Genomic DNA, 288,358 nt, shown 5'->3' with positions numbered 1-288,358 from the left:
ACATAGCTCACATCTGGTACATTCTTTTAATTTTAAGAGTTGCTAAAGCCAGTCCACATTCGATGGGAAGGAACTTAGACTCCAAATTTTGATGGGAAGATATTCAAACGATTTTTTTTTAACCACCACATAATCCTGCAGATTTGAGATATGAATAGTGTATGTAATTTAGTTACCTTTCTCTCAAGTTTCATACTTTGATACCAGGATATATAATATATTGGATATATATAGTTTACATGTTATTATACATCTATTTTGTATGTTATATATAAAATATATGTGTTTTACATATGTACAATTTACGTATAAATTCAAACATCTGTATCAATCAATCAATAGCTTCATGTAGACATTAGAATTCACTTACGGTTGTCAATATTAAAATAAATCATTAACCAACAGACACATGAAATGATGCCGACATCACTAATCACCAGGGAAATGCATATCAAAACCACAATGATATATCACCTCATATCTGCTAGAATGGCTAAAAGCAAGAAGATAAGAAACAACAAGTGTTGGTGAGGATGGGGAGAAAAGGAACACTCATGTTCTGCTGGTGGGAATGTAAACTGGTGTAGCCACCATGGAAAACAGTTTGGAGGTTCTTCAAAAAATTAAATATAAAGATACCATGTGATCCAATAATTCCACTATTGGATATTTACCCAAAGAACACAAAAGCACTAACTCAAAAAGATACATGCACTCTATGTTAATTGCAGAATTATTTACAATAGCCAAGACGTGGAAGCAACTTAGGTGTCCATCACCAGACAGATAAGGAAAATGGGGTCTATATACATGATGGAATGTTACACATCCATAAAAAGGATGAGCTCATGCCATGTGAGACAACACAGATAGACTTAGAGGGTATTATGCTAAGTAAAATAAGTCAGAATGAGAAAAACAAATACTGTATGATTCCATTCATAAATAGAGTCTAAAAAAATTAATAAACAAAAAAGCAGAATCAGAACTATAAATATGGAGAACAAACAGATGGTTGCCAGAGGGGAGAGGGTAGGGGATTGAGCAAAATGGGTGAAGGGAAGAGAGAGATATAGGCTTCCAGTTATGGCGTAAATCACAGGATTACTTCTCTTCTTGGATAGTCTACATTCTGTGACCATTGATAAAGGGATTTAAAGATCTGGTCCTTTTGTCCCAGCTTAGGACAGCTCTCAAGAATCTTCTGGTCTTCAGAATTTTCTTCAGGGCCCTCCAAGGCATTCCACAGATACAGTGTCACAGCTCAATTCTCTTCCTGCCCAATCCTGCTCCCTCTGTCTCCCTTCCACAGATACTGTTCTCAAGAGCACAAACTGATAAACCTCTTGCATGTCAGACAGAGTCTACTTCCTGGGACACCCAACCTGAAACAATTATGACCAACTGATGGAGAAGGAAAAGCTCAGGTCTGGTCCACAGATGGCAATACGTAATACCTTGTAACTAGCCAGAAATGTACAGCTGCCACACCACAGTCTTGCTCAGAGGTGGTCCCAAAAGACTGTGGTTAAGGAGATTCTACAGATGTTAAAAATTATGAGCACTACAGCTTATTGTTTACCATGCGTGGAGGGGATTGCGACTGAGTTATGAGTTTACCTTGACTCTGTGCTTGAAGGAACAATAATCAAAAATCAGAGGCAAGGAAGTCTGTAGGGTAGATGGAACAATGGAAGTGGATAGAGTATGCAAATAGTCATGGCTCACATTAGTACCTACTGAAGGGGATTCAACACGAAAGAGGCAATCAGCAACCACTGGCCAAGATGACCCATGTTGTAACCGTCAGTCATCTCATTTACTCAGCCCAGTGGTGCAGGCACGATGATTTACGAATGGTGTGGCCATTGTGCCAGAGATTAAGGCTCTATATAGACTCTGTAGCCTGGGCTCCCTCTCATCCAGAATGATCTAGCTACTACTACTACCACCGAATGCCGTAACACCAGCAACAATGTGGCGCCGTCATTGCGGAGAATCACCAACCACCTGATTTCAATTCCATTCCACTGGCCCTCTTCCCTCCTGAACCTTCCTTACAAGACTTGACACTGGGGTTTTCCTTTCATATCCACAGAATTCCTCCAGCACCACTATTAAAGTGTTTAACCTAACGCATGAACCAACCATGATCTCCCATGCAACATTCCCTCACAGTAACAGGCGTTGCTTTTACATTTAAAAATGAATCACACATGTTTATGACAGTTCACAGATTGGGAGAAATACAGTACATGCTCCTTGGCATGGAGGTCTGGGCCTGCACAGTGAGCAGACATCATCTTGTGGGCAGTTCTTCCTTCCCACGGGGCCAGAGTTACATCAGGCTCCGCTTCTGAATACTCCATAGAAGAAGCTTCTGTCTGGTCTGGAAACTGAACGACATGTTTCTCTTATAGATCTAATGTCCTATTTTCCTCCTTTGCACCTTCACTGATGTCACCGAAACGTTCAGTTCCAATATCCCATTCTGCCCGGGGATGGAGACACACCCCGTTACTAATTGAGCATAGAACGTGTCACCTGTGGTGCCTGAGGAAGTTCCTTTCCCCATGGAGAAGTGCCCAAAACCCAAGACATCTTGTGATAAACTGCATGGTTTTCAAGACAGAAAGGAGGAGTATAACACACTCGCTTCCAGGCTTTCGAAGCTTATGTTCTTAAACACAGAGCACAGCCCTTTGAGCCCAGTTGTTGCTTAGGATTCTTGGTGAGTAGCAACAGTGCTCACTTCTGAGCTCCGGAGTGGCACAGACCTACTCCTCCTTGTTCTCCCGGCTCCTCACACTCGGGCTGTGACTTCCCCAGGGTCTGTACACACACTGCCCTTTTTTAAAAGTTTATTCTTTATTCAAGGTTAAAAAATGTACTATACTGCATTACTTCAAAAGTTCACTGATACAGAGCACTTTGGCATGACTGAGAAGGCAATAAAAAGTTGATTTTTAAACTCATTACTATAAATTATTCTTCCAGTACTTTGCAAATTCAGAATTTCAAATTTCATTTCCTTTTTCTAAATTGACCACAGTACTCGAGGTACCTGAAGCTAAGGCCAAAACTTTGGCTAAGTTCGGGAAGGGAGGAGAGAGAGGAGGGGGTAGCAGACATCAACGTTTCTCTTTCCATGCCACACACTTCAGGGCCTCAGCCTGGCCGTATTTGTAATCGCACGAACAGCTCTTCACCAGTGTGCGTGGCGTTCTTAGCAAAGTTCCCTACCCTGTGATCCTGTAAACAACCATAACTTTTGCGTCACACTTTGGATTTACTGAATAATTTGCAAAACGAATTTATTACCTTTAGCGGTTGCATCCACCACAAAATCTTTACTTAAGTTGAATAGAAAGTTGCATGTGTATCTGTCGTATACGTTCCCTCTTCTATCTGCCTCATCCTGAGAACACAGACCAACCTTACAGCAAAAAAAGATAAAAGAATAGACACATATCGCTGGAACCCTTTAGACTCAGCATGTAAGCAATCAGCTGGAATAGAATAGCTACCCAGGGAGTAGAACCGTAGGAAGGTTTGGCAAAGGCTCCAGCTCGGGTCCAGCGTCCTGTGGGGCGCAGTTCTCCAGAATGTGGCTTATATTCTGAACCGATGGCTCATTTCTTGTTCTGTGTCCCCAGCACATCAGAGAGACAGGTCTGGGAACCAAGGGTGGAAGCAGGGTTGGTACTTCTCGCCATCACTCCTGGTGACACACCTTCAGAATGCACGCTTCTTGTCACCCTCACTTTCAGTTAGGTGACAGTCCTCTTTCCCGGGGCACACTGTGAACATTCTAGAATACTTGAACATACAACTACCGTCTGGTCATGTTGGGTTCATCGTGGCAGAGAGTCAATAAGCCAAGAGTGGGTCCACAGGGGATAATAATTGACCTTAATTGCCACAGGAGAGTTAGAACTGCTGCTCTGCGCGGGGGAATATGCCCGGAAGAGAGGAGACTCCCCGGGACGTCTTTCGGTGCCTCAACACTTAGTGGTACCTAAGAATCAGCCGGCAGAACAGCCACAGCCCAGAGGGGTCAGGCGGCTAGAGCTTCGGACAGCTGCGGGTAAGCGTCTGGAGTCACTCCACTGGGCACACAGTTAGACCGTCCTACTAGCCAAATATAGTAGAAAATCAGAATAGACAGTGGAGGAAAGAAAATACTGATTACGGCCTTAGGACTTAGGTCCAAGCAGTGAGGCCTGTAGCTCCTTCAAGTAACCTTCTTTCAGTCAGTCCTCTCAAGTCTGCCCGCCACCTTGAAAGGGACTTGCAGTGAGAATGACAGGAACCCAGAAGTAAAAAGCGAGGGACAATTGCAGATAGACCTTGAGCTCTGCCTCAAACCCTCTCCACGACCTCCTCCAGGACTGCGGTGTGGCCTGCTCCGTTGAAGGCGTCACCCAGCTTCCCGCAGGTGCAACCTGACAACATTTGATTCAGGCCTGTGTTAAGTATCTCTCAACTTCTGCCTGGGCTTTTTTTGCTCTTTGTTTGGCCTTGTTTTGATGCACCTGCGTGGGAAGCGCATAAGGACCCAGGCACATTCAGAAGTACAAAGGAGCCTCAGTACGGTTTCCCTTGGCCAATGGGGGACAGAAGCTAAAGGATGTGCCCGTCATTTTGGTTCCCAGCCGCTCAATTCTGAAACACCTACCATAAAGCTACCATAAGGCTCTTTAGAGAAAACAAAACAGCACAGAACTGAGCGCCGCTGGGGTGGCCAACCTTGTAATTCATCCGTAGCTTGGCCTTTCCTCCTTCTTGCTCAATCCTCCACATCCTGCTTTCTGGTCTCATTGCTTTTTGCTTTCCAGCCGTTCATGAGTACACTAGCGACAGAAAAGCCTTTGCCTTAGAATCCGCCTTCAGAGAATGTCTAAGACAAGTGACTACTAGGAAACCTAATGTTGTGGTAAGCCAGAACAGAAAAACTTCCAAAACATAATAGTCTTACCCAACTTGAAGCATTACATGTGTACGCAGGAACCTGGGAAACGCTCGTTTATCACAGGAGGACCTGCCTCAATTAAGTTACAGGTGAAGCTTTTAGAACACTAACTTACGGGGCACATTATTCTCATTACTTCTGATCCTCCGCCTGGAGACTGTTCTTATAGCTAGATCCAAAACAACCCAGCACATGATGTAGCCAAGTCTGGAGGGGTGTCAGCCTGACACTCCCGGTTATGTCACTGGGACAGGCACATGCAGACCCGAGACAATGCTTGGCTGGCCTTTAAGCAAAGGGCGGTCTCCACGCTGTGGCAGATAGGCACTGACGCACATCTTGTCTGATTTCAAAACACTTTCCACTCATCTCTGGACATTTCTCAATAAAGCTTGGGAATCTGGTGCCCTAAAATACAGCAAACAAGAGGAGTTGGAGGTTCAGAAACATTGCTTCCAACTTGCTCTGGGTGGTACATTGTTTCAGCATTCCGCATTGGTGTACAAATGTTTCCATGTTTTCTTTGAGTAAACAAACTCCAAAACATCACAGATTCTGTGCTGGTGTATTTGGTTTAAAGATTAGACAAAATATATAATGCAAATGATTATTAACAAAATTTAATCCTACAGATTTGTCATAAATTCAACATTATCATGCCTGAAAATTAAATCTGACTATATTTAGAATTTGTAAAAACTAAAAAAAAAACAAACTTTCCTATGTTTATAGGACACCCTTACCAGGCAAATTTGGAGGGTGCTGAAATTTCTGTGTACATTTTCAAATTAGACATTAGCGATAATTATGTAAAGTTAACAATCAGAAGTTATATGCTATCTTCAAACATAAAATGCATCATTTAAATAAAAATTACTGCATTCTTGACTAACCTGACTTCAGATGAATAATGACGGTGATGATAAAGATGATGAAAGCTTCCATTTACTGAGCATTTTCTATGTTCCAGCATTTTGCTAAGCACTTTCCATATATTATTCCATTTAATTCTCGAACAACGGTGTCTGCTGGATCCTGATGTTACCTCCATTTCAGAGCCGCAATTCCAGAGGCACAGAGAGATTTAAGAGCTCCACAATAATACCCAGCTTGTAAATCACAAAGCAGCAATGAAAATCGTTCAAAGAACCAAAACAAGGGGAAATTGCTTCGTATCTCTCTGAGATTTGCGTTAGTAATAATGTCTTTCAATTTAGAGGAATGAGATAAGATCGAATGATAACAACTGATACTCCCTTAAAATAATTTGAGTTCATGTTACGGACCTATCTATGGTACAGAAGAGTCATTTTAGAAACAGATTTTTTTTTTTTTAAATGAGTCGCCATGTGAGCAGTGACACAGAACGATCGGAAGGAACTTTAAAATACATATTTCAATTACGGAGATACAGCGGGACTTTGTATCTTTGCTGTGGGGCTGAATGTATCAAGCCCCGTTGTCTCACGAGCGTCTGTTCCTAGGCTTTAGCAAACGTGTCTGTCGTCCTGTCACCAAATGCGAAAAAACATACAAACTTTTAGCCTTGTTACCCGCGTCTGCTGCCCTACAAAGTGGTCCTGCACTCAACCCGCGTTCTGTTTATCTCCACTTACACTGTCCTTGTGCTTGAAGAAAGTGCCCTCAGGCCCTCGGGGTCACTTCAGGCAGCGTTTCAGGACCCTCTGTAGAAGCCTTGGGGCTTTTCATGCTCCTGCCTTCCAGCGGATCCCTCTCCACCTGGGGGGGCTCCGAAGAGGTGAGGCAAGGCTGTGGAAGGGGACCGTGCTTAGGGTCCAGCCGAGGGAGAGCATGCCAGAGAGCTCACAGACACTCCCACAGAAACCGAGTGTGACTTGACTGGCTCCGTGTCAGCAGGGTGAGAGGCTGGCTGTCCTTCAAAGGGCCACAACAGACGGACGTGCTCTGCAAGTTCTGTGCCAGAAATGTTTCCCCGGCGTTCCGGTGACGCTGGGAGGTGTTTTTGACATTTTTTTCTCCCTTTCTTGAGAATGTGATTCAATGTCTCATTATAAATTATTTCACTAAGTTACGAAGCTGCCCATTTGGCATCTTCCATCATCGTCTTTGCTTTTTTGGCTGGACTTTGACTATCTGCACGGGGCTCATCTGATGCGAAAGCGCCACACCTAAGCCCCATCTCCTGCTGGCTCCGTGTTCCAAACCTGATCACAGCCCAGATTTCCGGGACACTCTCCCCTCCTTACCCTATCTCTTCTTTAATTGGCATGTAGTTCTCAATAGCAGTTAAGGTGTTCATTAGTTTAAATTTTGGAAAGGTTTTCTAGCAATAAACGCTCATGCCCGAAAGCAAAGTTCACAGGGAGAATTCAAGCCACACTTGACCCAGGAGAGGACTATCTGCGAAGTCCCCAGTGCCTTCTCCACTTCCTTTATGTATTTATGTATTTTTGCCACCTCTGGAGAAGGCTGAAGATATTTTTTAAAATTCCTAATGTGTAGTTCTCTTTATGATGCACATTTTGTCTGTTGCTTGGGATTCTTGTCTTGGAGTAATTCCCAGAGCCTTGTAATCCAGGTTCTTAGCCCTGCCAAGCCTTTCCGGTCTGTCCGGTTTGCTCAGTTCAACGCCGGCGATAAGCCTTCCTCCAGCTCCCTCTTTGCTAATGTGAAAACCAAAATAAGGGTAGGTAGGAGTGAAGGATCACTAACACGTAGAAATAAGGCTTATACCCTCCAAAATTCTTGGTCTAAGGAAAACTACTAAATAAAAAGACATAATAAAAAGTATGGTTTTAATGAATACTCTGATTTACTCTAAGGGAATATTCTACATCAGTCAGAAATGATCAGTTATTCTTTAAAAAAAATTTTTTTTTTAATTTGGCTCAGTATCTTAAGCCTGGAGGAGAAAGTGTAGAAGTTGGAGTCGGAAAAAAAGGATGATTCCAGCCACGTGGGCTTGAGTAGGTTAGTCACCTCCCTGGATCTCTCCGTGCTCTTGTGAATGAAAGAGGTAAAATAAAATCTACCTAGCAGGACTGCCATGAAATTAAACACCATGGGAAGAGATACATAAAGATCCTTGTTTAGTAGCATATACTTTATTTCACACACAAAAAAGAAAGAGAAAATCAGCAATAAACAACCAGCCAAAAGCAAGCAAATATGGGTCTCTGATTGTCCTGTGATCACTGCCTCGTCCAATGGTGTGTGTCCCCCTCAGTGACGTGCGCTCCTGCAAGGGAAAGAGTCAAGTCTACTCATACAGTACACAAAACTTGGTATGAGCCAAGGTACAACCTCTTCCCCCAAGGCCTCAGTCTTCCTCCCCCAGAATGTGTCTTTCCGAACTACCTTGACTTCCTCAATTCCCTGCGATATCATGTCTCATCACTTTTTGCATAAACCAATCCTCTCACCTAGAAAATATGTTTCCATCTTAATTTTCTGAAGAAACTAAGACATTTGTACATGTGCACACATGCACATGTGCACACACACGCACACGCACACAGGCACATGCTCACACAGGCACACACATACATACTGACTCACTCAGTTGTGCCTTCGCTATACTACAAAGAGCCTAAAACCAGGGCTAACCCTCAAATGCACTTTCACAAATGACCTTCAGGAAATAAAATAACCTTCTGAAATTATATGTAAAATTTTGTCTATATATGCCTTTGCACATGTTTTTCAAAAAAGCATTTGTAGCTTTGCTCACATTCTCATAAAGGACTGTGATCCAAAATAAGTAAGAACTACTGTTTAGTTCTGGGTGCAAATCACCACTATCTGGCAATATTGTTTGCAGAGATCGCGTGTCCCCAGCCTCTGAAGTGTACGAAGTGCTCACAAGGTATCTGATGAATGATTAACTGCATTTGCAGGAGAGCATTCTCAGGATGCTGCAAATTGTGGTCACAATATCACACGAGGAAAAGTGACATTCGTGAAACGGAAAAGTCCATCCTTGTCCAGCTGCTATGAGCAAAAGCTTGGTTGGGGGAGTTTACAACTTGCTAATAATTAGTGTTTTTCTATATACAAAATTAATTATAGCATAATAAAATCCAATAGCATTTGTTCTTAATTCTCCTCTGATCTGCATTCTGTTGTTTATTCTCATTTCTTCTGATAAGGTCCATTGTCTCTAATGTTGCTTCATAAAGGGTAAGAAATAAATCAATGGTATTTAGCTTTCTAACCATCTGGTCTGGCAAACATCCCAAAATTAATGTTTAAATCTGGGTGCAGTTCATGTGTTTTGTCTTGTGTTGGGGAATAATTCTGGAAAGAGGAAATGAGGGGTAGGAATTGCCCTCTAACCTCACTGAGAAATGTGATCTTTTTGTAGATAGTGCTCCGGAAACAGTGTAGGTTTTCATTACATGTTATGAGGTTCGATTCTATGACAAAGGCCACGACTGGTCAGTTTGAAAGCTCCCACTTAGGACACTTCCTTTCAGGTTTTAGGGAAGGAGTTAGCAAACTTTTTCCACTAAGTGGCTGGATAGTAAACACCTCGGGCTTGGCCGATTCTCCAGTTTCTGTTGCAATCATTCCGCTCTGCTGTTGGTGCAAAAACAGCCATAGACAAAATGCAAAGAAATGGATGTGGTTGTTTTCCAAAAAAATTTCTTTAGAGAAAGAGGTTACTCTTTAAGTCAGATTACTGAGATAAGTTCCGAAAGGACCATGCAAATTCCTCCTGATCCTCCTGATCCTGGCATGCTCCCTCTGAAGAAGCCTGCATAATGTAAGAACAGTGGTTACCTCAGCCTTCGAGAACCTCCATGTTCTGACCCTCGACGGCTTTTCCCGCGTTGTCCTGCTCTACCCCCTCCTTGTATGGTCCGCCCCTACACTTAGCTTCTGTGACAGTGACACTGGTGGGGATGACGTGACAGCGGCTGTCTGGTGGTTGGTGTAACTGAATAGGGAGAGGAAAGAAAATACAAAATGATTCTGGGATTCCAAAGTTTGATGAAGAAGAGGTGGTACCTTTCATAGAAAGGCTGAGGTCATAGGAGGGAATTTATTTGAAAGAAAACATGACTGTCTCTAGCATAAAACCATTGCTATCGTGAAAATCCTCCCTTGTGTACACCGTCTGTCCCCTTGCATGTCTCCCGTTTCAGCATATTGGGCAGACAAAACCCCATCCTGGTTAAGTTCAACTCTCTGATCTCTCTGCCCCTCCACCCAGCTGAAAAGGCTGGGAAAAGCACAAACTTTAAATGCATGTATGTGCACCTCTGTTAACCAGGCCCCCAACGTTGCTCAGAAACCACATCCATCCACCTAATCCGATCACTTCCCCACACCTAGACGACCACTTAGCATCCACTTCTCTATCCTCGGATGCCCAACACCTACCTCGAACCTTCACTTCAGCCGTTGACCTTGCTTCCTACTTAACAGGGAAAGAGAAACCAAGAAAAATCAACCCCTGCAGCGTGCATCACCTGTGGCCACCTCTCTGCCTTCTTGCACACGCAGCCTTCAAGCTTCCCATCAGCCTGCCATCTTGCACAAACTTGCTTCTCCCTAAGTCTCTTGTCCTCTGGGTCACGTGATGCTTGCCTAGTCAGGACCAGAACTCCTGCATTTCTTTCTCTTCTCCAATTTTCCCCTCCACCAAAGTTTCTAACCGCTTACATGCATGCCATCATCTTCCGACAGTAACAAAAGAATCCTCCTCTTGACCTCACAGGCGCCCCCCCCCCAGCTCCAAGTCCACTCTGGTCTCCCTTTGAGAAGTGGTTTGCATTCACAGTGTTCATGGTTCTTAAGTTTCCTCTTTCTTTCTCTCCAGCTCTCTCTGCTTTTTGCCCCCATCGCTGCACTGAAACAGCTCTGCGGTGTCCCCAGTGACCTCTGCATCGCTAAATCCCACTCTTAATTCTCAGTCCTCACCCACACCTCCCTTCAGGGTTTGACACGGTTCAAACTCTTTCTCTGTCTGGCTGCCAAGATTTCACACTCGCCCAGGTGCCCTGGACCTCAGTGTCCACTCCTTCCCTGGCTCCTTTGCAAGTTTCTCATTAGTTCCCCAGCATCTGCACATTAGAGTGACCAGAGCTCAGCCCTCAGGCCTCCTCTTGTTTCTCCCTGCACACACCACACACACCACGAAACTGAGCCAGCTCTGTGACTCCAACTACCCTCTAGGTGACGATAACTCCTGAGTTTATGACTCTTCCCAGGCACTCTCCGACACTGCTGACACGGACACCCACCCTCCCCTGCCTAATTCATATTTCCATTTGGTTGTATTATAGCTAAAGGTATTATAACCAAAACGTATTACATCCAAAACCTGACCCCCTCCCCAAATCTCAACTGTCAAAGTCTTCCTAACCTCAGATAAGAGAAATGTTTTCCCTCCTGTCTTTCAATTAAAACTTTGAAATGATCCTTCATTTCTGTCCTCATATCTCATATCTTGCCTATTAGCAAATTCTTTTGCTTCTATTTTCTAAATATATCCAAAACCTTACCTCATCTCCTGCATCTATTGCTTCCACCTTTTACAAAGCTATTGTCTCTTGACTGAATTATTACAATAGTTCCCTAACAGATGTCTCTGCTTCCACACTTCCCCACACACTCTGCGGTCTAGTCTCAACACCAGCCACATCACGTCGGTCCTTCTCCCAAAACTTTCCATTCCGTTCCCGGCTCATCAGAGAGCACACGGTCATCTTTGGAGAGGCTAGGAAGCTCTCTACGTCCTGGTGACACTCCTTTCCCCCTCTTCTCCTGTTTTTCTGCCTCTTTGGCTTCTGCCCAAGAACCCTGGCTTCTTTGGTCCCAGGGAACATTCCAGCCACGCTGCTCGCTTTAGAGCTCCTGCTCTCTGTTTCCTGTGCCCAGGAGGCTCACTCTCCCACTCCCTTCAGGCCTTTGTGGCAATACTCTCCTCCCCAGGAGGTCTTCATTGACCACCTTATTAAAAATTGCAGGGGCGCGTGGGTAGCTCAGTCTGTGGAGTCTGCCTGTGGCTCAGGTCATGATCCTGGGGTCCTGGGATCGAGTCCCATGTCAAGCTCCCTGCTCAGTGGGGAGCCTGCTTCTCCCTCTGCCTGCTGCTCCCCCAGCTTGTGCTCTCTCTTTCTCTGACAAAGAAATAAAACCTTAAAAAAAAATTGCAACCACCCTTGGCATCCCTTTCCTGCTTCCTTGTTTCATTTGTCCCACAGCACGAGCACCAGCGGACTGAGTTTCAGCCTCCCCTCCGTGGAGACCCGATGTCCCGGTGCAGCTGAGGCAAGCCTATCCTGCTACAGCTGCACAGCACCAGCTACTGCGTCAATGGCTGGAGTAAAAGAGTGGCCCGGGAAGCTGTGAGGCACTCAGTACAGATGCCCTTGCACATAATCACACCGAAGAATCACTCTAGGATTTCTATCCTGACTATTTGAAACCCTGTCTCTCATCCCTTTCTTTTTTTAATCTAAAAATCGTTATTAATGATTATCAATTTCATGACAAATAATTTGGCATATTTGATGCTTACAAAATACAATTTTCAGGGATCAATTCACTTTAAGTAATTAAACTAATTATTTTATTTTATCTTATTTTATTATTTTTTTCCTGTAGGACACCTTTTTCTTAATATATTTAGTTAGCCACTAAATAATACATAATTAGTCCTTGATGCAGTGTTCAGTGGTGCATTAGTTAAGTATAACACCCAGTGCTCATCACAGCCCATGTCCTCAATATTCATCACCTTCTCATGCCTTTCTTTAAAATTATTGTATGGAAAGAGATTTGGAAACAGATTTCCATTTCTCTGTCTGCTTGACCCTTCAGCCGGCACACTGATCCTCCATTCACTTTTTCCTTTTTCACTAATTAAAAAAAAAAATGTTGTGCTTCCCCTACTGTACCTTCAGTACACAAGTGGAAACTTTAGTTGTGTTTACTGTTTCTCTAGATCCCAATGCACCTGTTTGTTATTCCTCTGGAAAGGTGACCCTTTCTGTGAAGGAGCAAGGACACAGAACTTTAGTAGTATACTTCGTTATGCTTTTCCTGGAATGTCTTACCAAAGAGATTTTTGGGGGCACCTGGGTGGCTCAGTGGGTTAAGCCTCTGCCTTCGGCTCAGGTCATGATCCCAGGGTCCTGGAATCGAGCCCCACATCGGGCTCTCTGCTCAGCAGGGAGCCTGCTTCCCCCCTCTCTCTGCCTGCCTCTCTGGCTATTTGTGATCTCTGTCTGGCAAATAAATAAATAAAATCTTTTAAAAATATATAAAAAAGTAGATTTTTTTCATTCGTATTTTAGCAACTTGGTATAACTAAGTATGAAAGATATATCACTCAATATGTGCATTTGAATGTTTATATGTTTTCAAAAATAAAGGGAAAATACATAATATTTGGGGATAGAACTTGAAAATCATTTTCACAAGTTACAGATGTCCTGATAACTCATAAGTGGTGAAACTATATAAGGTCAACTCTAATGAGTAAAAACATTTTTGATTTCACACTTCCCACATCTTTTACTCTGTTTATAAGAATTACTTATGATGTTAAAAGATTTTAAGAAATTTTTAAATGGTTATTTATTTAACTATCAGAACCTAATAAATATATCTTTAAGCTATTTGTTATTACTATGCTTTCCTTTGACAAAAAAGAGACTTTGAAATCTTTTCCATCGAAAAAGCTGAAAGACATTGCTTATAACCCAGAGTGCTCATCATAAATTTTGTTATTTTGTTTTCTAATCACTATAAATAAATCTACCTTATATATTTTCCATGTGGCAGGGATTTTTTTGTGTGGGTTTAATGATATAACTTGTCTCAGAACAAAAAAAAAATATTTTCAGAAATATATTCACTTTTTAAAGCCATTTCAGGGACAGAGTTCAGCAGCAGTAGAAGCGTAAGAATTTAAAAAAATGTGTTTCCTTAGCTTTCAGAATTCCAAAAGCCACTACGAAAGTTCAAATCCTAAGTTCATGGCTCTTAAATTAACTATGTGCCCATTTACTCACACCACTTTGCCTTCCATATCAATGTGGGAAAGACAGGGAGAGACCAGCTAATAACCCATCCACTGGAACCCGGCACAAAGCAGGGCATGTGTCTCTGGCCTGACTACTCAAGATATCAATCCAATGTCATGAGCACCAGTTCAGATATATATATGCCCCTACCATCCCCAGATTTTTTCATGCAGAGGCTTATGGGAACTTTGTCATTCCTCTGAGGTCCCTGAATGGGGATGATATGAACTCAGAGCTATGTATAAATATATCACACACCACATGGGAAAAGTTTATATACGGCAGGAGAGAATGAGACCAACAAAGGCAGATGTGAAATAATAAGAATATAAATAGTTCTTTCCTCAGCAGTGTTGTTTCTGTCTCTATTATAGCCTCTTTCCTACTGGAGAAGATGGAAACATAGCAGATAAAGTGATAATTTAGAAAAAAGGAGAAACCTAAATTCCCTCCAGACAATACACACCAGATAAAAAACCCTCATTGAAATGCATAGAAGGGGGGCACCTGGGTGTCTCAGTGGGTTAAGCATCCAGCTCCTGATTTCCGCTCAGGTCATGATCTCAGGGTTTTGAGATCAAGCACAGAATTGGGCTCCATGCTGAGCGTGGAGCCTGCTTGGGTTTCTCTCTCTTCTGGGGCACCTGAGTGGCTCAGTTGGTTAGGGCAGCTGCCTTTGGCTCAAGTCCGGTTCCCGGGGTCCTGACATCACGCCCCACATCAGGCTCCCTGCTCGGTTGGGAGTCTGCTTCTCCTTCTCCCTCTGCTGCTCCTCCTGCCCGTGCTCTCTCGCTCATGCGTGCTCTCTCTCTCCAGTAAATAAATAAAATCTTAAATAAAAAAAGGTTCTCTCTCTTCCTCTCCCTCTGCCCCCAACCCCATTCACACATACTCTCTCTCTCTCAAAATAAAGAAAAAAATCAACCACCTGATTCTTATTTCAAGAGTCACAGAGGTTCTGAAGTGAAATCATCGAGGCTCACATTATTATAAGCAGAAGAACTTGCAGTCACTCAAACACTGATGATGGAGAACATCACCATTAACTGTGTGGAGCAGAAAATCAGAGTCAAATAATGGAGAAAAACGCTTTCTGTCACTCATCCAGTCAGAGCACTCACCCCACCGCGACCATCCAAAGCCAAACCCAGGGGAGCATTTCTGACTTCCTCACATCGTGATTTCTATCCCAAGGCTCGTGTGATCCGTGTCTCTGAAACCTGGTTTCTGTCTGAGTGTTACAGAAAGCCTCACTGGAGTGAAATACAGTTTTACAGCCACTGACGTGATCTCCGGAGCCGGGGTCACCAGTGACTTGAAAGAAGAGAAGCTAGGTGATGCGTGGACAAGGAGAGAGGAGTGAGCATGTAGCTGCCCCGGCGCCGTTGCTCTGTTCACAGTGAGGACTGAGCCGTTCTAATCCCCTCGGATTTTTTATCTACCAAAACAGCTTGGGCCCATCAGCAAATTGCAGTGGCATATGGTCCAGGTTTACGAGTAATCTGGCACATGATTAAGGCAAGGGGGATGTCATCCTTCAGCAAATACTGAAAATAGAGTAGGAGAAATTGTTGGGGTTTTAAAAAGTCAAACTGATAAAATTATAATTATTAAATACTTCCAAAAATCAACACTTTTTGGAATTTATCAAATTAAAATTTTCTTTAGTTGGAGGAAGTTACCATGGGGCGAGGGGAAACCATGCCCAAACTGTTTAAAATGAGTAGTTCTCTTTCTCCGCTGTGGAATCAGTGGCTTGTGGAATCAGTGGCTAATCTTCAGGATCTCGCTGGGCTGCACACTAGGTGTGGTTTCACTGCAGCCTGAGTTTCCGCTTCCCGGCCATCAGCTCACTGTGGTACTCAACAGCTATCCCAGGGTCCTGGGGATGAGGGAGACAAATCCAAAGAGAGGTACAACAGGTATACCTGTCTTCAGGTATAATGATAGGTGCTATCGAATATAATGTCCTCCGTGGTCCTCAAACTAGAGGAAGTCTCTAGCTACGGCAGTGAGTCTCAGCCTTGGGTACCCACTGGATTCACCTGGGGAGCTTTGTAAAAATATCAGTGCTAAGAATCTTCCTAGAGATGTAGATTTCACTGGGCTTCAGTGAAGCTTGGGCATCGGTGATTTTAAAAAGGTGCATTAGTGATTTCTCTGTTCAGCCACAGCTTTGACCCTTTGAATGAGAGCAACACTCCAGTGTGCCCAGCCATACACAAAACTAGAGGACAGATACCGAACATATCTTTCTGGAAAATTCATGTTATTCAAAGATTTGGTGAGGAAAAACGGGCATTATTTTCTCTTCCTCTTAAAAGGTCATTGTAAGTATAAGACATTATGGAGCTCCTGGATGGCTCAGTCAGTTAGGCAGCCAACTCTTGATTTTGGCTCAGGTCATGATCTCAGGGTCTTGGGATCGAGCCCCTATCAGGCTCCACACTCAGCGGGGAATCTGCCTGAGAGTCTCTCCCTCTCCCTCTGCCCCTCCTGTTCTCTCTCTCAAATAAATAAATACACCTTCAAAGTAAATGACATTTTACATTTAGTAAGTCGAGGACAGCTATCAATACACAGTAAAGTATAAAATTCACATGAGTTTTTCAGATAAAACTGAGCCCCAATACCCTCAGATAAATATGCTTTGTCATTCCTCTCTCCCTTCCTTTATGAGACATTTTTGAAGAAATAATATACATAAAATACTATGCCTTCATTAAAACTACTTCAGTGCTTTAAATTTCTCCTATTTTCTTTGCTCACACACAACAGTCTAATAATTACATACCTAAATACTTATCTAATCATTAATTTGGGAATATATGTATGTGTGGATGTGTGTATATGAGTTTATCTTTTAATCAGGGAAAAGATTTTAAGAAAAATAAAACTGTAATGCTCAATTACATCTAGTTCCAAGCAAGTTTAGCACTTACAGGTACAACTACATAAGTCTGATTTAGATTCTAATTCCCTCATAGATTACTCAGCATTTATGACAGAAAGGATGTTAAGTAGCAAACTGAGCAGCAGAAAGAAAAGAGGTAAAAAAATTTTTTATCTCATTCTGTTTAATACTGCAGGGTTCTTTAGACCCATAACATAGTGTGAACATTTTTTTTTTCAGGTTTTCTGGTTGTTCCAGGCATTATAGTCTTGCTGTATCAAGTTATTTCTCATTGAATTAAAGCTAGTTAGTATTGCATAAACTCATGACTGGACAACTCAATCTGTGTATAAAAGAGATAAAACTTCCCTGAATCTCTGCTCTCAACACATGCCAAAGGAGAGAGAAGCCAAATTTAACTTTACTGATTTTTAGTCTTTGACCTTGAAAACAATACTAGCATTTGCCTCAGTAGGGTTTCAGCAACTTCCCCTACTCAAGACCTTACATTTCTCTTTAGAATGAATTAATCAAAATTAATTAAAATAATCAAAATTATTTATTGATTCATTCTTACTACAGCTTCCAAGGGAGGAAAAAAAAATCGGAATTTTTTCTTTACTCTCATCGAAGTAATTTTTGCAAAACTCCTGCTGGATAAGCCAACGAGTGACCCACTGGCCACTTGAGCATCAAAGCAACATTGTTATGCCGTCATGTCCAGACCCCCTGTTCCGTGTGGGCTTTCCAGAGGCGTCCTTGTCCAGTAGCACAGACAGACCTAGAAGAGAAGACATGGGAGATTCACAGCCATAGGTCTGCTGACAACAATGTCTCAAGTTTACATTTAAAATTTTCATGTCAAATACGTAAATTCTTTGGAAAATCCCACAGCTTAAATCAAAGATCTGTCAGTGGAGATTAGACTTGATCTTGAGCATTGGAGCAAAGTCTTGAGAAGGCTCCAGAGTTCACTCGCAGGTGGGGAGATGGGAGAGCTGGTGACACTGAGGTGGTTTCCAGCACTGAGAGAAATCAAGTCACCTCCCCTCGTTGGGAAGATCGGAGTGGATTTTGATGGCTTGCAAGGAAAGCTGTTCCAGTGGGTGGGAGCTATTTTGCAGTCTGGGGATTTTTAAGGCAAAAGAGCAAAAGGATCAGAGCCTGAGAAACTGTAGGCTGGGCCAGAAATGGTGTAAAAGGCTTGGAAGTGACTTCCCCTGCTTTCCCATGAGTCATGTACATTCTAAGGGTATTAGACTGAGTTTTGGAGAAGGAACATGCTACTTGTCCCCAACAAAGATGTTTTCAGGGCTAATAGAGAAGGAATTTGAATCAATTGGGGGGAAAAAATAAGCCAAGATGCAAGTAACACACAAGATCCCAATGCAAACCCAGGGAAATAAGATAGAAGATTAGGTAAGATAAGTGGGTTTCCTGATACAGATCACACCCAAATTCTCCATGGACATATATGACACAGTATAATATTTCCTATTCATTAAATAACTTAAAATAATTTTGTGTTAAGATTTCTTCTTCGTAACTCATGTGTACTTTTCTGGGAAAAGTGAACACTGTAGATAGTAATTGTCATTGGAGCTCAAGAGTTTACAAAATCAAAGAAAATTCAGGAAAGGTACAAACTAACTGGAAATCACAGCTGCACACTCCTGCAATATTTTGCCTTTTTTCACGGTAAGAGTAGAGTTGAAACAGGACAAATATTTTTACTAGTCCCAGAATAAAAAAGAGGATCCTTGTAGTTCTGCTCCATTTGTCCAAGGTTTACCCAAAAATATTGGTCATAGTAACTGGGCAGAAATGTTGCAGTTTTTATTTAAAAACAAGGAAAGGATTCTCCCTTTCTAAGGAGTTAACTAATTCTGAGACTGGTATACCGTTTCTAGGATTTTTAACCACTATTCTGCTTGGAAGCCTGCTTAAAAAACAAACAAATAAAAAAAGCAAAAACCTCGGAGCTTGAACTACAAATTATTGTCACACCAGATATCATCCCAACAAATAAAATGGTTAAAAGTTGCCAGTACTGGGTGCAGCCCAGACGCCAGCTGCTTCCAGAAACTCCGAAACGTCCTTACTAACATAACCGATAACGATAGATGAGGAAGTTGCGAACTAAAGAAGTTAAACAATTGCCCAAGATTCTCCATCCAGGATCCCAACTCAGAGCTCTCTGACTTAAGAGCTCGTGCTCTTAACCGTTGCTGTTAACCCTCTCCCCTCTCGCCCCAGGATGCACTCATTCCTTCCTTTCATACCAAACACTATGATTTCTGCTGGCTTGGAGTTTACAGCCCATGCTCTACACATAGATTTCCAGAGCTAGGAAGGATAGAACCAGGCAGAAGCTTCAATAAATGCCTCTTGTCCTTGCCCACCTCCCAAAATGCAGACTGGCCTCTCAGTTATACTTTGTTCTTGGATGTTGTTAGACCCAGCTGGTCCCTTCCATTCTTTCTCACGACCAGTCCTCTTATTCTTGCAAACCCTTCCACTCTCTTCACAGAATGTTTCCCAGATCTCGCGTCCGGGTGAAAATCTCTGTCTGATGATACCACACACCTAGAAGCCTAGTGCAGCATTACACTGAGAGGCAGCATGTGCAGTTTCAACTCCACTTGGCCACACAGAACCTTCACTTCTCTAAATTCTTGGATAAAGTATCTGGCTAGATCACCCATATTGTCCCCATATTTTTGTTGACATCAATTGTCTCACTGCTCTTTGGTTTAAGGCTTTCCTCTCTCTGCTCTACGTTGTATCACAGTTCTTAATGATTTCTACATCCACGTGGCTGAATTAGCCAACATCAACTCTGGATCATAGCTCATCTCCACGGCAGACACGAACCCATGGACCCAGCGGGGACTTCACCATCACCCAGAACAAACACACCTCTGAAATCTTAAAGTTCTACCTCCACTCTCTCTACACAGCTTCCTATCCTTCTAGCTATTGTGTTTTTACTAATAACATCTTCATTTCCTAACTTCAGTGACACCTGATGTTTATTGACTTCCCCATTCTTTCCCATCAGTCAGCCTCCTCCTGTTCCCGTTTCCCACGGGGACCATAATCCAGAACTTGAATCACTCCTTTGTGCATTCGTTTGTCGTACCAATGCCACAATCCTTACTACTTAAAATGGGCGGGGGAGCATAAAACATGAAACTGTAGGTCTATGTCTCTGAGAGTTAACAGCGTCCAGTTGGCCCATAATATTGCCTGAAAATCCTGGGGTGCTCCTAATCAGCTTGTCTCTCACTCTCCAGAATAACTACATAGACTTACCTGTTGCTCCTGCTCTCCCTGTTCTGTAATCCACACTCAGCACTAGGCCTCCTAGCAAGCTTTACTGAGAAAACAGAGACCATCAGGTGGAAACTTGGCGAACCTCACACTCACCCACCCACACATTTGCTATATTTGCTTTCTATTTCTTTTTTCTCCTGTCTCTCTAGAAAAAATATCCTATTGTCCTTTTGAAAACTAATCCTGCCATATCCTCCAGCTCCCATATGACAGTGGTTCAATCATGTATTCTCTCTTTTGGTAAATTCTCTGACTTCTCCCTCTTTGTTGGCACATTCTTTCTTGCATACAGGTTTGCTCAAGCCTCTGCCAGACAAATGTTTTCTTTTAACCCTCTACCCCCTTTAATTCCCACTCAGTCTCCCCTTTAAATAAAGCTAGTTAAAAAAAAAAAAAAAACTACATTCACAGGTACTTTAATTTCTTATCATTCACTTCACTCTTTTACCCTTACCATGTAGAGCCACCACTCTGAGTACTTCATTGAAATAATTCTTCCAAATGTAGAATGACCATATTATACTGGTTTGCCTGGAGAACATCTGGTTTAAGCTTGTGGCCCTATCATAATTATCAGTGACAACCCCTGTATTAGTCGGGACTCTCTAGAGAAACAGAACCAGCAGAATGTATAGACAGATTGATAAAATAGACAGATAGATGGATGACAGATAGATAAATAGAGACGATATAGATATAGAGATGATTGATACAGCAAGGGATTTATTGTAAGGATTTAACTCACATGATTATAGGGGCTGAGAAGATGTGTGGTCTACAAGCTGGAAACCCAGGAAAGCTGGCTGTGTGGTTCCACTCCAAGTCCAAAGGCCTGAGAACAAAGAGAACTGATGGTATAAATTCCATCTAAGTCTGAAAACCTGAGAATGAGGAGTGCCAGTGGTGTGAATCCCATTCAGAGCTGGAGAAACAAATAACCCACTCAAGTAGTCAGGAGGAGACACAGTGCAGTCTCCCTCCTCTCCTTTTTGTTCTATTCAGACACAACTGATTGGATGATGCCCACCCCCACGGGTGAAGGCAATGGCCTTTATTTGGTCCAATGATTCAAACGTTAATCCCATCTGAAACACCTTCATAGACACATGCAGAAATAATGTTTAGCCAAATATCTGGGCACTGCATGGTCCAGTCAAATTCACCCATAAAACAACCATCATGGTCCCTTTATTCTTCAGATTTATTCTATTTGGGGGGATAATTTGGATCATCCCTCTTTCAACTTTTCAGTCCTTAATTTACTTGACTACATTAAAGCAATTACCTCTGTAACCCAGACTCTTTCTTTGAACTGCTCTGACTCTGGTGGGCCACTCTCATAATCTACTCTTTCTCTGTCTGCTTCTTAACAGTCAGCATGTCCCTAGATTTATCTTGGCCAATCCTGCTGGCTAATACATCCATACTAATGGTAACAACTACTATCGCTAGTCAGTAACTCCCAATTGTACATGTCTAAGCCCAGATCTCATCCTGACCTCTAGCTTTTTCCTACAACCACATATGGGAATTTCCACTTGGATGCCAAAAAACCCAGAACCCACCTCAAAGTGAACCCATCAGTTTGCCTCCATATCTTTTCACAGACTATCCTAACTACCTACATGGCAGGACCCATACCCATTGCTCAAATCAGAGACTTGAACATCATCTTTGACTCATCCTCTTCCCTGACTCCCTTATTCCACATCAAATCTGTCATCAATTTCAGTTAATCCTACTTTTCAAAGTATTTCTTAAATTTTGGATATCTGTTTATATCAACTGTGATTACCTTGTTTTGAGACTTCATTAGTTCTCACATTGTTACTGTAACAGCCTTTTTTCTGGTCTCCCAACATCCACTTATAATCACCTTTAACCTACATGCCACACTGTCACCAGGTTGATCTTTCTAAATCCTGCAATGGCTTCCCAGTGACTTCAGGTGACACCTTTATAATCTTTTCTAAGTCTACCTGCTTAGTCCTTGCACCATATATATCAATATACTCAACTCAAGTTGCCAATTTGAGCCGTCTCTCATGCTCTTGTATATGCTTCTTCCCTTCCCTAGAAGTAACCTCTTAGCCTTCTCTCATGTGGCCTCATATCTGCTCCCTCTGAAAGTCTTCTAGGCTCTAGGCTGGCTTAGGTGGCCCTCCTTACCCAGCCTCCTTTGCTTCCCTTCACCACAGAACTCAACATCCTATAGGGCTAATGGGAAAGTTGCTGTTTGTCTCTACTACTGGACCATGAACTTTGGGACATCTCTGCATCCAATGTGCCAGGTTTAAGACTGGGCACAGAGTGGGCACTCAATTAAGGTCTTAAAGTAAATCACTGAATGGGTGATAATCACCAGTTAGAAACAACTTCTGCCACAATAGAGTGCATGTGAATAAACATGTTTACCTATAGATATAGATGATATAGATGTAGATATAGATGATATAGACATAGATATAGATAGATATAAATATAGATATAGATATAGATATAGATATAGATACAATTTCTTGTCTTAAAAAGCTTTTAGTTCAATCCAGAGATCTCACAGTCCTGCAGAAGTGCTGAAGCTACTTGGCTAAGTTCTGCTCTGTAGTTCAGGACTTCTGTTTCACACTTCGCCATGTACCACCTGTAGCTTAATTTTTTCTTTGTTATTTATTGCCTTGATCATTAAGTCATACCCTACTGTCTCTTGCGGCTATATTAAGGCTGTGTTAGTGCAGTGTTTCTGGCTTCCAGAAATGCAGACCAGCCATTATAGATATTCTTTTCTTGTACAACCACCTGCTTGCTGAGACATGTTTCCTTTTTTCTAATACTGTGTTTCTGAAGTATTTGTAAGCTAGACACTAACCTAAAGGCTCTTGATATTAGATTACTACTGTTCTTTTACACTCAGAGGATGAGGGATAATTTCTCTTTTTCTTGGCTACTTTGTGAAACAATATATTTTAAATTTTGTTTAAAAGAAAACCAACAAAAGGAAAATGAAATAAGGACCTGTGATTAATATGGAGAAAGAAAATATCCTCGCTTTAGCCGTGTTTCCCAATTGGAAAGAATAAATGATTCAGTTACTAAGAAAGGTCTGAATAAGCATCAAATAGGAGATTTTATATAACATTTCATAAAGAAGTATCTCATGCTTATTACAACAAAAAACAAAACAAAAATCCATATTGAAACACGACATATTCAAGTTGGAAAATGAAAGAAGCTATCACCTATGGAAAACTTAGCTCACTTTACCCTTAAGAAAAGTTTTGGGTGGGAGGAAAGTAAGAGATTATTCCACTAAATTTCTGTTGCTAAGTGGTAGAAAGCCTTCCCTGTTCCCAATAGACCAAGAATCTCCAGAATTCCATCCATCAAGAATTCTGTTGGTATTTGCTCCTCTTCCTTAATCTTTACCCCACCCATCTGTTTTTCATAGCTTTAAACAATGGTAAAATTTGGGGAAAAGTAAAAACTTGATATATGCTGAAGTCAAACTTAAGGCAATGAGAAATGACATAAAGTATACTTAAAGGTGTGTACAAAGACTGGTAAGCCTGGAATTACTCCTCCAGCCTCCCATCTAATCCAGCAGTCTCATTCAGTCTCTCCCTTTAGGATTCCTCAGAATCAAGGTATGCTTGTGTGTTTTAACTTCAAGGGTTCCTCCTCTTTGTTTTTGGTCTCTTTCTTTCATAAAGGCCTAAAAAGCATTTAATTAAAATTTTATATATTTTTTCATAAGTTTATTTTAATTAAGAAGAAAATTTAGACTAATCTTCTGTATTTCTAGAAGCAGCTGTACATCTTATCTCTTTAATATAAAGAAAAACCTGACATTGGTTTTTATGACTCTAATATAAAAGAAGAGGACCTGCCCCTCCAGAAAAAAGACCAGCAGAAAACTCTTCAATTAGTATTCCTACAGAGGTGAGGAGTGAGTTTACAGCCATGTAATAAGGACAAGATAACATAAATGGAAAACAATCAGGTAATGGGAAAGTGCTTTTGGAACTTAAAAATATGAGAGAAGATATAAAATATAAATAACCGATAAGAATGTTGTAAAATAAAGTTGAGGAATCGACTCAGAAAATAGAGCCAAAAGAAAAAACAAATGGGGAGGGGGGAGGTCAGAAAAGGATTAGTCTGGGAGGTCAACATCCAATTTATAAGGGTTTTAGAAAAATAATCCTTAAAAAGAACCAAAGACCAAATTATTGAACACAAAATACAAGTAAGTTTTCCATTTTCTAGATCTCTTTTAAGAACATGTATTTGTGATTTCAGATTTAAAGATCTCAGCAAGAACACCAGGAATGGAAAAAAGAGAGAGAGAAAGAGAGGAAGGAAGGAAGGAACGGAGGGAGGGAGGGAGGGAGGAAAAAGAAAGAAAAGGTTGCAAAAGCTTTCAGAGAGACAAAAAAAAGTTGAGGAATTTACCAAGGAACCGTAAAAAGAACAATATGAGACTTCTTAGCAGCAATGCTAAAATAGGAGATAGTGAGAAAAATAACATACAGCCCAGAATCCCATAGCCAAAGTACCAATGACAAAGAAAATAAAATAGAGATACCTTCGGATATACAATGTTTCAGAACATCAGTCTCTTATGCAACCTTTCACAGAAAGCTACTGGAGAATGCGCTCCAACAGAATTAGGGAATGATTTTAAAATGCAGAAAACATGAAAACAATGTAAAATCCAAGACAAAAAAGGACAAAATGGTTGTGAAAAAATCCCAGAAGATCTGGCAATTGACAGGCAAGATTTGAAAAAGAAAACTAAAAGTTCCTGGAGAAATACAAAAAACTCAAAGAAAAATAGATAGTTTATTTGATGTTTGGTCAGTTCTTTCACAGATTTTTATGAGTTAATAATGCATAAAAATTAATTAAAAAGAATTCACTTTAGAAAAGACAAAAAATGCAAAATTTGTACAAATACAAGAAAGCCACTTTATTATATCAAATGACTCAGCAATTGATGACACCTATGTAATAACAATGAAGTAAATACTGCATATTGGCTTAACCGAAAGTGGCAAAACAGCCATATTAGAATGACAGAAGAAGGTAATATGTACACCTGACAGAGGGGTGCAGGAGGAATGGCTGTAAATATTTATTGTCTGTAGTAAGAAATCAAACCATAAAGTCTAAAATTTTTCAATCAAGAAATGACATGATTATTCTGCTATTTAGGTAAGTGGAGACGAATACCAGAAGAAACAGTTATTACATAGATGTTCTTCTTGAGAAGTGGAACTCAGGGATGGAGAACCGATATGATCAATGAACACCTGTTTTAATTAAAACCTCTGTATATTGTTGAATTCAAATAAAATTTAAATGCATAGTTTAATGTATCTTATAAGAAGAAATATAAAAACTAAAAATCTATTAGCCTTCAAAGACTCCTGGCCTCTTCATGTGATGGTGGCTTTTCCATCAATGGCATTTCTGCCAGTCCTGCCAGAGGGAAGAAAAGTCTTACAGTCCTTTACCTGCAACCCCACCTGCTATTCTCCTGGTGGTACTGCCTTAACAGGCTTGACTCTTGGAAAAACAGGTCATTCATTCACCCACTGATGCACTGTATTGTTCTGGTCACTAATTTGGCCAGCATAGGCAATGCTCTTGATGTATGTTAAGTTGCAATTTCAAACACTCACTGTGCCTTTCAACCCTTTTCACTTTAGACTTCATCGATTCAGAGTTTCCACTGATGGAAGCCCAGATCATTAGCACTGGCTGAGACAGCTGTCTTACTCTTACCGAAGGAAGAGTAAGAGGAATCCAGGGGAATCCTTGGAATTTACTCTCACTAGCAAGGAGGGCTTCCAGCTAGCAAGTTGTAAAATTCATCAATATGTCTTTCAGTCTCTTCCAATATCCACACCTTACACAAAGAAAAATCTACTGTGGCCAAGAAGACCCAAACCCACAAGCCAAAAAAATAAATAAATAAAATAAAATAAATTAAATTAAATTAAATAAATAAAATAAAATTCGCTACTACACAAAAATCCTGCGAACACAAGATCAGTTTGACAAGCCTTTGAAATAATCATGCTGTAGTACACGTAAGAGTGTGTGACAAAAATATATCTCACAATATTGCAATGAACTATTTTTAATTTTATCTAAACTCAGGGAGCTCTTGAGAAGTTTTCGCACCTGTGGTAATTTGCCTCTCTAGAAACATGTCTGGATGGCAGCATGTCTTGGCTTCTACTTAGATAATTTTCTCTTTGAGTATAGGACCCGACCAGAACAAAAAATGCCTTAAAAATCTCATTAATGTTTGTTCTCAGGAAGTTTCAAAGTGATTCACAACTATATTAGCAGATTTTAAGAACCTCAGTGAGAACAAGATAAAAACCTTTTCCAAATATGACCCGGGTTATAGTTCCAACCATTGGTTTTATGCCCCCAAACCCATTGTTACCCCTTTAGTCCTTGCAGAGTCTAGACCTAAGTCAGATAGTACATTTCTCCCTAACTATAAATATCAGCTGTCCTTTTGTGGAGGTTGGCTTATGTCAGTCAACCCGGAAGCCATAAAGAGACCAAAGTCACCACTTGTTTTCTGAAGTCTGGAACCATCTGATGAATCTTCAGGAATTTGGGAACTTTCTATCTCTGCTCAAGGAGACTACACCACAGTGACCATTCATGGGCATTCAAAAGGAAAGCAAATCTACGCCCAGAAAATACCAGAGCTCAAATACCTTACTCTTCCCAAAGCAGACTATTCTTATGCCTGAGGAGAGGTTCTAAGCTAATTATCTATTTAAAAGATGCAAACAACTTAGCTTGATATAAAAGTGAATTGTTGGGGCACCTGGGGGGCTCAGTGGGTTAAAGCCTCTGCCTTCGGCTCAGGTCATGGTCCCGGGGTCCTAGGATCGAGCCCCGCGTAGGGCTCTCTGCTCAGCAGGGAGCCTGCTTCCTCCTCTCTCTCTCTCTGCCTGCCTCTCTGCCTACTTGTGATCTCTGTCTGTCAAATGAATAAAAAAAAAATTCTAAAAGTGAATTGTTACCCAATTAACCATCATAGAGGGTTGCTCTCCTGGACAATCAAACTCTCAGTGCTGCTGATATGAATGACATTATAACTGTATCATAGCTGAGAGAACACATAGGCCTATTGAGAATGGTTTATCTCACCAACCAAAAGTGGGTGCAGGGATACCTGGGTGGCTCAGTAGGTTAAGCCCCTGCCTTCAGCTCAGGTCATGATCTCAGGGTCCTGGGATGGAGTCCCTCATCAGACTCCTTGCTCAGGGGGGAACCTGCTTCTCCCTCTGCCTGCTGGTCCCCCTACCTGTGCGCTCGCTCTCTCTCTCTCTCTCTCTCTGACAAATAAGTAAAATCTAAAATAAAAAGAAAGAAAGAAAGAAAGAAAGAAAGAAAGAAAGAAAGAAAGAAAGGAAGAAAGAAAGAAAAGGAAGGAAGAAGTGGGAAAATGTGGAAACAAGAAGAAAGGCAATGGTGTCCAATCATATTGATGATGTTTTTCAAGGTATTTTCATAGGAATCAGCAGCCAGAAGAAAATTCTCAAATTGAATATTAACTTTCCATGACTCATGGCAAAAAGAAATTGGGAGCACAGCAAGCCAAGAAGCTGAATATTTTCTCATAAGATATCAAGAAAAACATGACTGAGCACTTGACTTTTAACCATATTTTTGTACTGATTTATATTTTTTGAGTTTGAGATGGCAAGGTAATTCATTCAAAAGGAATAAATTATTCTTAGAAAATACTCCAAAGGTGATGTTATGTCATACCACACTTTGACAACTGAAGCCCCCACATAAGAATAACAGCAAAAAAAAAAAAAAAAAAAAAAAAAAAAAAAAAAGAGTATTGGGTCTCTAACAAATCATGTCATAATGAGTTCACAAGCTTATCTAATTATTTCTGTACCCTCAGCTAGTACATATTTACTGAATGAATGAGTGAATAGATAAGTCTGTTATGGTGTCTATAGCAATGAGTCACATTAATACCCTCCTGTCTTCAGTTCAGCATTTCAGTTCTGGGAGGTTACATTTAGGCTAGATGGCAGATAGCAATCTTAGCCATGTCAGACCTGGGGCAATTCTAAGCACATTCTCACCTTGCTCACCTCTCAAGAAGAGTGCACCTAAGGTGAAAGGAAATTCAAGAAGATGACTAATCTTCCAAAATCTAGAAGAGATTTCTCATCCTGATTTATAAATCCACTGGCACCTGTGACTAACAGTTTGCTCTCAAGCAAAATTCAGCATAAGGCAGGTCCATCTTGAACTCTATCCAAAGGGGTTTAATTACTGAATCGCACACAAAAAAATCTTGTTATAAAATGGATTTACCCAAAAGGCAGCCAGATGGCCTCCTTCCAATGCATTAGTGAGGATAAAAAGAATGACAAACATGTTGTTTCCCCCATAAGATATTTGTTGTGCTGCTTAGAGGAGTCAAAACCCAGGTAATAAGAAGAAGTTGATGCCTGAGCAAGGAGATGAAATCAGCCTTACGATATCCTGCAGCGGTAACAGAACAGGATCCTTTGACTGGGGTCTCAGTGGGTATTGGGGAAAGACCATTCTTCCAGACCAAGATCACTATTTCCAGATAATGTGGGTGCTACTTGCCTCCATAAGCAACTGTATCTTAGGAACAGAAATTTTAATTGACTGAAACCCACTGTGCGAATCTTGGAATGGAAATTGGGTTCTCCACCTCCGCAGCACCTTTATTTTGGGCTATGAAGCTTTAGAAGGACAGCAGGGAGTATAAACTGGCTATTGGTTGTCTCCTGTGTTATTCATTTATGTAAAAAAAAAAAAGGAAGAAGAAAGAGGAAAAAAAAGACATTCCTGGTTATGAGGAAGTTACACAAAAGATAAGCGTATTGCTAGAGGGATGTGTGCCCGTTGGCTTGTGAAATAAATGGACCTTTCATGAGTTTTGAGATGAAAGGAAGAGCAGTTGTCATCTGTTATCTCTGAGAAGAATGTCCCCCATGAGAATGGCACCAGCCTTCTGTACAGTAGAGCTTTATCCAACTCTATGCAACACTTTTTCTCTCTGAGGGCCGGACCCGTGCTTTATTTATCGTTGTTGCACCTGAGTCAACAGAGTCCCTGGCACTAAGTAGGCTCTCAATAAATATTTGTGGGATGGAAAAACAGATGAACAAATGAAATATTGAATCCATCCTATTTACACGTCTGTATTTTCAAGAAACACAAAAATATATAGGCATAGCATATTGCAGTATAGAAAAGGAAATGTTTCTGTAGGAAAAGATCTTAAAAATCAACAGGTTCAATGTCTTTATTTTAAAGATAAGGAAAATAAGACTTAGGGAAATTTAACATTTTGTGTTGACTAGAAAAAGAGTAATAAGGTCTCAAGGTTTTGAAAAATACATGTACAGCATGTGTGAATGCCACACGGCTTCATTCATCTCCACACTGTGCGGCTGTCTAATGACCCCCACCACCCTTCTGGGGTCCCTTCTTGTCTATTTGCCCAAATAATCCAAACTCTTTTAAAATTAGCTTCAGTGAAACCTAAGTAGGTAAGCCATATGCTAAAATGATTTCCAAAGAGACACGAGAACTTCCTTCTCTACGCTCTCTGAGGACCCGTCACATTGCAGTCAATGAGCCACCTTTTTTGGACTGGCCAGGTTAGATGGGAGGAAGAACCAAATTTAGAGGCTTTCCAAATAGATTGAGTCATGATGTTATGAAGTCACCAGGCGATGAAATGTAAAATGCCAAGTTCGTACAACAATCACCACAGGCCATGCGGACACTGACCTCTTGCCAGCGCGCACAGGAGAAAGCAGAGGCAGCCTCCCATTCGCAAATGCTTGGGCTCCACGTGCATAGAACCAGCCTGACAAGACTGGAAACAAGTGTAATGACATATAAGGAGACTTCACCCCCAACTGTCTTCCTAAATTGCTTCTTCCTCAGATGCCTGAAATCTCAGTTTGTGGATTAGCCTCCTACCTAAACACAAACAGCCCTGGAAGGAATTCTGTGTTAAAAGTGTGTCTTTTAGGGGGTGCCTGGGTGTCTCTGTTAAGTGTCTGCCTTCAGCTCAGGTCATGATTCCACGGTCCTGGGATCAAGCCCTGAGTCGGGTCCCTGCTCAGAGAGTCTGGTTCTCCCTCTATGCTCTCTTTCTCTCTCTCTCTCTGTCAAATAAATAAATAAAAATCTTTTCTTAGAAAGTGTGTCTTTTATGTAAAAAGACTCACAGCTCTGCAGGCAGGTGTAGATAAGGGTTCTAATTCAGGTGTCATCAACATTCTTAGCCATGCAACCATGGGCAAGTTAATCTTTAGTGTTTTGGTTTTTTTTTTTTAATTGGTAAATATTTGATGTTCCATCTTTCAAAGTCATTACAAGAATTATATTAAATATTTTATGCAAAAGCACACTGGCGTTTGAGGAAGAGGGAGGGAGGAGCAAGGCGGAGCAGACGGTTGCTTTCCCTTGTGCAGAGTTAAAAAGCTGAAAATATTTTAATCTGACGTCTGGCCTTCTTATTTTAATTTGTCTCATTTTGACTTTGAACTTAAAGCTAGTATTCAACCACTATCCTTATGCATGTACTTAAAATTAGCAAGCAAACACATAAAAAATGCACATCCCCACCCTTCCCAAACTGACTACAGCTGAATGGCCCTTCCCTTAATAATAAGGCTGAACAGCTGAGGCTTGCCCCATGCCCTGGAGGTTAGCACTCTCAGGCTTCCACAGAACAACAACATAAATGAGTTCCAAAATGGAAAATTCTCCATCCTTCTAGCCGAGCTCAAACCCAGGACCTGACAAAGTCAGCAGATGCCACTAATGAGAGAATTCAGATCTCGTCACAAGTCTTAATCTACCTTTTTCTTAAGATCAGAGTCTCCTGGTAATTAGTGGAGTATCTGTGCTTAAAAGGTGGGAAGAGAAGTCAGAAGTCTCCCGCCATTGAGCCTGGCTCATGGCCCAGGTCGAGTGAAATGCCATCGTCAAGTCAGTCCAGCCCTCCATGCCTGCGCCCAACATGGGTTCCCGAATGAGTCCGATTCGATGATAAACTTCAGTCCTGATTCCTTTCTGCGTTTCAGTCAGATGCTTCTTTGCATTTCCCTCCTATTACTCATCATATGTTACTAGGAAATTTATTTTTTATTTTATATATTTTACACACAGTAGAATGTGCAGAGCATATGTGTGGGGTTGGACGACATCTGACCAACGGCACACTTATGGAAGCATCTGCCTCTCAGGATGGAGATTCCTCTAACTCCCTGACGGTTTCCTTTCCAGTCAACCACCCTCACCCCTCCGTGGAACCATCCTCACCCGTCCCTGGAACTTTATTTTACAGTTTTTATCACTATAAATTATTATTGCTTGCACTTGAATTTCATACAAACACAATCACACTGCATGTAGCCTCTCATGCTGTCTTCTGCTCGGTGTGCTATTGTTGTGATTCATCATGATGTTGAATGTATCAGCATTTTTGCTACTATTTTCCATCAAATGAATATAACACATGTTGGGATCTATTTTTATGTCAATGGACACTTGATCGTTTCTAGTTATTGGCTGTTATGAATGAAGATACTACAGGCATGAATGTACAAGTGTTTGTTGAATATGTGTTTTAATCTATTTTGGGTAAACACAAAGGAGTAGAATTGCTAGGTTATAGGGTAGGTGTATATTTAACTGTATCAGGATCTACTACACTGGTTATACCATTTTACAATTCCACTGGAAATGTGAGAGTTGTCTTGTGCTATACCACCACCAGCATTTGGTATTGCCTACCTTTTGTTTTAGTCATTCTAGGGAGCGCAGGGAAATTGCACTTCCCCAATGACTAATGATGAACATCTTCTCATGTATTTTTTGACCATTGTTATATTTTTATTGTGTCTGTTTGCCCATATTTTTATGGCTTGTACTTTTAATATTCAGTTGTAAGGCTTTTTTTTATATATGGTAGTTACAATTCTTTATCGAATTAACGCATTGTAAATATTTTCAAGTATGTCACTTGCCTTTTTATTTTTAAGTGTCTTTCCATAGCAAAAGTTTTTATTAATTTTGATGGTCCAATTTTCGATTATTGTATTGTATACATTACAGTATATTGTACTTAATTGTAATGCACATTATACTATATTGCATGTTATATTATAATTGATTGACAGTTAATGCATATGTTATACATATTTGTCCTTTCTAAGAACTCTTTGCCTACCCTAAAAGTCATGAAGAGTGCTCACGTGTTTACTTCTACAAGCTTTGTAGCTTTAGCTTCTACATTAAAGTCTGTGGTCTACGTCCAATTAATTTTTCTATATATTGCAAGGTAGGAGTCAGTGTTGTTCCCAAACCCTAGTTGGAAAGAATGCTTTTCCATGAATTCATTTTTAACCTGGGACGGAACCTTGTGGTCCTAGAGCTTGGCATACTGTCTCTCTTATACAGGAGCTAGTAAATGTCCACTGGATGAATACATTTTTTAGAAGGTGAAAGAAAGCTGAGTTAATACTTATGATTTTCCCATTTTTATATGTTTTTCCTTTGCTCTTTAAATAAAATCCAAATTCCTTACCAGGCATGACATGGCAGAAGTCCGCTTTTCTTTCTAATCCCATTTAATAGTATAACCCTGCTATGGACTCTATTAACACCAAAAGTGTGCTGGAAACCAAAACTGATAGACCGCAGATCCCCCCCCCCCCCCCCCATGAACGTGTACCAGGGAAAGGCGGTGTGCACAACGGTGGCGTCGGCAAGGTGAGAAGAGTTCTCACCAGATCCCGACCCTGCTGGGCAGCCCGATCGCAACTCCGGCCTCTGAAACTGTGAGGAAGTAAGTTTCTGCAGTTTAGGTCCCCCAGTCTGGGAATGTGTCATGACAGCCGGAGCAGACTAAGTCAGCCCTACCGCGTGCATCACGCTCTCGCCGCACGAGCCTCCTTGTTCCGCAAGCCCACGGGCTCCCTCTCACCTCAGGACTTGCTGCTCCGGCTCTTCCCGTCCTTCAGGTCTCGGTTGGCATCTTACGTCGGTGAGGACGCAGTGCCCTAAGGTGAAAGAGACTTCCCAAGTTACTGTCTACCTAACCACCCGGCCTGTATCCTTCAGAGCGCTTTTCCCACCGGTACTCGTTTCCCTACTGATTCGCTCCCTCCCTGTCGCTCACCACGGCTCCCACCACCCGCCGTCACCCCCCGCCGAGCGAGGAGCGGCTCCCACCACCCGCCGTCACCCCCCGCCGAGCGAGGCTCCCACCACCCGCCGTCACCCCCCGCCGAGCGAGGAGCGGCTCCCACCACCCGCTGTCACCCCCCGCGGAACGAGGCTCCCACCCCCCGCCGTCACCCCCCGCCGAGCGAGGCTCCCACCACCCGCCGTCACCCCCCGCCGAGCGAGGAGCAGCTCCCACCACCCGCCGTCACCCCCCGCCGAGCGAGGAGCCGTATTCACCGCTTGTTGCTGGTGCACAGCAGGGGTCCAGGGAGTGTTTCTGGAATGTGTAAATAGATGACCAGTTAATGAAGATTCTATGAGCTAAGTGAATTCTTAGTTTAATAATTCCATGTGTTGGTAGACTTTATGGATGGTCAACGTAATCTCGAAAAGGAAAGGACTAGGATTTTTTTTTAAAGAGGCAGATTCAAATCTGCCAGTGGTTTCCATATGGCCTTGCTTTAATCAATTACCCTCTTGGTTACGGTACCTCAAAAATAGGTTTAATGCTATTTATCTCACCTGCATCAAAGAGTAATTCTGAAACAAGTAGGGTTCTGTATTTAATTGTATTTTATATATTAATTGTAAAATACCTTATAAACATGAGGCGTTGCTTCCTGTTAGGTACCAGACACATTAGGGAAGAGTAATAATTTAAAATAGTCTCTCTTTGGCATTGAAAACTGCATTGTCCAGTATAATAGCCTCTAGCCACATCTTGTTATTTACATATAAATTAATTAAAATTAAATGATTGAAATTTTAGTTCTTCAGTTACACTAGCCACTTTTCAAGTGCTCAGTAGGTACACATGGCTACTGAGTATTTTGCTGCATAGCAGAGATACAGACCATGTCCATCACAACCGAGAGTCCTATTGGAAAGCTTCTGTCCAGAACTTAAAAGTGGTTTTAGGAGACAAAATAAATATCCTTGAAATAATCTGAAAATAACCAACATGATATGTTAATATCTATGAAGTAATATGAAATTATAATATAATATAATATAATAATGAAGCACACAGGAAAAGGAGAGTGAGGGAGGAGTCAGAGTATGGCAGTGGGTTCATGAAGGCATCCATGGAGGATACGATATTTGAAATATCTCTTTACAGAGGTAATCAGGAAAAGGACAGAAGGGAAAGAGAGAAGCCATGTCAGGAAGAGAGACACCAAGACAAAGATTAGTATATCTGACATATGAGTTTTTAAAACTGGAGATTAGTGGGCATTTATTTATACATTAAATGTTTATTCCATGGTACTAGTGTTAAGAGGTAGGAATTAAGGGTACACAGATGCATAATATATAATCTCTTCCTATGTGCTATATGGAAGAGAAGAAGACTATCAAAAAGGCATCTAACATACAAGTCCAGTTAAATGTGACCTAATTGTACAAAGGCTCTAACGAGTTCTGCACTTTGTAACCAGGGAAGTGTTCCTGGATGGGGTGCTAGGTGGCAGAACTTTGAAGAACAAGTGAGATGTAGGGAAATATGGGTGATTCCAAGGGAAAGTAATAGAGAGAGAGAGAGTGACAGGGACAAGCTCACCACACTCTGGATAGCCCACCTGATGGAACCAAAGTGCACAGATGGAAGAAATGAGAGAAATCTGGAAAATATAAACCTGGGGATACAATGGTTAAAAAGACACAATTCCTGGGGTACCTGGTTGACCCAATCATTTGAGCATCTGCCTTCGGCTAAGGTCATGATCTTGGGGTCCTGGGATCCAGCCCGCATCATGCACCCTGCTCATCGAGAAGTCTGCTTTTCCCTCTGCACCCCTATCCCACTCGTGTTCTCTGTCTCTCTGTCTCTGTCTCTCTCTCTCTCTCCCTCTCAAATGAATGAATAAAATCTTAAAAAAAAAAAAAAAAAAAGACAGAATTCCTGGCTTAATACCTTACAAGTAGTCAGGAATCTCAATGCAGTATGGAAGGCCTCTGATGAAGAAAGCACAGGTGGTTTGGAAGCATATAGGAGGGGGGATCCAGCCAGGCCTTTAGGGCCAGTGAAGGCTCCATTTAGAAGTGATCTAAGGCGGGCACATGGGTGGCTCAGCCATCCAACACGCAAGCATCCAACTCTTGATTTCAGCTCAGGTCATGATCTCAGGGTCCTGGGTTGGAGCCACAAGTTGGGCTCTGCACTCAGCAGGGAGTCCACTTGAAGATTCTCTCTCCCCCTGCCTCTGCCCTCCCAACCCCGTACAGGTGCATACACTCTCTCTCTAAAATAAGTAAATAAATCTTTACAAAAAAAGAAAGAGGGATAATATCAGAAAGGTGAATAGAGATTAGCCAGACAAAGGGTAGAACATAATATTCAAAAAAGGTAAAATGTTCACAGATTCAAGAAGAGAGTATGTGTTACATTGACGTATATTTCAGTGAGTTTAAGGGAAGAGGTTTAGAGATATGTGCTAGAGAAGAAAGCAAGAACCAGGGCATAAGAGCCACCACAATCCACTTTCAATTGTTCATACTCAGAAAATATTTAAAGATTTTGTCAAGGATGAGTCTAAATCAGAGTCTCACTTACTTTCCCCCTCTTCACCAACCTCCCTGCTATCTCTCTCCCTTACTGCAATGTGGATTGGAGAGAAAGGAGACCAAGAAGCCAGAGAGGAGGCTATATTGTAGCATATTTGGACGAGAGGCAATGATGGTCGGAATGCTGGCAGTCATCATGGGATAGAGAGAAGTGAAGGACAAGAGACGATGTTTAAATAGTACAATCACAGGACTTGACTATTGATTGAATCTGGAATTTAAAGGGATAAAGTTTTCCCCCCTTGTTTTCTGGATTGGGCAAAATGTGTGAGGTTCCATTTTGGACATGTTGAGTAGAAGTTGACTCTAAAATATCCAGATGGTTGATATTGCACAGAGGGTGCACAAGTCTGGAGCGTGAAGAGAGACCTCACTGGAGATAGAGGTTTAAAACTCTTTGGCACATCAGGTTCCTTTAAGAACTTCCAGGAAGACTGTGGCTCAAGTATTTTAATAAAGTCTCTCTGTACTTTCTAATTAGATTAGCTTTTTAAAGATGGATCAACCCAATTTTCTTGATATTGATCTTGATAATTACCATGCCATTCCTTGAAGCAGTTGCTTTCATTTCTTGTCATTTAACTCCTCTACATAGAAAAAAAATCTAAAATAATCTTCTACATGAAAAATCTCAAGATGCCTATAATAATCTCAATCCTAACATAACTATTTATTTTTCTTGAGATATTCCTAGAAACCTGATGATACTTCAGTACTGAAATGTCGAACCTGATCTGAGTTTTGTAAAGTAACCAGCTTTACAGTTGAGGAGGAGAGATATTGTCAAAGACCCTATGAAATAGCCTGTTAAAATTTTCTTTTTGGTGATTTAGATTATTTTCATGTGTTCAAGAGGGGTTTCTTGATCATGCAAAATGTTTTTGCTTAAGTGTAGATTAGGATTCCACAGACATTCTAATTTGTAAATTTTCAAGCAATACTAAGTAGTATATGAAGAGAAAAAAGTGGGAGTAGAAGTTCTAAAATCATATGAATCCCTTTTGTACTATGAAGGACTTTTTCCTTACTTGAATTTTTCTGCTTTTATGATTTGTAAGCATTATTTTACATCATAAAGATTAAATATTATTGATATAGTGGTTTTACTGTCATATTGCATTGTATTTGTACAAACTATTAGCATTGGTATTGTTTTTAGTGCTTTGAATTATCTTATCCAGCATTTCTTTAAACGTCTTCATTATCCACAAACTCATTTTAATTTTATTGTAAATAAAATGTAGTCCAGGTACAGATGGTATAAGATGACTTAATAAGCAGTGAACAAATCTTCTGCAATCTGGTTCTGTATCCACCATGAGATTGCAGCATTAGAAATGGTCTTTATCATACAGATATACTGAGAGGATCCTTGGCTTTATGAGTTACCAGTTAGGGGCACAGATCTTAGCACAAAGGGCTGGAGATAATTATTACAATTTTATATATTTTAAACAGTCAATTCAGTTGACCTCTCTATTTCCAGACCCAGAATAACTGGCAAATCAATAGTTCCAACAGTAATTAAAGCTGCCATTGATATGAAATAAATCAGTCTGATAAATTGTGTACAATTAAATTCTTATTTAAGTGGTTTTCCAAAATGATCACAAATGAAGGAATGAAGGATGGGAACCATATTTTCTAAAAGTATAGCACAGGTTCTGCACTGGCAAGAAAAGGATTAAATTCCAAGGGCTCTTCTGTTTGTCTCCCTGCAATACAATGCTGCCATACTTGTCTTGAGAACTAAAACAAGTGTCCCCTACACACTTTGCTCTTCATGGAAGCTAAAAAAAACAAAACAAAACAAAACAAAAACAGGCGAATAAAGAAAAGAATGAAAGAAATGTTCTATGCATTCACCAGTAGTGTCAGGAAGAATGTGTTCAACAAAGTGTATCTCACTTTTTAAAATAATCAGGTGCCTGGGTGGCTCAGTGGGTTAAAGCCTCTGCCTTTGGCTCAGGTCATGATCTCAGGGTCCTGGGATCGTGTCCAGCATCAGGTTCTCTGCTCGGCAGGGAGCCTGCTTCCTCCTCTCTCTCTGCCTGCCTCTCTGGCCTACTTGTGATCTCTGTCTGTCAAATAAATAAATAAATTCTTAAAAAAATAAATAAATAAAATAATCAACTACTTGATTACAAATTACTTTGCAAAAAAAAATGTCTCCCATAAGAGTTACTATAGTTATACAAGGACAAATGAGAAATCAGATTTTAGTAGGGCATATTACTCATTTACTTTTAGTAAAAACTCTACAGTAATACTCCTGTCTGGTCACAAAGACAATGGGAAGAAATGGAGTATAGTATGTGATACCTAAAACACTCTCATTTCATTTCATTCATACTAGCTTAATTTTTTGTTTTGTTTTGTTCTCTAATAGAGTTTCCTGTATATTAGTCATAGCCCTTCTTTTTTTTTTTTTTCAAATAAAATGTTGGTGGCCAGATGCATAACCCACCAGAGTCATGTTACTGTCTTCTCTTGGAACATTTTAGGGATAGATGTGCTAGCGGTTTCTGGTTGAATTTAGTTTTCTTTCTTTCTCTCTTTCTTTCTTTCTTTTTTTAAGATTTTATTTATTTATTTGACACAGAGAAACACAGCGAGAGAGGGAACACAAGCAGGAGAAGTGGGAGAGGGAGAAATAGGCTTCCCGCCAAGCAGGGAGTCTAAGGCAGGGATCCATCTCAGGACCCTGAGATCATGACCTGAGCCAAAGGCAGATGACTGAGCCACCGGGCACCCCGAGTTCAGTAGTTTCTTAGGGAGAAAACGATGTGTTTTAAAAATTAGTTTGAAGCTGTCGAAATATAAAATCATTTTATCTCAAATATATCTCCAACTTCAAGTGATTCTAAACATGGAAGATTATTTTTTCATATGCAAATGTATTTCGTGTCCTTTTAACTTTATCTCCATCTTAGAAATTGTGGCTGACAAATATCATATATTTTTCTCATGAGTATATGATTCTTTGTATATTTTGTTAATCTTGGCATTGCCTAAAAAGGAGTCCAAGGTGGGCTGGAGCCTGAAAACCTATAGAGAGGAGTGTAGACACTCCAAGGGGAAAGGGCAACATTAAACCCTTCGGCGAAGACGTCCTTTCTGACTAGAGCTCCGACAGAACACTCTTGAACTGCTACTTCCTCTTGAGCAAATGATTAATGTTGTTAGCAGAAAGACATGACCACAACATATAGCTCAGCAACACAGTCTCCTATGCCAGATTTATGAAGCCTGGGTCAATATAAATTCTTGTAGGAGAGCTCACACCCTTGTAATTCACCAGGGACAATGATCAAAAGGAAAACATGGCCTTGATGTTGTCTTTGCTCACCATTTTCATTGGCAGATGTGTAATTGAATAAAAAACTATCTTGGCATTTAATGAATAGGTAAAATAAGAAGAATAGCCCTCTTTGAAGCCTGTCTTTAATCTTCAGCGATGGCTCTGGCAGTGGAGACAAAGGTGAGTTTTAAAGGGGCAGTGTTGACTTGCTATTCCAGTAGAGGACTCATCAACCAATTTCCCTGGTTGAATCGAGGTACTTATTTTTGTGTTTTTACATTTTGAGTAAAAGAATTCTTTTAAAACATGCACATATTGGGAAGATATTTTGCATATGAAAACCATGCCTTTCAAAAATACATAATTCAACCATCCAACATAATACAAAAGTTCCTGACTTTGAAGTTTATTTTAAAGTCAAATGGAAACAACCACCTACACTATTATCTTCACATAATATATATCTGCCTAGATGATTTTTAAAGGACCTTTTAGGCCATTAGACTAAAATAACAAAATAAGTCATAAGCATAACATCAAGTCCTTATTATCACCCCATTGTCATCTAAAGGGCTCATTCCTTTTATTACATCTATTTCTCACATTATCCTCTTTTAAAAAAGCTTTCACACTTAAGCAAAATTGTTCCCATCAATGAAAGCATTGTCTGAATTACATAGTTCTTCAAGTGCGGCATTCCCTCTTTAAAGTTGCTCTATGAAACCGACTCAGAAAGGGTAGACCTTCATTCATTTTTTTGAGAGGCATGTCTTGGATCATGAATGAGATGAACAGTATTTAATTTCAGTTACAGTTATGGAAGGGAAAGGAGGAAATGGATGAGTCTCCAATAAGAAGTCCAACTGAGAAACAAACTGGAAATTCGGTAGCTAATTGTGGGCTTATCAGCTTAGGTTTGTTTACAACATGTCACATGATTTTTAATTTGCTATTCTGTTTCCCAAATGCACTGCTGAAAGTTGGTTTATATTTTAATAGGACTAAAGTAAAGGAAAATAATGCAAAATCAATATGATTTTTTCATTTGTTTGATGAAAAAGCTAGATAGCTGAGAAAAAATGACAGGGCGAATTTATTTTTCACCTGCCATCTGAATTATGTAGCAAGGTTATGTACATAATGCCATGATCTGATTACTACCAAAGGATCCCTGTTGAACTGTATGTCCAAAACACTGTGCATGGATAGTACATATGTCTGGAATTCATACTGTCAATCACTTATTCAGAGAAAAGTATCAATGGTCCTTACTAAAGTAAGAAAGTGATCCTTTGAGTTACTAATACCTCATTACAGATTAGTTTATGAGATCACTGAATAGTAATCTGATAGTCAAAATATTAGCTAACACTTGTGGTGGTTGATGCATAGAAGACCGGGGGCCCAAGTAGACCACCATAGTGTCAATGGTGTTAGAATATGGAGACGATTCTTCCCACATACATACTGACAAAGATAAATATAATGCCTCACAGACTGGCCAAGAATCAGTGATACAGGATTGAGATGGGAGAAATGTGTTTGTCGGATAACCACATCAAAAGATGGGCAGAAAACACAAACAGACACTTCTCCAAAGAAGACATACAAATGATTAACAGACACATGAAAAAATGTTCATCATCATTAGCCATCAGGGAGATTCAAATCAAAACCACGCTGTTAATTTTGATTAACAAGACAGTAAACAACGTGTGTTGGAGAGAATGTGGAGAAAGGGGAACTCTCTTACATGATGGTGGGAATGCAAGTTGGTGCAGCCACTTTGGAAAACAGTGTGGAGATTCCTTAAGAAATTATTGTGTATTTACCCTAAAGATACTGATGTAGTGAAAAGAAGGGCCATCTGTACCCCAATGTTCATAGCAGCAATGGCCACAGTCACCAAACTGTGGAAAGAACCAAGATAACCTTCAATAGACGAATGGATAAAGATGTGGTCCATATATACAATGGAGTATTATGCCTCCATCAGAAAGGATAAATACTCAACTTTTGTATCAACATGGACAGGACTGGAGGAGTTTATGCTGAGTGAAATAAGTCAAGCAGAGAGAGTCAATTATCACATAGTTTCACTTACTTGTGGAGCATAAGGAATAATATGGAAGACATTGGGAGAAGGAAAGGAGAAGGGAGATGGGGGAAATAGGAGGGGGAGATGAACCATGAGAGACTGTGGACTCTGAGAAACAAACAGGGTTTTGGAGGGGAGGAGAGTGGGGGGTTGGGTGAGCCTGGTGGTGGGTACTAAGGAGGGCATGGATTGCATGGAGCACTGAGTGTGATATAAACATAATATATGAATAAACAATGAATAAACATTGAATAAACAATGTGTTTATTCATAAACATTGAACAATAAACAATAAATCTTGGAAGACAAAAAATAAAATAAAGTTTAAAAACATTTAAAAATGTGTGCATATACAAACATACATACACACATATACAGGAATATGGATATATACATATATTGTACACACATGCATAATACAGCTTCATATACATGTACATGAATATAGCAGAGACATCAGTGATAATATGAACTAAAAGAACGAGAGCGTCCTAAAATCTAAGGCACAGAATACCTATGTGAAATTCATAGGGCTCAAGTTCTAAATATACCTTCCACAAAAATCACATTTAATTGGGTTCAAACAGGTACATCTCATTTATAACTTTTTTCAAGTTTTGCCATTCTTTTCAGTCATTTCATTATCATTAATGATTATTTATTGAGTAATTGCATGATTGTTTATTAAGGAGCTGAAGTAATTATTATTTATTGAGTGCGCACAATATTCCAGGGACGGCTGGCCGGCAGAGCATTAAGGGACACCATCTTGCCCTTGAAGAATTCATCAGATAAAGAGAAAAGACAAATGCACTTGGCCTTAGCCTTTAAATGAGGTTATCGGTGCTTATGTTACACCGAGAGGAGGTGTGTGTGTGTGTGTGTGTGTGTGTGTGCACGCATGTGTATTCAAACAGTGTGTGATTGGCTTGACTATTTCACTTAATCACCAATTCATAGAAGTTTGGCTCTCCGAAAGTTGAAATTAAAGTCACATGTCATGCTGGAAATAGCTATTATTATTGACCTTGTCTAATAGGAAAGGGTCCCTGATGGTGTTTGTTTCTTCAAAATCATGAAGTACACATCTTTTAAACATAATAGCAATAAAATAAAATAAAACCTCAGATTCCTGTATATACACCAGTAAGAATAAACATGTGTTAACATGTTTTATTGTTATATTAGTTAACACCTATTGTGTTTATTATGCGTCAAGCATGAGGCTTGACATACTTGCCTCGCAGATAGAACCTTCCCTTCTTTTCCATTTTATGCCGACCAGAGGTGACTCAATTGATGTGTACCATGTGTACATTTTTATACTTCCACTCTGTCTCCATTTATCCATAACATATCGTATATTATTGGTTCGTTTGTTTTAAAAATTTACACAAATTTTATCATATGACAGATATCCTTAGGCAGGTTGCTTTTTTCACTCAACGTTCTGTTCTTGGGACGTCGCCATATTGCTACATTTACTTCACCGCATGAATCCTCCGTGGCTATTCACCCAGTGGTCACAGAAACTCATTAGACGGTTTCCATTCTTCTGTAGGCATTGATCCCCAATAAACATTTGCACCCCAAACTCCATTTCACCGCCTGCTGCTGAGAAAGCAGCCAGGGTGACTCAGGTGGGTAGTCCCAGGCACCAGAACAGTTTTGTGACGGGTTAGTTTCTGATTCCTGAAACAGCTCTCCAGACTTTCCAGTGCTTATCAAGCCCTACGCATGCTCCCTCCTCGCTCTCGCAGTGACTCTCTCGAATTCCTGCTGTTAACAAGAACCTCTGCGTTCACCTTCTCACATTTTTCCCCACCACACAGGAAGACAAAGAAAGGCCCACGTCCCTTTCCTGACAAGGCTTCTATCTGCATTCTGGACCTTGTTTTGCTCTTTGGGGGTTTTGGTCTGATACTGTATGACATCCTTCCCTACTGGCTTCCCCCCACCTCGGTTAATAAATAAACTTAAGTCACCTTGTTTTAGAGAGAAGCAGTAACAAAAATATAACTTCTCTTGATCTAAAAAGTCCTATTTCTGATCTTTCCAGTCAACCTCCCTATTAACTTCTTCCCTTACTTAAATCTGATTTCTGTAACTTCTAGTTCACTGAAATTGTTTTTTATCAAGGTCCCTAGTGACCACTCTATTACTAAATCCAATGGGTATTTTTCAATCCTTACCTACTTAACTTTCTTCAGGATTTTGCAAAGTTAATCATGTTTTTAAATTTTATTAATATTACAGGTACTTCAAATACACAAGTGTTTCAAATATAAAAATACATATAATAAACACAACAGACACTCATTACTCATCAGGTCAAACAAATACAGACATACAGTCATGCTTTCTGGAACTCTATCTTAGTAAAAAATAAATAAAACACAAGAGATACCTAACAATCCCCATCCTTTCTCTGTTTCTTCCTCTCCAGGAGTGACTATTTATCACCTAAAGTCAGTGTGCATTCTAACCTCTGCTTCCTTTTCAAAATACCATGATTCATTAACTTCTACATAGCGCTCTTTCTTGGCTCTCCTCACACAGTTTGTGAGTTTTTAGAATCACTTTTGGGCTCCTCTTCTGTGGTACACTCCTACTGCAGGTGTTTCCTGACAGGCCATCGAAAATTGCCATTTGTGTATTTCACAAAGGCAAATGAGTAGGATCAGTACTATGTTCAGGGGCGCCTGGGCGGCTCAGTGCGTTAAAGCCTCTGCCTTCGGCTCAGGTCATGGTCTCGGGATCCGGGGATGGAGCCTCCGCATCACGCTCTCTGCTCAGCGGGGAACCTGCTTCCCCGCCCCCCCTTCCCCCCCTCCCCCCGCCTGCCTCTCTGCCTACTTGTAATCTATCAAATAAATAAATAAAATCTTAAAAAAAAGAACTATGTTCATAGTTTCCCTACAATAGTTAGACCAAAGTTAACTGCTATAATAAATAAGCTCATATTTCCCCTATATTGAGTTGTAGTTTTAGTAGTTTTTAAAAAAGGTCCATAAATTCTTTGATATTTCTCCCTTCAGAAGTTGGAACCTAATTCCCTAATTCCCTCCCATTGAGCTGGGCCTACTGACTTCCTTCTAACAAATAGGATAAGGTAGAAGAATGCACAGCTTCCAAAACTAGGTCATAAAAAGTATCATGTTTTCTTGCTGTCCCTCTCACTCTCTCATCTCTCTCTTTCTCTCTCTCCTCTCACCACTGGCTCTGGGGGATGAAACCTTCTAACCATTCAAAGAACTCTATCAAGAAGTTCATACGTCCAGGAACGGAGATCTTCTGTCAACAGCCATGTGAGGGAGTCATCTTAGAAATAATTTTCAGTCCAGGTCAACCCTCCCACATTAATGAATGACATCACCAGCCTCTTATAAGTCCAATGGGCCAGAGTCAGAAACTTGTGGGGTGTCTTGATTCCCCAGCTCCCTTCACATCCTACAGGTGATCAATCACAAATCTTGCTGATTCTAACTCCATTATAATGTTTTCCCAATACATTTTATTTTCTCTCCCTACCGTGATTACAGACTAGGACTATGGCAACAATCTCCCAACTGACATCCCCACAAATTTTGCACCCTCCAACCCATTCTCCCTCCTGTATATCTTGTTTAACTCCACGTCTATTTATATCTCTCTTTTACTTAAAAATAAAAAAATTTAAGAACCAAAATAAAACTGGATTTAGTCCTTTACCTCATAATTATCTTCTAAACACTTTAAAGTAGTGGGGAGAAATGGTTAGACATCAAACTGAGGTCTTTGGTTAACTATCTAGGCTCATCTCGTTACATTTTCCTTACTTCAAATTTCATATTTCAGCCATGTTGAACTTCTCTAATTTCTCCCCAAGTGGACCATGTTCTCTTTTGCTTCATTAATACTCGACAGGCCTCTCTCTCTCTGCCCTTCCTCATCTTTACCCTTTACCCACTGAGTCTTATGTCAAGCACCACCTTCCTCAAGAAGTCTTTTCTCAACATCTAGTTGGTATTTATCTACTCACCTATACCCCCCTGTGCACACACTTTCTTTTCTTTGCCACTAGACCCTTTGGGAATCTGAAGCTTCACTATGCCTGGGCACACTGTAGGTTTCCCGCAAAAGGTATTTTTAAATGACCAAATGCATGTATGGATGAAGCAAGTTTATGAAGCTTACACTGTGTGCTGTTCAGGGCACAGTCATAATTAAATTTAAGTTAATTTAAATTAAATAAAATTGAAAATTTAGTTTCTCAGTCTTTCTAGCTATATTTCAAGTGCTCACATATGATTAGTGACTATCATATTACAAGTGTAGATTTACAGAAGTTTTCCATTATCTCAGACAGTTCTATTGGACAAGACTACTTAAGATTATTAATTGGAATAAGAATAGCAAAGAAGAGAAAGGGAAAACTAGTGCTAGTAAGAAATAGGAGAATAAAGAAAGGAGTAAATTGATTATGATTTCTAAATGTCATGATTGGCTGATGAATTGATGGAAATAGAAAATGCCAAGCTATTCAGGGGTCACGCTGAGAGTTGCTGTTGTAGTTGTTGAGTGTGAGATGACAGTGGTACATCCTAGTGGATATTTTCTATGTCACTGCCCACAGTATAAAAAACTCTGTTCTATACCTTGCCTTTGGTTTGCTTTTCTTTTTCTTTTTTTAAAAGATTTTATTTATTTATTTGATAGAGAGAGACAGCGAGAGAGGGAACATAAGCAGGGGGAGTGGGAGAGGAAGGAGCCGGCTTCCTGTGGTGCAGGGAGCTCGGTGTGGGGCTCGATCCCAGGAACCTGGGATCATGACCTGAGTCAAAGGCAGACACTTAAGGACTGAGCTACCCAGGCACTGTATTCCTTGCCTTTGTATCAGGAGACACTTCACTAAAAATTTCCTATTTCTCCAACTGTTGAATTTAGAGAACCACCCAAGACAGTGCTAAATTCTCACTGTCCCTATGATCTTATATTTAGAATAAATGAGTTTTGTGAAAATCAATTGTTTCCATTGGTTTGTTTCTCTATTCAGAAATATGTATTTTTTCCTGTGGATTAAATTTACCATTAAGAAAACCTCATAATGGTATCATATGGGGAAATGAAATTTATTAAGAAATTTATCAAGCATTTGAATTTTTTAAAAACTGTCCATAAAGACATCAAAAGATTTTAAAATTTCTTTCTAGAATGACAAGACATCAACTCCCACTTTAACAACACTGACACACTGCTCCTTAAACACCTCGATACACTACTTTGAGACTACTGCATTTCATCCTATCAAAAGGCGTTCAGGCATTGTACAAAAAGGCATTGTAAATATATATTAAGTATGATGGATTGATTACCTTAGAATTCATATTTTGTTTATAATGGAACACAGCTGTTAGCACTTGCCCAGTAATTGACTGGTTAAGTTATCTGAATATAGAGACTTTCCTTTTTCCATACAACTAAGCCTTGTTGTTAAGCCAAATTGTTAAGCCAAATCTCTGAGCAGGATATTGAAGAAATCTATGTCCTAAGAGATCTTTGATGTCTCATGTTTTCTAAAGAAGCATTAAAAATAATACAAAATTCTGTCCAATTAATTAAATAAAACTGACCTGCATTTTCTTTTTTATATATTAACCTCTTATCACATAGTAACCAATAGATATTGTTGAAATAAGCCATTTAACTTTTTTCTGGTTTGAATATTTAAACCAGTCATGAGACATGACCTGCTTTTAATTTCAGGTGCCTCTGACAATCTGCGTCTCTATTTTCACTTGTGTTTTCCTTATAAAATTTTATGTGTTGATAATTTTTCTATGTTCTTCTTACATTGTTTGGTAGGTTTTAGTTTTATGTTATTTTTATTTTCATCCCAAAATGGAAGCCTTTATTTTTTTTTTTTTTTAAGTGAGTCTTTTGGGGCGCCTGGGTGGCTCAGTGGTTTAAAGTATGATACTAGAAAACTACACACACACACACACACACACACACACACTCTTCTTTTTAATGGTGCCAATAGATGATTGACTCAATGTCCTCCAGCAGTGTTCCTTAGCTTTGTAACAGGAAAACTGAAAACAATAATTCAGAATTGGCGGTTTGTATGGTGGATATGGCCGACGGCTGTAGACAAAGAACCTGAGAATGTTGAGCCTTTCAAAATTACTAGAAAAGAGGCCTTGGTTGGCATGAGGAAAACCAGAATTTTCCACCTGAGTTTAAATAAGTTGGATTTATCTGAAATTAAAAACAAACATGAATTTTCAAATGCCATTATGAACATCTGAGGAACTTTTTAATTTAGTTTCATTCTCAAAGCATATGATATGAATTTAAACTGTTACTTGAAATAAATTTATTTCAAGAAAATATTTTCACAGGCCAAATTCTTAAATTCGTTCTCCATGCAGTGGACAGAATATTGCTCCCTCATCCAGAGATGTCCAGACCCTGTGAATATGCTACCTGACACGTCGAGGAGAACTTTGCAGGTGGGATTAAGACGAAGGTCCCTGACAGGGGAATTTGTCCCGGATTATCTACCCAATCTAATCATTCCTTGAAAGTGGAAGAGAAAGGCAAAAGACTGGGCCCACGAGATGTAAAGTGAGGCAGATCTGACTCGCCACTGTGGTTTGGAAGGTGGCAGAAAGCCATGAGCAAAGGAATGGGGTGGCTGTCGGTTACTGGGGTGGCAATCACTGACAGCCAAGCAGGCAGAACCAGACACCTTAATCCTACAAGCTCAAAGAAACAGATCTTTCTCTTAGAGCCTCCATAAAAAATGTTGTCAGACTTCTGACCTACAGAACTGGAAGATAATAAATTTGTGTTGTTTGAAGACATGAGAGTTACAGTAATTCGTTATATCAACTATTGAAATCAGAGAGAAGACACTTGCTAATGATCAAGGATCATGTTTCTTTTTCACTACTGTGAATCAGTGGCCAGCAAGATGCACTAGTATGTTGGTAATCAATAATTATCTATTAATTTCATTCATTAATTAAGCCCCATACATTGTTTTCATTATCTTAGTTTTACTTAGTAGGGCAAATGGTCTCACTAGAGTTCGGAAGAGGAATAGGAAACACTGACTGAATTCTGACTTGTAACTAGCTTAAAAATGTAAGCAAAACCCTGGGAAAAGAGAAATTTCTCCTGTGATTAGCTAAACAAAACTTTGTATGAATGGGGAGGTTGGATCCTTCCAGTGCAATGCTTGATCTCTCTTTATTTTGCTTAGGCAAACTATGGAACAACAGCATGAAATGCTTTGTTATACCACTGTTGCCTCCAAAACGTGAATCTCCTTGCAGTGTGGCCTTGAGGCCTTCTAACCTGGAATGGGAACGAACAAGTTATACTAGTTTGAAAGAGTGTTCACACACACACACACACACACACAAATTCATTATACTCTTTTTCAGTGGAGAGTTTAACTGCTATGCTACAATTTAAAAAAAAAGAAAGAAAGAAATGGCACATGGATCAATTTGTAAATATGACAAAAATAATCAAAGATGAATGTGGCAACAATTCCAAAAATGGAATTTTGGTGTGTGGAGGTACAATTTTGGTGTGTGGAGGACTTGCTGATGCTCACAGGGGCTGTGGATTAAAGCATAATGGTGACTCATGCAACCTTGCCACCCCTTACTGAAGTCTCATGGCTGCTAGTTAAGGGTGACCCTCAACTCGCTACCCCTTGTTTCCATTAGACGGGAGAGAACCTAGCGGGCGAATTGTAGCTCACTCCCTGCTTCTGTGGCATGGTGAGGCGCTGAGTGCTGGAGGCAACTTCCCACTCAGCTCCACGGAAAACACCAGGGTGAGGGAGCATGTTCTTTTTTCCTTTGTCACTGGTTGGATTTGACTAAGTATTGCCAAAAAGGCTTTCTGCTGGTAGGCCCCCTTCCCCTATCCTTTGCCTGGTTGAATGAGGCTGTCTTTGGGGCTTTCTAGGTTCATCCTGTTGAGGATTCCCAGCTGGAGGCTTCTGCAGCCCCCTTTCTCAGGTAAAGCAACAAGGACGGCTAGGGACGCACTTGCATGTTATTCCTCAAGTGTTGGGACTCTGCCTTCTTTGCTGCACCTCTCACGGGCCTCCTATGTTTTTGTCGTGTTGTGTGCAGGAACCTGGGGCTGTAATAGGGAGGACTTGGGAGGGATGAGGACTACTCAGTTGTGGAGGAACTGGAAGTCTGAATGACCATTTTCTAACTCATTAACAGATACTCATTTAGAGCCTATCGTGTGCCAGGCTGTCTGCCGTCCCACGCTAGGCTTACGCTGCTAAGTGAGGAGGACTGAAGAGAGGAGGGAAGGAAGGAAATGTTACTCACCCTCCCGGTGTCTGTGGCAACTTCACAGCTTCCCCTAATGACATAGATGAGGTTAGCCCCCCCTCCAATACCTGGCCCTATAGCACTTCATGTCTCCCCTTTAGAGAACCCACAACCTTGCATCGTCTTGTTGCATGCTGGTCCGCACTTGTCAGTAAGACTGCTGGGACCAGTTTGTCTTCCTCACTGCAGGGTCCCCTGGCCTAGTGCAGAGACAGGCACATGGAGGTACCCGTCAGCATTCACCAGGGAAGCTACAGAATCTGCAAAATAAGGCAGGTTTCCCACTCTGACTTTGTTCTTACCTTTGCTTTTCATCACTTGTAACACTGGGCATTGATTGGCGTCTGACCTTCTTGGTCCGTTTTTGGCAACAGGGTTTGCATTAATCTGGGGTCTTTACGTTCCCGGCTACCAATCACGGCTAACCTCTGCTACCCCCAGGATTCCACACCAGGAACATCATGCCGTCTCCAAGGACTATCAGAAAAGTAGGGTGCCTTGGAGGCAGGAATATTTCGGTGCCTGGCTTCGTCCTCTGCAACACCGTTCCCCACCTGCTTTGTGCAGGTCAGTTGGTAAAATGTAGGGGAAACATTGATGTCAAAACGGAATAAACACCAGGAAGAGTTAATCGTCACAAGGTAAAAAAGCAAAATATAAATCTAGTTCAGTTGTCTGTTATGAAGGGTCACTTCACCATATGATCCTTGGAAATTAAAACCAAGACTGAATTAATTATCCTTTCACTGTCTTGGGTTTTCTTTCCTTTCTTGTTCAACATTAACTGCCTCTGAAATTACGTTAAAGCAATGATCTCTGTCATAATGTCCTTCAGCTGGCCCTGAAAACAATTTCCTACAGAAACCTTCATTTTTCCTAGGAATCATGTCAACCTTCTTAACCTCATCATTTTTATGGTATTTTGTTTTGTTTTGTTTACCCTTAGGGGATATTAAATTTTTATGTGGCTTAACTTATCTGTGAGTTAGACCAAAGTAATGTTTTAAAGTACATTAAATGATTTACAAGTATTTTGCTTCCTCAGGAAGGCTGTTAATATACACGGAAAATTGTGTGGCAGCAAAATGAGATACTCTCAGCGGTACAGAGTTTATCTAGGGTTGCCCATATAAAGCAGGCCTCATTTAGCATTAAATCTCATTTTATGTGATCAGGGTTTATTTTTAAATGGGCCACTCAGGATTCATGCTGTAAGACTCTTTTTACTGAGCATCATGGGAAGGCCATTTTTTCCACCTTCCACCCATACCTTGACACCATAATTTCACACTAAATTTGCGTGGGTTTTCACCAGATTTGTGTTGGATACTTAGTGTAAGGCCAGTACATATTTATTAATAAAAACAGTGAAAAGTACACATGGACGTACTTTGGAAAATTATAAAAAGATATATAAATGCAAGTTATTAATGTTAAGTGATTTGCCTTGTTTTCTTTAAGCATGCTAAGAAATCATTATTTTCAGATGTCAGAATGCTTCACGGACATATTAGGGATATCCTTAGGATTGTGAAGTGCAAAAAGGTTCATATTTTGAATTGTTTATAGCATTTTTGAATACAAGTGTATTTCCTAAAAAGGAGTGTGTATGCAGCTATCTAAAGTAAAAAATACGAGAGATGTAAATGTTACCCTTATTGCATGCATAGAGTCTAATAATTTGTTCCTAAAAACTCAAGGTTCACTGGCACATGATATAATATTTTAGGGGAAATTTGGAGAATCTGGCCCCTTTTATTTCTATCATTTTAGAATTTATCAGTTTTATGGACGTCTTGTTCAAGACTGCTACATGAACAATGTTTGCAAGAGATATTAGTTTTATTGACTTCAAAATCACTCTCCCCTGTTACCATGTATATATATTATGAATATATATTATATATATATATATATATCTAGGAAAACAGTTAACAGGTGGGGACAACTTGCTGTTTAAGAGCCATATAATTTACCTTAAACCCATTCATCAGTTTTAGAATGGCCAGTTCTCAATATTTTGCACATTTTCTGAGAGGCTCATTTTTATGTTAACTTTAAGGATCATTTTATCATCCCTTGAAAGCTTTTCCTGAACTCAAGAAACCCCCTTAAGTAACACAAAAACAGCGGACGAAATTAGGAGACGGTAGGCCTTGCACTGCAGGAATGCATGCCACGGAAAACAGAACCCCAGGCTTCCCCATTCTTACACACACAACCATTCCCTCTGTCATCTTCTCCGTGTATGCTCTACCCTCCTATAATGTTGTTCGGCCCTTCTCCTTTCCTCTTTTCTCCCCATTTTATTTCCCTTCTATTTCGGGGAGGGGGAAAAGCCTCCATTATTTGTTTTACGCGGAGAAATTCAGTTTTGTTCAGCCGCTGTTGCAGAGCTCGGATCTGAGACTCACTTCACGTGGGGGGACTCAGCTGAAGCTCCGAAGGGATGACTTTGTAAGAGCCCCTCTGCACTGAGGTAAGTTCTTCGACACGGCTTGTCGTGCTCTTTTGCTCACCACAAAGAGGAGAGGAAAGGCAGTTGCTCCAGTTACCAAGCACATAAGCAACTGGAGTACAAGACAGTTTTAACTCATGGAGCGCTACATCCGAACGGAAAATGGACTGTGTGGTGACATAACATAACAATAAAATAAAATAAAATAAAATAAAATAAAATAAAATAAAAGATAGTTTTAACTCCCTGGTATTCCTTTTAATAATATCAACTTGAAACCTAGTTCCTCCATATTGATCACTGCTCTTTGGCAAACACATGTATGAACTTACACAGAATTTAAAGAAGAGATCTCTCAGTACTTCACACACATCTCCCCACTTCCATTTTGGCCTCCCAAAGCTTACTCTCCACACAGAAGCTAGAGTCATATTTTTTTTGGCCCCTAGCACAAAGCAGAACATGTCACTGTACTGCGCGACGCCTCCAGGAACTGGTTTCCTGCCATGGTGACAGTATCCACTCATCTCCCTCTGGGGCCTTGGGAGCCCTACCAGCTCTGCTTCCTGCTACCTCAGCTTCTTCTCCCATCACAGACTCTCAACGCCGCTACCCTTCTCCAGTCACCATCTTGTTCTTACCAAGTTCCTTCCCGCTTCAGCCCCTGGGAATATGCTCTTCCCTCTACCTGGAATTCTCGGCCCCTGAGACGCCTTCCCTGACTCCCTCAACTGTAAATCCCTTTCTACTCAGGGTGTATCTCCTCCTGTTTTATTTCCCTCACGGTACATCGGCCTGTACTATACACTGGACACATTACGGGAGCGTCTCCGGAAGTCCCACTGTTTGTTTCCTAGTTCCCCACTTGAATGTAAAGTCCACGAGGGCCAAAATCTTGTTCTTCGCTACTGTTTTTCCAGCGCCAAGAATGGTGCCTGTTTAATAAATTATAACATCACATTAAAGTGGGGGTCTTTTTGTCTCCATTGCAGCAGAAGCCCCCAAAGTGAAGGCTAATTCGATAGGAGAGGCATCCTCATGAGTGGTATTCTGGGCCAGACATGCTGTGACAGGGGCACGGGTTGCCCAAGCATTCACAGGACATTCACTCTAGCTCATGTGGGGGTGAGGCTGAAGAAGGCAACAAGAGACAAGGTGGGGGTCAGACCCCAGAGATCTCGGCACAGGGTTGAGAAGTCCCATAGAGACAGGATGTGGGGGGGGGAGGTAGTACTGTGGGCCAAATTATTCAAAATAGTAGTACTCTTTTTGGATCTTTAAAAGTAACAGAGAAAAATACAAGTGTGAAGCAAGAATGACTAGTTCTAACTTTAAACACATGGCATCTGTTTAAAACTGAGGGGTAGGTTTTAATTGAGGCAGTAGAAAACAAATGCTCCCATAATTCAAGGAGGTATGAGCAGCTCAGAAATGTGCTACCCAGACAGTGCACAGGGATGTGGGGTTTGAGGAGAGATGCCAAAGTGTCCATGACACCCTTTCCTTTATGGTCTCCTCCCTAATCTCTGCTTCAAAATCCCAACCTGCTGATCTTGCTTTCCTGCTTTAGACCTCTGACACCTGCTGAACGACTTCTTCCCATCCTGAAGATGCCGTAAAAAAGAGTGAATAGCACCGTATGCCTTCCAATCCCTTCCTAAACCACCCTGTCCTGCCTTTTCCCACCCTTCCTACTCTCCCTTCTGTAATTCTTATCTCTGGGTCATCACAGACAGCCTAAGTTTCTACTGACTCTGGGGTGTGCTTCTCCAAGGTCTACCACATTCTTCTTTCTTTCTCCCTTTGTGTCCTTATCCTTTAAAACGCTGCTTCTTCCAGTTTTTCCCCTGAAATCTGCAACCCAGTTAAGTAATCAATATTAACAACATTTAAAATATTCATCCCACTTGTTACCTATTTGCTGAAGGTATTTTCTCCGCTGGAAGGGAAGATCAGCTGATTCATTACAGCATCTCCCTGGTGAGCCACAGGCACTGTCTGGCCTTCAGGAGGCATCGCAATAGTCATCTGTTGAATTCTTGGTTGTGGAATGTATGTTCTGGAGTGATATCATATATGGGACCAAGTATGACGTCACTCCAGAACACATATCCCACAACCTAAGATTCAACAGTTAACTATTACATATATATTATATATAATATAGTTTGATATATATACATAACATAAAATATCCATATATATAATATACATATAAAAATTGTATGAGAGATAAGATTGCAATCAATGACCTATATAAACACAGGGTGTACCAGTGTGAACACCACATGAGTTAGCACAAAATAGTTAATACAATAATTTAAGAAGTGTTTCTCAAGTTCGTTTTATATGTATATTGCTGATATTAGCAATATCAACTTATTTTCGTCCTTTGTCTCTAGTGGTATTTCAATACCTTCCAAATAGGTTTTCAGTAGGACAGCATAAAGTATTACAGGGACTAAATCTAGGTTAACTTCTGGGCTCGGACAGATAGGCCAGGTAAATTCTCCAGAGGCAATAAAAAACTGTCCATATGCTTCTCAGCCTTGTGTGAGGTTTATCATCTGGCAAAAAATCTTCCAAGAATTTATCCTCTGGCATTTTTCCTTTTCTGAGAAAAATTTCAAGTGAAATATGAAACAGTAGAATGGGGACAAATGGAATTCCTCCAAAAACAAAATCACTTGTGTGATGACAAGATCTAAAGAATATGGGCCGGCAAGGATGTGATGGATACATTTGAACCCAACTTGAATTTTCTTGGGGTGTTAGATACAAGGGAAATATTTAATGAAAGGTAAATCATGCTATCTTTGTGGTAGGCTGAATAATGGCTCCACAAGATGTCCATGTTCTAATCCCCAGAACCTGGGACTGTTACTATCCATGGCAAAGGGACTCTGCAGATATGATTATGTGAGGGATTTTGAGGGAAGAAACGAGAAAGACAAAAGGGGATGTGATAATTGTGGCAGAGGGTGGAATGATTCATTTTGAAGACAGAAGAAGGGGCCACAAGCCAACGGTTACAGGTGGACACTAGAAGCTGAACAAGACACGAAAACAAATCCTCCTCTCAGAGACTCCAGAAGGAATTAATGCTGTGGAAACCTTAACTTTTTAGCTCACTCAAATGGATTTTAAGAGAAGAAGTTTGCGTTGTTTTAAGCCACCAAGTTTGTGGTAATTTGTGATAGAAGCAACAGAAAATTAATAAAGCTCTCTCTTTTCAACTTAATCGACACTAAGAACATTTTTTCCAAAGTTAGAAATTATAAACATATGCATAGTGACCTTGGGTCGAGATTACTGGACTGATTTTTGAAGAGTTAAGGGAAATCTTTTTTAAAGCACAGGAATCCCTTCCATTTCATATATGATTAGAAAAAATACTTTGATGATTTTATCTTTACCAGTTCAATAAATTTAGTAATTTTGAAACCACTAATGAACTGGTCTTTATCGTTTGAGTTAAATTTTTTAAATCATTGACAAAAATTCGTCATTTCAGTGCTTTCTGGAGGGTGGCAGAAATACAGAGATATTAAACAGTGTAATGCCATTGTGATTTTCTTTTCAGTGTTGTCTATATTATTCTAATCATACCAATATCCTTTAAAGTGAGATAAAACACACTGAATATTGAATAATATAGTCTTTTATATCCTTTTAAAAATATATTTAAAATCTTTTCAATCTTTCTGAAATACTCAGCTCTTTATGAAGAATCCCATGATGTTGATTACAAAAGTCCTGGAACTTTCTCCCACTTTTTTAAACATTAAGAATTTGCTGAAGAATTTTTTACACTTGAACATATTGTTTAAAATATAATCTTTCTTTCCATGTGACAGCCTCACACAAACAAAGTATTTAAAGAAGATGAAGGTCTGTCATTGCTCTATTTAATTAACAGAGCCTTTTAGGATTATGGGATGTTAAAAAAAGAACTCAAAAGAAAACTTTAGTGTGATAATGATAATCATCTCATTTCACATCTGAATTTCAACTGGTAAAAATTCTATTTACAGGTGTCATCTGCTAGAACTAGTCAATCTTATTTTATATTGTGTGTTTTTCTTTCCCAAGTTACTTACACAAATCAGATGGTGGAGTACAAAAGCATGGCTAGAGGTTTACATTTGCTTCTAATTTAGCACATGATGTGACAATTTCCTTTTTCTATTATCTATGACTTTGGAAGCTCTCAGTTCCTTTGTTTTGCATCTAAGTTGTTGAATACCTTGCCTTTTAGCATAAAGACAATGCATATCTTTTGGATTGTATATATTCTACAAGATTAACTTGTGATGTTTCTAACCAAATTGAGATCTACTTAAATGTACATTTTAATAACTTTTACAATTTATTTTGGCTTATCCACTGGCATTTATAATCTTGCAAATATAATTCAACTAAAACATAAATAACTTTACAGTGATTAGGAGACAATGTGAAGCATCCTTTTTTGTTTTTTAAATTCTCACTTCCAGAGTTTTCTTCTATAATAAAACAATGGTAACTTTGTCAAAGTTTAGCAATTCTAACATACTATATATTCTAAGTAGTATTCAAATTGCTCAGTAAAATGTTTGCCATTTTGAATACTTCCTATGGGGAACATAGCATAGTTATTGTCAATTAAGATTGTTTTCTTAATTTTTACTAAGGAAAAGAAGGGTTTAATAATTTAACTTTCTGCAGTATACAAAGTACCTCATCATTAAAACTGGTAGTGTAAGTATACTGTTACAATTTCTATATATCTTTACATATGCCTTTGGGACACCTGCCATGACTGTAAGGTCAGAATGAAACACACAGATGTACTTCCCAGTATTTCTTACTCATCGTTTCAGAGGTTTCAACAGATATAAATTTTATCATCAGTTGCCTCTTTGACAAATTCTAGTTGTAAGAAATTACTGAGAAATTACTCTATTATGGCTAATTATAAAATTATGTACTATGGTTCAGTGTCTTTTTGGAAACCAAATGGCAGTTTACAGAGCTAATATTGCTGTTCTCTTCAAATGAGGCCAGTCATTAAAAATACGAAATACATAAATACTAAAACCTCTGTGACTATATTCACAGAATGTTGTCAGAGCTGGAAGGAACTTGAGACGCCTCCAGTCCATCTCTAGTCTGTGGCTGAGAAGCTGATCAGTTCAGTTTCAGCAGGTGAGTTGTGGCTAGCTCTCTGGGCTATGTCATTCGTCCCCTGTTTCCTAAGCTAAGATATGTGTGTAGCACATCACACTGACTCACTCTCTCTCTCACACACACCCCACGTCACCTTAATATAGGTCTTGTAAAGTGATCTGAACAAGCACATTTTAATACAAATTTGCACCTTCTACTGTGCACTCTTTAAACAGCATCTTCTTTTGGCAGAAGAGCACAAAAATAAAGTTTATTTTTAAAAAAATAGCACAGGGCTTGCTGCATTATGAGTTCTCAAAATTTATTTCCTTTGGTCAATTTGACTGAATTATATGCTAGTAAGTGCAGGAATATACCAAAATTAAAGTGTTCTCAGAAATATGCTGTAGAAGTTCACTAAGCAAAGTACGGCTCTAACCCCGGACTAGAACGCGTAGCAGTACTCAGCTTCTTTATCTGAGAGCAGACATCCGCTAGCCTCACCTGCCCCTTCCTTTATTTAAATGCATGACAGATGCACCATGTATTCCGATTCCAGATTACACATTTCCTTTCGTATTAAAATAATGTCTCTATTTCTCTCCTAAATTACATACCTACCAAATTTTTTAGGAATACAACACTAATAAACTTCCTAAAGTAATGCGATGCTGTCCAAGACCTAACAAAAGTTAAGCATGGTCTTGCCACGGAGGAGGAAAGTGCTTTACAATCCTTGTCTATGGCATCTAATTACGTTTTGCTCTCTTAAAATTCAAAAAAGATGCATGGAAATGGATCAATCGAAAATGTTTTAAATACTTTTGGGTCATATTTTGATTTTAAAACTAAACTAACACATGGCCTCTGAGCAGTAAACAACGGTCAGTGATATTTACGTAGTAAAGTTATTAACTTCACAGAGACACCCAGATCTTATATGCAGTAAGGATTTATTAGAAAAACAAATATTGAATAATTTACGATTTTAAATGGTTCAAATAAAGTTCAGGGGGAATATAAGCAAATCATTTCTCAAACAATTTTAAATATAGGAGGCTTAGACCTTCTCTATTTTTGTCAAAATAAGAATTTCTATAGGAGACAGATGCTGCTCCCTACTTAATGGAGGGTCTCAAATTTTACTCTGCATCTCATTGGGAAGGAAATATAAATTTTTAAAATAGAATTAACTTGGGGAAAGGCATCAGTGCTGCAACTCTTAGCACCAAATGTTTTTTCTTGGAGCACCAAATGCTTTAAGGAAAACATTCCAAGTATCAAAGTTTTCAGATAGATAAATATTTATGGATCAAATCCATAAAGAACAGACATTGTTATGAAATATATATAGATGACTTCAAAACTTTCTTTCCAGGCAGAGTAGACACATAAGTTAGGAATCATTTCCCACTTAATTGTTGTCGCAACCTTATGCAACACAAATGGATTACGGATAAAAACTTCCTCGTTTACACGCAGAAAGTAGATCTCGACTGACATTATGTCCGGAAAATTAAACGGGAACTATTTCTCCCTATAAAAAATTTAAAATGTTATTAAACTTAAAATAAATGGCTTTATTCTAACCTTTTATTTTCCTGTTTAAAGGGCATAGAGGTTTTTGATTTAGTTCTTCGGTGAGTAAACAGCACTCTTTCAAAGCAAATTCTTCTACATGTTAGATGGCAAAATGAGAGAAAATAGCATAGATCTGGTTCATCTCTTTAAGTGCAATGAAATTCCATCTGTCTTTGAACTTAATGAATGAATGGTGCTTTCTGAGTCTACATATAGACCATCGCCTCTCCCTCATTAGTGAAAGCTCTTCCTGGTGGCATTACAATTGGAAACCTATTTACGTTAACGTTCCACAGAAAGCTGTTTTGTCCTCTGAGGACAGAGGTCTACTCACAATTGCTCATGCAGCAAAATCGAAATGCCACACAAATGCCGTATGATAGTAGACAAATTCCAGGGGACAAATCCCAAGAAAGAGCCGTAGCTTCTGCAGAGTCTTTGGTGCTTTTAAATACTGCTATGGGTGTGCACGGATCTGAAATGAAGCGTTAATTTAGGAACACAGCAATGCATGCTGTCTCAGATGCAAATGTTGAGCAAAGGTCTACGGGAACTCCCTAGGCGTGCATCAGGCATCCAAGGGGCACTTGCACGCATGGATAACCGAATGGCAATAGTACCGTTTGTGACCGTAAGCAACATCTTGGAACTGAATATAATTCTATTCTGAAACTAACCAGGACAATTCTATATTTAGCCAAACAAAGCTTGAGTTTATGTAGGTTTAAATAACATGGTAGCGGAGGCACAGGTAAAATTTTATTTACGAATATGGAGACACATGACTTTGGATCCAGCCAGCCAGTGACATAAATAAACTTGAGCAAATGATTCAAGCTAGAGGATATGCATGTATATATATATTTGTGTGTGTGAGTAAGGCTTCTTGGAGCCGTGCCACAAATCTGGACACCAACCAACAGAATCACTCCCATCCTCTGAAATTTCCATTAAGGGCACAATGGGGGTAATTATACCGGGATGCTCCAAATCGCTCTTTCCATCTTGTGCACTCGCATGCCCGCCAAACATGAAATGTTCACCTCCTTCCTTCCAACGTGATGGTTGTTGAACTTATTTTTAGTGTCACTTGATAAGCCTTTGTGCTCGCAGAGAGACATCCCACTGACCCAGCCACTGGTCATTGTCTATACCAGTTCACATCAAAGCAGGCGGGTTTTGTCAGGTTTCGAGTCGAATATCCATTTCGCATCTGAAGTACAGTATCGAAAGTGACTAGATCATTTGAGCTTTTTTCTTCAGCTGCTGCCTTCTTCCTCCCCCACAGTGTTTCCGCTCACGCTAACATAATCTGGCATCGTCGACATGCCATGATGGTGGTTTTTCTAAAAAATTATAATACATACATTTTGATGTTTTGTGGTGGCCGACCCTCCTGAAAATTTTTAATGTATAAATTGATGAGAGGAGGTCTTTTTTTCTCGACTGACTCATAACCAAGGTAGAGTGCCCCTCAAGATCCAAGTAATGCGCACACAGTAATAGGTCATTCAATGTCAAAAGGCATAAAAAAGATGAGCAAAATCTTCACAGGCTGCTGCTTGCTGTTGCCTTTAATTATATTAATTAAACTTTGAAATTTTCATGCAAAGAGAGTTGCTGGCTTGTGACGCTGAAGAGCCCTTGGAGACTTGGAGGAAGGAAAAACCCTGAGCGGAAGCTTTGTGGTTACCGCTTCCTTTAAATTAAAGCAAAATAAACTCCCGGTGTGTTTATAGATATTAATGCTTTATGCGCTACTACACCCTAAATATAGAGAGTGGGGTAAATCCCCACTCCCAGGGACGAGTCCTCAAAGCACAAGTCCCTTAAACTCCACTCAAGACCTTTGGTTAGAGGCTGTCTTCCTGCGTAATAACGCTCTATTAATTTTCTTCTTTTCCCGAGTGCATAATGAAGAAAGGTGTCTTCAACAACTAAAGGGCAAAATCTTGCTTGCTACCAATACCTTGAGGCATTCTGTCTACATTTTGTCATGCGTGTGCACTTTTCAGTGTTAGAATGACAAGATTTTCCAGTCAGAAGCTTCCCGTAAGGCACAGTGTGATAGGGGACTGGGGAGGATTTTGTGATCTGACATAGCTATAAGGAAATGGACTCCCGTATCTGCTTGCCCTGGTGGGAAATTTCATACTCCGCCTGTGGCGGACAATCTTGCAATGTAAAATTGGGAGTGCCATGTCTCCATGTAAAGCACTCCTCTCTCCATTACAGACCCGTCACGTCCCATTGTTCCGTGGTCCCTGTTTTGATATCTTCATGCTGTTGTTTTTGCTTTTTCCTCCTCTCCACATTCCAACCAACTTTCTTGTATAAACCATAGCAGGTAGACTAACATGAGTCTTTATGTTCAATGTCATGAATCATGAGTTACCAGTGGGTTTCACCAACTCTCATGTAGATGGCAGAACGAGTATTTAAAAATGTTTGGTGCAAGCAAAGCAGAAGGCAGAGAAAACATTTCCTGACTGAGAGGAAGAAAGCTGTTCTTCCAAAAACTTCTGAAATTCACTTCATTTTTTTTTTTTTTTCCATTTGGTTGGATATCAGCAGTGTAAGATGTATCTTCATATCTTCTTTGGTCTTCCTGCTTTCCTTTTACTGAGATGGAACTCGGGAGAAGTTTATGCACCGGCCCTAGAAATGAAAAAAAAAAAAATCATGATTGAATTAGTAAAGCAATTATAAAAAAGCATAAGAATACCTAGTTTTCTAGGTATTATGCAAGAACAGGTCAATGTTAAGATGAACCACAAAGTCATGTTTTTCCCCCTGGGTCAAAGCATGGTAGTTCATTCAGATCTTTCCCACAGCAAGTTCATCTACACAATGGTATGGTAAAATTAGAGTGTAAAAAACTCTGTAAAACAGAACTATGTTATTGCTATTTAAAGTACTGCATTACTATCTCAGCAATAAAAATATCAAAGCCAAACCCTATGTTTCCTTCTATAATGGATTTAAATGAAAGTACTCCTTTATGCAATCTGGTGCTTTTAAAACTGATGTAAAACTGGTGCTTCTAAAATGTATAAGTGAGGAATGCACTTGAGAGGTAGTAAGAGTCAGGGAGAGGGAAGACAGGGCATCGCTCTGGGACTGCATTTCACAACTGGTTTGCAAGAGACTTAGAAAACTTGTCCTCTGTTGTTGACCATTTCTCCGTGCACAACTACACGCCATCATTACATGTCCTCCCTGAATGGTGACTATTTATTTGCATTCCACAGTTTTAAAGAGACTTTGTCATTCCAACTCCTTAGCACTTCAAGAAAGGTTACAAAGACACATTGTTTCGTATGTAATTGTAAATAATCCAAGAATTATTTGAAAAAGTTTTCAATTAGTGATAAAGGATCCCCTCTTCCCTCTCGTTGGTATGCCTCTGCTGATACCCTGTGCTACATAAATCACATCCAGATTTCTCAACAGGCCAAAAGCTAGTGTACCACTGTCTAGTTTAAGGTAAGGAGTACCATCTTACTGAGATTTTCCTATTTGTTTTAATACCTGCTCTCTAACTTCATATTTTAGAACTTCTCTTTATTTCTCTCTAAATGTGAACAATTAAGTTTATTTTAGATAGCCAATCCATGGGAATATTCAAAAGGAACAACAAATACTGTTGGAGAAGAAAGCCTAGAACATCAAAACGGGATTGTGGTCCATTTTCCTCTCAAAAATGTCTGCTCAATAAATTTAGATCTTTCAGAAATTACTGAAGAAAGAGAAAAGCAAAAAAGCAAAGTAGTTTTTCCATTAACTTCTGCCTAAAAGGCAGAGACATTCATCAAATTATACATCTTCTTAATAATTTGGAGACAATATTATTCTAATTGTCAATTTTATTACTTACCTTGTACCTAATGTCTACAAATAATATCTGTGCAAAAGGGTGTGAGAAAAGCAGACAGAAGACTACCTGAGAATGAGGTCAAAATCCTCGGTAATGCAGTGGTCACAGGTCTTGCACTCAGACTATATTTTTGTATTGTCTAGAACCCTCAAACAAGATCCGTAGAATGTAAAGTGAAAAGATGCTCTTCTCCAAATTAGCTAAATATGATTACCAAAAGCCATAGGAACATTATACATGTTATTTTCATTACATACCCCTTCTCTAAACATTTTTTTCAAGGGGGACAGGTAGGAAAAATGACATAATTAATAAATATTTGAGCAAAGCAATAACACAGTGCTTCTAAGCCACAATAGTCTAACTATAGACGCAATAAGAAATAGATCTGAACTTCGCCTGTGAAAAGTGATGAGCATTAAAAATATGATCTTCTGGAGTCCTTTGAGAATCCAACAAATCCATGAAGAATTATATTATGGCAGCATAGACATGAATTAATGACATCTTTTTCTTGTGTGTTTATGGACCTAAAAAAGTAAAGGTTTTCTCTCTTCTGCATAATTTTGAAAAGAAGTTATCATGAATCTCTACTTTTATTTGACTGTCATCACTAATTAACTAGATGTAGATATAGGGCTCCTTCTCTGACCACTTTTGTTCTACACACCAGGTTAATCCTAGTGACTCAGATTCACTTACTTGAAGCAAGTGGGTAGTTTTTTAAAATGAGATTCATAGTTCACCTGAATTCTTAAAATCTCTTCAATGTCTAAATTATGTCAGACCTAATTATTTTTCATTTCATTTGATGTGGTTTAATTATAGACATAAAAACCCAAATGAAGAAAACCCTACTGAGTTTGACTCTGAGGTCCTTACTTACACACTTACAAAATGTGGGATTAAGTACTGATCATCAGCTATCGGATGTCTACTGATGCAAGTACTAAAAATACCTGTTAAAAGCAACATCCACTCCTGTGTTTTAACACACACCCATCAACAAAAAAATAAATAAATAAATACCTTTACCCCTCCTAATCAAGGATTCGGTATTTACCACTTTTTATCAAGAGCTGATAATGTGGGGGTGTATTTTTAATTTAACAGAAATCCAAAAAATGGTAACTTAAAGGATTTATGTTCAACAATTACTTCCTCTGTTAAGCTTTACCCTGTTCTCCCAGTCACGGAGCTCTTTCCCTCAAAGTTTCCATGGCATCTCCACTACAGCCAAACCACACTATACCATAACTATCAGCTTGAATATCTAAAAAAGTAAGATAACAGTGATTAAGTCTAAGGGTTCCAAAGCCCTAGTTATGGATCGCAGCTCTGCCACTTGTTAACTGTGTGATCATGGGCAACTCATTTAACAGATTGTGCCTCAGTTTCCTCATCAGTACAATGAGGAATAAAAATTGGATCTATTATTCTTAGGACTCCTATTAATCCTATTAATCTATTAATACTCAGAGAGCACTTTGTACACTATCTGGCACTTAGTAAACTCTCAATAAGAAACAGGTAGTTATTACCCATACCTCCTCGGTGTCACTGAGTGCCTAACACAGAGCACACTCATAATAAATCCTCACTTAGAAACGAGAGAGTAAATGGATGGTAAACACATAAATGAACAAATACATAGTGACTAACTTCAAAAACAGGAAGACAGAGTAAGTATAAATTTGAAAGAGAAAAAGGATTACAAAGGAGAAAAATACAGCCATGGGAAAGGATAGAAGAAAATATAGAGAAACTGGAAGAGAGTAGCCCTAAAAAGGAAAAAATTAAAATGGAATAATTAAAAAAAAAAAACAAAGAACTATTGGCCAGAAGGGAATTTTTATTCAGTATGCCATCAGGGATCTTCCTCCCAGAGGAATCTGTCACCTACTCCCTCTTGGGGTCACTCCTGACAACCAACTGTGCCAAGCGTTTTGGTATTCCACGTTCCCATAGACCAATTTGTTCGCTCACCTCTGGGCTGTACTTACTGAACATCCTGGTTCAGCCATCTGAATGTAAGTCTACTTGAGAGTGCGTGGATGTGACACAGCTGGTGATCAAAATACCTTATAACCCACAGTTAGTGTTTTCACTCTGATGATACACAGCTCTAGGAGTTTCCATGAAATGCCTGGTCAAACACTTGCTCAGGCCACAAACAGCAACCTAATTTTTTAAAAATGTGTGTGTGTGTGTGTGTGCACATGTGCATACATGTGCACACACAGCCTATCTCAAAAGTGCTATGCAGACTGGGATTGATTCAAATAAGAATATAGAGAAGTTGGGGTGCCTGGGTGGCTCAGTGGGTTAAGCCTCTGCCTTTGGCTCAGGTCATGATCCTGGGGTCCTGGGATCGAGCCCCGCATCGGGCTCTCTGCTCAGTGGGGAGCCTGCTTCCTTCTCTCTCTCTCTCTGCCTGCCTCTCTGCCTACTTGTGACCATGTCTGTCAAATAAATAGAAAAAATCTTTAAAAAAAATATAGAGAGAGCAGCTCTTCAATTTTCATACCACATCAATCTTTCTAACCATATCCCTGGTATCTAGAGCATATATTTCTCTATTCAACCCATAATGTAGAATATTTATGCCTCAGGCACTCATCATGGTAACTCTGGAATTCCTTCTCTCAGATCAGTTGGCAAAACTATCTTCAAGAGGGAAGTTCTAAGTGAAATACTAGCCATCTCTCTAGGTGCAGGTTTTTTCCTACCGAAGTCCATGAAGACCAGTGACGTCTCCAAGGTGCCCCAGGGGTGCCTCGGGCCAGCGCGGTGCACAGGAGAGGAAGGAGCAGGCATAACGCAAGCCTCCCTCATTTGGCTCAAATAACTCCGCCCTTACCTACCTTTAAAAGCATAATTCACTATAAGATTTTGTTTCTGTTTGTATCAAAAATGTATTTTGATAACTATTATTCAAGATTTTCATGCCTATGTTAAGCCAGGTCATGAGTAAACAATTCATACACCTAGACTTGGTTACTTTACTTTTCTTTAGAAAGGCCTTCCTAGATCTAGATCTACGACACCATTCCCTCAACTTCTGGTCTCATAACGAGCCCAAATGATTTCTGTTCTAAGGAGAATTTTCTATTTTGGAAAATTGCTGCTGAGGACATAGATATTAGGGGATCAACTACTGAAATTACGAGTCGGCTAGAAAAAGCTCGTCACTTTGGTAAGTTTACCTGCTTCCTTTGTATTATATAACGGCGACCACAGCTCAGCCTTTCTCATTGTGAGCTGGCTTCCAAAGAGCTCAGCCACATGATATTCTAGAAGTTACCACTACCCTTAGTGTTCACTTTCTGGTATAGCTGTATCTTGACTTCTGCCCACAATTATTTCTTTATTTTTATTCTGAAGTTTTATGGTAGGTTTTCTTCTTAAGACTTCCTTAGAAGTAGACCAGCTGTAAGTAAATGTGAACTAATACGTATTTCTTTCTGAAATCTCCATTTTCTTATTCATGAAGACTCCGTACTAAGCTAAATCTTCAAAACCCTCCCACAAAGGAATTACCTCAACTTCTATCTTATATGAAAAGATAACATCATGTCTATTTCCCTTCTTTGTTGCCTTTTCTTATTCCAGTAGGACTTAATGAGGTACTCTGCAGATAGCTATGTCAAAGGATGACTAATTTGAACTTAACCTGAGTTAACTTAGATAATTAATATGAACTTGAAGTTTATACATGCAACCATATTAAAACTATAATATTCTTCATAAAATCTCCAAAATTCTTCTATAAGCATAAATACCCTTTGTCTAATAACTAAAAGCTTCACCTCGTTTTCTTTGGCTTCTTAAAAAAAATAGGTGTACTATGATTCATTCTTTATAAACTTGAAATGTATTAACATATCAATTCATCTCTTAGAGTAGAGCTCTGTGACGAAGCTTTACTCCATTATCCACTTCCCCTCAGCCTAAGAAGGAACAAAATGAATCTAGGATAAATCACAAATAAAACTCTGGTCATAACAAAGTCTAAATTCACAGAATCTGTCAGCTTTAGCTTCACTTAAGTGATTTTCAGGCATTTCACAAGTATCTATTAGAACAAGAAGTTCATTGACATTTCCCTAGAAATCCCTGTTGGCAATACCTTCTCTTGGGTCTCCTCATACACGAAAGTGGAAAATTGAGAGCCAAAATAAAATTGTCTAGTGCTGTTACTGCTCTGCAGTTAACTAAACAAGAGATGAAAACAAGGGAACTATAGAAACTGACATATTTGCTGTTGGTTAAGTATACAGACCCCAACTCTGTTGCAGTTTTTGAAAATCAATTTCACCTATTCATTTTCACTGTAGCCAGTAATAGTAGTGTTAGCCAGAGCAAGTGCCACATTTCTCATCTCTTGAGCATTAAAATTCTGCTGGCATTAATGCCTATGAACTCCTTTACTAGCTATCTGCACTGGATATATTTCACTGCTATAACTGTTATAGTATTACGCTCACCTCATAAATATCCATTGACAAGCTGAAGCATACACCTACACTTTAGTGTAGACTTTTCAAACACAGATAGCTGATTTATTTATATCTCTACTTCTAAAAAGAATTTACTAAACCTTCATGCTCTGTGCAACTGTAAACAGCGATTCAAATTTAAAATTGTATACAAATCACAGATATATAGAAATAGACACAAAACAATTCAAAAGGTCCTGGAAATCATGATTATCAGGAAAGAATGCCAACTTGAGGACACAATAGGCTCTTTAAGTGGAGATTTTCTACAGCAACTGAAGGTACAAGACTGAAGAGAGGGCATAGACTATCATCTCTCTCTTTCTCATATACACGTGACAGAGCTCCATCTATACATGAGATATATATGTAGAGAGAGAGCACACGATTTATATATAAACACATACAATTATATATACACATATATATAATATGAGATAATCTGTATATCCTCTGCTCAAAATAAAAGTGCAAGATTTTGAGCTGAAATAAAATTTCCACATACTCTTTTGCAATGGAAACTCAATGCATAAATGCCCCATTTTACGGCAGAGACCATACACCATATGGATATACAGTAGATGTCATGAAGGGCTGAGTTTGCTTGACAAATTTACTTTCAAATGTTTTTATACCCTTTTCATTCTATTATGACACCTGCAAAATTTTAGTGACTCTACACATACTGTTAACATTTACTTCAGGGAAATGTTATTCAGGTTGGTCTCCTAGTTTCTCTTGAGATTCAGGCATACAATTAGAAGGTAATAAACTATCTAATCCGTACCTCCTAATAAGATATGAAATTGACCCTTCAAAGTTATTACTTGTAAGAGATATAGATATACAATTTTGACAGTTTTCCAAAAATATTGTTGGAAATACCTTCTTGGGCCTTATGATACATTGTAATGAAAGTAGATGCCCAAAAGAATTATATATGTAAAATCAGAATTCCATGTATTATTTTAGTTGGGCACCTCATAAGTAATGTAGGAATAATTTTCTACTTTCTAATCTCAGAGCACTAATTGTATCTTTGGTCTTAAACCAACAGTAAAAAAAAAAAAAGTCAAAATATAACTTATAGCTATAGAAAAACAGTATGTAAGTTCTGTATATGCACAGTATAGCATTATGGGTATATAACAAAAGACTGAAAACCATCCAAATAACCACCAGCAATGGACAAGATAAATATAAGATACAGATAGATAATGGAATATTATAAATCATATGCAGCTGTTAAAAAGAATGAGGGAGCTCTGTATATACTACTGTGGAATAATGACCAGATTCGCTAATGAAAAAAAAAATCAAGCTGCATATAGGATATACATTATGCTATATTTTGTTACAAAGAAGAAAAATACATTAGAATTGATACATACTTATATTTTCAAATCAAATACAAAGCCGATATTTGCCTTAAAAGTAAAAACAGTTACTGATAGGTGGAAGGAGGGCCCAGGGTAGAGTGGATAAAGATGTAAATGAGATCTTTTAGTAGATCTTGTTATATGCTATCAAATGCAATCATAAATATTTTATGTTTTCAAAACAATATTTAGTAGAAAAGAAAGGCCTGCAAACTAAAATAGCCTTCACTAAGAGCAAATCAGAATGCTGCCAAAAACTGAGGATATGGCAGGAAATCTGAGAGAGATCCCTCCATAGTACATGAGCTTTTCTGTTAGAACATGGAAGTAGTCAATTAAAAGCTGGGAGAAAGTCAGAAAGGAAAAGATATATTTCCCTCTCCAAAGGGACCTTCCCCAAGGGAAAGGAAACAGCTCAGTAAAGGTTTGGAGAATGAGAGGACTGAGAAAAATAACCCTGAGGGACCTAGGACCTTTTAAAATGATAAGGGAGCACCCTGCTGAAACTTAGGAACAGAAGAACTGAGAAAAATCTCCAAGGTTAATGAGGCCTAGGCATTGGCCAAAGGCTATAGGCAGGAATCAACATGGAAGCTGGTCCCTCAAGCTGTAGGAAGTGGCAAAGGGTGTGAGTGAGGGGATGCGATACCAGCAGCTGGAGAGCAAAGACAACTCCCTGCAGTCAAAAAAGCTCACAGGTGGGCTATAAAGCAGAGAGAGCATAAGAGAGGAAGAGAGCTCTGATGAAAAGAAATCCCTGACCCTTCCCTCAAATTTTTAAGCCAATGGTGAACTAAAAATAACTAAGAAGACAACAAACTGTGATCCAGCTCAGCTACAGATTGGTAACATGACAGAGGAAGTGATATATTTGTTTCTAGAAGTAAATATCATCTAGTCTTTTTTAATGTACAATGACCAGCAAAAAATAACAAATTATGGTACACACCAAAAGCAGGAAATTATGACCCATAATCAATGGAAAACACAGTCAATATGGGCAAAACTGCAGTTAATAGATTAAAAAAAAAACAACTTAAAATAACTATGATAAAAATAAAAAATCTAGTAAGCATGCATAAAAATATGGTAAATTTCAGCAGAAACTATAAATAGGAATGAAATGGAAAAGCTAGAGAGGAAAATGTAATAGCAGAATACTGTTTTGTGGGGCGCCTGGGTGGCACAGTTTGTTGACTGTGTGACTCTTGATTTTGGCTCATGTCATGATCTCAGGGACATGAAATCAAGACCCACATCAGGCTCTGTGCTCAGCATAGAGTCTGCTTGAGGATTTATCTCCCTCTGCCTCTGCCCACCCTCCACTGTGTGCCACACACACACTATCTCTCTCAAATGAATAAATAAATCTTAGAAAAAAAGAATAATGTTTTTGATTCATGTAAAGATAGACATACAGCATAAGAAAAGCTCATTGAATTTGAGGGTAGAGGAATAGAAATTGTTCAAATTGAGAAACAAAGAAAAAAAAAAAACAACTAAAGAGAATCTGAGACTAGTGGGGCTATATCTCATGGATTAATGAATAATTGGTATCCTAGAAGAAAAGGAGAAATAATGGAGAAGAAAAACTTGAAAAAAATAATGGCTGAGAACTTCCTAGAATTGATGAAAGGCATAAACCTACAGATCAAAGAAACTTAGTGACCCCCAAGCAGGATAAATACACAAAAATTGTATCACGGAACATACAATAAAAGTTATGAAAAACAGAGAATATCTTTAAAACATGCCTCTCTGTTCCTTATCACCCTCCACCAGGCAGTATATAGAGAGAAAACACTCATAAGCAGGACAGCCAACTTTCTATCAGCAACAGTGGAGGACACAAGACAATGGAACTCCTCCAAAAATGTTAAATGGGGGCTAAGAAAGGGAAGTCAACCTAAATTTCCATATTCAGAGAAAATACTCTCCAAGAATGGAGGCAAAATAATTTGCAACAATGTGGATGGAGCTAGAGTGTATTATGCTAAGTGAAATAAAACACTCAGACAAAGACAAATACCATTAAGATTTCACTCCTACGTAGAATTTAAGAAACAAAACAGATAAACATAAGGGAAATGGGGAAAAGAGAGAGGGAAGCAAACCGTAAGAGACTTTTCAATCATAAGAGACTCTTAACTATAGAGAACAGACTGAGGGTTGATGGAGGGGAGGTGGGCAGGGGACGAGCTCAATGGTAGTGCATATTAAGGAGGGCAGGTCCTGTGATGAGAACTGGGTGTTCTTTGTAAGAGATGAATCACTAAATTCTACACTTGAAACCACTTTTACCATATATGTTAACTAACTATAATTTTTTTTAATTGAGTCTAAAAAAGGAAAAAAAAATCTAGGCAAAATAGAAACATCTTAAGATAAGCAAAACCTGACAAAATTTATCTGGAATAGACTTCAACAAAAACAAGTGCTCAAAGCTCTTGAAACTAAAAGATAAGACATTAGATGGAAACCTACAGTTGCAGGAAGAAATAAAGAGAAACAGAGGGATAAATGTGTGAATAAACAAGAGATACAAATATATAAAAGAAATAAAATTTCTTTATGACATTACTGATTACTTAAAGCAAAAATAACATCTTATGGAATTTCTAACATATGCAGAATTTAAAATATATGATAATAAAAGCACACAGGGAGGAAATGGGGATTAGGCCACTATAATGTGTATATATTATTTTTAAACTATTATATTATTTGATAGTAAATTGTGACAAGTTCAAACAGCATACTGTTATTTCCAGAGCAACCACAAAAAACTTGCACAAAAATATAGCTAAGAAAGAGAGGACAAGAAATGGATTCCAAGAAATTACTCTGTTAACCCAAAAGAGAGCAGAGAAGGAGAAACAGAATAAAGAAGGACAGAACAAATAGAAATGAAATACAGAGATATAAGAACTGGAAACAAACTGAAACAAATGAATTGGATACATAACTATACCCAGAAAAAAATTATTTCAAGTGACTAAAACAGTATTTTGACTATATAGCAATAATAGAATATAATCCAATGATAAATGGAACAGCAAATAAATGTTTTGTTTCATTCATCGATCTTAATTTTATTAATACTATTTTATTATTAATGTGTAGCTATGTATTTAATAGGTTAGAGCAAATAAGTAAGCTCTTTGGTATTGTTACGACGAAGTTAAGAGAAAGGTAATACAAGTATAAATTTTAAAATATTCAATAAAATCTAAATTGGAATTGAAAAATATACCATAAACTCGTGATTTTTCTCACAACTATTTAATTTTCTAGGTTTATGGACTGAGATGCTTAGAAGCAATGACAGCCCAATAATAATTAGCACCCCTAATATCCAAAATGTGTTCTCTAAATACCATTATCTACTAAAAACATCTAGGGCCCTTTGGAGTTGAATAGGTTATTTCTGTTTTAAAACAGAAAATGTAAAAGATGAGTCTGGGACATTTTATGCCAAAATAAAATAAATTTATGAAACACTAACGTGGGCCATGTCAAAACTATAGAAGAACCAATATGATGGATCAGGCTTTTACCACCTGCTTTCTCAGCTCTATCTTGGCATACCTAGTAGTTAAACAACCGATGCAACGCATTATAAAGCACACAGCACCACTTACGAATGATCTAAGCCAAAAGAAAAAGGCAAATCTGAACCACAGTAAGGGGGTACAAAGTATTACTACATGTAAGTGTGTGTTGGGAACTGAGGCTAGAGGAGTTTTAATTGTGTAAAAAGTGTTCAAGGTAGTTCTTGAGCAGAGATTCAAAGGAAGTCAATGAAACTGGGACTACCTGGGGAAGAATAATCCTGTTAGAGAAACCAAGTGTAAAGACCCTGGGATGAAAGCGTTTTAGGCATATCTACAGGAAAGTAACAGAGTGTGGCAGGAACAGAATGAACAATGGAGAAGGTAGGTGATGAGGTCAGAGAGGAAGCAGAGACCCAATCATGCAAAGCCTTATAGGAGTAACTGCTACAAATCCTCCTTTTAAAAAGCAAAGTTACTGGGGCGTCTGGGTGGCTCAGTCCGTTAAGAGTCAGCCTTCTGCTCAGGTCATGATTCCAGTGTTCTGGGATCAAGTCCCAAATCAGGCTCCCTGCTCAGCAGAGAGTCTGTTTCTCCCTCTACCCTCCCCCTTGCTCATGATCTCCCTCTCTCTCAAATAAATAAATAAAATCTTTAAAAACAAAAACAAAAACAAAAAGCAAAGTTACTAATTATACAAAGTTAACATCTGGATCTCTCTCATCTCTTTTACAGTAGATTGAGTTAAACTGTTAAATGAGTTACTTTTCAAAGTCTTAAGATTCACATGTGCCAAAATATTCTCCCTCCCTTCTTCCTTCTCTCCCTCCCTCTCTGAGACACACACACACACTCAACAGACAATATCAAAATAAAGAACTCAAATAACTACCATTATATCAAATAATGGCTAATTGAAAACTTAATCCATATTTGAACTATGCATTTAGGAAAATGTTAAAAAAATCCAAATGAAAGCCATATTACATCATTACTGTTTAATTAGGTGAGAAATAGAATAAATTAATTTATGCTGCATTAAAATACTAATTTCCATTAGAGTATTTCTAAACTTATAATGGTTATGTTAGTATCACAGAGCAAAACTTTTATAAGCAATTCATGTATTTTTTCCTAGGAAATTAGGCATTGAGAAAATTCATTTGTCTTATCAAACTGCTTTTGGCACATTTAAGAGAAATCCTGAATACTTACACATACATCATCAACACTGAAAAATATTCATTGAGAGATTTTCCTAATGTATAAGATCCTAGGGATGCAGTGATGTATCTCTTGCTAAGTTTCTAAGATTTAAATCTTCATTTTTGTGGCCCTGAAACAGTACATGTTGTCTCACTCGAAAGTTAATACTAAAACTATGTTGATGATTTCAGCCTGCACTTAATTCACAGAGATTTTTACTAGAATTCACAGTTCTTTGGGTCATTTGTCAGACAGCTAAATTCCCAGCTAATTTGAAACTAAGGCTTTTTCAAAGAAAACCAATTATTTTAAAACTTCAAGTTTTTAAATTGATAACATATAGATAATATCAATTAAGGATACTTTACAAAAATGTAAAGTTTTTGGGGTGCCTGGGTGGCTCAGTGGGTTAAATCCTCTGCCTTCGGCTCAGGTCATGATCCCAGAGTCCTGGGATCGAGCCCCACATCGGGCTCTCTGCTCAGCGGGGAGCCTGCTTTCTCCTCTCTCTCTGCCTGCCTCTCTGCCTACTTGTGATCTCTATCAAATAAATAAATAAAATCTAAAAAAAAAAAAAAAGAAATGTAAAGTTTTCAAATCTTCATTGTTAAGGACAATTACAGATTATTTTCTAGGACTATAAATAAAAAATTTTATGAAAAAAATCTACCTGTCAGTTTAGTTGGAATATGAGTCACTGGAATATTGTTCTTTCAGCATGGCAAGTATTTCAGTGAGCTCACTCCAGGCATTCAGTCCTAATAGAAGACATACGGACGTATTCAATTTTTGAGCAACAAATTTATCCCTTACTTATTTTTTATCACATGTTGGAAAAACAATCTTAAATAATTGGTAAAGTCATTTTTATATCTAATTGAGAAGACATCCAAATCCCCAAAGTCAGGATTTAATTTTGCTTATTAGAGACTAATATTTAGATGTATGATATGAAATGATACATGCTTTTCTGTAGCACAGAAGTAATGTGGATTAAAATTCTTCACATTATACCTCTACATTCTAGACTGCTGGCACAGCAGCCAAACGACTACATTTATTACTAAATCTACACCACAGAGAACAAAACTGGAAGTGGCACCTTACACTGTGTATACTAAAATGAGGCTGATAACTGCATGCGGTCTCTCCCTACTTTTATGTGCAGACAGTTTTCAAACACAGCCATAGGGATTTATATTGTAAAGATAGATGCCCCTGTGACCCAGATGTCATTTCACTGATGAGTGAGAATACAACAGCATTTAATGGGAATCCCTTGCTCACAGTTTGAAAAGAAACTAAACATGCATTAATTTTGCCTCTTTATCAATGCAGGCATTCCTAGCCTAAATAGCATATCAACAAAAAAGACTGACTCTTAAAATAATTGTGGAAATATTAAACCATCTCTAGAGATATAATTAATCCAGCATAATTTTCCCAAACAGAAAGAATAAACTTTCAAAGTTTAAACATTTATAAACATAAAAGCACATAGATGCATTCAAATAGGTAAACAAACATGATTTGATGTGACAGTGTTTCTAACTACTAATAACTTACTCATGTGTAATAAGGTTCTTCTGCATACAAAGGACAGTTTGCTTCTTGGTCCACAGAACTCAATAAAGTTGAGTCTGTGCAAAAGAGATGATAGATGATGGAATGATAGGAAGGAAGGAAGGATGGAAGGAAGGAAGGGAAGGAGGGAGGGAGGGAAAGGAAAGGAAGATATACAGATATACTGAGGTGAATACAGAGTCAATGTTCAGTTATCCTAGAAAAACAAATTCTGATATTTTAAGCCAAAATGATTTTCTGTGCCAAAAATAATATCATTAGCCCAATATCTTACCCTACTGCAAAAAACAAGAGACTCTGGATGATAGCAGAATTGTTCAGCATTATAACAGTCCTCCTAATTTATTTTTAACAAACAAATCTAAGTATTAGTTTCAGCTTCCTCTTCTTTCCCAGACCCCAAGCTCCACGATGTTTTCTCCCCACCATTTTGCAAATGCATAACACGGTGTTCACCCTACAGTTTGAGGGCTTACCAGTATTTGCTGAGTTAATAGTTACTGGGTTTGAGGTACTGAATTTTATCTATGCAGTTAATATCTCTCTGAAATACATAACTGACATTAATATCCATACGAATATCATTCAATCTAACTACAGAACAATTAGCAAGCTATAAAATAAAATACAGTGGTTCACTTGTCTAAACACAGAAACACAAAACTATAAAACTGGACTTCAGTTTTTGCTAACTGATTGCAATTAAGCAACAGTGGCCATCATTCCATGGACAAAAGTCTTCCTGGCTTATTTTGAGACATGAATATTCAAGCCATCCTAGATCTCCCATTTCCTATATGCCAACCCAATGGCTTCGCATAAGAGGGAGAGGGATGAACTTCAGGATAGACTTGACCTAAGCTGGGAAACAAGTAGGCATCAGAGAGGAATGGAACTTGATGTCAATTTTAAATGGACAACAGATGGTAGAAAGTGAGTCTTTTCATGCTTGCAAGCACCAACAGAAGAGACAGAGATAAAAGCATATATTGTAAGTCCATTGTGATTCTTAGATCTAAATCCTTGCATGTTTTGACAAGCAGGAAGTAGTCATTTTGAGCAACCTAACCACACGTAAACATATCATGAAGTAGTGAAACATTAAATCAGTGTCCAGTTAGTTAACTGATTTCCTGGGCATTTATTTTCCTTTATCCCTCAGTTACCCCTTGTCAAAGAAATCCATATTTGAAGAAACAGGTTTCTTCACACAAGTGGCATACTACTTGCTATCTGTTCATTGTTAAAACGTTCTGGAGACTAAGTTATGCATCAATGAGGGCTTATTCTACATTTATTAGTTATTAACACCATTGAATTTGAAAGCAATATAGCACAATTCATGCTGATCTTCCAAAAGGTATATTTTTAAAACACTCTCAACATTGATGGCATTTGCTGACAAATGTGAAAGCTTAGGATTTAATTAGTACTGGGCTCTTTATCAACAAGTAAAAATTTGGGCTTAAAAAGACTGAAAACATTCTTTAAAAGAATAAATACATCCTGATAAATCAATTTCCATTAATACATCTTATTTAACATTAACGAGAAGGTCTTTAATCTGCAATGCATTGTTGGAGTTGTTCTTCCTTTGGTGAGAAGGTACTAGAAAGTTATTAATTCTGGGGCAGGACTGGAGCACAGAACATTCTTCAGAGTCAGGAAACATGAAAGGAAAAGGCGAGAAACGGCCTCTTGCGATTACACAACCTCTAATGTTCATAAAACTTGCTTTCTTTAAAGTCAGCCTCTGGTACACTTTTTAGATATGACAATGAAAATTCACTTTCAAGACCTTGCCACTTTAAAACAGCTCTATGACGGAAACAAAACAGAGGTAGTCACGCATCAGTACAATACCCTAACAAAAGCTGCACCAAGCTGTTATACTTTAACCTGGCATCCCATCATCGCAGATAGAAAGGCTATGTGAGATGACGATGGAATGTGTTGCTTGAATGGCATCCCTGAGAAAAATCCAACTCAGCAGCACATTTTTAGATTTCAATGTGAAAGATTGGTCATTCTAAATATATACCATTGTATTTTTTCATCAAAGTCAACACCTATCTTTGAAACTTAGAGAAGACTGAATGAATAAAATATTCTTATATTGTCAAACCCCAAACACGGACCATTGTATGAGCATTTTTATTCTCCTCTGACAACATCAGTGCACCTTGCAAAAAGAAAGCCAGATGTCCATTCTATTTAGTGCTATTAGAAGTCTGTTTTACAGACTTAAATTATATTCACTGGGTTTTATTTTTTGTTTTTGTTTTTTTCCAAATGACGATGGCATTGAAGCTTTTGATAATGGAGAAAACATATTTTTATGTGGATCTTTTGGTACTTCTAGCTTAAAATATACAGTCTGACATATGTTTAAAACAGAGCATATGGAAATGATAAAAAGCAAATCTGAATTCCAAGTTCAAATATCGGTTCAAAAGCTACCTTACAATAATTTCAAATCATGCAGGTTACTGAGACTCCAGACCAACAGAAACAATTAATCTAACCTCCAGGACTTAAAGTTTCCACGGTTCATAGCTCATTGTTCAGGTTCTATAAAATTTATTCACAGATTTTTCAAAGGATTATATCTGGAGAATCCTCTTTGTGTGACTTGGGGTCACTCTGTATGGAGCCATACCAAAAACAGCACCCGTACAAATCAGCCAGGGGGTAAACTAACAGCAATCCGCAAGTACTGTTAGCCTAACAATTCCCATCTGTCCACTTAAGTGCACTATCGCTGAGGTGGTGTCTATGAACAGTAAGTATGGGGCAACCAAAGTCTGACAAAAAATTTAACATCATTCAGCTGTTCTCAAGATGAGAAAAAAAAAATGAAAGAAATTTTCCTTTGTTGCTTTTTGCTTTTAGGGGGAAAAGACAAATTATGCCTAACAAAATGACTTTAGAAATGACTTCCGCCAATCAGTGTGTTCTTAAACAATCACCACACTGTCCTAGGTCAGTTGGGAGAACTGTATCCTAAACACTGACCTGAAATGATGGCTTTGGAAAACTTTCAAGATTGCGAAGGGTGTGCTGAATTAATAGTGATTAATATGCATTGAATGAATCAGCCAATATTTGTGAATGAGAATTTGAATCCAATATTTGTAAGAATTAATAATCTAAGATTCATGTGTTCTTGGGGATGTTTTTGAGAAAATTCAGTTAGCCAAAATATTTAGCTTACCAAAACATAGCAATCCCAATCATGTCTATGAAAACAGTTTATTGTACCATGTTGTTGATGAGATAGGAAATGTGTGTAACTTGATGTCAGAATAAGGTTCGAGTTCTAACCTTATTATTTTACAAACCACATGTCAGTTTCCTATCTTGAAGGTTATGTTAGCTTATGTGAGAAGTGAGATGGTTGCCATATTGAAGCAAATTCAGAGATTTGGTTTCAAGCTTAGAAAGGAAAATGAGAATTTATAAAGAACTGTAAAGACTTACATGTGAAAGTTAACTATTTTATTTAAAAAAATCAATTTCATCAAATGTAGAGACAGCTGAACATAACATGTCTGTAGATATTTTTAAATGAACTAAGAAATCCAACTATGTTTCTTATATGGGAAAGCTGCTCTGAGGTTACCCTAACTTATTATAAAAGTCTTTTATCTTTGTTCTCCTATGCCAAGCAAAATGCCCGCGCTGGAAGTACCTACCTACAAAAGGAAAAATAAGTAGAAAAGCAGAAACTTAAAAAAAAAAAAAGCTTACCGTTATCCCCCTTCACATTCATTTGGATAACTATTATAAAAATATTGATAAATAAATGAATACAAAATAACAAGTGTTGGAGAAGATGTGAGAAATTGGAACCCTCACATATTGCTGGAGCTAGGGAAGATGGTGCACTGGGGAAGACAGAATGGTGATTCCTCAAAAAATTAAACACAGGATTGTCAGATGACCCAGCAATCCCACTTGTGTGTGCACCCCAGAGAACTGAAAGGAGGGACTGAAACAGCTGTGTACAGTCCCTATTACACACCCGTGTCGATAGCGCCATTTTGCATCACAGCCAGACGAAACCCAAAGTCCGTCAACAGAAATGCTTAAACAGAATATAGCATATACGCACAATGGGATACATTCAGGCTTAAAAAAGAATTCTGATACACGCTACAATATGGATGAACTTTGAAAACATTATGCTAGTAAGGACTAACATTATATGATTCCACTTCTAGGTCTTACCTAAAATAGTCAAATTCGGAGACAGAAAATAAAACGATGGTTACCAGGGACTAGGGGAACAGGAGAAGGGGGAGTTACTGTTCAATTGGGATGATGAAAAAGTTCTAGTGATGAACAGTGGTGTTGGCCGCGTACCATCGTCAATGTACTTAATGCTACTGACTCCTGCACTTAAAAATGGCCAAAATTGTTAAGTCTGTGTTATACATATTTTGCCATAATAAGCAGTTATTATTTATAGGATTTTAAAATCAGCTGAAATATCATAATTTGTACAATTCACTGACAAATTCAAGATATACAAAAACTGAAAATTCCCATATACTGATAATAATTAACTCAGGAATATTATGGAAGATTTATGTTTAAATAAAAGCATTTATTAATTTATTAAAAATATATAACAAATTTTACTATCGATTATTAATATGTGGCTATCTATATATATTTATAATTTTTTTAAAGAGTTTTGATTTATTCATTTGACAGAGAGAGTGAGTGAGAGCATGAGCAGGGTGGAGGGTCAGAGGGAGAAGCAGACTCCCTGCTGAACAGGGTGCCCGATGTCGGATTCAATCCCAGGACCCCTTTGATCATGACCTGAGCCAAAGGCAGGCATTTAACTTATGGAGCCACCCAAGTACCCCCATGATTATCTTATTTATCAAGCTAGTCAATTCATTTTAATGTTCCACCTTCCTACATGGAGTTGTTGGCACACGTTCTCATATCAAGATAAAACTTTCTAAAAACGGATATTGGTTATTATACCAGAATGTAGTCAGTAATGTCCTCAGGGCATAATGGGGAATGTGAAGCTCTTTCTTCCTACATCATATGCCCCTCCCCCCACTGCATGGCAGTGCTGGTTTGAGTTTTGTGCCTGTCAGTTCTCTGATTCTCTTCCTTGCAATGCTGACCTCTCATTACTGTGTTGTGTCCATCTTTCGTAGCCCCTCTGCCCCCAATTCTATTGTCCTGCTTCTAATCTGTCACTGGGAGGGAAACCAGATAATCAAGCCCAGTAAAAGTAGGTAGGAGATAAAAACAGGTAATTGTGTAAATGAGCTGGAACTCTTCGACATCTGTTTTTACTGACCAGAGAGTTACTTATTTCCATCGACACTTCTAGAGTATGTTTTAGGTATGGGAGTTGCTGATCTATTCTGTAATACCACATACAGTTGCCTCTCACGGGAACAGCACAGAGGTTAGGGGGGTTGCTGTGCCCTGCTCCCCCATAGTTGAAAATCCACATAGAACTTCCCACTCTCCAAAAGCTTAACACTAACAACAACCTACTGACTGTAAGCCTCACAGATCACATAAACAGCGAATTAGCATGTATCTTGTACGTTATTATACGTGTTATTTGCTGTATTCTTACAAAAAAGTAAGCTAAGGAAATGAAAATGTTATTACTAAGAGGACCGCGTAGTTCAAATCCACATTGCCTGATGGTCAGCTGTAGCTTGTAAAACAATCTCACGAAGATTCTACAGATTAAATTCAGCATCCTGATTATCTGTTGAATATAGAGCCATACTTTTCCTACATGACTGCAATAGTCTTAAGTCTACATTTCAACACATTTACCAAAATAGAGTCCAACTCGAGCAGTCTACCAATCTAAACAAGACCAAACTCACATTATATATATTCACTGTCATAGAAGTGCACACATATTCAAATCGTACATAATTTCTCTCTACTTGAAAATTTTGCAAATGTGTTTTGCTATACTTCCTTATTTAAATGCTTGGTTTTAACTTCTTTTGCATATCCAGGCTAAAAGTAAATAACTATTACATTTTATTTTTTAAGAGAAAGCAAATGAGTAGTTAGCTTTACAAGGGGTGGAGTCAGGGGACACCAGGGGCAAATATTTTATGTTCACTGACGTGTCTCCTTTCCCAAACTCCTCTTGCACCAGCCGAGTCAAATAAATGCTCTTGGATCTCTCCCTCTCCCCCCCTTCTCTCCTCTCTCTCTTTCTCTCTGCTCTTCTCTCCCTCCCTCCCTCCCTCTCTCCTTCCAGATAAATGCCAGTCATTTGGCCAGGGCTAACTCACAGAAGGTGCAGCAGGCACAGATGGTACCGATGCATAAATGTAATCTAGTAAAAGAATGCCAACGCCAGCCCAGAACAGATTCCAGATAACCGCGGTGCACTTACAGGAAGTCTGTGATCGGCAAGGTTAACGCCGCGGCAGCAAGAGCTCCCTATTTGTTCCCAAATCAACATCAGAAATTCCTGAGCAAATAAGCACATTCAACTCATCTTATTTGCCACGAATGTATTAATTTAGATGGTATTTCGATGAACAATCTAGCCTTAGAAATAATACAAAAAGGGGATGTCTTTTGTGCACCTGCTTGAACGCAGTCACGTACTCATGTATCTGAGGGTCTATGCACTCTTCCCACCCATTCTCTAGTTCCTTACCTCATTGTGTTTTCTTTCTAGTTCTTGTTACCTCAAATTATTGTCGGTTGTGTACTAACATGTCAAATACGCCCCCCACCCCGCAGTTACTCTTATACACATCACTCTTCACACGACTTCACATTCCGTGGTTAAGTACTGGTCTTCTGTCTCCTGAGCTACAGGTAAACTCCACAAGAGAGCCTGGGTCTGTCCTGTTCAGTGTAGTCTCTCGGTACACAGTAATAAACCGCTGACTGAACGAGTATCAAGGAAAAATAAAGGCCCTCCTCTGTACACACACGCTCATATGCTCAAACTCTCCCAACACACACTCAAATTTATCGTAAACTGCTAATATAAGATTCCTTGAAGATTATCTTAAAAAAAGAAAAACAAAATATTCACTAAGTCAAATCACCATACTCTAAGTTTGAAACACCCACAAGATATCCCTTATACAGGCATATTCCTTTAATATTCCTATTTTGTTAATTCTAAAGATAAGCAGAACATTAATAAAATTACCTCTGCTTAGTAATCCCACCTGTGCCTGCCTCAGAGGTAAGTCTGTTTCATGGAGACGGCCGCCAAGAGGAGAAAAGGGTTAAACATTTAATGTGTGATTCAGTCCAGCGAGAGTAGAAAGATGAGTGAAGGGGCGCCTGGGTGGTTCAGTGGGTTAAGCCTCTGCCTTCGCCCCAGGTCATGATGTCAGGGTCTTGGGATCTAGCCCCACGTCTGGCTCCCTGCTCAGCGGGGAGCCTGCTTCCCTTCCTCTCTCTCTGCCTACTTGTGATCCCTGTCAAACGGATAAAATCTTTAAAAAAAAAAAAAAAGGTGAGTGAAGGAGGCAGTCCAGGAGGGCAGTAACAGCGGTGCAGAAAGAATTTCCTCGTATGATTCTGTCAACGGCTCACAACAACTCTCAATGGCACAGAGGAGTGCCGCATTTTCCTTGGAAAAAGATATTCCTTCTTAATTTAATTTCCTAATTTTTCACTATACACCTATTTATTTGCTCCTCAAATATACCCAACTTACAATAAAAGTCGTCACTACTGCATTGGGTAACACAGTGTCCTTCCCATCACTGAAGAAATTATTAACTATCCAAACACAGGATATACTGATTATAGCTTGGTGAAATGTTATATGAGTGTTATCATAAAAACCATGTGACAATATAAAGAATGATAATCATATCATTTTTTTAAAAAGCTAGAAATCAGTATTTATATAGGATGATTTCAGTTATATTTTAAAAACAGCCTCAGAAAAAGTTTTGAAGTAATACTTTCTTGAATAGTTTTGGTTTGTGTGATTTGGGAAGATGCTGTTTTCTTCTTTGTCCTGAAATTTTTGCAAATTTTCCTTAATAAGTACATATTTGTTCTGCAATAAGAAACATTTAAAAGAAAACTTGCTACCTTCTTTATTTTACCCCGTATCTTCTACACACACACACACACAAAATGGAGTTTTTTTTCTTAGTTGTAGTCTTCCCACTGAATCAAATTATTGAAAGAAACTAAAGAGCTACTAATAATTTTAACTTTTTCTCCAATATAAACTATGGCATGTTAAAAAAAAAAAAAGTATATGGAAAAAGCAACAGGAAAGAGTTTCTGTGTATCAGTAAATGAGTGTCAATGCTTTTGAATAAGATTAAAGGTGTGGGAAGCATGGAGGCTTTTTTGGGGCACCTGGGTGGCCCAGTTGGTTAAGCAGCAGACTCTTGGTTTCCACTCAGGTCATGAAGCAAGAGTCCTGGGATCGAGCCCCACGTTGGTCTCTGCCTGGGGATTTCTCTCCCTCTCTCTCTCTCTGCCCCTCCCCCTGCTTGTGCACACTCTCTCTCTCTCTCTCTCAAATAAATAAATAAATAAATAAGTGTATCTTAAAAAAAAAAAAAAAGGAAGAAGAATAGAGGCTTTTTTTTGTCGTCTTTGAAAACCAAATCCGCCGTTTGAGAGTCATCTGACTTGGAATGACATTATCTTTTTCACCTGATTTTCCTTATTTATAAAATGTGGAAGTTGTAGTATTGCCTCACAGAGCTAGTGGGAGAATTATAGGCTTGCACACGAAGCTCATGTCAGACACGTGATAAACACTAACAGGGGCACCTGGGGGGCTCAGTGGGTTAAAGCCTCTGTCATAGGCTCAGTCATGGTCTCAGGGTCCTGGGATCGAGCCCCACATTGGGCTCTCTGCTCAGCGGGGTGCCTGCTTACCCTTCTCTCTCTCTGCCTCCCTCTGCTTGTGATCTCTGTCAAGTAAATAAATAAAATCTTTTAAAGAAAGATAAACACTAATAAAGGCTATTACTACTATTAGTACTACTACTTCTACTACTACTACTAGTATTTCTATCTAATAGAGATGAACTGGCAAATAGGTTGATACATGGAATTGTTTATATAGAACTTCAAAGCAGATAATGGAGCAAAACCCAGCACCTACATTATAGTCAAGCTCCAAACCAAAGAAATATCTATTTATTGAGAACTTCTTTCAAACACACAGTTGTTGGAGCAAGATCCTGAGTGCTTTCAGAGGATTGACTCTGAGAATTTTAAGAAAACAACAAAACAGTGCTAGCCATTGCTAAAAATAGACAGGTTTAGGGGCAGGTGGGTGGTGCAGTTGGTTGAGCGTGGGACTCTTGGAGTCGTGATCTCAGGGTCATGAGATCCAGCCCCGTGCAGAGCTCAGTGCAGAGTCTGCTTAGGAGTCTCACTGCCTCTCCCTCTGCCCCTCCCCACTTCTCTAAAACAAATAAATCTTTTAAAAAAATTTAATAAAATTAGGTATATAACATGCTCCTAAAATTAAACTGAATGCCCTCCAAAAATGTGAAGAATTTAAAAACTATTTTTTTTTTTTTTTTTTTTTTAACCTCACCACCTTGGCTGATTAGAACAAGTGTCCTTTCTTCCAGGCGGACCCAGCTTGGCCAGCACAAAACGGGGCTGGATTTCAATGACCCTCCATTACTCCCTCGGTTTCCACCTCTATGCAGGACATAATTTGATCACCTGGAAACAGCATTCCTGGAATTACACATAACTTGTGATGGTACATCATGGTTCACAAATGTGAAAATGAAATAGTAACAAAGAGTTGGGAGCAGATTGTCTAGAGAGAAATACGGATCATAAAAAGAGAAGCTCAAAGGCCAGATGGAACGACAAAAAGGGGATCTGAAACAGGAAATGTGAGAGGAGCAGTAATGGGTGAAGGCCAGGTCAACACGCTAAGATGAGGAAGTGTAGTAGAAACTACAGTGTAGGGAAGTAAACTGGTATTTATGCTTACATGCCTGAAGTGTGTGGAAACTGTAAGATATGTTTATAATTCAACCCAAGGACTTGAAAATCTAAGGTGGATTAGAAAAGGAGTATGCTGTGCCCACTTGTGTCTATCCTGGCTACTCGTTTTCGGAAGGAGCACCGGCCTCTTGACATCACGTGATGACACGTAGAGCATCTCCACCATGACCCCATCCTAAAGTTGTAAGAAAATGTGGTTGACTGGGATTTGACATATTACAATCTAATTATCGATCGCATATTCTAATACTGAGCTAGCATTCAGTTCTAAGTGTAGGAAGTAACCAGACACCATCGCCAGTACTACTGTGACGCCACTTCTTAAAGGGCTTCAGTGGTTACGATCATCGCTCAAACACTACAAACGAGATAATTACTGAGTCCATAGGTATATTGTTTTTGTTTTTGCTGGATTCTTAATCTCTATTCAGATAAATTTCAAAATGATATAATGCTATGTAACTGTACTAGTTTCAGATCTCCTATCATCTGAACTTGGTTACTCTCTTTCAAAAGCATTACAATTTTCCTCAGTCAGCACCGTAATTGGCAGCCCTGCATTAGAACCCTACTCAGACATCCAGTACAAGAAGCTTTCCCCTTAATCTCACATCCAAAACCTAAATGAATAGCCAAAACGTTCTCACATATTTCTAATTCTATTAAAGTTTCTCTTCCTTTTAAGATAATTTATTTCCTCATAAAAGTTCACGTGTAATTGCTGATGGAAGGAAATAGTGAGATATTTCAACAGCATTCAAGTTGGTCTCGGGGACTGGACAATGATACAAAAGAAATAAAAATCCTTTATTAAACCTAAAAGAGAGTAAAGAAGAAAAAAAAACTAACACACGAAATAATTGGAAAGCAATTAATTTTAAAATTATTGCACAGTATTCAAAGGGATTTACTTTAAGCTGGTTATTTACTGCACTTGGGATGATAACGACCTTTGCACTTAAAATCAAGGAGCAATAGTGCCCCCACGATTCAGATGCTACACTTCTCCATAAGCATGCTCACAGACACAAGGGTACTATCTAAAGGTAAGAACTATAATTTTCTTTTTGCTATCTTTTATACAATTCTAGGAACAAAGTCAGCAAGTAATGAATAATTCGATTATGTGTTCAATCATTTGAAGGCGTTTCTCATTTTAATCTCTGTTACAAAGGAGAAAAATGTACTGATGATCTTTTTCTTTACTCTTAAGAAATAAATGAATTAGCCCTAATTTTATGCAGTTTAAAAACACCCATAAACTTAATTAAGCTTTAAACACGGTTATAGAGAATAGGAATCAATCACTACAGTCTCAACAGCAGCATTAAGAAAACAAGGTGCCCATTTCAGTTTCTTAATGAGCCAATTACCAGTAATAGGAAAACCTCAAAAGATTCAGATTTGGCTCAATTAAGTTCCTTGAAAACCAATCTCATATAACCATCTACAAGAGAAGAGAACAGGGCAGAAGGGGAAATTCTCTGGAAGACTACAACATCCGTGAAGGTTGAGGCCAGTGGGGCTGGTTTCTGAGTATCGATATTTGGAGGTATTTTCACTGACATTCTCGCTGGTTCACTCACAAAACATTGCCCATTTGCAAGCGACTTTTTTTTTTTTTGCCCCTCCCCTGGGCTACTTCTTCCCAACTCTGATTTGCGACTTATCTGATAGCGACACCGCCAGACTATGCCATTCTCAAAAAACATGTTGCTCTTTCATTACCTAAACTAGAAACAGAGAAGTCATCAACTGTTGTGTGTCACTGACAAAGTACAATTTGAGCAATTAAGTCTCCACGGAACCATGTGTTTACACTGAGCACTAACTATCTACCTATCACCTAGCTGGGGTTCTTAAATCCCTCTACTACTACTGAATAATTCATTGCTTTTCGACAAAAACAAGAAATGAGATTTTGACAGCTGGTTACTATTTCATTCTAGTTTTTATTCACAAATGACTGCCTCACCCCATTCCTCAGTTTTAGGAATTTGTTGTTTCAACTTTCTGCAAAAGCTTCCATGGGGCGGGTTACAGACATAGCTACTGTCCGTTTAGACAGGGATGGTCACAAGGAGAGAGCACCGAGGACGATGGCAAGTAATCTTGCTTAGTCTGAAGGCAAAATGTCATTCATTTCTGGGTTTGAACAAGCCAATTAAAACCTGCCACCAGCTTCGCAAAGCCCAACATCGCTGGTAGTGCCACTCACACAAATTAACAACATATTTTACTCTAGAGGATATCCTTGTGAAATGCAGAAGCAGGAGGAGAGAAGAGAGCTCTAGAATTCAAGCCCATTAAATGTATCCAAAATGCTTCTGTATTTTCATGCCAAGCTCTCTATAACCAATTCGGTCCCTACAGAAAAATTTAAAGAATGCTGAGAAAGTAGTACATTACCTTAAGTATGGCTACTTTGTAACCCACGGTGGTTAATATATTGTATTATATATAGGAATAACTACTACTGTTAGACTCATTAAAAGCCACTAAATCACAAGACCATTTTAAACTGCTGCAGTAGGAGAAAAACGTTCAGGTCTTTACAGTACCGGGTCCTGGCACGGCACCAGAAGAATGATGTAGTGTATTGCTTGGGGGAGAAACGTGAACAGGAGTTCTTATACTTATGTGTATATTTCTAATTTGTGTTACAAATAAAAGGTATTTTTTAAGCCTTCACACACACACACACACGCCTCCTCTCTGCCTGTCACAGTATAAAAGCAACCCATTGGCCTGAGCTGTAGCCCATATGGTTGTTATACTTATGTTTGTGAGTTTGGGATAACATGCTTTGTGTTGGCAATTTTCATTTCAATAGCCTATTAATCTCTTAAACACATTAAGCATGTCCACCCCTGCTGCCGGACTCCCGGCCCCTTTGATTCTCTCCCCTTCTAGCCCCGTGTTTTCACCCTGGAGCCCGAGGTAGCAGCAGAGTGACTCCTGCCAACAGGATGATAAGAAATTCAGTTCAAATTACAGGGTGGTTTCATAACTGCCTAAAGACATGTCAGGCTTCTACGCTCAGGCTTTCTAAAATGAAGCATAAGGGCTTTGCGAACAGGGTCACTCGGTGTCTAAAGCATGAGCTGACTCATTGAACTCCTGAATCTGACCTTAGCTTCCAGCAGCTTTACTGGAAACGGACTCACCCAGGACTCAGCCACCCTTGGGCTGCTTGGGGGAGAGCGGGCCTTCTCTCTCCTTTCTGCCCCTGCACAGCCGCGCCCACCGAAGGGAGGGCTGCAGGGCAAGCAGGTGCCCATCTCTTGCCCGGTGAGAGGTCCACTCGGTACGCGAAGCGACGTGTGCAGAAGTTCAACGTGGCGATCTCTTTTTTTACGAGGATGCCTCAAAGTTTCTTTCTATAGCAGCAATTAGCCTAAGTACGGAATGATCTTACTCCTCAGAATCCCCGTTACAACCTCAGCTTCCAGATTTCCACGCCAACCAGCACCCATCTCTTATCATTTGACTGGGAGAAATGCACTGACTTCCTCTGTGTTACAACTAATGGCTAAAACAGTTGGTAATATTTACTCACTGCCAGGCAATGAGCTCAGCATTTCACAGGTTATTATTGGCTCATACACTCTCCACAGAAATGAAGACGGGTACTTACAGGACATAACGGAGATCCTCAACCCAAGTTAAAGTAAAACACTCAGTTTTTATCAGGTACCTCTGTACCACAGTGTTCAGACCCATTTCTGGTGTTGTCCTGGCACTCCCCCAAAGGACGGCACCATCCTGCTTCTGATGCAACAAGAATGGAGGAAGGAGTCCCAGGTGGTCAAAAAGGTCGGAATTAGGGGTGCCTGGGTGGCTCAGTGGGTTAAAGCCTCTGCCTTCGGCTCAGGTCATGATCCCAGGGTCCTGGGATGGAGCCCTGCATCGGGCTCTCTGCTCAGCAGGGAACCTGCTTCCTCCTCTCTCTCTGCCTGCCTCTCTGCCTACTTGTGATCTCTGTCAAATAAGTACATAAAATCTAAAAAAAAAAAGGTCTGAATTACAGCAACTAAGACCTAAATTAAATTTATTTTGGCCATCACAAATAGGCTTTACTTTAGTATATTTGTTCTGACACATAAATCCATATCTATCCCAGATTTGGTCACTACATAATGACCTGAAATTTAAAATGTGATTAAAAAAAAGCTGAGGAGGGAAAGTAAACGCTTCGAAAGAATATGTAAAGTGGGAAAATGTAGTTAGAATGAAATTAAGAGACAGAGGCTGCCAACTTGGGAAATGTAGTAATTATCACAGTAAAAATAATAACAGCAAATATTTATTTAGAACTTTCTGGGTTTCAGTCACTGGGCTATGTGCTTCACTGTTTCAACGAAACTCCAAACAACACTGTGTGGTCAAGTGCTATTATGTAATCATTTCTATTTTAAATATTGAAAAAAGGAAAATGCATTTTGGAGAGTCTAAGAATGTGTTTTGGGGCAGAGAGTAAATAGTACCATGAGGAACAGAGCCTAGTGATGAAAAGAAAGCGACAGGTGACTGAGCGAGGTCATGTGCACCTGTGAACAGACTCTACGGTAAGTGTCTGCAAAACGTCCCCTGGGAGTGCTTTCAGAAATAGCCTGTTCCTGCGGAGGAAGCAGGACTGGACAAGGACAATCGGTTGTGTCGCAGTTTCAAGAGACCTTCCCCAATTCACTGGGGGTCTCTGACGTGGGAATGGCCCCTCATATGGCTCAGAACTGAGCACCCCACATCAATCAGTCTCTGAATGTGCGCGGCCCTACTGTGCTCCTGTTGAACCGTCACAGGAAATAGTTTTCCTACAGTTTTCACGAACTGTCCAACTAAAAAGGAAGAAAACGAAGGGAAGGGAAAGGCGAGGGAAAGGAAAGGGAAGGGAAAGGGAAGGGAAAGGGAAGGGAAGGGAAGGGAAGGAAAGGAAAGGGAAGGGAAAGGGAAAAGATAAAAAGAATCCGGTGAAAGCCAGATCACCCTCCTTGATTTTGTTTAACTGAAGGCATTTATTTCTTAGGATCGTTAATGCTACCTAAAGGTATACACCAGATAGTTTATATCCTAATCCTAAAACTTTAGCAGCAGATAGCATAGAAAATAAAAAGGGCACAATGCTTCGTCTCTCTTCTTACTCAGTATATCCACAGAGACAGTATTTCAAGCTGCTGTGACTCTCTGCTGTTTGTGAGACGCTTGCTTCTTCTGGCCGGAGGCAAACAGAAACGAACTACAGTAACTGAACTATAATCCCCATTTCTTAGCGAGATGGGGTGATGTTGAGACCACTGAGAAAAGCGACCTGAGGAGAGCCGTTCTTCCCATCAGAATTGTTCTCTTCCTTCAAATTTCGGGCTCAGCGGATCATTCACATTTGTCTTATTTTAAACTAGTTGACGTAAACGGGGAAGAAAGTTCACATAAGCAAAATACGAAATTGGAAGAAAAATGATAATTATGCTGCTTGGCACTACTCCCTCCTCTTAGAACCAAATCTGTTCTTACAGACTAGTTCAACTAAGTAAACCTGATTATGGGGCACGGTCCTATTGGCAACAAAGACTGGTCTGGTGTGACCCCGTCCAGGTTTTAAGTGCTACAAAGAATAAACAGTGAGACAAACTCATAATACAAACAACATAAAATTGTTTATTATTTCATTTCAGTAGAACATCTTCTAACTTAGAGCTTCTAAACACTCTTACTATGGGTGATGTCAGAAACACTTACTACACAAGCAGAGAGCTGTGTTTGCTTTGCCACAGACGATAAATCTTTAGTGTCTTCTGAAACGCATCACTCCACCTGCTCTGAGGAGGCACTGGATGTCTCTCCTGCCTTCCCTCTCACCTACCAAGGTCACTGTTGAGTGATGACACAACTTACTGCAAAAACGTACCCTCGTGCACAGCAGTAACTACCTACTGCTAAGTATCTTGTCAGTATACCACAAAACTCTAAAAAAGGTCGCCTGCCAAAGTTAATAGACTATATAAACTTAATATCACAAATATAAATTTGAATAAGCCCACCTAAAAACAGACTTCTGTCCTCACTATTCATTATTGCTATAAAATTATACTTTATCCAGAAGGCACATATCTGAGAAATTAATTTTAGCTTCAGAGAAATTGACCTTCTTTTCCTTGAGTGATAATCTGGGAAGTGAAAAATGAATAAATTGCTAGTCAACTGCATTCACTTCTGGTTTGCAAAACCAAAGCCTTTCTCAATTAATGAGAGAAACAGTGGCAAAATGTATAAAGTGGAAAATTTTTTTTGCCTCATTAGCTTTTTTCAACCAGGGTTCCACGAGGGCCTTAAGATCTTTGGGGGCGTCTATCTGCATATGATACACTAACTTCTCACCCAAGCCTTATGCTCGCTCTATGGCATCCTTGGGAGAATAAAAAACAGTCCAGTCCCTTAAAATATTTCCTCTGTTCTGTGATTCAGGCAAGAAGCCTCAATTGAAAAATTCTGTGTTTTTTTTTTTGTTGTTGTTGTTTTAAGTTATAGAGAGGTTTTATAACTTGCTCAAGGCCAATCGGTTGGTAAATTCAAAAGCTGATATTTGAATCTAGACTTTGGACACTAAAGCTGGGTGTCATTCACAAAATGAACACAAGGCATGCATTATTACAAATTTCAGGCATGACTTGTTTTGTTTTCTTAGGCTATCGAATTAAGATACACAGAAATTCAGAAGCACATTTTAGACTAACTCTCTTAAGTAAAATAAGCCAAAACAGATTCCTATGAGTAGGGTCTTAAGCAAAACAAAGATAATACAAGTCTTAAAAAAAAAAAAAAGTCACAATCTTCCATCTCTGGGGCAAAGCAATTTCTAAACCCATTCAATAAATATTGTAACAATATTATAATGACTTGAAATCATGATGGAGGTCCTTTCCATTTCAGTAACTTAGTGAATCCCGTGTCTCCCTCAAACTAAATGAAGAAAGACAGACAGAAAAGAGAAGAGAAGAGAAGAGAAGAGAAGAGAAGAGAAGAAAAAAGAGCAAAGCAAGGTAAGGGAGGGAGGGAAGGTGGGAAGAAGAAAAAATTGTCCTTGGAACAATAACTCAGATCCTTAAATTAAAACAAAGTTTTTGATATCAGCTTTATAATACCCTTTGTACAAGATTTATACCCTTTGGACTTAGTCATCATCTTTCCTTGGGTCCTATTTCATTCTCTGATTTCTACTTTATCTCCAATATTTTTAGCAGGACAAAGAGAGACTCTACATCCTTTGGCCATGCTTTCTGCTCAGAAAACATTATCCCTTAACATCTTGCTATTATTTAAAAACCAAGGAGATGAGCTTTCAATATGAACAACAAAATGAAAATGCTTCAAGTATAAAGTGTATCTGAGGGGCACCTGGGTGGCTCAGTGGGTTAAGCCTCTGCCTTCAGCTTAGGTCATGATTTCAGGGTTCTGGGATCGAGTCCCGCATCGGGCTCTCTGCTCAGCAGGGAGCCTGTTTCCCTTCTTCTCTCTGCCTGCCTCTTTGCCTACTTGTGATCTCTCTGTCAAATTAAAAAAAAAAAAAAAGTGTATCTGAACATCACGGGAAGAAAGAAAAGGCGGAGGACGGAGGTACGCACATGCAGGATGAAGGCCCAGGAGCCAAGTGGGTTTGGTTCGCTGTCACCTGATGCTTACATGTCCGGGATGACTAAGAGCTGTCTGTTAAATAAAGGATGACAGGTAGTAATTATTTGAATGGAACACATTGTACACTAAACAAGGATGGCTGGGATAAAGTGTCACAGGCAGGTCATTAATGATGACAAGGGCTGGATTCAGCTGCAGCAGCTGTCACCGTCCCAGGTGGGTAACCATACTGCCAGAACCCTCATCTCTATGGAGGTCCTTCCTGGGAAAGTGCAGGCTAATACAGGAGGTTAGAAAACCCAAGTTATCACATAGCCAGAAACATGCACTTAAAATCTGTTTCTTCAATGCCCCAAGAATTTACTTCTTGGTGGAGTATGTCTTTATAAGGCACAACTCCAGTGTACTGTAAGTGTGAGGTCTGATGTCATGAAACTCTGAGTTTAAATAAACCACTGTTTGATCTTTGTTAAATTCTTTTGTGTATAACGGAGAACCTACGTTTTACAAGGATTAAATTAAAAACAGAATGGAACACAGCTGGCACACAGAAGGTATGGGATTAAGTTTAGTTATCCACTAACAAGTTGGTCAAGTCTAGATTAAAAACCGTTTTATGTTAGGGAATGTATATCACTCTTAAAAGTTTTGCTGAAAACACATTAACCTAAAAATAGTATAATTAATGAATTATGTTTCAATATTTTAAAAAATAAGGCACACAACTGATGATCTATTTATACGCTGAGGAAGAGAACAGAATGGCTATGAGATCGGTGCTGTCCTCTTTGAATATGCACGGTTCCAACTATGTCCACAAAATCACCAGCAAATTCCTTAAAAAATTCCCACTAGATACTCATTATCTTAGTATCTGTTACATTGTCTTTTAACTGAACAGTCATCTTAAGACTCGCTGGATCATCCATCTTAAAACTGTGGTAGAAAATAGCCCCCAGTCCCTTTACCACATTCATACTCCTTCCCCAATCTATTTAAGACTTAAGTAGTTACTCTTTGTGCCATTCCTTTCAACACATCAAGTGTCATCGTTCGCATCATCCTGTAACGCTCTGTTTTCAGATCCAACAGCTCACGAGAACCTGCAGACCCTCGTCTCTCAGTTACGACCCAAGTTCATTTAGGAAACTCTCACGACTTTCAGAGAAAAGTCACATCTCCGTTATCTCCATCTCTTAAAAGAATTAAGCGGCTGAAAACAGCTGCAAGTTAGCAGCGTCAGAATTTGATGAACCAAAGCTGCTACTTCTTTCTTCTCCCTCCTTGCCTGCTCTCTCTACCTACCCACCCTCTGCTGCAGCCTGTTCAAATTCTTCCGTTTTTATATATTTCGTGCTACTAAAAAGGGCAAAGAACTGGAAAATGAGAACATCTGCCAAGCAGCAGTCAGGAAGCTATTTCTAATTTAAAAAAAATAAAACAGATGTGGTTTTGACCTACAGGAGAGAAAATAACCAACACAGAGTGGGACGAACCGATCCTCAGACTCTTAAATATGAACACAGGAGATTTTTTCTGATAAGTCTAGTATTTCTAACTTCCTACCGAACATTTCCAACTTTTTTTCAAGCTCAATTTCATGGCCCATCGTCAGGAGCTCTCTCTTCTTGCTATCCTCTCTGTCAAACACCTACCGCCTCTTAGTCTTCACGTCCTGTTAGGCGCCCCTTTTAACTCCTCCTCCCCACTCTGATGAAATCCCATTGTTCCTTGTTCTACCCTCCCTAGGTGGACCCTGCATGAGCCCAGACGTCTTTCTTTCAACCCATCCAGGAGTGTATAGAGTGTAGACCAGCAAGCTAACACTTCTTAAAAATGTTTCCAGAAGAAAACAAAATTCAGTAAAATATCTTTTTCTGGTGGCACAAAGGTTTTTTTTTCTTTTTAAGATTGTATTTATTTATTTGACAGAGAGAGATCACAAGCAGGCAGAGAGGCAGGCAGAGAGAGAGGGAGAAGCAGGCTCTCCACGGAGCAGAGAGCCCAAAGCGGGGCTGGATCCCAAGACCCTGAGATCAGGACCTGAGCCAAAGGCAGAGGTTTAACCCACTGAGCCACCCAGGTGCCCCAGTGTGGCACAAAGGTTTAAAAAACTTGACAAACAGAGCAATAAATATTTGCTGGACATTGATTGCTAAGTGAAAGTCAAATACATTAGATGCTTGAGAACTGGATATGACCTTGATTTATTTCCTACAACCACACCCCCCCCACCCCACCCCACACAGCTTGGAAGTTGCTCAAGAAAATAGCTGAACCACTGTTGTGGAACCAACGAGAACTTTCCTACCTTCTCCACCTGTTACAAATCCTTCAAGGTTAAAGCAAATCTTTCTTCATCTATAAACTGTCATTTTACCTCCTAGTCTGAAGTGCTCTTCCCTGATAACTCGAACAGCAATTAATGTCTAGACCATTCATTTGGAAATTAATTAAGCAACGCTTTGGCAACGTCTCTTCTGTTACTGCCTGAATTTGTTTTTATGTATTTCATTATTTTGTTATCTATATGTGTATTCTTGGTCCTGTATAATAAGATTACAGTCTTATTGAGGACTGTGTTCTAAGTATTTTGGGGTCTCAAAAATTGCTTAAAATCGTGAATGTTCACAAAGAAATGAATAATTTTATTTTTATGCCTCTCACATGTTAATTCTAGCTCAGTTTTTTGAACTACTGTTTGTCGAATTGCAACTGTATAATTGAAGGGTCTATCATACCATTCTTTGCTGTAAATATATATTACACATTATCTGTAACGCAGCCATGTGTGTTTTACTACGAATTCATATAAAGCAAAAGTATTGTGTTAATTCTTCAAAATATAGTATCAATGGCTGCACTGTCATAGATTTCATGGCCATAGAATATGAGAAAATCAGATTAGGAATTAAAATCCATCTAGATTTTTAGGTTGGCTTCATGTTTTTGTTTTTGTTTTTATTTGTTAAGGGAACTTTACTTTCTTTGCTTTGAGTTATACTTTGTGAGCTTTACTTTATCACCTGCCCCAACTAGATCATAAATTCCTGGTAGGTACGGAATATCTAGTAATCGTTACTTTTTTTTGAAGAGCTCATTGTCAAGATTATAGTTCATTTTCCTCTCAGTCTAATTTTACTAAAAACCATTTTAACCAAAATTCTAGCATTAATAATTTTAAAAATCAAATATTCACCTATAATCTTACATACTGTATATTACCATTATATTAATATAATTAACTATTCCTGTGTTTACCCTGTTTCTTACTCCTAAAAATATTCCAAAAACAAAGCAGTAAATGTTTAGAAAGGATTAGAAAACTGTTTCTTCTAAATATCATAACTTTAGCTTTAAAATTTTGTTTATATGGACATTCTTTAACTTTCAGTTACAAAAATTGTCTGGTCATTACTATTAATATCAGTATCTTTAGATGAGAGGGAGCACACAGAATGATACCCTGGGAATAAGAGAGACTTACTCTTTCTTACAATTTGGTAAAGAGGTATTTTCTCAGCAATATAGAAATGAAAATAATAATGTCAGCATGCCATGACATGAAAATCTTTCAAGATGTCTCATCAAAAACGGAATCAAAGGTGGCTTTAAAATGAGGAAGTGCCCCATGTGACATTTAAGAGACTTAGGGTGCACACTGTAGAGCACAGCTCGGATGGCAGGCGGACTGACGAGGAAGCAGGCCGGGGATTTCTCAAAAATAATGGCAGCCCATTTGCCTCAATTTTCCCTAATGTTCCTAAGGAGAGAGACACTTGAAAAACTACTCCAGTGAGGTGGTTTTAAGGACAACTGGGGTGTACTACTGTGAGCTAGGTCAAAGGAGACTCCGACAAGCAGAGTCAGTTGCTCCGTGGATCGAAATGAAAGCTGAGGCAAGAGATGATAATCAGGGAAATAAACAGTCGATTTAACACAAATTCAAGAAGTCCAAAATGATGATGAAACATTCTAAAAAGCAGGTTGCTTTTCAGGGATTATAAACAACAAATGACGAGACTGCCCCAACAGCAACCCAAACTAAAAATTACGGCTTTACTACAGCCAACAGGAATTTTGGTTATAAAGCACATTTGAAAAATGTAATGGGGAACTGTGTCATCATCCAAGCCCCCAGGTGGAACTCTTCCTTTTAGTTTGATTTTATAGATGAGAACGAAAGATTTTAGAAGTTTAACGTTAAGAGTAACCTGTTAAGTTGGCGATAGCGACATCTTTCCAAATATGTCCCCTGAGGCAAGGAAACAACAGCAAAAATAAACTGCTGGGACTCCATCAAAATAAAAGGTGCAGCAAGGGAGACACCCAACACAGCTGAATGACGACCTACCGAATGGGAGAAGATCCAGCGAATGATGTATCTGGAAAGGGTTAGTATCCAAAATATACAAAGAACTTATACAACTCAACACCAAAACCCCCCAAATAATCCAGTTAAACAAATAAGCAGAAGACATGAATAGTCATTTCTCCAAGGAAGACATGCAGATGGCCAACAGACACATGGAAAGATGCTCCACATCACTCATCACCAGGGAGATGGAAATCAAAACCACAGCGAGATGCCACCTCACACCTGTCAGAACGGCTAAAATCGGAAACACAAGAAACTAGTGCTGGTGAGGATGTGGAGAAGAAGGAACCCTTGTGCACTGACAGGAACGCAAGCTGGTGCAGCCACTGTGGAAGAAAGTATGGAGTTTCTGTAAAAAATTAAAAAATAGGGGTGCCTGGGTGGCTCAGTCATTAAGCATCTGCCTTTGGCTCAGGTCGTGATCCCAGGGTCCTGGAATTGAGCCCCGCATCCAGCCCCACATCGGGTTCCCTGATCAGCGGGAAGCCTGTTTCTCTCTCTCTCACTCCCCCTGCTTGTGTTCCTGCTCTCGCTCTCTGTCAAATAAATAAAATCTTAAAAAAAAAAAAAAAAAAAAAAAAAACAGACTACCCTATGATCCAGTCATCACTCTACTGTGTAGTTACTCAAAGAATACAAAGACACAAATTAGAAGAAATACATGCATCCCTACATTTATTGCAGCATGTTACAATAACCAGCCAAACTAGATAGCAGCCCAAGTGTCCATCAATAGAGGAATGAAGACAATGTGGTACACAGAGAAAATGAAGTATTATTCAGTCATAAAAAAGAATGAAATCTTGCTATTTGTAGCAACATGGATGGAGCTACAGTATAATGCTAAGTGACAGAAGCCACTTAAAGAAAGACAAATATTACATGATTTTACTCATACGTGGGATTTTGAAAGAAAACAAACAAAGGAATGAAGAGAGACAAACCAAGAAACAAACTCTTAACTCTAGAGAACAAACTGAAGGGAGCTGGGGAGCAGTATGAAAAAGGCGCCAGGGATTAAGAGTGCACGTCCTCTGATGAGCACTGACAAAGCACAGAATTGTGGAATCACTGTATTGTACACCTGAACCTAATATAACACTGCATATTAACTAAACTGGAATTAAATTTAAAAAAATAATAAAAAAGAGTAACCCATTGACTTGTTACCACTACTTATATTTCATTTATTTTTTAAAGAAAATGTTTTATAATTGTTCCTAAGCCTTGGTCTCTGCATAATAACTAGATGCTCAAAAATCAATCCACAAATGATCTTCTGAGCCCAATATTTCCAAGAGTGTGATTGACTAAAATGCTTAATATTTATGTTTTGGATATATTATGTTTAAATAGTCACTAGTGATTCTGAGGTTGTTTAAAGAGTTTACTAGTGTGTTCCATTTCTATGTTGGCATCTTCAATCTAATTTCATTGGTATTTCATTCTCAATTCAATGTATAAGCCTATAAATTAGAACTAAAACCGTGAATTTTAAACTGTGCTGCATTTTTTGTGTAATTGGCCAATTAAATCTGAAATACAGAGTAGAATTTAATTAGCAAACTAAATTTTCCAATAACATATTTAAAATTCAAAGAAAGTTAATACTACTCAATCACTCACCACCTACCTATGTGACTCTGGCAATTACCTGACCTTTCTGAGCCTCAGTGTCCTTACCTATAAAATGGCGATAAATGTACTTTACAGTGAGTTGTTTTAAAAATTAGTGCAACATACCTAAGGTCCCCAGCGTAGTATCTGGTACATAAGTGCTTCTCTAGAGATTATGCTGAGTTCAGTTATTAATGATGGTATTAATAATGATGGTGATGCGTGCTGTCTTCCATGGAATTATATTCTTAAACAATTTTTTTAGTTAAGACTATTCTTGACTTTCTATGCTGGCCATGACGGTTTTCGACCCTAACTGTCCCAACATCGCTATAATTACCTGAAGTATATGTTGCACTGGGGTCTTTCCTGATTTTGTATCTTTGCCTGTTTTAGAGTCATAGGGATAGAAGGCAGAACACAGGGAACACGTCAATGGTATTGTAATGGCATTGCCTGGTGGCAGCAGGCACAGTCGCGGTGAACAGAGCAGGGCATACAGACTCGTTGTCGAATCACTGTCTAGTACACCTGAAGCTAACGTAACATTGTGTCTCAACTGTACTTCAATGAAAAAATAAATAAGTAAATAAAATAAATTAGAAACAGGCAATTTGAAATAATAAGTAAATTAACAGGTATAGCCAATGGAAACAGTATGGAGCTTCCTCAAAAAATTAAGAACAGAACTACCATATGCTACAGCAAAATAAAAAAAAAAAGGAAAAGAAGCTAAAGTTTGCTGTTTCCAAGTCTTGCTTGATCTTTATAATTCCCTGTAAAATTGCTGTTTCTATCCACATTATATCCTTTTTTAAATTTTTTTTAAGCTTTTATTTATTTATTTGACAGACAGTGATCACAGGTAGGCAGAGAGGCAGGAGAGAGAGGAAGGGAAGCAGGCTCCCTGCTAAGCAGAGAGCCCGACCCGGGGCTCGATCCCAGGACCCTGAGATCATGACCCGAGCCGAAGGCAGAGGCTTAACCCACTGAGCCACCCAGGCGCCCCCGTCCACATTATATTCTTAATGAAATATTTCTAATATACACTTGAAATACTAAAGATCTAAGAATTTGATATTAAAATAATATTAATTCCGGGTTGTTTGATTTATAAATAATATCTAAAATACAATTTTATCTAACCAATCAAGAGTTAAGGTAATTCTACTATAAGAATAAAACTATGATCAAACCATTGTCCTTAGAGATTTATGTTAAAAGCATTTAAAGGCTAGAGATCACCAAAAGTGTTGTCATCTAGTTAGGGTAAAAAGACCACTTAATAGAAGTGTATTTGGTTAAGTTAAATCAAAGTGATTGATCTTCATTTAACATTTGTCCACTACTGGTAACTCAAGGTGGAAAATCAATTTCAGAGTGACCCAATGGGAGAAGGGTTTCATGTAGTTATATATATTTAATGACAGAAACACATTAGTACTTCACTGCTTACAACAGCACTAAATAAAAGAATATTTGTGTTTAAATTACTTTGCAGTTGTGACACAAGGCAGCAAATTGCAACATATCAAAATGACAATAGAGATAATCCAATATCACACATTAATATCTTCTCTTTTTCTGAAAGAAGAAAAGCAGTGAGAAATAGACTAACCTTAAAAAGACAGAAAACTGGCATAAAATTTAAATGCTCTCTTAAATCTGTATTCTTTCTACTTTCTTCCATATGGAGTTATTTTTATTTAATTTATTTGAAGCATAATAGCAGCAAGGTGTCCATTATGGATCTAGAATCATAGTATCGTTATCGTTTTTCCAACACATTTCAGAACATGGTGAGGAATATGTGCAAGATTTTAGCTTTTAAAGTAACTTGTAAAATGTTCGTATGTATTATTTTTTATTTTAATTCCAGTGAAGTTAACATACAGTGTTATATTAATTTCAAGTTGTTTGTATATAGCATTAAAATTATTGATGGTCTTACAAAATGTCTCATCACTAAAAAAGTAAAATTAGTTTAGACAAGTTTGTAAACAACAGACTGAACTTTCTACTGACATAATTTTTTTATTCATCAGAGTTTACTAAAGCCTGCTGAGAGGCAGTGCACAATGTCCTGGGGATAGCCATGTGAACGTTACGGGAAAAGTCTTGTCTTCATGTCGCTGGCTTGGTTCAAATTAGGGGAAAAAAGACAAGATTGCTAGAATTCAAAGGTGACTTTGTGATCACTTATTTCTCTATATACACATCAGAAAACCGAGGACCAGAGGGAAGAGGCAATTTGTGCTGGATTTAAAGGTAATCAATGACAGTATAGGGATCTAAGCCTCTGGATTCCCAATGTAGTGATCTTACCAATATGTTACCAAGGGCTTTAGGACTTCTGTAATCCTGCTTTCTTCTCATTACTTACTTCCCTAATCCCCAGGTCCTTGTCTCAGGCTAGAACACTAGTATTCCTGGAATACACAGATATGCCCGACCTCTTGCGCCTTTGAACATGCTCTTCCTTCTGGAGCGTGGAACTGCGGGGCCGGGGAAGAGATGAATTACACAACTTCTCAGGTCCTTTATGATGCAAAAGATCCTTATCAACTTTCCGTGAACTCTGCCACTTCCAAATGTTATCTTCTATTTACAGATGCATGCAAAAGTGAATGTACATTACATAGAGAGGGAATAATGTGCATGCCTTCTGTATATATTCCAAAACAATTTATTGATATGGACATTGATACAAAATTAATAATTTCTCTATCAAAAGAATCAGACTCAAAACTGAAATTTTAAAAGTACTTCCCGACCTGTATAATTGTCTTAATTCGATCGGTTATTGTCTGAGCAGGAAGGAAAATAAAGCATTGCTCTGAGAAACGACAGCATGGCGAAACAGAGCGCTCACTGAACCAGAAACCAGAAAACGTGGGTTTGAATCCAAGTTCTATTACTTTCCAGAAACATAACCTTGGGAAATCCACTAAATACCTCGGTCTCATACTCTTCATCTCTAATACGGGAATAATACAGACACCTCCCTCTCAGCACAATGAAGAGTTGACTAAACCCAACAGAACATACCTAAGACACAGCAGGCAGTCAACCACTGTTAGCTGGATTTGAGTTCTGAATCTACCCTATGAAAGATTCCCTCTGGGTGGTGGGTGATGGACATTGGGGAGGGCGTGTGCTACGGTGAGTGCTGTGAAGTGTGCAAGCCTGACGATTCACAGACCTGTACCCCTGGGGCAAATAATACATTAGATGTCAATAAAAAATTTAAAAATTTTTTTTTGAAAAAAGAAAGATGTCCTCTTTCCTGAAGTTAGCAGTGCCCTCAACAAGTACCGGCAGTGCCGCCCCACTAGATGCATAAACACTCCTCACGTACACATGCACATATACACGGGAACACACACACACATTCATGTACACTGGTATCACACGCCTGAGCTGCATTTATCTATGTATATGTCCCTAAGACTCAAGGAAGAAAACCCCTAAAAAAGCAAGATGAATATCTGAAGACATGAATCTCTTTTTTGGTCACTAATAAACCCAAGTTGATATCAACCCTTTAGCAAAAAAAGAAAAAAAATAAGAATAGGATTCCTACTGGAAAAAGTGTTACCTAATCCAAGAAACCCCTGACTTCTTGACAATCCACGAGACTTGCTGTATCAAAATTTTTATATGATTCTTTTTTGTGAGTCATAATGAAAGGACTATAGACAAAGACAAAAACATTGATACAGGAGCTAAGCTCTACAGGAGAACACAAATTATCTCCACTCTTGTCACAAATTTATTTGAGAACCTTTCAAGAGGATCATGTTACTGCCCAGCTCCAACCCCTTACTGGCTGTCCACTAACTATAAATTACGAGCTAAACTGTTGACATACGCAGATTTTTGCTTGTCTCTCCAATAATTATTGTGTACAAAAAGAAATAGGTGAATAAATAAATACTATTTCACTTTCATGCTTTTTCCTATTACATTTAGAGCTAATATAAAAAGAAGAAAACAGGCGCCTAGGTGGCTCATTTGGTTAAGCCACTGCCTTCAGCTCAGGTCATGATCCTGGAGTCCTGGGATCCAGTCCCACTCGGGCTCTCTGCTCAGCAGGGACCCTGCTTCTCCCTCTGACCTTCTCCCCTCTCATGCTCTCTCTCACTCTCTCTCTCTTTCAAACAAATAAATAAAATCTTTTTAAAAAATAAAAAGAAGAAAACATTGCTGCAAAGAATAAACATCTATGTCTCAAGCCAAATCTGTGATTTCAAATTTGTAAACACTAATATTTAAGTCGCTGACTGTAACTTGCTACTGAAGTTTAGTTCACAGTCGTCAGAAGTCAGATATACATGTAAAAACTAATTTATTGTGTTGCATATTTTCACTGAAGCACTTTTTGTTTTTTTTTATTTTGCATGGAGAACATGAGATTTAATCCTGAAACCGTATTCTTAAATGTTGATCCTTTTGTGCTTTTACAGATTTAATCTGGAAGAATTGCAAGTCATTTTTCTATAGCCAAAATATTCATAATACAGTTTTCTGTGATTTCACATTTTAAAGTTATCACAGAATAATAACACAGATTTAATAGTGAAGGGCGATTAACCTGACAAACACGAATGGAACAGGTAGGGGGGGAGGAAAAAAAAGAGATTTTAAGTAGATGTCTTAGTCATTTCAAGGGTCAGTTTCATTCCAAATGATTAATGCCTCACTGTAGTGGAGTAGGCAACCTTACAAACATATAATTTGCAGCTTATTATTTAAGTAAACACTTGACTCTCCTATTGCGTGCATGTGTTTCAGAGGAATAATCTCTCTTCCTTGTTTTTCATGTTTTTCCTCGTTCTTCCCTTGTTTTCCTCTTTCTGCTCCTGATGCTCCCTCCTTCTATTTTAGCCCATAATCCGACATTTCCTCTTCAGTGAAGTATTTTGTATGCTGGTAACCATGAAAGTAATATCATTCAGATTTACTGCTCAAGCTGTACCTAGGGATTTTATTTGGATTTATTGTTACTTATCTATAATTCCTAACTGCCCTACAGTAACTGTCAAAAGGTGAAGGCCTGAATATTAACCCAGGGAAATGTTTGAAAGATGTAAATGAAAATATTTATGTAAGTCTCTCTCTCTCTCTCTCTCACTCTCAAACACACACACACACACACCCTACTCTCCCTCCTAAACCTCTTATCTCATAAAAGAGCATCTGATGCCAAAGCTTGAACAGTGCATTAAAGGCTTAACTTCAGTATTAATAACTCAGATTTAAAACTCTTGACAATTAATTAAGATTAATGACAGAAGTCATCCCCTTTTTCTCAGAGTGACACTTCCTCCTATCCCTTCAATTTCTCATTCCTATAACCATTCCATGCTCATTTCAGGCTGTGAAAACCCAAGGTCCTAAAACTTTGTTCCTGTTCTCTGTTGCCTTTTGTATCTGAGATTAACGAAGTAGACATTAGCAAATTTACAACCAACAGCTCAGACAGCTGGCCTACTTTAAGCAGTTAATGGAAAAGGAACTAATCTAGTTAAGAGCATAGGACTAGTTCATAAATCTGGATTCAGAGGACAGATAAAGCCATCACACCTCTTCTGGAGAGTATGAACTGAATTCAATCATCAGCTCTCTTCTCTCTGCTCACAAGAGCAGATCTAGCAAGAACTCCAATCGCTGAAAACTCTTCTTGGATCAAATACTCAGCAAAGACTAAATCCGATTTAGAAAAAGAGGAGAACAGGAGAACAGCACCTGGGTGGCTCAGAGGGTTAAGCCTCTGCCTTCAGCTCAGGTCATGATCTCAGGGTCCTGGGATCGAGCCCCACATCCAGCTCTCTGCTCAGCAGGGAGCCTGCTTCCTCCTCTCTGCCTGCCTCTCTGCCTACTTGTGATCTCTCTGTCAAATAAATAAGTAAAATCTTAAAAAAAAAAAAAAAAAGAGAGAGAGAGAAATACAACTGCAAACAACAACATACGAAACATATCCTGACAAGGAGAATTAATAAAAATGATAACCTTTTATCCGTTCAGAATTCCACCCAAAAGAAAATGGTGTCTTGTTTCTGTAACTCAGGAAATGTGCAATAGATTGAATTATAAATTAATTATCATCCAAAATGATAAATCTCAGCCCCAGATAAATAACACTTTTATATATCAGCATCCTCAGCCATATCTTTATAAGAAGTAACTCAAATTTATCAAATTTCAGAACCGCTCTGAAGTCTTAATTTTCTTAGCAGCTTAGTCTCAGGGGAAGAATCATGAACCTAAAATCGTAAGTCCTGATAAAAATTCTAAAGTGTACAAAGTCAAAATGATGTATCTCCCGAGAATCACTAGAGTTTAACACATATATTCCTCAATAGCTCATTGTTTTGCATTATAGTGAAATATTGTGATTTGCTGGCCTAAGATTCTGTATGCAGAATTAGAAAGCTAATGTCTTGACCCTGTTCACTGAGTTGTGGGAACCATCGACTTAGATACATCAGGTGAAGGGTAGAGGGAACAATGGCCAGAAAAGCTGTGTAGTAACTACGGTTTGGAAGCCATACGTAGAGACCTGGTGACAACAGGACACCCAAGAAGAAATTCATATAAGCTCTCAGTGGTAGTCCGCAGAATTTAGGCGAGAGGAGGAATTGTCTAATGATGACAGCGAGGCAGCGCCCGTCCAGGTCCTCTCTGGAGAACAGTGACTTGTGAGACTAACAAGAGACCAAGGGTTAAACCTTAGGAGTAGACCAAAGTTAGGAGGAGGGAAAAGAGAGAGAAATGAACGATGTAGAGAAAGAAATCGAGAGTAAACACTCTTAACTAAAGATAGAGCCTTTATCTGTACACTATAGGTATAAATGTGCTATTTGAATTCTTTATTGAAATATGTTTTACGGATTTACTTTGATAAGTAAGGTAGGATATGACAAGATATCATGTGGATAATTGCATAACCATATAATCCTTGTGTGTATAGCCCATTCTCATTAGGGTAGATCTTAATGATATTTGAGTAAAATTTACTGAATTCATCATAAACTCTTCATTAAGATACCGTAAGTGTTAGGAAATGGCTCTAATAGAAGAATTTACTGTAAGCAGAAAACTGTGCTTGATTTAAGAAAAAAACTGTTTGAAATCTTTAATTTTGATCCAAAACAAAAATGTGCTTCATACTAGAGAAGACTCTAAAATATAGGTATAATATAAATTATTTTCAGTATACTAACCTGCTAAGAAATATTATGGGACTCTAAAGTTTAGGAAATCAAATACATTTTTTTCCCACATTCTTGAAGTGAAAAGACCTCTCTAAGGAGCGAAATAAGAGGTACATCAGAGAGTAAAATGGCTTTGAGATGGGAAAAATTTTGTAAAACCTATCTCAACTTCATTAATTTTAAAAAAGGAAGAAAGAAAAAAAAACTCAAGAAATTCCTTGGAACCCTTTGAAATAAAAGAGTCAATTTTTAATCCAGTCATATAATGGTAAACAAGTGAATGTCCACCAGTATTTCTGACACAATTTCTCTCAAAGTTTGAATAGTAAATCATTTTTACTCCATACCTCAAAGTTATATCAGTTACAAATTTCTCAGGTTATTAGAGGTTGCAATTTGATTCTGTGCAGAAGTAATGGAAACTATAAAGATTACACAAAGCAATTTTAAAAAGGACTTACTTAGAGATTAAAAGTGTGTATTATAAAAATCCAAGTGTTTTATTTTATTTAGAAATAAAAATGAAAGATATTTAGCAAAAAAAACACATTTATTTCTCCTTAAAGTATATATTTATATAATATGTTCATATAAATTCATTTTGAAGAATAAGGGAGCAATAAAAGCTTCCTACTCAAGCCAATTTCCTTAACTGAGTTACAAAGCTTTCCTTAAACTAAACTTACAAATGGGGGTCTGGTAGACGTGAAGGCACCATCATAATGTACTTTGTTAAAATAATAAACTGTCTACAAAATTTAATGCATTTTTTTCCCAGTTGGCTTGGGTCCTTTGAGCTCTACATTGAAAACTGAATATTTAATATATGCAGAATAATACAGATTTTTGTAAATTGTTAGAAATTATAAAGTAATTTATTTAAATATATTTAATCCTCCATAATTAAAATTGGAAAAAGCTACACATAAAGTACTCAAAATGGTTAAAAAAAAGTCAAAAACTGTATCTGTGCTGACATTTCTGCTCCCAGTTGGATGATTTAATTGTTGTCCTCAAGATGTTCTACAGCAATCCTGTATATTAAGGCTAAGAAAATAATGTATTTAGCCCTGGGCAACCAATATTAAGTCTCAATATTTTTTGAAGTATTGTTTTAGTGTGCCAGAACTCACGGATGATTTTTTTTAAAAAGCTTATTTCTAAGATCAGCACATAATTTGAGAAGAGGGTATTTACACTAATATAGTAATTTTTGTCTCTTGACATTCAAAAAGCTGGTTGATCAATTTTAACCAAGAAATCTAACCAAGAAAATCTAACCTTGTAAGTCAATACATAGTATATGTATGAGGCCAGTAAATCCAAATTATGCCTGGCTTGGGGGGTTAAGAAGCCAATTAAGTATCCAGGTTCTATTTATACGTTCTTTGAAGAAATAAGTCTTTTTTTGTAATAATTTAAATTATTACAGTTCACATATTTTATATTTCACTTTAGGGAACCAAACTGAGTCAGTACTTTCGCCTGCTTTTATCCATAATTAAGAGACAGTTTTATTTAACCTAAGAAACAGTACCAAAAAGTAATCTATTTCATGAAATTATTATTTTCCACTGAAACAGGCATTAGTTGATAACACACACACTGAGAAAATACATTCTACATGTATATACACAGATGTATTTAGAGTAAACACACACACACACACACACACACACATATCCACACATACTCAGTGGGACTGCAGTAATAATGGCATGTCCATGTGTTATTCAAGTAAAATTTTATCTTTCAAATATTTATAAGTCAAAGCTAATTACTTCTACTAATTTAAACACGATATTTCAGGTATTTTAAGGGTGCCCCAAACTATAAAGACAAAAGATAATCAGAATGAAAGATACTAGAGATAACACAAGGCTAAAAAACTCTGATGGTAGTTTCGGTAGTTTTTCCCAATCGTGTCAATCATAATTGGTTTCAACGATCCTATAAAATTTCAGATCTTACAAAAATAAAAGGTAAGCAATCACTTGAGTTTAAAAAAAAAAAAAAAGCTTGATATTTTCCTCTATTCTTTCATTCAAGAATTCAAAAAAGAAAAGGTCTGAAGCTACCAGAACATTTTGTGTACACGAGGCCTCAATGACTCCGCCTAAAATAAAGGGTTTTCTTAGAGCTCTTAAAAAATCTACTGCAAAGTCCAGCTACAGGACACAAAATATAAAGAAGGAAGCCAACACCTAAGTGTAAAAACGCACTCATTAGCAGCGGAAGTCCAAGCACTGAGAACATCTGAAATATCAAATCACTTGAGGGAACGTTTCAATCTGTTCAGAAACCCCCACGAGTGGTTTACATTTCGCAGATGTGATGGGGAACTTAAAGGCAGGGGGCACACGACCTCTCCCCCCAAAATGCGATTCGGTCTGAAGATGACGTGTTTTAATAGCCCCCAGCGCTGGGCGATGGGAAGCAGGCTAGCCCTCACCCTGGTCCTGGCGGGGGTTAGGATCATGGCAGCAGCTGCCCTGGAAGACAGGTGGGTTTCTTCTGAACAGGAGAACTCAGCAGCAGGATGGGCAGCCAAGTGAGCATAAGCTAGAAGCAGAGATAGAAACAAGAGGGGCGGCCTTCATCATTTGCTGTTGAGGTTACCAGATTTCTCTGGAGCCTTTTAAATGAACCTGTGCTTTGTTCTCAGATTTTTTTTTTTAATCGATTTTTTAAAAACCAGAGGACAGACATTGGGTTCTGTTAAAATGACTTCATTTTTTAAAGCAGCTACCATCAATCTTTTTTTTTTTTAAAGATTATTTATTTACTTATTTATTTGACAGACCGAGATCACAAGCAGACAGAGACAGAGAGAGGAGGGGAAGCAGGCTCCCCGCTGAGCAGAGAGCCCGATGCGGGGCTGGATCCCAGGACCCTGGGATCATGACCTGGGCAGAAGGCAGCGGCTTAACCCACTGAGCCACCCAGGCGCCCCTACCATCAATCGTTTCAAAGCCTGAAAATTCTGTCTGCACAATTAATAAAAGTCCTCCCAACATAATAAATTTAGCTTAACTGGAAACTCACTATGCGCTTCTGTCGCTCATTTCACCGCGGACTGATGAAACTTGGCCGTCCTCTAGCATCTCCCCCCAGGCCGCTGTCCCCGGCTCCTCGCCTTTGCCTTAGCGCCCAGGAAGCCTGCAGGTGTCCCTCAGGTGAGGGCGCCTAAACTGTATTAAAACTACCAGTTTGCATTAGCACAACCCATTACACGGCCGTACCCGGGGCTCTACTCGTCAGACGCGTGCGGAAACGCATCCCGTCCCATCACGCGAGGGTGCGCGCGATCACCGGCTTGGCAGCCTTCCCGCTAAGTGGACACACTCGAGTTCTCGCCTGGCTGCACCTCGGGGACAGAGGGGAAACGCCTCCAAAAGAAAAATGCGTGCCTCAACCTGCAATTCTGACTTCTGACTTAAACTTTTATTTTTAATATCCAAAAGCCAGTGCACTTTTCTAAATTTTGTTTTGCTAAAAATGCGCATCCATCTGAAAATCCTCTGCTTTCACGTCCACGGGGTGAGAAGTCGCGGTGCCGGCTGAAAGGCACAGAGTGGACCCACGGGAGGCGTCAGCGCGGCGCCGGCCCTTCCCTCGCGGTGCACGAGTCTACGCGGCCCGCCGGGGCGCGGGGCCGGCTGAAGGCGAGCGCAGCCTCGGCGCAGCCCGGAAGCTCCCCGGAGGGGTCATTGGTTCGTGGAACAGCTGCAAACCCGGGCTGCGCTTTCCTCCTCGCCGCCGCTCGGCTCTGCAGCCCCCGCCTTCCGGAGGAGCCGGCGCGCGGGGCGAGGCAGGATTTATCAACCACCTTGTTGTGGCACAACAAACGCGCTTTGAAACGCGGGCGCGCCCCCGCCGCGCTCCGCAGCCCGTTTGATGCGCCCCTTCAAACGCGCCCGGGGCTCCGCGGCGGCGGCTGGCGCGGGGGCCGCAATCTGGACGCGCTGCCCCCCGCCCCCCCCCGGACAGGCGGCGGCAGATGCTGCGGCGCCGCGCGGTCTCCGGAGCGGCCCCGCGCCCGCGCCCCCCAGCGCCGCCGAGGCGGGCGCCGTCAGATCTCTGTTTGCGCCCAAGGCGAGGCGCGGAGCACAGCTGCGTCCGCCCGCGCTCGCGCCTTTGGTGTCTCGGGCCTCCGGGCAGCGAGCGCGACGCCAGGACGGCGCAGTCTCCGCGGACGGCCGGGCCAGCCGCCGCCGCCCGCACCCCGCGCCCCGGGCCCGCGCGCCGAACCGCGCCTGAGCCGGGGGTGGGGGGAGGGGGCGCGGCGCCGTCGGAGCGCGGGCGGGGGCCGAAGCGGGGGCCCAGCCGAGCCCCGCGCGCCCACGTGCTCCTCGCACCGAACCACGGGGAGGCAGCGCCCGCGGGACGCAGCTTCCAAGTAAGCACAGGACGGTTGTCCAGCGCCCCAGCCGCGCGGAGCACCCGGCGCTGGCCCGGCCGCTGCGGAGCCTCAGCCCCAGCCTGGACCCCGCGTTGCGGTCTCTCCGCGGCCGCGGCTCGTCGGCCTCGTGTGTTTGGTTTTAAGAAAGACGATGACTGACTACGACTCCTTTAACATTCACGAAGGACAAAACATTCTTGCTTGTGTCTCGACAACACGAAGCAACTGCCTCCATTTCCAGCGACCAGAAAATTCCCCCAGACGTCTCCCCGCGCTTCGGCACCGCACAAACCGCTTCACACCCGCGCGGTTCCGCCGGCCCTTCCGACACGTGCAGGCCGGGGCCCGGCGCAGGCTTTATGAGCTCGGGAAAATCGATGATTTGCAAAACCTTTTCACCCACTTATATGCTGATAAGAAAGTTTCTTTTAAAAAGACTGTCCTTGAATAGCTGTAACATCTGCCCACTGCATTAGTCCATACGCGAAGACAAACGTTTGGCGGGGACCGAGGTCTCTAATCTAAGCTAATACAACACTACCTACCAATTTCCTAATATTTAATGGGAAAATTTAATGGAACAATAGGTTTGTGAAATAAAAGTGATAAAGTTTGGAAGGACAATGATTATCCCTACTGTATATACCTATAGAGTACACACACACACACACACACACGAAACCGTTCATGACAGTCCTAGTAACCCAACTTATTTTAAGTACTGATTGGTTTCATAGGAGTAAGGCTGAAGATAGGATTTTACCCTTCCATGTGCTACGGTATCCAATCACAGGTGAATACGATATCTAAAGCTATCTGAAAAATTCCTAGACCAGTTTTCCCAATGAGTGGTTCCACTCTGCGTTACCTACAGTGTGCGACACAAAGAGCCAGAGAAGCGGAAACCACTGCCACTTGGACATCTTAGTCTCCTAAACTGAAAATTTTCTCTATTCCATGTAATCCTAGGAGACAAACCAGGTCTACATATACTGAACTGGTGAAAAACCAGTCCATCTAATTTTTGAGGGCTTAACTAGCCACAGTAAGTAGAAGGTAATGATGACCCATGATCTTCTCATGCATAAACAAAGCGTTACCAAAGCAAATCATCCCATTTTAATATCATAAACCAAATGTACATCAAAATTAGCAGTGCAAAATAGGCTCTACATCCTGATTCTTTTTCTACCTCTGGGTCCTCTTTTTCTCACTAGGTAAATCATTTTGTTTCTCAAATGAAAGATACTCTAATGGCAAAAAGGTATTAGAATTTAGGAAATATTGCTCTTTTAAATCAAATTTGTGGGTGCTCACGAGTCCATACAGATTATGCCTCTGCACCAGGCAACCGTGATTTTATATAAATGAGTAATTAAATATTACTTTTTTGGATGATATTATCTGATGTATTTCAGTTCCTGTAAAGTCTTTTAAAGTTGACCAAATTATTTACTCAGATTATGTGTATTGAGTGGTGCAGATTTTGGGGAGACACAAATATCACAGAGTCACATGGCTGCCCTTGTCAGTAACAATATTTACTGTGCTCATGAGGATAAGAACAGAGCAATTGAAAAGCTTCATTCATGCAAAAGAAGCCAAAAGGAAAATTAGCAGAGAATGTAAGAAATGCATAAACTGCTATAAAAATTAGCAAACCTGAAAATGAAAGCCAGTCTGCCTGCCTGCCTTCCTTCCTTCCATCTGTCCAACCATTCGTCTATCCATCCATCCATCTTCATTTTTCCTATTTGTTTCTTCTCGAAAACATTCCCCACTAGGCCTTTCACTTTCTATTAGCCATAGTGGTCTGGTAATAAAAGACGCTCCTTCGTACACCACCCGTGTCATCTCTACCTATTGTCCAAGCAAAGAATAAATGATCTGTGGAGAATTCTCAAACCGGACTTCCTAAATGGCTGAACTCAGATGTTTTTAAAATGACCCTCATTTCACAGAAGTAAAATTTTAAAGATTTATATGTTTTTGTATGTGACGCACCACGCTAAAATGTGTAACACTGAACATAACTTAGTTTGGCACTGCAAAATAGCTACTAATTTCATTGATCATTTCATCCTTAAAAAAACCGCCTATCGAACCTGACTGAACTTCAAGTCCTCTGAAGTTGAGGTGAATAAAGTTCACTCACTTCCGAGTTGGTGATCAGGAGGACGGTCAGGTTGACATAGAACGAAATGATCCTGTTGTTCTTGCTAACAGTGTTGTGTCTGAACCAAACCTGTCCGCAGTTACGTAAGAAAATGTCTTCAATTTTTCTTACACTGACAAAAAATAGTGCTAATATATTAAAGAAATCATAACACTAGAGGAATTCTAGCCAAATTTCCACATACAAAAAAACATCAAATAGGTTTCCTGGGTAGGAAAAATGTATACACATGTATGTGTGTGTATGCATTTTTTTAATGTGAGTGTATGTGTATCTCACCATGGCAGATTTCTAGGATGCTTTACAGTCTCCCTTATCCACAGGCGATACACCCCAAGACCCCCAATGGATGCATGAAACCACAGACAGTACCGAATCCTATGTACACTATGTTCAAACCCATACATACACACCTATGATAAAATTTAATTTATAAATTAAGTGCAGTGAGAGATTAGCAAAAATGCCTAATAATAAAATAGAAAAATTACAGTGGTACACTGTAATGAAAGTTATGTAAGTGTGGTCTTCCTCTCAAAATATTATTGTCCTGTACCTACCCTTCTTCTTGTGATGATGTGAGATGAGAAAATGTCTGTGTCACGAGAGGAAGTGAGATGAATGACAGAGTCATTGTGATGTGCCATCAGGTTACTCTTGGCCCTCTGGCCGTATGTCGGAAGAAGGATTATCTGCCTCTGGGCCACGGCTGACTACAGGTGACTGGAACTGTGGCTAAGGCAGGACTACCAAAAGACACTTTGATATATTTAAGAAATTAGCTTGCATCAGTGTTGAAAGCACAGAAATATATATTTATACCTGATGGAACAGGAGGCTCTGTCTGTTCCCTGGGCCTCACTGCCAGTAAACAGTAGAGAAAGACTCCAACGACTAATCCCAAGTCTGTCCTTCCCACTTGGGAAAGTGGCAAAACCTCAGAATGTGATGTCCGAGTCCAAGTCAAAGGCTGAAGCAATGAGCACGCTTATTGGAGTATGTGTAGGACAAACCAGAATGTGTACGTGTTCCTTGAGAAGGGACTCGTGGTAAACCATGGTTCGAAGATGTTTTCTAACAATAGATGATCATTTATTAAGCGCCCCATGTAATAGGAACTTGCACAAAACAATAATTTGTTCCTTCCCCAAGAGCAGGGAAAGCTTTAAGTTCTTTGTGATTATTGTTTCACCACCTCTGTCATACTGACCCAAGCACTCCACTCCTGGCCACATACAAACCTCGTCGCCTTCCTGAGGCCGCATCAGGGAAACCCGGTCGTACTGCTGTCTCAGCAGCGCCCAGAGCGCGTCCAGACGACCCTGGGGGAAGCAGGATTTGTAAATGCCGAGGGCACATATTCGACCTCTAGTCACTAAATAAAGCATTAAAACGAAGACGGGAAAGTCTTATTCTCTCCTCTCATTTCTTCCCTAACCTAAACAAACAAAAATAAATGACAAAAACGAAGGTCCTTGCCAATGAGAAACAGTTAGTTGTCAGAATGGCTCATGAATGACAGCTGGACCCTTGGTCCTCCCTTACCTGGGGGTTGTGGGGGGCTAAGGAACTCATCGCTTCTCTAGCTACAGTCTCTCAGTTAAGTCACAGAAAACTTAGACACTGACCTTAATTGGCGTGTACCACTTCGTCTGAGGAGCCTGGTATGTGGGTTTGGGCCGAGGTGGTCTCGGCCTGACAGGTTCCTCCACTTCTTCGGGAATCTTCACCACAGCGTTCTTGGCTTTCTCTAGCCTCGCACCTTCCTCAGTAGATCCTTTATCGCCCCAACGAACCTTTAAAACAAAGGGAAGATACTTGTACCAGACGTCGAGTGTCCTGGAAGAACACACTTATTTAGCAGATGGTCCTCGGGTTCACCATCTTGGAGTGAAGAGATGCGTAGCACCAACTCTAACTTCCTCCGCTTCTGGGACTTCATTAGGTCTGTTCCCCGTCTAGCTAAACACATACCGTATGTACTGATGGTCGTGGGGGAAGGGATGATGACGGGCAGTGACTATGTGACAACTGCATTTAATCCATACCCCAAAAATGCGATGAGATAGACACTACGGATACTCTAGTTTCTTCCTTCCAGTTGAGGAAACCGAGACAAAGAAAGGTTAAGTGATGTGCCCAAAGCCACACAGCCAGCAAATGACAGGGCAGGGATGTGAACCTAAAATAAGTCAGTAAGTTTCAAATAGGCTTGAATCCTACAAGCGTACTTTATTAGTATTTCACAAATGTATTTTATACAAAGGAGTAAATTGTTCCAAACTTTTCATCAGACTTTCATCAACATACAGTCGAAAAGTATGATTGAAACATTTAGCCTTTGGAAGTAAAAAAGGTTTTGTGATTTTTCTCTACTTTTGTAAACTCGACTTTGTGAAGTAGCTTTTAGTCTTTAGTTCTGAGCTCGCCTTAGTATGGTTATTGGACGTACCAGCTTTTCCTTGAGGAAGGCAAATCTGAAAAGGCTCTGCACTGAGAAGAAAAATTCAGGGGCACTAGAGAATGCCACAAATTTTAGGGTATTTCCTAAAATTTAGGGTATTTCCACAAATTTTAGGGTATTTCCTTCTCTATAGAGTCTAATTATACATATATATAATTAGAGTCTAATTAATATATAATTAATATAATATATAATTATATATTAATTATATATTAATTAGACTCTAATTATATATATGTATAATTTTATATAAACTATATATAAACTATAGAGTCAAATTATTGTTTTCCTTATTCTTCAATGAACAGGAATTAAGAGCAAAATATGAGCTAAGCTTTATCTCCTTATAGGCATGGTATTGGCTGTGACCCCTAGAGAAAGACATCAGCCAGCCAGGAGTGTGGAGAAGGCCTACAAAAGCCAAGGATGTTCACAGAGATGACAAAGATGAGGTAAGTGAAACTCTGCAAAGAAATACAAACACCTGTCCAGGACACAGTGACTCACCAGAATTAAGTGATTTCCACAAAGCAAAAAAAGGAAAAGGAAAGGAAAGGAAAGGAAAAAAAAAAAACAAACCTGAATACTTTGTAAAGCATTTTAATGACCTGAGTTCGTGGTTAGGGATACAATGATTACTGTCCACAGAAAGAACTACCCAAGGCTTCTTGATAAGGCTTACTTAGATGTTTTTACCTTTTTTACTACAATTTTAGAATAGGCTTTCAAACTCAAGTGGACCCTGTTGAGTCATTAAAATGTACCTGCATCTTTCAGTGTTCAGTGGTACTAGAATGTTTTTTATGAGGTTGTTAAAATTGTTTTAAACACCATTAAACCTTGAGAGCTAGCTAGTTGGCTTTCTTTCCAGAGCAATGACCTTCTCTTTCAAATCATAGTGTCTTCATCTAGATAAACTGAAACTTAGGAAATCTTTAGATGATTAAACTGAGCTAAAAAACTCTAAAACCAGGATATATACACATACATACATATATATGTAGACATACATATATACATGTAGACATACATATATACACATACATACATATGTAGACATACGTATATACATGTAGACATACATATATACACATACATACATACATGTATATGTATGTATGTATGTGTATATATCCTGGCAGTTGTGAAGTCTCAGTTTTAAGGGAAAAAACAAAAATCAAAAAAAGATACACAGTTAACTCACCAAATAAATGTCGTAACTCAGAAAAGTAATTCAGAATAAAAATGTAAGTAGATAAATGTTACATCTATTTAGAAGTTACGGATGTAACATATACAGCGTCCTAGCCTAGAGCTAAGGGCAATCACAGTCTTCCTCCAAGAATCACTGCAACAATTCTCAGATAAAGACACCAAAGTGGCTGACCTGGAGTTCTATTTTTTTTTTCTTTAAGATTTTTATTTACTTATTTGAGAAAGAAAGCCAAGGCAGAGGGAGGGCAGAGGGAGATGGAGACTTCTCATTGAGCGGGGAGCCCAACAGAGGGCTCAATCCCAGGACTCTGAGATCATGACCTGAGCTGAAGTCAGACACTTAACCCACTGAACCACCCAGGCGCCCGTGACCCGGAGCTCTGACTCAGCATTATTTTTAGAGACTCACTCTGAAACACTGTTGTTGAGGCCTAAAGAAAACTCATTAATTAAATACTTAGTGTTAGTTCATGAAATAGCTGGTCTGTCATCCAAATCACCATCATCACAAACAACCCAATAAATAATTCTCACTCAATCCAAAGGTCTAAAATTAGGAAATATTTTATGGATTTTTCCTAAAACTCTCAAAAGCAATTACAGGCATACCTCAGAGATACTGCAGGTTCGGTTCCAGACACAACAATAAAGCAAACAGCATATAATAAATGAGGCAAATGAATGTTTTGGTTTCCCAGTGCATGTTAAGTGTTATGTTTACACTATACTGTAGTCCATTAAGTGTGCAATAGCCTTAGGTCTAAAAAAAAACCAATGTACATACCTTAATTAAAAAATACTTTATTTCTAAAAATTTCTAAGCATCATCTGAGCTTTTAGCAAGTGGTAATCACTGATCACAGACCATCATAACAAATAATAATAATGAAAAAGTTTGAAATATTGCAAGAATTACCAAGATGTGACACAAAGACACAAAGTGAGCAAATGCCGTTGGAAAAATGACACTGACAGACTTGCTCAGTGCAGAGTTGCCACAAACCTTCAATTTGTAAAAATAACACAGTATTTGTGCAATAAAGCAGAGTTCAATAAAACAAGGTATGCCTGTAAACATACATACGTTCGTATGTATACACTTTAATATTTTAAGCACATGGAGATAGTCAAAAAGGACAAAAAAGAATAAATTGCTAAAAAAAGAAGTATTAGCAGAATTAATATACCTGGCTTTTTTACTATGTTAAAAACAAAACAAAACAAAAAACCAAAGTGCAAGCTTGATAGCTAAATTCTTCCAACTCTACTTGGCTTTCATAATAAACAATAAAATTCCATAATTTCCAGAGAATATTTGGATGACTAGAAGGTTGTATCATAAAGGAGCAATTTCAGATTTGAGAAAAGAAACAAAAACAGTTTCACACTGAATTGGCAGAAACACACATTTGAAGTCATTAGGTATTGTGGATCAGTTGTGCTAACAGCTGTTATTAACATCAGCTCAGTTCCAGCTTTTTGCAAATTGCCATTACCAGAGCATTTAAATATTTAATTTAAAGGAGGAGTAAGAAAAAAAAAAATCTATGTAAAATTGCTATCCTGGCTTAAAATAACATTAGTTACAAAGATTTGTTCTATAATTCAGATGCACATATAATTTCAATAATTCCATTTATTTTCCCCAGGTAAGGGTATTTTTTTAAGGAAATACTTTCCAAGTTTAAATAGGCATGATTTAAAAACAGATTATGTTTTCTATTTTCCCGAAGTTTAAATAAGATCAGATTTGAGAGAGCTTAATGATGCTTAATTCTCAATTCAATTTTTATTGTGTATCTTTATGTATTGTCTCCCCTTTGTAATGTTCACATTTACTTTCTCATTTTTTTCTCATCCCCATTCCATCTCATTTGATGGAATACCACATGCAACGTAGCTAAAACTGTCCAAAGCTAAAATGCACCCCAGTTTATTAAAAGTGGATGAGTCCTTTTCATAAATTTTCTGAAACTGAAAAGGACTGGCAATGTAATTTCACATATTAAGAATTAGTAACTCTTGAAATTTGAAATGTGAGTTACTCAGGAATGTGCATGAGTCCTTGGCTTTCTTGACCATAAACTGCATTATCCCTTTTAACTCAGGACCACTTCAGGAGCTCGTGGGTATGCTTTTCTTTAGAAAGAGATCGCAATCTACAATACACTGGAAAATCTGGCATAATTCCTAGTGTTTTCAGCAAAAACATTATTCATTTAAGGCTCACTTACTAACATATCCTTATCTCACTGTCATGTGGTAATTTAAATGTGTAGATTTCAAAATGGAATTAAATTTATTATTCTGAATATAAAGTAGTGCACGCTCATTGTCAAAAGAGGAAAAAATAGGGAAATACATAGCACAAATTGAAAATTACTCCCTCCCGAGAAAACTGCTAACATTTTGTAGTATAGCTTGTCAAACCTTTTTTCCCCTTGGTTATAGGTTTTATACACACATTTTGGAATGAGGTGAAATAAATTAAAAATAAGTTGGGAAGGGCCGTATTTAGATGTCCGTATATAACTCTTGTATTTACAAGTTTTTCATGTACGTTAGATTATCTAATCTAATCTTTCCCCACCCCTCCAGCCTAGAATGATACAACAAAGGGGAAGCAGGCGGAAAATCACCTTGGCACCTTGCTTGACCAACAAGAGCTAGCCTAGCCACGTGCTCAGGGACTGTTTGATACTCTCAATCACCCACATGCGAACGCATACGCACTATCTTCTCCAAGAGACAAATGTAATAGCTTCTAGCACCTGCTTTTTCCGTGGCTTGTTAGCAGTGGGGTACCAGTCTCGGAGAATATTTCAGCAATAAAGTGCATGCTATTTTAGGGAAAATGTGACTTATCTTAAGATCTAATATGGTCAAGAAAGTGAGAATCACTATCAGATGACTTGAATAACCACTTTGGGAAATGATAACCATGTGAAATAGGTCTGAGCTCCTCAGAAGAACACTGAAATTTATTCCGAAAAGGGGAAACTCTCCTTGGGAATCTGAATTTTACTGAAATGTAGAAAAAAGAGGATATTGCAACAGTTGTGAGGTGGTTAATTAGCTCACTGATTTTTGCTGGCAGTTAAAAGGACAAAGCCCATATGATGGGAGAAGACATGGGAAATGATGGCAGAACACGTGAAAGTCCTTTTTACCAAGAAGTAAAGGATAATTATTAATAATTATATTATAATAATAAGAAGAAAGAGAAGCCAGGATCTGTGTTTAATGATAAAGTCAGCCTATCAATGAGAAAATTCTCCAGCTGTTCCTTGAGGTGGGATGCTGGTCTATCCACGCTGTGGTTTAGGGTTGGCTCAGTGCTGGCAGTAAGTGCTTATTATTAATTAATCCATCACTTTGAAAACTGTTTCTGTGGTGGTAAGAAGACCTCGTTTCATCTTTAAAATACAATATTAAAGTTCAATTTTAATCCATACTTTGAGCCAGTCTAAAAGTTCAATATATTCTAAAATGATATTTAGAATTATGATTGTTCGTAAGTGCTAACTAAAAGCTATTTAAGAAATGCCTTAAATGTGCCTCCTTTACATCTGTGATAAGGTCATACCCACACCACCGAATATTTTAATATCTTTATCCCTAAATAGTATGTAACTATTGGATCTTTTCAAAGACAAGCATTGTTGCTACTCCAAGTGGCTGGCTTCTACAAAGTTGATGGTGTCTGCAGTAATTTTTTCCAAAATAGTGAGAAAAACCCTAACTTTGTTTTGCCCTTTAGAGTTCCAACATCTTATCAATGCATTTCTTTGACTAATGAGGTCACTTCTTCTTGAACCATTCTGAAATGGCCAGGACGCTTCCATAGAAAAGTAAAATTATCCAAAAAAGACCCAGTGTTAAATAAAATTTGATGGTATTATTAAATTCTGAAAAGCACAGTTTCCATGGCTAAATAGTTCTAGAATTACACATTCCAGATTAGCAGCTTTTTTTTTTTTTTTTTAAAGGTACCAACCTCCATTCTTTTAATTCCTCCAACCCCTCGACCGCCATAGTAAGAGGCGTCCACAGTGGGCCATTTCTTGGTAGGCAGAGGTTCCTCTTCCTCCTACGGAGATGCAAGTTTTTAAAAGTGGGTTTAATTAATTTCTTAAAATGCTGTTTAGTCAGAATGAACACACACTTAAACACTTTTCTGAATAATGCCATTGATAAGGAAGAAATGGAGTAACCATTATATACGTGGCGTCTGGGTCCACTTGGGCTAACATGCATAAATTTCAAGTGGAGTTCGACAGAATGGAAGGTTCCTGCCCTTCCGGTTTTAGGAATCTCTCTTAACTCACCAGACTACCCGAAGTTGTTCCTTAACTATGAGCAGCGCCATTTGTTTTTTCCCAATTCTATTTGTTACTTCAAACTTAAAAAGGTAAGACATTAAACTTAAGACAGCTTTCAAAAATCATTTAAAGCAGCAACATAAACATTAAGTTAAATGGCGAAATTGGTACTAAAAAGATAGGCAGTTGGGAAGTTTCGAAAGTGCACTACTTCCATATTCCACATTGCTAACACAATGTTGGCTAACAAATAGAGTGATATAAAAGTAATGACCATTTTGAAGAAAGGATGAACACCTTTAAACTCCCTTTTTATAAATAAAGTGAATAACATCAGGACCACTGATATACTGACAAAGTAAAGTATATCTCTGTGCACTACTGAGTCTCACGGCCAGTCTATATTTATCTGTCTTTGAAGGTCCTATCCCTCTAGCACATGCAAGAAAACACAAGAAGATGAAAAATGCCAATTAATTTTCATAAATTCAAAAGTCAGTACATAGGTTTCACAGTTATCCAGCAACAAGGTAACTGATAAACTCGGGGATGATATCCAAGTATAGAAAAAAATCCACATCACTCATTAGGTGCTTATTTACCTCTTTTGGTGCAGGAGGTGGTGGTCGAGGAGGATCCTTGATAACCTGTCCGGGAAAAAAAAAAAAAAAAAAGGTAAAAACTTTGGTGGTATGGCAAGGAGACAGCAAAGACGTGTAAAAATAACTTGATTAGTAACACACTGTGGTAGGCCAAAGATGTCCCCAGTGAACTTTGCCTTTCAATGGCTACGCCTCTTCCTTGGAATACAGGCTCACCTGTAACTAGATTTTGACTAACTAGCAGGAGGTAGACGTGGCACCATGTGACTTCTGCAGCTGGTCAAAAGAAGCTTTTTCAGTTCCCTCACCATCCTTGGGACACTCACTCTGGAGGAAGGCTGCTCTCATGCCAGAAGTCCACCCTGAGACCATCGGGTCGGGAGGAGGAAGAAACCCGGGATAACCTTACGGAAAGGCTGGGTAATGAGGGGTGGCTGGCCAGCTCCCCGCTATGTCAGCCATCCCAGCCGACGTGCCAAACATGGCTCTCTTGGACCTGGAGGCCTGTCGAGCTTTCAGATGACACCAGCCCAGCTGGCCCCAGCAATCACAGGAGAGAACCCCAGGGAGAGGACCTCTTGCTGAGCCGGTCTCCACAGAACCATGAAGACGCTAAATTGTCAAAAGCACTAGGTTGTGAAACCACCTGACAATTCACGAAACACCTTCATTCATTCATTTTATCTTCATGCCACAGACGCACTCCTGCCTTCGGTTTTCAGGTGAGTAACAAGAACAGAGATTGTCAAATATCTTGCACGAGGTTCACTAAACAGTTCCTCTAACGTCAAAATGTAAACATTTTCCACTAGATTTTGGTATGTCCCCTCAAACACAGCAGGAATTTTCTACTGAAATCTTCCTTCTAAGACTCATTGACTTTGTCCTAAATTTACAATGCACAAGTTAACTTGCTTTGCAAGAGATGCAGGGAAATTAACCTACTCTCTTTCCCCACCTGTGAGTCTAGAAGCAAACTGACTTTTTAACCAAGATGCCCTTTCTATAAATCATTACTCAATATATTCTTTCATGAAATTGTATATGGCTGATTCTTTATGTGAGAGGAATGAAGCCTGAGTTCAAATATAAGTGACCTCTACCAGCACTGGGGTAGCTTAACCTTTCACACCATCATATATAAAATTATTAATCAGGGGTGCCTGTGTGGTTCAGTCAATTAAACATCCGATTTGATTTCAGCTCGGGTCATTAGGTTAGGTTTGTGGGCCTTGGGCTCTGTGCTGGACACGAAGCCTGCTTGAAATCTCTCTCCCTCTTCTCCCTCTGCCCTCTCCCCAGCTAAAAAAAAAAAAAAAAAGGTAAAAGAAAATTAATGGCCAAGTGCCAATGGCTCTGATAATTCAAGTAAAAATCCAAGTCTCTAGCCTAAGAAGAAAAATTATTTGAAAATACGAACTGTTTCACTTTAGTCAAATGTTTCACTTATGTTTTAAAAATTTCAAAAGTTTAAAACTAGTAATTTTGAAACTGAGCATCATCAAAGAATTATTATTACTATTCAGGTATATTACTATAATCATGGATATGTTTTTATTTTTCATTTTTTTAAAGATTATTTATATATTTATTAAAGATTTTATTTATTTATTTGACAGAGAGAGACACAGTAAGAGAGGGACCACAGTAGAGAGAGTGGGAGAGGGAGAAGCTTGCTTCCCACGGAGCAGGAAGCCCAGTGTGGGACTTGATCCCAGGACTCTGGGATCATTACCTGAGCTAAAGGCAGACGCTTAAAGACTGAGCCACCCAGGTGCCCAGATTTGTTATTTATTTATTTATCTGACAGGCAGAGATCACAAGTAGGCAGAGAGGCAGGCAGAGAGAGAGAGAGAGGGGAAAGCAGGATTCCTGCTGAGCAGAGAGCCTGATGCAGGGCTCGATCCCAGGACACTGGGAATCATGACCTGAGCTTAAGACAGAGGCTTTAACCCACTGAGCCATCCAGGCGCCCCTTTATTTCTTATTTTTTATAAAGTTATAGTTATATATATAGTTATATATAAAATACATACATATATACATATACATTTTAGTATTAAATTTAAATTCAAGTTAGTTAACATATAGTATAATACTGGTTTCAGGAGCAGAATTTAGTGATTCATTGCTTACATATAACACCCGGTGCTCACCCCAAGTGCCCTCCTTAATACCTATCACCTAATTAGCCCATTCCCCAACCTACCTCCTTTCCAACAACCCTCAGTTTGTTCTCTGTATTTAGGAATCTCTTATGGTTTGCCTCCCTCTCTGTTTTTAATCTTAATTTCCCATCCCTTCCTCTATGTTCATCCATTTTGTTTCTTAATTCTACATATAAGTAAAATCATATGAATTTGTCTTTCTTTGACTGATTTATTTTTCCTTAGCATAATGCATTCTAGTTCCATCCGCATTGTTGCAAATGGCAAGATTTCATTCTTTTTGGTGGGTAATATTCCTCTGTGTGTGTGTGTGTGTGTGTGTGTGTGTATTTATGGGTTCTTTATTCTGTTCTATTGATTTATGTGTTTGTTTTGTGCCATACTGTCTTGATGATTATAGCTTAAGTTCAGGAACTGTAATGCCTCCGCTTTGCTTTTTTTTTTTCATATCACTTTGGCTATTCAGGGTCTTTTCTGGTTCCATACAAATTTTAGAATTACTTGTTCTAGCTCTGTGGGGAAAAAAAAAGGTGGTGTTTTTTCATAGGGATTGCTTTGAATATGTAGATTGCTTTGAGTAGTATAGACATTTTAACAATATTTGTTCTTTCAATCTAAGAATGTGGAATGTTTTTTCATTTCTTTGTGTCCTCAGTTTCTTTCAAAGTGTTCTATAGTTTTCAACATACAGGTCTTTTACCTCTTTGGTTAGGTTTATTCCTAGGTATCTTGTGATTTTTGGTGCAGTTGCAAATGGGAACAATTCCTTGATTTCTCTAGTGCTGCTTCATTATTTGTATATAGAAATGCAACAAATTTCATTACATTGATTTTATATCCTACAACTTTGCTGAATTCATGTATCACTTCTAGCAATTTTTTGCTGGAAACTTTCAGGTTTTCTAAATAAAGTATCATGTCATCTGCAACTAGTGAAAGTTTGACTTCTTCCTTGCCAATTTGGATGCCTTTTATTTCTTTTTATTGTGTGATTGCTGAGGTGAGGACTTTCAGTATTACACTGAATAACAGTGATGAGAGTGGACATCCCTGTTGTGTTCCTGACCTTAGTGGAGAAGCTCTCAGTTTTCCCCAATCCGGATGATATTAGATGTGGATCTTTTGTATATGGCCTTTATGATGTTGAGGTATGTTCCTTCTATCCCTACATTCTTAAGGGTTTTATCATGAAAAGATCCTGTATTTTGTCAAATGCTTTTTCTGCATCTGTTGAGTGGATCAAATGGTTTTCATCCCTTTATTAATGTGGTGTATCATGTTGTTTGACTTGTGGATATTGAACCACCCCTGCAGTCCAGGAATAAATCCCACTTGATCATGGTGAATAATCTTTTTAATGTACTGTTGGATTTGATTAGTTAATATCTTGAAAACTTTTGCAACCATGTTCACCAGGGATATTGGTCTGTAATTCTTTTTGGTGGGGTCTTTGTCTGGTTTTGGAATCAAGGTAATGCTGGCCCCACAGAATGAATATGGAAGTTTTCCTTCCATTTCTATTTTTTGGAACAGCTTCAGAAGAAAAGGTATTAATTTTTTAAATATTTGGTAGAATTCCCCCTGGGAAGTCCTCTGGCCCTGGGCTCTCTTCTATTGGGAGATTTTTGATTACTGCTTCAATTTCTTTGCTGGTTATGGGTCTGCTCAGATTTTCTATTTCTTCCTGTTTCAGGTTGGTAGTTTGTTTATATGTTTCTAGGAATTTATCCATTTCTTCCAGATTGCCCAATTTGTTGGCATATAATTGCTCATAATATTCTCTTATAATTTTATTTCTGTGGTGTTGGTTGTGATCTCTCCTCTTTCATTCATGATTTTATTTATGTGGGTCCTTTCTCTTTTCTTTTTTGTAAGTCTGGTTAGGGGGTTATTAACTTTGTTAATTCTTTCAAAGAACCAGCTCCAAGTTTCACTGATCTGTTTTGCTGTTGGTTTTGTTTTGTTTTGTTTTCCTACAGCATTTATTTCTGCTCTAATCTTAATTCTTTTCCTTCTTCTGCTGGTTTCAGGTTTTATTTGATGTTCTTTTTCCAGCTCCTTTAGGTATAAGGTTGGGTTGTGCCATTTGAGACTTCTTGATTCCTGAGTATATTGCTATATACTTCCCTCTTGTGACTGCCTTTGCTGCATCCCAAAGGTTTTAGACTGCTGTGTTTTCACTTTCATTTGATTCCATGTATTTTTTTTTTTTTACACTTCTTTAATTTCCTGGTTGACCCATTCATTCTCTGGTAAGATGTTCTTTAACCTCCAATGTATTTGTGGTCTTTCCAAATTTCTTCTTGTGGTTGACTTCAAGTTTCATAGCATTGTCATCTGAAAGTATTCATGGTATGATCTCAATCTTTTTGTATTGGTTGAGACCTGATGTGACCCAGTATGCGATTTGTTCTATAGACTATTCCATATGCCCTCAGAAAGAATGTATATTCTGCTGTTTTAGGATGAAATGTTCTGAATATGTCTGTTAAGTCCATCTGGTCCAGTGCATCATTCAAAGCCATTGTTTCCTTGTTGATCTTCTGCTTAGATTATCTGTCCATTGCTGTAAGTGGGGTGTTAAAGTCCCCTACTGTTATTGTATTATTAGCAATGAGTTTCTTCGAGTTTGTTATTAATTTATTTATATATCTGGCTGCTCCCAAGTTGGGGGCATAAATATTTACAATTGTTAGATCGTCTTGTTGGATAAACACCTTTCTTATGACATAGTGTCCTTCTTCATCTCTTATTACAGTCTTTAGTTTAGAGTCTAGTTTGTCTGATTAAGTATGGCTACTCCAGCTTTCTCCTGGTGTCCGTTAGCATGCCAGAAGGTTCTCCACCCCACTGTATTCAATCTGAAGATGTCTTTGGGTCTAAAACGAGTCTCTTGTAAGTTGCTTATCAATGGGTCTGTTTTTGTTTTTTTTTAAATCCATTCTGATACTCTATGTCTTTTAAAGAGGACTGAGTCCATTTACATTCAGAGTCATTATTAATAGGTACAAATTTAGTTCCATTGTATTACCTGTAAAGTCATTATTCTGTAGATTATCTCTGTTCCTTTCTAGTCTTTGTTGCTTTTGGTCTCTCCTTGCAATGGATATTGTTTGTAAAAGACTGCTTATTTTTTAAATTATATACTTCTGATATTTCACTAAAATAATCTGGGGTGGGTTAAGTGGAGAGGATTATAGATGAAATAAGATCAGCCATAAATTAAAACACTGAAGCTGAATGAAAGAAACAGGAGAGAATTCATTATTTTAGACTTTCTCTTTGTATGTTTCAAATTTTCCACAGTGAAAAGTTTTAAAAATGTAATGTTATTTATAAAGCTTAGAAAACTCTTAATTTTCTTTATGTATAAAATCTTCATTGTTCAAATTTTAGTTTGCCTCTAAATCTCAAATAGATATAATCTCTACAAAGACATGACTAGACATCTAGTCATTTGTTAGACTAGACATTCAGACATTTAGCTAGACTGAACCTCTAACTCATTCAAAAATTTGAATGCTACAAAAAAAATGCAGCTATTTCTATTCAGCCTTTTTAATTAATTCAATTTTATTTTACCAATAAACATAAAATTTCCCTTCTTTTTAGTAACTTTAAAAGATAAAAACTCTGTGGATTTTTATAATTAGCCCAGAAATAAATGTCAGTGGAGGCTTAAGATTTAAAATAATGTTGTAGTAAAATAAAGTTAAGATGATCAAGCTACAGGTACATTTCCTTTATAGAAAGGAAGCACCTCATATCATTATTAAACCTCACATCTGGGGCGCCTGGGTGGCTCAGTGGGTTAAGCCTCTGCCTTCGGCTCAGGTCATGATCTCAGGGTCCTGGGATCGAGCCCGCATCAGGCTCTCTGCTCAGCGGGGAGCCTGCTTTCTCCTTTCTCTCTGCCTGCCTCTCTGCCTGCTTGTGATCTCTGTCTGTCAAATAAATAAATAAAATCTTTAAAAAAAAAACAAAACAAACAAACAAAAAAAACCCCTCACATCCAAACTCAGTCAGTGACAACCAGATCTATCAGTATTTCACACTCAAAAGGGATCAAAAGTGCCAACTCTTCTTCCTTGTTTCTTTCGAAGTAAATTACTCCTTCTAGTTGCAGTCTCAAAATTTTCACATAATCCATGATTTCTTCAGTTCTAAATGACTTTACCAAATCATTTACCATGTCCAACAGATTTTTTTGAAATATTTCTCTCCCTCTCTCTTTCTCTCTCCCCCTCACCTTCCCACCCTTATGAAATATTTCTCTCTCTGTATCCCTCACCTTCCCACCCCAGGACTCCCCTTAGTCTTCCCAATGTGGATAAGATTTCCTTCATAGGCATAAATGCCTATTGGTTGCCTAGCATCTATCAGAGTTGATAATTTTATCTTAACCCATAAAAGTGTAATTTCCAAGAGAGGAAATTTATGTCTGCTTTGTTGTTCACTGTATTCCCAGGACTTAGTAAAGTGTCTGGCACAAAATAGATTTTCTGTTTTGTAAGGAAGGAATATAGGGAAGTTAGGAGGAAAGAAAAAGGATGGAAGTGGGAAAGGGAGAAAAAAAGGAGGGAGAAAGGAACAAAGAGAGGGAGGGAAGAAGGAAGGTGGGAAGGAAGGGAAGGGAAGGAAGAACAAAGGAAGAAGGAAGGATCCTTTGCATTCTATTACCACCTAAAATTATAAACTCATAATTCTCTGGACCTTAAAAATATCTAGTACAACATTTTTCAACTTCTCCAATTCACATTCAACCAAAACTTCAATATTTTGAAAACTTCTCACCACACTGTAGTCCAACTATGTTTGAATTCCTGCAATAAAGAGAAATTCACTACCTCACAAAGCAATTCATTCCACTGGCAAGGAATCCACATCATTTGAAAGATTTTTCCCCCCAAAGAAGCCAAAGCCTCCCTCTCTGTAGTTTCCACTCCCTCTCTGTAGTTTCCACTCTTTAGTCCTGATCCTAGAATATGGAAGCACACACACATATACACACACAGCTAATCTTTCTTCCAGAAGAAGGCAGTTCCTATTTTTGAATACTAAAATAAAATAACCATGTATCTACTTAGCCCTACTCATCACAACTAACATCACAACTACTTCTCATGCAATGGTCCTGAGTTATTTGGTGATCCTGGGCCATTGCTTTAGTACATATTCATTCTATCAATATCTCCAAGTGGGGTTGCCAGAACCAATAATAGCATTTTAAGTGTAGCCAAACCATTATAAATAGATGTATGGTACTCAGACCAAACAGATGCACCCCATCAGTCTTTACTTATGCTCTGTGCGTCTGAATTAATAACACAGTGATAACACTGATATTTGATAATTACCATAGCTTTTTGGCACAATGTCTACGTGTTCTATTTACATAAATTAGACATTTATCTTATTTTTCTATCTCTAATTCCATCCCTCATTCTAACCTGTGTAACCAGGTATATTTTCCTAACAGAAGCCTAATTGTTTCTCTGGTCAAAATAGATCAATGGGTCCAATGACCACAAGTGAAATCTATGAATTACTGACTTATTAGAAGATCCTTACAAATCATGCTTCTACTCTTAGTTTTGCAAATTACTTTAAAAAGCTCTCTGGAGTTCTTTCACTAGAAAAAGACCAAGGTACGTCCTTCATTTCACTAAGAATTCATTTTCACTTTCTTGTGAGGATTTCAAATTTACTCTGCTTATTACCTGTACATCTTGTACTAACATATATTTCTGAGGATATAAACAGTATCCCCAACCTGGTTCTATGTTATATCCTCCTGAAAATTATTGAACATCCTCCTCCATGACTCATCCTTTTTTATGTCATACTTGTCATACTCTTTATCCTGCATAGCATTTGTTTTAGCATGATATGAGCAAATTGTTTCAATTTAAAATCCTCATATGACATGGGGCACCTGGTTGGTTCAGTTGGTTAAGCACATGACTCTTGATCTCAGCTCAGGTCTTGATCTCAGGGTCATGAATTCAAGCCCCACACTGGCTTCCATGTTGGGCATGGAGCCTACTTAAAAATGAAATATAAAATAAAATAAAATAAAACCTCATAGGACCACTGCTGACAAACTCACAACAGGATAATAAGAGACACTTTGCATTTTTTCCCTTTACTAGAGACCCTTTACCTGGTATCATAAGCCACAACCTTATACAGCTCATAGAAATGCCTTCCTATGATGCAGTTCTGACCCCACACCCTATCTACAAATATCCCTTTATATGGATCTCTAGTCTAGAAAAAGTAAAAATCCCTTGCTTGCCCTAAATAAGATGGCCATTTCCATGTTAAGTCCCTTCCAGTCTTCCTACTGGTCTATCTGGAAGCTTGAAAACTTCTAAAAATAAATGTTGCTACACAGTTGAGTCATTCATGCTTCATTAACTTGGGCTTATATGTTTATTTGGAAATTTTTAAAATTATCTCTTAAGAGTGTAGATTTCTTAAGGGCAATAATCATTTCTCCTTCTTTATAAGTATCACCAGTGCCTAATAAAGTGCTCAGAAAATAATGTACTAAAATATGATTGAAAGTGACCTGAAGGAACTGGCTGAGAATGTTCACAAGGGCTCACAGTCAACCTCTTAAATTAAAAGAAAAATACTGAGGGAAAAAAATATAAATGATAAACAGATAGACACAGGTTCCCATGAAACTAAAATATTGCTAGTTTCAAAGAAAATGAAGCATCAAATTTCTCTTTCAACCAATAAAATCAGAGAACTAATTAACTCAATGGCAGATGGGAAGACGTAAGACCAACCTAAGTTTCTTCATCTAGGAAATAAATTTGATTAATTGTAGGTCATTTCCAATATGAAAATTCTGATAGAACATTTTAAAAAAATACATACCACAACTTTTCCACTAGGTTTTTTGCTTCTGTGCTTTTCCATAATTAAGCAAGCCATGTATCAGTATACATTTGTATTCACCTTGTTCCAGAAAAGAACATTAAGGTTTGTTTTCCCCAATAATGTGTAATTCATCTTATGTATGTCTAAATGAGTGACTTATTATGAGTTTAAGTTGACTTTGAAATTCTAGCAAGTATATTTTCCACATTGTTAAAATGGAATACAGCCATTAAAACTCTACTTAAATCAAATTTTGATCTAGTAAATTAAGGGATACAATCACCACCACAACAGCTAAGGCTGAACCTTCAGAAACCAACCCAGAGCTAAGGCTCATCTCTGTGCTGCTACTATTGACAGTGATCACCCTTTATTGGTGCTGCTATACGTCATACACTCTAAATTTCTCTTATTCTCCTAATCGCCCTGTGAAGTTCCTATACTTATCCCCATTTTAAATATCAGGAGAGGGAGACTCTAATTTCAATAACTTGCCCTAGGGTACACAAAAAGAAATCAGAAGTAGGACTGAAATGCAGGACTCAGGTCCATCCATCTCCAAACTCTTAAGTTGACTTCTTCTGCCAAATGACATCCTTTTAAAAATAGAGTTGGAACTGCAAAGGGAAAGGGTGCAAAAGAAATGGATAGATGGATGGATGGGTGGATGGATGAAGAAGTAGTAGGTAGGAAGAGAGATAGGTAGGTCGGTAGGTAGAGAGACAGATAGACTGAGTTTAATTTAAACCTTATAGTAACTATGAAAGATAGAGATTATCATTCCCACTTTATAGAGACATAACTTGTTAATTAATATGCCCAACATCACTGACCTAGAAATGTTGGAACAGGAAATAAAATGATTTTTATGTGATGTTTCAAAATGTTCCCTCTCGCCACTCTGTTACAGGGCCTCATAAGGAACAAAAGAGGGTGAAAATAATCTGAAGCCATTTGGCTCAAAAGTCAAAATGGAAAAAAATCTGTGTCCAACTGATATCCCTCCATTTCAGCAAAACCAGTGCAGGAGAAAAAGGAAACCTTACTGTCAGTGTAAATACATTAAAAATAACAGTCATGAGAATCCCATTCTTGTACTAAATTGTGCAAGAACACATCCATTTCAGAAAAGGATGTATTCATATGCACCATATTTTATGAGAATTTGCAGATTTTAAAAGGCATAATATTGCCTAGTTGCCAGGATTTTTTCCACTTAGCATCCTTGAGTTCTGTATTGAAGATTCTGGAAAACACTTTCACCACTTTATGAACCATATGTAGAGTTTGATTCTCCTCCAATTTTTTTTTTTCATTTGTTATTATCATCATCAGGGAGGATTACATCTCATCTACTTAGCTGCTAGAATGAAGATTTCAGTTTGGAGGAGAGCCGATTTCTTAAAAAAAAAAAAAAGTTAGCTGCTTCAGGCAACAGTCCTTTTGATCTGCTCATTAACACTTTTCAAATGTTCGAGTGATGTGGGCATTCTTTGCGCTAGAAAATGTCAGCACTGGAGCCTGCAGCCAGCTTGATGCAATCATATGTTCCAATATTCAGAAAAGAGTGAAAAGAACTGTCAACAGTGACTGCCTTGGATGAAAAAAAAGATACGATACAACGCCTGTAGATCAAGTAGCGTTTGGGGATTGATTCTTGCCAGTGACAAAAACAAATGCCCAATTTATCAGCAATGTCATCTAGGCGACGTAGAGCCCACAAACAATGGAGAAGTCGCTCTCAGTGTTCAGGATAACTGGTCTGAAATAGATGGGGCCTTCCTTCCCTTCTCCTTCCTCTTTCTGGTAAGATCACAGAGCAAGTGCAGAAACACCAAGTTCTATTACACTGGTATTTGGGAAGCTTTTTTCTGCATCTCTTCAAGTTAGATGCCTTCACCATCCAGATCAAAATATGATCTGAGCCATCGCATCCGCTCTCTCCTCTCCTCCTTGACAGACTCATCAGTGATCAAAGATTCCTACTTTGCACAAATAAATAACCAGTGGGAGGTCCAGACGATAGATATGATTTAAAATGCCAAACGGGGACCGGGAAGAACAGTGCGAGAGTGTGTTCGGACAAGAGCTAAGGAAAGGTGCTGCTGTCACAGCAAATACACTAGACCAGGAAGAGTTGGACACCCCGTTTTGCAAATGATGTTCTGTTGGAAAACATCACCATGGAAGCAATAAGCACTAACATCACAGTCTATTTCAAGGAGGCAACCAAACATAAATCATTTTAATTAATGGTGCAAGGAAGGCATATTAAAATTTAAATTACTTCTGTTTTATTGTGCATTCCAAAAAAAAAGAAATCAGGCTACTCTCAAAGTAACTCAATAAAGGCACCAAGAGCCCTCCTGGACAATAAAAAACAAGTGCAATATAGAAGGGTTATTACTATTTAGAAAGAACAGCACAGCTGTTGCTGGCTAAGAAAACGATTTCATGGAGCTCCAGGCAGATACAACCTCATCATGAAAGCTCAACTTACTTATAAGCAAATTGAGCTTTAAAGGGATAACTTTTCAAAATGGTTTTTTAAATTAAGATTTATGAGACTTTTATGTAATGTCTTCAATGCACCGAGGTAAAAGGCGCTTGCAATTTTCCCCTGAGGGTGGAGAACTCTGGCCAAGGACATGAGAGCAGAGTGAACATTTATCATTTCCAGCATATTTGGATATTTATCTGCGGCTGTATAACACACTCTAATTGACAACACTCCAGAAAGCCTTTGTTTGCCACCTCATTAGCCTTACATCTGTAATTCTGCAGAGTGTCTGGTGATGCCGAATGATACAACCGTAGGACTGTCATTTCTGCCATCCTGATAGTAAAACAAATCTGCCATCAGCTCAGCATATCTTCCAAGCTAAACAGTGATGAAAACATCCATATTTGCTAATGTTTCACTCGTGATTCAGGACATGGTAAGTTTTTTTTAACCTCTCCTGCCCCCATTTTTAATTTAAGGAAAAAGGAAGGACAGAGCTGACGTCTTTGTTACTAACAAGCAGCTGTAGAGGACGGATGTGAGGATCCTTGGTGAGCAGGACACAGACTCTGCAACAGATGGTGAGAAATAACTTCACACAAAAATGAGAAGTTTTCCCTCACGGAATAGTTTGCAAACTCAACACACTCTGTAGTTCACTAATGATGGTGCCTAAAAATGTCCGCTGTGAACGAGGGCGCTTGCACTGTGATTACTACCGGAAAAGTCTTCCAACTATCATTGGTGTAGGTTTCTTTCGTCATGGAAAGAACGTGTGCACAGAAGAAACTACTTTGCCACATTTTAAATGATGTTGTCTCTCTCTTTTATCCTTGAAAATATGCATTAAAATGAACCAAAGGAGTTAAAATTTTTAAGTAGTCTCAGATGAAAAGCATCCCCTGTGGCCTGATTTCCGATTGCAGGGATTTTTCCTTAACCTTTTTTATGCTCTGCCCCTCTCTGGCAATCCAGTGAACCTACAGATCCCCTCCCAGATTAATTAATCTAAATTAAAATACAAAGAATTTTAAGGAATCCAATTATATTGCAATATAATTATCCAATCTATAAAAAAAAACCCACAAAAGTTATATAGATATAGAAATAAATGCTATGTTATGAATAGTCCATTAAATAATGAGAATTACTACATTAAATAATGGGAACTACTCTAACTTTTGAAGTTATGATACTTGTAGAAGATATTTCAAAAATATCTGAAGATATAGGATATCTGTGATTACTATTGCTGACAAAGTCTCCAGAACTGCCAATACTTCTGTGGATAGTGGTCTGCATTCATAAATGAAGAAAATAAATTTCAGTTGGAAGTAAAAATAAAGAATTTTTTTTCCCACCTAAGTTCACAAAATCCTCAGGTTTGAAATCCCTGCCGGATACATGGAGAAGTAACCAGACAAAAGTTAAATTGCTTCTACTTCAGAATTTTATTACCATTACCGATCCTTACCTACTTGTCTCTTAGTTCCTATTGTAAAGAATGGCAAAGGCCACATTTCCTATTATAGATACATCATAAAGGATACCTTTTAAATAAAACCAGTGAAAAATCATACAGAGAACTAAGGCTGTACCATTAATCCTCTCATGTAAAATGCTTCCCCATAGTTGACAGAATTTTGATTAAAACTGGCAACAAGGTAACCTATTTTGAAGTGGTCTTCCAGATAAAAATTTGTCAAGTGTTTCAATTTTAAGAATTGAGATAGTTCAAGGAGGTTAAGTGTTTACTGCGTGAGATGACTGGTTTACAATGAGGAATAAAATAAAATACACAGAGTACTTGACTTCGTGAAACTATTAGACCATAAAGTGAGAGAAATGTTCAACAAATAATCACATAAATAATTGTTCAATCCTAATTTCCTTTTCTAATCTGACAGAGTAACTATTTGAGGATTTTGGTTAAAATTTTAGTATAAAATATGCTAGAGGGGATATTTACGACTTTGATATGTTTCTTGTTCCTGATCCCAAATTGGTACAGCAAATGAGGTCAATGGCATCGTTTCCGAGACAGAGTTACTTAGTTAAAATGTTCAAGTTCTTTGCTTTTCCCTGCAGAGTAAAAAGGTCACGTCCTAGCTTTCATGGGATTCAGTGGTTCAGTATCTGAATATGAATGGGACGGTAAACAAGCAGCCCAGGAGAAAGCTGTCCATGGATCCCCTGGTCAAATGATTCTAACAACATACATGCCTTGAACACTTTCAACAATTAGAAGCCTGTTTCTTCCAATATCTCCTCGCCACTCTGAAATAAGTAAATCCCACTCCGAACATAAAACATTATGTTAATTTATTTTATAGTTAGTCAAAATAAAACGGAAAGTAATTTTAAGTTTAAAAAATGGATACTGATTTTTTAATAGCCTTTAACCATTGCTAACACTGTGAAGAATAAGTCACTGTCTTCCATTTTACAACCTCTTAGACTCCATGGCCAAATTTGTAATGAGTTGCTCTGAAAACGTATCACCTAAGAACTGCCATAATCGATAGTCATAAGTAAGCAGTGATTCCCAACCCTGAGAAATATCAGAATCATCTAAGGACTGTATTGGTTTCCTAATGCTGCCGTAACAAATTATCACAATTTCGATGGCTTAACACAACAGAAACTTCTTACAGTTCTGGAAGTCAGGAGTCTGAACGGAGTTTTGTAAGGCTAAAATGAGGCATTAGACTAGCTGTTTTCCCTTTTTTTTAATTTTAAGATTTTATTTATTGATGGAGAGAGAGACAGCGAGAGAGGGACCACAAACAGGGGGAGTAGGAGAGGGAGAAGCAGGCTTCCCGCTGAGCAGGCATCTGATGTGGGGCTTATGAGCCCCCCTAGCTGGTTCCTTCTACAGGCTCCCAGGTTGTAGCTGTTGCTTGGCTCCCTGAACTTCTGGTGACTGTCACCATTCCCGGCTAGTAGGGGTATCCCCCAACCTCTGCCTCTGGGGTCTCCTTCCATTCCTAATCTCTACCTCTGGAGCTTAATTTAATCACATCTCACAGTCCCTTTTGCCACAAGAAGATAACATTCACACTTTCCAGGAATTAACACCTGCATATTTTCCCGGGACCATTATTCAGCTACTACAAGGGCTTTTCCAAATGCCATTCAACCCTGGAGAACCTCACCAGTGGGAGAATCACCCCCACTGGAAATCTTACTGTGACTGCGCTGAGAGACTCCCACTGTTTAGGGCAGGGGAAAAGGGAAAAAAAAAAATGATAACCACTGTCTAAAATGTAAGTGAGTCTGTCATTTTTGAGTTATGGATTAGACATCTGTGAAATGTTAATCTTCTCTGAACAACAAACAAATCATTTCATAAGATATTTACATAAAATAAGAAATTGAAGAATAAGAATGTGTAAGAAATATTAGGGCCTCTATTCAGGGCTTTATTTCCAAACTTTCTGTCTTTATCAGACCTCCTGAGCATAGGATTCCCAAGGAGGGGGACTGCTGACAAAATCTAAAAGTTCCTGAGAATGATGAGGGAGCAGAAGCCTGGCTGAGGACAAAGCAAAAGGCTGACACCTCGCAATCTCCCCCTCACCCCCACCACTCCTGGGTGGGACAAACGTGACATTCTTTAGGAATCTCCCAACTATCTTGATGTTAATGGCTCCCTAAAAGTGAAAGACAACCTTGATCAAGCCGCAAAACCTCCGCCCCGGCACCTTGTAGGCCCTCTTTAGCATATGAAAGCTCCGTTGAAACCTCCCTTTCCCTCACCTTCCCCCAATCTCCTGGTACATAACCTGCCACAAGTCACAACCTGGGGCAGCAGCTCTTCCTGCCCATGGGTCCTGTCCCCGTGCTTTAATAAACCACCAATTTGCACCAAAGATGTCTCAAGAATTCTTTCTTGGTCATCGGCTCCGGACCTCACCCCACCCAACCTCACCTATGTTCTAGAACTTTATCAAGAACAGACATTTTAAGCTGTTTCATCATGTTTCAGCTGAAAGATGAGATTTAAATGTTTGCCCCTAGTACTTTAAAACATTCACACAAAACAAAACTTTTACAACACCAAGTTGTCACAAATGCAATTCATTTCCCATTAGAAGTAATATCATGGTGACAATATAGTCGAAGTTAAGTTGATCCCTAATAATTTAACCCCTAAGGATAAGTTTGCGCAAACTACATTCTAAATCCAGCATAGCGCAAACATATTCTCTGAAAGGAACAAAATAAAACAAACATCCTGCCATTGCATGACGACACCCTTGGCCATGGTCCCTCTGCCCCTTCTGTCTCGCTCCCCTCTTCATTTTCCTGCAGCTCTCTCAGCTACCATCTTCCACTCCTGTCTACTTCGCAAGCGACCCTCTGCGGTGGCCCTCTCTAAGGTGCATGATCTCTCTGGCTTTCCATTTCAGTTGTTGATGGAAACTCAGCTGGATACAGACTTAATCCCCACCAGGACCAGACCTGGGCACACACTGCTACAAAGCAAGCATGGCTTCCTCCAGGGGACTACACCGACCAAATCTCTCCAGTGGCCTCTCATCATCCCTGGGGTGAGTTCAAACTTCCTAAAAGACAGAGGAAGCCTCCCTGGTGGGATTCCTGCCTAAATCCCACACCTCTTGTCTCTTGTCTCTCCACTGTTCCTTCACTGGCATGCTAGGGAGGCTTCCGCCTACTGCTTCCCAAAACACACGGGAGGGACCCAACGCAATTCCTCGCACACTTCATCGGAAATGTCCCTCATCAACCGTAAACATCTTATTCATTATTCAAAACTCCGTTTGGAGTCATCAGCCCAGGAGAGTGTCTCTGAGATAACCCCACAACTCTGGCAAATCCCTCCTCCTCATGTTCTTACTGTGCTTTACAAATGTTGCTCTTGTGTGGCTGGTGTCCCTCCAATTATACTCTGTCCACATTTCTGTGAGTTTCCATAGTATTTTATAGTCATTTTTGTTACCCTCACCCCAGTTCCTAACATAGTACTGACACGGATTGCCAAGGGCTAAGTACAGAATTTTGCCTCTATCCTGCTTTTAAAGTTACCTTAGAAAACATTTGCTATGATTCATTTGTACCTACGTATAAATATCCATTCATACTCAGGGCTAGGTGTCCTTTAAGTTGTAGTTCTAAACGTCATCAACAGGTGGGTGTCTCTACTAAGCTGAGTTTCAGAAATTAGTAAGCAGTCACGATGTTTGTAAGGCTAGGAAGCCCTCCCGACATCCTGACGACACACCTTCAAGGCCTCCCTCCAGGCTTTGCATAAAGAAATATACTCCATGATTCACGATCTGCAGTCTCGGGGTGGTAAATGGACCCGCTCTCTGAGACTGAGTCTTCTCCGTGACATCCACAGTGGTGGTCAGGATCTGGACCTGAGCCCAGTAGAAATGTCCCAGAGAAGCCTCGCTTGGCTTTCACATACATCTTCTAAAAAATCAGATACTTTGACACTGAGCCCTCTGATCAATAATAAATGAAATTGTGAAGTAATGAAGGAACTCCACCACTGCAAAATTTATATAAAAAATTAACTAGATTTATATTTATTTAAAATTTAAATAAATTTAAATTAAAAAACAATCCTATTAGGGCACTTTTTTGCTTTTCAATTTGAGACTGGAGCATGCAGGCCACCCCAAAATAACCGTATTAGGATACTCAAGATTACAGCAGGAAACTGAGCAGAAATCGCTAGGGAAGGAAACTGATTAGTTCAACAAAGAGACAGGGTGCTTCTCGTGTCTACCCTTGTCCGAGTTAATTCTGTGCCTCCTCCATGGACCGCCTACTCTGCGATAAAGGACTCTTGATTCACGAAAGCGGACCGAAGGATAATTAGTAACAGACGTCGGAGTACTGCGGAGTAGTGCCTGAAGTTACAAGGAAACCGAAGTGAGTCAGCCCAAGTGAGGGAGGAAAGAGGTGGTCTAGTAAACTCGTGTACAACCCCACTGTGGTCTACAGAACGTCCCGTCTGCATGACGTGCCCACACTGAAAGGAACGCTATCAAGGAGGAGGTGGGCTTCGAGCGGGTGCTTCTTCAGGATACTCTTCTCTATGAAACCTCAACAGTCCAAACTGGATTGCTTGAAATGTGCTGAACTCTATGACCCAACAGTCCACCCCGTGGAAGACAGAATGACAACCCCCCCAGAGGTCCCTGGAGCTATGAGTCATTTTCATTACACAGCAAACGGGACTTTGCAGCTGGAGAGAGTCAGGGATCTTGAGACCATCCTGGATGATCCAGGTGGGTCCAGTTCCTTCACATGGTTCCTTAGCACTGGAGGTCCTTTCCCAGCTGGGTTAAGAGTCGCAGGGAAGCGTAACTACAGAAGAATGGCCCAGGAGATGCAGTGTCGCTGGTTTTGTTTTGTTGTTGTTGTTGTTTTTTTTTAAGATTTTATTTATTCATTTGACAGAGAGAGAAATCGCAAGTAGGCAGAGAGGCAGAGAGAGAGAAGGGGGGCAGCAGGCTCCCTGCTGAGCAGGGAGCCCGATATAGGACTCGATCCCAGGACCCTGAGATCATGACCTGAGCCGAAGGTAGGGGCTTAACCCACTGAGCCACCCAGGTGCCCCAGTGTCGCTGGTTTTGAAGATGGAGGGAGGGTCCGTGAGGCAAGGGGCTGGTGTGTCCTCTAGAAGGTGGGAAACCGGGGGAAGGGACTCCTCCAGAGCATTAACAGAGGAATGAATCTCTGTCAATACCTTTCAGCCCAGTTTAGTCCAGCGAGACCCATCTCCTACCCATGATTAAATAACCGTTAGATCATAAGTTTGTGTTGCTTTAAGCCACCAAATGTGGAGCGATTTGTTATAGTAGCAGTAGAAAGCGAAGAAACCGTTTTTCCAAGGTTTTACTCAAACACGAAAGAACACAAACAAACCAACAGTTATAACTTCAAAACTGCGGATTTGCCAGACACCCTAACATCTGTCCATGACTTGTTTTCTAAAATGCTTTTCCAAGAGGCAAACAGAGAAGGTCCCGAAATAGACTTTTCAAAGAGGTAATGAAGGATTCAGTAAGTACTGATAAGAAAACCTGACAGATCATCAACTTCTCCCCATGACCCCAAGTGAAAGTATCATTCAACTTACTTGAAACTCTTTTGCGCTGCAGGGGAAAACCCCTTATCCCTCCGACCTCTCCCACCTTCCTCTCCCCCTCTCCCCGCCTCCCTCCAAACTTGATTTTGAAATGTGTTTTAGATGAAGTTTGAGAATAAATATTTATTGGCATGCATGTTTTCTAGAATTTAGTGTAGTAATAAAAACTATTAAAACTCAATTTGCTAACTGAAACTTTGTTGTTGTTGGACACTGGCACTGAGTCACACCTCAGGCGTTACTTTATATCTCACTGCTTTGCAAATGCAAATCCGCCTTACTCACCACTTTGCAGCAAAGGGGCCAAAACCACCACATCAAACCAATGCCCAGTAGTAGCAGTAACACCAAAATAGCAATGATGGCAGCTGTCCCACTGGACTAGAAGAGGCAGAAGACAGAAACAAAGTGGTCAGTAAAGCATAGGGTTACATTCCAAATACACATTTTTTTTAAGGACACACCAGAAAATGATGCAGAGAGCATAACCACCAATGTCAAATCAGATTTTCATTATATTCCTTTAAATTCTATAAATTCCTTTATATTCTATTTCATACAGGTTATGTTAAAACAGTCAATAAGAAAAAAGAAAGCTTCCAAAGTGCTATAAACCGTTTTAAATTATGCCTTAAAAGAATGTAAGAAAAATCATTACCTATCATTTATCTCTGGAGAAGAGTTCTTTTGATCACAAGCATGATTACTTTTAGGCAAAACTTATGCAACATTTTTCCAGACTTTTGGACGATAAAACACTATTTACATTATATATTGAAATGATAGGGCCAGATAAATATCAAAAATCACCAAGCAAGTGAGAAACCAACAACAAATGGTTCTTTTTTAAAAAAAAATTTTTTTTTAAAGATTTTATTCATTTATTTGAAAGAGAGACGGCAAGAGAGAGCACGAGCAGGGCCTGGGGAGAGGGAGAAGCAGACTCCCCGCTGAGCAAGGAGCCTGATGTGGGGCTCGATTCTAGGACCCTGGGATCATCACGACCTGAGCCGAAGGCAGCCGCTTAACGGACTGAGCCGCCTGGGGTTCCCAGCAGCAGCGGTTCTTGTTGGCAGATGGTACGTTGCACCAGTGCAAGAAAGCGACCTCAAGCATTCGCACCTCAGAGGACTTCTCCTGGAAGCTCGGGAACTACCCTCTCAAGAACCGCACTGGTGTCCTCTCACTTCCGGCCCTAAGGAACCTGCTCTGGGCCCTGCCCCCAACCCCCTCCTGTCACCTCCACCTAGTCACCCTACATGGCTCGCCTTAAGCCACTCCCCCAGGACGTCTTCTCCGAGCCTCTGCCTAGAGAACGCTCTTCTTCACTGTACCATTCATGGTTCTCTGCAGTCTTGAGCACTGATCACACGTTGTTTGTTTACTTCTGATACACTGTGATTATTTCTTTAATTTCTCTTTTCTGTCCCTCTTTACTGTGAGCTCTAGCAAGTCATGGGGCTCTGTCCAACCTACTTACCAATGTGAACACCATGCTTGGCATTTAAAATGATTCACTAAGAGAATGAACTCCAAAGAAAGAGGCCTGCAAAACGCACAAATGCAAAGACTAGTACCTACGGAATTTTGGGTGTGGGGATAAAATTCCCCAGGGCACAAGGTGTCTCTCCCAAACCCCACTCTCTAGTATTCCCCAATAATAATGTTTTGTTTTGTGTGTATTTTTTTTCTTTGTTTTATTTCTTTCCTTGTTTTCTTTGTTTTCCTTTAAAGGAATGAATGCAGGGGAAAAAAACCTGTAAATAAATCAATATATTCTCTCTTTGGGACTTCATGGGCATTTTCAGAGATACATTTCCTGTCATTCAAAACAAGAAAGAATATATGCCCAGGGGTGTCTGGGTGGCTTAAGCCTCTGACTTCAGATCAGGCCATGATCTCAAGGTCCCGGAACCAGCCCCCCACTGGGCTTCCTGCTCAGTCAGGAGTCTGCTTCTCCCTCTCCCTCAGCAGCTCCCCCTGCTCGCGCTCCCTCTCTTAAATAAATAAAATCTTTAAAATACAGAACAAAACATTAGTTTTTGATGTAATGTTCGATAATTGAATTTAAATTAAAAAGAGAAAACAAAACAAAGCCCAGAGGTCAGGTAAGAGTCACTTTTATCCCAAGAGCGGACAGAGAGAGACGGGTGGCAAGGTGTGTGTGGGGGGCACCAGTATCCATCTTAGAATGGCACCGTATTAAAAGTATTGGTCTAGAGGTTTAACTTTAAGTAAATTGTTTAATTTCTTGGAGCCTCTGTTTTCTAATCCATAAAATAAGAAAGCCAGTGGTTCCCATAGCATGAAACTCTTTGTGGAAAAGCCATTACCGTGCTAGCTCTTTCAGAAAATCACTGTTCATATTAACACACTTAAAAAGCTCTGAGCGGCTTTGCAGGAAAGCAGTTCAGCTTCCATCAGCACAGAACCATCTTTCTCCTCATAACACTTTCAATATCCCGTAAATCTAGGATTGCCTGGAGTCCACACTGAGAAGGGCTGGGACTGATCCAGGCTGAGAGATTTCCCAATGTTTAAGTAAGAGTGCTAGTAGCATCCAGTCAGAACCTTCAGTAACGGAATTTCAAGCGCAGTATGAGGCACCTGGGGGCGCCGCTGGGTAAGGGCCAGACTCCCTCAGTTTTGGCTCAGGTCATGACCTCAGGGTGGGGAGATCGAACCCGGGGTTCCGAGCTCAGTGCAGAGTCTGCATAAGACTCTCACTCCCTTTGCTCCTCCCCCACTAAAATAAATAAATAAAATACATCTTTTTAAAAAAACAAATTAAAGGCAATACACAATGGCAGATGCACAAAAAGAGATAAGAATCTTTATGGAAACAGTTACATGTAAACAACTGAGAACAGAAGAGAAGGTTGTTCTCAGAAGACAGGGTGAGGAAGTGCTGGCAAAACACACTCGGTTCAGCTTATCAGAAAAATCTCCACGTGTGTATCCTTTCCCTGTATCATCTGTTCTTATCACAATGGAAGGGAAAAAAAAGATGAGCACATAGCAGCATGGAAACCACCACAAAACAACCCCATTTTTGTAGACAGCAATTACTAGCAGCCTTTCAGTTTCAATAAATCTACTTTTAAAATAACTAATTCTCAGGGCACCTGGGTGGCTCAGTCATTAAGCATCTGCTTTCGGCTCAGGTCATGACCCCAGGGTCCTGGGCCGGAGCCCCTCATCGGGCTCTCTGCTCAGTGGGAAGCCTGCTCCTCTCTCACTTCCCCTGCTTGTGTTCCCTCTCTCACTGTGTCTGTCTCTATCAAATAAATAAATAAAATCTTTTCTAAAATAAATAAAAAATTAAAAAAAAATAACGAATTCTCAGGACAGCATAGATCATCAAACATTCACTACTTTCCAGAGATGAAGCATCAACTCCACATGAACAATTAAAGCCATCCTTTGATTCTGATTTTGCATCAGAACGGAAGAGGAAACAAGCACACAGGTATCTGTGCAGCTGGTGTAAGGCTGAAAAGTCACCAAAACAGCCACCACCCAAGTATTATCACTTAGAATCTCTGGTCATTTTATTTATCTCATCTTCCAGAAGACAAGAATAACTATGGAAACTTGCACACACACACTGTCTTCACTGAGTTCTCCCACTCACTATCTGACCATCCTTAAGGCACAAAAAGAGGCTATTACGTGACAGTCCCCATAAAGAATTAACTCAAGAGAAAAGAAATAAAAAGACAAGGATTCACGTGGCAACCTCTTGTCGTGGAGCTTGGTAGAATGAAAATATGAGCTCAACATTTTATTATTAATGTATCTTAAATATCTAAATTAATGTCTGGTTCACAGAAACTCGAGTGTGTGTATGTGTGTGTGAGAGAGAGAGAGAGAAAGGGAGAGAAAGAGAGAGAGAGACAGAATGTCAATACTTTGCAGAAATTTTCCAGGCAAATATCTAAATTCTCTGACCTTAAAACCTAAAAAACAATTCAGAACATACATCGGGCCACTTAAGAAGTACTCAAAGGGCGTCTTTCTACACAGAATCCTAAACAGTCACGCGCAAATCGTGTGACTCTCCACAGCCTTGATTAAGCGCGGCTCCAAAATCGAGGCAAAGAGGAAGATGATGGTATAAGAACGTTAAAGAAATACATAGGAGAGTGTGATATCCTACGGGAGAAAAGCTGTCAAATGCATAAATTCAGGATCCCACCTCTTCGAGGAGATACCCTCAACCTGTTTATGTACAGAATGAATACAGCAATCCCCACCAGGCCTTTCCCACATTGGGACCTGGTCACGGCACTCATGGAAATGTATTATCTCTACAATACGGTTTTCAAAAAGGTTCTACCAACACTTCATTTCCTCCTTTCTTAGAATTCAAACGCTGTGCTCAGAAATAGGAACTAGCAACTAGAGGATATCAATCTGCTAACAATGTAGTGGTTACATTTTTTCTCTTTCTTTCTATGGATGTGTCATTAGCCGGAAATTCAGATATCGCATTGACAGAATGTAAAGTAGATGGGCTCGCCATGACAGACAGTTAAAATTCTTGGTTTTTTCTCCAAAACAATGACTCTGTTAGGAACATTAATAAAATACTAAGCACATCCAGATGGAAATAAACATTTATTATGGCAATATTATGACATCAACTGACTCCAAAGGTTCATCTTCAATAAAATTTTTTTAAAAAAGAATGCACACTTTATCTAAAGACCTGCAGACCTAATCCTTATCGTATTTAGCTAAGTGTGATGGAAAACAGGGCAGAGAAAGCTAAGAATGTCATGCATCGCAACTGTGGGGTCAGCCTCAGAGCCGTCCCTGGATGCCCCCAGGCCCAGACATGAGCTCAGTTAACTGGATTCAAATTCAGGTTTTCCTGGTTCCGTTGTTTTCATTGGCCAGAGCCATTATAAGAGCATGAAAGGCTTCAATCTTGAAAGGGAAATCACCTCATTGTTCACGTAGCTTTATAAACAAATTGAGGAAAGGTCAAACACATAGACTTCAGTCCTGTGAGTGGACAGCAGGCTGCAGTCTGCAGTAAGAGCGAATGAAACCAGCCACGATCGCACACGGAGCTGTGTCATCAATCCCAGGCAGTGAGCAGGTGCCACAGTTACAAAGTTGGACGAGTCCTCGTGAAGCCCACGGGTTAGCTGGAGGGACAAACCCTGAGCAAATGACCACAGATGTGGGGAAGTGGAAGGCAAATAACCTGGTCAGGGGCTCTGAGGAAGTAAGGGAGCCCAGGGAGGGGTGCCTGGGTGGCTCAGTCATCTGGGCGTCTGCACTCGGGGTCATGATCCTGGGGTCCTGGGATCGAGTCCCACATCGGGCTCCCTGCTCAGCAGGGAGACTGCTTCTCCCTCTCCTCCCCACTTGCGTTCTCTCTTGCTATCTCTGTTGCTATCTCTGTCTCTCTCTCAAATAAATAAATAAAATCTTTAAAAAAGAGAAAGAAAGAAAGAAAGAAAGAAAGAAAGAAAGAAAGAAAGAAAGAAAAGAAAAGAAAAGATAGAAAAGAAAAGAAAAGAAAAGAAAAGAAAAGAAAAGAAAAGAAAAGAAAAGAAAAGGAGAAGAGGAAAGGAAGCCAGTCAGCCCAGGGAGAAAATGGGGCAGAATTAGTGACCTCTTATAAGGACAAGAGAAAGACAACGGTGGCTGAAAACACAGCGTTTGAGGGGACTTGGTGGCACCTGAAGGAGCTAAAGAGAAGGTCTGAAACACAAATTTCTGAAAAATGGTAGTTCTTTTTAATACAGAGAGAACTGGCCATCTGTTACAACGGATTAGTGTCTGTTTTTTGGATGACCTTTCAATTGGCCATTTGTTGGACTGAATCTTTGTAACCATAGTTTTGAAAAAATGGCATTCTCAGATGTCTCTGAGGAGTTGGTTGTGCAAGTCAGCTGGGGAGTCCAGTTTGAGAATTACTACCCAGATGATGGTTCAAGTTATGAAGCCAAAACTCTTTTAAGGCTTAACTGAGGACATACCAGAGCCTGAGCCTGACGTTAGGGTGCAGAGAGTCTGGTCTGCAGTCATCCTGGATACAAGAAGTTTTTGAACCTGGTCTGCATCTAATTTCCTTTCCTTCATTACAAGCAAGCTTTCTAATCAGAAACTTCACCCTGCCCATGCAACAGAAATTCTAGCCAAGAGAATCACACAAGTATAAAAACAAACCAGCCACTACAGTCCTTGCAAAATAACTGTGAGAAAAAGCAATCACTCAAAACTTTCAAAACTCACGTAACTATGGGAAAGAAGAATCACTCAAAAAAATGTCAAAACTGTCATAACCTATCTAGAAAATAATTAATTACAGAGCCACAATCGAAAAAGACAGATGTGGGAAAGGGGAAACTGGTCCCCATAATTTTTTTTCTCCTATAGACTTAGAGTTAGGGGAAGAAAAAATAGTCCCAGAATGCTGATGATGTTCTGGATTCTCTTGGAAGATTCCCTACCAGGAATTAGCAGACTATGTCCCAAAGGCCAAATCAGCTCATCTGTTTCATAAGACCCCTGGCAAGCTAAGATTTTTTTTTTATGTTACTACATAGCTGAAAAAATCAAAAGAAGACTCTATTACATAAAATGCAAATTTCAGGGTACATGGCTTTGTTGGATGCAGCCACACCCACCACATACACGACGTTTACAGACGCCTTTGTGCTACGATGGCAGAGGAGAGTAGCTGTGATGGAAACCGTGTGGCCCTCAAACCCTGAGATACTATCGACCTCTTACAGAAACATACCGCCAACCTGTGTTTGTATAAATGAAATCAGGCCCTGGTTACAAATGGCAGATTGCCCAAAAGCTCAGGTTGGGGGCGGGGGGTATGGCCTCGGATTCCATTCTCAATCCTAGCGTTTACTTGACCGTGACACTGAGCGGGTAAGTGAACCTCCAGGGCCCCCAGGCTGCAAGCCCCCCTCTCAGGGGCAGTGAGGGCTGCGGTCAGCCCATGTGCGGTCACACCAAGCCAGGCACCCTGTTGAGAGCTGGTCTACCCCACAGAAGAAGCACCTTCTAACGTGTTCGCCTAAATGTGCACTAGGGATGGGAGGCGGCTCTCTGGTCCTCACCTGCAAAATTAAGGGACAGGAATAGCCTCCTCTTGAGTTGTCCGTGTTTAATGAAGTCATAAAGTGCTTGGCACAGGTACTGCAGGCTTAGCACGGTCCCTGGCACATAATACATGCTCACAAAACATATTCTGGATACGGTTATGTCAGAAGAGTCCAGAGAACAGTAGTTCCAAGGGAAAAAGGAAAGATATCTTTCACTGGTTTTTTTAAGCAGAGACACATTGAGGAGATCTTTCGAGACAGATGAAGGGAAATTGCTATCTAGATATAAGCCCTTCTCAGGCTCTCATCTTAAGTCTCTTAAATCTAATCCTTCACTTCCCCACTTTTAAACTAGGTATACAGCTACTTTCATTCATTCATTTAACAAATCACTTTGGAGCACAGGCCCTGTGTCGGGACCAGACACTGGGAGAAGGGCAAAGAGCAAGGCCCAGGCCCTGCTGTCAACATCTCAAAACTGCTGAGAAAAGCCCAGAAGTAAACAGGAAATTGCAGCTCAGTGACGTAAGGGCCTCAGCAGAACTGAGCCTGATGCTCCTTGAACACATGAGAAGGGCTTCTTTATTTGTGGGATTTCCACAAGGATTCGTCAATTGCCAAAGCAATGGTGTTTTATTTTGTTGGGCTTTCCAACGCCTGTGAAAGCCAAAGGCATCCTCCTACAATGAGTGATACTAGGACCTGCATCTCTTCCTACCCAAATGTGCCCGGCAGACTGAACAGCACTTAACACGATGCCTGGGCATTTATAATGTTGCCCACTATCCTATTCTACTTTGAATAGAGATTTAAGACACACATCGGCAGGTGTGTCTCACTTTCCATAGCTATAAAATGATAACATTACTACCACACACTAGAGGTATTTGAGTTTGAATACACAATGATGGCTAATTCTAATGGGGAAAATGAATTACACTATGATTATTAGTGCAATAAAGTGAATTACAGTATTATCTTGTAATAACTACTGGAATAATAAAATTCACACAGAAGGCTATAAATCATCAATCTGAACCGAAGCATCAAAGTCACTGTGACCTATGACCTTTTCTCCTTCACCTCCTAATGCTGCCTTCTTTTCATATGGGAATCCCATTTCCCTCTGGCTCCTTTACATGGTAAGTGTCCTGATCTTCCCATTTACTCACTTCACTTATTCTCTGGACCAAGATGGACTTAGACTTTCCCTTAGCTTGATTAAACTTTAAACAGATTTCTTCCTGGCAATAGGTCCCTCATCTCCCTTTTTTTAAGAGAATCTGCTTTAGAAAACTTCTAATTGCAAAAACTTTCTCTGTCTCTTTGGAATGTATATCAATTTTAGTCTCTTTCCAGTTTTATGGGTCCTGAGACCCCAACCTGAGAGCTACCACTTTGAAATGTAATCACCAAACAAAATGGCACCCCATCTCAGTCTCTGTGGAAGGGCAGGGGCCTAACGTCATGGGTACCTAGCTCCAAGTTTTAACACCACTTCTTATCAGGAAAATATGAGAAAGTTTACTTTTCTTTTGGGTAAAGCCCAGTAGCGTACACAAGTGGCCTGCAACTCCCTCCACCCCTTGTCCCGGCTGTCTTGAGTTCAATCTCTCTCCCCTATTGTAATAGATTTTTTTTTTAAGATTTTCTTTTTTCAGTAATCTCTACATCCAACATGGGGCTCCAACCCACAGCCCTGGCATAAGAGTAGCATGCTCAAGCCAGGGGGCCCTGTAATAGCTGTGAAGAAGGTCTTCTTTATCACTACATATTTCTCTCACTTCACAGAAGAAAGAGAAGGAGAGACACCAAAAAAAAAAAAAAAAAAAAAAAAAAGGGGAGAAAGAGAGAGAGAGAGAGAAAGGAAGGAAAGAAGGACAGACCCGCCAAATTATTACTGTGATCCTTTCTTCAATCAAAGGATACTTTATTTTTTTTTAAAGATTTATCCATTTAGTTGAGAGTGAGAGTACAAGCAGAGAGGAAGAGTGTCTTAAGTTGACTCCCTGCTGAGTGCAGAGCCCAGTGTGGGGCTCAATCAACCCCATGACCTGGAGACCACCACCTGAGCCAAAACCAAGACTTGGTCTCCCAACCGGCTGTGCTACCCCAGCACCCCAAAGGATATTTTAACTCCATCGGGTTGTTTTCTTTCTTTAGGCTATTGATAATCCAGTCTAAATTTTCTATTTTCAAGCTTCCATCCCACCATTTTCACTTCAATCAAATATATCTACTCTCAATTTCATTTTCTATTTATCTGTAATCTGCTTTCCCCTCCTCTCTTCTTGCCTAGGTCCTGCTGTCCTTTCAGGACTGAGCTTATCCTGACTCCTCCAAGAGTACAAAACCCTTCTCAAAAACAAACTGGTGGTTGCCAGAAGGGAGGGATGAAATTGGTGAAAGGGATTAAGAAGTACAATCTTCCAGTTATAAAATAAATGAAACACAGAGAAGTAATGCATAGCACAAGGAACATAGTCAACATGGTCAACAATATTGTTGTCGTACAACTCTGTATAGGGACAGATGATAACTACTTTTGTGGTTACCATTTCAAAATGTACATGAATATCAAATCACTATGTTGTACACCAGAAAGTAATAAAACTATGTTAACTATTCTCCAATTAAAAAACAACCAAACAAACAAAAAATGACTTTCTTTGGTACTCTTTCCTTTCTGTTTTAAGCTCAGAAAAGCCACTTTCTTTTTTTTTTTTTCCAGTAAAAATCACGTGGAATTTCATTGATTACTTCACTCCACACAACTCTCAAATGTGTATCTCCAACCCAGTCCTCTAGAATTCCAGACTTATATATTCAACAACTGCTTTTATGATACTTCCACAGAGATGGCTACAGAGACATCCCTCACTCAACATTTCCAAAACAGAAGTCTTCGTCTTCTTCTAAACACTGCTCTACCTGATGGCAACTCATCCTTGTACTTGCTCAGGTGAAAAGTCCAGAACTATCTTTAATGTCCTTCTCTCACACCCACATCTAATCTGTCTACACATCCCACGTGCTCCCCCTGCACTCAAATGTGTTTGAATCCAATCACATCTTACCATCTCCACTGCTGACTCCTCAGTGGAGACATCCTCCCCTCTCCTAGATTACTGAAATAGCCAAGGATGTGGTCTCTAGATTTCTTAAAAACCATCTGGCCCTCGTGTGAAGCTTATTTTTATATAGTAGCCAGAATGATCTTTTCAAAGTATTAAGTCATATCATGTCACCTTCCAATGGTTCCCCATTTCCCTCAGAAGAAAAACTCAAGGCCTTAAAATGGCTTAGAAAACCCGACATGATCTGTGCTCCTCCCACCACTCATCTCGAGACTCTGGCTCTCCCCAGCTACCTCCACTCCAGCCCTGTGGCCCCGTTGCCTTCCTTTGCACTTGTCAGGTATGGCGCCTCCTTAGCCTTATTCTAGCTGCTCCTGCTGCGTAAACTCTCTTCCCTCAGGTGGTCGTCAGGGCTCACTCCCTCACCTTCCTCAAGTCTTTACTCAAATCTCACCTTTTCAAGAAAATTACTTTGACCCCTTACTTAATATTACAACTTGCCCTTTCACTCTCTCCATGTCTGACACAACCCATGTCACCTTTTTTAAAACCATGTCTCTCTCAAACAAACTCAACTCACAGTGGGCTCTCCTGAGAACCGGAAAGGCCGAGGAGGACTTCTGTAAAAGTACAGTGTTTTGTAAATTCCAAATGAGTCACTTAACCTCAGCATCCCTGCACACCAAAACTGTGCGTGGTTATGGGATACAAACACTTATTTTCCTGCTTGCATGCAAGACAGGTTAAAAAAGATGGCTAGCGGTGCAGAGTAAGAGGAAGGACAGAGTGAGAATGCCATTTCAGTGATCTAAACACTGAGAAACAACATAACCACAAAAAGTTTGTAATCCCAACCACATCCTGAGAGACCAGAAAACCTGCAAATTGCAAAATGAATTACAGATAAAAAGAGGGAAAAAAAAACTTAGCATTTTTGAAACACAGACAGGTGTTGATAAAGAGTAATCCAGAAAATTCCATAGTGGCCCAAGGGTCCATATGGATATTTGTCTTCCTTGCAATGTTTTCTTACAAAGAGAAAACAACTGTCCCTATACAGATGATACTGAGTTATGTTGTTTCTTGAAGGAAAGATGTCTCTCTGATTTAAAGATCAGAATATAAAGCCATGAAACCATAAGATAGGAGAAAATGTTTAGGTTTGTAATTTTGGTTTTTCAAAAGGCAAGAATTTAGGGGTTTTGTTTGCTTTGATTAATGTCTTTTTTGCAAAGATAATACACTCATAAAAATAATAGCCATGTACTCATTCCCTTTAGCGCTTTCTGTTTTCATGTTCAACAATCAAATATCAAAACTTTCCATGAGCCCCAAAAATTAACTACAAGAAAAACACTGTCTTAACAATGAAGTTTACATTCTAAATGACCGCATCTTAGGTACTACAAATCAATCATCCCAACTAAAATAGACTTCCAAACTAAGATATATCAAGCTATCAAAATCAGATTACTTACTCGTATTAGAAAGCACCAACATTTAAAATAGACAAAATGTGAGGCCATCATTAATTTCATCAATAATTTCAAAAACATAATCAATGTCTTAGGCACAATAATTCAACCTTTATAACATAAAAAAATTATTCCATTTTGACATTTAATATTTCATGGAAAATGTTTCATTTGAACATTATTCTCCTTCCTTATTTTGATTTTTAAATGACTTTGAATCTTATAAATATCAAAATAAAAGTTATACTGTCTTAAAATATCTTTTTAATGAGGCTAAAGAGAAAAAAGAAACAATCTAAAATAAATTCTATACAGCATTTTCCTTGTGGCGGTCTCCAGTGTCACTGTTTGCATCCTCCTTACTACAGCATGCAACAACACTGACAAGCCATAATTATTTCCGAATGGAGTCATTTTTAAAGCGTAACTTAATGTTAACTTTTTACTTACACATTCTGTGGCTGTGACTATTAGTGAGCTTGAGATGACAGATTTTCCTCCATTAAAGCTCACTGAAACATCAAGAGTTCTGAAAGAAAATGAAAAATAAAAAACAATAATTAAAGACACATTAAAAACCAGAGGATTGTGGGAGATTTTTATTTCCTTATATGATTCAAAACCATCAAGAAAGTCTACTTTTGATCAGTTGTCCCAGCTTTTTTCTTTCTTCCTTCCATCGAGTCCTTACTTAGTAGCCAGAAGCAAATTCCTTAAATGATCTAATTGTTCCTATTGAAGTATTAATATAAGTAGGAACTTTAAAAAATTCCTTAAGAGAAATGCTGAGACTGTTTTCACAAAAACCTAAGAAGAAGAGGAAAAAAAAAAAAACCCTTACATCTTATTTAGGTTTCTTTATCAATCTTCAGATATTACTATCATCGTAAGATTATTATGAACAAAAAAATAGGAAATTTTAAAAAAACCCATTCAAGGGTAAAATATAGAAAAAGTAATAATAGAAGAGAAATAAAGTGAAGAAAAAAGATAATGCAGTTTACTTGTAGGTATTTGTTGTGGAGGGTCCCAGGACATTAAAATATCTTGACAAAGGTAGAAAGGATAATTTTTTTTTCATGACTAAGACACATCAGAGTTAGAATATTGCTCTTATTTTTGAAATATGATTTCAAATTATAAGACAGTAATAATTAAATTTCATTAATTCAGATTCTAGCAATTATTTGGGATCACTCAGTCAGGGGTTGGTAACTTTTTTTTATTTTTTATTTTTATTTTTTCAGAGAGAAAGAGAGAGAACAAGTGCTCACAAAGCTTTGGAGAAGGGGGGCAGAGGAGAGGGAGAGAGAAAGAATCTCAAGCAGTCTCCATACCAGCACAGAGCCCAGTGTGGGGCTCCATCTCAGGACCCTGATATCATGACCTGAGCTGAAACCAAGAGTCTGGATGCTTAACCCACTGAGCCATCCGAGCATCCCTGGTAACTTTTTTACTAAATAGCTCTAACAAGGAAAAAAAAGCTCTAACAAGATATCAAAAGAGAGAGAGAAAAAAAAGGAGATTTTTAAATATTAAGGAAACCGCCCTTTTCCAAAATAGTTCACATGGTATATTATATTATCCTATAATAATCAGTGGCCAACATTTCAAAGCTGCCCACCCATTAAAGCAGAAAGTGGTAGGTAACGTTCTGGTAATCCAGCTTCTGTACAGTGCCATACTCCCACTCTCACAAAACATTCGAAATTCTAAGAATTAAGAGCTAAAAACTACAGCTATTACTGAAATTCTGAACTGGTAAAATTTTGTTATATTTAGAAGATTTCTTCTCTATCCCTTGAATTGAAAGCCAAACACTACTAGTTGCAGAGAGTTATGATAAAAGAGAAACAATCTCCAACCACCAGTAAAATTTTCAATTATGATGCCAGGGAGGCTTATTATTTAGAGACGAGACTTATTATTTAGTCCCCGCTCCGTGCCAAAGACCCCCCCCCTCAGCATTTCATGGACATCATCTCCTTTAGTCCTCACAAGAGCCCTTAACGTAGGTGGTCCTTCCACAGTTGTGCAGATGGGTTACATAAGGCCCAGAAACGCTAACTGCCTTGCCTAAAGTGGTAAAGCTAGGTAGGGTTCTGACTAATCTTGAAGTCTCCCCAACAGACCACACAGGCTTACTGAAATCAAAATCCTTAATGTGTTTTTTTCTCAATGTTATATTTAGTTTGGAGTCATAAAGGAACAGAGCCATCAGGAAAGATACTCCTAGCAAACTTGGAGCTGAACTCTTCTTCAAGATTCAGGAATACTCCTATTAAAAATAGGTCTTATAAATTATTCCCTCCAAAATGTTTTGTTTAAAAAAAAAAAAAAAAAGTTAAGCTATCTCCAAAAATGAATGAGGACTTAAGATGTTTACATCAACTTGTTTGAACTTTTGAACTAGTTCTCCACAGAATGCCAAGCGGCTTATTTAAGAAAGAAAACTGCAACCCAATTGCTTATTCTGCAGAAATGAGTGCCTTGGTTTGTTTCTTTCTTTTTGAAGATGAAGCATAGTTGAATCCAAAAATAATCTCTCCTGGTTTCCAATTCCTCTATTTCAAAACATGTACCAGAAAGCATATCACATGGTAGGCATGGTTTTAGTTTGGGGGAAGATGATCTAATTCACAATAATATACGATTGTTGCAAGTAAATTACTGATTCAATTTTTATGAGTTCGGTAGATAAGACTGAAGTTGTTGATAATTTGGTGCTTAGAATACCAGAAATAAAGCCATTCTCTAATTAATGAAGGAAACGTTAAACATTCTAACACTCCTGGATGCAGAAAAAGAAAAAAAAAGATGTTCATGCTTTTCCAAATGGAGTAAGAACAGAAGCTACATCCTACAATAAATTCACCCTTTCCCCAGTAGAGATACATGCTGATGAGACCTTGTAGGCTATCGAAACAACTGTGCACTATTCCCGAATCTCAGTAAACGTGGTTAGTGTCACAAAACTGAGTCAAGTCTCCACAGATATGGAAAGCCCCAGATGATTCTTCTGACATGGGGACTCAACCGAAATAAGGTGACCTTCCCCTTCTTGAGAGCTGACCATGGTCATCAACATCGGCACCGACAGTGACGGGATTTACTGAGTCCCTACTATGAGCGCCCCACACACTGCACTCATCTGCTCATGTAACCCGCACAGAGACCCACTGAGCTGGGCAGCAGCATCTCCTCTACTTTCCAAGTGAGGAAACCCAGGCTTGCAAAGGTACCCGCCCAAACATCAAACTTCTCTGACTCTGTAGTCAAAGCGCTTTTACTTCTACCCCAAACGTCCTTAATCCCTGATCAGTACATGAAAGTCTTACATTTAAATTTCTCTCATTGGCCACAATGAAGTAACCCTCCCCCAAGTTTTTACCATATTCATACATTGCTCATGGTTAACTAGAATGGTATTTACTAGATCCTAAGAGAACATGAAAAATACACTATTAAAGTTAGTTCTGCTTTTAAATGTTGTTGTTTCTTTAGAAAAACATTTTTAAAATAATTTAAATTTACAAAACTGGCAATGCCATGAAAGCTACCTTTGCCCAAAGTTACGCCTCTCTTTTGCGGGCACACAGATTGATAAATCCATCCTGTCCTCTGATCCAAACCTAATACCCTGACCTTTCGTTATCCCCAAACTCCAATATACGTAATGTTTCCCATCAGATTTCATGTCAGTTGTGTTAGTACCTATGGATGGATTGCTCATTCCTATGGAACCCCTACTTCTGGTTAGTGTATTACTAACAGTAGAACCCACACAATTTCAGTTACAGAGACTTTATTATGGATAAAAATGCTTGAAAGCCGTCTTGGCTTTATTTAATTCCATAGAGAAGTGAGAAGTGAGGGGAGAGTTCGTTTTTATTTATCCTAAGAATCAATTAAAATCTGGCCCAGGACTTGAGGAGTTAGGAGTCCTGGGTTTGAAGCCTAGTGACTACACTCTCAGCCTTGCATCCCTCCATCTGTAAAATGGGTATACTTGAACCTATTTCAGAGTTGTTTGGGGGAGGAGAGCTTGATAAAATAATAAATGTAAAATACTTGACACAGTGGCTGGAACACAGCAGTATTCCCACATTACTGTCACACCTGATTATTTTTCTAACAGATTATTTAAAATAACAAGGTGCTTTTCATATAAAATCTTTGAGACCCAAGCTAAAAAATACATAGATAATACAAAGAATACAGAGCAGCAATAAAATAATTACCTCACACTTTTTCGCTTAAAGAACTTCTGTTCTACTTACAGCCGTAGGAAAATACAGAGAGAGACACTGTCCGACAGCTGCTTAGTGAATAAACATCATGCAGACTGCTGTAGAGAAATTTTTCAATTTCCTCCCTGTTACAAAACATCATCTGATTAAACCCAGCATCATAGGTTGTGTGCTTAAACCTCAAACCTCAAACTGCACTCTAAATTAGTTTATAAATGTTTGTCAGTAAGGTCACTGGATCACTCAATCATTCTATTTTAAGTGAATTAAACAACTATTTGTAAATTGCCTCCAACACACCAAGCTAGGACGTGTGGGTAACAAGGCTGCGGTAACACACCAAACACAGTACTAAACCGTAATGAAAGGGAGCCACATAAACAATTGTAACAGAGCGCGTTACTACTAAAACAGGAAGAAGCACAGGGCTCCTACAGGACCCAGCGGTGGGAGACACTACTACTCAGCTTTGCCGTGGGGACATCAACAAAGGTTTCCTGCAGGGAGTCACTCAAAGACGAATCCTAAGGAATGATTAGGAGATGACGAGGGAAAGAGATGAGAAAGGGATCCAAGAGGGAGGAGCGCTACTTGACGGGCTGGAAGGTCAGAAAGCACAGAACAGTCATGGAACTAAAACCATTCAACATGGCGGCAGCAACGAGTGGGAGACTCAGAATACATGGCCTGTGTGGGGAAGGACTCTGATAAACCCAGAAGGCCATCGTTTAGACACTTGGAATCTGTCTTAAGAGTTTTTAAATAATGTAGAAATACGGTCAGAACTGTGTTTTACAAACACCATTCTTCTTACAGAGCAGGGCATGGACTGGAACAGTAAATTCTACAGTAGAAAGACCAATTACAAATATCTTGGTGTATTTCAGGTAAGAACCAAAGTCAAATTGCACCGAAATAGTGGCACTAAGGGTGGTGTAAAAATGAAAATTGGGAGTTATAGAGGAGTTAGAATAAAAACGACTAGACATTCATTGGATGTACAAGGTAAGGAAGAAGGAAATCATTCAAGATGACCGGAGTTTCTACCTTGCTGTGAGGTGGTATGAGCGGGAAACATAGGAGATGGAGAGTTTGAAGAGAAGTACATACGTTTATCTTGGGAACTTCAAGTTGAATGTGTGCATGAAAAATCCAGGTGAGTCAGAAGACATCTGGATAATGGACCTTTGGATAGTGGGTTTAGAGTTAAGGAAAAGATCTTGTCTGGACATCTGGAGCTCCTCATCAAGAAAAGGAAGCCTTAAAGAAGACGCACTTATGGTCAGGCATCTCACCATAATGATAATTGAGTTAATGGATAATTGAGTTAAGAAGAGGAGCCTGAGAAGAAACAGCCAGGGAGGTGAGAATATAAATCATGAAAGACAAAGGAAAACTTCTGAGACGGGACTGGCCCACAGTCCATAATGCAGGGGTGGTAAGGGCAGAGAAGAAGGCTGAGAACTGACAATTTCCCACATTCTTTTCTGTAAATTGGTTCTACATTGTTTAGAATGCTTACAAATATCTTAATCCAATCTTTGGTCCATTCTTGGAATATTTTTTCAAAGTAGAAGGATAGGGGCACCTGGCTGGCCCAGTTCCTAGAGCACACGACTCTTGATCTCAGGGTCCTGAGTTCAAGCCCCACGTTGGGTCTAGAGCTCATGTAAGAAAAAAAAAGGTAGGATAGAAGAAACCTCAACCACTTACCGTAACAAAAAGACTGCTTTAAGTGCATTTTATGTCACTGATATTCCACAGTGATAAAACTAAATTCATCCCACATGAAAAATTATTAAATAGTATTGTGATACATAATTAAGTAAATAAAACTCAGTAAATCCTAATGGTCACAGAGAGTTTATTTAATGTTTAAAGATGCAGGAGATTTCAAAACAGAATAGCTCAGTACCGGATGTCAGAGCTACTCTGAACTAAGAAATTCCATACACTATGAAATACGGTTGACGCTTCAATCCACAGTTGCCTATCGGCAAAGCATTCACTTACTTCTGACTTTATGCACAGCCAACAAAAGAGTGCCATTTTATGATCCATTAACAAAGATGAAAAAATTAAATAAAATTGTGAAAGACATTTGCTAGAAGCAATAAATAATCTACCTCCAATTTGCACATACTGAAAATCCAGCTGGCAAATACCCAAAATGTTATTAGAACTGCGGTGACTTCAGGTATTTTGAAATCAAGAGCTACTATTAAATAGTCCACAGACCTTTTTAAAAGTTACTTTTAAGTCTTCATATTTGTGAATAGTTTAAAGATTCTACTTCTAGTGATGAGTGTATATGGAAATTAGTGTTTTGTCTAAGGATATTTTCTTTAAAACGGTTAAAGGATTCCTGAATAAAATAATTTTTGAGATATTTCAATAAATGTGTAAACTAATATAAGAAAACTGCTAGATTTCAGAAGGAAAAAAAAGCTATATTCAGAGATGTGCCATACATCACGCCTAAAGTTGTAATTTTTTTTCAGTATTACATTGAAAATAACCCCTTTTAAGCTGTTTTTGTATATATATATTTTTTTTAATTTTATTTATTTATTTGAGAGAGAGAGAGAGAGAGAGAGAGATCAGAGTGAGCATGAAAGGGGAGAAGCAGACTCCTTGCAGAGCTGGGAGCCTGATGTGGGTCTAGACCTTGGGACTCTAGGATCATGACCTGAGCCGAAGGCAGTGGCTTAACCAACTGAGCAACCCAGGCGCCCCCTGTTTTTGTATATTTTAATAAAATAATGAAAATATACTTGGGAATAATCACTCAATTTTTAGTGCCGTTCATCAAAAAATGCCAAATGTCTTAGTAACAGCAAAAAAATTGATAATATTTAGGAGCACTACATAAGAGGATTTAAATACATTTTTAAGGATATCCTCTATCTCATCACGTAGCTGTCCCTCTCTGAACACTACTGGTTACTTAAACACTCTAAATAATTCTGTTAGAAAGATCTTCCTTACATGGCGCTGAAATGTGCTTCCCTTTACCTTCCACTTGTTCCTTCTCCTTTCCTTGGAACAATAAAGAGTAAGTCAAGTCTGTCACATGACAGAGCTGATGTTTGAAGACAGCTGATGTGTTACACCTGAACCATATCATTTTCAGTATTTTAAATTTCACCCTATTTAACACTTCCATATTGGCAACATCTTTCTGGCCATCACTCCATGCGTTCAAATTAATTGTTGTTCCTCTTGGACAATTTCCCAAACTAAATATAATACTTAGGACAGAGATGCAAAACGGCTTAGGTGAACTGATCACATTTATGGGTCTAATCAGAAAGCAATAGGGGCATTTGGGCGGCTCAGTCATTCGAGCTTTCAGCTCAGGTCCTGATCCCAGGGTCCTGGGATAGAGCCCCGAATCAAGTTCCCTGCTCCATGGGGAACCTACTTCTCCTTTTTCTCCACCCTTCCCCCAGCTTGTGCTCTCTCTCTCTCTGTCAAATAAATAAAATCCTTAAAAAGAAAAAAGAAAGAAAGCAATATACCACATGAAAGAAAAGATAAATGGTTCTAACACTGGGGTGGGGGGTAGAGAAATAAAGAAACAGAGAGTCCTCAGCCTTACTAAGGTTGAGATCACATTAGATCTCACTAAGATTCTGATGTTTGCATTCAGAGTAAAGATATACCTAATGTCCTAGTATCCGTGACAAAAATAAATAAATCTAGTCTCATTCCTCATTAGGAACAGAGAGTGAATAAGGTGTTGTTTTACCACCTGCTACTAAAATAATGGTATTAGGGATTGTATGCACATCCATATATAGGTATATTTTTGACAAGAAGTGTTCACGTGGGAAGTTGTGCAAAAGGCAGAAAATTTGTGTAACCGAGAAGGACAAGTGGAATGAATCAGTTTTATTCCAGGCAAAATAATTGTACTGAAAACAACAACAACATTGAAGAAAATAACAAGATCCTATTACCAAGTCGGGCTCTAACCCCGAGTCTGCCGCACCATTCATTTGGATGACCCTTCAATATCACATGCTTGAAATTTTCCACATACACTAATGTCCCACCACTTCTTACTAAAACACTCTGTCAAGTGTCTTCCCACACTGCCTCTTAAGAGAACTAATACTATCAGTTTCATCTGATTTAGATATTTATTTCATATTTGCCAGAAGATTCTGGCCAATGTTTTTGAAAGCACATTTAACTATACCATATGCCTCCTTAAATCATCTCTATCAAACAAGCTGTAGGATAAGGCTCCAGTTCATTCTGTTCTGTTTTTCTTTCTTCACAATGTGTTTATGTATATTTACCCAATTTGCTCTGTTCCTCTTGCCAAATTACAGGTTTGAGAGCTCAGCTATTGCAGAGCAGCTGTGCTATTGTCGATGTCTCACTCCACAAGGGTCGGAGGAGGAGCCCGTCCTGCAAGGACGGGGACACGTGCACGTTAAGCCAGGAGGCGGATGCCCTGCGGGGGAAGGACTCAAGGCACTTCACAGAGTCCTTCCTATTCAAACTGGAGACATTTTGGTACAAAGGAACCACTGGTAGAAATAAACTTCCCAACAATCCACAGATTTTTCTTGGTGAGATCATCTATTTCATCATATGACACTTTAAAATTAAATTGTGTCCAGCGAAAGAAATACAAAAGAACAACCTCATGACTACCATCTTTACATTCCTCCTGTTTAAGTACTAAGAATCCATCCATCTCAGAGGCGCCGGGGTGGCTCAGTCAGTTAGGCGTCTACCTGGGGCTCAGGTCATGACCTCAGAGTCCTCGGATGGAGCCCCCGTTGGGCTCCCTGACCGGCGGGAGTGTCTGCTTCTCTCTCTCCCCGCTGCTGCTCCCTCCTCCCCCCCCCCCGCCACCGGCCGTGCTTGATCTCTCCCACTCTCCCTTCTGTTCTCTCTCTCTTTCAAATAAATAAATAAAATCGTTAAAAAAAAAAAAAAAAAAGAATCCATCTCCATCTGGAAACCTATAACAAATAAAGAAATCTGATAAACAGAGATCTCTCTCAAAGAAAGTACTTCAAAGACCCATTTCAAGAATGCTGACCGATGACATACCTGGGTAAGATGTGCCCAGATCCCTTTAACCTTTGTTTACTTCAGAGGATCAATTTCCAAATGCAAACCTGTGGTCCTAGCTCCACTACTATATTCTCTGTCCCCATCTCCCCAAGTAAAGCAACTTCCCATTAACCCTGAAATTCTGAAATTCACGAGCCTTTAGGTTCCAAAAAGAAAAATCCTCAAACCAAATGGAATTCAGGAAGTAACATAAAGATGAGAAAGGAACTGATAGAGCGGGCTAATGAGATGAGGCACGTGTCCACGGATCCCGCTCTGAGACTGTGCAGCTGGCTCTGAGGCTGCCTATGTAGGGTTACTGCACCGGGGTGTTGTTAATTATTTAAGTGAGAGAACAGGGGGAACCATCACCACATCTGTCACCCTCACACAGGAAAAACCCTCATTCATTGTTGGGCCAGATGTGTTTATTTGAAACATAGACTAACTAGCTACTTAATGGGTTTGAATCCTTAGCCAAAAGCTAATTAGGCAAACATATTAAGCATCAGTCACCTTACAAGGCTAAACTGTTTTCATTGTGTTGATTTTAATCCAATCTCATAAGAGAGCTCATCACCTACAAAAGTAGCTGAAGAAAACTCAAGGCAAAGAAAAGATCCAAATTACTTGCAACATACTTAGAAGAACAACAGTGATGTCCCCAAATGCCCAATACATGAACAAATAAAATCTTTTCATGCTTTGCCTCAGTGGTATCATGTACTTGATACCAAAAAAAAAAAAAAAAAAAAACCCCACAAAAAACAAAGAAAGACAGACCAAAAATAATTATTTTAGATCTCCTTCCCCCCAAATTCTCAGTTTGCTTGTAGGTGAAATAGTAATGTCCAAAGCCAAACAAAGGACGACTTCTCATGCCTCATGTTTATTACGCTCTATTTAATTTTGTAAAATGACGTCTCCTGGGTTTTTAGCTAATCTACAAATACTGAAGAATACCAGCACTTTCTACAGTCGTCTCTTCAAAACGGGAGTGCTGAGGGCAAAGTCTGTGGAGAACAGGCATATTGCATTTTGTAACTACTCTGGAGAAGAAAGTAAACTGTCTTCCTAATCCAATCACTGCTATTAAAATGCCAAGATAGTTTTCTCTTCTCTTAAATGGCACACCACCCCAAAAAGATTCTGGTCATTCTTCTCCTATCTGATGTGAGCCCCTGCCCCCACCCCCAGTGATCCAAGGTATTCTTTTTGCTTTTATGTAACCAGTAATTCAAAATATTTGAGAAAAATGCATACATCCTCTCATCTAACAAACATCTATGGATCTGTTCTGTGTCAGGCATCGTGTTGGTGTTACAGACAGAGCAAAAGCAGCAAAATTTAAGCTAGCAGGAAGGGAGACTCAAGGACAAACAAATAAATGCCTGGGAGAAAAATTAGCCCTGAAAGACATGAAGAGGGAGCTCAAAACTTAAGAGGGGGAAGACTGTATTGATTAAAGAGGGTGACCAGGAAGCATTTCCCGAGGAGGTAACATTTGAACAAGGCTTGAAGGGGTTCCAGTGAACGAGGAGAAGGGCATTTCAAGCATAGGAACAGTGAGTGGAAACGTGTCAACGTGGTTAAGGAACAGCAGAGAGACCAGCGTGACCATAACAGAAGGGGCAAAGGAAGCTGGAAGAGAGGGGGCCCAGATCCTATAGAACCTTGTAGAACATTGCAATATCAGATTTTTCACTTTGAGTGGAAAATATCGAGGATTTGAAGTGCAGGATGACATAAATGACCGGCCTTAACAGGACCATTCCTGCTGAGGAAGGAAGCAGAAAAAAACAAGAGAAGCTAACGAACCTTGTAGATTTTATTTTCCTCTAGTCTACATGCAAGATCAATATAAAGTAATCCTCTAACTTACTTACTATCCTAAACATATTGTATCCCCTACTGTTGGGCTAGGGACCATCTGAACTGTCTCCAATCATTTCCTTCACAAAAGAGAGGGGAAAAAAATCACAAAGAGAAAAACTAAATTATTAGTGAAATTACCTGTGTTTGGGTGCTTTAAATAAAAGTTCTTCTTCCAAACTAAATATCCCTTATTTTAACCAGCTACCATTATGGTTTATTACCACACCAAAGAGCATGAGAAAACAGACATTAACAGGACCTGGATACAAATTAAAGCTCAAATATTTTCTAGTCCAAGGTATGTCTTATTGAGCCATGTTCCTCCTGCTCTTTTATATTGATATTTAAATACCATAGGGGGCGGCTGGGTGGCTCAGTCGTTAAGCATCTGCCTTGGGCTCAGGTCATGATCCCAGGGTCCTGGGATGGAGCCCCACATTGGGCTGCCTGCTCCATGAGAGGCCTGCTTCTCCCCCCGCCTCTCTGTGTTCCCTCTCTGTCAAATAAACAAATAAAATCTTTTTAAAAAGTAATAAAAATAAATAAATAAATAAATAAATAAATACCATAGGAATTAATCAAAATCTCACTTTGGAATGCGCATGTGTGTGTGTATGTGTGTATGTACGTGTGTAAACGTATTATTCTATGAAGTTTGAAATAATGATTGCAGCTCTGATTATTTAAAGGCTGTAGCAAGAGTTCTCATACCCATCCAGATAACTATTTATAGGGCCTTTTAATCAGTATTTAACAAACAAGATAAAGCAGACATTAGCATTTTCAACCTACTAAGCGTATATTATGTATAGTTATAGTAGTTCAGAGCAGTTTGCCTAGAGCTTACTGTTTCATGTTCACTCTGTACATAAAAAAAAGAGGCAGTAAAATAATTAATGTATATTTGTCACCATTTCCTAATAATTCATAGCCTAACATGTTTTTTCAACGTTTTTAAGGAAGTACTTACTCTCCCACTTTAGTCAGGGCAGGTGCAGGACAAAGCATAGAATTAAGGTCCACACTTACTGGATTAACACCTAGAAAATAAAATGCCACTGAATTCATACAGAGCTCTACGTTTCATTAATACCATGAAAAGCCTAACAGCAATCAGGTCAACGGTGAAACATTAGATATATTAGCATAAAAAAACGAACAGATTCTCATCTAGAAAGAGAAGGAAAAGAAAATGAAAAAATAGAGGTCATAAACCTCATCGATATACAGTATTGGCAAATTATAAGTTATGGCTTTTATTAGACTAAATTCACAAATATTTGTAGAGACTATAAAATTATCATCTTCTCCATCTCCACTTTTCAAATATCTTAGACTTTGAAGGATAAATGATATATATTTTTAAAAAGCAGAATTTAAAAACAGTGGAGACAAGATGAATATCCAAAGAAGACTGAATTTATTTCAGTCTAATAAGATAGCCGGCTCTTACAATAAATAAATAAACTTCATAAAACTAAATGCTTAAATTGCCCTAATAATTTTACTAACATTTGGGGGGGGAAATCTGACCTGTAAATATTCAGAAAAGTTACATAAGCAAATGGATAATCCTAGAATGTGAGGGATGGAAACACAATCTGACTCCAATTATTTCTTCAGTGATTTACTTTAATAAACTTAATTTTACATAGCAAAGGAAAAACTACGCTTATACTACAATCAAATATCCACTATACTCAAAGGGAGTCAGGTGAAACTAACTCTCAGATTCAGATGAATAAAAATATTCTGTCCTCTTCAACTGCGGGATCTATTCTGGAGAGTTTGGTACAAATACTGTTGTCTTGCCTTCCCAAAATGAGGATGCTAACAGGAGAGGCAGGAGGTGATTACGACCTTGCCCATGCTGAGGTCCTCCGCACGTCCGCTCAGCAAGCACACACTGAACGGCTGCTGTGCACAGCCAAAGCCACACTACTGGGATGTTCAGTACCATCAGGGAAGCAGCAAAGCTTACATGCCCTTCTCAAAAAATAAATCTATCAGAGTTCACAGAGTTCCAGCATCTGCCTTACAAATTAAAATCTTAGAAGCCAATATAATCATCGATGAGGGAAAAATGTCTTAAAAGAGACCCAAAATGCTCAGAATATTAGGATCTATTGAAGGAGCTTCTTGCACAATGGAGATAAAAACATTATATTCATCTGCTGTTTGGAAAGCCACATTAGGGAAAATAAAACCTAATTGCGTAAATATGATAATTATCAACAAACAGCCCTGAGCAGGAGCTGGAGATCAAAATATGTGAACTATCTAAAAATATAAAATATATAAAATATCCGTAAGACGAAAAGCCTATGTCCAGGAGCTGCTGGGCAAACTACTGGGAAATTAGATTAAAAAATGAGTAAGAATAAAATAAGGCAATAAGCAGTAGAACAGTCCAAGAGAGCAGATTTTCAGGCAAGAGTGATAATAAATAAATCTGGGGAAAGAGGCAGTTAAACCCAGGAGTTGATGTCCACACAGAGGACGGTCAGGAAAACTGGGTTCAACTCTCTGCTCTGCCCTTTCCTGACTATGTCACCAAAGACAAATCATTTTACTCTTTCCGCCATTAGACCATTATCTGTAAGATGAGCCTTCTTAGGACAGGGTTCAGGATTTCTTAAGTTATAAACAAAGGCCGTAATCACTCAGTAACAAAAATAATTATTATTACTATTTGTACTATCACTGGACTTCATTTCTTCCTCCTATGACTAAAAAATAGAGCATGGTTGATTTCAGCTGGAAAGAAGAGAAAACGCGTGGTGCTTATATGTCATGCAGATAGCCGGGCAACAAGGAGACTACGAGGAACCTACTCCTTGTGTATGTCTCATTCACGGTGTAGGTACAGAGAACACTTCCATCCCGACTGCCCAAGTTGAATCCTCTTCCGGACAAAACAATCTGAAATTCATCTAGGAGAAGAAAAATAAACAGTTTAATCTAACCTGCTCTACAAAAAAAAAAAAAAAAAAAAAAAAAAAAAAAAAAAAAAGACATAATTTGAAAGTATTAAGATGCACAGAATGAATTTCTTCATAGTATTAAGCCTACTAGTAACAATGAAGACATTGCTTTATTTCCAACTTTCTTTCTTGGGCCCTCTAGTGAAATTCAGGGAAGATACCATTTCTTGCCACATAGGAAGGCATTATTTCATTTTTTAAACAAAGTGTTTTCCCACAGTAACCAGGATATAAGAATTGAAGTCTAACAGTTATTCCCACATACCACAGAAACTTCCCCTAACCCCAACTTCTCTGTACCCAGAAAAAGAAAGAAAGAAGGGAGGGAGCGAGGGAGGAGGAGAGAGAGAGGGGGTTAGAAAGAAAGGAAGAAAAGGAAGGAAAGAGGAAGGAAAGGGAGGGAGGGGGAGAGGGAGAGAAAGAAAGAGAGAAAGGAAAGCATAGAAAAGAAAAGAAGGAAAACTTCCCCAAATTCTATGGTTAGGAAAGTATCAGCAGGAAAGAAGCTTCTTTCTTTTTCTCTACTCTAGGGTATTAAGGTATGGGAATGTAAAGAAAACTACTTATTCATGCTCTCTGTTTCTTAGAACTGTCGTGTGTTGTATTTTCTTTAATCTGACAGCCCACATGGAGTTCTTTCACGGTTTCCTGACATTACTAACCGGTTTCATTCTGTTGCATCCAAATTTATAACTCACCAAAGGTCATGCCTTTTGGACTATTAACGATCTATGGCCAGTCACTAAAGAAAGTTTATTCAGCTTATTGCTCAGGACTCATGTAGGAGGAGCTGTCATTAAATGCTAGTAAAATAAAATGCTAGAAACACAAGTTAACTGATCAAATATCTTGATCAGCATTTAACTGTCTGCTGTTTACTTATAAGATGCATGTTAACTATTTCAACAGTGATTACCTCTCAGTCTTCTCAGATGATCTCCTACCTACCATAATCTAACATGCACACAGTAATTTATTGAGGAAGAAAATATTGCTATGCCACTCTTCATTAAGTATATTATAAAAGGAATTTCGCTTAAAAAGTGCAGGTAAAACTTAAGATGTGACTCAGCAAAAAGAACAGGGCTTTCGAGTCAGAGGGACAGAGTCAATGAGGGCAACTTCTGACGCAAGTTCGTCATCCTGGGCCAGGGGTAAGGAAACTGCCGAGGGGCACCTGGGTGGCTCAGTCGTTAAGCGTCCGCCTTCGGCTCGGGTCATGATCCCAGTGTCCTGGGATCGAGCCCTCCATCAGGCTCCCTCCTCAGCAGGAAGCCTGCTTCTCCCTCTCCCACTCCCCCTGCTTGTGTTCCCTCTCTCGCTGTGTCTCTCTGTCCAATAAATAAACAAAAATCTTTAAAAAAAAAAAAAGGAAAGAAAAAACTGTCGAACTGTTGTTAGGAAGAGCAGGTAAAATCATGAAGGCAGGGGACGCTCTGGGATGGTCAAATGCACATTCCTCTTCGACGTCCCAATGACCGTTAAACAGGGAGTCTCCAAGATACAGAACTTAAGACCGTCTCCAACGGTTGGGAGGCTCCGTGGGAAATTACACAGCACATTTCCTCTTCCACTAGGCCCAATACTCTTCCTTTTCTAGATTAAAAGGAACTCCAAGTCAGCCTTGAAGAAGAAACAGAATAGGCCAGAGAGTATCACATTCTCCCTGGGTAAGGATGGCTTGGGAGTGCTAAAACCTGGGTTTGTTCTAGCGCCGGCTAAGGAAGCCACCTGTTTCTTCCCGCCGTCCACCCATCCGTCCATCACTCCTGTGCGTGCCCTGAGCCGGTAGGAGCCGTGCTTTGGCCAGGTCACCAAAGCATGCAGCTCAGAGTCCACAGATATAAGACTGTTTGTACAACCAGATAAAAGAAAAAAAAATCTCATATTTTATTTTACTTGTCATAGGAAAGGTCTCAAACATGAACTAAATATACAGAAAATTCTAAAAGCCTGTCACACAATATGTTCATTATTTAAAATAACACTCCAATCTTAAAAAATTTGAATTTAAAATAGAAATATTTCAAGGAATTATTTAAAAATTCTTACAGAAAAGGATGCCAAAAAAGTTAATTTTGTTATTCTCTTTCCAACATGAGTTTCAAATCATATAATTTAACGAGGGGGAAAAAATACAATTTCTTACATGGTATTTTTAAATTCTAACCACTTACCCCCCACACAGACACTTGAAGGCCGCAATTCCAGGATTTCAGTGCATGACCGATCGAGTATCTAAAAAGGAGAAAGGAAGACCAACGTAGAGAATTAAATTCTAACATGCAAAGTGAATTATAAGATTGCTAATGATCTTAAAGTCTTCCCCTTAACTTCATAGATGGCAGAGAAAATCTACGATCATAGACACGGCTCTCAAGCCCTGAGAAAATTTCTGTGCTGTCCTTCAGTATACATTCCAAGACTGTTCTGTAGGAATCCTTATCTGATTAGAGTAAATTCAGATAAGCACAGATAAAGCAGATGTTAACCTCAACATCTGGGAGCCTTGAACACAAAGACAACTACACTTTCTCGGTTGCCGTAAAATCTAGGCTGACTTTCCCTGTTGGGCAAAAACAAGAGAGCACATGAGACCTCCTGCTCAATTATGCTAATTTAATATGTTTTTTATTAAGAGGTTCAATAGAGTATCAATAAATAAACATTTCTTTGACTGTGGCGTTTCTATTCGATGTCTCAGCCTCAATTCCCACAGATGACAATCCCCCTTATATGCACCAAACATTACAGCTGCGGAACACAGGCTCCCTGTACGAGCCAAGTATGACCCTCAAAAACACAGACTCCGCACTCCAGCATCCCCAGAGCGCAGGAACAGAATGGCTCTTCTTAGCTTGTTCCGAGAAACAGAAACCACCATACAAGGCCCAAGGCTACAAGGGAAAAACAACAATGATGCAATAAGCGGCTCCTAATGGACACAACAAGCCCGTCTTTATTTTTAGAACTGCTCTGCACTACATTATCAAATTCAGACAAATTCCAGATGATGCTGGGAGACATTCCTTTCTCGACAGAGCTGAAGACGGATGACGGACCGTGGGCTCCAGCCTCTCCCGCGCAGAGCTGGAACAGGAAGGAAGGAAGCAGAAACACTTTCCGTGCTTTCTTGAATAACAGAAGGATAAATTGTCAGACTCTAAAACCCAGCTGGGAATTTCTGTCGCTGAAGAGACATCACGGAGAAGGGGGGGGTCACTTGTACTTTTTAAGATCCCTTCGCCAGTGGATCCACTTTTCGCAAAGCAATTGAAGGTTAAGTGATTGGGAAACAAATAGAGTAAAATTTTACGTCTGAGAAATTCTGGAGGAGGTCTGTTTCAACTCAGCAATGACCAGAGGTGGATTCCACAGTCACCCAAAGGCCTTCCATTGCCCAAAGACCTCCTCTTGGTCTGCTATTTTATCTCCTATAATCAATGCTCCTCTCGGGAGAATGCACCACGCTTTAATTAAGAATTGAGCACAGAGCGGAGGACCACTGTCAAACGCTGATGCACCTCGTGGAGGGGAAGAATCCCCGTATTTTACCACCACACAGGTAACAAGACTCAGAAGGGAACAGAACAGAGAAGGTTTGCTAAAGGAATACGGAGCTAAAAAGGTCCCAACTAACCAAAATGGAGCGTTCTAGCTTTGGCCTTGGCCAATCTGAGATAAAAGAACAGGGAGCCGTGCAAATCGAGGGTCAAAGGGAAACACAAAGCCTCCCCATCTATTTGACTTGCCAGCAAGTCTGAAGGAATTTATTTTAAAACAGATCCCGTTAAGGAGGCTCCTGTGAAGGAACGTCTTTCAGGTCACAATTTCTTTATTCATTATTTTAGGCACACCCCTAGTGCCATTACTGAAAAATGTTTCAAGCATCAAGAGAAACTATGAAAGGTTTAAAGTTTGAATCCACTGGAAATCGCAGCTGTGTTTTAAAGATTCCTTAGAATAAGGTACATGGAGAAATTACAAGATTTTCCAAAGGCCAAGAAGATGCAACCCAGAATGACCAGTGGGACTTTCTAAAATTGTGCTGGTTTTCTCTCTCCTAGCAATATTGACCATAAATAAATCAGATCTCAAAATATGAATTGTGTATCTCTGCAAATTGTGTATCTTGACTTCCTTTTTTAATTTGATGTAATCCACTGAATAGTTTTAAAATTATAGTTCCAGGGGTGCCTGGGTGACTCAGTGGGTAAACCATTCCACTCATGATTGTCTCAGGTCTTGATCTCAGGGTGGTGAGATCGAGCCCCACATTGGGCTCCATTCTGGGTATAGAACCTACCTGAGATTCTCTCCTCCCCCCACTCTCTAAATATAAACAAACAAACAGTAAGAATCCAAAAATAAAATGATATTTCCAACAGCAAGATCAAATGATCAGTTATTGTGGCACTCTCCTGAAGACTGGAGAGTAAACTCCTTTAAGGACTGTTGCTATACATTTCTGAAGCCAGTCCCCATAAGGTAATTTCATTTTTAAAATAAAGGTTCAAGATCATTTAGAAATTTATTTTCTATTCAACTCTGAGAATAAAGAAATCAAGTTACATTAAGCAGAAACTAAGAATAACTAAAGATTAGTTATATATTGCAAAAAATTGTGTAATATACATTTATACCTCAGAATACACATACATTAGTTTAATATTTGTACTTATTTTAATAAAATGAACTTTTTTTTTAAAAGATTTTACTTATTTATTTGACAGATCACAAGTAGGCAGAGAGGCAGGCAGAGAGAGAGGGGGAAGCAGGCTCCCTGCTGAGCAGAGAGCCCGATGCGGGGCTCGACCTCAGGACCCTGGGATCATGACCCGAGCTTTAACATCATGGCAGAGGCTTTAACCCACTGAGCCACCCAGGCGCCCCAATAAAATGAACTTTAAAGATATGATATTACTGAATGGAAAAGTGACTCGAGGAGCACATTCATTGAAAGGCAAGCAGCGTAGACCATGAGTCATGAAAGTGGCATCACCATCTGCAGGAAGCCGGCTGAATTCCCCACAGGACATTACCTGCCCTTCTCTGAAGTTTGTGGTGATTTTTTTTTTAATTTCTTTGGACCTGATGTTCAATTAGTTGGGTATATGAATCACCTCCTCTATTAGAAGACAAACTCTTTGGCATAAAAAGAGGGTATCACACTGTACAATCCTCTTGGGACCAGCACATTGTTCTGTATGCACAGCACAACCGATACATGGTTAGGAAATAGAGTTTACAAGAATTATTGAGAATATTAAAAATATCTATCTAGTAAGCAAGTCAACAACCATATTGTGACAAAGATCAGTCAGAATAAAGTTAATTTATGTGAAAAAGCATCTAGCCCTCCAATAAATTGTGACTGCCGGAAATCCAAAAACTCATAATTTCACAAAGTTCACCCAAACCACTTCCAAATGAAAAACAAAGAGAGGGAAAGAGAATGTGGTGGGGAAGGAAGAGAGAAAAGAAAGTGTGTGCTTTTTTAAAAAGAAAATACATCCTAAATTTGGTTTTTCCATCTAGAGTTTACCATCTAGAGTCCCTATATTAGCAAAATAACTAGATGTCAAAATAATTCGATGTCTGTAGACAGTTTTCCATCATTAAAGTATTTAAACAATCAGTTCCAACAACATGAAACAGTTTATAATCTATTCTCCGTACAAGCAACTGCACACAAGTCAAATGCTCAAGATACCAAAATAGGTCTATTATATTAAAATTATCATCACCAAATGGCAACTGACAGAGAGGACAAATATTTTAAACACTCTAGTTAATTTTTACTAAATTAAATACTGTTATTGATTGATTGAACATTGGATCAGGTGTCCCATCTATGATAACTGACGCATTATCTTTCATACTCTGCATTTCCATCATTGTACAACACAGCATCTTGTAAGGATGTTTCTTCAAATATGTGTTGCCATCTGTCTTCATTATATCTCAACAGAAACGGAAAATAGTTTCCACTAAAGGTCGGCCTTGGTTGACATCAGAGAGAGCTAACAGCACCATAGTCGAAATTTAAAGACAAGCCAAATGCTATTAATAAAACTAGGCACTTTAAGCCATGCACACACTAGATGCAAAATTGCATCATTTGAGATTTTGAAGTATACACACACACACTCACACACACACACATATAAATTGGCAAAGAACTTGATGCTTACCATGAAAAAGAAGTATACTACCTAAGCATCTGTTCACTCAAAAAGTAATATCAGTGTTAAGGAATAATTACAAATGAAAATAATGGTACATTATTACTTAATCCCTATTTTTAAGTCCTCAAATATTAATAGGGATAACAAAAGCCAAATTTACTAAAAGTCAAACTTCCTAAATTTAGTACAAATATCAGGAGTCAAAAATGCAAAAGAACTTCTAACAATGGTAATAATAATTATCATTTGGGGGAAGTTATTATGTTTCAGGAACTGTGCTAAGCACGTTAGCTGAATTTCTTCAGTTAATCCTCTCAGGTCTTATGAAATACGTACTATTTTTAATCCCCACTTTATAGATGAGAAAACGGTTTTTCTGAGGTTTTAGAGAGGTCTTTTTAATTTTAATTTTTTAAATAAGAACGACTAGTTTTTAAATAGCCCAGCCAGATCTCTTCAAGTTTGACGGACTCTAAAGCCTGTTCTGACCAGTGCACTCTGCTACCCTCCAGGCTTGTGACAGACAGTCTAATCACAAAGTCTAATACCTAACAAACTACTGAAAATTTATCTGCTTGTTTTGCCCACGTTCCTTTTATACTATCAAAACATTCCACAATCTATCTTATTTCTGATCTTCAAAAGTATGTCACTAAGCTTTCGCCTACATTTATTGGGGTTTTTATATATTTGTTTTAAAATTCCCAGTTCCAAAGCTCAGTCGGTCAAGCATCTGATTCTCGATCTCTGCTCAGGTCTTGATCTCAGGGTTGTGAGCTCAATCCTGCATTGGGCTCCATGCTGGGTGTGAAGCCTACTTCGAAAAAAAAATCCCAATTCCACTGATTTAAGTCAGTCAACATTTTAGATCTTCTTATGAATTAGTAACATATAGGATATGCAAATGCTTAGGGCCCTCTCTCTTTTGATTAATTTTTCCTCTATTGTCTTATTTTACTATTGTTTTCTATCTCAAATTTGTTTTGCACAGATAAAACACTTGTACTCTTCACTTCTCAGAGTAATCGAGAACCTAAAAGACAAGAGATGCTATACTAGAACAACAGAAGGTCCTAACTCTGATTTGGGGGCACAGCAAGCACTTGGAAAAAGAAAATCAAACTGTGTTTAGAAAATCAATTTGTTATCTGAACACATTTTTTAATTTCATAAAAGCAATGATGTCAAGGGCATTTAAAGGCATTTAGGTTTCATACATTTCCAGAACTTGCCTGAGTCCTAGGAACAGAAAGGATATTCGGAGCCAGAAGGCAGAAGGTTGGGGGTTTTTTGTTTCACTTTCTTTTGTTTTTCTCCATTTTTTCTGGATATGGAGCAGACTTTAGATGAATTTTTTATACAGAAATAAGTTAGTCTTTCTCTCCCCCTCACTCATTGTCTCACCTAGGTTGCTAGACACACACAGATACTCCTTTTTTAAACACAATCATTATCCAGGTTTTCTACTGCCCCAAATATTCTATTTCAATGTAGCTGTTCTCATCTCATGAACTGATTTCATACTAATATGAGTGCAAATATATGAAATGATGACTCTTCAAACAACCCAACAGGGTTATGCCCTTAAGAGAAAGTTGTTAGAGCACGAAAATCCCTATGCATGGAAATTCTGACAGCATAACTATTCAGTCAAGCAAGAAACGCAAGCAGCATGAGGGAAAATGTTTTCTAGAATGGGGTGCCCAAGTGTGCCTGGGTAGCTCAGTCAGCTAGGCGTCTGCCTTCGGCTCAGATCATGATCCCGGGGTCCTGGGATCGAGCCCCGCATCGGGCTCTCTGCTCAGCAGGGAGCCTGCTTCCCCCACCCCTCTCTCTGCCTGCCTCTCTGCCTGCCTGCGATCTGTCTGTTAAATGGATGGATGAAATCTAAAAAAAAAAAAAAAAAAAAAGAATGGAAAAGAAGTTAAAAGACACAGAATTCTAAATTCTAGTACTTTGTATAAAAATTCTACACCCCAACATGTTGTCGCAAACCGTAATTTAATGCCTAGAAGACAGTTTTATATATTTAATCTCTATAATCACAGTCACTGTCCTTTCTCCTTAATAAAACATTCAGGACTGCTTCAAATGTATTTGTCTTGGGGCGCCTGGGTGCCTCAGTCAGTTAAGCCTCACACTCTTGGTTTCCACTCAGCTTGTGATCTCCGTGTCGAGGGATCGAGCCCTGCAAAGGCCCTGTGCTCAGCGCTGAGTCAGCTTGGGATTCTCTCCCTTTCCCTTTTTCTACACCCCCACGCCACACTCCTCTCCTACGCACACCAGCACACACGTGAGTGCACACTCGCACACACACTTTCTCTCTCTCTCCAATAGATAAATACCTTAAAAAAAATAAAAAATGACATGTGTTTGTCTTGAACGCTTCCTTTTTTAAACATGTGATAAAAAGTCTGCACCATATTACGATAACAAATTTGAGCAAATATTACTCCTCTTCCCAGTTGTTTAGGATAAAACTTCAAGAGGAACAATAGCATTCACCCCTACAAATTGTAATTGTTTTCTGTCGCTTCTATCTGGTGTGTCCAATTTTAATTCACTATTTGTGCAATTCTGATCATCCAAATAGTCTGGTTAGCTGGGTGTACACCACAAATATTAATTTCATGGAATTTTTCTATTTGGCAAGGGAGGGGGGATAGAAGAAGCATGGTTATTCGTGCCTCCCTCTGGGTTCATTTTTGCTTAGCAGGAGGACCAGATGCCGCCTTCAGAGTCAGCCCTGACCTTGTGCCTGCTGGCGTCTCTCAGATCACGGATGTTTGGCAGAAGATCAAAGTAGGTCCCATTGTTGCTGTCCCTTCTCTGCAGAGCGACTTGAATGAAGTATCAGAATGGCGTTTCGCTCCGACTACTCCAGGCAGGTTCAAATTAATTTGGAGTGAGCCTACATCTAATGCTCTGTGGTCAGGTGGCAGGATTTCACTCTGGGCCAAATTTACACACAAAGTAGCAAGTGGCAGCCAGAACCCGCAACGTTCGCAGGAATAGAGGGGAGAACCACTGCGGAGTCTGACACAACTCTTAAATATCGTCTTGCTTCCCTATAAAGTTACAAACAGGTCTTTATAACTACTGAATAAAAATCAGGAAAAGTGGCAGTATCATCGAGGAGCCATCTACAGCAGAAATAACCAGATAGCACCATATTTGATTTCTTCTTTCTGAGATATTTTAAGATATATATGAAACCATATACTGATTTGAGAGCTTGTAAGTTCCTCAACATGTTTACATAATGTACACGTGTTATAATAACAGATATGGGACATGGAAGAAGTAGTAAAAGCCATATTATGGCCTGAAAAAAATGCATATTTGTACATAGTTGTGGCCTTTTTCTTCGGGCATTTAAGATAAAATGGAATTAATTAGTGGAAAACTGTGGTTGAGAGACACCCAAGATAAAAACTCAGCATGGGGGCGCCTGGGTGGCTCAGGTCATGATCCCAGCATCCTGGGATGGAGCCCCTTGGCAGGCTTTCTGCTCAGCAGGGAGCCTGCTTCCCCCCCTCTCTGCTGCCTCTCTGCCTCCTTGTGATCTCTGTCTGTCCAATAAATAATAAAATCTTTAAAAAAAAAAACAAACAAGAACAAACACTCAGCACGGAGTTAGTAAGATGGGGAAACAAAGGCAGCATATGACTTAGGACATGCCGTGTCTTTAGAGTTGATGTTGAATGTTGGAGACATATCTAGGTTTTATGATTTGAAGATCAAACAATCAGCTTTAAAAAAAGAAATTTTCCACAACTAATATAAACAAAAACAAATTTTAAAATCTGTACTTTTTCCAATTTCTAAATGGCTACAGAAAGGCTATTATATTTGGAAAATAGAATACAGCCCATTCCAGAAGAAACTAGGTAAACCGTTTTTTAATGAATGATAATACCACATATTCAAACCCAATCTAATATAAAAGGTAGATAACACAATATATTAAAAATAGCAGCTGCTCAATTAATGTTTATTGAATTAATTGAAAAGTAAATGTAAAACTTTCTAATAAAAAGCATGAGCATTTTGACTATAAGACAAATAAATGAGGTGTGTAATACTGAACACTTAAGCATATAAAAAAAATACAGAGCTTAATTAGGCGCTACTTGAATGAATCAAATCACACCTCCAGTCACACACAGTGAAGAGAAGGCTTATTTTGCATCGTATAAATTTTGGTAATCATGGCACTGATAAGGCAATGAGCCAAACTGGAAAAAAAAATTAAGAAACAATAAAAACAACATGAAAAGATACATGAACTTAATATAAATGTATCTTAGAAGGTTAATTCTAGGCAGGATATGTGAAAAAAGAAAAAAAATTAAATCCCATTGACTGGTTTCCTTTGTGATCTCATGTGTAAAAGTCAGTTCTAAATATTAAAGATTTTCCCCAAATATAGATTATTTCATTACACTTAAATTGAATACACTACCTAAACATCTATAACGTTTTCTCCAACTTTATTAAAAATTTAAAAAGTTCATTGTAGTAATAAATTTCAAACACCAACTTTGGGTATATAACATCATCTACAATAGAACATTATAGATAATTTACAAGCACCCTGGGTATGTCCTTAACAGACAGAAACTGCTAATTTCCATGACATACAATATGTCAAAAAATATCAGTAAGGATAATAATAAATCTTAAAAAGCAAGTCTTTTTCCTTACTCACTGAGCAGCTTTAAGCACTACAGCAGTTCATCTTAATATGAAGGATTCCAAGTTTATCTCTCATAAGGAAAAATCACTGAACAGCATTATTCCTAAGGTCCCAACAAAATGAAGCCTTTGTAATTAGCCGTACATACGGGTAAAATATGCAGCTAGAACAACTAACTGTAAGGATGTTTTCACAATCTTCTCTTGTTTCCTTTTTAGCTTTCAATATTCAGATGGTCTTTATTTTCTCTCTGGCTGCCAAACATCCCTATCAAATGTATTTTTCTTTAAGAGGTACGACATCAGTGAAAAACGATTGTAATTTGTGATCATGGGGCTCAGTCCACCGAGCATGTGACGCTGATCTCAGAGTTGAGGGTTGGAGCCCCACTCCGGGTATAGAGATTATTTTAAAATAATAAAATCTTTTAAAAGATTATTTGTAAGCATGTGTTTTGGATGAGTTCATTTTTTAAAAAGTGTTTGGAGCTTCAAATACCAGTTGCTCGATACAGCGTGCTCTGCACTGGCCCATTACTAAAAATGGATTCTCTCCTCCCTGGCGAGTAAGCGAGTTGTGTAAGCACTAGTGAGAAATTTTTAAACAAACTTTTACTCTAAGAAATCTAAGGAAGAATGTGAGTTATAATCATTGCCTTTTACTCTTTTCAGCTCCAAACATAACAGATGAATAGTTCTGATGATACTCTTGGTAAAATATGCCCATATCAGGAATTGACACAAAAACCTCAAATGACGTTTAAGTTCCTCTGCATTTCACAACTGAATTTTCATAACAAATCATATTACCAGGTCTTCCTTTCTCACTACAACATAGAAATCAGCCAAAAAATGGATTGAGATTTGAAAAGAAGCTTATCTGTCTCCACCATTTTTTCCTTTTTTTTTTTTTTTTGTGGTCAGCTCAAATTCACAAGCATTAAAGGCTTTCTTAAAGGATGAATAGACTTTCCATAAAAAGCACACTGAAATTATGGATAAAGTTGTAACAAATATGCTATTTGTTTTAGAATCTGAAGAAATTGAATCCCAATATGTTTTCCACCCTGATACATGCAGTATTTCATATTAGTCCTGTTTGCTCACTCTCTCGTTTTATTAACTGAAACGCGAAATCTCTCTGTTGAGCATTCTAAGTCTGTCTTTGTTCTATTTAATTTTTCAACATCCAGAGTGGCAAATAAAATATTTCCCTATGCCACAAGGATAGAAAAACAAAGATTTACCAGCTCTTCTACTAGCTTTACAATCAAACACCTATGCCTAAAAACTATGAACTCAGAAAAGTCAAGGGTACCATGTCAATATGTGTAACCCAACCCCAGAAAAGCATCTTAAACACAGTATTCAAAAAAAAAAAAAAAGTTTCCAAATAAATTGGGAATTATTATATTTGGGGAAAAATAAGATGTAGCTGAGAAGTCATGCATTTATCCATTATAATTTATACTGGTGGTACATTTAAGCCATAACTCTTAACCATTTTTATCCTCCTTATCAATGTCCTTCTACTTGACTGAATTTGCTTTCAAGAACAGGTGAGCCTCTAAAGGTCGTCTTTTGTAGCCCAAACAGATTGGTGTTAAGAAATAAACATTTGGCACTTAATTTTGGCTATATAACCCAATGGTACCAGTTTAGTTTTCTCACAAAATGTCACAAAGCTGTATTGATTAAAAGTAGATTTGATTTTCCTAACTACAGTTCCAATCTAATAAAAAAAAAAGAATAATGTTATTATTAAGTAAAATTATCATGGAAATGCAAATAGAGCCCTGGACTACGGACATCAAGATAAGATAAAATTTCAGTACCTAAAACGAGTAGCTTAAAACAAATTTTTTTATTTTTATTTATTTTATTTTTTATTTTTTATATTTAGCTTTTTGGAATTTGGAAGGAATAAAGTGCCTTGTTAGAATATATGGCAAAAACATTTTAAAGGTATTTGAATATAATGGACTATAACAGCTATTGAATTTTTTTCCTACCGAGAACACTTTTTCACCCTTACAGGTGTAGGAACAGTGTTTCCAGTGTACTGAGGAAACCATTCTGCACTGCATGTGATCCTTAGCGAGGCTATGGATCAGGACGCCTTCTCCTCTCCGCCTCACTGCCTACCTCTCGTCACTGGGTAGACGTGGTCCTCTGGATGGTTTAAATATATGACAGGAAGGAGCACTTGACTCAACTGAGTCACTCAGAATCCTTGTTTGGGACAGAGTATACGGATGCCCCAAAAGGACAGCTCTCTCTCTGCAAAGCCAACTGGTTCCAAAGCCTGAAATCTCAGGCAATTACCTTCATCTGACACTCATTTGAACAAGGAAAGAATGAGGCAAATAAAACTGATGAAGACAGATCATAAGAACTTGGATTGATTCTCCCGACTCAATTACACTTGAGGCAATTTCCTCCCTCTGGACCACCCAGTTATATAAGACAGTAAGTTTTTTTTTCCTCTTAAGCTCGTATGAACTTGGTTTTTGAAGGCCTAGTCATAGTACAGAGGAATATAAAAAAGATGAAAATCAAAGTTATATGGAATCATAAGTCAATTCAAAGTAAAGTATTCTCTGGCAAAAAAAAACAAAAGGGGGGGGGCAGCGCCTGGGTGGCTCAGTGGGTTAAAGCCTCTGCCTTTGGCTCAGGTCATGATCCCGGGGTGCTGGGATCGAGCCCCACATCGGGCTCTCTGCTCAGCAGGGAGCCTGCTTCCCTCTCTCTCTGCCTGCCTCTCTGCCTACTTGTGATCTCTGTCAAATAAATAAATAAAATCTTTAAAAAAAAGTTTTTTAAAAATGCTTAAGTACACCATAACCATATTATAAAAACATGAAAATATTTTCAAAAAGCAAATTTTATTTATTCATTCATTGATATATATGAATTAAGCAATTACTATTTACCTAAAGCTATATGAGACACTAGGCAAAAAAGAGAGGAGGAACTACAGCTCCAACCTTCCTACCCCTGATGTGAACGATGTTATAATGAGATACTTCATCTACATTCAGTACTAACGATCCTTGGATAAACAGAAACCCAGAAGAAGCTGATTTATACTGAGCCTCATGTTAGAGCCAGTCTTTTTTTAAAAAGTCCTAGAAACTGATTTCCAATTTCAAATAAATCCTACCAGTTTGGGTTTTTATCCTGTGACTATTTCTTTATCGTTAGCTCAGACTTCAGAATTTTTTTTATCAAACCATGATTTTATAAATAAAGATTTCCACAAATAAACAGTCAACATTCGTAGCAGAACCTGCTAAAATCACTTAAAACTGAGGTCTTATCAGATTGTTCATTAGGCACCTCTCCGTGAAAATTATTTGCGTGTAAAGAAAATGATTTTGCAGTGTCTTCTCGTTTCATTAAAACATAACGTAGACACCTTACTTAGAAACGTTTCAAAAACGACAGACATTACTGATACAAACAATTCGGTGCGATGTTCAGCTGAAGCTTACCTTTTCGGCACACGAATGAAGTTATTTTTTGAAATACACGTTGCACTTTTTTCTCTTTATGAATCATCTATTTCAGTCTGATTTAAATTTCCTTCACGTAGGAGGGATCATTCCCTTCCTATTTATGTTTACGCTCCTCTACATCCCCATTAGGAACGTAGGAACTCGGGCATTAGCTGCCATCACCTAGGATATAGTGTTCTTAATTCTTCTGGATCAGCGTTATTTACAAAACCAGTTTCACAACGGATTTGTCTCCCCTGCTTAATACATTCTGAGGTGCTCTATCAAAAAACAATTGTGGAAATAATTGCAAAGAGTATAACATACCAAGGTCTTGTTTTTAGGGGGGAAAAAAAAGAGGGAGGGAGGTTTTTCATGAAGTATTTTTATTTTTATTCTTTCCATGGTATGCACCAGTCTGTGGTTCTGTTTCATCTTGAATACCACCTAATGAAACGATGAGCCACGTGCCACTCACATGTCAGTCTGACTAGTTCAAATAAAACTTCGTTTTCAAAGAAAAGTCTTGCAACCACCTTTCCAAGAAACCAAAAATAATTGTTTAACATTCTAAGATATTAAAGATAATCTAAAGTGGAAAAGAGAAGAATTATATCCTTGGGTTTGTGGGCAACGGGAGGGAAGAAAACACAAGAGGGGGAACAAGGAGTCAGTTCTCAAGTTTTCTGACTTGCACACTTCCCTGGATTGCCCCAACCCTAAGGGACATGCCCCGTGGGGACTCCCCAGGTCCAGTTCCATCTCTCCCTCTGCCCTTCTGCCCTGTCCCACCGGATCCTCCAGCATTCCAGGCCCCTCTGCAAACACAGCCTTCACCTTCCCTGCCTCCCCTTATTCAGAGTTGTTAGGGGACAAAATGTCCAAGTTACATCTGACTCCCTTCTCCGTCCTTTTCAACCTGTATCTAGTGATCTCTCAGGTTCTAGGAACTTTTTAAGGTCTCCTGAATTCACCTTCTTGTTTCCAGTTTCACTGCCATCACAGCAACAACAACAGCCACTAAGATTTTCCAGAGCCGTCCGAGCTCCTCAGCAAGAGAAAAGCTGTATCCCTGGAGGTTCTGCTCCTCCCTGTTCCTGACAGCATTCTGACCAGGCCATGTTTTGCTTATGGTCCTTGACCTAGTTTAACTGAGACAGACCTAGAATCTCAGTACCTAAAATACACCCTAAGGAACTATGGTCCATTGGAGATGCTGTTTCCCCCTAAACAACTAGGTTTCTACTCTGAACCACTAACCAGCTCTACGAGTTCCCCAACAAGAACTGGAGCTCTCTTCTAAATGTGGACTCCGGAAATCTCCTTTCCCAGTTGCTGGCTGGGCCCTAGCCCCAAAGCCCGAGGATCTGGAACCAGGGCAGGGCCAACTATTTGATTTTTGGTTAGCTATACCATCTAGAAGTCCTTGTAGTTACGACCCACTTGGTAGATCTGATCCTCTGACCTATCAAGGCCATGTCCTTGTAGTCCTAAGCCATTGATTATTTAGAATTCCAGCCAACTCTCTCCACGAACAACTCCCTACAGAAACCTCAGTAACCCCATCCTACATGGTCCCAACTTCCTGACCTTCCTAGCTTCCTACCAAATGTTTGCAAGTCCCACCCTTCTGAGTCAGACCATTCTTAATCATTATCTCATTTAATTCACAAAACAACCCAATGAAATAGAATTGTCCCTGTTTGACTTGACGAGAATTTTACAACCAGAGACATTACATGATAGAAAGTACAAAACATCACATAGCTAGGCCGTGGCCAGGTTGGAACTCACACTCAGGTCTTATTCCCAATTTCTTAGTGCTTCACTCTATCAGGTTTCCTTTCACCGTGTCTCTCACAAGGAACTCTTGCAAGAGACTCATAACACACCTTTCCGTCTTCCAAATTATCCTACACATTACCGTAAGGATATTCTTCCTAAACTTTCTCAGCTAGCTTATAAATCTCATCCGTAAGCTGCTCTTTCATCATTCTCCAATTACTCACGAAATAAGTGCCAATTCCCCACTCAAACATTTGAGATTTTCCATAATCTGGATCCAGCCTGCCTGTCAACATTTGTCCCTCATTATTCCTCCATAACCCAGGCCGGACCACACTCCCTCCCGTGCTCCAGCCCCTCAGCCCAGGCTCTTTCTGAAGTTCTGGATTCCTTGCTTCTAATTTATTCTAATTGTCAGAGCACAGTTCAAACTCCACCACCGAAAGTCTCCCAGGACTTCATATATCCAAACTTATCCCATCCTTCTGTCAACTTTACTCTAGTCATTTTTAAAAAATTTTTTTTCATTTTTTTTTATCGTTATGTTAGTCACCATACAGTACATCATTAGTTTCTGACGTCATGTTCCAAGATTCATTGTTTTCATGTAATACCCAGTGCTCCATGCAATCCGTGCCCTCCTCAATACCCATCACCGGGCTAACACATCCCTCCACCACCACCCCTTCAAAAGCCTCCGTTTGTTTCCCAGAGTCCATAGAACCACGAGAGACTATGGATGCCACATTGGCATCTTAATGCAAATTGCAAGACAGGATTCCTCTCTATCAGCCGGAGTGACCCAATGAACTTTCCCACCTCGTCCTTAGCCCCACATTCTGTGGTTCTTGCAGGGGCTACCACATTCTAAGCCTCAAGTCAGCATTATTTTCAAGCTCCTTTAGAACAGAGAATTTGTCTTGTTCATGGCCCTCTTCCGAACTTAACACAGTACCCTAAGCAAGGTTAGAGCTCAATAAATGAGTGGATGAAAGGGTAACTCAGATAATGGGGGGAAGGGAGGTGTGAAAGAGGAAAGTTTTCACCAGCACCTACTTGAGCTAATAATGAATTTTAAACTTTCACATTCCTAATTAAGATTGGTGATTAAACCAATATTTCAAAAACTATTAAATACCATGTTTGCCTGGATAAAAAGCTAAAATTTTGAAATGATCTATTTCATTCTAAATCAAAATAAAACATGCAAATGATTTTCTGAATCAAATAGTTTTTAGAGAAGGTATTAAATTGTTAATATGCAAACTGTTCATAACAAAGCCTTCTCCAGTCACTCACTTTTGAAGTTATAAGAGAAAGGACCACGACAGTGCTTCTTTTCTTTTTTTTTTTTTTAACTACAATGAAAGAAGGCTCCAAAATGAAACTCCTGTCTTTGCTGATTAAGAAGCTGATTCTGAACAAATCATGCCTTATCAAAATGTGATTTACAGAAAGGGGACCAGACCATGTAGGTCGCTGGATTTGGATGGGCAAGAGAGGGAGGACAAAGAAAACATGAAAATCAGCTTACATTTTTTTCTCAATTAATTTTAAATTAATTTAATTTTTAAATTAATTAAATTTCTCAAAGAAATTAATTGACAATAAGGCCTGATGTATATGAATAACTACCAGCAAAAAAAAAAAAAAATCTCCCAATTTAGCTAATATCTTGCCTTCAAAGTACCAGACATCTGAATTTTTCTTAAATTTTCTGATTCTTTACATTTGCTTAGTTTTGCATAAATGCATTCCACAGTACAATTTTATCCACTAGTCTGGTAAATCATAAAGAATAAAGGGATAGTCTCTTCTCTCTGCCCTTACCCTGAAATAGATGCAGTATATTTGTTTTAAATGCCAAATATAAAATTTGAAAATAAGATGGTACTTTGTAAGTATAAAGTGCAATTCAAATTCCAGGCAGAATTATAGCTTTTGTATATTACCAGAGATGCAGCAATCCCTGCCTTGAAAAGGCATATAGTGCGTGAATTGCCTTAAACTTCAACCAAGCGAGCAAAAATCCCACGATCCTCGTGTCGATAAAAATCTCAACCATGTGTGGGATCAGCTTTGGTTGTACGGACCCCATTCAGCTCTGCCATGTGACTGCTGCCCCAGTCCCCCAGAGGCTAGCTTCCCCAAGGATAATTCACTCCTCCTTGTTTTGACAAAATAGCTGAAGTTTAACTGAATGAGAATGAACACTACACCACAGGCCCCAACAAATGAAACACAAGAGGCTTTGCATGCAATCTGTGGCTGAAATGACACAAATCTTTCTAATTGCCTGCCAAGTCTTTCAACACAACGTACTCAAGCTAAAGTCCATCGAGAATGTCAGGCCAGAAAGACTGTACTTAGAAATTCCATCTCAAGTTTCCCTAATACAAATAAAATAGATGAAACTTAACAAATAAATGTAGCAAAACAACTTTATCTCCTCTGGTAGTCAACTACTAATTCCTTGAAGGAGAAATATGCAGTCACAGCCCACAGAGTTTTAAAAACCAATTAGTCACCGAGGATTTTGAATTGAACCTTTTACACAGAGGGGGAAAAAAAATTCCAAAGGGAATAACCCAGTGAGGTCTTCTCTCCTTCCCACTGTAATTATAAAAAGAACCACAAATTCCCCAGCACAATGAAATCCTATTTAAAAGTTTAAAATACAATCCACAGATTTGTTTATTTACAGGATCAAATTATGCTCTCTTTTGCACTGTCCACCCACTTTCCTATATTTTAAAACAAATCACAGTTACAGAGTATTTACCTTGAATTCAAATATAAATCCACATGAATATGAATCCAAATATTTCCTATTTTTTATCTGCAATTTTTTCTAAATAGTAGACATAATTAAATTTTTTCTAAATTTCTTCTAAAGACTAGACATAATTAAGCTCCTAAAATAATAAAATCTCTGTCCTGCATTTACATTCAGCCTGTCCACTAGATGTACTAATATGCAATCGAACCAAATCATATTTTCTTCTTTGAAAAGTTCCATGAATAAGGGGGGAAAAAACCTACAGGCTACTTAAAAACAAAAGCAATCTATCTCCCTTGGTTTCTGAAAAACATGCTCTTTCAAGAGAAATTTTCAACGCCAGAACCAAATATCCAAAGACCCTGAGATTTACTGTTTTTGTCGTTTTTTTTTTTTTCCCTTCAGTAAATACCTAAAGGTGAGAGGAAAAGCTTTGGCTTAGCGAATATATATCATTCACTTCTGTTTTAGGATGGTGTTTACCAAAATATCATAAATACTTAATAGCAACTGTTCCTAGTGCTTCTAGCAAAAGGCAGTAAAAGGAGACATAAACCTGAGCTGTGGAAGCCAAGGAGCTTTGCTTTGCCTGTCATCATCCTGCCTCCTCTCCCCTCTTTAGGGGGTCCCGACTCACGATCACCAGAGACTGTGCCACTGGATTCCAAACAGAAACATGACCAGCTCCAGAGAAACTAGGAATCCTTAAAACGGAACCAACAACGGCAGCTCAATTACTCAGCCGCCACTGCACGGGGCCCGCCTGAGAGCCAAGAAACACCGTGTTTTGGAGGAGGGACACATATCACACCTTCCCGCCCAGATTTTTATTTTACGCTTCTTCTACAAAGCCTATAAAACTTGCTAGAGATGAAGACAGTGAGGAACTCCATGCTCAAAGGGCACGAGGGTCTAAGACTGTTCATGAAGATCTTCAACTTGAAATCTCACACCCAGGCTCCGAGCTCAACCTACAAGCCTTCATACCAACAACGAACACAAACAAAATCCACATCTTTAGGATCAATGCCGCCATGTTCTCAATACCAAACAAATGTCCTTCTTAATCTCTTTCTTCAAGACAACGACCAACTGAATGGATACGAAGATTACGTCTTATGTTGTAAAGTGTACCTAAGGTCATAAGCCTTTCTTACTCCCAGAAAAATACTCACAGAATTAATTATTCCTTTAAGGGCTTGAAATCCACCTTTCACAGGGAAAACTTGATCATTGGAATCGGCAATTCTTTCCAGCTTTAGAAAAAGCAGGAACATTTAATTAACAGGCTGAGACATACACGTTTTATACACTTCATTATGTTTCCGTTATGTTCATCTGAAAAACTATACTACAGGATTAATTCACCAGGGCAGCCTGTCAGGACTGAAGGAGATGCACTAGTTTACTGCAATGTGTTACAATGAAATGAATCTCCCACAGACCCTTCACACTGGTCTCAAGTTTGAATCTCAAAAGAGTGCACAGCTCTACTAGCTGTAAATGTCAAGAGACACAGGAATCTTAGTCATATTTAACCAAAAATTTAAATGTAAAATCATCTGGTGAGCAGGGGGAAAAAAAAGTATATATACATATATATATACATATACATATGCATACATATATATATATGTATGTTTCTTCAAAACTTAATGAAAAAAATTAGGGTTTGGGAATGAAAATATTAAAGATTTCCTCCACACAGATTTCCCAAGTGCCTGCACTCCTAAGAGTCAAGTTTTCAATCAAACTAAAACACCTAAATACGACTGTCATAATAATCTTGTCAGTTGAGTTCAAGGAGTATTCGTAATATTTTAATCCAAATGTGTGTTCTATAATATTAGTGCCTTTAAACCAAATGAATATTCAAGAAACTTTAGAGTTTCATTTTTAGTAATGAAACCTATCAAAATCAGACATCATTGATGCAGAATTCAAAATCACCCTATCAAAAATGGTTAGCAACCAATTAGGGTCACAGAAAGCCATCGGTGAGAAGATTCTGATGAACCGCCCTGAAGATCATTACGTCATTTAGACTGAAGTTTGCAGATCTGCTGTACTCACCTGCGCTTGTTCAAAGTCAAGAACACCTACACAGTAAACTCTGGCCCCAAATGACCTGGATATCTTTGCCTAGAGAGAGAGAGAAACAGAGAGAGAGCAGCGCAGGGCGGTCAGTGTTACTCAAACATCAGGCTGTATACACAGAGACACAGAGCAAAGCACACTGGGGTTTGAAGAACGGTTTCACTTCAATACTCACCTCTTTCTCTGCATATGACGGCACCAGACCGTCCAACTTTCCATCTGTCAGCGCAATTATGATACTGGAGGTTTTTAAGCCTCCTGCTTTCTGAATTTGTTCATTTGCCTGAAAATGAAGAATAATTATCCAACTAACAATTTAATCTTAACTTTTAACCAGCATGTTCCATCAAGCTGAATTTATGAGTCTGACCAAAGCAAAGTATTACAGACGGGCTTTTAAAACAGGGTATTCTGTGTTAACTATTTTATTTGAAATATGCATAGATTCACATTATAGAGTAGTTAGTATTGGATCTAAAGAATATACATTTTAAGCTTTGATTGACTAGTCTGAAAATAACCACACAGAAAATGAAAAATTCCTTAAAAAGCAAAATGCCATCCAAATTTTTCTCACCACCACAATCAGTCTCATCCTTAGAACAACTAAAAGCATTTAAATTTTTTTTTTAATTTTTTAAAGATAAACATGTAATGAGGTCTTAGAGTTTGACCAGAAAGTTAGAGTTTATTGCATTACAGAATAAGAAAATATTCTCTCCCATACTTAGAAATGTGAAGAACTTACTAGCTTTAGTCCTTCGTGGATGTATGTCTCTCCTACTGGTCTAACATCTTTTAAATCCTCCAAGCCTTTACTGATTTTGCTTCTGAAAAATATAAAATTAAACAAAAGAAAAATGAGCAAAGATCACAATAAGCACTTATCAAAAAACATGGCAATATTACAATCAAGATTCCTTCAGTAAGAGGAAAGAACACGGGCTTTGAGGACATAACTTCTCATACTTTCTGCTATTTAATAAGTATTTAATAGCATTCATATTTTAACTACAAAAAAATAAAAGCACTGACAATGTGAAATATCTTGAAAAATCTAGGTCTATTCTAAGCATTTTTGAGCTGAGAACAGGTAACTTCTATCATATTTGTTTGACTAAATGCTAACGAGTAAAACATTTTCCTTCATCTAAAACAAATGAGGACTGTATAGGTCAGCTTAAGTGAAAAAGCATTTCTGAAACACTTACCCACTTCCCTACAAGCTGGAAATTTCTTTGTTGTCTGTAAATTTCTGAGGCACATTACTTAACCCTTACTTATAGAAATTCACAGTTTCTACCTGTTTCCCAGAGTCGTGTGTCTCAGAATCTAGTCACACTTGTAGCATCTTCTCACCCTTCCAGACACTAACTCACCCTTTTGAATACTGTAGGTACTTAGTACATACCTGATGAACAAAGGAAAGAATAAATGGATGGATGGGTGGAGAAATGGATGGTAATGGGCTCTTGAAAGAGGCAATATGAAGGAAAAAGATTAAAAAAAAAACTATAGAATAATCTTTTCATCATGACTAATTAATATCCCAATGCAGTATGTCTAAAAGAAGCATGAATACATTGTTAAAAGCTATTTTGTGTGTATTAAGTTAGAGAAGACCAATTTTTCAGGGTTTTTCAATATAGGTTCCAAAGACCCCTGGAAAAATAGAGAAACCATAAGAATCATAAGAGATAAATACAACAATGTGGCAAAAACAATCCAAAATAAACTCAAAATTTTGTTTTAAATTTTTGAATTTAAAGGATCAGAAGAGAGATCTTAATATATTGTTTTCAGAATTTTAGTTTTTATAAAGAAGCAAAGTCTCTTTTTGTGTGTGTGAGAGAGAGAGCGCTTGCCAGCTGGGGGAGAGGCAGGGAGAGTGAGGGCAGGGGGGGTGGGGGGGACTCAAGCGGGCTTCATGCTCACTGCATAAGGAGCCCAACATGGGGCTCTATCCCACAACCCTATGATGATGTCCCCAGCCAAAATCAAGAGTCAGACACTTGGGGCCCCTGGGTGGCTCAGTCTTTAAGAATTTGCCTTCAGCTATGGTCATGATCCCAGGCTCCTGGGATTGTTAAACAATAAAATCTTTAAAAAAAAGGAGTAAGACACTTGACTGACTGAGCCACCCAGGTGCTCCCAGAAAAACACCTTTTTAAATAAAAAAGTCCCCACAACAGTATACTGAAGTATAATGCTTTAAATAAAACATAAAAAGCACCCACACAATTAAGAATGATAGATGAAAAATTATAAAAAGTAACTTACTAGAGTCATACATAAAAGGATATATATATACACACATACACTATTAAAATTATATGCATAGGGCGCCTGGGTGGCTCAGTGGGTTAAGCCGCTGCCCTTGGCTCAGGTCATGATCTCAGGGTCCTGGGATCGAGTCCCGCATCGGGCTCTCTGCTCGGCGGGGAGCCTGCTTCACCCTCTCTCTCTCTGCTTGCCTCTCTGCCTACTTGTGATCTCTCTCTGTCAAATAAATAAATAAAATCTTAAAAAAAAAAAAAAAAAAAAAATTATATGCATAAAACATATATCATACACTATTAAAACATATGTCAAAAATAGTAAAAAAAATTTTTATCATGCTGCAATATTGTATTTTGAGTATTTGAAATACATGAGTCACTCACCAGAGCTACACTCATGTTTTAAAAGTAACTTAGTGATTGTGTGTTGATGTTGTAATGAAAATTATTATCAGACAAGTTTTCCATCTCAAGGAGTTTCCCAAAAGCATAAGTTTCAAAATATGATCCTAATCCTCTTCCTTCCTGATTCAGTAATCTCTACCGATCCACACTGATTGTATCTTTTAATACTTGGTTTAAAATCAGCCTACTGTGAAACCTATCTTTAACTTCATTATACTCTTTTGTTAAGATACCCCAAACATATCCACCATCAACTTCTATTACACAATAAATAACTTTGTCTCTCAAAAACTCTCTACTTCAAAATAATGTACTTAATTTAATTTAACTTAATGTAATGTTTTCACTTCTCTAGAACTGGAAGTTTAGACTGGAAGTCTACAGTGGACGATCACTAGGTCTACCATTTATAACGTATCCTCCTACTCTCACTAATTATAATGCCTTTTACAAAGTAGTGTTCAATAAAGTTTTCAATCTACCAAAGGAAGAAGATTCAAAATTTCACAGATGATGGAGTAAATTACCTACTTTATAAGCTTGTTTTATCTAAAGATTTAGGTTTAGTAGCTACAGACACAACTTGAAACGGATTCTGTCTGTATGCAGACCAAAACCAAATATTCAGTATCTCCAAAAAATGAGTGGCAGTGTGTCCTCAAGCATTAATGTTTGCTGCCAAAAGGGAAATGAAAAAGACAACTGAAATTCAAGTTTACCCAGACAGATTGTGCACGGTGACATGGTAAAAACGCCTTCCCCATTCAGTTCAGATTCACCTCACCCTTTAATTGCTTCTAAGAACCAGACAACACCAGCAGAGGACTTGAGGCTGTAAGAACTTGCCCTGAATGGAATTCAGAAGTTTTCTGGAAGGCAGGACTCAGCTAGCTTATTTCATTGGAAGAAGAGTACCCCGGCCCTTCTACCCATAACCATACCTGACACCATAATATTCTAAGTAGCACGGAATTCCATCATCACACGGTCGTTGGAGGCAAAGTGTTCTTGCCAACAGTCACTAACACCGACACACATGAGCCCTGGTCTTATCGCCGTTCAGTGGAACTACAGTCTGTCAGCCTCCACCAACCAGTGTCATTTTAGGGCAAAACAGGGCAAAACAAAAGCCAAAACAAGACACGGCAGATCTCAGGCCTTCAAAAGATGGCAAGCAACTGAAAATAAGTTCTAAATTTGTCTGTTAGCAAACAGCTAATTGGGGCGCGGGGGAAGCAAAATGATGTCGTAGGTTAAAAAGAGAACTGATTCACCTAAACTGCAACTCTAAGAAAGCTCTAAAAAAATAAAAAGAAAAAAGTGGGGGATGAAAAAACAAAGGAAAAAATGCACATTATAAAGCTCAAATTCAACAACATCTTAGATCAACCTCACCAAGTTTGGTTTTCACATTATGTTTCCAGCTACAGGAATTGTGATACTGAAACCACTTCGGTATTTGTTGTGAAGCTGTAGTCAAGGGTGCTGCTACCATAACACATAACATCTCCTCTAAGGTCCGTGGCAGAAGGTTCTCGTCATCCCTGAGTAATCACTACACACTTCCTCCTTTCTGCTAACTACAACTCTGTCAACTGTTTCTTGCCCTAACTGTTGGGAAGCCCACAGTAAATTTCTTACTCATTCACAGAACTCTGCTAAGTTCCTATGGTTATCATATTGCTACATCCTCTTTTCCAAGATTTTAACTTTTCTTTTTATATGTTATTATCTTTCTGCAATGTTGTGATGTTTGTTGCAGCTTCCAATACCCTTTGGAAAGAGGCAGAATTTAAACAAATTTAATGGGATATTAAACCTCTGATTTTTTTTGTTGAGAATCAGTGGACTAAAATCTATAATCAACTCTTTTTTACATCATAATAATACTGATTGGAGAGACAGAGAGAAAGGGAGAGAGAGAGGCAAAAACACACTTATTTTTTTTTTTAATCCATAAACTAACACATTCCATTCTGTTAGTATCTCTCCAATTTCTCTGCTAAGTAGGAGAAGGAAGAGATAAAAGGGAAGGGAAAGGGTAGGATAGACAAGAAGAGAAGGGAAGCAAACACAGCAACCACACCACCACACACTGGGACACATCGATGGCTTTTCTCCATCCACAGAACACTCTGGATTCTGGAAGGTGTCCGTGTCATAACTCAAATAAATATGTACTGTAAAGAGTGACATAATAAAATTATTGGCAGAGAATTCTCACTTGCCCAACTAACACAATTAAGGCACAATTTTTTTAAGTACCTTCTGCTTGTGACTAAGGACATTATGTTTATACAATACATTTGTATAGTACTTGAACTTTCCAAGGGACAACCTCTTATCTCTCCGGATTTCAAAACTCTTTCTAGATTTCACTCAATGTACGTGCACCTGCTGAGCACCTCCCACGAGTGAGCACTGAGTTTGCATGGTCGTAAAGAGAAGGGCTCCAGTCGTCCACACGCAGCTCTAAATCTTATCTACATCTTAGTGCTCCACTGTGCCTGTCACCAGAATCACCGAAGGGCGTTAAAAAAAAAAATCCCTTCTGGGCTCTAACTGAAGAGATTCTAATTTACTTGTGGTCTGTGATACATTCAGGGTTATTTTTTTTTTAATTCCCCTGAATATTCTAATGTTTACCCAGAAATAAGAACCTCTGATCGAATCTTCTTTTTTTACATATAGTTTATTTATCTGAGAGACAGTGAAAGAGAGAGAGACAGAGCATGAGACCGGGGAGGGTCAGAGGGAGAAGCAGACTCCCTGCTTAGCAGGGAGCCTGCCAGAGGACTCTGTCTTGGGACTCCGGGATCATGACCTGAGCTAATGCAGACGCTCCACCAGCCAAGCCACCCAGGCGCCCACCTCTGATCTAATTTAAAAAGCTTTCCATGTTATTGGAATGCTCTTTTCTTTACGTATTTTGCCAGTCAGTCCTCCACTGAAAGGGTTTGGGGGTAACTAGGATAATTTTTTTTTAACTATAAAACACAGATGGCACAGCTTATAGCCAGAGAGAACTTCAATTAATTCCAAGCCCTATCTTGTTTCTTCATCTGTAAAACAGGGATGAAAATATCTCCCCCACGGGGCCATTGTGAGGATTCAGTGGCACATAAGAAGTACTGAGTAAGTTACAGGTACGAGTAAGTTGTAGGTCCTACTGCTGTTCAGTTGGTATCAGTCAGTTCCCATGTTCGCAGGGTTTTGTTGACCAGGTTACCTTCTCCTCGATTCCAAGGAGCACTCCCTCAGCAAATTGAGAGTTGGAACACTTTGATACAGAAACAAGAAAGGAGGGGTGCCTGAGTGGCTCAGTGGGTTGAGCCTCTGCCTTCGGCTCAGGCCATGATCCCAGGGTCCTGGGATCGAGCCCCACGTCAGGCTCTCTGCTCAGCAGGGAGCCTGCTTCCTTCCTCTCTCTCTGCCTGTCTCTCTGCCTACTTGTGATCTCTCTCTGTCAAATACATAAATAAAATCTTAAAAAAAGAAGAAGAAGAAGAAACCAGAAAGGAGGAGGGAAAAGGAAAAAGAAGGAAGGAAAGGTGTTACATGGAACTTTGGTGGGAGAAGGTCCTGGGAAGAAGTCCGGAGGGAGGCTGTGTAATGAGGGAGGAAGGCCTGCAGACTGAGTAAATCAGAGGTGAGCTACGGTCTGGTTCTACAACTCCTAAACTGCACCCACCAGCCGTTTACGGTCTCAGTTTCCATCTCCATAAAATGTAAGCAGTAATGCCCATCCAGCAGGGATTTCATTCATTCATTCATTCATTCATTCATTCATTCATTCTGCAGATATTTCGGGTGCCCACTGTGATGTTTGTCATGTGACGTACGTGGCAGCTTTGAGCACTGAGAAGGTAGCAGGCGCCCGGACGGACGGGGTAGCAGAAGAGAGACAAGAGAAAGAGAGTGTGCAGGCCCCAAACAAACTCTCCTCCCCACAGGTTCTCCTCTCCACCGCCATGTTGCTCTTCTGGAAAAGCTGTCATATCGTAACACATATTAAGTGTTTGGTACAAAGGTTATCAGTGTACACTACCACCATCAGATGGTATTAGTTATTAATAATAGTTATTAATAGTAATATTAACAGATATGAGTTATCATTATAATTCGTTATAATTCTATAATTCCCTTATCACGTCATGCGAGAGGGATCGAATGAGGTTCCCACCAGCCCACCCTCGTCACTCTGCATCAACGCATGCGGCACACTGGTCTAGCAACCGGGCCTTGGCCTCAATTCTCAACCCTCACACCTCCTAGTTTCGTAACTCTGGGTAAGTCAGGTAGCCTCTCTGGTCCTCCATTTCTCCCATCTGAAAAATGGGGGTAATGACTGTACTTACATAGCAGAATTTAATCAAAATGAAAGGTACTATCCCATGTAGAGCCCTTCGTATACCGCACAGCACGCAGGAGTCAATTATCAACACCCACTGTTTATACCTTTGCTCTATTCTGGTCTCCTTATTACAGAAGGAAACTCAAGGACGGATTATCAGCTTTGTTAGTTACAGTTCAGAAGCCTCATTTGGGAGCTATGCCTTTACTCCTTCCTCACAAAACACACCATTTTAAAACTATATTAAATTACCCAAACAACAAGTCACATCCGTAAGTGTGGACTGTTGCTCTTGAATAAGAATATAGAGTTGAATACCAACAACCTCAAAATGTATTTCTTTCATAGCTGAAATTTTTAGGATATTTCTAAAAATTTGCAGTCATTTCCAGTTAAGAAAACTTCCATCCTCACGGTGCACTAGAAAGTATCTGACCTTTTGTTAATTTGTAAGTCCTTGATAGTTGAAATTTAATAATACTTTTTAAAGTCATGGAGGTGAAGTAAAATGTGCCTATCTATGCTAACGTGATTCAAGCAGAACATAATGGTAATGTTAAAAATATAAAAGTAAGGGCACCTGGGTGGCTCAGTGGGTTAAAGCCTCTGCCTTCGGCTCAGGTCATGATCCCAGTGTCCTGGGATCGAGCCCCGCATCGGGCTCTCTGCTCTGCGGGGAGCCTGCTTCCTCCTCTCTCTCTCTCTGCCTGCCTCTCTGCCTACTTGTGATCTCTGTCTGCCAAATAAATAAATAAAATCTTTAAAAAATATATATATATATAAAAGTAAAAGAGAATGTATTAATGTTGTTAATAAATTATTTTCATTTATGGAAAAGAATAAAAGAAAGGAAGAGGTTAATAAAAAATTATAAAAGTAAAGGACACTTCGCATTCAAAATTTACTGAGAGGGATTACGGGTCACACTAGAATCTAAAGACTAGAGCCCAAATTACCAGTCTAATTTTTTATTTTGGTTATATACAAGGGTTATATTTTTTCTCTAAGCTGACAAGCTTACATCTCTTTTGAAAGAGATGCATCTTGGAGTTTCGTTATTACTTTTCATAGAACCTATAGTAGGTGACCTCTAATACAACCTCTGTCAACTCCTTCCCACTCCCTATAGGCCCATTCTCCCATCAAGAGACGGCATTTACGTCCTCCCCACTTGAATCTGGCCTCATACTGCTACTGCCTGGCCATCGGATAAGGTAGAGTGATGTTCGTGGCCATCTGAGTTCAACCCTTAAAAAAATGGGGACTTTGTTTCATCTTATAATACTTGCTGCTGGAATGCTCTCTCTTGGAACGCAGTCATCATACCGTGAGAAGCTGTGCCACATAAGGAGGTCCCGTGGAGGAGAACCACATCATTCTACCAAACAGCTCTAGCTGAGCTCCAGAATAACAACCAGCCTCTAAAGGCTACAGCATCAGGTCACATCACATGGGGCAGAGGAACCTCCAGCCACGCCATCCACCCAGAGTTGTGAACGGTAATAAAACGGCTGTTGTGCAAGCCACTAAGTTTTGCAGTGTTTTGTCACGAATCAAAACCTGCTTATTGCTTATATAACACATCGCTCTAAGGCCAACATATGCCAATGTCTCTGCGGTCCAGAGTCCAGACCAGCGAATCCAAGGCAGCCGCCCTAGATTCAAAAACAGCTGCTGACACAATGCTCTGCACAATCTGGGTTTGGTGAAAAAATTCTCTCCAGCTTAGTCTGCGCTTACCAAAGTGTGGCACGTGGGTCACACCCGAAGTCCACACTGGCTGCCTGGGTGCACGCTTTACCCCGCTTCGCCGCTCCGTGAGTCAGGAGAAACCGACCTCCGCATTTCACCACCTGGGTGCGCCCGGTGCGTCTCCCAGGTCCGAGTAACCACGTGGTCCACGCTGGAGACTATAAGGCAGATGAGGGCTGCCCTGAAAGTAACCGTTAGCACGTCCACAACGAGAATCTGAGCTGCTGGCCTTGCCCTGTCCTCTCGGGATTTGCACAATGTGTGGCCCAAACCGACTTTTTTAACCAGGAGGAACCACTTTTCTAACACAATTCACAACAACAAAAACTACATTCACTTCCTCTCACCGCATCACTGGTTTGTAAGGGAACACGTCTCTGAATTATGACAAAGTCTGACTAATTGTGAAAAGCAGAGAAGGGGAACACGGCAAGCCAGTCCGAGGCACGACTGTGGTGAGTGCTCGTGCTCCGGAGTCGGACCTGGGCGTGAACCCCGGCCCCAAATACTGAGCCGTGTCACTTCAAGCAAATTCATCCGGCCTCTCTGAACTACGGTTCGAATCCTGCCGCTGGGGATGAAATGATGTGGTGTAGACTGATAACCTCCGAATTCCTCTCAGCCTTAGATCCCGGTCCACACCATGCGTCACAGGCATGTAATCATCCTAACATGGTGATATGGCAGGAACGATTAGCTCCTTCCAACGGGCAAGAGAACCGGCCACCAACAAGTGACATTACTTGCCCAAGGTCACACAACTAGTATGTAGCTTCCATGTCTACCTGACTCAAGGTCCACTCCTGGAGATTTCATTTTAAAAAGGAGCCTTCAGGATCCCCCAAGGTAGCGACTGGATATGTGTTCTTTCTTTTTTTTTTTTTTTTTAAGATTTTATTTATTTGACAGAGATTACAAGTAGGCAGAGCGGCAGGCAGAGAAAGAGAGGAAGAGAAGCAGGCTCCCTGCTGAGCAGAGAGCCCGATGCGATGCGGGGCTCGATCCCAGGAGCCTGAGATCATGACCTGAGCCGAAGGCAGAGGCTTTAACCCACTGAGCCACCCAGGCGCCCCATATGTGTTCTTTCTGAACGCGTTCTCTTTCCAACTCCCAAACTCCATTCTGTCCCCAAGACAGCTATCTCTGGCTAAAGAAGTCAGTAACATTTTTTTCTCATTTGAGCATTTGGGGCTTTTTTTGTTTTTGTTTTTTTACAAATAATAATGTTAAAATAAAACTGAATCACCAACGTGTATGGAAATTTAAAAAATGAAGGTTCTCCCCACCCTGATTCTCACTAAGACAGTATTGTTGTCAGCACTTTGTTGTGTATCTTCCAGACTTTCTTCCATGCATTTATGACCCCCCCACACATACACCCTAAAAATGGTTAAAGATTTTTTTGTTTTTATTTTAGAAAAACAAAATCATACTTAACAGAGAGTTCTGCCACCTGCTTTTCTCAATTAATGATCTTAGATATATTTTCATGTTAATGCACACAGATTTTTCTTTTCATGACTACATAGCATCCCATTCTCTATTTTTTTAATTACACCAATTGAAACACATTTAGACTGAATGCAATGTTCACTATTAAGAACAACACTGCAGGGTCCACTTTGCATGACCTATCTTTGCACACGGGTGCTAGGATTGTGGAACACAGTCCTATAAAAAGCAGAATGGCTGATAGGAACCTTCTAAACTTTTACAGACACTGCCAAGTTTCTGTGCAAAATTAATGAACCAATTTATAAGCTACCAATTCCTATGAAGGGCTGTTTTATCACAAGTAAATTTTTAATTCATATTTTAAGGAATAAGAAGAAATCTTTTCAAATAACAGAAATGTATATATTCTCTAAACTTAATCAAATGACTTCTCCCTTTAATTTCCTGTAAGTCTGCCGCAGGAATATTTTTTCTTAAGTAATTGATCATTGTGCTCAGGTCAAACAATTATAGGACTTTTTCAATTTGGGAACAAATACACTAAAAAGAGAGTTGAAAATGTTTATAACTGATCTACAAGAGTAGGAAAGAAATTTAGCAAATCTAAGTCATCATTTACCATGTCTCAAAGAGAGAAAATATATTATAGTAGTTAATAACCCAGGTTCTAAAGTCAGACCAATTCAACCATTCACCCGGCAAGCATTTGTTGAGTGTCTACTGTGTGCCAGGCTCTGTTCTAGTATCGAATACATGAGCGAGCAAGACAAAGAAGACCCTTCTGCTCTCATGCAATTTATGTTAGGGCGATGGAGATTAAAATAAATTAACAGAATAATTTCAAAAAGCGATAAACAAATAGACTATCGTGACAGATTTCTGAGGAGGCGGGCCAGAGCGCCTGTGGACTTGATGGCCGGGCTCAGGGTCTCAGAGGAGGGGACACATGGGATGTTGCCTAAATAATAAGAATGAGCTAGCCCGGGAAAGTCCTGGGGCAGAGAAAGAGCAAAATTCATAATGTGGCAACAAGCCTGGCCTTTTCAAGGAACGGAAAGACTAGTGGGCTAAACTGTGGCACGCAATGTGGTAGGAGAGGGTTGCATAAGGGCAATTAGGTAGGGCTTTTAGGCCACCGGAAGACATGGGCTTTCCATTCCAAGCCATTAGAACTGTCGTAAGCACGAGAGGGGCATGTGCTACCTTACACTTTAAAAGACCATCGTGGCTAATTATACCCTCACCATGTATTAGCTGTATGTCCTTGGATAAGCTACATTACTTTTCTGAGTTTCCATTTCCTCATTTGTAAAGTTAAGATAATAACAGTATGTATTATGTGTATTAATATGAGGATTAAATGAGGTAATGAATGGAAAGCATTTTGCACACTGACTAGCACATAATAACTGTTCACTAAATGTTTTCAACTAAATCACTTTCACATCATTAAGATCATATTGAATAGAGCTGAGCATAATTCACTATCCCCAATTATGTAGAATAACTAAAAATATCCTTTAAAATTACTCTTGATTCAGGTTCTCTAATATTGAAAGGCCAGATGTGTCCATATTGAATCAACACAGGACTTTCCTCTTATCTGATCCTATAATACAGCCCTGAGCTATTTATTTTTTTTAAGATTTTATTTATTTATTTGAGAAAGAGAGAGAGTGAGTGAGAGAGAGCATGAGAGGGCAGAAGGTCAGAGAGAGAAGCAGACTGCCCGCGGAGCTGGGAGCCTGATGCAGAACTCGATTCCAGAACTCCGGGATCACGACCTGAGCTGAAATCAGTGGCATAACCAACTGAGCTGCCCAGGTGCCCCAGCCATAAACTATTTAAGTGCATTTGCACACTCCTTACTCTCACACACACTAGATTACTCATCTTTGTGTTGCCCGCAGAGCCCATAATTCTCAATACGTCATATATAAGGTAGGCAAGCAGGTAGGTAGATAAGTAGATGAATGAGCTAGCGGATACCCAGAGGACAAAAATCATGGGGCAAGAGAAGAGAAGAGAGTGTCTCAAGCTGAAACACTTAAAAGGGTAAAGTTTTTATATTATGAGTATATAAAATGTAGAACTGATCATATCCTGCCAAGTTTATTATTCTATTCATGTACTTACAGCGTATTGGACGCCATGTTGAAATTCTGTAAGACACTGCTCTGTCTTAAGGACTCGGTGCCTTCCAATCTCCTTCATCTCTACCGAAAATACTTAGCAAGACTCTGAGAAACATGAAGAAGTACTTCTCATAATGACCAAAGGAATGAAGAATTATAAGCAATAGGACCAAAACTCTGGAACCTGCTGTGTGTCTCATTTTATCAGGTCTCTGTGTGATGTGATCTAGGACATCAAGAAAGTTTATAGGTAGAATTCCATTGCGTAGGCTTTGAAACAAAGATCCACAATAGTTGTGGAAATATTTGTTCGGATTTTGTATCTAAATATGTGAGCTGTTTCTACACCCTTAAGAGCAGGTAATGGAAGAAAAGTGACCCTCTACCCAAATACCCAGGACAGAGACACTTGAGAAGTTACTGATTTAATAAAATAAAATTAGTAAAAGAACAACTAGGAGCAGAAAATAATACCCTTTAATGGAAACCGTTCTGTGATATACAAAGTACTTTTCTCTGCATTGTCTTATTTTGATCTTTACAAAAACTCTCTTAAGAAAGCAAAGAGTATCAATAATAAAGATTCAAAAGAGAAAGAAAGAAAACATGGCCAATTCTGTCGCCGTTTGCACACATAAAAACTGACACACTGGAGCAGATGATCCGCCCCATATCTCTGAATCAGGAAGTGGCACAGCTGTAATTCTAACCTAGGCCTTCTTAGTGTACTTTCTGCGCCCCCACACTAATTCAGCATGCCACAGATAGTGCAATTCATTAAAAATGAATACATCATTATTTAAAAAGAGTCAGAGGAGTGAACTGTATATAAGTTGAAGTAGCATTATTCACATCCCTCCTAGATTATAAATCCTTTTAAGCAGGACGATTATCCCATTATTATTATTATTATTATTTAATCTAGGGAATATGTAGTGTTTTCATGATCATTCCTCCCTAATCATGAAAACACTACATATTCCCTAGATTAAATAATAATAATAATAATGGTAGTAGAAAAGGAGAGTAACAACGACAGAACTTCCATCTCTTGAATACACACACACCGGGCTCTGTCCTGCATTCTCCACATTCACGGACTTCATTCTACAACAGTCTTATGACGCAGATATTGTTGTCACCATCCTTGCTGTCATCATTACATAAAATGGACAAAACTGAGGCATGAAGAGGTTAAATTATCTTGTCCTTGACCATTTGGCTAGGAAATTGGTTCAGTGACTCTCCACTGCAACCCGCAATCTGCTGCCTCTTCAGAGAGAAGCCTCTTTCCCCCAGTCCTCTGCTCTGTGAGAGTCCCCCCCATGATAAAGAAGACTCTGCAAATTAGATTAACACTTTAACCCCTTTCCATGCATTTCTAAGCAATACCAGTTCGGTTGGCTAATCACTACACTTCATCTTCCCAGTGCTGGAGGACCCCCACAGAAAGGGCCTACAGAGAACCTGGTAGCACAAGCAGGTGACGACTGTGGCTACTCTGTGTCTGGGGTTAAGACGAGGACTTTTCCCTACGTATGCGCTCGGTAAATGTTGAACTGTCCGTTCCTTCTCCTAATAAATAGACCCCATTAGGAGATCTATGTGTATCTTTGAAAATTAAACTGGGCAATGAAAAAAATTTCTTTTCATGGAAGCAAAGCTATTGCATATGGGTTATAAGGGACTACTGTTGTTCTGACACCGAGATGTACACAAGAAAGTACGGAAGGAAAGGATCAACGAGAAGATAGAGGTTGTGAGCGGGATGCCCCATCTACAGAGGTATTTCCTCTCCAGAAAAAGCAAAACTTAAAGCACAAATAAACTAGAAGTTTATATATATATATATGTATATATATCCATATGTATGGGTATATATATCCATATGTATGGGTATATATATACACATAATGTGTATATATGTATATATATATACACACATAATTTTCCAAATTCTGCAACGTGTAAGTAAGTTCTCTCTGAGTTTAAGTATAAACTTAAGTTCTCTCTGAGTATAAGAAACTCTCTCTGAGTTTCTTTAAATATTATGTTTCCTTAACCAGAGCTTAAGTAAAAAGTTGAAAGAAACAAAATACATAAATAAATATTACATTTTCTTGACATTTTTTATTAAAGATTTTATTTATTTTTTGACAGACAGAGATCACAAGTAGGCAGAGAAGCAGATGGTGGGGGGGGTGGGCAGGCTCCCTGCTGAGCAGAGAGCCCGATGCGGGGCTTGATCTCAGGATCCTGAGATCATGACCTGAGCTGAAGGCAGAGGTTTTAACCCACTGAGCCACCCAGGCACCCTTATTTTCTTGACATTTTTAAAGAAAAAATTAATTTATTAAAAAAAAAAAAAGCTGTATTCAAGTATAGCTTTTCAGAAATCTACATATTATGCAAAACAAAGTACACCAGCCTCCCTGACTAAAATAACAGTTTGGAGAAATAGGATTTGAAAAGAATGCTAACGCATCCGTTCATCCAACAAAAATTGAGCAAAACCTATCTTTCCATACTTTGTGTTAAGTAAAGTAGATACAAAAATGAAGAAGAAAATCTCTCTTCCCACTCTGGAACTCATAGTCTACTACACAAAACTGATCCAAAGGAAAGTAGCCATTCTTTAAAACATGTCAGTGACTACTTCTAACTTGTCACTGGTTTCAGGTGACACAGAAATGGTCATATGAAAAACCACGGCACTGACTTGGAAAACACCACATCTTTCACAAGAATTTATATATTTTTCATTTATAGGTATAATCTTTATATTTGTATTTACATATACTTAAGTATATAAATGTGTATTTTTACACATCTTTATAAGTTTATATGTTATATTTTATATTACATATATAGTATATTTATTACAAAAAATAAGTATATATATAATAAAAAATAGAAAGCAAGTTCCTTTGGATCTCAGAGTAAGATGAAAGATGTGGGATATTTGCTGAATCTAGTAAATTATCCAGAGATCTCTATCTTTCTCCTCCCTGATGTCCTGCAAATTCCTAGTAGATTAATATATTACATTTAAACAAGAAGGATGTAGAACTACTTATAGTACCAGAGAGGGGGAAAGTTGGGAGTAGTGAGTACCCAACTGAGGGAGGTATCTGGGTTTCACTGTACATTCCACAGCCCACAAGAGTGATATTGATTTTCAGATTATCTGATCTTTTCTATTCCTCACACCTCCTTTCTCCTCTATTAGTGAACGGAGCTGAATTGTCTGTGCATTTGCTTGACTCCACTGGGAGGCCTGAATCACCACTTGGAATTATCAATCATCCCTTCAAGATTAGTCTCTACTAAAAGCCCACAGTGAAATGATAATGCACTAACCTGTCTCCAGTTAATGGCAAAATAATGGTTGCTTGGGAAGAAAACACAATGAAGGATAATCTCATTTCAGGGCTGCAAAATAAGAAAAGAGGCAGTTAAAACAGTTTTAAAAGAAATATGGATATAATACAGATATATGGCTATGGAGTCTCAGTTAAAATCCGACTCTGATGGCCCAGGCTTCTTCTAAATGGGACTTCCTAAATAGATACACTGACTCTGCTTGACATTACTGTGAAGCCAGCCTGGGATGAGTCACGGCATCTCAGCACTCAAACCATCCTCCACGACCCCTAAGGCCGTTCAGGGAAGAGACTAATAACTAGAAAGATGAATTCTAGGCCGATGTAAAATTTTTCAAAGAAAAGACTTCTTCCCCTCAGTATTTTCCCTGTTCTAGCTTATCTCCTTAAAGAGGCCAGGCCCTTCTAAGCGATTGTCATTAGCAACGTTGAAGGGCTGGAGAGCAGTCAGTTTGATTAAATTACCACAATTATGATGTGAGTTCAGACAAAAGTGATCCCGAAGTAAGAAAACTTACAGAGTATCACGGACAATGGGAAAGAGACTCACAAATCAGTTTCGATTAAACATTTTTCTATGGTCCAAGTCACAAACATCATACTGCCAACCGGGAAGCCCTGGCCCAGTTAGCTACATCTCGGAAGCTTTAGGCATGTCTCTCACAGGCCGGTTCTTGTCTCCAAGATACTCCCCCCAACTACGACCAAGCTCTGCAACTGAAGACAGGAAACTAAGATCTATAAACTGAAGATCAGAATGATCCCAAAGGCTTTTCCATATTTAAAGACATTCTCATCCAGTAGTCAGCCTTTAGTCACTTTCTACAACGTATTATGAGTTAGTAACTAAGCAACTAAATTTGAGCCAGAGAACTTCGTAGCATAGAATTGCAACTTGCAAACCAGACCAAATAAATAAAAGCCCCGCTTTTTCAAAATGTTGTATTGAAATGATCCATTACTTTCAATCAAAATCTATGTGGTACTCTCTGCACAGTCTCAGATTAAATCAGAAAATTTATAAACTGTCTCTACTGCCTTTCACATTTAAAGATATAGGGCCTTATTTATTTTCTTTCCTAGACAGTTTTACTTCAGACCCTGTCCAGAAATGAGAGTGTTATACTTGGCTTTTAAGCAGGAGACTGATGATTGGACATGGACAAGCATACATTTTTATAGGGATAGGTTTACTGCTGCCAATAACTGAAAGCAAGGATTGCCTAGGCCTCTACAGATTGTTTGAAGTTACTTACAACATGACTTTCAAAATGTTTTGATCATCCAAGCCTGTTTTACAGAAAACATTTGGGCTAACAAGACTGAAAGAAGCAATATTTAATGATACAGCTCCTTTTTGTGTCCTTTCCATTATCTTGATAAACTTGCATTTGCTCACTGAATTAAAAAAAAAAAGAAGAAGAAGAAGAGGAAGGAAAAAAAAAAAAAGGCTCAAAAGCCTGGTGTTCTAGGGTTATTTTTAAATAGAGATGCCACTAATTCCTAGTTACCCGTAAATAAGAGGGTAGGCTGCACTTCAGAGCAGTTATGCCTGTTATAGGAGAAAACCCAGGCTCTCCTAGTAAGGCTTACTGCATATATAGAACAGTTAAATTTTGAACCAGCCACACGCCCACACATCGGGTAAACACGAGTCCTCTCTGAAACACACAAGTGTCTTTTCTGGTAGCCGGTTATTAACACATGTTCATTTGAAGTTTACCAACACTTTTTTTTTTTTTTTTTAATGAGGACCTCTACGATGTTAAGAATTGTGTGGAAAGAAAAATACATTATGGATACTATTAGCATAAAATTTGTTTAATGTGATAAATTATGAGAAAGCGTAACTGAAATTCAAAACAGACGAAAATTCAGAAAGGAAAAGACATGTGTAATAGTATTCGAGGATGCTTCCCCAGGGCCTGAGCCAAGTTTCTGGGATCCGGACGAAATAACCCTGAACAACTGAAGGGCCGTCCTGGTAACTATATGTGTGTAATAATGGTCTGGAGGCACCTAAAAAGCAACATTTCAGAGGAGGCTTTCCCTGCAGAAGGTCTGGAAACAGGAGCATCTTACAGCTGGGGCTACTTCCCTGCACCTCCCACTCCCGGCCTGGAAAAGGAAAGGGAAGCAGAGATACCTCACGAATCTCTCCGTGAGCTGCTGCACAAAGTTGTAAATTTCGATCCAATTATTAGCCACACTCCCAGACCTGCGAAGCGAAGTTGAGCTGATCAGAAGCAAACCAAAACACAACAACAAAACGTGTACGTGGGGTAACCGGGCCTGTACCTCAAGCAAAGTTACAGTCCCGGCGGGTGGACTCGGGTTGGCTCCCCGGATTGTCTCGGCGCCTGAGTTTCCGGGAAGCCCACCGCCCTCGGGGACCACCTGCCCCAGGGCTCGGAGAAGGATCCCGTCTCCTCGAAACAAGCACAACCTTCCTTCCCGCGAAATGCAAACCGCCTGGAGTCTGTCGACCCTGGGGCTTTGCAGGCTACGGGGGCAGCGCTGGGACCAGGATGGGACCCCGCAAACTGCAGCCAGCTCGAGGGGGCGAAGGCAGAGGGCCGAGGTCAGGCCGGTCCGCCCTGCGGGGATGCAGGCGGCCACCCCAGACACTCTGCCCCTTCCCCAGAGGCCCCAGGACGGGCCAACAGCGCCCACCCCACCCCACCCCCCGAGAGCCCCTGCCCCGCCGGCACCGACGGGAGAGCTCCCGGCCCTCGGACGGGGACGCACGGAGCCCCCGCCGTCGGGCTCCAGCCCCCCTCCCCAGGGCGCTCGCGCAGCTCCGTGTCCCCCCCACGGCCCCTCCACCGCCGCCGCCAGAAGACCCTGCCCCCCGCCCCAGCACTCACTTGTCCAGGACGAAGTAGAGGTCGAAGGCTCTCGTGCAGGACGGCTGCTCCGGGACGCTCGCCGGCGCCCCAGGACCGCTGAGCAGCAGCAGCCACAGCCCGGGGACCAGCCAGCGCCCGGGACTGCGGGCCGGGGACCGCCCCGCCACCATCCTGCGGCCGCGTCCGCTCCCACCGCCCTGGTCCCGGCTTGGCGGGGACGCTGAGCGGCCGGAGTGCGGGGACGCGCCCCGGGGCGGGGGACGGCGAGCGGCCGGGGCGGCGGGACCCGCGGACGGACGCAGGGAGGGCGGGTGGGGAGGGAGGTCCCAGCAGGACAAAGGGAGACGCGGCCGCCGGAACTCCCGACGACGGCCCTGGACGCGCGCGGGCCCCGGGCTCCAAGCGCGGCCGCAGCCCCCGAGGGCTCGAGGGCAGCCCCCGCTCCGGCCCGGCGCTCGCAGCAGCCGCGGACCCGCCGGCCGCCCCGCTCCGCCCGCAGCGCTGAAGCCCGGCGGCAGCTGGACCCGCGGAGCCGCGCAAACTTGGAGCGCCGCCCCCGCCCCCGCCCCGGCCCGGTCGCCCCGCGCTGCACGCGCGCCCCCGGGCTCCGCGCTGACGCCGGCCGCTCCCTGCGTGCGGGAGGCCGAGCGGGCCCGGGCTCGGCGCAGAGTGGCCGCTCGGCCTGGCCGGGAGGGGGTCGGGCCGGGCCGTCCGGGTGTGGGTGCGCGTCCGGGGGCGGGGCCTGCGCCGCAGCCACACGCGCCCGTCGGTCCCGCGGGGCGGGCGGGACTCCGAGAGGTCGAGCAGCGGCGTCCGCCGCGGCCGCCCCGACCCACCGCCCTGCGGACCGGCCCACGCGGCTGCGACCCGCCCTCGGGGACCCCGGGGGCAGCGCCTCGGGGCGGGGCGGGCTCGTCCCCGCCGCCCCACCCCCCCTGCCGCGGGCGCTCCCGCCGCCGCCGGAGCCTCGGGCCGGGACCAGGCCGCTCCCTCCTCGCCCGCAGCCCCGCTGTGAACCTTCGGCTCGGAGCCCAGACAGGGGTGCGGGCAGCGGGGAGGGGGTGGAGGCCAGGCCCTGGGCAGAATTCTAGGACCGGAAAGTTGGGCCCCAAAAGAACCATGCAACCGTCATCTGGCCCAAATTCCAGAAAATTGAAAAACTTTATCTTGCAGCCAACTAGGCCCTCCCGGACTCCTGCAGGAGCTGAAGCGTGAGTGACTCCGGCCCCCGCCCCTACTGCGGCCGCCTCTCCGCCCGCACCTCCACGTGCCACTTCGCCTCCCCGCTTTGACACCGGCGATCAGAACCTGCGGCCTCGCTGGCAGGAACACGAGGTGTCCCCCTCCCTTGTGTGTCATCTAAGTCGAGGCTTCATGAGAACAAGTTCCGTAGTGCGGACTCACATGCTGCCTTTCCCGTCCCTTCTGTTTGTGGCCGGGCTGTCGTGCGGATTGACCTTTCCCTCGACATTGTCTTCCAAGTACCACCGAACTCGAAGGCGCTTTGGCACCAGGAACCAGTCCCTTTAAAAAGATGTCCTGAAGACAGGCAGTGCTCAGAACAAGACAAGGCCCGCTTTCGTGAAGCTTGCAGCCTGCCTGAGGAGGAAAAACAAAGATGAAGAAGGAAATGCCATATTAGCAGGTGCTTTGCAGAGATAAAATACGGTGATATGATAGAAAACCACTGGCCAGGTGACTCAGAAAGGCAATCAGCTATTCCGAGAACCAAAAGAGGAAACTCTCCTTAGTTTTTGCAGCTCACGGTAGGGATGGGCTTAGCACATTCAAGAAAAAGGAAGGAAAAGCAGAATGACTCGATCTTTGTGGGTAAGATGCAGTGAGGAAGGCAGGCAGGGGCCAGATCACTCGGTGCGTTGTAGACTGTGACAAACAGTTTGGATCTTTTATAGGAGCCCATTACAGGGTTTTAACCCATGGGGTGGGACACAGGATAAAGTATTCTGGTCTCTGCTTTTCAAAGATCATTCTAGCTGGTAGGACACAATGGATTTGGGAGCAGCAAGGAGACCAGTCAGGACACAATAAAATGGTACCTTGGACCTCACTCCCATAGCAGCTAGACTAAGAGAGATGAATGGATGAAAGCTTTTTTTTTTTTTTTTTTTTTTGACAGAAACAGAGCACAAGCAGGCAGAGAGAAGGTGGGGGAGTACACTCCCTGCTGAGCAGAGAGCCTGGTGCTGGGCTTGATCCCAGGACCCTAAGATCATGACCTGAGCCAGAGGCAGAGGCTTAACCCACTGAGCCACCCAGGCGCCCAGGATGAAAACTTTAATAAACTCAGACAGACCCCCAGTCTGGAAATACCTGCCTCTTGGAGATGGAAACTCCAGTACCATCTGCTTCTTACCTGATAGGGTGGAAAGGGTACTGACAGGAAAGGGCCCTCTCCATAATTTGGCTATTATTAGAAACGCTGCTGTAAACATCAGGATGCATGTCCCTTAGAATCAGTATTTTTGTGTCCTTCTGGTAAATACCTAGTAGTGCCATTGCTGGATTGAAGGATAGTTCTATTTTTAACTTTTTGAGGAAACTTCATACCGTTTTCCACAGTAGCTACACCAGTTTGTATCCCCACCTCCCCTAGCTTCTGGATTCATTTCCTGTTCCTCTTCTGGGACCTCACAAACTGATCCAGAATCTATCATGTCCTAGGCCTAAACTAAAACAAAATATCTTGAACTTAAAACTTGTTCTTCCTTGGGACGCCTGGATGGTTCAGTGGGTTAAAGCCTCTGCCTTCAGCTCAGGTCATGATCCCAGGGCTCTCTGCTCAGCAGGGAGCCTGCTTCCCCACCCCCCCACCCCCCACCCCCCGCCTGCCTCTCTGCCTACTTGTGATCTCTGCCAAATAAATAAATAAAATCTTCAAAACAAACAAACAAACAAAAACAAAAAAACTTGTTCTTCCTCAAAATTCCCAGGCCCTCCTCATGTCTTCCTACTCATTTCTTCTGCCTCGACTACAAGACCAACAGAGCTGGACATACTAAAGCATGTTACATTCTTTTGTTTATTAGTTTGTCTGGGTAATTAATTGAGCCCAGCCCTGTTCTTATAGGATCTGTAATGAAGCAGAGAAGTGGCCTCACCTTGCAGAGACAAATAATTAATAAAATCTCTTTGACCTAACAAACACTAGGGGAAGGCCATTAATTACGCAGGCAACCAACTGCCCAGATTTGCCCCAGACTGAGGGAGACAGGGCTTTCGGCGTCAAACTGGGATGGTCCGTGGTGAAGGAGGCTGTTTGCCACCCTGTTCCCAAGCAATAGTGAGGGACAGTGAAAGCTAGGACAGGTTTAGGAATTTCACCAGGGCCTGAAGAAGGAGCAGTATCGACAGCTTTCTCCTTCCCTGCCTCAGATGAGAGGCCTTGGCCATTGTGTCAGCGGGACACCAGCTAGGTAAGGTTTCAAACCGACTTTTGCATCTTGATAGACATGCCAGAACCCTGGGTAACTTTCAGTTTAAATCAACAATGGGGTAGGGAATGCAGATGTCTGAGCAGAGAGAGAGGTGGTAGCGTGAATTAGTTAGAGACACAAATCTAAAATGTGTTTGTTTCATCAGATCGTCTGGACTTCTGCTGGAGTCTTTCGCTTCACCATCCATGCAAGCCTCTATTCTTTGAAAATGACTCTGTACCAAACCAAACTTCTAATTCGATGTTCGAATTTACCACTGTCACGTAAAACATGCTAATAAATCCAAAAACATTTTAAACTCCTTTTCATGCAGTTCAGATTGCTTGAGATTAACACCTGATCATTAAAAGTTTTCACTGTCATCGTCTACCTCCTTTACCTGCAGAGCTCCTGTGGAATTCATATGAGATTTTATTTATCTATTTTCCTATTTGTTTATTTATTTAATTTACGGACATCGTCTACCTCCTTTACCTGCAGAGCTCCTGTGGAATTCATATGAGATTTTATTTATCTATTTTCCTATTTGTTTATTTATTTAATTTACGGACTTTCATTTTACTGATGTTTCTTGATACCTACTATGTACCTATTGCTGGTCTTTTTTTTTTTTTTTTAGATTATTTATTTATTTATTTAACACACAGAGAAAGAGAGAGAGAGAGAGACCACAAGTAGGCAGAGCAGCAGGCAGAGTGAGAAGGGGGAAGCAGGCTCCTTGTCAAGCAGAGAGCCCGATGCGGGGCTCGATCCCAGGAACCTGAAATCATGACCTGAGCCAGAGGCAGAGGCTTTAACCCACTGAGCCACCCAGGTGCCCCGTATCTATTGCTGTTCTAAGCCCAAAGATTATTCCCTGCTCTCAGGAGTTCCCCTTTCCAATAGCCTATCACCAAGTTCCCTCCATTTCCCCGCTCCCCGCAACAACCAACAGAAGAGGCAAAAAGGCAACAGCAATAAACAGAGAAAGATAAAATAAACGTACCCTGGGTGTGTTAAAAATCACACAATCTGGCGTGCCTGGGTGGCTCAGTGGGTTAAGCCTCTCTGCCTTCGGCTCAGGTCATAATCTCAGGGTCCTGGGATTGAGCCCCGCATCGGGCTCTCTGCTCAGCGGGGAGCCTGCTTCCCCCCCCCCTCTCTGCCTGCCTCTCTGCCTACTTGTGATCTCTCTCTGTCAAATAAATAAATAAAATATTTTAAAAAATCACACAATCTATATTGTTTTCAGTAAATATCTTTGTATGACATCCACAGTGACAAATACGACTCTCCTGGAAGTTAAGTGCCACACCGGGAGTGATTCATACCCACCGTGCACGTGGGGTGATTCATCACAGGGTATCTGCGGTGACTCAGAGCAAGAACATCAATCTCCACGCCTATAGGAGACAAAGCTTAGTTAACTTGTACCTAGTACAGTCACTACCGTAAATTTCCCCAGCGCCTGAGCTAGCTCCTGAGTGTGGAGGAAAAGCTTTGGGGAAGTGTGATTGCTACCAAGTTAACATCTCTCCGCATGACAACAGCGTCTGCATTTGGGATGAGATGTGTTTTAAACCCCGTTTCCCAGAAACAGGCCTGAGACTCTGAGATTTGCGGGTAGAAGGTATGCTGGAGCGCACTCTCTCGAAAGCAAAACTTGGAGGGCAAGGGCAGCCGGTCGGAATGGTCAGAGGGAAAGTGGAACCATTGAACCATTGAACCATTGCGTGAGGAAGCCTAGCCACCCCCCAGGAGCTCTGGAGCTGGGATGGTCTCTTACAGTTGTCCTTAATTGATGGAGGCAACGGGGCCAGGGCTTTGTGTCCCTCAGGGACCAGTCATTAAATGTGGGCTGCCCCTACCGAGGAAGCATACCCCTGGGCACGGAAGCTTCCCTTGGCTTAGGGCATTAGGACAAGGAGCTCAGTGGGGAGCTGCCAGCAGCCAGGCTCCTGGCTGTGGGGAATGAGTGCCTCAGTCCTGGAGCAGAAATCCCTGTGTTGCAGCCACAGAGCCAAGAACATCCACAAAAATGCAAGCTACCTGGCAGCATTGGCTGGCAAAGGCCTTACGTCATGTGCAATGTCAGACCCTCACAAATTAGGTCAGGCTCAGACTGGAGTCCTGGAATGAAAGTCACGGAACTGCCTCGCTTCTTCTCCAGATCAGTTTCTCAACGCTCAGTGGAGTTTTTCTAGAAGTATTCCTTCTTCCCACACCACATGCTTCAACGCGATTTACCTTCCCAACTGTGAAGCCAGTAACATTAATCACCTACGTAACAAGTGCCAGTGAGAGATCATGTCCGTGGGATTTGAGGCCCTGCACGACAGCAGCACGCACTGGCTCGTCCTCTGCACCCCTCCCAGGCCCCTGTGTTTGGTGCTGCAGAGGAACCGCGACGGTCACTGTGTCCTCACATACACGCCTATGCCTTTGAGTCTCACCTCGTCTGTACCCCATTTCCGTGCCCCCATGTTCCAGGTGTCATAGTGTATCTCTTCTTTTTCTTCCTTTCCGTTCCTTTACAGAACAATTCGGGCCACAAGCCATGATGGGTGCAAGCAGGTGGTGGCGGGGTGGCCAGGAGCTGCAGCAGCCAAGCGCAGGGTGTTGGAAGCCAGGCCGCCTGAGGACTGTCCCTCTGGAGCAGGGGTCCTGGAGCCCGAGAAAGGTGAGAGACATGTCCACGTGGGAGGGGAGTGGCCGAAAGGAGGAGTCAAAGAACGGCCCAGGTGAGGAGGGTGTGTGTGAGTGAGTGTGTGTGAGTGTGTGAGTGTGTATATAAGCGTGTATGTGTGAGTGTGTATATAAGCGTGTATGTGTGAGTGTATGAGTGTGTGTAAGCGTGTGTGTGTGCGTGAGTTGTGTATATATGCGTGTATGCGTGAGTGTGTGAAAGCGTGAGTGTGTAAGTGCGTGAGTGAGTTGTGTATATATGCGTGTATGTGAGTGTGTGAGTGTGTATAAGCGTGAGTGTGTAAGTGTGTTAGTGAGTTGTGTATATATGCGTGTATGTGTGAGTGTGTGTAAGCGTGAGTGTGTGTAAGCGTGAGTGTGTAAGTGTGTGAGTGAGTTGTATGTATGCGTGTGTGTGAGTGTGTGTAAGCGTGAGTGTGTATAAGCGTGAGTGAGTTGTGCATATATGCGTGTATGTGTGAGTGTATGAGTGTGAGTGTGTATAAGCGTGAGTGTGTAAGTGTGTGGGTGAGTTGTGCATATATGCGTGTATGTGTGAGTGTGTGTAAGCGTGAGTGTGTGTGAGCGAGCTGTGAGTGTGTGTGCGTGTGTGTGTAAAGGCGGCGCCGGCCAGCGTGAGGTCTGAGCCTACGTGAGAGCAGGAGACTGTCTGCACAAGGCGGTGTCCACCGTGGAGAGCCGGAGCCCCAGCCTGGACTGCAGCGCCGGGTGTCCGCGCAGGTCGGGGTGTCCGCGCAGGTCGGGGTGTCGGCGCGTGGACGGGGCGGGCGGAGTCCGCGCGGGAAGCCGCGCCGCGGGGAACGCGGGAGCCGGAGCGGGGCGCGGGGTAGAAGCGGCGGCGGCGCGAGCAGGAATTCCGCACACGGGGCGGGCGAGCTGCGGGGCTGAGCCTGGAGCAGGACACGGAGGACCGCGTTGCAGGCGCCCACCCCCATAGGGCGTCGGAGCCCGCGTCGGTGCGGGAAGCGCCGGCCGCCGGGACCCGGGAGTCGGAGGCCAGAACTCGCGTGGGATGAAGGTACCCGTGGGGGGCGTGGGCAACGGCGACACGACGCGGGTGACACACAACAGGACAAAGCCGGTCAACGGAAAAGGGAAGGCACATCTGTCGCCGTCAGATTCGGACGTTCCGGCAAGGAAAGGGGAAGATGGTGACTCCCCGACGTCCCTGAGGCGTCTTGACTGCCCTGGACTCATGTTCCGACGTTCGAATCCCGGTCATTCCGCCGTGACCCCGCATCCCCCTCGGGGGGGTGAGAACGGAAGACAGCGGGAGACAAAAGTTGACCGAATGGGGACCCCACGACGGCACTCTGCAAGCCGGGTCACCCCCCCGCCGGCCGCCGCCCGCGAAGGCCAGGGAGCGCGTCACACGGGCCTTCCCTGAGCGGCCCCGCAGGCAGGTTCTGTGCTGGTCTAGCGCCCCCCACGGACGCTCGTGCCGGCCTGAGTCAGAACCGAGCTCGGGGAGGAGAGGGCCGGGCACGGACTGTCCTTTCAGGCTGTAGGTCGTGACCAGGTCGTGTGCGAGAGGCAGCCCCGGGGCTCGTGCGCTGCTTTCCAGGCTCCCCTCCTCCCTCATCTCCGGCGGCCCGGCTCTGGGGCTGCTCCTGACGCCCCGCCTTCACCCTCCTTCTCCACCGCGACGGCGCCACGCGCCCCTTCCAGTCCTTAACAGGTCGCGTTCACTCAGAGTAGCTGCAGCCGCGCCCCCGGGTGGCTCAGTCGGTTAAGCGTCCGCCCTCGGCTCCGGTCCTGATTCCGGGGTCCAGGGACTGAGTCCTGCCCGGGCTCGTCGCGCTGCGGGGACCCTGCTTCTCCCTCTGCCTCCGTCTGCCGCTCTCAGGCTAACAAATACATAAATAAAATCTTTAAAAAATAAAAACTACAAAAATAAATAAATAAATAAATAAATAAAGTAGCTACAGCAGATTCTGTTTTCAAAGACATCTACAATTTCTAACACTTTGTAATCTCTATGAACCTTAAGTTACTCATTTTGCTGCCATTTATAAGTACAGTAAAAGGTTATAAATGGAAGAAATGAGATAAGAAATTGGGAATTTTTAAATTATCCATCGCTCTTATTTGATATCATTCCCCTCCTTGGTAAACTCAGACTCTGGAGGGAAAAGAGAAATTAGATTTTAAAAGAAAAAGAAGATTCAATCTACTCTGAGAATCTTGCAAGACAAGTACAAATCTTTTTAGCTACTTATGGACACAGAAGTAGGAATTTTAAATAACAAATTCAAGGAACGGGAGTGAGTGTAGATAGAAACTGACAACTCAGAAGGGAGATGAAACGATTTACAGCTACGAATGATTAAAATTGCAAAGGACATAAGTAACCTTTCAGTCTGCTCCTCCCAGATTACTTTAAACAAACAAGTTGCATGTTTACTCCTACTTTTAAGAGGTTACCATACAGAATACCTTAGAAGAGTTTAAACTGTCTTCGTAATATTTATTTTATGAGGTGTTATAATAATATAAAACTTGGAAAATAACAATAGAAACAAATGTGGATAAGGGTTAATAGTTTTTAAGATGCTTCTAGCAACATTGTCTTTTTGATCAACCGTTCGGGTTTTCAACCAGCAGATGATCCTGGGAGTTACACCTAAGAACAACGTCTAAATGACGACGTTCTTAGCTAATCTGTTTGTTCAGCCGAGAATTCAAGTTTGTCCTTGTTTTCTCGCCTGCAATCTGTCATGGAAGAGGGGCACCCTATACCTTTGTCTCTACCATTTTCATAAAACAAAAAAATTTGTTTAGAAATGCTCTCTTAAACTAAGCACTAACTTAAAGATTTGTAGGCAACATGAAAAAGAAAACTTTTTTTTTTTTGCTTGTTTCAAACTTTTTTATATAACATTTAAACAGCCATAGTGTTTCTGCTCCAAGATATTTAAGCTTTGGTGTAAACTATTTTTTTAGATAAAAAAGTTTGAAATGTAATTTTGCTATTTGGAGTGCCTACCATAAGTACTACAATTAAAAAGATTTTTCATAGTTTTGAGTCCTTGTGTTTCTCATGGAAACCGCTTGATTAGTGCATATCCAACTTTATTTTAACAGCACATATGGCACATAGATTATCTATCCCAGTTTTCTTGGGAAGTTCTTTGAAAGGAGCAGTAGGAAAGTTGTCAATCCCCAAATGGCCAATGGGTTTCATATGCAGCAAATTTGGCTAGCAAAAATACCAACTTAAGTTCAACAGCACTGGACTGCAAGTGCCTGAGGGTATTTTTAAAGGTAACTAAACCAGAGGTTTGCTTCTGGCCCTGATCTTGCTACAGAGTGAATACTTCTTTATGAAATACAGGCAGCTTCAACCAAAGAAATCCATTTTTACAGTTTTAAAATTCATCAATCATGTAACTCTTTAATGCCTGCTCTCTGCGAAGCGCCAACCCCTGGGGTACCTGGAACCCATTAAGAGAGATCCTATAGTTACATCTTTTACTTATCGAACTAAGATACTTAAACAAGTTCATGTGGGGAAACAAATGCAGAAGAAAAATTATTAAATTTCCTTACTACAGGTAGCCCACTGACAAGTACTTGAAATAGGCAGAGTGACATTCCTCTAGGAACTCAGCTGCCTTGATGCTAATACTTTGCCAAGGGCCAAAGGCAATCCTAGCCCGGGCCAAAGGCAATCCTAGCCCAACCCACAGGATCCCGTTAAGTCTACTTTAGCATATAAAAATTCCTTTGGAAACTTCCTTTATCTCCACCCCCCATGAAACATATTGGCAATCACCCCCAAAGCATATGACCCATTCATAAACATCTAAAGGGTCTCATGACTAAGGCTTTATTAGACAGTAATAAATGATCTTTTACCAACCTTGCTTCCTATGCTCTCCCTAACCCCCTCCCAACTTTCAAAGTATATAATGGGCCACTCCTCACGACCCCAGTGCAGCTCTTTCTGCCCTCAGGTCCTGTCGTTGTGCTTTAATAAAACCACCTTTTTGCACCAAAGACATCTCAAGAACTCTTTCTTGGTCATTGGCTTCAAACCCTAACGTCCTTCCTACATCACAAATAGCCATAATACCAAGATTAAAATGATGTGATGGTTTGTAAGGAATTCCAGGGAATGAGAAATCACTCTTAGCTAGAGAGATCAGGATTAATAAAGGAGAGAGTATTTAAACTACATCTTGAAAGATGTATAGCACTTTTAAGATTAATACAGATGAAGGGAAGAAAACTAGGAAGAAAAGGCATAACCAGCTTCTATCTGAGGGTGGGGAGGTGGTAGAAGGTTGACATCAACTGTTGAGATGAATGGAAGAGTAACCATATTTTTAAAAATAAGCACAACTTTTTGACTACCTTCTTTATCTGTCTCATGGTCCTACTTCTTATCATAGTATTAGGATTGTGTTTTAATCATGCATTTTATTATGCTTTCTCTGGATTACTGTCATCATACTCTTAACAAATAGTATGACTACATATCATCTTCAAGTTGGTATAACAACATTTTGTACAGGAAATGTGCTTGGAGAAGTGACAGTGTCCCTGTGCCCCACCCCAGCCCCCATCCAAGGGAAGAGAAGCATAGAATAATCAATGTGCAGAGCACATAGAGGACACAGAAATTTAATTTCAGTTAAGCACTCAGTGCATGAGAGGAGAGAGTAGAAAGCAAAGCAAAGTTGGATAAAGTCTAATATGTAGAGTACTTCAGGTCAATCCTACCCACCATCTGTTCTTATAAATAAAGTGGGTTTTTTGGTTTTGTTTTTTGTTTTCTTTTTTTAAGTAGGCTCCATACCCAATGTGGGACTTGAACTCATGTCCCTGAGATCAAGAATTGGATTCTGTACCAACTGAGCCACCCAGGCTCCCCTAAATAATGCTGTGCTTTGGAAGAATGCTCAGGTTGTTACAGCTAAGACAAGTTAGAAGGGAGAGACACTGAAGAGCCAAGAGCCCTTAAAACTGTTCTCAAAATAGATAAAATTTAGTTTCATTCTTCTGCATGTGGCTGTGCAATATTCCCAACACCATTTGTTGAAGAGGCTGTCTTTTTTCCATTGGACATTCTTTCCTGCTTTGTCGAAGATTAGTTGACCATAGAGTTGAGGGTCCATTTCTGGCTTCTCTATTCTGTTCCATTGATCTGTGTTTGTTTTTGTGTCAGTGCCATACTGTCTTGATGATGACAGCTTTGTAGTAGAGCTTGAAGTCTGGAATTATGATGCCACCAACTTTGGCTTTCTCAAAAAGTTGGAAATAGAGCTACCCTATGACCCAGAAATCGCACTACTGGGTATTTACCCCAAAGATATAAATGTAGTGATCCAAAGGGGCACGTACACTCGAATGTTTATAACAGCAATGTTCACAATAGCCAAACTATGGAAAGAACCTAGATGTCCATCAATAGATGAATGGATAAAGAAGATGTGGTATTTTTATATAATGGAATACTATGCAGCCATCAAAAGAAATGAAATCTTGCCATTTGAGATGACATGGATGGAAGTAGAGGGTATTAGGCTGAGTGAAATAAGTCAATCGGAGAAGGACAATTATCATACAATCTCCCTGATATGAGGAATTTGAGAGGCAGAGTGGGGGGGTTTGAGGGGTAGGGAAGGAAAAAGTGAAAGAAGATGGGATCGGGAGGGAGACAAACCATAAGAGACTCTTAATCTCACAAAACAAACTGAGGGTTGCCAGGGGGACGGGGGTGTGGAGAGGGTGGTTGGGTGATGGGCACTGGGGAGGGCATGTGCTATGGTGAGCACTGTGAAGTGTGTAAGACTGATGATTCACAAACCCGTACCCCTGGGGCAAATAATACATTATATGTTTAAAAAATAATTAATAATAAAAAATAGATAAAATTTAGTATTATTTTATTGCTTTCTACTTTGTCTTCAGTGAAAGACTACAGCCTAGATTCATTCAAAACTGTGAATTTAACAGTAAAATCAGAAGACTAACACTCTGGGCGCCTGGGTGGCTCAGTGGGTTAAAGCCTCTGCCTTCGGCTCAGGTCATGATCTCAGGGTCCTGGGATCGAGCCCCACATCGGGCTCCCTGCCCTCCCCTCTGCCTGCCTCTCTGCCTACTTGTGATATCTCTCTCTGTCAAATAAATAAATAAAATCTTAAAAAAAGAAGAAGAAGAAAAAGACTAACACTCTTAGTGGAAAGATAAGAGAATTTCTGTGCCTCAGAGAAATGTATGTCGTCTGGAGATAAGATGTGCCTGGAAAAACGTTGGGAGCCTGAGCAGCTGTGGATGGGACCGTGCAGAGGAAAGAACATGTGTTTTGGAGTAGGGTCGCAGGATGCCTTGGCGGTAAACAGTAAGCCTGACATTCCTAAACCAGTCTTGAATTCAATCCATGAGGCTCATCCCAAGAAAGAGGTAAATTTGGTTATAGTAACAGATACCAATGTAAACCAAGTAGAGACAAAAGGAAATACTATTAAGCTATAAAATGTGGCATCCATGAATGGGACTAGTCTTACCTGGAAGGTCCAGGTCCCAATTTCAGAACTTCGGGCAAGAAGATTTTGCTGTACTGATTTAGTTTGGAGCAGGTGTCCACCGTGGACCACAGCTCAAGTTCAGAGGCATGAACATGTAACCAACCATGAACATGTCACACGGCTGACAGGGCCCCATGCCAGGTGGGGTGCTAAGAAGATACTTCAAAAGGTGTCCTCCACAAAAAACAGAATGCCTCTTTTGTAGAGAGAGTCATCAAGGAAACATGATTCCCTTTGCAGAAATTCTGCTTTCAGCCATGTTCTTTGGAATACCTCAGTTCCACCGATTGCAAAATCTATACTGTATATACCAACCTATCCTATCTCCTCTCACATCACACAAAGGAAAGCTGAAAATGGCTTTTACAAATTAATTTTTAAACAATCATAGTCAACGTTTTGATTGATAATCCAACCAACTACTGAAGAGAAATAAAATGCAGAGCATGGTTCAACCAACAAGCTTCTGTTTTTGAAACTCTGACCTTGACAAATTTGCATTTTAAAGGCATTCATTAATGATTTCCTTTCTGTGGCACAAATACTGAATATAACCAAGGGAGCGGGGTATGCACAACATCTATATGGAAAAGATATTGCTGATAAATTCATTGCACCTTGAGGTGATTAGTTTAAAACTCATTGAGTTTCTAGTCTTTGAATTAATGCCATTTTTGTTCATACATGATACAGTACAAGAAGAATCATGTGGCAGTCAAAAAAATCAGCTAACACAGCTGATATCTTCACCACTCATCATACTCTTGACACTTCTAACAAAACGGTTTTCCACCCTGAATTGACAGTCCAAACAGAGGGACTTCACATAGAATTTTAAACTGCATTCGTGTTAGATGCTATGACAACACAATACCAAAATCATGAGATCAAACAAATAATTTCTCTTTTCCCTGATGCAGGCTTAAGAAGTGTATCATCCCTTTTAACTAGTCATTTTTCTTACAAGAATATCTTGTAGGAGGTAAAGTGCATCGACATTCTTCATACATTACTATATGCTGGAATTTAAGCTGAAAGCTGGTTCCACAGGGGAAAATGAGGGAAAAAATAGTGTTTTTAAGTGTCCTGTGCAGACTAAAAATGTATATGTGAATATGAAATAAATTTTTGAAGAAATATGACATAATATTTGCAATCACCGCTTTGCTAAAAGCTACGGGCTATTCCATTTCTAGTATGTGAGGGGATGAACCCTGTGATTGCATCTGTATTACTGTCTCTTTCCTTAGTCAGACTTCCACTAGCAAAACAGATGCTGAATATTCTTGATCCTAATGCTTCCTGGAAGTTTTGGATTTTGGGGGTGGGGGAGGTAATGTCTCCTTCCCTCTCTGTCCTCCTCTCATCCCGGCGTTGCTGACTTAGTGGTCCCATACTTACACACTTATGACTCTGAAACATCTGTCTGCGGGCACATACATGTAGATGAGTTACTCCCTGTGTATTAGCCTTCGGACCTGCCTCAGACAGAGAAGGTCTTCCTTTCTTTTTACCTGTGCCTTTAAGTTTTGCATCCTCTTGGGATGAAACATTCATTTCTTTCAACCTTCCTTCTCTGTCAGGCTTGGCATTTGTAGCTTTTATACAAATTACACAATCTGACCCTCACAATCGTTTTCTGGAAAAGATCATCTTTCCTGAACGATAAAACTGAGGCACCAAAATCCAGGCTTAACTATTGTACATCACAGAGAGAGACTTCGGTTCCAGTCTTTTTTTTTTTTTTCCTTTTAAGATTTTATTTATTTATTTGAGAGAGAGAGAGCACAAGTGGGGGGGGGAGGGGTAGTGACGGAAGGAGAGGGAGAAGCAGGCTCCCCACTGAGCAGGGAGCCCGATGCAGGGATCGATCCCAGGACCCCGGGATCATGACCTGAGCTGACACAGGCGTCCAACTGATTGAGCCACGCAGGCGCCCAGGTTCAGGACGTTTGATGGACACCACATGCAGTTTGCTTTCCACTGTGCCTTGGCCCTTGCTCTGCAGGGTCTCTGCAGGGTCTCCCCACCCAAGGGCACAACTTCCACAGGTGGCTCTCTCTGCAGAGGTCTCTGCTTCTAGAATCTTCTCCTTCCTGACCTAGTCATTCCCCGTCCTTTATAAATTATCTCTCCTTTGGATTATCCAGTTTGAATGTTTTCTGTTTCCTGCTGGGAACCTGATTGGTATCTAATAACCCTAAGCAGCATTCTCCAGCTCTCCACTGACCTCTGCCCCACTTCCCATTGCCACCGCGCACCAACGAGGCTGCTCTTGCCCTCGCTTCCTGCCATCCTTGCTCTAGACAAACAAGCTCTTCCCGCTTTCCTTCTAGAAGAAAATAATCTGATTGTTTAAATTCACACTAATATTTGGATCACTAACAAATATGTAATGCATTACCATTCTACTCCATCTCCAAATTGGCCAAAGCTATTTGCATATCTGCCTTAATCTGAAAGCGTAAACATGTAATGTCAGCAGGCCAGGCATCTGCTACAGGCAGCTTAGGGTCAGGTGTTTTTGACAGTGTAAGCTCAAAGATCTGTGGTTAAGGGGAGGGATCGTTGACTAGGGCTGAATTGCAAAACTACTTTCTTGGTGTCTAAAGTCCCACTCTCTTCCTATTTTGAATCTGATTAGTAATAAAAAGCATCTAATAGATATTGATAGGTAATGATTAATATTAAAGAAGAGTAAAGGAGTATGTTTAGGTGGAAAGTCCCAGAAGAGCCTTCTCTATAGGATGCTTATATATGATCTCCAACTCCAAGCACGTGGGCACTTTGCTTAATTAAAAAAATCGATGAGATAATACAGTCAAATCATTTTCTAGGAACATATTCTTTGTCATTCTATGTAATTACTTATTCTTTTCCTATTTAATATGGGGCAAAAAGTCTTATGTACATTTCAACTAAATAAAACATAAACATAAAAATAGCCATTTAAAAATTTCCTATGGACTTTTTTTAAATAGACACATTAGGGAGGCTTGGAGATTGGATTGTCTGTACATTATCAAATAATAACCCAAATAAAAATATGCTTCCAGACATGTACAGATGGCTGTTTTATAATCACTGAAACTTAAGAAATGATGAAATATGGTTGGCCTTTAGGTTTCCTGGATGAAGTCTAATACGGGATGATTTAGCATCTGAAGATCCAGAGGATGTATAACAAGTGTTATCACCAAAATAATATTGGATAAAGTCTTCAGCCGAGCAGAAGTAAGAAAGCAGCCTGGGGCCTTGGGAACCTTCTGTCTGGCCTGTGGCATCGTTATCTGCCACAGTATCTAGTCTGTACAGAAACCTTATTTTAATTTCACTTGGGATCCATATGTTTCTGCCGACCTTTCCTTGCAAAGATGACTTTTTTCCCACATTTTGCTATTTTCTGCTTTCTAAGCATGTGGGTATTTTTTAAAATTCTTTTGGTTTTGTTGAAGTGACATTTCACTAGCTAAGACAAACAAAGCTTCCAACATAAGGGTGGTGATTAAAAGAGTTAGATAGTATCTTAAATACACATGCATTACAAAGAATATCCCAGACTGCATTCTACACTCTGACACCAGCACCTACGCTTCTAATGCCATATTTGTTTAATCCAATAGATTAATCATCTTTAGCTTCATTCTTACCAAAATGAACTCAAGTTCATTCTAGTTAATTGTTGGGCTTTCTTTTAATGTACTTAGAAGACTATGAGAAAACCATATGGATATATTACTCATTTTCAATCCCTGCAGAACTGAGTTTTCCAACTGTCATTTAAAATATATAATACTCATCAAGAAGGCATGCCTGGAATGTGACTCGATGTAAGGGAAGGCTGTGCCCCAACCAACTGCACCGACAGAGCTGAAGAATAAATGTCACCGGATGGCCTGCATGGAGTCAGGGAACACAGTTCTGTCGGTGTACTTTCCGCACCACCCAGAGATGAAGGTGACTCGGCCAGCTGACAAGGATATTCTGGTTACTTGGCAAATATACCCTTAGGGTGTGTTGGGGGACATCACGTGTCATAATCTGACGGTATCAGCCATTTAAAACATCCCGTATCTGCTCTGATTGCATTTCTATCAACTCATTTGCATTTCCATGGAAATGTGTTGTGGTTTTTTTTTTTTTAAACCAGAGAGAGAGAATGTACTAACCAGGTGATACCAGTATTTTAGTTCATTTGGCGACTGTACTTCTCACTGAAAATGAATAAACACATTGTCACTCTGAGTTATAAAAATAAGGGGCTGCAACAAAATTATTACCTCTATCCTGCTTCCATAGCTATGCTAATATCTGGGCAACTTATACAGTTTCCTTTTCTTTTTACCACTCTTCTTCATTTCTTACCCCCTAATACACCAACCGTGACTTGCTATCCTACCTCTTTTACAGGACAATTACGAAAATGAAGCGAAAAGACATATGTGAAAGCACTTTTATGAAATACAGCAACTCTGTACTTGGTAATTGAAAATAGTGCTATCCACATTGCAAGGACTCTGTAAATACTCTGGATTTGCTTATATGCCCCCTTGTTCCACAAAAGGGTTACAGTGGGACAGCAAAAGATTATTTAGAGAATTTCTCTCTCATCTTTCTTCCTAGAATTGATACTCTTTCTTTTAACCTTGTTCCACCCCTCACTCACCTCCCCTTCTTTTTACACACTCGTATGTGTGTGTGTGTGTGTGTGTGTGTTTACTCAGAGCCAAATATTTTTTCATTTCCTTACTCAGAGGTTACTTTTTCTTCCCATCACTCACAAAGTATTGTCATAACAGTATTAGTTAAGCTTTATTGTGTACTAGACTAAGTATTTAAATATACTATTTCATTTAATATTCAAAACAACCCTAAAATGTAGGTGTTACTTATCGACTGCTTACTTTGTGCTTATTCCTGTTTTCCCATTTACCAAGGAGAGAACTAAAGTTCACAAAATGTAAACAACATGACCAAGGTCACAGAGATCATAGGCAGAGAAGCTAAAACTTGAATCGAGATATTTGACTACATGGTGTTCTACTGATTGTCTTTATATATATATATATATATATATATATATATATATATATTTTTTTTTAGGGGAAAACATTTCTCTTTTACCTACCTAACTCCCAGTTCCTGATGAAAGGAAGAAAATTGATAAATCCATTTCAAATATGTCAGCACTGTTTTCTGGTATTATCGCTATATTTTCAATAACATGCTTATTGTGATATATCCTGATTTTTCACTAACGACTACATGCTATAAAAGATGGGATTTAACTACCTATACCACTGCCTCACATGCAAACATTTCCTTTCTCCATTTTCCATTCCATAAAGCTGCATTCCTAACAATATCTGTAGGGTTTTTCTCATGAGCTATGTTTTTCCACAGAAGAATCCTACAGTCTCTTGAGTAAGGACTATAAATTGAGCTTTCAATATTACGGGCATTAGGAACCCCATGGAAAAGGTTTCTGAGGTCTCATTTTTGAGAATATAGACGTTCACATTTTCCCCATTTTTGTTATGGTATCTTCCCAGCATATCCACATTACCTGTACCCTGTATCTCTGAAAGTGAAACATGCCTGGATTCAACCTGTTAACCTTCAGGCTTCTGCTTGGAAAAAACGGGAATAAACAGGCACCGGCAGCTCCTCCCTGTAATACTGTCAACGCACGTCCTGCTTTCAGCTCTGCCCTGCATTCCCACCTTCGGAAGCACCTGGTGGTTTCAACTTGGGAGCCTTTCCAGGGTTCAGCAGTTTTAATTAGTTTATTGGTAGGCTTAGGTTTCAGCTTTCCTCGATCTGCTAAGTCAGTTACCATTCATCCATCTGCTTGGCAGCTTCAAAAATTATCTGTTGTTCCAAAAATGTACCGGAATGTTAAGTGACTGATTGAGAGGTGAAGTCTTATACTCCTAATTAGCAAGCCAGATCAACCAATGAGAACACACTTGCCCACAGTGTTCCCAGGATCCTGGCCCTCTCCAGAGCTATTTAGGGAAAGGGGATGTTGGTTGAGAGAGGAAATTACAGATTATCCATTCCACTTAAGTCAACAGTTGAATAACCTTGTGTGAAAATTACTTCTGAGATCTAAGATCTGTCACTACTATTTCACATAGAACTTTAGCTCCTCTACTTGCATAGAAGGTCTCTTTGGAGACCGTAACTGCTTCTCGTCAGTGGATGCCCAGTGCTAAGCGTGCTGCCTGACCTACAATGGCTGCTCAGTCGATGTTTGCTGAACGGATGAACACGAAGGCCGACACCCCAGGTAGAGATTTAGTTCAGTATAGCAGGAATCGATTATGATTCGTGATCATAGGGAAGAGCGGTGAAATCCTCTTGAGAAACTCCCTCGTACTTCCTCGTCCACAAGTGCTGCAAGGGTATGAATCTTTTTATTTTTTTTTCCCAGTGCAAAAGATTCTTTATTATAGCACCGGGACAGGACCCATGGGCAGAAAGAGCTGCCCTGGGATTGTGAAGAGTGACTGATTATTAATTTCTCAGTTCATGGGGGTTAGGGATTACATAAGCTTCTAAGGAATTGTGCCAGTTGAAAGCAAGAGCTCCAAAATGTAGGAGGGCTAGCTATTGCCAAGATAAGGTTGTTTTTAGTCTTTAATGAAATATCAGCATTAAGATAGCCACAAATTCCTCGAGGAAGATCACGCTCTGCATGTCTCAGGAATTTATCAGTGGACGCAAGTTGGAAGGACACTGAATGTTAGCAGCATTTCTTTTGTCTTTGTTCTCATCCTTTTCCCCATAAACAATTTTGACCCTTAAATTTTTAAGGTCGCTGAGGGTGGAAGTTCTCATCTTCTATAAGTGCTTCCTGCAGGATAGGGGTAAGATGTCTCTACCTATGGGTCAGCATTGGTCAGCTGGGGCTGTAGGAGTTATGGAAGGCAAAGGCAGCTGAGTCCAAGGTAGACAACATACATGACTCTCCCTGAGTCGAAGGGATCATCTTCTGGCTTGAAATTATGGCAATCAAGGAGTCTCAGGACCAGATGGACAGACATCGGAGTAGACAACAAAATAATATTAATATTATTATGAGAATATGAATCTTTTAAAGATAGTCTACCTATGGTCTACTTTGGATAGACACTGGAAATTTAAGAGGAGAATATATATATATAATTTATATGTGCTTCAGGGACACCTGGGTGGCTCAGTCAGTTAAGCATCCAACTCTTGATTGCAGCTCAAGTCATGATCTCAGGGTCCTGAGATGGAGCCCCATGTCAGGTTCTGTGCTGGGCATGAGCCTGTTTAAGATTCTCCCTCTCCCTCTCCCTCTCCTTTTGCCCCTCCCACTGCTTGCACACGTGCACATGCGTCCACATGCTCTCTCTGTCTTTCTCTCTCTCTCTCAAAATAAATGAACCTTTTTAAAAAATGTATATACGCCTCACATTTGAACCTCCTCTTCAAACTTAGATGTTCAAGAAGTTAGTATTATTCCCTTAGTTCTAGCTACTAAATTTCTACTGGAGTAGAAAGTCCCTCAAGTAAGTAAGTAAGTCCCCACTCCCTTTTTTCCAGGGTGCATCTACAATCAGAGGGCCTTCTTCAGTAGCAAGACATGTATATATATGGGGAAGGAGTAGAGAAAGGACAGGTAAATCTGGTTCTCAGCATTGCCTGTCTGCGCGGCACGTGCTGACCAGTCCAGTCCGCAAAGACGGAAGGGGAGAGGATGAGCTTAGGAGAATGGACAGTAGGAATGGAAAATGCCAAGAAAAGCCTGATTAATATCTCAAATATATTACCCCACCTTTTCCAATTGGAATCCCATGGGGTTGATCTACTTCAATTTTAATTTTCTTACATTTTTGCCCAAACTTCTTCCTTGTCTTCTCTGTCTTTCCAGGAGTGTTCGTAACCCTTCCCATATTTTCCAGGGGGTTATTTTGCCTGGCCTAGGCCGTTTGTTTCTGTCTCACAGTTGTCCTGCTGCCAGCAGGGTGGGATGACCAGCCTGAGCCAAGCTATCTGGATAATGTCACTCCTGGCAGGAAGAGAAATTTGCAACAGTAACACACATTGCGCCTTCCTCACATTCCGGACACTCCCAGGAATCATGTGGGGCCCACTTGCACAAAATTGGCTCTCCACTTCATTCATCTGGCAGCCAAGACCCATAAACTAAATCTGGTTTCCAGCAGCAGCAGTGGTAACATCAAGATCAAAACTAGTTTGGTCCATTCCACAAATGTAAAATTTTTAAAATTTGCTTTGACAAATCCTCCTGTGAGCAGTGTTTCTGGAGAACACCTCCAACCATATTTTTACTGAAAACATGTCTTTTATAAATCATAACAATAATAACAACTGACATATAGCAAATCTTTTTCTGAGCTTAGGCTAAATGTTTTACATAAACTTTCTCATTAAATCCCCATCACAATTTCATCTCCGTTTTACAGGTAAAGAAATACGACTATGGAGAACAGCTACATTATTTGCCTAAATTCGCACAACTTACAAATACCGAGTCCAGAAAGAACCGAGAACTGTGCCAGAATTTGAATTCTAAACCCTATCATATTTGGCCAAACAAATTGGCATACAAATAAAGAAATCACTAACTTAAACAATATTATCAAAAAATTAGATGTCATTAGGAAAAAGAGAAATTCAAATTAATATTAGCTTTTCTAAGTGAAAACAATACTTATTTCTCAATTGAAATACAAGTACAGATATATAATTAACATCAAAATATAACATGAAGAAAACAAGAGTGAATGGGTGCTTTTTTTTTTTAACTTTAGAAACACATTTATAACTACCACAGTGATGAAACCAACTGGGGAGCCAAACACAAAGCAAAACAAATAAATCAAAAAACTATCCCATTCCGTTTCTGCCTCTATTCCTTTTTATAATTTTCTCCTCCTGGTACTTGGATATGAAATAGTAAGGAAATATATATTTATTTATCCTCTTGTTATAAAAAGACAACCTGAGAGAGATGAAGCATCACTAAGCCAGGAATCAGAAACTACATTCAGTGCAAGCTCGACTGCCAACCAGCCATGAGAGACTAGTAGACACGACGCTTGAGTGTTGTCCTAAAGAGACGTGCAAAAGAGGAGGGCCAGACTGGATGCGCTGTGCGCTCTTTCCAGCCTGGACATTCTTTTTATGTCAATCATGTAGCTCAAATTACAAACATTTTTTTTTTCTGAATTAGCAGGCCCAGAGGGTGCTCTTGAAGAAGAAAAATATAATAGGAAATTAAAAATAAGTAAGGATCTATCATTAGAGATCAAGCCCAAAGTTGCATATTTCTAAAAAGTAGGTAATCTTATTTTCTCAACTATTATACAAATGCAGCTGAAAGGACCCAATAATAGTATTTTTATACCATATGGGGACTTCTGTCTTTAATAGTACACCACTTCCCTTTGTCTTACTGCCACTTGTTACTCTGTTCTCATGTTAAACGTAGTTTACCCTAAGAAATTTTTCCTGACTCTGTCTGGAGAAAAATAAATCCAGCCTTAGCATTCTGTGAATTTCCTAATAGAGACTTTTTATAATTTATTATAATTGATTATGAACTGACTTTTCTTCTGACAATATCAAAAGCTCTGAGGGTTTGTCTCTTTTTCTCAGTAGCACCTGCGACAGCTGCTGGCACATGGTAGTTGCTCAATAAATGTGTACTAACATTTTCTCCAGTCCAATTTCCTCACTTACAGATGAGAAACTGCAGCTCCAGGACAGAAACACTAAATTCCTGGCAAAGAGCTCTTTTCACCACATAACGCTGTCTCTCAAACTCTGAAGTACGTATTACATATTTTCAGACTGACTTTAAGTAGAGACAGGGATGATAATAACTATATTATAAAATGCAAATATGCTAAGACATATGTGGAGTTAAAAAAAGTCTTGCCCTAGATAAATGCAAGCAGAAAAAAATATAAAATTGCCGGCTGATTGTGAGCTATAGATAGGATCAAAGAAGTTGCTGACAATTCCTCAGCTTGTAAATCAAATCGCAAACCAAGACCAGTTAAAGACATAACATAGGTATTTACTCCCAGGACCCGGCCAAAAGAAAAAAAAAAAAAAAGAGGTAAAATCTAGAGTTCTCAGACTTATAAAGAAAGATAAAGGGACGCCTGGGTGGCTCAGTTGGTTAAGCGGCTGCCTTCGGCTCAGGTCATGATCCCAGAGTCCTGGGATCGAGTCCCACATCGGGCTCCTTGCTCAGCAGGGAGCCTGCTTCTCGCTCTGCCTCTGTCTGCCTGTGCTCACTCTCACGCTCTCTCTCTCTCTCTCTCTCTCTCTGACAAAAAAAATAAATAAAATCTTTAAAAAAAAAAAAAAAGAAAGATAAAGTTCGAAATTTTTTTCTTTTAAGTAGGCTCCACTCTCAGTATGGAGTCTAATGTGGGGCCCAAACTCACTACTCTGAGATCCAGACCTGAGCTGAAATCAGCAGTCAGATGCTGAACTCAGTGAGCCACCCAGGTGCCCCAAAGTTTGAAACTTTCAATGTTTCATTACTAGATGGACAAGAATGGTTTGTAAAGATACAGATACGGCACCACCACCACCATAGGTATGCAAGGGTTTTTAGGGTTTTAAAAATATCCATAGGTACACATGTGCATCAGACAAAAGCAGTCTGGATAAACCCTAAAATTATAAATGATTGAATGGGCTGTCAGTACAGGACAGCTGTGGACCAAACTCTGGACACATGACTTTATTCCTAAATTGGACTCTCATGGGATGATTCTGAGGACCTAACACTCCCAGAGGTGTCTGCAGGCCAAATGAAAGCCCCCAGTGGCTACTGACATGGAGCCTTCACCCCTTCATGTGGAAAAGCGAGGGGAGAAGTCTGGCATCGGGAGTGGGAAGGGTAACAGATACCAGGAGAAGAGACTGAAAGAAAGCAAAACGAGATCCTCAGCACAATGCCTTCACACGGCCCACTTCTCAGCCTCTACTTAACTTTTATTTTTTGGTGCTACAACAGTTACCTGGGGTTATGAAGAAATAGCACGAAGACAAAAAGCAATACGCTAACGGGATGCCTGGGGGCTCAGTCGGTTGAGCACCCGACTCCTGATTTGGGCTCAGGTCCTGGTATCAGGGTCCTGCGATAAGAGCCCCACGATGGGCTCCAACCTGAGCCTGCTTAAGACTCTCCATCCCTCTCTCTCTGCCCCTCCCGCCATCCTGCCACGGGCACACTCTCTCTCTTTCTCAAAAACAAAAAACAAAAAACAAACAAACAAATGAAAAAAAAGCCACTAAGGATGGAAGATTAAGAAGGGGAAAAAGCCTTTTTAATATTATTTGAAGAGATTCTTGCGATTCAATATGGTATAATATAACAGAAGAACTTATTGACAATAAATGATTTATACTCTGGAATCAAACTATGTAAAGCTCACAAAAAGTTAAAAATAAGCCCCTTACACACACCCCCCACTGATTCAATTTACACATAACTAGTCGTACAACTGAAAACTGACAGTACTTCATAATTTGCATATTAATGTAAATCAGAGGGGGGTGATATGATTAAGGGAGATTTCTTGCCTGTTTCTAGTTAGAATCTTTTCTCTTTTCTTGGTTCCAAATTGTTGAAAAGCAGCTTCTTTCTAATGCTTTTGGAAGGAAAAATGAACATACCATTCCCCATTGTAAATCCTCCAAGCATTTGGTTATGAAAATGTATCCTACATCACCAGCAAATGTAAACATCCTTGGGATATGTTCGCCAAAGTCTGCATCAAAGGCGAAGGGCTCATATTAACATAGAACAAATAGGCCTACCACATTGGAGAGTACATACAAATACTTAGAATATTATCAAATATTTTATTTGTTGCAGTTTAGATTTTATTAATAAAACTTACAATAATGCAATTAGAAGGCTTATGTACTTTGGAAAGCAAAACAATGCTTGAAAAATAGACAAGATGATAGTTTTTTTCAATTGAGTTTTTTTAAAATATAAAATATGTATAAAAATACATGTTGTTTCAAAAATGTAAAACAGAACATCAAAACCAGGAAAGACAAAAGAGATCCTTTAGATCATTTTAAGGAAGAGGAAACTGTCAGAACTGAGTGGCAGAAGGAGAAGGAACTCTTCGACTAGTACTTCGGTAGGAGGCTTTTCAAACCTTTAGTAACAGTGGGGGGGGGAGGGCGATCACTTGGCCGAGGCCAGCTATCCCAATTCACTTAATCTGGCTTTGAGTTCTTCACCAACCTCAAACCCCTAATGGACTCTCCCTCCAGCTTCTCTCGTGCTGCTCTCCTTTGCACTCTCCACAGGTGGGCTGTGTCTAGCTTTTCTTTTTGCGTATTTCCAGAAAATGTGCCCAAGGAAATGTACTGCTCCCATCTCAGCATCATTTTCTAAAACTCTCAGCTTCCACGGTTTTCCTCCCGAAGACTCCTGAAGAAAGAGAAATCCTCAGAATAACAATGATCACTCCTTCACCAGGAGTAGGGATGGGAAGAAATAATAACCCAAGAGAGAAAAAGTGATAAAAAACAACTGCTTATAGTGGCGTTTGGAGAAAATTATGTAAATATTTATGCAAAGACAGCTTTGCAGAACACATCGAGATGCATCAAAACCGCCCGTGCCAGTGCGCACAGGCAGCCTCACAGTTGGATCAGCAGCCTGAAAAGCAGATGTGCCAATTTCCTGTATTTGATTATGATGATTCCTAATTGTGCCAAAGCTGTGGCAATGTCCTTCCCTGGAATGACTCTTAATTTTGTTTTGCTAAGCCACACACACAACCTGTTTTGGACGAGTAATTCATTGTCACGTTAAGTCTATGAAACACTCATTGGCTTGCCTAATAGTTCCGAGGACAATGGCTCACATGGATACTGTTTTCTTCTGTAATTTGCCATTTGCGAGCACGCAGGGGAAAAAGAAAGAAAACATGCAGAGTGATAGAGCCATGCTGTTTACCATCAGGGAGGCTCTGGCTTTCCCACCATGGTCTACAAATGAGAATACCATTATATGGTTGTTCTTAAAAGGGCAGTTTTCTTGCTTTTCTTGTGTTTACACTTACAATGTCATTGTCAACAAAAACAACTCAGCACCTTTCAGATTAAGTGTGGACTATAAGCCACAGCAAACTGAGAACACTGTATCAGATGTCAAAATTAACAAGTAGCTTGACCATTGAGGTGCTTTGACCCAACTGTATGGTAGTTGGAGGGAGAAAAGCAAAATATGACTGACTCAGTAGTCATAGAACCCTCCACATGATCCTTGAACTTGTCTGACGCACACACTTACTAACCTGACTTTAATAGTCTTTCGCACTTCAAACCCCACTACTGATATTGATGTCTGCTTTATAATTTAAAATGTGCTTTTCACTTAGAGTTCTTAATTTGTACTGCACAAGAATCCTATGAGGTCAGTATTTTTATTAACCTTATTTATATATGTAGAAATAAGTACAGAGAAGTTAAATTCCATGTTCAAAGAAAGCAATAAAATCTGGACTCCAACTTCAACTTGTACACAGATCAAATAACTTTTTATTAAGCATCTGTTTATTAACAAGGTTTGACCCTTATAAAAAAAATAGTGACAGATTGACAAATTGTTTTATTTTTAAAGATTTTGTTTATTTATTTGACAGAGAGAGAGAGTTCGAGAGCACACAAGCAGGGGCAGCTCCAGAGGGAGAGGGAGAAGCATTCTCCCCGCGGAGCAGGGACCCCCCAATATGCTGGATCCCAGGATCCCAGGACCCTGAGTCGAAGGCAGACACTTAACTGACTGAGCCACTCAGGGGCCCCAACTTTTAATAAATCGTAAATATGTTTCTCTCCCTCCAGGACTCTGGTGGCTTCCTGCTTCTCTCTGTAGGAGGAACCAACACCAGCTCCCCCACCTCAGGCTCCGAATCTTTCTAACGTCTTCTCCAATCTTTCTCTCCAATGGTGCTCCTTTACAGACCTGATCCAGATTCACTCACCACGGCGGAACTTGAGACGTGATTGCGATTTGCATTACAATGAAGCTTGATGAAGGGAGACCTTTCATTTTCTTCATGCTTCATCTCCAGCAGAAACTTGAGGGGTGCCTGGAACGCTGCAGGCCTCAGTAAACACCTGTTAAATGAGGACAGTTGTTGTCTGTGCTTACACTCATTTAAAAAAAAAAAAAAAACTATCTGACGGTCTTAATCTGGATTTCCTAAAACAGAACATCAGACAAGGACGCAGACTGAGGTAGTTTATATGGAAAGTAACTTCTGGAAGCAGGAATGAGGGAAGAGTGGGTGACTTGGGGAGGAGCAAAGCCAGTATAAAGCTCTATAACCAAGTTCAAGGTCTAGTCGACAGGGGCTCAGCAACCCCCGCCCCCAGAAGCTCTTGCCTATGTATAGAACACTCACAGAGCTGTCCGCTCAGGACACGGGACCGGTGGACTCTGGACAGACAGCCACCCAGAGGGTATTAATATGCTCACACTTCCAAGAAGCACAGTCGGTTCCTGTAGCCTTGGGGAAGTCCCTGAAGAAGAAAATAGAAATACACAGTATAGTAAACGCTATCAACAGGCGATGCGTCCGAGCCCATGCAAACACAGCACACATGTAGCAGCTGCTAATATGAGATGCGGCAAAGAGACGGGTAAGAAAGGACCAAAGTACCTGCTATTAGCATTATTTATTATTCTAGCTACTAAAATTAGGCGAATTTCTGGAATTCTGAAAACACTGGAATTCCCGAATACTATTTTGAAGGCAGGCACTCAATATGGCTTTTTATAAAGGATTGGGAATGTGTGACATTTTGATACTATAGGAACAAGGAAGCAAGTGTTTGTCAAGCTGAATCTGTAGACTTAACTCCTCAAAGTCTGATGAACATTGGCATCCTGTAATATATAGCATATAATACAGTATAATATATTGCATATATATACACGCACATAATATATATACTATCATAGTGTGTGTGTGTGTATACACATCATATATTTATGCCCAATACTTTTGTTTTAATTAAAGAATCACTGTAATTGAACAATTTATTTTATCTCTCGGGGTCCATGAGAACCCTTTTAGAAAGAATTCTCACCTCCCTTGAATCTGAAAAAATGTTGACTCAATATATAATATGCACTCAGGACCCAAGAGCCTTATCAGATATGAGAAGAACCATGGAGGCTTACACTACATTTGTATTGTACAAACAACTATTATATTCATAACCATTACGCATAAAAATTTTAGATGCTGCAGAAATAATTAGGTGAGAGAGTCAAAGTGCCTGCTATAAGGAATTCATCCTACACCTAGCTGGGAACCTAAGTCACTTGTCAGCACCAGCACTGTAGCCAACACATTACGGTCACCAAGTAAAAGGCGAGGGAATAATCCGCAGGAGGCCAGGGATGCTCCGCACTGGATTGTACAAAGTGACTTCATAAACACGAGGAAATTTGGAGTAGGCCTTCTAGGTGCACAGGATGAAGATCTGGAAGAAGAAGAGAGCTTTTCCAGGCAGGAGAATACTGGCACAGAAAGAGAAAGTGCATGAGTATATCTCTAGAGCACTAGATAAATTATTTTCACAAAATGAAAGTACATTTTTGAGGAATAACAGAAGATTGGAAAGGTCAGTAAAGAACATACTTAAGAGAATTATGAATACCAACCCTATAATTTGAAGTTATAAACTCTAGACAATGGCTAGCCATTAAAGATTTGGGACAGGTGACAGGGAAAGAACTAAGGTGCTGTTTTCAGAATACTAGAAAAATGTGAGTAATAGAGGAAGGGAAAATAGGCCTTTAGGTGTCAACCTTCAAATAATCTTTAACTGGAATAGATATCCAAGAAGCTAATATAAAATCTCTCTTAGGCCTGAAGTTATCTCCACAATGCTACACGTGCAATGTCAGACATGCAGTCCAAATTCAAGAGGAGTAAGAGGAGGGGCACCTGGGTGGTTCAGTCAGGAAAGCCTGCGATTCTAGATTTTGGCTCAGGTCATGATCTTGGAGTCATGAGGCCAGCCCCACCTCAGGCTCCATGCTGAGCATGGAGTCCAAGCGGGATTCTCTCTCTCCCTCTCCCTCTTGCCCCTCCCCCCAACTCAGGCAGTCTCTAAATAAATAACATCTTTAAAAAATAAAGAGGAATAAGAGGAGACAAAAAAATCAATCTGATCAAAACCAAGAAAAATAAACAGCCACAGGGATGTCAACAGTAACTTCAAAATAACTATGCTTGATATGTTAAAGGAAGTAAAACAATTTTGACATAGAACAAAATAAAGCACATTTTAGAAAAGAAAAATGCAATACCAAAATCAGGAACTTCATGTAAAAGTTTAAGAGAAAGTAAAGAGATCATTGATGAACTTGAAGGTGAGTCAGAGGAAAAGATTCATAGAGAGACAAAAGTATGAAAAAATATGTTAAAGGCATAAAAGACTCAATGAAGAGGGGCTCCTTGGTGGCTCAGTCAGTTAAGTGATGGATTCTTGATTTCAGCTCAGGTCATGACAGGGAGTCTGCCTGAGATTCTCTTTCTCCCTCTCCCTCTGCCCCTCCTCCTGCTCTCTCTCTCACTCTCTTTCTCTCTCTCTCTCTCTCAAAAAAAAAAAAAAAAGATTCATAGAAGAAAAATCTAACATAGGTATAACAGAGAACCAGGAAGGCAAGGAAAAGAGATTTGGAAAGGATGAATAGAAATGACAGAAGCCAAAGACCACGGAATAATTTAAAGAAAATAACTGCAACTTGGAATTTGCCACTGACAGAAAACAACATCCAAAAACTAAGGAGAGATATTTTAATTCTTTCAATATTTTAATTATTTCAAATCCACACTGAAGAAAATTCTAAGAAGTATTGAAGCTGGGAGAGATATGGTCTTAGAATTTCAGAGATCCAAGAAAAAATTAAAAACAACAACAAAAGATAATTAGGTGGGTAATTCTAAATAAATACTAGCTATTTAAACAAAAATGATAATGTTTTATGAATTTTAACATTTGCTAAGAATCAAAATAGATGGCAACAATAGCATAAAAACCATGAGGGAGGATAAATGGTGTTAAAGCATGCTTAGGCTCTTGCATCATCCAGAAAAAAAGAAGAGTACTAATTTAGATTACTTTGATAATTTAAGGATATATGCTTTAATCTCTAGTGTGACAATTAAAAGAATGTATGACTACTAAGATAACAGAGAGAAATTAGAAAAAAGGGAAAATATGAATCAATCCAAAGAAGGAAAAAAAAAACAGATAAAAAGTAAATGAGTTGGGATGAACACATAGTATACAGAAATTTAAATCCAGACATATCAGTAATTGCATTAAATGTAAATGGCTTAAATGTCCTCAAAGAAGACAGACTCTCAAAGTGAAATAAAAAAAAAAAAACTCAACCATTTCCTGCCCACAGAGAAACAAATATAAACATACAGAAAAATTAAAAGTAAAAGGATAAATTAAAAAAGATATATGCTGTAAATATTAACCAAAAGGAAGCATGTATAGCCCTATTAATACCAAATCAAAAAGACTATATGGCAAAAAGCATTACTTGGGCTCAAGAGAGCACTTCATAAAAGGCTCAATTCATCAGGAAGATATAATAATTCTAAACATGAAAACAAAAATAGAGAGAAATGAGAAAAATAAAGAGATCTATAACCATCATGGGATATTATAATATCCTTCTCTCAGAAACTAATAGAATAAGCAGATAAAAGATTTGGAAAGATGTAGAAGGATTCATCAACATGATTAGCAAATATAAACTACCATCATGTGACAGCACACACTGCATTCAACAATTGTAAAACACACGTGCCTTTTGGATGTCCACAGAACACTGACAAAAAGTGACCATATACTGGGCCATAAACTGAAATTAGGTACAAAGTATATACAAAGTATGGCCACAAAGGAAAGAAACTAAAACAAATTATAAAAAAAAATTACAAGTATTTGAAAAATCTTGAATACATTTCTAAATAATCAAAGGCCAAAGGAGAAATCAAGTCTTGAAGTCCAGAAAATATTTTAAATGAGTAACGGTAAAAATACTACTTATCAAAATTCATGGAAAGCAGCTAAGTGTGAGATTATGACCTTAAATGAACATGCAAAACAAAGCAAGACTGAAATTCAATGATCTAAGCATCCTTTTTCCATTTCCATAGAGGAAAAGAACAGCTTAAGGAAAATAGTGGGGAAGAAAAAAAGAAGAAAACACATAAAAGAAAAATTAATACAATAAAGACAAATACACAATAAAGAGGACCAGTCAAGTCAAAAGTTGATTCCTTAAAAATAAGGCACAAATTGGTCAAACAGCAGAAGTCAGCTTTATCTTTAAAAGACCAATAATGAGGACGAAAACAAAGGTCTCTATCTTCACATGTTTAACCTGCCATTTGGTCCTCTGATGTCTGGTCTCACCTCCCTCAGCCTATCTCTCCATCTCATTCTTGCCAATAGGATCATGCGAATGTGTGTTGAGTGAACAAGGGAGTGTTGTGGACCCCAGGAAGCACTTTTCCTGAGAGTATTCCCCATTGGGATCCTGAGTCGTCAACCACTCCACAAGCAAACCACTCCACAGGACTCAAGTTCCTTCAAGGACTCCAAGAATTCTGCAATTTCCACAAGGGGGTATTGCTCTTTCAACAAACTGGCCTTAGACTAAACCATGAAGTGTGAACTCAGACTCTGTTCCAACCCATCTTGTACAATACAGATCCTTTCATCCTTCTCTCTAAAATCAGGGAGAGATGACTTGAGTAGAGGCCACAGTGATCCCATAACCACCTCCAGTGCAAACTGCTGTTTCCTGCCTGCTAAATCCAGCTTTTTTCTCTCTCTAGGCTTTGAAACTCTTGTGTTTACATAATCTCTTCCTCCAAAAAGTTCCTCTATTATTTCATAATGGGTCATACCATCCACTCTCCAGCTGAGCCCGCCTCTTGACCCAGCATCAGAGTTCCCATTTGCTCATTTATAACTACACGTTCTCGCAGAAGGGGGAAGGGAGAATGGTTATTAATACTCCCAAAATATTACAAATTTAGGCCCCACTGTTAAAATTTTAACATATCTATCCCCATATGAACCTCCTATTCTCTGCTCGACCTTATAATTCTCCATAACAACTCTTGGGAGGAGTACAGATTATTTAGACTATAATGATTAAACTGTAAGTAAAATGTCAGAGACCCCAAAAGATGATCAATTTTGTGCCTTTACATAGGGATAGACTTACCCCCAAATTATTATTATGAGGTCTTTTCCATTCTGCTTAGTAAAGTGGTTGAGAAAAAAGTACATCTGGGCTTGGGTTCAAATCCTTGTTCTGCTAGGGTTTAACTGTGCAATGTTGGGCAAGTTGCTTATCTCCTCCATGCCCGTCTCTTCATATATAAGTAAGTGAAATAAAAGCATCTATCTATAATGTATTTTTTGAGGATTTAACAAAGTAATATATACAAATTACCTAACAGAGTTCCCAGAACAGAACACTAGAAATGTTATTATTAATTATAGGTTTTATTGCAGATACAATTAACAAAGTGTTGTATTAGTTTCAGGTGTGCAATATAATAAGCCAGCAATTCTGTACATCTCTCTGTGCTTGTCAAGGTAAATGCGCTCTTAATCCCCTTTCTCAATTTCACGTCCACCCCCACCCCACCTCCCTTCTGGCAACCCGGTTTCTTCTCTGTGTTTAAGAGTCCGGTTTTATCTTTGTTCATCTCTTTTTATTTTGTTTGTTCATTTGTTTTGTTCTCTTTTTTTTTTTCAAGATTTTATTTGAATTCCAGTTAGTTCATATATAATGTAGTGTTAGTTTCAGGGGTAGAATGCGTGATTCATCAGTTGCATACAACACCCAACTGCTCCTTACATCAGGTGCCCTCCTGAATCCTCACCACCCAATTGCTCCATTCCCTGACCCATCCCCCCTCCAGCAACCCTCAGTTTGTTCCCTATATTTAAGACTCTCATGATTTGTCTCCCTCCCTGTCTTTATCTCATTTTATTTTTCCTTCCCTTCCCTTATGTTTTGTTTCTTAAATTTCACACCTGAGTGAGATCTTAAGGTATTCATCTTTCTGGTTTATTTCACTTAGCATTATACTCTCTTAGTCCATCCATGTGGTTAAGTGTGTGTGTGTGTACGTGCACTCATGCACACACACACATAAGACCTCTTTTTATCCATTCATCTTCGATGGACACTTGGGTTGCTTCTGTATCTTAGCTATTGTAGATAATATGGCAAAAAACATAGGGGTGCATATATCTTTTCAAATTAGTATTTTCATTTTCTTTGAGCAAAAAGCCAGTTGTAGAATCACTGGATCATATAGTAATTTTATTTTTAAATTTTTGAGGAATCTCCATACTTTTTCCACAGGGACTGCAACAATTTGCAATCTCACCAATAGTGCATGAGGATTCCTCTTTCTCCACATCCTCACCAACACTTACTATTTCTTGTGTCCTTCTATTTTAGCCATTCTGACAAGTGTAAAATGATATCTCATTGTAGTTTTAATTTTCATTTCCCTGATGATTAGTGATGTTGAGCATTTTTTTCATGTGTCCGTTGGCCATCTCTAGGTCTTCTTTGGAAAAATGTCTATTAGGTTCTCTACCCATTTTAATCAGATTATTTGTCTTCTTGGCATTGAGTTGTATTATTATCTTTATTTTTAATATTATCACCCTTTGCTTCTGTTCAATAGTTGCTACATCTCACCTTCCCTTCTCTTCCCTTCTAGTCACTCAAACTCTCTTATCCTTTCTCAGAACTTTCCTATCAGAGAAAAAAGAGATTATTATCTTCCCACGTCTTTACTAAAGAATTAATCAGTTATTGATAACAGGAAGCAATATTAAAAGGTGTTCATGCTGGTGAGTTGTTACAGACTCAATGCTTGTGTCCCCCCACCAAATTCATGCTGGAACCTAATCTCCAAGGTGATGGTATTTAGAGGTGGAGTCTTTGGGAAATTATTAAGTCCTGAGGCTAGAGCCCTCATGAATGGGATCAGTGCCCTTGTAAAAGAGACGCACTCCAGACAGCTCCCTTGCTCCTCTACTATGCCCTCACACGGAGAACAGGCTGTCTCTGAACAAGGAAGTGGGCTCCCGTCAAACACGGAATCTGCTGGTCCCCTAACCTTGAACTTCGCAGCCTCTAGAACTGTGAGAACTAAATGTTTGTTGTTTCAGCCACCAAATTATGGTATTCTGTCATAGCAGCCCAGAGGAATAAGACTTGGGCTCTGGAGCCAGGTGGTCTCAGTTTAGTGCTGGTTCTGTCACATCCTTACTATGTATTCTTCAACAAGATACTTAACTTCCCAGATTTCTTATCTTAAAAATGCAGATAGTCTCTCTGTCTGCCTCATGGGGTTGCTGTGAAGATAATTCAGAGAAATTACCTGGTATGTAGGATGGTCTGGATGAATATTGCCTGTTTATAGTTTATTTTGGTTTTTTAAAGATTTTATTTATTTACTTGTTCGTTCATTCATTCATTCATTCATTGATGTATTTGAGAGAGAGAGTACACATGCGATGGGGGGTGGGGGGGCGGGGAGGGGCACAGTGGGAGGGGAGAGAGAGACTCTCTATGCTGAGCAAGGAGCCTGTCATGGGACTCAATCTCACAATCCTGAGATTATGACCTGAGGTGAAAACAAGAGTCACACATTGAACCAACCGAGCCATCTGGGTGCCCCTATTCTTGTATTTTAAAATAAGGAAGAGAATTACTATAAACTTTAGGCATGAACAAACCTCCCAGGTTTGTTCAAAATAAACCTCTACCTGTTAAAGACCTATAACAACTTTCCCAAAAGTCACCTATCTTTCAGCTAATAGTTTTCTTTCTCTTATAGGAGATATTCCCTGAATTGCTTCTCAGTGAGTCATTGTCCACTCCCAGTTTTGTTCACATTTTAAACTGCTCCATGGTTAATGAATCACTTCTACATACCACTTTATCGTTTGCTTTTTAGTCCCCTCCTAATTCCCCTGGAGAAACAGAAAAGAAAGAAAGATATTTGGGACCAGAACATTGAATACCAATGGAAATTCAATGCCTTAAATACCTTTGGATGAAGGCTCAACCCAAAGGGTAAAATAGCTCCCCCTACCTTACTTCTCTCATGCTAGAACTCATGATCCTAACCTGTTCTCTTCTTTAAAAGTCTCTAATTAAAACCTTGGGTACCAGCATTTGTTTGTTTAGTGATATATTTTCTGCATTTTGAATACTTCAGAAAACATAACCTTAGAAGAAGTGAGGTGAAGAGGGAAAAGAGAAAAAGAGAAGGGGAGTATGAGAAGCAAGGGAGGCCAGTAAAAACGAGGAAAAGAGGTGGTGAAGATATAGGGAAAGAGAAAGGGAGAAAAAGAAACAGAATCGGGGGAAATTAGTAAAAAAATCAAAAGGGGGGGACAAAAAATAGAGATTAGACTTACGGTTTTTGGTTCCATGCATAAGAAGTCAGTTCATTCTAGTAAGTACATAGTTGAAGAGACTGAAAAATCAACAACTCTTCTTGGATCTGTAAGAGGGGAGGACAAAGGGAAAACCACTGCCCTCAGGATTGGAGAGATAGGCAGATGAACACAAGAGTCATAGCTAACCAAATGATAGACTCGTAAGAAGAAACCAGCAAGGGAGAAAGTGCTGGTGTAGGAAACCAGAATTGTAATTGAAAAACTACCAGAGGCTCAGTTAAGACAAATCTGAGAGTTAAAACTCCAGGGGTACTCAGTGATAAGGGATTCTCCAAAATATTGTGAGATTTACCTACAGGAACTTGGCCAGGATCCCACAGTAAGTATCAGAGAAAAATCCCCCTGTGCTTCTAACAAGGGGAGGAGAAAAGAAATCATTTGGAAATATGTCAAAGCACTCTTCTTTTGGGAGAAACTAATTAACCAGAGCCTAACCTGCTGGGGTATTATCAGAGCCTAACTGGCTCTGGGAAAAGGGAAATACTCAACTCCAGCTGGCTCCAGCCTTCCATATACAAAGGGGGTAATATCCAACTCCAACACACTCTAGACAATCCCATCCCAACTAAGGGGGAAGAAAAGACTGAGAAACACTTATGGAGTTCATAGTCCAGAGATATAGTAAAAGATAGTAAAAGATTGAGACCTAATCACAGACTATAAAACAATTTCCCTCCCAGGGCACCTGGGTGGCTGAGTCCATAAAGTGTCTGATTCTTAGTTTCAGCTCGGGTCATGATATCCTGTCCCACCTTGGGCTCCAACTCAGTAGGGAGTCTGCTTAAGATTCTCTCTCCCCCTCTCCTTCTCCTTCTGCCCACTGCTTCCACATTTGCTCTCTCTAAAACAAATATCTTTAAAAAAAATTTCCCCTCCCTGACACCTCACCACCATATTACTCAAAGCGTATTTATAGCAGTAATACAACATGTCTGGTTATAAATAAATTTAAGAAAAAGACAAAGCATATGAAAAGGCAAAAAAAGTTTTTTAATTTTTTAAATTTAAATTCAATTAATTAACATATAATCTGTTATTGGTTTTAGAAGTAGAGGTCAATGATTCATCATTCTCATATAATATGCAGTGCTCATTATATCATGTGCCCTCTTTAATGTCTATCACCCAGTTATCCCATCCCCCTGCCCTCTCCCCTCCAGCAACGTTCAGTTTGCTTCCTATGATTAAGAGTCTCTTTTGGAAAAAAAACAGCTTGAAGGGACAGAGCAACCATCAGAACTAACATGGCAACAACATTGGAATTGTCAGAAGAAGAATATAAAACAACTATGATTAATATGCCAAGGCCTGTAATGGATAAAGTAGGCAGCATGTAAGGACCGGTAAGCAACGTAAGCAGAGAGATGAAACCCAGTGAAAGAACCAGAAAGAAATGCTAGAGATAAAAGACACTGTAACAGAAATAAAGACAACCTTTGATAAGCTTATTGGTAGACTGGACAGAGCTAAGGAAAGAATATCTAATTTAGAAGATATCAGTAGAATCCTTGAAAATAAAAAAAAAGCAAATAAAGATGGAAAAAAATAGAACAGACTATCCAAGACTATGGGATAATCACAAAAGGTGTAACTTACATACAACAGGAATACCAGGAGAGACAGAGAAAGAAATGGAAGAAATATTGAAACACTAATGACTAAGTATTTTCCAAATTAATATCAGACACCAAACCAGAGGACCAAGAAGCTCAGAGAACATCAAGCAGGATAAATACCATAAACTATACCTAGGCATATCATTCTTATACTACATAAAATCAAAGATTAAAAAAAAAGTAAAAATACTGAAAAATCCAGAGAAGAAAACATTTTTAATACAGAGGAACAAAGGTAGGAATTACATCTGACTTCCCTTCAGAAACCATGCAAGCAAGAAGAGAGTGGAGTGAAATATTTAAAGTATAGTAAAGGGGAAAAAAAAAAAAAAACAGACCTAGAATACTGTTCCCTGTATTATTCTTCAAAATTGAAGGAGAAATTTTTTCAGACAAATAAAAATTGAGGGAATTTTTTGCCAGTATCTCTGCTTTGCAAGAAATGTTAAAGTTCTTAATATAGGTCAGAAACTCAGATCTACATGAAAGAAAGAACATCACAGAAGGAATGAATGAAAGTAAAATAGAAAATTTTATTTTTCTTATTCTTAATTGATCTAACAGAAAATAGTTTGCTCAAAATGATAGTGTCAACAAGTATTTGATTATATATGTTTGTATGTATATCTTATGTATATGCCTTATGCTGATATATGCTTTTATACAAGTGAAATGAATGACAACAATGATACAAGGGAGGAATTAGGATTATTTTGATATTATAAGGTACTCACACTACCTGTGAAGTGGTATAGTATTATTTGAAAGTGGACTTGGATTAGCTATAAATGTGGGCAATGACTAAAAAAGTTTAAAAAGTATAACTGATATTCTAAGAGAGGAGACAAACGTAATCATATAAAATGCTCAGTTAAAAACAGAAAAGGAAAAAAAGAATGTTTAAGACAAAAATAGGAATACAGAACAAGGGTAACAAAAAAAAAATAGTAACAAATAAGATACTAACCCAACTATATCCATCATCACTTTGAACATCAGTGGTCTAAATGCCCTAATTATAAGACAGAGACTGTCAGAATCAATTGAAAAACAAAACACAACCATATACTGTTTACAAGAAAGCCACTTTAAATATAAAGGCACATATAGAAGAAAGCAAAAGAATGGAGAAGAATATGCCATACTAAAACTAATCAAAAGAAAGCAGGAGTGGCTTTCTTCAGACAGAACAGACTTCAAAGCAAGGAAAATTGCCAGGCATAAAGAATACTACATAATGATAAAGGGATCAATTCTCCAAGAGGACATAATAATACTTAACATGTATGCAACAAACAACAGAGCATCAAACTAACTGAGGCAAAAGCTAATAGAATTGCAAAGAAATAGATGAACCCAATATCATAGCTGGAAAACTTGAACACCTATCAGAAATGGACAGATCCAGCTGGCAGAAAATCGGTAAGGACAGAGCTGAACTCAACACCATGAATCAATAGACATCTATAGACAACTTCATCGGGCAACAGCAGAATACATATTCTTCTCAAGGTCACATGGAACATTCACCAAGACAGAGCACAATCTGTGTGACAAAACCAAATTTAACAAATTTTAAAGAACAGAAATCATACATCTCCTCTCAGGCTACAGTGAAGAAATCCAAAACACATGGAGATTAAGCAGCACGCTTCAATGTAACACAAGGATCAAAAAAGAAATCTCAAGAGAGATTTTAAGATGTTGAACGAAAGGAACATGAAACTAGAACTTATTAAAATTTGTGGAAAGCAACAAAAGCAGTGCTTAAATGGGGATGTATGGCATTAAATTAATCTACTATAGAAGAAGAAAAATATAAAATTAATAATCTAAGTTTTCACCTGTGAAACCAGAAAAAGAAGAGCAAATTAAATCCAAAATAAGCAGAAGAAAAGAAATAGTAAGAACTAGAATGGAAACCAATGAAATTAATAATAAGAAATTAATAGAGAAAATCAACAAAACCAAAAGCTGATTCTGTGAAAAGATCAACAAAATTGATAACCATGTTAACTTAGATAGCCATTCTAACTAAGAAAAAAAAAAAAAAAGAATGGACACGAATTACTAATATCAGAAGTAAGAGAAGGGATATCTTTACAAATCCCATGGACATTAAAAGGATAATAAAAGAATACCACAAATTTGATAACCTGCATGAAATAGACTAATTTCCTGAAAGACACATTTGCCAAAATTCACACAAGAAGAAACAGAGAATATGAATAGCCTATACTTATTAAAGAAATTGAACCAATAATTAACAACTTTCTGAAACAGAATGCACCAGAACCAGGTGCTCATTGGCAAATTCTACCAAATATTTAAAGAAGAAATTGTACCAATTTTCTGTAATTTCTTTCAGAGGATAGAAGCATAGGGAATACTTCCTAATTCATTCTATGAGGCCAGAATTACCCTAATATCAAAACTAGACAAAGATATAACAAGAAAAGATAATTACAGACCAATATCCCTCATGAACAAAGATGCAAACATCCTCAAAAAAATTATCCAATTGAATATAACAATGTATGAAAAGAATTATATACCATAAACAAGTAGGATTTATCCCAGGTATGCAAATCTAGTTCAACATTCTAAAATTGATGTAATACATCATGTCAGCAGGCTAAAAAATAAAAATCTTATGAGCATCTATCTAGATGCAGAAAAAGCATTTGACAAAATCCAGCACTGATTCATGATTAAAACTCTCAGTAACCTAGGAATAGAGGAGAACTTCTCAACTTGATAAAGAACATCTGTAAAATCTTAGAGCTAACATCCTGCTTTAATGGTGAAAAACCTCAAAACTTTCCCACCAAGATTGGGTACAAGGTAAAGATATCGACTCTCACCACTCTTTTTCAACACCATACTAGAAGTTTTACCTACCGCACTAAGACAAGAAAAAAGAAAGAAAAGGAATACAAGTTGGGAAGAAAGGCATAAAAATATCTTTTTAGACAAATGACACGATTGAACATTCATGCAGTAAATCTGAAAAAAGCAACGACAACAACAACATCTCCAGGAACTAATAAGTGATCATAACAAGGTTGCAGGATACAAGATTAAAGCCAATTACTTCCCTATATACCAGTAATAAACAAATGAAATTTGAAATTAAAAATACAATGCCATTTACACTGACACCCAAACCTGAAATATCTAGGTACAAATTTTTAAAATATGTGTAAAATCTATGTGAAGAGAACTATAGAAGTTTGATGAGTGAAATTAAAAAAAACTAAATAAATGGAGAGATTAGTCCATGTTCGTATTGAGGAAGACTCAAGATTCATTTCTTCCCATCCTAGTCTGTGGACTAGATAAAATCCCAATCAAAATCCCAGCAAGTTACTTTGTGGGCATCAACAAACAAATTCTAAAATTTATAAGAAGACACAAAAGACCCAGACTAGCCAACACAATACTGAAAATGAAGAACAAAGTTGGATGACAGATACTACCTAACTTTTTGGTCAAAATCAGAACTAAAATTTGCATTTGCTGTAACAAGGGCCTCCATCTAAAGAAGGCCTGCCTGAGAGTGAAGCCAAACACAGCAGAGGGAGAAAAAAGGAAAAAGAAAAAGAAAAGACAAGGTTCTTAAACATTACTTGAGCCTTGGATTTTGCAATTACTTGACCTAATGTGTTGGGGGACTCTATTCTGTTTTGTTTGGGTTTTTTGCTTTTGGGGTTGTTGTGGGGTTTTTTTGTTTTGTTTTTTTGGTTTTTTGTTTTTTTTAGTTTTTGCTTAAACTACTTCAAGTTGGATTTTCTGTCATTAACAACAGAGTATTACCTGATACGGGCCTTAACACAGTCAACCAATATTACTAGGTCCTGGAGATAAAATAATAAAAAAGACACTATTTCTATCCTCAAAGTTTAGAGTCTAAATGAAAAGATAAGAAAGTAAACTGTATGTTAAGTGCTGAGACAGGAAAAGTTGAAGAAACTCTTTAAGTACATAGAAGTTCTAGATACCATCAGTTCTCAGCATCAGGAGAAAACTAGATTATCACTAAGATGTCCATTTGATATGAGGTGGCAAAAACTGGATGGAGGATAACCCTGTTAAAACTTTGTGGAAAGACTGGTTGGAAGTCTGGACATCAGTGGCCCAGCCGTTCACTGGGATTCAGAACGTAAGTTCCTCACTGAGGGGAAGATGATAGTTAAAAACAAGATAAAATAAAAAACAAATCAAAACCACCAAAACAAACAAAAACCTATTTAGAAGGGCTAGGACCAGTTTGGCAAAGAAGCCTCAAAACAGTGAGTTTTAGGGGCACCTGGAAGGTGCAGTCAGTCAGGTGCTGACTAGTGGTTTCACCTCAGGTCAGGATCTCCGATCTCTGGGTCGTGAGATCAAGCCCCATGTTAGGCTCTGTGCTCAGCACTGAGTCTGCATAGAGTTTCTCTCTCTTTCTGCCTCTGTCCCTCCCTAACATAGATTCTCTCTCTCTTTCCTTAAAATAAAAAAAAAAAAAAAATTAAATTAAATTAAGTTAAATTAAATTAAAAAACAGTGAGTTTTAAGTAGGGAAACCTTAGGACAGTTTCCTCATTAGACATGCACAGTGTTCTAAAGTCCTTTCAATCAGAAGATTTAGGGGTATGGCAGGAGAAAAGAGAAAAAAGAAGAAAGGGAGGAAGTCATATCAGTTTCACATTCTAACCTTTACCAAGCTCAAACTATAAAAGAGGGGTAAGATTTACTATAAAGCTACAGTAATCAAAACTGTGGTTTTAGTAAAAGAATAGACAAATAGATCAATGGAACAGAATAGAGAGTACAGAAATAGACCCTTATAAATAGAAAAAAGAGAAAAGGCAACGCATGGGGCAAAGACACTCTCTTCAATAAATGGTATTGAGCTTTCCACCCAGAACCTGGCAGGATGCTCCCACAAAGAAGACAGGATACAATCCCAAAATACAATACAATACAACACAAAATACAAAACCCCAAAGAGGTATTGACCAGAGGATACACAACCATCAACATTCACAAGCAGAGTCATGGAGTGAGTTTCAAGAAGCGTGTCCCTCGGGCACTCAAAGAGACACAGAAATTTACCAGGAAGGAGACGGGAACTCCAGATGATACCATGACACCATGCTCACCAACACTGTCTGAGCCAAAGGAACAAGGAACGTCCTGTACCGTACCCACGTGCAATTCTCCGGAAAGCATAGTGAGGATGACAGTTCACCAAACAAGCTCTCTACACTGGCTACCCATGTACTTGCCACCACTTTCAAAATTCTACACGCTGTTAGTGTGGATGAGAACTAACCACCAATTGTCAAACAAAGGTACAAACCTATTTTAAAAATGGTGCTGAAACGGCCATAAGAGAGAGTGTACATGACCTTGGGTGGGGCAGTGACTTTTTAGATACAACACCAAAGCCACGATCCATGATGACCTGGACTTTATTAAGATTAAAAGCTTGAACTCTATAAAAGCAACGCCAAGGGAATGGGAAGGCAAGCCACAGAGTAAGAGAAATATTTTCAAAAGACATATCTGATAAAGAAATATTATCCAAATTATACAAAGAACCCTTAAAATTTAACAATTAAAAAAAAACCTCAATTTAAAAATGGGCTAGAGGGGTGCCTGGATGGCTCAGTGGGTTAAGCCTCTGCCTTCGGCTCAGGTCATGATCCCAGGGTCCTGGGATCGAGCCCCACATCGGGCTTTCTGCTCAGCAGGGAGCCTGCTTCCCACTCTCTCTGTCTCTGCCTGCCTCTCTGCCTACTCGTGATCTCTGTCTGTAAAAAAAAAAAAAAAAAAAAAAAAAAAAACCTTTAACAATAAATAAATAAATAAATAAAATAAAAATAAAAATAAAAATGGGCTAGAGATCTTACCAGATACCTCACCAGAAAAGATATACAGATGGCAAATAAGCTTCCGAAAAGATGCTTCACATCATGTGTCATTAGGGAAATGCAAATTAAAACAACAGGATACCATTACATGCCTATAAGAAAAGCCAAAATCCAGAACACTGACAACAGCAGATGCTGGCAAGGATGGGGAGCAATAGGAACTCATCGCTGGGGCAAAAGCGAAGTGATACGACCCCTCTGGAAGATAATCTGGTGATTTCTTTATAAAACTAAACACACTTTTATTATGAGACTCACCAATTGCTATTTATGGTTTTCTTGGTATTTACCCAAGAGGGTTGAAGATTATATCCACAAAAAAATATATGTGATGGGGCGCCTGGGTGGCTCAGTGGGTTAAGCCTCTGCCTTTGGCTCCGGTCATGATCTCAGGGTCGTGGAATCAAGCCCTGCATCCTGCTCTCTGCTCTGTGGGGAGCCTGCTTCCCCCACTCTCTGCCTGCCTCTCTAACGGATTGTGATCTCTCTCTGTCAAATAAAGAAAAAATAAAATCTCTCCAAAAAATGCATGTAGATATTTATAGCAGCTTTATTCATAATTGCCAAAACTTGGAAGCAACGAGGTGTCCTTCAGTAGATGAACGTGTGAATAAACTGTGGTACATCCAGACAATGGAATACTTCTCGGTCGTAAAAAAAAAAAAAAAAAAAAAAAGTGATGTCACCGTGAAAAGATACGGAGGAACCTTATCTGCATATTACTAAGTGAAGAAGCCAATCTAAAAAGGCTGTATGTACTGCATGATTTTAACAAGGAACACTCTGGAAAGGCAAAACTATGGAGACAATAAAAAGACCAGCGTTACCCGGGGTTGGGAGGGGCGGTGCGGGGATGAAGAGGTGGGTACAGAGCATTTTTAGGGTATCGTACTCTTCCGTTATGATGGATACAGGCCCTAACACATTCGTCCAAAACTGAATGTACTGAACGTTCAACACCAAAAGTGAACCTTGATGTGAACTGCGGACTTCGGGTGGTTACAATGTGTCAACGTAGGTTCAGCGGCTGAAACAACTGTAGCCCTCGGGGGCGGGACATTAGTAAAGAGAAAGGCTGTGCCGCCGCGCAACGGTATGTGGGAAACCTCTTTACCGTCCCCTCAATGTTGCTGCAAAGAAAACAGACTTAATTTAAAAATAAAATAAATAAAGACTAAAAAAAGTGGAATATAATTAGGGTGGTGATTAAGAATTCTGGTTATAGAGCTGGACTGACTGTGTTCACATCACAGCTTTACCGCTCTCTAAATCCGTTTAAAGTCTCATTTTCGGGGGCGCCTGGGTGGCTCCGCAGGGTAAGCCTCTGCCTTCGGCGCGGGGTCCCTGGATCAAGCCCCACTTGAGGCGCTCTGCTCGGCACATAGCAGTGGAGCAGGTGGGTGCCGCTGTTACCCCCTTTTAAAGATGAGGAAACTGAGACTCTTTTTTTTTTAGATTTTGTTTCTTTATTTGGCAGACAGATCACAAGCAGGCAGGGAGGCAGGCGGAGAAAGAGAGCTTTTTGTTTTGGGGGGGGTTGTTTTGCTTTGTTTTGTTTTGTTGTTTGTTTGCAAGGAGACTGTTTTTTTCGAAAGGATTTTGCAGTAAACATGGTGAGTGGGGTCCAGGCAGCTGGTCTCCCTCGTCCCCGTCCTCGTAGGGGTCGATGCCCACCTCCTCGCGATCCTCCCCCAGGGCAGCCCTGTCCTCCCCGCCCCGAGAACCCCTCCTCCGTGCCCTCGCCACGTACCAGTGCGCAGAGGCCCTCCAGGAGCACATCAGGTCGAGCCTGTGGTCCAGGCGGGCCCGGCCCCGGCGACGGCCGTCGTGTTGCTCAGCGGGCACGCGGCCAGGTCGCCCCGGGAAGCACCTGGGGGGCCGGTCCTTGATCCCGACCTCGGAGCCCGCGGGCCAGCAGTCCATGCCCTGAGCGCCGTGCGTGGTCTTGACCGCAGCGACGGCTGTGACGTCCTCGGGCAGCCCGTCACGCCGGTGCCGCAGGCCGAGGGCCATGTACCTGCCGCCGCGGGGCCACACTCCACCGTCTGGCTGGCGGGCTCTGGTCGGTGGTCTCTGCCGCCGACTGCGGCTCGGGCCGGCCTTCCCCACCGAGATGATCCGCGCGTAAGTGGCCACGGGGAGGTGGAGCAGGGAGCCCCTCTCTCCACCTGCCTCTCTGCCTGCTTGTGGTCTCTGTCTGCCAAATAAATACACAAAATCTTAAAAAAAAAAAAAAATTCCCTTCCTCATCTTTAAAAGGGGGTGATAGCGGCACCTACCTGAGAGGGTTTTGTGGTTAATGAGGTAAGGCACGGAAAGCACAGTATGCGATGCCCGGAACACAGTAAGTGTTCCATAAGTGCAGCGGGGGTTATCACTGCTTAGAATATTAGGGCCATCGCGCTAATGGTTAGATTCCTTAAATTATTAGTATTTAGAATTTCTGCCAACTCCTGAATAACTAAAAATCCAACAATTAGAAAAACTCTTACTAGAGATGCCCAATATATTTGTCAGTGATATTGAATGTTACTATCTCACTAAGAATGTGCTAATGAAAATTCAGCAAAACAAGTCTTTTAACAACTTTTACAAATGTGCTGCAAACACCCAGGGAAAAAAAAAATTTAACCACATTTTGCACTTGATTTAATGTATCTATTTTAGAATATCTAGGCACCAACTTAGAGGCAGGACCATCCATTTAAAATAGGAGGAGAGGTGCGGGGTTTGGCGGGCTGGAACTCCAAAGCCCATGTGTTAAGTGTGTTTCCATGCATTTCACAGAGAGCTGACCCCAGGTCCCAGCATGTACGTCTGACTGTCTCCGATACCTGAAAGTAAACAAAGTGGAAAACTAGTCCTGCCTATTGGCCCAACAGAAAAGTTCCAATCAGAAAGATCTCCTCATCAGATGTTCATATATTCAAAAGTTTACCGCGTCCCATAACGTGTTGACATGTTTACCGTGATCTGCTAAGAGGCAGGGGAGACTTTTCTCCACCTAACAGGAGGCTTCGACAACCAGGCTCCTAAAGGGTGTTAGCAGTTCAAACAGGTGAGTGACAAACGGGAGCACAATCTACGAGAAAGGGAGGCTGACTCTGCGTCTTCTCCCAGCCATCCCTCCCCTGCGAAATATCTCACACGACACTGCCAAGATGATGAACTGTAGAGAACACTCACAGCCCAGAGACATTCACATTTTCAAGCTGTTATTAGCAACTAGTCAGACACCTAATAATACTCCCCCACTTTGTGTGACTCGAAGACGGGAGAACCCGAGCACTTTCCCTTCCACCACCACGTGATGCTGTCATCTTACAGCAGGTTGGGGCAGGGAAGGGGAATCATGACAGGAAAGACGGCAGATCTGATACTATAGAAAAGGAAATGGACACAGTTAAGAGAACAGGGCTTTGCCATTTAAAAAACCCAAACAACAACAACAACAAAAACCCAAAACAACAACAACAACAACAACAAAACCCAAACAATGGTCTTTCACACACAAGGACTTCCCATGAATTTTTCACACACACCACCCCCTTCACTCTTCCCCATGATCTCAAGGAAAGTTAACCCCTAAGATTAATCTCTACATCTCTGAGGCCAACATTCCTGATGATCCTAAGAACAAAGAATCTGAAATCTCAAGGAACAATATGTATGGTCGCATAATCTTCATCAAGCTTGGTAATCGCATGACCTTTGTTAAGGTATTTTCAAATACCTTCTCTCTATTTAAGGAGCATGACCCTCTCAGGCAACATGTCAGGTTTGCTAATGTAACCTTTGTGTTTCTATAAATGATTTTCACTTAACTCTCAAGTTTGCTTTAATGGAAAATTTAGTCTTCCTAATTCGGGGTGGCTCAGTCACTCTCAGATATACCTCAAACTCCTTGGATTTAAAAATCTATCTTTTCATGGTTTTCTTTTTTCCCTCCATTGACGATAATCTGAATTCTATGAGGCTCACATTAGGTCTCCAGCATCAGGCCAGGAATATCTACGAAGTGTGCATCGTCAGTCTTCACTTGGCCGATGATGAGTGATTTGTTCACTCTGTCTTTGGGTATACTTGGACACTTAACGCCCGTCCTGCGGATAGGACAAAGCTGTCCTATCATAGCCTCCAGACATTAGTACCTAAACCATTTGCCCCTTTTGGAATTACTGATTTACAGTTAGCGCTTGCCTCTCCCACTAACGGGCCACGGGGCTCTAAGAGGTTGTCCCTGAAGCTAGTGATCAGATGATCTTTTCCAGCATTGCTGATCTACCTCCCAGGCATGATGCTGTCCTTGGGGCTTTTCTAAACTTCGCACTTTGGAGGCAGAACCACATGGAACTACAGCATGTTCCCATCTGCTCTGGGATCCCGACAGACTTGATCAGACTCTCACCTTCCCTCTGAGGTTTAGACTCTCCAAAATGTAAGTTGGGCATTTCTAGCCATCGCTAAAGCTTACTGGTAGGGTCATCTCAGATTCCCATCTTCCCACCCGCTGACCACACTTTCATCTCCTTTAAGTGGCAAAACAATAACAACAAACCTATAACAACATAAACCTGGATCCTACATCATCCCATGGTTTTACCAACTCTATGAGCTATTGGGCACACAGTAACCACCAAATGTAAGTACTATTAAGCCCAAGAAAGTTACACACAAAAAAATTTATGCACCTTACAGCTTTGGCTGAATAAGTAATTTTAGTTGAAATTACTTGATTACAAGTTTAGAGAATATAGTAGGCGGAATAATGGCCCACCAAAATATCCAGGTCGTAATCCCCAGAATTTGTGACTATTACTTTATATGTAAAAAGCAATTTTGCATATGTGATTAATTTAAGGATCTTGAGATAACAGATTATCCTGGATTATTCAGGTAAATATGAAAAAGGCAAGGAAATGGACTCTCTCCTCAGAGCCTCCACAAGGAATCAGTCCTCCTGACACTTTGACGTTAGCTCCAGAAGATTCATTTTGTATTTCTGACCTCCAGGACTATAATATAATAAATACGTGTCGTTTCAAACCACTGAATTTAAGATAATTTGTTACAGCAGCAGTAGGAGAACTCATAAAGAAGCTATGAGACAAAAACCATGGCATTACCACTTTGAAAAGTAATTTGGTAATTTATTACAAATTGAAACACGTATTTACTATATGATCCAAAAAATCCACTCCTAGGTACTTGCTTCAGAAAAATGAAAACATAGCCTTGTGCACAAGTATTCATAGCATCTTTAACTACAGCCAAAAACTAGTAACAGCCCATTAACAGGTGAAAGTAGAAACAAAATTACAACGTATTCATGTAAAGATCTACAACATAGCCATAGAAAGAAACGAGCTGCTGGTCCGTGGACGAATCTCTAAAACATTACGCTGGATGAAGCCTGCAGCAAAAAAAGTACATCCTATGTAATTCCACTTTCGTAAGTTCTATAAAAAGTAAAATTTATCTATAGTGATAGAAGTCAAATCAGTGGTTGCCTAGGGATGTGGGGGCATAAAGTGGGGTGAAGGAAATGCTTTACGTTTTGATTGTGGTAGTGGATTTATGGGTGTGTAAATGTAACGAAACGTTTTAAATTGTCCTGGCAAACCAACAACTACATTCAAGACCTTAAAAAATGTGAGTCTAGATTAGAGCCCTAAATCCATGTGGATTCTAAATTTTCCATACAATTTCCAGAAAGTAGCCCTGAGAAACTGCAGGAATAAATTATAAGTGATATAACTGCGAGTCTTTAGATGTCATTCAAAATACATAAAACGCAAAAAGGGTTACTGCTCTAATGAGTATCCCTTTTCTTTTGGAGAGAGAGTGTCCCTTTGAAAAAGCCTTATATTTTAAGTTGAACCAGGTGAAATTTCCCTCCATATAGCTTAAAAAACTTGAATATCAGCAATTGGATATGATTCCACCTAGTGAAAAGCCAATTTTTCAACAAGCGTCACTTCATCGCCGAGTATTACAAAATAACGGAGTAAGATATTCAATCTTTTCTCACTTAGTAAAAAAATGATATCCTTGAGTGAATATCCTCTTTCAACGTGCACTTTAAAAATTACAATAGAATGAGTGTTATTGTTTTAGTCTCTGTCAATTGAATTTCAAATACAGTATATATTTTTAAAAGTACTTTTTCATACAAAATGCTGTCGGTTTAAAACCCCCTGCATATATTTACATTCCAAATCAGTGTCACTTTCATCATATGTTACCATAGTGGAGTGTTTCTTCTGTAATGCATTAAAAAAAAAAAAAAGAGCAAAAGCAGGGTATTCTTAAGCAAACAGACTTTGACAAGCTGCTCTGCAAGTTTAGGTGCATGTGTTTGATTCTTTCAGGTATCTGCAATTTCCCGAAAGACAATCTAGAGATAAGCAATGTCAATCCAATCTGGTCATTCCTTCAAGTCTTCCCTTTAGTTACCCATTTAAACAAGGGTCTTGTTACGTTTGGAAACAACGGTTCTAGGAGTGAGCTGGGGTGATGGGGATAAGATCAGACACCTGTCGACCTGGGGGAAACCTGTTAACGCTTTCATCTTTTATTCTTGCTTTCTCCCTCAACTGGACTAAAAATAACAAGATTCAGATGGACAATCTCAATGTTTTGGGAAGAACATATCCTGAAAACATAGTCTTAGGAATCGTCTTCCTTTGTATAGAAGGGGCTGAAATAAGTTTGGAATCAGAAAAAAAAAAAAAAAAAAAAAGAAGGAAAGAAAGAAATTCTGTAAAAGAAGAATATAGAATGATTTATCTTATTAAGACGGAGGATCCAGGGCTTGGAGGAAATCCCACTCGGCCCACTTTTCATTACAGAGTGATACCTAAACCGCTGAAAATGAAACAAAGACAGATGCTACTACCACAATATGCATTCCCCTCAGCCTGGATAGTTAGGGTGTGTCTAAAACACATTCTCCTCCATTCTTAAACTCAGAAAAAAAAATAAGAAAATGCCATTAATATTTTGATCTTAAATTTTTTTCTAAAAGATTTTCTATCTTTGGGAACCCCAGAAAGTACCTCATAGAATCTGCAGAATATTTCTCCACAAAGCAGTTAATTCCTTTCTCTCACGGATCAAGCCACTCCCAATCTTCTTGATCCCATTATTTAACTGTCCTCTCTCCCTGGTAAGCCCAAACCTCCAAATCCACTAAAAACCCAAATTAATGAAAGATAAGATACAGCTCTTCAGCGTGTTTTTATATTTTTGCTGGTGTAGCCAAGTCCACATATAATCCAATGACTGAAAATAACTATGTTTGGGGATGAGGAGACAGATTCCAAATACTTCTTTTCTGAAATGAAAATAAAACCCTCTTGAATTGTTTGTTTCCCCTTAAACAGTCATACTTTTAACCTTCTGTTTGCCAGATGGCACAACTGACTATCCACTTAATATGAACGTGGTACCTAGAGAGGTCCGTCTGAGTCCTATCAGGAAAAAAATAGGAATGGCATTTCTCTGTTTGCAAAAAAAAAAAAAAAAAGTATGTTCTTTATTTTCTCCTCATTTGTCTGACTCTGAGACAGTGAATACTGATTATAAGAGACACATTGGTGCACCCAACTTCAGTCCATTTCATCCATCTGGGTAGAGAAAGTATGACAGGCGTGCGTGGGTGGGGATGTGTGTTGTGAGACTGTATAAGCAGAAATGCAGGCTTGAGAGCGAGAAAGTGAGAGCGAGAAAATGGACTGTGAAAATGTAAGTCTACCCCAAATCCTGATTAACAAGTCTGCTATTTAATCTTCATTTATCTTAACTCATTTTGTAGTCAGGGCACATGGGCGTCCTTTTTCTCAAGGAAGCTTTCTCTGATCAGAAATACAGAACTAACCGAACGGTGGGCTATTATTTTAAATGCTTCCCTGGCTCTTACCTTTGGATGCCTGTCCATAAATACACATACAAATGGAATGGTCCTAAGTGTAGTGACTGAAACAAAGAGTCGAAGTCAAGTGGTCACACCGGTAATGGGACGGACAAACCCAGAGAGGCACCTAGGGCTTCCCCGGCAGACAGAACACCAGCCTTGAACTAAATCTACTCTCATTAACTTTGCCTTTCAAATTCTTTTCCCTCCTAAACTCCCACTGATGGCCCTATTTTGGCTTTGTCCTTTGAGTTATTGTTCAGCTTCTGCTTTTTTTTTCTTTTTAAAGATTTTATTTATTAATTTGACAGAGAGACAGAGGTCACAAGTAGGCAGAGAGGCAGGCAGAGAGAGCAGGGGAAGTAGGCTCCCCGCTGAGCAGAGAGCCCGTTGCGGGCTCAATCCCAGGACCCTGAGATCATGACCTGAGCCGAAGGCAGAGGCTTAACCCACTGAGCCACCCCGGTGCCCCTCGTTCATCTTCAGCTTATTGTCTCCAACTTCTCACCCTCTAATATTCTTTTCTTCTTAAATTCCTATTATCGCTTATGTCAACTACTATAACTTCTTTTATTTTTTTTTAAACTCTAAGGTTTCTTTTTCTCTACAAATGTACATTTCTTAAAAGCTCATTATTAATGGAAAATTTAATTATTTTTATGAGGTTTATGATATGACAAGACCCTCCTTGGCTTAGCTTTCCTTTCTCGTTTAGGGAGAGCACATGAGCTAATAAGCTTAGAAAGATACTGTGAGAGAAATGGCCAGCAGCCCTGGATGGTGGTACAGTAACTGCTGCCGTCTTTAACTATTTATAAGTGATTTTTACAAACTCTTTTACACTAATCTTATTTCATTCTTATGGCTAAATATTATTATAGTCCCATTTTTATGAAGAAAGAACAAGACTTGGAGAAGTTAAGCCCCTTGCTCAAGGTTACCCAGGTAACAAGTGGAAGAATAGGGCCTGAGCCCAGGCCATCTCTGCACCAATCCCATAATCTTTTCAACATAAAACCTGGGCCAAGCAGAATAAGTCTTAAAAGTGAAGGTATACCACATACATAAATTAAGTTAAAGGGGATTCCTAGGGAACAGATGCTTCTATTTAATGTCTTTACTTTGGAAAGCTTGCATAAGTTATGTTTCATTAATCTCAGCTTCCACTTAGTTTCTTTTTTTTAAGATTTTTGTTTACTTATTTGAGAGAGAGAGAGCAAGAGAGAGCGCATAGCATGGGGAGTGGCAGAGGGAGAGGGGAGAAGCAGACTCTCCGCTGAACAGGGAGCCCGATAAGAGGCTCCATCCCAGAACCCTGAGATCGTGACCTGAGCTAAAGGCAGATGGTGAGTGGTCTGTGCCACCCAGACATCAACCTTAGTCTAGATGTCAGCTGACCCAAAGGTCAAATCAGGCCTGGTGCCTGTGTGAGGAAGTAACGTTTCACAGGAACGTTTTTGTATCGCCGAGGGCTGTCTTTGCACTATGAGAGCAAGGCTGAGCAATTACAACAAGGACTACGTCATCCAGAAAGCCTAAAATGTTTCTTATCTGGACCTTTTCAAAACATATTTGTCAGGGCGCCTGGGTGGCTCAGTCATCAAGCGGCTGCCTTCTGCTCAGGTCATGATCCGGGGTCCTGGACGGAGCCCCGCATCGGGCTCCCTGCTCAGTGGGAAGCCTCTTCTCCCTCTGCCATTCCCCCTGCTTGTGTTCCTTCTCTCTCTGTCTTTCTCTCTGTGTGTCAAATAAATAAATAAAATCTTAAAAAAAAATTGTTGACCCACCTTAGATCTTTTTTCACTATCGTTCATCCTTAAAAATCGGGTAGACGAATGAGACTAGACCGTAGCTAACAAAGAGCAATTTTCTTGGAAGTACACTGTGTCTGTGCATGGCTATCACATTAACCGTTCTGAGATTTTCTTTGACTATTATTAAGTGTGAGTCACATGGCAGTGGACTGACTTACACCAGGGTGCTCTTGATTAGCTACTGAAAATCAACAGTGCTAAAACAAGTAAGGTTATGGACCAATGTTTTCAAACACATAAACTCAAATCATGAAGAAATTCCTGAGTTTTCAGATCGTTTCAGGAGGGAGTTTGCTACTATGGGCTAGTCTCCCCCAGAACAGAATTCATTGATTCACTTAAGAAAGAAAAATGTTGAGAAATGTTTCTGTTTTACAAAGATTAAATCTGTTAGATGTTCACTGCCTTGTCTCAATAGTAACTAAACAATATGATGTGACAGATGTTTGAGAAACTCATGTACTAATTATACATCTCCATTTTTAACTTCTCAACTCACGCAACTATTGGTCCTGAGAAGTGGCCTTTTTTTTCCTGCTCTGACAGATACCAAAAGATAGGTAATAAGAATGCATGTATACATACTGACATTCAGCTTAAAGATAGAAATAAATCCATAATCATCATTTCCCCCTTAAATCACAACTTAAATGTATACTACAAGAGTTCATTAAATTCTTTTTGGAAACTCTACTTTGATCACACACTCTCTCCCCCAGAAATGAGTTTCATGAATCCACTCTCTGTGGAAACTATCAATTAAAAATGCCTTTGATTTTTGTCTTTGTTTTGCCTCTTTTAAGAGAGTTAGCCAGTTTTCACATACAAAATAGAATTGTTAAATAGTTTGGATGTCTTGGCTCTATTTTCTCTCAAACTTTGCCATTCTCTATTAGAGTTTATATCCTTTAAACCTACATTACCGGGCAGCCTTGCCATTCTTCTTGGTTGTTTCAGATGCCTTGCCCTTTCCTGCTTTCTTTCTCATTGTAGTTTTGAAAATAGTGATCAAACTGCTAATAACAGGTATATCTGTGCGATGACTTCCTGTTAGTAGAGGGTACTATGCTTTGTTTTCTTCTCTTCCTACCCTGGCGATTGTGGGAATTTTACCAGTCTTTAATGAACCCATCACTGTCTTCAGAGAGAGTCTACAATGATCCCGGCGTTGTCGTGGATAACTGCAAGCCCATGACTCCGCAAGTATACATTGGATTATTTTCTTCCTAAATGCACTGGCTCATTATCTTATCTTTGTCCTTTCTGAGGTTCGTAGGTCCATTTTCTGTCCACTCACCGGCTTCATGAAGTCTTCAGGCACTTTATCCCCATCTGCTTGGCATTTCATTCACCAGAAGAACTTGGGGTCATTGGCAAACTTGGAAATTTCATTGTGAACACTTCTTTTCCACATTGTTTATAAAGATGTTAATAAGACCAGCCTCTGAACCAATCCCTAATGCCCCGTGGTTAAATAGATCACTAAAATAAAACAATTTATGGAGACGAATTAAGCCCTACATCTGTTATTACAAAAGATGGCTTTGAAATCAATGTGATTTAGAAGACAGATGAATAAAATCAACCAGTGTAGAAGCTGAAACAGTAGTTGAGACCCGTCACTATTTCTAGTGAGACCCAAAGGCACTAGGTATTTTGCTTGTTCTTTAACAAAATACAAAGAAGGGGGAATCGCCACAGTGAACTGGAGATTCCTCTTGGAGATTTGCTTACTGATAAACCACCACCAATACACCAGGTGGAAATGCTGTTATCCCTTAATGCTAAGGGTCAATGGTGAACACCAAACCTTTATTTAATAGCCGTGAGCATGATGGAGAAGAAAATAAAATGTGTCAAGAAGATCGTATTTAATGCTAGAGGACAACAAAAGAAGAACATACGAGCATAAAAACTTGGATGTAGAGAATCTGGACTGTAAATAATATTTGTTTGTTTGTTTTCTGGAGCTTAAGATACTCATCCTATCCAGATGGACTGGCTTCCAAGAGAGAGATTCTCTTCAGCATCTACCACTCAATAACCCAAACTTTCAAATTTAGCTCTCTCCCTGGAGACACCTCTCTTTCCCTGTCAACAGCACCGTTCAAGAGGGAATGTACCTCGTGACCTGCAAAGCCCTGACTTCACTCTTGTGAAGTTAAGTCACAGCAGGACAGTCATCATCTCGAAATCACGAGATAATCCCAACTTTTGCACCAGAGCTACACGGGTACAAGACGAAAGGAGGAGCAATTCTCTTTAGGGGCCAACTTAATTTAACTGTCACCTGATGTTACTTAAGAACCAGTATCAACACATTATTATTACTCAAGTAATATGCATGTTTACTCAACATCAGTGACACTTAAAGGAAGTCCTGACTAGGTCATTAGAGAGATACACAAACGGATACAGATAAAGCTACAGATGGATCTGACTGCTCTGGTTGGAAGGACTCAAAGCAAGTTGACTTTAATTTGTGAAAAAGCGAACAATCACTTAGCCACGCCAGGTCAACAGGTAAGACGCTTACTGACAGGATGAAGGTAGTCACTAGTTGCTCTCTTTCAGCATTTTCTGCCTAACAATGGAAGCAGCCTCTTTTGGAGCCCTGTGCCACTTCTCCTCTGTGCATTTTGGGCTTCAGCCGCCACTGTGGGAGACAGATCTGGGGCAAGCTGTGAGGACCCCGCCCTCCTCACATCCCTGCGGGGTCCCTCCACCCTTCTTCACTCTGCTTGTGCAGAGGCAGCCCAGAAGTTGGGGGGAGTTAATTCTCCCAAGGGTGACCTTCATCAATAAGGAGAAAATTTCACAAAATGACCTGGCCTGGAGGGACTATTCTGAGTGTCTTCTCTGTGGATCATCAGAAGACTCCCAGCAGAGCTGAGCTCCGGTTACAGCAGGAAACAAGTCAGTAAGACACCTTGTACAGACTTTCCCTCCTTCTCTGCCTCACTCTCCTACCTTCTAACAACTCTCTCCTGCCCCCAGTCAAATAAACTAGCAGCACCCAAAGTGCTTGTCTCAGCCTTTGCACAGAACCACAAAATAGCCTCGTGTCTGTATAACAGACTTATCAAGATGCCCATCATTGAACAGCCCGTCTTAATACCTGAAAAAAAGGGCAGTTCGTCTTATTAATATTTAGTAGAGGTAACCATAGCCAACACGAATGTTATGAACAAGTAAAAGAAAAATATATTTTGTCCATTAAGAATGGTTTTGTGAGGCAGTGAAATCATAGAAGAATGACTACAGGTATATCACAGTTCTACCAAAGTTGTGGAAATGTATTCCTGATTTGGGGGGAAAAAAAAACAAAAAGCAAATCTAACCGTAGATGTGAGACTGGTGGAAGAGGAACTACCTTCATGAGGAAGTGACAAAACATTACGGTCATAGTCATTTGTAAGCAAGTACATACAAAGAGGAAAAATCTGTTAGGAAATCTCAAACTGTTTCTATAATTTAAATGTAGGACAATGTTGAGTTAGGAATACTAGAGAACATCCTCCTTTTCGTAACCATATTTGTATTAATCAAGAGAAAAACAAAGAGGAATCAAGCAGAGAGAAATATCACCTTTATTACCGAGACTGGCTAACAGGCCAGGGGCTTTCCTCATACTTACTCACACACTCCCAGCCGACAGCTCAGCACAGGCATCTCGAGGAGGGGTCTGTCCCTGCAGCACTGATGGCAGGAGGAGTCAAACTCCATGTGTGTTTGCTCTGTACAGCTGGGTCCCGAGAGGAATGGGAGTCAAGGCGAACACACCATGCTTGCCGCGTGTCTCTTTCCAAACTCAACTATCAAATACGTCGCTCTTTCTTCTCTGAGGAACACAGGCAGAGGGCACAGGCAGAGGCCAGGAATGTCACATGAATTAAATATAGGCATACTGGGGGCGCCTGGGTGGCTCAGTGGGTTAAGCCTCTGCCTTCGGCTCAGGTCATGATCTCAGGGTCCTGGGATCAAGCCCCACATTGGGCTCTCTGCTCAGCAGAAGCCTGGTTCTCTCTCTCCCTGCCATACCCCCTGCATATACTGTGTGTGTGTGTGTGTGTGTGTGTGTGCGCGTATGTGTAAAATAAACTTTAAAAAGCTTTTAAAAAATTTTTTAGATTTAAAAAATTTTAAAAGTCAACATTTTCCTAAATGTCTGAACCTTACAGTACTTTTCTTTCTTTATTAGCTCTATTCTCATCCTAATGCATATTCTTATTCTTATATATGGTTAACAGTGAGTTTAGCACATGTATTTTCCTAGTAGAAACCTCAACAGACGCAACTGAGAATGATTCTGTCTCTAGCCCAGGTAGCGCACTCCGGACCATAAGCCAATCTATTCTATTTGGACACGGAACAAGGATGCGCCTAACGTCATTTCTTAGGCATTATCATTGTTGATGTGTTAAGATTCTATTAGCAAGCAAGAAATCACTCTGAAACTTAGCAGCTTACAACACCATTTCTATGTCACCGTTACCCTGGGTCAAGAATCTGGGCAGGGCTCAGCCGGGTCCTGTGGTTCAGAGTCTCTCACAGAGCTGCAGTCCAGAAATGCAGTCACCACAAGGCTCGACGGAATGACCTCTCCAACTCACTCACTTGGCTGTTGGTCGAACTTAGTTCTCCTTGGACCGTGGAGCAGAGTGTCTCTATACTTTACTGGCTGTTGGGAGCTCTGCAGAGCAGCTGACAACTTGACAGCTGGCTTCATCAGAGCAAACAAGCCAGTGAGCCAAAGAGAGACAGAGAAGGACGGAAAGCAGTCGTTGCAAAATGTCACGGAGGAAATGGCATGTCAGCGCTTTCATTCAGTGTGTTCATTAGATGTGAACAACCTGGCAGGGCCAGATCACACAAAGAGGTGAATACTAGGAGACAAGAATCATCTAGGAAAGATGCTTACAGTATCTGTATATCACTCTAATCAGTACAGCCATCTACCGGTCTCATCACCTAATTAAAGAATAGATGGTGTAAAAAAAAATAAATTATGTGAAGGTCAATCTCCTTTGTAGGGCCTTTGGCTCGGTCATTTTTCTACTTTCTCCTTGGTTATTGTTATGACCATGGGTCATACACCAGTACTATGGGTAACACCAGTACTGATCATTTATTTTACTCATTGTTCTCTATATTCAAAATTCGTATGTGCAACAGGAGGAGGAAAGATTTCCTCTACTTACTAAAATAAATTTCTAAACAATGCTACATTGTCTTCCTTTTTAGTTTTCAAACTTTTCATAGTTAAACTTTTTTGACATGTTATTATGAATTCATAGGCTCTCACACATTCAATTTATGTCAATTAATGATAATTATTATTGTGTTTTGATGCTCAAATTTTCGTAACTTAAATCTTACTAGATAGCTTCTTTATCTTTTTAGGCTTTATCCCTGACATTCTTAAAAACAACTTTGCTCTCTGCCAAAAACTGCGTGTTTCAGACCTATTGTTTCCAATCCTAACGTTTTCCTGCTCGAAGACATGGAAATAGACATCCTCTAAGGAGATGTCATTCTGTCAGTGGAAAATAGTGTAAGAAACAAAATTTTAAGCATTAGGAACATACACATTTGTGAGGTTGTAAGACAGAGTGCTCATACTGTTATTAAATTTCAGAGAAAGACATAGAAACAGAATTCCTTTTCAGAATCAAATTTCAAATTTTTATTTTAATGTTATCTTACTTTTTTAAAATGAAGTTCTGCAAACCACTAAGAAGTGTTGCTACATGAAAAGCAACCAGGTAACTAAACCTCCCCATCCAGTTTCCTAAACAGGAAATGACGAATTTCCTGATTTAGTCTTAGCAACTCAGGTCTACAGAATTGTAAGAGTTCAAACTCATTTCTGGCCAGTAAAAATCGTTGAACAATCTTTTTGTGCATCCTCTCTGGTTCTCATTATTTTGGGCATTCCATCTTTTTCTCTGTGATTTCTCAGTGCTCTATTTTGCAAAGTCTCTGCACTCTAAACCCTTGCCTTTTTAAAACTGCTTTTAAGTGTAGAAAGAAGCCTATACAGAATTTCCACAACCCCACAAACCATTGTTGGTATTACAGAAGCATATCCACCATTTCCAGCCCTTCTAAATACAAACCCATATCCCCACTTCCTGTCATTTCTAGCATCTCTTCTACCAGCCATTATCCTGTTACTCATTCTATACTTTAAAAGGTATACATTATTATTATAAGAACAGGAGCTAGAAGAAAATATATATGCATTTACATACATGCATGTTTGTGTAAAATGTTTTGTACTTACTTTGCAAGGCAAACACTGTTCTTGGGCAGAGTCAATATACACTTCCATTCCTCGCCTCTCCCGCTGCTATCCATCACAGTGGGTATGCTTGAGTCATCACCAGTACAATCAGGCCGTGGGCCACAGTTCTGGGCAATGGGATGTGAGTTGCTAAATCTACAAGCAACTGAGTCCTTCTCTTGGAACTTTCTTCTACAGACTCCAAATTAAGACAGTAATGAGATGCTGCACTGTAGTGCTACAGCAACACAATGAGACTTCTCTCTGGTGAATTGGGATGGGGTCCACGTGAAAGACGATACACTGATTTATACAACATCTCTGAGATTCGAGAGAGAGAGAGGACAGTGGTAATGATAAGACCTATGGAGGTGTTGGGGTGCTGTTGGGCCATCAAAGTGGTATAGGAAAAAAATCACAGGGTCATATCAGGCAACTGTCCACTCCAGACATTGTGTGAAAGCCACTGGTCTATTGTGGCAGTGTATTCACAGCCTCTCATCTTCCGTAGCCAGAAGGCAAAGTGTGCTGAAAATCAGGTTATGGGTCTAAAGTCAGTTTCAAATAAAAGCTGAATTTACAATCCCCTGGCAAGTCCCCAGGCTAAATTTATAGCCCTATTAGGGAAGAAAGGGACCTAAAATATGGAATAAGAACATCTGGGTATGTACACATATGAATCTTGAACCACTAAATCTTCTACAACTCTGTATCAAAAGCAACTCTCCCCTCCTTAGCTGGAGACCATGAAAAGTCCTCACCTAAGGCAGATGGCCCACAAGATGATACCTGCCTCCCTCGAGATCTGCCCCCACTTCTGCTCATGGCTCCCAAACTAACTTGCATCAGCATCACTTCAAGTGCCCATGAAATCACAGACTACAGAGTATTAGGTTTACTAGAAATCACAGACTACAGAGTATCAGTTTATGATGGGACACGGGAATCTGGTTTTTAACAAATTCCCAGGGGATGCTAATGCTGCTGGTCTGGAGATCAGTTTCCAGAGCCACTGGTTCAGCACAATAATCAGGATAAACTTTCAGCCCAGCCCCAAACTGAGAAGTACTACCTCTTTTGGGAAGAAAAATGTTATTTACCAAAAAAGGCCAAAGAACCTGACTAATGTGTATAGTAGGAACCAACAAAACATGTCCCCCAATGGATATTAGGGTTTATGATGGGAGAGGAGCAGGTATAAAGGGGTTCGCAGATACTCTCTTGTGACACAGGACACTAGGCACGAAGACGCTTTGGGCCAATTCTAATGCTGCTGGGCAGCTCCTTGAAATATGGGGATGATACTGACCTAGAGTAAATGAGATGGGATTGCCTCGGCCACGTACTGAAGATGCAGTCAGAAGGGTCAGAGACGTGGACATTTAAGTGGGTTTATTATACACGAGCGGAGAACTCATTAGCTGTGTCCTCCTAAAGGCCTAAACGATACTCCTGTCACTAGAGCAATAAGGAAGGCACGAGCATCACATCACTGAGTAGAGGTGGCTGCTCCTTCAAGTTAGAGATAACAGCAGGACGTAGTCTAATGGACCTGGGTCCCCTAGTGTCCATGGAGAAGCTAGGATTCCAAAATAGGGGAGGCCGGGCAGTAACACTTAATTTCCTGAAGCAAGACAGGCAGTGAAACTCAATGACAAGGAGGTTCCTTGCCCACAAAGGCCATATGGCAATAGCTAATACACCTTGGAGTTCCAAGAGACAACCTTGACAGACAATATGGAATTGTTTCACCTATATAACCAAAACAACCAAGAGCAAATAAGATTGGTTCCAGTCACTGCAATTAAATGTCATGATCCTTCGCCCATTTCCAGATCCAGGCCAGTTCTGAGACCCAGAGCCCATTCATAAAAGGGAAGACCAAACCCCTTGACAAAGGAGACTGCACATTGCAAGTATATATAATAGTGAGCCCCCTTATATTTCACCGGAGTAATCTATAACCACTTCTGAAAGAGATTTTACAGGGTGAAAGTGAAATACCCCAAAATCAACAGGGCTATTGGATCTAAAACTTGAAATCATACTAACACAATACAAACATTTTATAATGAAGTAAATAAGACACACAATCAGTGGATCCCCTATCCCACGGCATACACCATCATCCAGAAGCTGTAAGCCTGATACAACACTAGAATGACCTCCAAAGGTGAAGCCAACTGCTAGATAGCATTGACACCCTGCAACACTGGTTACTGTCCTTCAAGGTGAGCTGTATCCTTGAAACGATGGCCATTATATGGTGCTGAATCCATGGCAGAGGGAATGGCCTCTCATACCATTAGTCCTAATGACTCATTTGAAGGAATTTAAGCTCTCTCTTTCTCTTTTTTCTTTTTTAAGATTTATCTATTTATTTGAGAGAGTGGGGAGAGGGGTGGAGGGAGAGGGAAAGAATCTTCAAGCAGACTCTCTGCTGAGCCCAGAGTCCAACACAGGGCTCTATCCCAGGACCCTGAGTTCATGACCTGAGCCAAAATCAAGAGTCAGACACCCAACCAACTGAGCCACCCAGATGCCCTGAATGCAAGTTCCTACAAGAACTGTAAGTTCTTCCACCAGGAGATACAGTAAGTTTTCCAGTATACCTAGAGCTGCCACCTAGCTGTTTCCAACAGAGAAAAGTTACTATATACTACCTGATTATCATTCTTAATCACTATACAGGCTGATATCAAATAGGGGCAGTATGTCTGGGATTCAGGGAATTCACTGATGTGTTTCTTAGTGCCTACATTCCTGACAGTAACCACAAATGGAAAAAGTGGAAAATTCCAGGAACTAGAGCCAGAAAAAGGCACAGTAACCAGGAGCTCAGACTCCTCAAGGATAGAGGTTTGGGACACTTGAGCCATCTAGATGAGCAAAGGTGCTGTCTACAGGGAGGAGAAACTACAATGTGCAATAGAAGAGGAAAAGAAACTTCAGTGACAACCACAGCATTAAATACAGAAATGGGATCTGTAATTTGTCCCACTAGCACTTTTATATCAAATACTTTGTTGGGATTTTAGTATTATTTTGGTTTTTTGAAGTTGTGACCAGCCACAAATTTGAAGAATCAGTGACAAAACAGTCTAAGCTCATCATGGGTCATGAGTGCATCAAGAAGGGCCAGGATAGACTGTAATGGATGCTGATGACCCTCAGCCATATCCCTCCCATGCCAGCCTGAATTCCAACTGCAGCATTTTCCTCTCTTTGCCCGATGGCTTTCTCTGACCATCAAAGCCTCTCTGCCTCCACACACAGTGAACAGAAACTTCTTGAGAATGAATGTCCCAGAAGACCAACCCTCAACCAATGGCTGGTGGACATGGCATATGATACCCCAATTCCCTGCTACCTTGAATGGGATAACCTAGGTGATGAGGTTTATGTGTTCTACTCTGTTTTAAATCACATCATGAGCGGCTGGATAATATACTCTTTAACGGCTCTCTTCCCTTCCTGGTCTCATTTCCCTTCTCCCCTACTGGCGTTTCCATGGATCCTTTCCCAAATATGTGTACTCAAATATGTGTTTCTGAAACTGCTTCTGAGGAGGAATGCACATTAGGATATACAAGTAAGCAGAATGAGGAGTAAACGATTTCTTCCCTTTCTCATACGAAAGTCCAGTAGATCACAACCTAAGGTGCTCATCATCAACACAGGACAACTTAGGAGATTAGAAACTGGTGTCACATTTGGGCACCATGAAGGGGCAAGAAATAGCACTTCTGAATCTTTTTCTGTGGAGTCTATGAGAGACTTAGAACCTGTGATGTGCAGTAAAGTGGAGAGCCAGATGGCCTGCTGGGGGAGATGAGAAGTACAGAGCATCACCGTTGAAGCTGCTGAGGTTGATAAGGTAGAGGTACTTCTCCAAGCGCAGGATCACCATGCTCCAGTCATACCAAGAGACCAGAACACAGGTTTCATCAGCCTCAGACTTCTGCAGGCAACCCCACGAGGGTGCCTATGGTGAGGAGGGACAAGGAGCATCATCCCAAACCCAGGGGAAATCCAAATCCCCGCAAATCTCAATCTCCTCATTACCCATGAGCCTGAGGACATATAAGCCCCCTTGAATCCAGTATCATCCTTCCAATAGGATAGGAGAGGAGGGGTCTTCATAGGAAGCTCAAATTCAGAATAGTCCAATAATCTTACAAAATGAGGCCATTTTAAACCAAGAGACAGATAATATTAATTGGCTCGTTTAGATTCCGCTATGGCACAATCTATACAGTCAGGAAAGCAGAGCTAAAGAGGGAGATTTTCATGTGACTGTCACTCCCACCACAGAGGTTTGACGTCTGCAAAAAGTAAGTGAATCCACACTTTACCTCATTTATTAAGGGAAAAATGTTTTTGATATCTAATATTTTAAAAATATACAGCCCTGGAGTACATCAAGAAGTACATGAACACACTGACACATTCTAGAGACGTTGAGAAAAAGGAAGGCACATGCACCAGTTCAGCAGAGACAAGGAAAGCCCTCAGATGAAGCCAGCCACCCCCACCTGAGACTGAGAAGGAGGCGGCCCTGTGCATTAAAGGATGCTGGACCTCAGGGAACCTGAAAGGGCCAGCAGGCCAAAAAACAAATAATAACTCTCCTGGTCCCTTCTCCTCTCTGGAAACTCATGCCCTCCCACTTCCCCTATAGTTGTCCTAGGTCTTCTCTTAACAATTCATAACTAAGCCCCTATGAGCCAAGATGTTATTAAGAAAGATAATCTCACACAAAGGGAGTCTTCAGGTACCTCAGATCTGAAGAAGGTCATTCAGAGGAAGACACACACACACAAACACACACACGTGTGTGTGTGCAAATTTATTTACTTGTATTTTAAAAATATGTATTTTTTTAAAACTCTACTGGTCCTAACACAGAAAGTGAAAGAAGAAAGTGGGGATCTCAGGGGTTAACTTGTTCACACAACTGTTAGCCTGAGGTTCAAACCCATGTCAGTATAAATAAAGATGTCTTAAATCACAACTGTGGAGTACTTTGCAAAGTGCCACATAAACAAGAGTACTATCATTGGCAATCTGAAACAGAAAAGACCATATAACATGAAATTTCTTTTACAGACTCAGTATGATAATGAGTATGGAAAAAATAAAAGGTGAGTGTTTGGTCTTCCATATGGCTAGGAAGTGGGGGAAATGTTGATGATGAGGGAATCAGGGGTATCACTAAAGCCTCTGTCAAGGACAGCAACAACGTACAGTAATTAAAGCCCAGTTTCGACACCAGATGGGCTTGGATTTTAATCCCAGCTCTGCCACCTGCTACCTGTGCAATCTTGAGCAATTTATTTAACCTTTCTGAGAATTAACTGAATGTTGTGCAGATTAACTGAGATCATATAAGTTTCAGGAGCATCATAGATGCCCAACAACTATTAATCTTCCTACTGCATTCAAACCCACTTCCCACAACTAGGAGAGGGAAGGAGTGGAACTGTGGGTAAACAAGACTGAAAGTACAGAAGGAAAAAGCAGAGATCCAGGCAAAAGCACAGAAAAAAAGAGTGAACGATGCAATACTTCACAGAAGGCTTTGTGGCTCATGCATTCTGACAAGTCTGAGTCAATGTTTATGTCTCGCGTGAACAGCCAAGTACTCACATCACTATGACACCCACTAGATCATCTCCTACTTCCTCAACATCCTCTGGAGTCCATCTGAGATCAGTGTCCAAACCGGGGACCCTGCTAAAATGATGATCCCAGGCCCCAGGCCCAGAGCTTGTGATTCAAAACATCCTTCTGCATTTTCACAAAAGAGGCTAATATTTTATTTAATAACCGAAGTTCCTCTCCCCGTTCATCATTCCTATCACCAGATTTTCTAGTTGTTCTTTCCCTATTCAGCTGGGCAGCATTATATCAGGATAAAAAAATTAACAAGAACAAGAATCTCATTATTAGTTTTATTTGTTTTTAAGATTTTATTTATTTATTTGAAAGAGAGTGAAGCACGGAGGAGGCGGCAGAGGGAGAGGAAGAAGCAGACTCCACACTGAGCTAGGAGACTGGACCAATCCCAGGACCCCGAGATCATGACCTGAGCTGAAGGCAGACACTCAATCATCTGAGCCGCCCAGAAATACCTAATTATTAGTTTTCAACAGAAATTTTAATTCCATGGAGCCCACAATTTTGAAAGGGAGGGGGGAACGTCTTTTGAACAGTAAAATCCAAGGATTAGAATATAGATAATGGAATTTGGGTAGGAGTCAGATATATCTCACCCTCCCCCCCAGCCCCCAACCAAGAGTAGATGAAACCTGCCCTATTAGAGGAACAGAAACCTTACAGAAGGCGAACAGAACCAGCTGTGAATGTGAAATTCCTGGCAGGCGAATATCAAGTTTAGCGGACAATTAAGACCAAACCTCTGAGGCCATGGAATCAATAAAAAAAATCACAACTTTGGAGCTTAGATACGGCCTCTGGAAAAGGGGTGGAACACAACTCTGAATGTGAATAAATTTAAACCTACAATGACACAATAATCCATGAATTCCTGGTTTTAACTAAATGTCAACAAATTAATACCTCTGTCATCTATTGAGAATAGTGGCTCTAGGCATAAATTAAATTCAGTTACATGAAAATCTCATGTAAGTTGTATTTTTCACAAATTTTGGAATTTGTATTACCTACCACAGTTTTAAAAGCTACCTAGGGGGGCGCCTGGGTGGCTCAGTGGGTTGAATGTCTGCCTTCAGTTCTGCTCATGATCTCAGGGTCCTGGGATTGAGTCCCCACATCAGGCTCCCTGCTCAGTGGGGAGCCTCTTCTCCCTCTGTCTGCCATTTCCCCTGCTTGGGCTCTCTCTCTTTCACTCTCTCTCTCTCTCTCTCACTCTCTCTCTGACAAACAAATAAATAAAATCTTGAAATAAATAAATAAACGCCAGCTACCTAGGTACTTCTGCTGCAGGTGGCCAGCAAACCACACTGAGAAATACTGTGAACTCCACTGAGTAATTCAGTCTTCCCCAGTACAGATCTTCAGGATCTCCTGTAAAATAATACCTACTCCACAGAGTTAAGGGAAGAATTTAATGAAATAATACTCGTCATTTGGCATTTAGTTATCAATAACTACTACCTGTTATTAGCAAGGAAACATTTCTTATTCCTCCCTGATATTTTCTTCCATATTGAAAGACCTTAATTAGTGTAACTGCTGTTGTCTTTTATGAAACTTCACTCTATCTGTCCCAGGGAGTGAAATGACTTATCTGACTGGTAGATTTGGGAAGAATAAACTCAAATGTTGTCAGCTCATTTCTTTCCTGCTTCCTCCTAGAAACCTGTGGCTAGTACCTTCCCACTGGGTACATGCCACCCATCACTCCCCAGGAGACAAATTCTGTCCTTACACTGAAGCCCCTATGCCCCAGCATTATTTGTTCTTGGGCAATTCTAGTCACCTTGAGGACAGTATGTTGACTTACTTCATCTTCACGTGATATAACTTACCCTCTCTTGGAAACAGAGATGCTATTTCGGCCTATACCTACAACCCTTTGCATTAGTACATTTGTTCAAAATTAGGTAGTAAAGAAGACTCCTATTTATTGAGTTCCTAAGGAATTCCAGCACTTATTTTAAGAAGGAAAAGTAATATCCATTCAGTTTACCAATAAAGTCTTGGATTTTTATATTCCTTGATCCATAAATTTTATCTAAAAAAATTTAAAGAAATGTAGACATATGTATACATATTTTCTTAATATTTGTACATAAAAATTGTTATGATTGCAAAAATGTAAATATCCAACAGATACCTTGTGAAATTATAGTATATCCTTAAAATGGAATACTATGCAAACACTAAAAATAACATTGTAGACTTCAAATTCTGACCAAATGAAATATAAAGAGAAGATTTACTCTCCTGCTGTAAACAACTGAAAACATGGACAAATAGAAAAAACAATTTTTGGACATGATAACAAGCAGCACAGGGCTGTGATCCTTGAGGGACGGGAAGCAGTTAAATTGAGCCCTACATTTTCACCAGCATACTGCTTACAGACAGTTTCCAGCCCATGAAATAGGAAGGAAGAACCCAAAGTTCATCGCTATCGCCTAGTTGAGAAGACAGAAATAGAGATCAAAGCAACAAGAATCTGCTGGGCAAAGTAATGAAGTTAAGAAGCTCTATATAGAAAGCCCCATAGATCTACATGGATCCCACTGAGTCTTCAACTGAATACTGACTGGCAAATGTGTAAGAGAAAACTATGCAAAGTCAGGATGAAAAAAATACCAAAGAGAAAGAGGCAAAACAATTCTGGCGTTCACATAAGACTGGAAATAATTTGTCTCTCACCCGTGAGAATGGAAGATTTCATAATACATGGTCATCAGGTGGAATTCTCAGTAAGACATCACCTTAGTAGTAGAGCTAAATTAGTCCCATACTAACAGGTTCTCTATACTTACAAAGATTAACCTTGAAAGGATACAACTATTACCTGTGCACCTACACAAAATCTAACATTACTTAAAAGAATAAATCAAAATCCATCAAGCCACAACTTTATGGTAAACTAATCTTCAACAAAGTAGGAAAGAATATCCAATGGAAAAAAGGTAGTCTCTTCAACAAATGGCATTGGGAAAACTGGACAGCAACGTGCAGAAGAATGAAACTGGACCACTTTCTTACACCACACACAAAAATAAGTTCAAAATGGATGAAAGACCTAAATGTGAGATAGGAAACCATCAAAATCCTAGAGGAGAACACAGGCAGAAACCTCTTTGACCTCAACCATAGCAAGTTCTTACTAAACACATCACCTGTGACAATGGAAACAAAAGCAAAAATGAACTACAACTACTGAGATTTCATCAAGATGAAAAGCTCCTGCACAGTGAAGGAAACAACCAACAAAACTAAAAGACAACCTATGTAATGGGAGAAGATATTGGCAAATGACATATCTGATAAAGGGTTAATATCCAAAATCTATAGAGAACTTATCAAACTCAATATCCAAAAAACAAATAATCCAGTTAAGGAATGGACATAAGACATGAATAGCCACTTTTCCAAAGAAGACATCCAGATAGCTAGTAGACACATGAAAAAAAATGCTCAACATCACTCATCAACGAAATACAAATCAAAACCACAATGCGATACCACTTCACACCTGTCAGAATGAAGGAAAGTAACAACACAGGAAACAACAGATGTTGGCGAGGACATGGAGAAAATGGAACCTTCTTACACTGTCAGTGGGAACACAACGTGGTATAGCCACTTGGGAGAACAGTACAGAAATTTCTCAAAAAGTTAAAAACAGATGATCCAGCACTACTAGGTATTTGCCCAAAGGATACAAAAATACTGATTCGAAAGGACAAATGCACCCACTGTTGATAGCAGCATTATCAGTAATAGCCAAACTACGGAAAGAGCCCAATGTCCACTTACTGATGACTGGGTTAAGAAATTCTGGTATATATACACAATGGGATAGAACTCAGCCATCAAAAAGAATGAAATCTTACTATTTGCAGTGATGTGGATGGAGCTCGAGTATTACGCTAAGTGAAATAAGTCAGTCAGAGAAAGACAAATACCATACGATTTCAATCATATGTGGAATTTAAGAAGTGAGATTGATGGACATAGAGGAAGGGAAAAAACAGAGAGGGAACCAAACCATAAAAGACTCTTAACTATAGAGAACAAACTCAGGGTTGTTGGAGGGAAGGTGAGAGGGGGATAGGCTAAGTGGGTGATGGGAATTAAGGAGGGCACTTGTGATGTGCAGTGGGTGTTATCTGTAAGTGATGAATCACTAAATTCTACTCCTGAAACCAATATTACAGTATATGTTACCTAACTAGAATTTAATAAAAGCTTGAAATGAAAAAAATTCCATCAACCAATAACATATATATGTGTCTGGTATCTCATCAAAAATTACAAGGCATGAACAAAAAAATTAAAAGTTATGCACATAAACAAGAAAATATGATATATAACCAGAATAAAAATCAAACTATAGAAACACATACAGAAATGACATAAATAATAGGACTAGTAGATAGGAATATTAAAAGAGTTAATATGAGTAAGCTCCATATATTTAAGTAAAGAAAACTATGACCATGATGAGGAGAGAAATAGTGGGTATATATTAAAAAATTGTACTGCTAGAGATGTAAAAATATTATACCTGGAAAGAAAAAAAATGGAATGGTTTCAACAGTGGATTAGACACTGGAGAAGAAAATATCAGTGAATTTAAAGACATAACAATATGAACTTTCCAAAATGAAAAACAGAAGGAAAAAAATACTGAAAAGAAAGTACACAGAGCATTTGTAATCTGATCAAATATATGAGTGATTAGAGCCCCAAAAGAGAAAAAGAGGTAAGACAAAACAATATTTGAAAAAATATGGATAAAAAATTTCCAAACTTGATTAAAATACGAAATCCACAAATCTAACAAACTTAATGAACCCGAAACACAACAAATGAGAAAAACATGCTAAAACATAATAATGGTCATTTCAATAGATGCAAAAAAAAATTGACTAAATTCAACACCCATTTATGATAAAACTCCCTATAAATTATAGATAAAAAGGAATTTCCTCAACCTTAAAGATATTTCTCGATTACCAATTTAATTCTTAGTGGTGAATGACTAAGTACTTTACCTGTAAGATGAGGAAATCACTCAGCACTTTTATGCAACATGAATGTAGAGATCCTAGCCAGTAAAATAAGGCAATAAAAATAAATAAGGGGGCGCCTGGGTGGCTCAGTGGGTTAAAGCCTCTGCCTTCAGCTCAGGTCATGATCTCAGGGTCCTGGGATCGAGCCCCGCATCGGGCTCTCTGCTCAGCAGGGAGTCCACTTCCCCCACCTCTCTCTGCCAGCTTGTGATCTCTCTCTGTCAAATAAATAATTTTTTAAAAAAATCTTAAAAAAATAAACACGAGTCATTCATGTTGGAAAGGAAGAAATTTTTAAAAATTGGTTTTTACAGAAGACACGCAGTCTATGTGAAAAATCCTAAGGAATCTACAAAAGAACTATTAGCTCCAATAAGTGAGCCAAGCAAAGTCACAAGACAAAAGGCCAATCTACATATATATCAATTTTATTTTTATATTCTAACAATACACATTTGGAAATTGAAATTAGGAAAACAGTACCATTACAATAGGATCCAGAAATGGGAAATACTTTAGGATAAATCTGACAAAAAATGTAAAAGCCTATATATAGGAAACTATAAAACACTGCTGAGAAAAAATTTAGAAGACCTAAATAATTAGATAGATATAGCAGATTCACAGGTTCAGCTATTGTTCAAATGTCCTTTTTTCCTCAAACTGATCTCAATATTCAACTGAATCCCAATCACTATCTCAGTAGGCTTCTCTGTTTAAATTGACAATTTTTAATTCTAATAGAACGTATGGAGTTATGCAAAGAAACTAGAATAAACAAAACAATTTTGGAAGTGTGCTCTGTAAGATTCGGGAAGAACCTACACAGGAATCTTCTGAGAAGGCTTGAGAATTCTTTTCAGTGATTAGTCATCATAAGTAAGGCATTCAACTCCAGAAAATGCATCGCTGATCATTGCTACTGGCTGAACAGAAATGCTAACACTTGAAAGTAACGTTCAATGTGTGCATTCTGTCCGAGTTTCTTAAAAACCCTGACGTTTACATAAAATTTTTCAAAATTTTTTATTATAAGAGAATCAATGTTTAGTGCAGAGCATTGTGGTTAAGAGAACAAGGTAGAGAGTCAAGTTGCCTGTGATTAGATCCTAATTTCACTATTAGACAAATTATTCTTGCTTGAGTCACATTACTCACCAATACCTGGTTTCCTCATCCATACATAATGGAAAATGAGGTGTTATAGGCAAAGTATGCGTTTCTCAGTTGATACGGAACAGAGCCTCCACGGTACGGACGAGAGCAAGAACAAACGGGAAATCGTCCGCACTGAAGACAGCACGTTCTCTGGTGGACAGTCCCCGTCTCAGCCACATTTTTCATGTGAGAAAAATATCGCCGATCAGGATTACGCGCACCTGAGTGAACACAGACTCTGTCCTGCTGCAACAGGAAAAGGATATGGAGTTGCGCAGTCATATGACAAGTTATACCGAATACACTCAAAGAATGAATGCTCCTTTTCTGAGTCTAATAAAGCCGAGATGACTTGTCATGAAGACAAGGAATGCTCGGTTTCAAGATCCCTCCCTTGCACACACCCCTTCCAAGTTCAGGAGAACTTTAGAAGTATATTTCTATGGCGATAGGGTTTATAAAAATTGTGAAAAAAAATCGTAAACTCTATGGAGACATAGTTAATATATAAGAAGCTGGACATAATTAGTGTATATAATTTCATGAGTTTAGAGATATGCAGACTTATGAAACCATCACTATAATCAAGGTAATAAACATAATCATCACCTACAAAAGTTTTCGCCTGTCCCTCTTTTCTTTTTTTGTCTGTTTTGTGGAAAGAACATGAAATCTACCGTCTTAGAGAATGAGTTGTTAACTATAGGTACCATGTTGTACAGATGTCTGGGACATGTTCATCTTGAACACAGCTGAAGTTTCATACCCATTTGACATTCCCCGTCTCCCTTGCCCCTCAGCCCTGAGCCACCCCTACTTACTCTCTGTGTTTCTGACTTTGACTTCTTCAGATACCTCGTATCAGTGAGATTGTGCAGCTACTTACCTTCTGTGAGGGGCTTATTGCACTTAGCGAATGTCTTGCTGGTTAATCAGTGTTGTCACGGGCGGCAGGGTTTCCATCTTCTTTTTTTTTTTAATTTGAACACGGTTGACATATAATGCTATAGTACTTTCAGGTGCACAACTTAGTCATTTGACAAGTTTACACGTTATGCTATGTTCACACGAGTATAGCCACCATCTGCCCTACCACATCGCTCTTACGATGTCACTGTATTCTTTACGCTCTGCTTCTTATTCCTGTGACTTGTTCATTCCATAACTGGACGCCTGTACCTCCCACTCCCCTTCACCCATTTTCCTCAATCCCTCTACCCCTCTCCCCTCTGGCAACCATCAGTTTGTTCTCTGTATTTATAGTTCTGATTCTGCTTTTTGTTCGTTTATTCATGGTTTTAGATCCCTTTTGTAAGTGGAATCATATGGTATTTGTCTTTCTCAGTCCGACTCATTTCACTTAGCCCAATACCCTTTTTAGGTCCATCCATGTTGTCTCAAATGTATAACCTCATTTTGTATGGCTCTGTAATACTTCACTGTGTATATATGCCACATTTTCCTTATCCATTCATCTGCTGATGGATACTTGGGTTGCCTCCGTGTCCTGGCTATTGTAAATAATGCTGTGATAAACATAGGGGTTTACTTATCTTTTTGAGTTAGCATGTTTATCTTCCTTGGCTAAATCCCCAATAGCAGAATTATTGGATCATATAGTATTTCTTTTTTTAGTATTTTGAGGAGCATCCATACTGTTTTCCACAGCAGCTGCACAAATTTACATTCCCACCAACAGTGCACAAGGGTTTCTTTCTTTCCACATCATAGCCAACACTTTTTGTTTCTTGTCCTCTTGATTTTAGCCAGGGTTGTTTTTTTTTTTTTCTTTTTTGAGGTTGAATAATATACCTCATTTCCTATCCAGTTTCTGTCAACTGACACTTAGGCTGTTTCTATATCTTGACCAAGTGAATAATACTGCAATGAATACAGAATGAAGATATATCTTCAAGATCTTGATTTCAGGTTTTTTTTTCCCCAATCTACACATTTATTTATTTACTGTCCAGTAAGTTTAAGTCATTGAGGAGTACAGCATTACATGGATTCTGTGGCCAATGGCTTTTGCAGGAAGGTTGCTTTGGAATTTGGCACAAATCATGCCACTGTTTTTATAAGCATGAGTTACCTTTCCCCAGATTACTCTGGTTTTGTTCAGTTTGCTACCAGGAGTCACTGTGTTGTTCTCGGCTTTGTACACATAAGCACATCTCTTGCCTAGATAGAATTCAGTTTCATCTTGAGCATAAATAACTTCAACTTTAAGAAGGTCTGTACGCTTCCCTCTGGTTCTGGAGACCCCATTCATAGCCAGCAAAAATGGCCTTGGACCACAGCCTTCTAGATACATTTGTCGTTTTAGGAGCCCTGTTCTGAGCAGGCCTCCATAGGCTCCAAGACGGCAGACAGAGAAGAGACCATTGTTAGGGATATATACTCAGAAACAGGATTAATGGATCACACAGTAGTTCTATTTCCAACTTCCTGAGAACCTCCATATTTACTTTCATATCAGCTATATCATTTTACATCCCAACCAACAGTGTAAAAGTTTCCCAGTTTCTCCTCATCCTCATTAATACATATTTTGTGGGTTTTTTCGATAATAGGTATCCTCACGAGGTGGTATCATGTTGTGGCATTCCTTGATGACTGGTGATTTAAGCACTTATTCACATACTTCTTGGTCATTGGAATGTCTTCTTTGGAGAAATGTCTGTTCAAATCCATAGAGTTTTCTTGTTTTGTTTTGCTACTGAGTAGTAGGAGTCCCTTAATTACTCTGGATATTAACCCCTTCTCCGATACAGAGTTTTCAAATATTTCTCTCATTCCATATGTTACCTTTCATTCTACTGATTGTTTCCTTAGATGTGCAGCTTGTCATAGTCCCTTGTCTATTTTTGCTTTTGTTGCTTGCACTTTTGGTGTCGTACCCAAGAAAATCATTGCTGAAGCCAATGTCAAAAACGTTTTCCCTGTGTTCTTCTAGGAGTTATGGTTTCAGGTCTTAAATTTAAGTCAATAATCCACTTTGAGTTGATTTTTGTTTACAGTGTAAGATAAGGATCTAACTTCACTCTTTTGCACATGGATATGCAGTTTTCCCAATATCATCTGTTTAAGAGAGTATCCTTTCCCTATTGTGTAGTCTTGGTACTCCTGTCAAAAATCAGTTGACTGTATAGGCATGGGTGTACTTGGGGATTCTCTATTCTGTTCCTTTTGCTTAGCTCTGCCTTTATGCCAGTAGAAAGAAAGATATTTTAAATGCAACTGATTGAACACTTCTGCATCTTTCCACTCTAGCTTCCCTTCTACCATCCTTCCCTGATTGACACTGGTCATGATAATTTGGGGATCTGGCTAAGTTGACCAGGGGCACATTTAGTTGGACTTTACTGAAATATATTTATGTTTACAGTCACTTCTGTATTTAGTTTAAATCATTACTAACCATCCCATTTTAGAAATGTTTTCCTATAATTCTACCACTCGATGTGCTGACTTACCCGGGGTTCTGACATGAAAGCACAGAGCCAGAGTTTGCCGCATAAAATGAGGATGTCCTATGGCATCTGGCATCTCAAATAAGAGGATAATACAGAAGAAATACAGTTTAAACCGCACTGAGCAAGGGACACCTGCGGAGCTCAGTTGGTTGAGCATCTGACTCTTGGTTTGGGTGCCAGTCATGATCTCAGGGTTGTGGGATGGAGCCCTGTGTGAGGTTCTGTGCTTAGCAGGGAGTGTGCTTGCCCCTCTGCCCCTCCCCCTGCTCATGTGTTCACTCTCTCTCTAAAATAAATAAATTACTAACTTAATTGATAAATTTAATTGATAAATTTAAAAAATGTACTAAGCAGGAAACTAACCTGTGGAGACCTCTACTAACATCACATATGTAAAATCAAACAGAGGATTTTGTTCTCATTGGTACTTAACCAAAACAGGCATTATCCCCATTCAGAAATATATTTACTGGTGCAATTTATACAATTATAAACCCATAATAAGTTTTTTTGGTCCCACAACTCTCACTTATCAATAATAAAAGAGAAAACTCAGTTATGTTAGAGAAATAATCTATTCTCTTATTATTCTCTATTTCGCTATAGAAAAACATATGATATTGCATATCATACTCATATGTAAAAACCCTAAAAAATTTTTACAGGAAAGGCAATCAAAATGTGTTCAACAAAAATGTAGGAAGAAGGGGTGTCTGGGTGGCTCAGTGGGTTAGAGCCTCTGCCTTCGGCGCAGGTCATGATCCCCAGGGTCCTGGGATCGAGCCCCACATCGGGGGCTTAGATGTGCAGTTATCAAAGGAACGAGACTGAGACAAGGTGAAAGTTATTTAAAGTTTCATTCTATGCCAAGCATGAGAAGTCAGAGTGACCAGCCAGGGCCGTCTCCTAAGAGCGACCCCTCCCAGCCTCACAGACTAATTTTTATAGAGCAAAAGTCTACAGTTATCGACATTTGATAACTGTATTGGTCTGTCAGGATGTCCTAACAAAATACTGTAGGCTGGATGACTTAAACAGTACAAATTTATTGTCTCACAGTTGTGGAGGTGGGTCGCCCAAGGTCAGGGTACCCGCCTAATTGCGTTCTGATGATGGCTCTCTTCTTGGCTCACAGTCAGTTGCCTTCCTCCCACAGTGGAGTGAAGAGAGTGCAAACTTTCTGATATCTCTCGTAATGGAATAAAACCCATCATGAGGGCCCTCATGGCCTCCTCTAGACCTAATTACCCTCCCAAAGGCCTCATCTCCAAATATCATCATACTGGGACTTAAGGCTTCAACATCTGAATGGGGGGGCACGATTTAGTTCATAGCATTGACATAGAGTTTATATCTTAATTTTATGTTCCATTTACTGTTTTCTCATGTTGAGACTGTGAACTCCATGAAGGCAAGTATTAGATGTATCTCATCTCTATACCCTCCTCCGCCTCAGGAATGTCATGCACTTACTGAAAGACCCAAAGTGGTGCTTCAACAGATGGTGAGCACTCCGGATACTTGTATCTAGAAGGGCAATTAAAGTAACTCTTTGCGTTGATATGGCTCTTACTGCCTGAGTGCTCGCCCTCAGCGCTATCGTTACTAATTCAGAACTATCCTGTTGGAAGGAAGCATACGGAAATGTTGTGTTAATAAGTGTAATTATCATCTCTCAAGTTGCTCCACATTACAGTGACACACAATAAGATATTATTTAAGTAGATACTAAAATTTGTCCTTGTGAAGGACCTAGGTTTTGTGTGACCTGAAGCTTGTACAATTTTGGAGAACTTCAGTAAAAACGAGAATACAAAATACTGAATAAAAAATTAGGTTATAATAGTGAATATTTGTTAGAAGAAATAAACTGGAAAAATTATATAAGTTGACACATACCACAAACATGAACAAATCCAGAAAAACACAAGTAATGTGAGTTTTTATCAATGACTGGCATTTCTATAATGCTTTCTTCCTACTTTTTTTAAAGTTTTTTTTTAAAGATTTTATTTATTTATTTGACAGACAGAGATCACAAGTAGGCAGAGAGGCAGGCAGAGAGAGAGGGGGAAGCAGGCTCCCTGCTGAGCAGAGAGCCCAATGCGGGGCTCGATCCCAGGACCCTGAGATCATGACCAGAGCCGAAGGCAGAGGCTTAACCCACTGAGCCACCCAGGCGCCCCTCTCCATAGTTTTCTATTCAACCTCGTTTTGTAAAATGCTGGTCACAATCCTATTAATTGATTTTATAGCCTCCTAATGGATCAAACCCATCATTTGAAAAGTACTGTTCTATGTGACTATTTTGTCCTATTATGCGTTGACTTAAAAAACCGTGAATATAAACTAAACAAAAGCCTCCATTAGCTTTAATATTGAGTGAAAAAAAAAAGACACTGAAATCCTGACGGACCCTTCTGCCAATTATCCATGTTCATATTTTTATTGACATACATTGTATCAAAGGCCTCAGCTGTCCCTCCGTACACATACCCATGTACACACACACTAGAGCACACACACACAGCACACACTCACATGTCTCTCTCCTTCTATCTATACGTTAAATTTGACTGTTTCGGTGACAACTGCGATGAGAGCCCCCCCCAGCGAGTCACCGGAGTCTGAGTGAAGGGGTTATTTTAGTGGCTCTTCACCATCCGAGAATTGCATTGAACCACAAGAATTTTCTGACAGGACTTGGCAAGATTTTCATTATATTCAAGATTGTTTATTCCATTGGCAATTGTATCATAAAGGAGTTTGGCTCTTTTCTAAACTACGCTGGGCATGTTTGTGCGTATTTGCACATGTGTGTGCATGTGCACACGTGTGCACACATATGTAAATATTCTGTAAAATATATAGCCGTTGATGAATACATAGAAATATTTTCTTAATTATTTAATGGTAACATTTGTGCCTGCATTCTTGTAATGATCAATAATTATTTACTCACAAAATACATTACGTTGATGGAATGAATAATGCTAAAATACTACCTCCTTACTACAACATTTGTCTCTATTTAAAATGCATTTTCCAGCCTCAATTCTGCATGTCTTAGAAGAAGATGATCCACAAGAACAGGTACAGTCATAGTGTAAACACCAAGTATGTTTTTTTCTATTTTGCATATGTATAAATTTAAATTTATTGAGTACATCACCATTAAGTACAGAAGGCAAGATGAATTTCTCACTGAAACGAGATCCATGTGCCACAGGAAAAAAGTGTCTACTTGCTGAATACACAGATCTTAGCTATGTTTGGAACACAGGTCAGTGTAGATCTCTCCATGAAACTGATTCTGTATTTTTAGTAAGTAGGAGACAGTGTCTTGAACTGTTTGATGAACATAAAATTGGAACAATTGCAGGAAGATTCCATAACCCACTCCTCCACTTTCATCCATTAGCCACATCTTACAAGGGTGCGCTACACACCTTACAATTAACAAAACATCATCAAAAATTTATGAACAGAACTCCGCAGTTTACATTAAAATACATTGTTTGTCTTCACCATTCTACAAGTTAGACAAATGTGTAATGTTGTAAGGACCTATTTAGCCAGAGGACTCCAATGCTGTTAAATAGCCATTTTGTTGTTTGTGCAGTAAAACTTAAACTGAACCTGCCCCTCCCAGAGAAACTTACTTAGAAGCAAGTCTGGAAAACCAGTAAAATATGGACTTCCAGTTCCTAATAACAGAGCCCAGAATACGAGGACAGGTCGGCCAATTCCTGATAACAGAGCCCAGAATAAAAAGACGAGTCAGGCCAGGTGGAGACATCCAATCAGTAAAAAGCACACATATTGTCTGCTTAACCAACAAAAAATGTAAACCCCGCCTTTTGGGTGCCAAACTTGAGCGCCAATTCTGACCAGAGTAATAGGTTAGTTCAAACAGCTACTATAGGGTAAACTGTAACTCAGTTGGCCACCTGTGTGTGACCTAACATGACTATGCAATGTTACAATCTCATTGGCCACCGATGTGTGGCCAGACTTTTGCTCTATAAAAATTAGTCTGTGAGGCTGGGAGGGGTCGCTCTTAGGAGACGGCTCTGGCTGGTCAGTCTGACTTCTCATGCTTGGCATAGAATAAAACTTTAAATAACTTTCACCTTGTCTCAGTCTCATTCCTTTGATAACGGACCTAACAATGTCAAGTGTTCCCATTCTGGTAACGGACAGAAATCCGTGCACCAAAGTTCGTGGCAGCAGTATTCCCGATAGCCGGAGACAGTATGTTTTAAAATACAAGAATACTAAGAAGTCTCTCTTTTCCCAGTAGATGATCAGAAAGTTTCCTCAATTCATTTCTCTCCGCATCAGATGGGAAAACAATACAACTGCCCCTCCTCTCCGTATTTCTCTTGGCCAGAATTCGCCTGCCTCTTTGCTCACTTTGGTCATTTCAAGAATGGGCAGAATCCATCTGGAGTAAGGGCGTGACCAGCAACTTAGGGGCATCCAAGAAAGGCCCCTGGTGTAAGTCCTGGAATCACGCACAGCGGTCAGCGGTAAAACTAGCCGCTCCCAAACCCGCACCGTGTGACGGCACCAGAGAGCCACGTGGATCTGCCACAGAGGTGCTTTGTCAGGTGGGGGTCAAGAGGTGGAGGGAGTGAAGGGGTAAAAAAGGTGGGGGCTCAGAATTACACAATATCACAACCTATCGTCATCCATCCCAATTCATCCCAGTGTGAAGCCAATTTGTGCCTGGTACCTCCTGGCTGAGTGAGAAGATTGATAATCGCCTTATTTTACAAGTTACTAATCAAATCTAATTACTGCATTTTCCAAATTCCCAAATATCCATTTTTTTCTTCATCTCCTTAGTTCCTCTTTTCTGTAATCCATATTTTCCATAAATCCCAAGCTTGTTTTTCTTGTTCTTTCCAGTGTAACTCTTTCAGGCTTTGGAACTCTGCTATATGCTACTCCCTCCGACTGTGATGTTCCCTCCCTCCCTGGCAGGCCACTACTCATCTCTAACAACCAAGTGCAGGTAATTCTCCTTTTGCGCGTCCTCTGACACCCAAGCAAAATCACTCCCTACTTCTTCCCACGGCTGTAAGGAGTCACACGGGAGTCTCTGGTCTTTCTCTTCTTCCTCTTCTGTCAGACTATAAGCTCCTTGAGAGTCGGGGCCGCATCATACTTCTAGTCCCTCTTCAGCGTGTCTTACAGAACCTGGCTCCAGCGCACTGAATTGATGGACTGGTTGATCCACTGATTAACATGTGTGTCCAGGTTCTCCACCCTTCTTGGGAGCCCTGCTTTATCATGACGCATTTTTCTCTGTCCTCTCTGAATTTTTCCAAATGTATTTATTAAAATTTCATGAGGCTACTTTGCACTTCCTTTGAAGTCCATGTTCTTCACCGAAGATCGAAGCAGCCCTCATGATCCAGTCTCGCTTGAGAATTGTGATCACCGACGGCAAACGACACCATCCCCGGGAGTACGTTTGCATCACATTGGTTGCTTTGAACAATCAGAGACGTTATTCTGCAACTTTTCACCACCACTAGTATCTTTATTTCCTAATCGAAGGACTTCTCTAGTAGAGCACGCACCTCTAACAAGTCCTAAGTCAATGACAAAATCAAGATGAACTGTGTCAGTTTCTGCTGGACTGGAGGATGCTTTCCTCTCTAAGCCACACACGGCTGTCTGAAGACACAGCATTTTAATTGTTAATGGTCCCAGAATTAACATTATTTTCTCAGTAATGACGTCCCAGTGATAGAGGGATTACTTGTTCCTAAGTGCTGATTCTCTGCATGTTTGTCCTGGAAGGACATAAAGTGCTCTTACTTTTAGTATTTTTTATTATTTTTTTCCGGGCTGAAATTTGGAACTATTTCTCCTGTGGTAAAACTCAATTGTAATTTCTCTTTGTTTTGTTTAGAAGATAGAGACAAGGTTTTCCTTATTTTATATGTGGATATAGACCTATTACAATACAAATCAAATATAATTCCTAACAAAAGGAACCTTTAAAAAGGAATCTTGTTCATTTTTTTCTTTCAATTCAGTGATGGAACATTTCAAGAAAGAGCCCAGCAAGCTTGAGCCACCTTGTTTAAGAAAAATAAAATTTACCAGTCTTATCTGTAGATTCATGGGAAAGAAAAGTTATAATTACATGTTAGCACTTTGGGGACCTCGAGCCCCATTCTGGAATTTTTCTGCAGGGTTCCCTGTAACATAACTCTGTCTACTTTTCCGATAGAAAGGCCAAGCTCTCAAGTTTTCCTGAGAAAGAATGCTGGCAGTTTTCACCTGTAAGTAAGAAGAGGTGTATCTTCCCAACCCCAATTCCAATGGCTGACAATGAGACTATAGGATGGGCAATTTTAATAACTGCTCTAATTCAGGTTCTGTTACCTTGTCCTAGAGCTCCCTGATCCTTGATTTTATCTTCCTCTTGAAGATCTCTTAGCATCTACTTCCTCAGCATTCTGTTTCTCCTCCCACCTTCTGTTAATGTCCTTTACATCTCTTTATAATTATATCTAGGATCACGGACTAAATTTGGAGTCAGTTTCCTGAGCCTGCATTCCCTATGCCCTAAAATCGTCTTTGTTGCTGCCACAGAGAATTCCCAGGTTAAATGTTAGATAGAAGAATATTTCAACAATCTATACAAGAAATGAAACCTGGACCGAGTCTTGGCGGTGGAAAGGAAAGGTTCGCATGTGCGAGGCATTTCAGAGTCACGATCAAAATAATTTGGTGCCTAATTGGGGGGTGATAGAAAGGGAAGAAGCTATTAAGCAGAAATGGAAATCAGATAGCTCTGCTAGTTATCAGTTACTGCTTGACAGGAGAGGGTGTCAGGTGTGTGTGTGTGTGTGTGTGTGTGTGTGTGCGCATGTTATCATGGGGAATCCATCAAAACAGCTAAAAAGAACCAAGGGAAATTTCCTATGTTAAGATCATTATTGACCTATAAAAATGGCAAATTCATTTGATTCAACCTAAAAAAATCAGACCCAGAAAAAGTCATTTTCATTGCTGACCATCTTACTGGCACATTTGCAACTTTCTATTTCCAGTTTCCTTCTAGGTTTGTGTGTTCAGAAAAACACTCAGTGATAAGTCGTACAAGCCTCTTTAGGCCTCTAAACTACCAGCAAATCTACAGATGTTTTCTTTTTAACAATAATAATACTAGAGAAGTGCACTTCCATGAAGATTATAGGATATTATCCTCACACTAATATCCCCAGGGAAGACATTATCCTCATCGTACATACGGAAACAGGCTCAAAGAGGTAAGACAGCTTGTCTGATGGCAAATGGGAAGTGATGACCTCTGTGGACGCCAGGGGCTGGTCTGCTGCTCCTTCTGTCCGTGCGGCTTGCCCGTCCATGAAGCAGAACGGAGGAGATTAGGTGTGCCCCGCATCAGCTATGTCTAAATCAGCAGAAATAAGCCAACAAAACAAAACAAGGTTTATTAATAATAAAAATAAATGATTAATAAACAAGGTTTATTCCCTAAATCGTGATCATTTTACATGGACATGAGTGCACGCGGCAGCATGAAAGTTATTCAAATTGTCACTATCGCCCTTTTTCAAAAGAATTATATCTGCAGACCTCCTCTCACATTACATCCTACAGAACTTCGCTGTTGAGAAGCCCACGAGACAGTGTCACAGTGAAAAAAAACTTTTCCTGTTCTTCTGCACAAATTTGCCTTTCCTGGTGCTCGTGGCTTTCCCCTAATGACTGTCTAGAGAACATGCCCAGTGCGTTTTCTTTGTTCCACAGAAGAGGCTTGCAGAAGACTCCGGATTTTAATTTGAAAAACAAATAAATGCCCTTGAAAAAGGATGAGTGTATTCCCTTAGGCCTCTTTCATTAATATGAGCTTCATGAAATGCAGAGTTCAGTCCTGGGAGTCAAGGTTAGAGGCAGAAGACCACACAAACTTGGAGACGCCTTAAAGAAGTAGAGAGAAAAATGTGGTTTATTAGTTATACTAGTTACAGAATGAACAGCATATTGTATGTGCTGTGTTAGAGGTATGTTATGAATAACAAAAGCCCTGGAGCATTTACATATTTGTTTTCAGCAATCCTGGCAGTTGGATTTCACCATTCTATGCCTCTTTGCCAGAATCACTAAACACTGGTACATATGGCATCTGAAGGACCATATGCCATAGAAAATGTTAGCTGATGCCTATACTTCTATATTATATTTCTATTTCAGATTTTTGCAGTTTGAACAAAGAATAGTAGAAAAAACAAAATATTGGACAAGCAGTAAACAGTAAAGTGAAAAAAATGCTTCAGAGAAAGCAAATAAAGGAAATGAATCTACCATGAGTTAACATGGCTATATGGTAATGAATCAGATATGGGAAGTAATTGTTTTGCATGAATAAATTTAGATAGCCTTTCATTCTATTATTTTGGAGCTAAAGGCTGCAACAGGAATAGTGAGAGCTGACATATTTTTCTTATCTTATTCTTTCTGACATTTCTTGCTAAAATCATAGTCTCCATTTGATTGAAATGAATTAACATGAAGGCTACAGTCAGTGACATCTAAATCTAGGTTAAAACAGAAAATTCAATATCAAAAATTATTTTGCAATATTTATTTAGATTTTTGACTGAGATTTTCAGCCTGCATCTAGGTTTTTTTGTTTTTGTTCTGAGACACAGAAAGACTCTACAGTTAAAGTCAACATAATTGAATACTTAGCTCTCTCAAAACAGGGAAACAAACAGAATCTCTTGGCCAACTGTGATACTGTGATTTATTTTATATATATATTGGATCATTCAGATGACCAAAATATATTTATTATATATATTTGGTCTTTATAAACAGTTCCTGGCTCACAGTTCCCAAAAC

General features: G+C 39.7%; 1 protein-coding gene across 1 annotated transcript; it reads right to left on the bottom strand.

Annotated features, from left to right (window-relative positions):
• Positions 1-59,749: 59,749 nt before the first annotated feature.
• ANTXR2 (ANTXR cell adhesion molecule 2) lies at positions 59,750-205,629 on the bottom strand. The gene is made up of 17 exons (XM_032882384.1): positions 205,294-205,629; positions 204,573-204,644; positions 202,404-202,475; positions 187,412-187,493; positions 186,839-186,946; positions 186,640-186,708; positions 185,742-185,822; positions 167,797-167,857; positions 165,470-165,568; positions 163,606-163,675; positions 151,885-151,963; positions 140,089-140,184; positions 121,113-121,157; positions 120,186-120,278; positions 114,138-114,305; positions 113,751-113,831; positions 59,750-61,662 (listed from the first exon to the last, which is right to left on the bottom strand). Exons 1-17 carry the CDS (start codon positions 205,443-205,445, stop codon positions 61,624-61,626), a joined length of 1,467 nt encoding a protein of 488 aa, XP_032738275.1. The 5' UTR covers positions 205,446-205,629; the 3' UTR covers positions 59,750-61,623.
• Between the last annotated feature and the right edge of the window lie 82,729 nt (positions 205,630-288,358).

This window comes from Lontra canadensis, unplaced genomic scaffold, assembly GCF_010015895.1.
Source record: "Lontra canadensis isolate GAN:19392208 unplaced genomic scaffold, GSC_riverotter_1.0 scaffold1, whole genome shotgun sequence".
NCBI classification, from domain to species: Eukaryota; Metazoa; Chordata; class Mammalia; order Carnivora; family Mustelidae; genus Lontra; species Lontra canadensis.
The sequence above is the reverse complement of the archived record's forward strand: the minus strand, read 5'-3'. Positions and strand labels throughout refer to the sequence as shown.

What these genes read in the sequence shown, in the direction of transcription:
- ANTXR2 (XM_032882384.1), bottom strand. Translation starts at nt 205,445, where the DNA reads ATGGTGGCGGGGCGGTCCCCGGCCCGCAGTCCCGGGCGCTGGCTGGTC. An exon ending in TTGACTTTGAACAAGCGCAG is followed by an intron (nt 185,823 to 186,639) that starts GTGAGTACAGCA and finishes CTTTTTCTAAAG; the next exon opens with CTGGAAAGAATTGCCGATTC. An exon ending in CACCTCCTGCACCAAAAGAG is followed by an intron (nt 120,279 to 121,112) that starts GTAAATAAGCAC and finishes GCATCTCCGTAG; the next exon opens with GAGGAAGAGGAACCTCTGCC.